Raw genomic sequence first — 208,777 nt, 5'->3', positions numbered from 1 at the left:
TTCCTTTGGATAGTTAGATGATTCACTTTCATCTTTGTCTGTCTGTGGGAAGCAACAACTTTCATTTTTTATTAGAAATGGAAAGTGAAGCTCAGTGCTCCCATACTGGTTATGCTGGTTCCTTGCCTTGCTAAGTAGGGGAAAACTGCCCAGTGGGTGGGTGGGGAACCACAAGTTTCAAGTTATAACCTGCACTAAAATAAAAGAGAAAAATTGTGTATCATCATTAAACTAGCAAGGAAAGAAACTGAGAAGAGATTACTTTAATGAGATCCTTAACATATGTAAGCCTCATTCAACCTTCTAGTAGCATGAGTTCCTACATATGAAGAAGAGCACATAAAAATTCAAATGGACAGGAAAAAATAAGTGGCAGTAAAGCAAAAGCATTATAAGAAACCAAGAAAGTACTAGAGTGGGAGGCAAGGCATGTAATTGTAAGAAGTGTACAAACCAGCAGAGATTAGCAAAAAGAGGCTAAATTTGAAAATGAACAGGATTTTGTAATAAATGTTGACTTTAGGAGAAATTATTTGTCATTCAAAGACGGCAGCAGATGATTAAAACTTTGAAAAGAAAGCAGGTGACCTAGGGTATTACATTGTGGTGGTGAGCAGAAGTTGCTAAAACAGACGCTCAAATCTTTAGGAAAACAGGCTCTGCAGCAAGAAATTGGAGATCAAGGGTAAGATTCTACGATGGGTCAGACATTTTCGTACACTTCCCCTTTCACTCTTCATGGCAAGAACATAAGTAGTGATCATTGATCAGTGATAAGTAGTGATCATTGTTAGTGTTAGATGGGCCAGGTACAGAAACCCGGGTACAGAAACTCACCAGGGCAGAAAGCCCCAGATGCCCAGCAAGGGGCAAAACTGGGAAAACAAAAACCCTGTCCCCAGGGTAACCTATCCTCCCCCAGCATATCGCTGGTCCTGCGTGTTAGACCCCCTGAGCGGTTCCTCCCTAAAGATAACATCTAGGCCTCAGTTGTATTTCAGCTCCAGGCCCAGAAAAGCAGCAAAACCAGACAAGCGGCACTGTGGCTTCCTCAGGACCAGCTGCACTGACTAACGACCGCCCTTCCCCGTGCCCCCCACCCACCCTGGCACCAACCAACCAGTGGAGACCAGGACCCTGAAAGAGCACCCCTGGAAAGCTGATGAATATTCTATTGAGACACCCCCCTGAGACCTCCCCTAAGATTCCCACCTGCAAGAGAGAGAGAAATACGCTCAGGACAAAGGACCCAGCAAGAGCTCCCCACTAGGGGAGCATGCCAGCAGCATCTCCTTCCCCTTCTTCCCTCCGAGGGGACCCCAGGAGACTTGCAACCAGGGGAGCAATGGGCAGCTCCTCCCGGGCTTACCCCTGAACCTCTCCAAGGCCCCTCCTCTCTCTGACTTCCCAGTGAGCCAGTGCAGCCCAGCCTGGGCTCCTGTTGCCTCTTCTATGCTCTTCCTTGTTTCCCTGTCCCAAGTATATTTTTGCTGCCATCATGGACCCAATACCCTTTGGCTCACTGCTGTGTAGCCCTTCCCTTTGGATCTCCCCACCCCCCATCCCCTTTCCTGAAATAAATTCAATTTTTCTTTATTCACCGTCTGAGATGGCTGTTTATCCTGCCCACGCCCCACCGACCCTAACCTTTCAGCTAGGACTCACAGGCAATCTAATTCTTAACCATAAGCTTCCCCGCCGCAGAAAAACAGACCAGGAAGACTTGTCAGGCAGGAAATGCCAGACACCAGGGATCAAACCATATAAGGAACGAAAACGGCCCAGAAGCACCCGATCGCACATTCGCAATCCTGTCGACCCAACCCCACGGCCCAAGCCCACCAACCAAGCCCCCAAAACCCACCGACCACAAAAGCTTCCCGCCAGGGGCTGCAGGTAAGGCCGAGACTCCAGCTCCTAGGGGTTGCCATCGTCCACCCAGGACCCTGTGGCTGAGTTCTCTGTAGCCCTTCCCTTTGCATATCCCCACCCCTATCCCCTTTTCTTTAAATAAATTCCATTTTTCTTTATTCACCATCTGAGATGGCTATCCAGCCTGCCCCAGCACCACCAACTTTAACCTTTCAACCGTTATTATAATCATTTTTACCCTGGAGAAAACGGAGGCTCAGGACACCGGCCTCTTTGCCTAACGTCACACAACTAGAAAGGATTCAAAGCTAAAATGAGATGTTTGTCAAATCTGTGTTAAAACAGAAACAAAACCAAAAACCTAGATCACATTGCTGCTCAAAAGAAACGAATTCAGCAGCTCAGCCGGAATGCAGCTGGAGGAATGCTGGGTCGGTCTGGCCTGAGGGACCACTTCTGCTGTTTGTGAAAACAACTCAGGGCTGGGGGTGAGAACCAGGCTGCAGGAGATGAGAGGCAGGGGAGCAGAGAAAACCTGAGGTGGTGGGTGCGGGCCATTTCCTTAAAAGTTTGAAAGCAAAAGAGCACAGTAAACGATCAATAACCCTTTAGTACTGAGTTTTCCCGATGCCTTTTTAAATATACCTAGAAAGGTCAGGTAATGGTCCCAACAAAGAAAGTGTTCATTCTCTAAAATGCTAGATTTAAAAGTTCTAATTTCTGAATTGTTTTTTAACTCACTCCCATATACTGGATAATTCTCAAGAGGTTTGTGTTTTTTTTTTAAATCAATGAACTGAAGCAGTGCTTAATTTCCCAGCAGATAGTCTACTGGGCTCTGTTGTCAGGGCCTCCTACTGTGCTTTCTTTAGCATCGTTCTATCAACAATGACAACAGACAAGAAACATCTTGATTCAAGAGCTAACGTATTTTTGAGAGAAGCTTTATATTTCCTATGATGTCTGATAACAGAAACAGATCGTATAGAAATACTTTAAAGTGAAGATAAAAAGGAAGGCATCGTTTAATTTGGTTTGAGGAGAAATTTTCCCTATTGATTTTGGGGGAGGGTTTCCCGCCGACATTCCCAGAGTCAACAGAATTGTCCCTAATTTGCTATTAGTACTGACTATGCAGCTGAAGCTGCTGCTAATGAATATTTTATGAAGCGGGAGGGGGACAGGTCTCAGCGTGGATGGCGGCCAAGCCTAACTCTCTCACCTCGCCGTCCTCGCTCAGCGCCACCTCCCCTTTTTCAGCTGCCTGAGGGCACCTCCGTCTGCACGTCCCATTCTTAACTTAAATGCAACAAGTACAAGCTCAAACTTAGAATCTCGGTCCTCCGTCCTTCCCGCTAACCGGCCCTTAGTTTTGCTACCAGGACCACTGATCTCGTTGCCCAGACTCAACCTTTCAACTGCGGTCACAGGAGCTACTGTTGCCCAGGGCTTCCTATCGGGCTCTGTACTGTTAAGAGCTTAGCGACCGGGTATTTTCACTTGCTTTTGGTAAGCAGAGGCTGTACCCCCACATGCCCTGGTTAGCCCCCCCTCTGAGTAAGTGTTATGTCTCCTGGGGCTGGGCCCCAACCATGGCTGCCCCCCATCCTCGGCCCGACTCCCAAACCCTGTGAGGTAGGTGCCAGCATCATCATTACTTTAAGACGGGGAAGCTGTGGCCAAGTGAGGTTGGTAATGTATTATATTTTTAATAATTTTTTTAAAAATTCTCATCCAAGGATATTTTTTTTCCATTGCTTTTTTAGAGTGGAAGGAGAGAGAGAGAGAGAAACATGGATGTGAGAGAGACACATCAACTGGTTGCCTCCCGCACACTCCCCGACCGGGGCCGGGATCAAGCCTGCAGCCCAGGCACATGCCCTGGGCCGGAATCGAACCTGAGACCCTTCAGTCCGAGGGCCGATGCCCTAACCACTGAGCCAAACCAGCCAGGGCTGGCAGTTTATTTAAGGTCACTTAACTAGTGACTGTGACAACAGGACTCAGACCTGAGACTGCAAACATCCAGAGCTCCAAACTTTCAAGTGCTGTCGTGTTCCCTTAGAGTCACCTGTGACTCGTCCTTCCCCTGTGCCTGGTCGTGAAGACTTTGCCCCTACAGTGTCCCTCCCGCACAACTGTCCTGTTTTCCATTTCCGCGTCCCCACTCAGTTCAGCCTCTCATGGCCCCTCACTTCTCCTCAGCGGTCTTTCCGCTCTCCACTGACAGGTTTATCTGAGGGAGTCACCTCATGTATATTATTAGCTGAGCGAAAGCCTTCGGTGCCTACCCGGGGTCTGCGTGTCATTTTCTAACCCAGGCATTCCGGTTACCATCCAAGGGCCCTTCCGCTCTTAGCTCTGAGCACTTGCCCTTGTGAACACCGTTTACACCCAGGGCTCTGACCTCCTCTGTCAGCTGAAAGTCTACTTATCACCTTCACGGCCTAGGTCGGTGCTACCTCCTTCAGGAATCCTTCTCTGATTCCCTTATTCAGATAAAGATACTCTGGGCTTTTCTTACAAAATCATATCCTAGCCCGCACTGGGTCGCTTGTGTGCTTATCGCCCCCGTAGGATCCTGGTAACTGTTACCAGCATCTTTGTGGTTGGGAGCCGGTTAGCGTGGAGCCATCCCCTCTTACTTGAAGCGTTCGCCCGCATTAAATTTTATTGTTAGGCGCTGCCAGGGTGTGTGGTCCATGTAGTCAAGATGTTTTCGATCTAGTAAGGGAAACGAAACTACTGTTCCAAACTTGGCTGGAGAACAACCAGGAGCTCGACTGTGAGAGCGATGAGAGACGGGAGGGAAGGAGGGAATGGGGAGGGTTCAGAGGAAGGGTGAGACCCGAGTGCAGCGCTGAGAAGTGAAGAAAGTAGCTGTAGGGGAAGGAAGGGCCTGGGCGCCGCAGGGCGGGGAACAAGCGTGGCCTTTAGGAACTCCCACTGAGAAGGAAAGCACCAGGGAAAGTCAGGATGTTTCAAATTAAACCATTCTTTCAAATTTACAGTATCATTTCTTTTTTCTTAATGTTTAATTTTTTAAATTAATATGTAATTGACATAATAGTGTGTAAGTTCAAGGTGTAGCACGTCGATTCAATACATTTATATAATATTATATACTGCCATGTGCTTACCACCATGGCTTAGCTGACACACCCATCCAAGGCCTTTTGGGACAACCAGCATTTTTCCAAGTTCGTCGCAACGAGTGGCTTTTCACTGTATATTCTTCTGCTAGATAGTTGCTAAAATTCATCATCGACTCTCTGGATTACATACAGTACATGGCCATAGACGGGCAGACTGCTTCCTCTTTGCTTTTTAACAGCCATCATGTTTTAAGGTTTGATTCCTAACACAGCTGGGACAGATGGTAAGACAATCTCATGGATAAGATGTTAGAACTAAAAAAAAGCCATTTTTACAATGGACTTTCCACATACTAAAGAATTTTCTTTATTCTTATTTAATCACACAAAATCGCTCTATGATTGTCCCTGCTGTCATCCCAAGAGAGGAGATGTTCACAAATGTGCAATGAAAATAGGAAGCTCATGAACTTACTGTATTTATGATTTAATCCAGATCCAAAACTGGCCTATGGAGATTGACAAATATTGGTTGTGATAAATTATTACACGGACATATTCCCACCAAGGCACTAACAGAAAAAAATAACAAACACCAACTAATTCATTTTGAAAAGCTACCTTAAAAGCCAGAGCAAGCAGAAGGAAAGAGATTTTAAAAGTATATGTGTTTTTACTACATGTCATTTGGGGGGAAAAATGAGACATCGATACATTTTAAAACTATAACCCACTGACTGTTTTCCCACTTCCTAAATTCTTTTTGGTATGAATTACACATCATTTTTTCCTTAGGACTACGGTGTTGCTAATTTTTTCCATATGTGTTGTCTTTGACCTCTAACAAATGTCCTCTAGGCAGTCCACTTACCATCCAAGAACAATGCCCCAGCATCATTTTACATGCACACAAAGGGCTGAAAGCTCCATAAAAATAAATGATCCATGAGTACAAGCTACATTAACCAGCAGAATAATAAACTATTTCAGCCCTGTAAATTTTAGTGCCATCCATTCAAAACCACACTGGATCACTTCAGCACTAAATTCATAGGAACAAAATAGTAAATACACATGTCTTATGTGTTAAGCTGCCAGCTATATATTTTGTGGGAAAGTTTGTTAGCCTCAGAAAATCTATTCAAAGGCACATTGGGCAGTGTCCACTTAAAAGCAGTGTCTCTTTCGAATCCATGATTTTATGTGTTACAAATACATTTACTCTTAGGCATCATGTATATTTAATATCACAACGATTACTTCGGTGCCCTAAAAAGGCTTTGTTCACTTTATAGTTTCCATTATTGAAGAGCCAACATTCAGTTCTCCCACAATTCTGTAAAGTGCAGGCAACCCGCAAGAGCTTCTAGTTTTAGCTAGCGGCCCCACGGGACCACGGTAATTGTTATGAAATCATTAATTCTACCTCAGCAGTTTCAACTGTCAGGTACATGTAACAGTAATTGCAGTTAATGAATGCTGCTCAATTTATTAAGTAGAAGATGAAAGCCAGTATTCTTTTATACGCAGCACTGAGGCATACTAAGGTCTATCAGTTGTGTATACCATGTTGAATATTCTACTGTCATTTATGGGCCAGGGTTTGTAGCCATATGTGTGTTTTTTTAAAAAAAACTTCTCTTCAATTAACAACAATGCAGAAAATTCTAACTCTTTAATTGAAGACTAATTAAAATAATTAGTACCCAAAGTAATATTTAATAAGAACCTATGTCTATGAAAAAAATCCAACAGGACCAAGACTTCGTTCCTTCTTAAGCTAAACAAGATTCTTTCCTGTGCCACCCTCCCTTCCCCCAACCTTTAAGAGTATAAAAAAAGTCCAAAATCTTCCAGTTGTTTGAAGTATTAATATTTTCTTCTCAAACTTTTAGTCAGTAAAATTTTTGTGTACTTAGGTACAGCCTATTTCTTGATTTAAAAAAAGTAATACTAGATTTCTTCTTTTCAGTCACTCAAAGTAAACGGCATAGACGTTTGCAAGAGCAAAGAGAGAAGAGTTTCTAAAAACATAAGATGCAAAGTTATCACTTTTAGGGTTCCAGAGGCATCTACTTCCAATAAGTATGCTCTGACCGTCCCGCTGTCCAATGTGAACAGTCACAATTAGCTTGTACCTCGGAATCGCCAAGGCCTTGACCTGGGCTTTAATAACCTAGAATTTAAAAGGAGAAAAAAAGGTTCTCATTTAGCAACATTGAATCTTAAGGGTATTAATCTTTTTCATAAATATAGTGGTTTTAAGAAAATAACATGATCCATTGTAGATACTTTCAGAAATTGTTATAAAGCCATAACTGAATTGCTTCAAGCACTGTCCTCATGAGAGTGGACATGTAGGGACAACGTGATAGCACCAGCAATAAATCTACATTTTCTAAGGCACATGAAAATACTGTAATGCTGACAATGGAATTTATTAATAGAGTTATTACATTCTTTTGAAAATCTATGTTAAGATGGCTTCCCTTCAGGGAGTGTTGGCATTAGAGTTACACCATCCTGTTCATGCCTAAGTAAGAAACCATAGGCCTGGAGTCTCCTGTGATATGACTAATCATAAATGCTCATTAAAGACTTTGTAACAAAACAGCAAACAGAGAACAGCTGGTGGAGTGCCAGCACTTTAGTTGATAAAAATAGAAATGAATGTATTTAAATGTATTTAAAGGCCACAATGTCTGTGTTTGATGGGCATCAAAGCTGCCTTGGGGAAGAGAAATGATCATTAAAATATTTTGTCTCTTACAATAATTTTTAAAAATAAATGGGGCCGTTTTATACATTTTTAAAACAAAATGCATGCAAATGATGCACATAATGATTGTTTTAGACAAAGGCTTTTACACACATAGAATATGACCTAGTAAATATTTTAATAAAATAAAATATAAATAAGCATTTTTACTGCTACTGCCCATTAATTGCTTTCTTCAAAAAGTAGGGGGTCATGCTTTCAGCAAATATTCTAGTTGTAGTTAACACTTTAGGCAAATCGCACATTACCTCAGAAATTGTCTTAGTCATCTGTCGACAGAGCTCCGGCTCATATCGTTCTTCTTGCAGATAGCCAGTTAACACATCTTTCAGAATGTGACTGACAGTGACCACAGGAAAGGGTGTGGTAGGACCTGAAAACACAGACAAAGTTTCTTTCTAGGCAGTCATTTTATTTATTTATTATTTTTATTATTTAAAAAAAGAATAGTTTAGTGACTTATTAGAGAGGAAAGGAGGAGAGAGAAACCTGGATGTGAGAGGGTAACATGTCAGGGCCTCCTGCACGCCCCCTACCGGCACCCAGCGGAAACCGGGGCACGTGCTCTGACCCGCATGGAACCCCAACCTCTCTGTGCTCGGGAGGGCGCCCAACCACTGAGCCACACCAGCCAGGGCTGAGAAGTCATTTTATATCAGACCGCGCACCTCAGAGGCTAATGAAGAGCACTGAACCATGAAGAGACGCTCAGTCTTCTGTGGGGCCCTCATTTAAGGAAAAATAGGTAGTCTTAGTTAGTTTCCCAGCCAGGTTCCCGGACAGAGGACAGGGCAATGGGCTCGCCCACTTAGCAGCTACCCAAAGAGTGTGCTCAGCCACGCAGGCCTGACACCAACAGGTACCCTCCCAGCTCCCACTCCCAGTGACTTCCCCCCAAGTCTCAGCACCTCTCCCCCCTCCGGTCTGCCAACCACACTGCAGCTGGCCGGTGGCGCTCAGTCCCAGGTCTTCCTGCAGCATTGCCCTTGGCGAGGGCTGAGCTTCGGCCCCCGTCCTCCCGAGACTCCCCTCCCAGCACCACAGCTCCTCGTGGCTGCTGCTGCGCCTCACGGGCTTCATTTTTTAAAGGGTGCTTTGGACATTCGCCCTTGCTCTGTTTTTTGTATGGAACACCCTTTCCCGTCTTGTTCATCTGAGAAATAGCCACTAACGTTTCAAGGCCAGCTCAAAGCCCTTTCCAGGTATCCTTCTTCCTCTCTTCAGATAGAAGCCACCCCGTCCTCTGTGCTCCCAGAGCACTGGGACCCCACCTCTGTCGCGGCTCCTCATCCACCTAAGGGCTGAGGCATGCCCGCCCTCTCCCCAGTGAAACGGTAAGGCAGGCCCGACCTTATCTTCTTCAGAGACTAACTCCATGCTAAAGGCACAAGAAGTGTTCGATGTGTGATTTCCAAAACAAGAGCAAAACAAACATGTATAGATAATAACCATGGTACAGATCATGGCTACTTTTATTGAGCATTTTCTACACGTCAGGCACTATGATAAGAGTTTCATATTTATTACCTTATATAATCGTCCAATAAATCTCTGGGGTAAATCTCACTGTTATCTCCATTTCACAGGTGGGAACACAGAGGTTTAAATGCATTGTGTAACTTGCCCAGAATCACACAGTGGCAGAGCTGGGGTGTACTCCCAGGTTTATCTGATTCAAGAGCTCATCTTCTTCACCACATTTAGTCCGTGTTCAAATAAGGAGCTTCAGATGGATCTTCTTTGTCCTGCATTCCAGGAATCTTACCTGTACCTCCTGGGAATATTAACTTCATCATATTTCTGTCACTGTACAACATGCACGGGTGTCCAGGGACTGGGGTGCAGGGGCTCAATCGTTATTTGCTGAATTGATATGGATAAAGGAATGAAATCGAGAATTATATGCAATTCTATTGGACTAGTCATCAGTATCTTTTAAGTGTTTATTTTTAATGACTGTATTGGTCGGGGTCTAAGGGAACACATGGCACAGTAGAGTTAAGACAATTCCAGAAGGATTTAAGAAAGAGACTCCTTCGAGAGGCCTGAGCGGGATGTAGGAAATCACAAAGGAAACTACGCCTGGGTTAGTGAAAGTGAGGGTGTTACCCTCTTCCTACCCCAGGCTTGCGGGGTCTGAGAAAGAGACTCTGACTAGATCCTGGAAGAAGCATGTGAAGCAGGCTCCCTTGAGAGCAGTTATGTCCTTCTGCTGGTGGATGCAAACAGCCTGAAGTGAACCCACAGGCAGGGTGCGGAAAGAACTCCAGCTCCCAGTCCTTTTACCCTGAGACTTCCTACTGAAGTTTCCCGATGGCTGAACCTAACAGAAGGTTACGGCCCATGCTTATAGATGAGTTAGGCCAGCCTCCTGAGGCTCAATAAACAGTATTTTTATTTTGGTGATTATATAGAAATTGTTCATTTAAATTTATATTAGTGTGGGGAATGAATCTGAACATGTAAAACAGAGACACTTGGTACACTGAATGTGATAATTAACCCCAATGCTTGGTCAGCAGGAATCTCTGTTCTGCAGGACAGAGGTGAGCAGTTATAAGCCTGTGAAAGCTTGGTCCCGATTACTCCTGCTCGTGGGGTCAGTGGCAGGGAAGCAGTCCCCGCAGGCAAGCTCCCCGTTACCGATAGGCCTCGGCGTCCCTTTCTGAGGATCTTTTAGATTTCTACTCAAATATTCTAGCGAAATGAAGCTAAATTTGTGGGTGATTTTCCCCTTTCTATTTAAGAACTTTTAAAATACTACCAGCTTGAAATGATGCTACCAGCTTGTACTAAATAAAATAGATTATGTCCTTTAGATCGATACCTCTCTCTTTTTCACTTCCTCCTACTGAGCACTCATATCACATATCCCCTACTTGACCTACATCACTCACATGACACTTAATTTAGTCATGTGTTACGGGGACCATATGCATGGTTACCTTCAGAAAGTGGTAAATTCCATCAGTGCAGGGGTTTGTCTGCCTACTACACCTCCCTGTCGTTTGGGAACAGCACCTTCCTTTCCAGGAACTGGTCCTCTGTCTACACTAACCACCTGGCCCTTTAGGATCTACCATCGCTTCCTTTGAGCTCAACTCCAGGTCATGGATGACTGGCCAGAGCTGGCACTTGTCCCAAGCCAGGCCAATTAGACTCCTTTCTTGGAATTTTTATTTCAAATTGAAATGGGGGGTGGGGGTCAGGCTCTTTCTGTGGCAAAGTTATGCCACGGGACCCTTCGGAACTGCTGGAGGCCATGCTTCTCACGGTGGGAGGGAGTCCCGGGCACAGTGAGAGGAGCTCACGCACAGTTCAGTGCTGGAAAGACAGAATCCTGGTGGCACTTGAGTCCCCGTTTCCAGTAGTTCCCGTTGGCCAGATGAACCAACATCTTTTCTGCACTTTGTTTAGTTGGTGTGTTTTTTTTAAATCTCATTAACCAGATTTTATTCTGCAAATATTTTTAAATATAGTAATGAACTTTTCTCACTTCGTTGTGACATTTCCCTATAGAGCCAGAACCATCCGTTGCCTTGCTCAGGCAGGGATGCAGACACCCAGAGAGGAAGAAATAGTCAGTGTTCAGCTCTTGGCTTCCCAGATATGCTCCCGACAGTCAACTGATGTGAACGCCAGAGCATTTTTTCTTTTTTCTTTGTGTTTTTTTTTGAGAGACATTTATGTTCTTCAGGAGGGGAACGCTTTTTTAGAAATCAAAAATCAAGGACCTGAAGTTCTGCTGGATAAAAAAGAAAGCAAAAAAGAAAAACTTGTCCATAAAAACAGATAAGAGAGACTAGATAAAAGTGTGGTTATTTAATATATCTGTGTCTCAGTGTCCCCAAGTTGAGATAAAAAGGATGACCGCATATTGTTTTTTGTTAGGATTAAATGAGTTGAACTATTTAAAGTGCTTCCAACAGTGTCTGCCACACACGCTCCTTAGATCACGTTGTTGTTGCTCTCCCGCTCCGAGGGGGAGATGGGCGCCCTGCGAGGGGGCGACAGGCGAGCAGGGAGGGAGCGAGGCCGCCACGGAGGGGCCAAGTCAGAGCTGAGAGACCCGCGGGCTCGGTCCAGGAAAGCAGCTGATGACAGGGCCTGCTCATCTCAGGGAAGCTGAGCTCAGATGATGTCTCTCTCTCTCTCTCCATCTTAAAATTCCACTCTCCATTATGTTGGTTCCATTCTCACGCCGGCGGTCTCAGGGGGGCCACCAAGGGCTCCAGCCTGACTGGGTGCTCACCGTCAGTGTCTTTAAAGAATCAAGTGCGTCTTCAATCACTGCTCCAAAAAAAGTCTGTGGAGAACTCATTCCATAATTAATAGGAAACTCTACCGGATCTCATAGAAGGCTTTTCTTCTCAGTGATCCAAGGTAAAGTCTTAGAGCCAGTCATTTTGAGAAGCAATAACACAATGAATGGAGAAGCAATTTAAACACATCACTTCATTTAATTCGCATTGTAGCCCTATAATGTGTGGACTGTTATCCCTGTTTACAGATGAGGAAGCTGAGATTCAAGGATTCTGAATTCCTTGCTCGAATATCATTTATTTAGGATTTGGCAAAATTAGTATTCGAATTCAGATACTTTGGATCCTATAGCCTCTATTTTTTTCTATATGCATGTTCAGTAATTAATTAATGAGCAAATGTAAAAAGTGTTTTATTACAAGAAATATACTTTCATTTTTTTCCATTCCCTTTTTTCCTTTCATTAATTTGCATTCATGTTTCAACTCATCCTTGGTAGCTGTAATCACTCAGATAAAGGGAGTACAAACATGCTCAACATTTAAGATATGTTTAGAGGATACAAATATTATTGGATAGAATGAAAAATTAAACACAGTGATGCTGGTGATTGATTCCCCCCACCCTACTATTCTGGTCAGTATTGCATTTTGTAGTTGTGAGAAGATCTTTACCAGAGACTCACAGAGCACCTTTCAGATGCAAAATAAACCCAGAAATAAGTAGAAGTAGAAATACATTTTTTATTTTAATAAGCTGACTAGTTGTATGTTTAAAAAATGGACTGTCAAGCATAAAAGACTTTAATTATAAAAGAATAATTCACATGACTTTTTGCAAGAAAATATGAAAAATACTATATATTATGTTTTATATATTATATATGTTATATGTTATATATTACACACACACACATACACACACACACACTATGGTATTTGGAAAATTACTTTTCTAACTTGGTTCAACATCCAGGATTTCTAAAACTGATAAAATGACTTAATTCATTTATTTGAATAAGTTATGCAAATAATATATCCTATGAAGAAGAAACACAGGGGCTTCATATTTCGACTCCTTTATCTTGCTGAAATCTGATTTGAACCCTTTCAGTATGCAGGGCCCAAGGTCATAGGCACAGAACGGCTCAGATCTTTTAGTTATAAGTGGGTGAAAACCTAGTCTAAAAGTACTTTGGGTTTAGGTGACATTTTTAGTTCTCTCTTGGTCTCAGCTTCATGTGAGGGCAAGATAGCCAAAGCTGCCTTAACCCCTGTATTCCTCCAGGTTTCAGGGCCTGATCTGCTTCTTCAACAGCTCAAACAACATTTTCTGCATTGAATATCAAGGCTTTGATTTGGTTTGACCAATCAAAGGGTTCTATGCCATCCCAGAACCAGTCACTGTTGCATCTCTGAGGCTAGTGTCAGCTTCAGCAGAATGTTATGGACCCAAAGTGGTAATGATGCCGTGCCCCCCTCCCCCCCCTAAAAAAAACTGGGTAAGGGTTACCAGAAGAAATATAAAAGTATATTGGATGGCAGGAATATTAGTTGCCTACCATAGCACTATGAAAATACCAGTAGACCGACTAATTATGGAGCCTGTAATCCATGAAGTCTTGGGGATTACTGTAGAAAACCGGCTACAAGGCCTAATGGGATGTGCTGATGGTCTATAATTTTCTTGAGGTTAATGCACAGATGGAACTGCTCCGGCCCGTAGGGTCTTCCTTTGGTCACTGGTAAGCCTCTGTGGAATTTCTATCTAGCAGTAATTATATATGGATTCAGATAATAGTGGGCAGACACGCATCGAGAGAAAACAAGCATGTCTAAGAGGAAACATGAATGGGAAAAGATATTCACTGTGGACTCCACTGGGAGTATAGGGGCAGGTGCAAAGATCTTTGTTTTCAAAGATCTAAAACCTCAGTGTGAGGGATAAACATCTCTGTCAACAGGGGACCAGAAAGCATTTGCCTTTGCCTTGAAGGCTTTTTCTCCACCTGTCAACAGCATGGGTTGGTTTTGTTGGACAGGACTTTAATGCATATCTTTTATTTCATATTTTATATACACACTTCAAGTGTATATAAAATAACTCCACAAGATAACCCCCCAAATACTCAGTGAATTTCTTAATTCAGTACACATAATATTCATCAGCACCACTCGGTGAATTGTTGGGTGTTTAGGAAACACAGATAAAGAAAAGTAGGCGATGGGAGTTGGTCCCAGTTTGCAGAGGAAGAAATTAAAGCAGCATCAGGTGTTGAGTGTCTAAAGATCCGCCCAGGTCCAGGATAGGGCCATGATGAGGAGGTATCCCCTGAGATTCTCCTTGAGAAAAGCTTGTCCCCATGTCTTGCCAAGGTCCCTCTGTCCAGCTATCTACCTGGAGCCATACTGCTCCCCAGGGAGACGCCTTGGCCCCCAGCACATGAAGAACCGCGGCCTTGGTACTGCAGAGCTGGAATCGTAGAGCTCTACTGCTAAGTAATGAAGTTTGGGGTGATCTCACACACACACACACACACACACACACACACACACAATAGAAAAGAAATTAAAGCAGCATCAAATCACTCGGTTAATGAAGATCTCTTATACTGTACTAGCATTGACAATAATGCCAAGTTATTAGATATTAGTTTAAGTAAATATCATTCACAAAATTAGAAGTTTAAAATAGAAGCGAGTGATAAAAGAACACACCCAGCTGATAGGAGTTTTCCATCCGAGCCTTGGGTTGGGAGGCAGCGCCAGGCCGGCTGCGTTCATCCACGTAGGCACAGTACTCACAAGCTGAAAGCAAGGGAGGAAACAAGCACCAGTAGTTATTGCAACAATAATAACAAAACACAAGGTTGCTTTCAGCAAAAATGTTACAAAGGTAAAATTTTCTCTAAAAAATTTCAAGCAAGTCCCATGTAAATATCCCGGTGGCATATTTAAAGTCCAAAACATTTGAGAGATGGGAACATTAGGGTGTAAGAAGTTACTTGGAGCAGATCTCAATATAGTGCCTGCAGCCCAGTGCGGTGCCTGGGGCACCTGATTATTAAGAAAGTTCACGGTTGGTCTGTCCGCGGGGCATCTCCGGCTCTCCTCAAAGCGGACAAAGCTCACAAAAGGGCCTGGGCAATGTATGAGAAAGCTTAAAACGTTGGGAAACAACTCTACGTATACATGGGGGGTTATAAAGGGTGCACTCTTAGTATATGCACCTCACAAGTCCCTTTAGTAGGAAAAAGAAAAATGGGAAACTCATCTACATGGTGAGAGAAACCACAATTCACCCGAACTATCGTAAATCAATAAGTGTCAATCACCCTTTTCAACGTTAAGAAAGGGGTTGGCTCGGTTACCGAGGCGATATAAGCTTATCCAGGTGCTGAACAGGAGGCCCAACCCAAGAGGAGCCCCCAGTGTCCCTCAGGCACTACTTAATTCAACTTAATTCAGAGGAAATCCAACTGTCACTAATGGCAGTCTCAGAATGCTCTACCCCCAATTCTCTCCACCTGTGAAAATGGAAGTTAAGCCAGGTGTCATTTCAAAGGAGATGACAAAAGTGTGTGTGTGTGTGTGTGTGTGTGTGTGTGTGTGTGTGTGTTTTCAGAGTGACCACTTTTATAAGCAGGCTATGTGTTTGCTTTAATTAAATGAAAAATAGATATTTGTCCTTAATCGTTGGGGATTTTTTTTCTTTCTTCCATGAGGAGTTTAAAATACTTAATTCTCAGCTGTGTGGCATTAGCGAGCTTCTTGCAAAGTGATATTTTAAGAAAGTCATGGCTAATCTATTTTTTTTAAAATCCTTTAATACAATACCATTTACACAATAAATGAAGGTTTACCCACCCAGCCCAGGAAGGCAATGCAAGACGTTATGGCTGCTTTTTCACGACGGATTTCTGGATTAGTGATTTAGGCTTTATTCTTGTAACACCTGCTGTCCTCAATTTTTTGCTGCCTTTTGAAGTAGCAACCAACCTGTTCAGCTCCATGGCTGCAGGTGTTGTGGGCAGTTCCAAAGAAGACAGCTCCTGCTTAGCGCTGCAGAAGCCCCTTGATTCTGAGATAAGCCAGCCTGTCCCCATGTTATGAAGGCGACATTTAACTCTGCAAAACATTTCCTGTGATGACCTTATCTTACCTTCACAATGGTCTTTTGAGTAAGTAAAAGAGTCACCATTCTACCCATTTCAGAGATACAGGGAACAATGAAAAAGGCTTACTTTCACACATATAGGACAGGCAGACTTATTTCAAACGTGCTATTCACCTCAGTGACAAAGTCTCACGTCTGATTGTATCTGACGGAATGAAAACAGGGGTAATGACTACCTGAGAAAGTTAACTACTGCAATTAAGATGTCACACGTAAGAAGGTATTAACAAAAACCCCATTTCTTTTCTACTGAATACCATACTAAAAACTCATAGAAAGAGAAGCAGAGTTGGTACAAAACCCAGATTTGCCAGAGTTAGAGTCTAAGGCAAGAAAGCAAACAAGGATTTTTACAAACAGTCCTCACTATTGTTTGCTATTGCCACGTTACTTAAAAATTGATATTTAGGGCAGTTTACAATATTTTCAGTATGAAACTGGTGCCATAGGGAAGCCCCAAAACCCCACTGGCTGAAGACTATGTGCAAATAGAAAGTTTCGCAGTGACTTTTTTTATTTACTGAAGATGATTTCATTCATTGTCTTTTTATTTCCATGGTAATCATGTGTATGGTCATTCTAAAAAGTTCAAAACACGTAGAAAAGTATAAAGAGCAAAGTAAAATTACACAAAAAAGTACTAACCCCAGTGGTTATCTAACCATTTTAACATTAAAAAAATCTTTTCAGACCTGATTTTACATACACGGTCACATTATAGATGCTGAGTTGTTTTTCCATTCAAATGTATTGTAAATAACTTTCTATGTAAATAAATAGTTATCTACATCAATATTTGAAATACCAAGAGAATATTTAATATATGAACATGCTACATTTTATGTAACTGTTTATTCTCCAGGACATTTAGGTTGTTTCCATTACTCCACTATCGTAACGGAGATTGTAGTGACCATCGTGGCAGGGACTGCTATTTGCTTTCCAATGTTGTTCTTTCTTTCTTCCTTGGTAACAGAGCCTTAAGTTTGTGGGAATGTTTCTCTCTAAATTAAAGACAAGTTCTTGGACTTCTTTGGTGCTATGGGGGCCTTGTGGCTTATAATGTAAGTAGAAGTTTGTGCCCTTCATGATGACTGGAATATGGATACGATGGGAAGAGCTCAGCAGCTATCCTGGGCCTTGAGACAATTTTATCGATTATGGACCAGAAAAATAGATGTCTAGGCCCCTGAACTGCTTCCCTCCATACTATTTATGTAAGAGAAAAATATATTTCTATTTTGTTTAAGCTACAGTTTTTGTGGTTTTTTAAAAAATATATTATTATAAAAAGCCGTAGCTATAACTGATTCAAATTCTGATACAGAGTTTGTTTCTTGGAAGTAGGATGCTGAAAGTAAAAGAAACAAAACTTGGAGTTAGTTTTGTGGAGGAGACAGGGCTTTGGGGTGTGATGTTTCAGACATTTTGCTGGAAACCTGGCATCGCTTATCGCACAGAAGGAAAATAGTTGGTTAGGCTACCAATTTCTGTGCCTTGGGTGGCCGACCCTGTATAATCCAAGACTACAACTTCATGAAAAATTATAGAAAAATTATTCTTTTTTAAAAACTCTGTTTATGGTAACTTTTGAAACTGAAACCTGATAGGTACACACTCGAAAAAGGTGGGTTGAAAAAAAGGAGAGAGAAGAGTAAAGAGAAGAATAAGGGGAACAGAAAAAACAGAAAAAGGAAGATATTTATTCCTTGAAAAAAGATAAAATATTAAAAATGCTTGAAATCTGGGCAATTGACATTAAACCAGGTTACGAACTCAGTGAATTTTTAGAAATAAAAGAGATCCTGCCTGGCTGCGCGTGGCTCAGCAGTTGAGCATCGACCTAGGATCCAGGAGATTGAGGTTTGATTCCCGGTCAGGGCACATGCCCGGGTTGCGGGCTCGATCCTCAGTCGGGGGCCTGCGGGAGGCAGCTGGTCAATGACTCTCTCATCATTGATGTTTCTATCTCTCTCTCTCCCTCTCCCTTCCTCTCTCTGAAATCAGTAAAGACATTTTTTTTTAAATGTTTAAAAAAATGTTAAAATAAATAAATAAAAGAGATCCTATATTTGAAAATTGGAAATTACCAATATTAATTCAGGATATTGACTTATAAAAACACATATTTTCTTTTTATTTATTTATTAATTTTTAGAAAGAGAAAAGAAAGATAGAGAAACATCAATTTTGTTGTTCCACTTATTTGCGCATTCATTAGCTGATTCTTGTATGAGCCCCAACTGGAGATTGAACCCCAAACCTTGGTGTATCCGGATGATGCTCTAATCAACTGAGCTACTTGGCCAGGAACATACATATTTTCTTTTGATAAACAGCTTTACTCAAGCCCTTGGTAATTTTCAAAGATTAAAAACATGAGATGCTTGAAGAGAAAGCTTAATTATCAGTTCTGCATACACAGCACAATAAATTTATTGAGTATATGTCACAACATTCCAAGTGGATGAATTTCAGCCGTCTATGAGCAGACTTTCCCTAGTGTATAATACTAACTCTTCAGAGTCATGATCTCATTGCAAAGGGAATGCTGCAGTTGATTTCATTTTTTAAATGTGAAAAATGATCTTGCTGTTTATGTGTTTATCATCAGCTTCTTGGCATTAATGGAGAAAGACATTTCAATTGGCAAAATATATATAAGAGATGTAAAGTTTTAGAAAGAAAGGTAGATTACTGGTAAGTCTCACGTAAACTGGTGAAAGCATAGCACAAATCAACTAACATTACTCTAGAAGAAGAGTAACAATTTGTAACCCAGTGCAAATTTCAGTTAATACTTAGAATCACATGTACAATTGATGAAGACAGACTTGAAAATTAATCTGGATGCAGAAATAAGCTGCATAAAATTGGTCCACAGTAGCAAAAGTAACCCTTCTATCTTGTACTTGATTGACTGGAAACGTCCCATGTTAACTAACCCAACAGCCAGTGTTCTAATTACACAAAAAAGGGACAAAAAATCAAATAGTTAGAGTTGTAATTAATTTAATCTTCTATGAAATTCAGGTTTCCTGAAAACATCTTACAAATTTGTTTGCTGAGCATTCCATGAATTACACAGAATAAAAGCAAGGCATGTCTTATTGTTTTGGCTGTTAGAGATAGAAACAATTATTTCGATTAAATCTCACTAGCCACAAATATCATGTAATTTTCACTGAGAATTCATTCCCAGATATTTTCACTACCATTATTACTTAAATATTTTGAAACTGCAGTAAGACATAATATTTGAATGTGCAGAAAGCCTTAGAGCCATTACTTTAGTAGATTAAGAAGATCAGAATATCATCTCTTCCGTTTGTTACCTTGAAATATCTGGAACTGCCATATTTTGAATGGTATTTAAGCAGGACTTTTTCCCTTAAATTTGTTATTAAAGTCATGTGCTGCCTCCTAGTGGGGAAATTTCAGAGCCCACAGAGAAAAAGAAGGCTCCCGGGTATAAATTTGTACTTTTTTCTCTTCATTCTTTCAACAAATATTCCCCGCCCAGAATGTGGCAGGCAAAGTGGGAAGTAACAGCAATACAAAGAAAAATTAGAACCCCCAATGCTTAAGAAATAAGATGTAGAAAACAAGATAAAATATGCATCCCAACGCACTTACTTGGGAACTTTCCTCCTCAAAGCTTCTATGGATAATTTTATGTATGTTATGTTTAAAAGGAAAAGCATAGTTACTCTTCCCCCATCAGTAGAGGGTATAAATTGCCTGGTAAGGTAATTTAGTTTTATGGCCATTTAATTTACAGCAAGTTTGCTGGATTTTTACGTAGTTTTAAGATATTTTATTTACATTGACCCCATCTTACTGGTATGAGAAAAGTTATAATGTAAACAAAAATCAAGATATTTTCAGAAACAAAAGAGGAGAGGAAAATGACATGATACATGTTCTTGTGAAATACATTTTTTAAGAGGAGAAATGATTCTCAAGGACAAAGAGTGAACCATGTGACCTGTGAAAGTCTAGCTCTGATGTGGATTGAAGATAACCTAGGAAAGGCAACTGACAAAATAGAACAATTTTAAGTATACAGATAGAAAACCAGAGCGTCTAAAGTCCACTGAACTAATGTTCACCCAAGAAGAGGTAAGGTTAAGGTCAAGGGCTGCTGATGAAACTTCTGTTGAAGCCCCTGAATGAATGCATAGTTTCAATGTTGCACAGCCCTTGGCAATCATCAGGGGGGTGAGGCTGAGAGTGTGGGTGCCGCAGTCCTACGGACAATCCTACGGAGATCATCAAGAAGTGTGATCTCTCTTTACAGATTTTCAACACAAATGAAAGTGTTTTTTAATTTTTAAAAAATAGATGCACAATGGAATGTTTCAACAAAGAGATAAAAGGATACCTTATTTTACAAATTTGAGTAAGCACTTTTCCATTTGCTGTAAATGCATCTTATGTCTACACGATAAAAGCCCTTAGTCACCCTAGAATTAACACACATATTAAACCCGTGAACCTAACCTGTTTGTGAGCAAAAGAACTTGCTTGTTCAGAAACTAGTATAATGCAATAATTATCCATTCAACTGTCAAAAAATAGTCACTGAGTCACTGCTACGTGACTGCACTATTCTGGGTCCTTGGGATACAACAGTGAAAATGACTAAGATCTCTGCCTTCATGGAACTTAGTGAGAAGAGACAGACAATAGACAATAAAATACTAAATGAGTAAATTATCTATTATGTTAGGAGGTGATAACTGCTACAAGGGAAAGGAGAGCTTAGTTAAGGGAGCTCGTCAGTGGATGGGGGGAGGGTGCTGTTTGTAATTTTAAACAGAATGGTCAAGATAGGCCTCAGTGAGCAAGGAATTGAAGGAGGTGAGGAAATGAGCCATGTGGAGGTCTGAGGGACGAGTGTGTCAGGGAGAGGGAAGGGCACACGCACAGGCTTTGAGACAGGAGGCTGCCTGGTGTCTTTGAAGAAATGCATAAAGACCAGAGTAGCTGGGGTGGAGGGAGCAAGCGGGAGGCTGCAAAAGATGAGGTTACCAAGGTGTCAGGTAGCCCGATCATGTGGCACTTTGTGGGCGTTTGTAGAACCTTGGCTTTTACTCTGATAAAGCAGGAGCCTGCAGAGAGTCTTGAGCAGAGAAATAGTAAGGTTCACTTTATATTTTACAACGATCACTTCAACTGTGGTGATGAGGATAGACTGTAGGTTGGCATGAATACAAACTAGGTGACCAGTTAGAAAGCTTTAACGTAATCCAGGTTAGGGAGGATAGCAACTGCTATGGACTAAATAGCACCTCCCCCAGATTCATATGCTGAGGCCTCAACCCCCCATGTATTGGAAACAGGGCCTTTAAATTTAAAGTGATTAAGGTTAAATGAGGTCGTAAGTGTGAAGCCCTGAGCAGGCAGGACTGGGTCCTCAGGAAAGAAGAGACGCCAGGGTTCTCTCTCGGCCACGTGAGGGCACCGTGAGAAGGCGGCCGTCTGCAAGCCACGGAGCAGGCCCTCACCCAAACCTGACCATGCTGGCACCCTGATTTCCGACTTCCAACCTCCAAAACTGTGAGAAAATAAATTCCTATGGTTTAAGCCACCCAACCTATGCAATTTTGTTATAGCAGCTCAAGCTGATAAATGCAGTGACCGAGACCGGGATGGCAGCAGGCGAGGGTAACGGTAAGAAGTTGGGTTCTGGATGTATTTTCAAAGTTGATCTGGTAGAATTTCCTGATAAATGGGAAGGAGGGTAGTTAGATGAAGAGTTAAGCTGTGAGAATGTTGAGACTGAGATGTCTACTAGGTACTGAAGTGACAGGTCACTAGGCAGTTAGATATATGAGCCTGGGCTGCAGATACACATCTGGGGACATAACACCATGTCTGGCACCAGACTGGAGGTGATTCCTGAGGGGATAAGAGGAGGACAAGGGGGGGAGGGGGGGGACAAGGGACGGCTCCCTAAGGCAATTCTCCATTAAGAAACTGGGGAGAGAAGGGTAGACCAGCCAAGAAGGCTGAGAAGGGGGAGCCAGTCAGGTAGAAGGAAAAGAGGAGAGTGTGCGTCCTGAAGCCAGGTGAAGAAAGTGTTTCCAGGAGAAAGGAGTGGCAAACAGTGCCAAATGTTGTTGAGAGGTCAAGCAGGGCCTGAGGACTGAACACTAATCAGCACTGTGAAAGTCACGATCTCGGCCAGAGCAATGTCATGAGTCCAGGGACAGTCTGTTTTGCTCACCACTGCATGTTCAGCATCTATCACAATGCCCAGACCCTAGGCAACAAAAATTTGTCCAGTGAATAAACAAAATGCGCTATTGTTATGATCATTTTATAGATAACCCAGTAAGACTTAAAAAATATTAAATGGTAGCTGGTGAAGCAGAATATCTGAGATTCAAACTCAGGCCTAGCTGGATTCCAAAGTTCTATGTAATCATAGCAGTTAATACTGTACTTGCTCTGTCCTTGGGCATGCCAAGAACCATCGCAGGCATTTCCACGTGTTATTTCAATAAATCCTCACCAGGTGGCATTTAGTTTACTTGAATAACAAGCTTCTCCAGAGTCGACCCTACAGTTAAGCACCTTTATATGCCTAACGTGGCACAATGAGTCACACAGAAGCTCAGTGAACCCTGAATAAATGAATAACTGCAAGAATACAGTGTGTTAGATGCTGCCAGTGGGTTCAAGGGCAGAGCTGTGGGATCCATGCTCAAAGTTCTCGTAACATGACATTGCCGTAATTTTGGTTTGTGGCAAAAGAGACTCTTTTGTCACCAACCTTAGGCCTCGCCTACTAGTTGAACTACTGGACTTGGAGATAATAAGCCTGGATATTATGTCATATGATCCTGGGAAAGTAACTTAACCTCGGGTTTCAATTTCCATTTTAAGAACATGAGAGCAGCACATCTGTTCAAATATTGTTCAAAGGCTGCCAAAGCCTGAGCTTCCAACACGAAAGATGTCATTGTAAATACCTGCTCTTACCCAAGGATGGGAAACAGAAGGTTCTGGTGAATGAACAGAAGAGTTTCGTTAATGCGAGTCACACATAAATGACCAGTTTCCAGAGGATGAGAATACTTGACTCTAAACAGAAGCCCATTTTGCCATTTCTCAATTCTGCAGTTTTGGAGGCTCAGCCTCTCTAAGCACCTGTTTCTTCATTCGTAAATTGGAGATGATATAGCATCTATCTTATAGAGCAGAGGTTGGCAAACTTCTCTGTAAAATTCCACACAGCAATTGTTTTTTGGCTTCGTGGGACCTATAGCTTCCATCGCAACTACTCAACTCCGTAGTTCTAGTGTAAAAGCAGCCAGAGGCAATACATATACGAAAAGGGATGGATATGTTCCAATAAACATTTACTTATGGATACTGAAATTTGAGTTTCTTATAATTTTTACATAACAAAAAAATATTACCTCCTTTTGATGTTTTTTTTCAACCATATAATAACCATACTTAGCTATGGCCATAACAAAAGCACATGGCAGGTTGAATTTGGCCCTTAGACCATAGTTTGCCACCCCCTGAAATAGAGCTTCTATGAGAATTAAGTGAGGTCATAGTGAGGGCTTAATAAATGTCAGCTATTATCGCCCTTATTACTATTAATTATTTAAGTGGAATACAAAGTATGATGTCAACCACGTAGGTATGTATAGAAAGAAATGTGATGTGTTAACAGTTATGATAGCGAGATAGTAAGATCCAGCTTAACATGTTTCTTTAAAAACAAACATAAAATTACATTAGAATGAAAACACAATTTAAATAAAAACAGCCAACCCTAATAACTGTTAACAATAATTATACTGACTATAAATTCTATCTTCCTTTCACAATTCAGAAGGCTCTTTGGATATCCATTATGCCCAGGGATCAGTGTTAAGCATTAGATGCTACTGTAGAAGACTGTAGGCATAAAAATCAAGATTATAGGATTAAATCTATGTTGATCTTATATCACACCTGAACCTTGTACTTGTCCATTTTCTCTCTTTTTAATTCCTAAAGGAAATGTTTCCTTTTCTCTTCATAAACATTATGAACCTGACTATTCAATAACTGAATTTAAGTTATTAGACATTCAGTTACTCTTTGATGCGCCCATAAAGTTCCTTCGGCCGGAATTCATGACTACTTAGAGAAGACATGCTCCCCCCTTTTCTTCAATGAATGAGCCATTCGGTCGTTAGCAATGTCTGACGTCATCATAACCTATGGAAGAAAACTTTTCCTAAAACAGCAGATGAAAGATCTGAAAACATTGTAGTATAACACAGAGATTCATTCTAAATAAAGTACATAGATGCTTTTACTACCATTTTTGCAGAGAAGTGGGGTTGCCTTAAGAGTGATTTTTAATGTATGCTGTTATTCTGGTCAGTACAACTGGAAATATAATAACCCTGATAGCCTTTTATTTATGCAATAGTATACTTACTTCACATAAGCAGATATTAAATTGCAGCAAATTGCTTAACTGCAGAAGAGGTTAAGGTTACTGAGAAAAGATAGCCACGTGTAGAAGAAAGATATTATCTCACACCAGAAAGCAGTACTTTTTATTTTCTTTTATTATTATTTTTAATCCTCACCTGAGGATATTTTTTCCACTGCTTTTCAGAGAGAGTGGAAGGGAGAGAGAGAGACACACATCGATTGGTTGCCTCCTGAACACACTCTGACCAGGGCTGGGGATCAAACCTGCAAACAAGGTACATGCCCTTGGCAGGAATTGAACCCGGGACCCTTCAGTCCACGGGCCAACGCTCTAACCACTGAGCCAAACTAGCTAGCACAGAAAGCAGTATTTTTTATTGCCTCCCCGTTTACTTTTTATTTATTTTTATTTTTTATCTTTATTGATTTCAGAGAGAGGAAAAGAGAGGGAGAGACAGGTAGAAACATCAATGATGAGAGAGTCATTGATCGAGCCCGCAACCCGGGCATGTGCCCTGACCGGGAATCAAACCCTGATCGCCTGGATCCCAGGTCGACGCTCAACCGCTGAGCCACGCCCGGCCGGGCTCCCCGTTTACTCTTGATGAAAGTTTGCTAATTAATATTTGTTGTTGCTGCTGTTACTTTAAAAATTAAAATTGTCTTCCCCAAAGGGCACTTTTTTCAAGCAACCATGATTTACTTTGTAAAGAGCAAACAGAACTTAACTTTTAACTCGGTAATTTATTGGAACACTTACCTCCTTCTCACAAATGCTTGTTTAAAGCTGGTGACAGGGCCCAGCAGGTGTGGCTCAGCAGTTGAGCATCTGCCTATGACCCAGGAGATCGAGGTTTGATTAGGAGGTGGCCTGTCAATGACTCTCACATCACTGATGTTTCTATCTCTCCCTCTTGCTTCCTCTCCCTGAAATCAATAAAATATATTAAAAGATAAGTAAATAAAAGCTGGTAGTAGGAACGGACCTCCCAGAACTTAGAGTCTGACTCTGCTGTCCTGTTGCCTACATACAAATTTAGCAATTCATTTAAATTATTTTATAATCTGTAAATCTGAGAGCCCCAGCAAGGAGACACTGTGCTAGACACTCAAGCAGAACTGAAACAGTTGCTGCCTTCAAGGAGCTGGCAGCTGAGGGCCGGGCGACAGGAACACACCCGAAACCCACTGTGACCACTGTCAGGGCAGAGACAAAGGGTACTGACGGGCACACAGCTATGGCCGAGGTGCCCTGTGCACTGGGAAGGGAGGCTGTGGTGCATGTGTGTGTGCCTGCGTGCCTGTGGTGAGTGGACACCTGAGTGTGGGCATCTTTGTGTGTGTGCCTGAGAGTGTTTTTCTCTCTGGGCATGTGTGTGAGTGCTCGCGTCCCCATGAGTGCGTGAGGCTGTGTGTCCCAGCGAGAGCGTGTCCGTGAGTGGAGGCGCGCGCCGTGCGTACCGGGTGCACCTCCGGGTGTGTATCGGTGTGAACGGGTGACTCCCTGCGGGTCCCCGAGCGCGTGCCTTTGTGTGAGCCTTGCGTATGATGCGTCTACGTCCTGCACGTATGTGGAGCTGTGTGAGCATGTGTGTGTGCCTGCATGTATGAGCATTAGCAGCTGTGGACGTGAGTGTGTGCGCGTGTGTGAATGTGTGAGCGTGTGTGTGCCCACGTGCCTGGGCGAGTGTCTCCGTGTGTGGACAGGGCACACTGAGACTGATTAATCGCGCCATTCAGGTTCCTACCCGAAGGGACGCAGACAGACCTCCGTCCGTCCGTCTGTCCCGCGCTCCCCGCGCTGCCCCCAGGCCCGCGCTGGAGCCTGCAGGCGCCCCCGGGTGGCCCCCCGCCCCAGGAGCCCGCGGGCCGGCAGCTCCGCCCGGGCGCCCCGCAAAGCGCAGGCGGGCGGGCAGGTGCGGGGCGACCAGAGGCCAGGGCCCGCCTCCAGCCCCGCATCTCACAGGTTGGGGGGGGGGGGCGAGCGGGGCGGCCGGGGCTCGCGGCCGCGCAGGCAGCCATTTCTCGGCCGGGGCCCCGCTCCTCAGTCCCCGCGGGGCTCGAACTGGCATCGCGCCCTCGTCTCCGTCGCACCCCGACGCTGCGAGAAGGTGAGGGGAAGGCGCGCCTACCAGCCGCAGGGCGCTCGGGGCTCCGCGCCCGCCGCCCGCCCCGGGGCCGCGAGCCCCTCCCCCCCGCCCCTCCCCCCCGCGCCCTCGCTCCCGGGGGCTCCGCGGCCCGTCTCCAAGGTGACACCCTCCAAACAGACGCCCCCCTCCCGGCTGTCGGGGACCCCACGGTCGCCGCGCGGAGGGGCCGCCGCGAGCTGGCGGGGCCTGGAGCGCGCGGTGTCCAGGGGCCACCCGGGGCGCGACATGCAGCCCGAAGAGCCCCGTGCAGTTCCTTTGCCCTCAGAGGTCAGGGCAGGAGCAGAAAATGCTGCGGTCTCCTAGGGTCGGGAATCCGAGGCCCAAGGGGAAAGGAAAGCAGCCCCCCCTCCCCCCGCCGCTCCCCACCCCCTTCCCGGGCGCAGCTGGCTGATAGTAGCGGCGCTTTATTGAGCACTTACATTTACGAGCAGCTTTAGCTTTATTTAGCCTTCCCAACAGCGCTGTCAAGCGGGCTGCTCTCCCTTCGCAGGCTTAGACACTTGGGGTTCCCGGGTGCTGAGCAGCGCGCCCAGGGCGGCCTGGGGCTCGCGGGCCCGCCCCCCCCGCGCTGCGCCGCCCAGCGCCCGACCGTGCGGGCAGCTCCCAGATGGAGCTGGCTGGGGCCTGAGGACCCGCCTGACACGAAACTGACCCTCCCTCCTGAAGAGCGATCCCCTTCCGAACGCGGCGCCCCTCCCCAGCCAAAGCAAACGGGACCGGACTCGCGGGCCCTCCGCAGGGCGCAGGCATTGGAGGTGCGAATGAAGCCGTCTTCCTGGCCGTGTCCCCGGGAGTGCTCAGCGCAGTTGGGATTGGCTGGCAATGGCCACACACTGAGAGCAGTGGGGCCCCGCGGTTGTGAGAGTGTCTGAGAAAGAACATTCGCGTTTTCTGGCCCCTTTCAGGCCTATTCACATAAAACCGGGAAAGGGCTATTGAATATCTACCATGCACTAGGTAAGAAGGGGTAGGGGACGGATAACGATTATCTCATCTGTTCAATGACCCTATGACAATGGGACATTAGTAACTATTCTTTTTTATAAATTTATTTTAGAGAGAGGAGGGGCAGTGGAGAGAGGAGAGAGAGAAACATCGATTTGTTGTTCCACTTATTTTTGCCTTCTTTGGTTGGTTGCTTCTTGTATGCGCCCTGACAGATGCCCAAACCCACTGGCATGTGGGCATGACACTCTAACCAGCTGGGCTCCCCGGGGCCTCCTTTTTATAGATAAGGAAATGAAGAATCACTGAGTAACATGCTCAAGTCCATCGTTACATTATAGAGCTGGGATTTGTCCCGCTCCAAAGCCCTCGCTCGGTGCCAGGCCTTTTTCTGACCTTGCCCACCCTAAACCTGCAATAAAGTTTTCTAGAAATGTGAGCAAAATTTTAAGAGGCTGGTAATAAAAGAGGTTCACAGCTGAATTTATTTTTATGTTTTTCATTTATTTTTCAGGGGAAAAAAAATCACATTTAAACAATCACTCAGATATTTCTTCTTGTTCACACGTATAATGAAACTCTGTTCTGAAACTGGGAACCCTAGTTGCAGTAATGTGCCGCGATAAATAACGGAATATTCAGGATTCTGTGAAGTGGGTGATTGGAAAAGTCATGAAAGAAAAAACTGTAAAAATCATTATTTACAAAAAAATGATACACCTTTCCTAACTTATAAGGCAAGTAACGTTAAAATGTTCTCATGATTATCTCCAATAAGTCAGTGCTGCACCTTCGCGTCACCACTGAGCAACAGAGCGCTTCGCGCGGCCTGAGACGGAGCAAGTCGCTGCTGCTTTGGCTGGTTTGGTCTCGAGCACAGAGCAGTTGAAGTTTTCATCACAGACAAAGGTAATGGCTACGAGAATCAAGTATTCTCTGCTGAATTGCACAGAAGGAAAAAGAGACAGGCGTCGACATTTCAGCTAAATTTTAAAAAGCATACTTGAGTATTTTAACCCACAATTCCTTTTATAAATACTTCATGCCCAAGGCATTTTGTGAAATTATATACCCTGTAACAAGGTCACAACTTCAGCTTATGTTTGCTTCAAAGATCATGGAGAACGCTAAATAAAGGCTACCGCCAACTCAAAGTATAGTATACACCTAATAGCATTTTCCTTAAGAAAGACAATTGACTGAATTGTATTACCTTTACAAACACGACATTTCTTTGAGATTTGTTTCCTAGTTTCTCTAATTGTTAAAAAAAAATCATGCCTTACGTTGGCACTGTGTAGGCATGAAAATTAAAATTCGATCATTTCATTCATACAGATCTTTCCCTATACAAAGTAAAGAATTTAAAAAGTTCTTTTTATATTGTAGCCCAATAATATTAAAATAGTTTAAAAAGCCAGCTCTAGGAATGATTGCTTGCCCTGTAGTGAAGACCTTGCTCATAGATATGATCCGTGTATCATCATACCAACACTTGGCTTTTTCAAGAAAAATTATTCAGCAGCGATATTCCTACTCCCTTAGAGTGAGAGAGAGCAGACAAGAGCCGATCCCTTTCATGTGTATCCATTTAATAAAGCAAAACTAAATACTGGTCTGCAAAAGCAACAGAGCTGTAAGAATTACTGTTTTAGCATCTCCTAGGAAAAGAAAACAATCTGGCTTCGGACTTTGGGACATTGATCCCAAATGAGTCATTTGGTGCATTATTTAAAATATTTTGAAGTAATGATGTATGAAAACACCAAACATTTGTTTTGCCAAAGGGGGGGGAAAAAGAAGAGATGAAAATGTTAATGAAATAATATACAACTGAACTGAGATGGAATTAACATTTGCATGATATACTCATTCAATGACATATTTTAAAAACATAAATAGCTTGTGATCTATCAGGCTGATTCACAAACTGAATGAATTAAAAATTGAACTATATTCAGAGAAATATAGTAATTCAGCTTTACTCTTTTTTGTCTAGGAACAGTTTACTCAGGAATTTTTTCAAAGGAACTTTGTTGTTTTGTGCAGAAACAATTGGTTTGGAAAACAAAGGAAAGCAAAAAAGAATCAGGAAATGCTCAACAGAGGGTAGAGTCCTGAAAAATCTATGCTAAATACTGCATTCCTCTTAGCTTTAACTAATACATCTTTCACATAATTTCTAACAAGATTGTATAAAAATGCTGTCAGGATTTATCTATCATGATTCAATTTCTTAAAGCTGTTTAATAAAATATTACCAAAAATTGCACACTACAAAGAATTTGGACCGTCTTCAACAGATGGCGGTCTGATGTGGTCATAGGTGCAGATCCTTCACTATAATGTACTAATGAAATTTAAATTCACTTGAAATGCCAGGAATTCCCCTTGAAGCTGAAACAAAAAACCAGAGCATATATTCATAGCATTGCTGGTTATATTACTTGCAGTTGTTGAAAAATATGTAAACTGGTGTTAAAAGAAAACTTTTCTAAATTTCTTCAAGGTATGTTTAGGAAAAAAAGTGTTTTCCTGATCCAATAACTTTCTTAAGCTTTGTTAAAACACTAACATTTATTATCAATGCCCAAGAAGTAGGGACTAAGGTATAGAAGCATTTATTCTTAGACCACAATGAACATTTGCCAGTAGAACTGAACATGAATTGGAAAATACTGGAATGTAGTAGAAGCATCCTTTACTTATTTTTTTTTTAGACATTAAGGAACACATAAAAATATATTTGCTTTTCACTGAAACATCTTTTCTTTTAAGGTTAAACAATGTATTTAGAACAGGCAATGTATTACCCTAAGGACAGAAAGAGGCAATCAGAAATACTATAAATCAAAGGAAAATAACCCTGGGAATTAAACCTAGAGAATAAATTATTATACCCATGGTGAATGTCAACCAGGAGATGCCTTTCTCTCATAGGAATACTCACTTAGGATATAAATCAGGTATTAAACATAAGGGACAGTCAAGAGGTCTGCCCATGGTCAATTCAAGAGATACTAAATTTTGACATTCCTTCAAGATATTTAGATTTCAATTAGACATTAAAAATGCAACTCTAGCCTACAGAAGACAGGCCATCAAAGCGATGACAAAAGAGAGAAGCTAGTGGGTTTTTCTTTTTAATGTTTGGAGAACTTAGTACTTTCTCATTTTTCCTCCATATATTTCATGCACCAAAAGTCATGTAATAGTAGCCATGTTTAATTCATGAGTGACTGGATGTCATTTAAATGTTATTTGCCAAATTGGAAAAAAAAAGGGAGCAGGAAAATACAATACAGCTTCAAGAGAGAAGTGCACACAGTAAAAGGGGGTGCGGTGGGTCATCAGAACAGTCTATTTAGTGTAATACAAATTGATTTGTTCATATCAACAGTTTAATTTGACTCATTTCAAGGAAATATGTTTACTTGTAATATTAACTTTTGAAGTAAAATCTAGAGATCATCCTCATTTTGATATAAAAAGTATGCTTCCATTTTTTAAAAACTGCTAATGAGAAAACCATGTTCAAAATGAGTACACTTGGACTGCATGGGATTTTGCTCACATGCATGATCTTTTGGGAAAAAGAAAGCTTAATAAAAAACAAACCCACAAACTCGTCTCCTCAGTAGATATCTGCACATTTTATGGTGTGATTCAACGTTCATTAATGGTCTATTTTGAAAAATTAAAAGGAAAAAATAGATTGGTGCAACTCTGTTGGAATGACACTAGTCTGTTTATAAAGAATCCAATCCAAAGGTCCACAAGACAAATGGGTCAACTTGCAGGTTAGATGCCTGAGTTTCCCTTGCAAGGAGGGAGGTGTTTATTAGATTTTATGTTTGGGATGAACCACAGCTTATAAACTCCCTACTGCTTCTTTTAATCTTTCAAGGCTTTGAGGGAAAGGACAGAAACATGAAGATGAGAGAACACATTTCAGGCCATTTTGAGACCGAGACAGCATAACAGGAGAGCTCTGAAGAAAAGATAGGGATTTTCTTAGGAAAATCATTGTTATCTTTCTCTTTTTTGAGATTAGAGGAGGTTAAATGGCTGAATGAAAAAATAAATTCACTAGAAAAAGGGTGTTCAACTTATAATGTAATGCTTAAAATCTGATTATGTCAGAACTCCAGAGGACCTGAGAGATCTACCAGGGCAGTGATTCTCAAATTTTAGATGCTTGTTATATATATTCCTAAACCCTACTTCTGGAGATTTGTTCATTCAATATAAATTTATTGATGCCTACTAACTTCTAGGCTCTGGGGATATAGTTGTGACTAACACAAAATCATTGCTCTTTTAAAATAAGTGATAATACAAGTGGTCCACACATCATACTTTGAGAAAATACTTTCCCCAACAGTTTTGCTACTAGAATTATACTGATTTTGATACTAATTTTTCATAGCACCTTTACCTTGGCATGCAAAGAATAAAATATGTATAGTAAAAATAAGAGTTTATATCCCAGAATGAATGAGCAAAAAAAGGCCAGGGGCTCCCTCTGCAGGCAAGATAACTGGGTTACTTCCAGTTGCTGTGTCTCTTTGGGCAAATTAACGAATCTGTCTAGGCCTCAATGTCAGCACTTGTAAAAACAGAAATTAAGAGAGTACCTATAGTTTTGGGGTTGACATAAGGGTTAATGAGCTAATATCTATAGTGACTGGTACATGGTGAGCGCTCAAGTAAATAGCAATTTTTACTGTATATCAGTTAACTGCTATGATTGTACAGTGTCCTTGTAACGTCCCCAAAGGTGGATTGGAGCCAAGTAGAATCATGGAGCTTCAGAGGTGGAAGGAACTTCGTCGGTCGTTGCAACAGTGCCCTGGGGTGGGGCACCCAGACTTACACTGCTGGAGGAACTCCTTCATTGTTTCCTCGTGCAACTCTAGCAGGAAAAAAGTGCTGCTGTTAAGAAAAGTTTGAACGCCACTGGCAATCCCAACCCGTAGTAAAGATGAGAAGCTGAGAGGGCAGTGATTTGTCTAAGGTCACAGAGCAGAAGTTAGTGTCAGTGCTAATGCAGTTACCAGGCACCTTTGAAAAGAAGAAATGAAAGTATATTTAATTATGGCCTCAAACGCTTTATAGATGGAGATGGAATAAAAATATATAAAACATTTGTAGTTTGACGTTCTGGGCTGTTCTCTATTCACTGGACACCACTGGATTGCGGACATGCTTCCATTACAGGGACAGATTCCCAGATACCAGGCAGTGAATTCTCACTTTGGCCGCAGGTGTAGAGAAGAGCTTTAAAAATCATCAAAAATTTAATTCTTAGGAATTCTAAATTCCAATTATGATAAAATTCAGACTAATTTGCAATAAGGATTTATTTTAAAAATACCATGAAAATATGAAATTTCTTTGAAAAGAAAAGCATGCTTTCCATTTGGCCACAGTGGAGGAGTAGCACTCATACTTTCCACCCTGTCAGAGCAGAGCTGCGGTAACCGTGACGCTCGGCACGCGGCGCTCTGGTTAACGGAGCCCTTTCTTCTTGTTTTAACCCACAGCGTTGGAAATCTTGATATGGACTAGCCCGTTTTGCTCTTTTAGGAACTGATAATGAACCTGACTTAATGTTTCTTTTATGACTGAGACTCCCGCATTGTCTAGGATCATTTTTTCTCAAATGAATTCTTACTGTACAATACGATGGGGCAGGTGCAACAGGAGATGAGAAACTACAGGAGTAAAAGTAAAACACCCAAGTCTCCCTGATAACAGTGGATTATTTGACCTATTTTTTGAAAGGAGAAGGGATATATTCTCTATTGAGATTCTGGTTATTGAAGGTATAGTAAATCTGAAATCACGGACTTTCATTCTGTTTCACAAAGACCAATTAGGGATCACAGGATATCATCATAGTTTCAAAATTTTAGTTCCTGGAAACATTTGAATAATGTTAGGGACTATAGTGATCTATGTTTTAAATTACATGTTTACAATATCAACAAAATTATTTTTTGACAAAAAGTCCATGTGTTTAATTACTAATTCACTCCAGAACTATATAAAATAAAATATAAAGAGCAAGACATGAGAACAGTAATATTTACACATTTTAATATGCTTTGCGTTAATTTTCAATAAGTTTTTTTCATGAACTGATTACTTAAAAACACAATTTTATATTCATATGCTGGATAATTCTCCATTTTCTGCCTACTTTCCATTGGTTTTAGTGTTTGAAATTTCCCCATATTTCATATGATTTAAAAGTTTGCATTTTCTATTTTGGTTTCAAAATCAAATAGAGTATCTTTACTTAAAATGAGTATATTAATTATTTGTTTAAAAAACTTCAACACAAGACTTGAGGAGCCAATTGAGAGTATTCTTCTAACATAAGACAGATCATTTTGAACATTCTCTGGGCAGCAAACACTGACTGAGAAGTACAAATACTAATTTAAAAAATTCCACTATAAACAACTGCCAGTCACATTCTCATTGTAAGAGTAAGATTCTAAAATTTAAAGGGGCTAAAGATTCATTGTCAAATATGAGTAAATGCAAAGTAAAATTTAACAACTAATTATAAATAGAACAACTTATAATTACAGTTATTTAACAATATAACCTAGATTACGAATTTGCTTATGTTTAAAATAAGTTCTATGACTTGAAGGAAGACTCATGTTTTCAGATCGGAACGGAGGAAGGTTTTACAGCTGGGATCCCCGAAGAAGTGCTTCTCTCTTCTGAATTCCCACATCGTGAGGCCAAATCGAGTAACTGACACTTGTATTGTACCTTGCAACAACAAAACCATAACACACTTTTGATAACTCTCTTTTGGATTCCCCCAGAATGGCAAAGATTTATTGTTTCATACAATGAATCTTATCTAAAAGGAATTTATTACCCAATTATGTGGACAGAATTTCATTTTATAAAGCTTGTGTTTCTCCTTCCCAAATATTATAAATGATTTTGATTAAACAACTTCTAGACTTAAACAGGGGACTAACATTGTTTTCTGAGATTTTTAGTCTCAACATTTTGATTCCTGTGGGTAAAGAGGAAGACATGTGGGATCGTACTCCATGCTCGGTGGCAGAAACCCTCTGTTCAAAGCAGTTGTGCAAAAGTTGTGAACCAGTTTGACTATGGAAAGTCTTGAAGTTTTAAAATCACAATTTTGGTTTCAGTCTGACCGGATTATTCAACATTCTCTACATGTGCTAAGCTGTAGAGAGGGGAAAGTAGTTAAGATGTCAACATCTTCTTTACTCTTGATTTATAATTTCATATACTTAAACTTTAAATATGAATTGCTTTCCCTTTTTACACAAGTTATAAAAATAAGAGGCCCTGTTTACACAGTGTGCATTTTTATGAAATTTGCAGTTTGAAAAAAAAGCTTTTTAAAAAGTGGTAATTAATGCTTTTCTCTGAATATGCTGTAACCTTAGAATTTTTTTCTGAAATAGTTTCTGAATTTAACCCACTAAACATTTGAAGATAGAATTTTTATTTAGCAGTAGCATAAAACATACTAAGGACTGAAGAAAAGAAAGTTTTTTTTCTGGTTCCACTTAATTTTCTTTGTATGTGGCACCCCCTTTGTGATAGCTATCAATATTATATTTAAACTTTATATATTGACAAAATTCAGTCTACCTCTGTAAGCACTGTGCCATTCAACAGTACTACTATTAAATTTACATACCACAGCTTAAATTACATCCATTTCAGGAATGGTAAAATGCTAAAACTCAAGTGTCTAACTGCCTTACTGGAATGAGTACAATTTACAAATACAATAATTACATTTTAAAACCATAACAATATTACACCTAGAAGTAAATACTGTAGGACTGGTCATCATGGTATCATGTGAGGGAAATCACTGCTGGAAAGTCACGGGCATTTCCAGCACATTTATCCCAAGTGCAGATTTTGATTTGTTTTCATCAAACCAAAATCGAAACCTGTTTCTCATACAACAGTTCTCCATTATATAAATCCTCCGAATTCTTGCATAAGATTTTATTAGTTATCGGCCAAGTATTTTCCTGCAAAACAAAATAACACATTGACAGGTTACCTACTATATAACATAATAATCAATAATGCGACTATTATATGGCTAACATTTCTACTCCTCTTGCCTTACCCCTAGGAGCCAAATACTGAATACTTGAGGGGTGGAATACTAATAACATAAGACACATCATATTTTTTACGTTTTCCATTTTGCAGACCAACTAGTTGTCTTTTCACATTTCCATATATAAACATTTTTGCAGAAGTTTGGGTTTTGCCTAGAATAGGTTGGGAGATTTGTTCCTGGATATGAGAATCCATCTTATTATAGGAAGAGTGGCCATATAATTACTTTCCAACCTGGGTCATTTCTGAGAGTGAAAGGAGTATAATTAGGAATTATATCAGTACAGCAGGCATAAAAACCAGGACCTATCCCAACAAATCACTGACAAGTATAATCACCTTGTACTGGGGAAATCCCCTGCCAACAGTGATCTTGTGTGCCCAAAACCTGTCTCACGGTCACACTGGCTCATGGGCAACAAGGTCCCATCTCTGAAATCTCAGCTAAGCCTGACAAGTCTAAGACCTAGAAGCCCTATTGGAGAAGAAAAGTTTTCAGTAAGAGATACATTCAAAAGCAGATAACATTTACCCGGCTTGTCAGTATAACAAAAGTAGGATTTACTTCATTAACCTCAGTGTACACATCTATATAACGGGAATGACTGCTCAGCCCCACATAAGAAAAAGAGCCAGAGCCGTGGTCAGTGGCCGGGGCTCTCCTAATTCCTAATTTCCGGTCCACTGTCCTAGTTTTTCTTTATTCAACAATTGGTTTGCTTTCTAATTGGGATGGGAAAGGGGCTGGGAGTGCAGAAGAGTAGAAAAAAGATGAAGAAATCACAACCTGTTCCTTTGTAAGAGAGAGTTGCGAAGGTGTTACTTTTACAAACGAAACTCCCAAGATACACACTTACCTGCAGCAAACCTTTTTTTGATGAGTGAAAACCGATAGCCTGCTCCAACAAGTTCAATGTCACAGCCAGAAAGGGTGCTTCCTTCGCTTGTAAACTGCACAACCAACGGGGAAGGTTTGCTCGGGCCTTCAGATAACTGAAATCTTGCCAATAAAGAACCCACACCTGTAAAGAGTATTATATATTACAAGATGATAGTCAACACAACATTCCGGATATAATTTTGGAAACTGTATACAAAATTAAGTATACAAAATCTAACTAATCAGAAAGCAGAATATGTTTCAATGACAAAATGGTGATGAGTAAGATGTATCACTAAATATTATGAGTGACTCTTTTTGCATGCAGATTCAAGTGTAGTGTCTATGGTGCTGCAAAATCTGGGGGCAGGCTACTTGGAAGGCAATGTATTCTCCAACCTATGATTGTTATCAGAGGAAAGTAAAACATATCCAAGCTCTCAGCGAGTGGGAGACCTGATACCGAGTGAAAACGTGCCTCATTAAAAGCTTTTCTTTGCTGAATGAGATCTGTTTGATGTGGGGTCTTGGGCAGAAAAGGGGAAGCAGAAGATTCATTGAAGAATTATTTGCTTTTATTGGTTGAAATATACCAAAACAAAGTGAAATATTTTGCTTGCTTTTAGTGCTAACGTGCATTTTGATTAATAGTTGCCTGATTGATACCTTCAAGTTACTTCAGCTTTAGATACTAAATAAAATAAGCCTGTAATCACATTACCTCCATTTTCTGACTTCTGAGAAATATCAGGAATTTTCCACAATATTCTTTGTTGTTCAGCATTCCTAAAAATAAAATAGGTAAAAGACTTTTACATATGCAATTTTTTTTTAATGGCTGCCCTATTTTTTCCAGATAGTGTTAATTTAAAAAAAAAAGGATTTTGAGAATTTCAGATACAATTTAAGTATTATCTATCCATCCATCCAGCCATCCATCCATGTCTAAATTCTCTCCTTTCCTGTTTCTTATTGTAACCAGCCACAACACTGTCAGATAAATATTTAGAGGACAATGAAGTTAAATTTTTTAAACACATCTACTGAAAAAATAGATAGGAAGGGTTAATCAGTTAGTTCAGTTCATTTAAATTGGAGCTGTCATATGGCTGACATTCACTTTATGTTCTATTTTTTGCTTTTGAAAATCTTATGGAAAACCTAGAGTATTTTTTCTAGGACAGCAAGTCCTTTTTAGCAGCTACTATTGGTACTCGGTGTCTGTCCAGAAGCTACAAAACGAAACCCTACGTTCCTCAGACCCCCCTGTAGTTAGGGCCCTACGTGCAGATTAGGCTTCACCAGTCACACGCACTGCTTGTGATGTGGAGAGGAGAAGGGAGAGGCCATTCTCCTGCTGCTTTCCTGGCTGTTTTCTGCTGCCAGCATCCTCACTAAGATGTGGGGATCCTCTACCACAGTGCTCCAGCCCACCCTCCAGTTCTGCGGGTGCCGAAAGGCAGGAAAGGCAGAGCCGGTAGTAGCTTTCTCATCCTTGAGTCAGAGTGACAGTGGGGGCTCTTGGATTCGGTGGCCCCCCTGGCAGCCTTCTAAGTTTCCTTGTTGCTATGGCAGAGGGTATGCAGCTCCTGGGAAGTATTCTGGGAAACATTCCTGGAGATCTAGCCTACAGCTTGTTTTTCTAGCACTTCAGCCATGTATGTGTGAGCATCTAAATCCCTGTGTTAAACCATTTTCTGCTTAAAATAGTTCCAGTGGTTTCTGTTTCCTTCCCAGAATCCTGACACACAGGCCGGCTGTGAGCTCCAGTGAGGAAGCACAAATGCTAAGAAGTCTGCGATCCCTCTGCCCAGAAGGAGCTCTTTGGGGAAGTGGAAGGGGGTTGGGGCTCCTTACCAGACTGCCGGGGGGAGCACGGCCTGGAGCTTGGTTACGCCTCCGTCTATGGGGACCAGGAACTGCACATTGTTGAGGGCCACAGCGGTTGTCATCGCGTCCGTATTGTATTTGTAATCTATGCGCAGGTCGGTGCTGGTGGGCTCACACCGCCAGTTCACTGCCAGGTTCAAAGGTGTGGACTGAATGCCCTGCGCGGACACCTTGCCGAAAAACAGGAAAGAGAATATTTAAGGCTTGGCCATTCATCTGAACCAGAAGCTAGGACTGTCTCTCATAGGAATGTTCTTAGATACCAAAACGTTATCACGTTGTTTGTGCTGTTCACAGACGAGCTCTCAGCAAAAATCACCATGAAGGGTGCCATGTGAGAGAGAAATTGTTACAGATGAAAACATAAAATCAATTACTAAAATCTCTATAGGACTTTAGAGTTTAGAATGTACTTTATGTCAGTTAAGGAGGTGGGAGCACACTGGTTAGGAGCCAAGGCCAAGGAGTTAGATAGTTCTGGTTGTCAGTTATAAGCTGACTGATCTTAGACCAGTTACAAAACCTCTCTGAGTCTCAGTTATTTCCTCATCTGCCAATGGGAATGATAATAATAATATTTACCCATAGAGTTGTTGGGCAGATTGAAGGAGATATTTATGTGAAACATTCAGAAAAGTGCCTGGCCCATAGTCAGTGACTAGTGTTTTATTTCATGTTACTTACTAATATTCTCATCATATTTACCCTTCACAACAAACCAGTGAGTTAAGACAAAGCAGGTTATTGTTACTCCTTTGGGATTTGTCAGATTAAGGACTTGAACCCAGGTCCTCTGACTGGAAGTGCAGCATTCAGCTGTCTACTGTCCATTCAAGTGAGAATCAACTGTGAGTTTGACCAAGGAAAAGCCAGGTTTGAAGAATCAACAAAAATTTATTTTATCTAAAGCCGATGACATCAACTTGGGTTTTAGGTCAAAAATGAACAAACTTCACAATGCTGTTATTCCTTGATTGTTCGCCGGCTGAACAGCTCTAGGAGATTCTCCTTTTCCAAGTACACCCCACTGCAGGGGCCCCTGCAGTTCTATCCATGGAGTATGAGCTTTGCTGACTTTGAAGAATATAAACAGCTCTCTATTGGCCTCACAATGTCTGCACATATGGACATCACAGCAAAGGGGCCTGAGGGCAGGCAGAGCTCCCAAGGCAGGAGTGGCTGCTGCAGAAACAGGCCCAGAAATGGGTTCTTTTATAAAATGACAGGCATGGCTTTTGAAGACAATTTTAGTTGGATGAACATTATGATGTTTTTTAAAACTTTAAACATTTTTAACAGTACAATCTTCTGCAAATGAACTTTTATTTAGAAATCTATTATTTAAAATAGATCATAAGCAGAACCGCTTCCTGCTGTTTCTGCCTCTATCCTCAGCAGGAGTTCGCAACTTGATAGCAGTGGCTCTACTCAGCGAGGTGCTTGTGGCTATGTGAGGGTGTGCTTTAGATTGTCCCTATTACTGGGGGATGCTACTGGTGACCAGAAACTAAACATGCTGCAATTTGAGGGCAATCCCACAAACAACGCTAGTTGTGCCTCCCACCTAGTTCCTTGCGTAGTTGAAAACAACACAACTCAACAAAAGATTCCTCAGCGCCCACTTTAACACTACAGGCCTGGGGCCACTTATATTTTCCAAAGTACTTTGAAATATATTAGCCTATTGGCTCCTCACAACAACCTATAAAATATCTAGGTGGGAATCATTATTACCTTTAAGTAGAGATGAGGAAACTGAGGTTCAGGGAGATGAACCCAAGTCAGCGGCCAGTAGGAAGCTGACTTAATTCCAGAACTCAGTCTCTTGCCGACACTAACATTTACACACCAAGCTCATATTGCAATAGGTGAATTCTGTCTATTTTCTAGGTTCATTTAATGACAAATATTGAGACTAAAAAATATCTCACGGGATTTAAAATTTAAAAAAATTTTAACCTGAATTGAAAATGCAGGTGCAGGATTTGTAATGAAAGTTCATGAAAGAAAACCACCACAGTTTTAGTCCTACCCCTTCGGGCCTAAGGACCATGCACATGCCCCGGAATTCAACTTCTTATTCAGGGAAAAATGACACTGGAGCTCCTTTTTCTTAACTGCTTTTCATTTCTCTCAGAAGCTTAAAGTAATCACTAAATGTGTATAAATGTTTTGGGGGAAAAAACCCAGTTAAAAAAATGCATTTTACATTATCTTTTAATTATAACAGTGATAAATTTCTGTCATATGTGTTTGTTTAGTAGTATTGATAATAAGCTTAGATAATCCTATTCTTACAGGAAAAACATCATATTCATTTGCATTTTTGTAAAATGTACCATCATAAAGATACTTCCCTTTCAATGGTTTCCTTACCATATAAACAAGTGTTTTTCAACCTGTAGGGTGTACTATAGTCACTTGGAGAACTTGTAATAAATACAGATATCTGGGTCATACCCTGAACCACTTAAGTCAAAATCTCTGGGTGGGAGTTTCAGGGCCCAGCAGATGTCCGTGTGTCTGTCTGTGTCTGTGTCTATATCTATATGTCTATTTCTGTATCTACCTATAAATAGATTTTAATATAGATATCTATCTATATCTATACATAATTAGCACAAATTTAGAACCAGCATTTATTTAGAAGTTCTCTGGTGATTATAAAGTCATGTTTAAGATGCACTGATGTCTATTAAAGTATAACTTAAAAATATATATTTTTTCCTCATCTTAAGAAAAATAATTTGAACATATTTAATCACAAAAATTACAATGCATTAAAAATAACCTAGGTGATCAAGTGGCTGGGAATCAACAGGATGCTGAGGCTTTACAGAATCCTGGTTTGAAAAAGGCCTATTTACTGTCAGTAATACTTTGGGAAAAGGCCTATTTACTGTCAGTAATACTTCCTGGCCACAGAAAGAAAGTTCTCTTAAACTATATCGTGTTGGGCCAACCAGTCTTTTAACATTAAATTATTTCTTACTGTAAGTTTCACTAGAATTTATTTCATAGGACTACCACATTAGAAAAACACCAGATTACTTACATTTAATAATTTAAAATAAGACGTCAAAATATAGTAATGTTTTTAACAAAATTACAATGAAAAGTTTATCAATATTTGTCATCTTAAACTGGTGTAATTTTCTGCAACTTCATTTTGTGGCATGTTTTTCTACTTTTTAAATAAAATATTTTACTTGTAAATTTAAACTAAGAATATATATGAATATTCTTGTCACTAAGCCTGCAAGTAGTCTTTTAACATTTCTATTTTTTATAAATTATAGCTTTTAAATAATATTAAAAGAATTGTTACTTTATTTACTTTTATTTAATGTTAGGTATGTAAGAATACACATTTGTAATGTGAAAGCGACACCCTGACCACATAGATAGGCTTACCTGATATTTAAGCATGTCCACATTATAATATGTAGCCTGGGGTTTTTGTTCAGATACTTTCTTTAGGTGAGTCATCAAATTTGGCATGTTTACCCAGAATTCCTTGGTATTGGCATCATTTTGGGTATTATCACTATTCAATTGGGAAGAAAAAAATCATTGAGTATCATCTTGTGACAAATATAAATGACACAAAAAAGAATCTTAGCAAATTGTTGTCTGATTTCTACATTCGTCTTTGACAATTTATAGAGAATTGCATTATTAACAGTAGTATGGTTTTGATTCAATTTCAGTTCTGAACGGTATTAAGTTAATAGATTAATACCCATAGGGAGGCATTATTGTATTGCTATAAATCTCAGTGAGTACCCAGTAGTATTAACCAATCATGATGATAATTGGTTGCTTTAAAGAATGAATTATTTATTAACCCAAACTTAATAGTGCTTTCTCACATCACCACAGTTTCCTCTGACTTAGTCAGTTAATGCAATCAGAGAGCTGAGTACATTGATTTTCTTTTGAATTGACTTGAACAGTAGTTTCTCAGAATTACTGAGTTCAATACTTGGCCAAATGTCTTTGTGTCCAACTGAGGAGAAAAGGGTAATACAAAAATTGCCACGCTACCTTTTTAGCATTCACAATTTTTCACTGAAGAGCACCTAAATCATAAAAAAGTCACTTCTTTTACAAGATGACCTTGGAATTTCAATGATAATTACCATGGTAGTTACAATGGACAGCACAGTCTTGATGAACTAAGGAGTTTTGCATTCTTATGAGAAGCATTAGCTTTGCTCAGAGGCCTGTCCATAGGTGATTCACCCAATGTATCTTGAAAATGCTCATCTCAATGACAAAATAAGGTCACATAAGAGTGTGAAAAGCATCTGCTCACTTCCCCAATAACGAGGAAACTGAGAATCCAAGTGATTCAATAACTGGACACACAGCTCAAGTTTAATGACATTTCACTTTCAGAATATCCTACATCATACAGTAACAGTAGCTATAATTTTTTGAGCACCTATTTATTATGTGCTAGGCTCTCTGATAGGTACCTTAGAAACATTTCATTAAAATCTACCTGCAAAGGAAAAATTATCTTCGTGTTTAAAGATGAGCAAATGTTATAAAAAGAGAAAATTAGAGGGTAAGAAGACAGAAGGGTAGTAGCGATAATGTGATAAAGGCAGGTAAAAAGTAAGTTGTTATAATTCAGCCTCCAGAAGTCTAACAAGTCAGAAGAGCTCGGTCAAAAAACATCAGGGCGTTAAAACTGCTACTGTTCTGTTGAGAGGGAGTAGTTGTAGGGTCCAAGTCTCAGCAGGACCCATGTGGTTCTGCTGGGCCCTGGACTAGCTTGTTGAGGACACAGCGTACAGAAATGAATGGAAAAGAATCCTGGCCCCGAGACTTTGCCTCTCATCAAGCTGAGCTAAAGATGCTGACATGGGCTGCCTACACTTTTATTATCAAAAAGCATCCAAGTTACCCAGAGCTGCCAGAGTTGTATCTACACAAGGAGGCAGGGGGTAAGAGTAATAGAGAGTCAGTGAGATTAAGTAAGTTGCTTAAGTTTGAACAGCTAATAGGCAACAGTCAGGATTCCAGCCCAGGCCAGCGTTACTATAGATCACACTCTCACACTAACCACAAGAGATTCGCAGTTCATCTACAGCAATGTCACTGAATTATGTTTCACAGAAAAGATTTCCATGCTCATGTGAAGAGCAACTCACAGTTCAAATATCATTTGATTTTAAAGATGCTAACACAACAATTTTTATTCCTTTTATTGGGTTCATTTTCCACCCCCTTTATCCATTGTCTATTGATGGAAGTAAAACAGACAATAAATAAATAGTCACTAATACAGATTTTATTACTCTAACAGCCACTATCTCTTCAGCCACTTGAGATAGTGGGCCATTCAAATAGAGATGTGCACGATACACAATCAACTACAAAAAACTTGGCGAGCTGGTACGTTCTGAGTTTGAATCTACACACATATCTGAGTAGCGGTAACTGCTCTACAGTGTTACTCCCTTGCTTAGGTTTTTCCCTCCCTCATCTAAGTGTGACGTGCTAAGCTATGCACATCTCTAAAAAAACTGTGCAAAATAATATTTACCAGCAGAGAAGTTGGGGATTTGGCAGGACGTGTTCTAACCTGCTGAAATTTATCACCCGAAAAGTTAGGGCAGCTGGCGATGGGTTGTTGGCAAAGTGTCTGGTGATGCCAGCAGGGAAGGACAACACCATTTCTCCAGTAATCTTCACGATGCATCTGGCATATCAAAACACACGAGAGGAAAGAGAGAGGAAGCCCAGGTCAGTATGCTGTGAATCAAAACAGCTGTAAAAAAAATCATATTTATGCAACAATATTACACAGAAGAGATGAAAAGTAAGCTCTTGCAATTCCACTCTCAACTATAAATAATTTCTAAGACTCAATGGTTTTTTTTTAACAGTTATCCAAAAATAATGGTTATTTTGTTGAATATCTTTTTAAACTGTAAGAAGAAAAGGGCAGCTTTTCTTTTTTGTTAGAGAAGTCTAGATGTTTCCTCCACAAATGTTCTGGTGGTTCTCTTTCTTTGATTTCTGAATATTTGGCAACATATTTGAAGATATTAAATTGCACAGTGTTATCACACATTCACTGGGACTTATTTTAATTCTCTGAGTGACATGATTGATGCCTTGAGCATTTTCTTTTATGTTCCCCTGAGGTAAACTTAAGCTTCCAACTTAACAAATCTGCATTTCATTAGCCTATTTGGTTGAAATTGTAACATCATTTTTTAACAGATAAGTTAACTCAATAGAATGATAATTTGGAAGAATAATTCTTTTTTTTAAAGGCCTTCATTGAGGTATAATTGACATATAATAAACGAGATATTTATAGTGTAAAATTCCAATTAAAAAAATAGGTCTTTATTGATTTCAGAGAGGAAGGGAGAGGGAGAGAGACAGAAACATTAATGAGAGTCATTGACTGGCTGCCACCTGCACGCCCCCTATTGGGCATTGAGCCCGCAATCCGGGCATGTGCCCTGACAGGGAATGGAACAGAGATCTCCTGGATCATAGGTTGATGCTCCACCACTGAGCCACACTGGTCAGGCAAAAATTTCAATTTTTGACATAGTATATACCTGTGAGACCCTCACACATTCAAGAGAGTGAACATACCCAGCATCCCTAAATATTTCATGAGTCTTTGTATCCCTCTTTCCTGCCCTCCATCCTTCCACTCCTCATCCTTAGGCAGTTGCTAATATGCTTTCCAACATTATACATTAGTTTACACTTTCTAGAATTTTATATAAACTGAATAAGAGAGTATGTGATTTTTTGGGGTCTGGCTTCTTTCATTCAGCATAATTATTTTGAGTGTCATTCATGTAGTGTGATCATCAGTAGTTCATGACTTTTTATTGCTGGGTAGCATATGGATATACCATGGGGTTAAAAAAAATCCGTTCACCTTTGGACAGCTGAATTCGTTCCAATTTTGGCCTATTACAAGTAAACCTGTGATGAATATGTGTGTACAAGTTGTTGTATGGACATCTGCTCTCATTTCTCTTGGATACATATACAAGGGTGGAATCAATGGATCACATGGCAGATGTATTTAACTTATTAAGAAACTGCCAAACTGTTTCTAAAGTAGAAAATACAGCTGTGTGTTAGTTTCAGTTCTTATACATGCTCACCAACACTTGCTAGGGTCTCTCTTTTTAATTTTTGCCATTCTAACAGGTAATCAGTGGTATCTCACTGTTTTAATTTTATTTCCCTAATGGCCAATGATCTTAAGCATCTTTTCATGTGCTTATTTGACATCAATTAACTACTTTGGTGAAATGCCTGCTCAAATTTTCTGCCAAGTTTTAAATTTGAGTTTTCTGTTCTTTTATTGAATTTTGAGAATTCATTATACATTATCGATACAAATCATTTGTCAGATATAAGCTTTGCAAAGATTTGTTTTTCCCAGTTTGTGGCTTTTTTTCTCTTAAGAGTACCTTTGAGGAGAAGTTTTAATTCACCAATTTATTTTTTTTGGGTTGTACCTAATCAATTTTTTCTTTTGGGGTCCTCTCTGTCAAATCCAAGGTCACAGAAAATTCACCTATATTTTCTTCTAGAAGATTGTTTTTATTTGTAGCTTTATGATCCTATTTTTCAGTCAATTTTTTGTAAAAAAAGTGTGAGGTATGGATCCAAGTTCTTTTTTTTTTTTTTTTTTTCCAGAGAGGAAGGGGGAGGGAGAGAGAAACATCAATGATGAGAGAGTCATTGATTGGCTGCTTCCTGCACACCCCCAACTGGGGATGGAGCCTGCAACCCAGGCATGTGCCCTGACCAGAATCGAACTGTGATCTCCTGGTTCAGGGGTCGATGCTCAACCACTGAGCCACGTGGCCAGTTGATCCAGGTTCATTTTTAGTGTGTGGATATGGACATCTAATTGTTCTAGCATCATCTGTTCAGAAAAGACAGTTCTTCACTGAATTTCTCGTTGGCAATTTTGTTGAATTTCAGTTGTCCATATGTGTGTGGACTTATTTCTGGATTCTCTATTCTGTTCCATTGATCTAGTTTATCTGTCTCTGCACTAATACTACACTGTCTTTATTACTGTGGCTTTATAGTAGAAGTCAAGTAGTGTTAGTCCACCAACTTTGTTCTTTTTCACGGTTGTTTTGGCTATTGTAGGTCCTTTGCATTTCCATGTGAAATTTAGAATTATTGTGTCAATTTCTACATAAAATCAATGTAGCTTCAATTCACCTTTTACTGCCTGCTCTGAGAAAATTAATAATGGGCCCTTCGTATACTTTTTCTCTAGCAACAGGAACCATCTAAGCTTTGTCATTAGAGGGCGCTGGAAAGACACTGCAGGAAGAGGGGGTTTCCTTCTGGGTTCCAGTATACAAGGCTTATCTAGTGCCAGGCTCCAGCAGTGCCTGTGGCACCCCCAATGCACGGGTATTACAGCGCATGTGGCTTTGCTAGTGCCCCGTAGCACAGTAGCTTCCCTAGCATCTGACTCCTGTAGCGCATGTAGCTGGGCTGCCCCAGTACCCAGATCCTGCAACGAAAGTGGGTTTTTCAGCTCCACGCTCCCGCCACTTATGCACCTTCTCCACGGCCAGCACCTGCAGTGCATGGTGCCAGCAGGACCTGCTGGCCACTGCTTCCTCGGGCATCCCCCTCAGTCAGTTCTGAGGTGCAGTGTGCCTCAGTGAGACACTTCCCCGTGCACAGTGGGAATCTGCTGGCTCTCCCTATGCGATGGCCTGGAAACGCTGAGAAGTAAGCTGGGGCAATCACCTCTTCAGGGTCACAGTCCTTTGCAAATCATGGCTTCATATACCGTGTGCTTTCCAAGTGTTTGGAAACTTGGAAACTTGGTGGAAGGGTAAATAAGTCCCTGTTACCCAACCTTGGCCAGATGCAGAAATCTCAAAAGGATTATTTTTCTCTGGGAAAGAGTCAATATTTAAAATGAGTGAACTTTTTTATCACTTCCCCATACATCTGGACAACTGACCCTTGTAGCAGTTCTACAATTTTAAGTTCAGGAGTGTACTTTCTAGGGAAATTGAGGTCAACAAATGAAAATATTGCTGCTATTTATTTATTTTTGGCCAGTTTTTCCTTACTTGGTAAGGATAGAATGAAACTTGTCCTATTACTTATCTGGGTGTTATGGGAAGTTTTTTCCACATTTTTATTCCAATGCATCATTGTTTGAGTTTGTATGTAGGTGTTTCCCATCCAGGAAAGATGAGGGCAATAAAAGACATGATCTGGACATTTACTTTCTTGAAATAATACATTTTTTCACTGTTGACAGAGTTGAGTTAGGATGTTCTGTTACTTGCAACCAAAACTAACTCAGAGGCAACTCAGAGATGTCTGGATAGTAAGATTTTAGATTACTGAACCTTTTGGTACATTTTTAATAAAGCAGTGAATTAATATTTCCTGATTAAATTTTCTCTTCCATTCTAGGTATGCCACTTGCTCATGTTAGCTGGACTTCACTTGGTTTTGGGACAAGGAATTAAGTAAGTAGTTGTACTTAGGGTTCCTTCCACTGAGCAAGACAGAGTTTGGAGAACACAGGGGACCAAGTCCCCAGGCTTACTTGCTTGGATCTGCTCCTTTGAAGTAGGCGTTGACTGTTTCTGTAAACGCTGCTGCAACAGGGAGGGTGTCCTGTGCCCCCATGGTTAGGGGGCTGGGTCCCCTGGAGGAACCTGCATAAAATGAAAAGCTTTCATTAATATGGGTGTAAAAGACATTTTAGCATATGTGGAACTATATTAAAGAATTAAAGAATGAAATCTACTGGAAAAAAAAGTAATGTGGTAAGAACCATAACTCTGTATGTTCAACATAGAGCTCAAGTATTTAAAAAGAAATATTTGGCTGGGTTACATACAAACACACTTGAAATTAATTCAGTTATGTATTTTACTACAGAAAAAAATCCAAGCAGAAGAATAAAGTCCTAGGGGTTTTCAATGTTTTGTATAAAGCACAAGGCAGTATTTGCATGACAGTTTGTACAGCAGGTCGTCGATAAAGAAAATTATTAGCTTCCTATTTGAGCACTCACCCTATATAACTGCATATAAAACTTTTGGCATTTCTTCATGTTAAAGAGACAAACAGCCATGGAGTACTATGTTACACTTTGTCTTTTCCTGAATTATTTCCATTTCGAAAATTCTGGATTATTTCCCAATTATCCTCAGATCAAGTAGGCTCAAGCTTACATGTCCAAAAAATGCACAACCAAAATGCACATCTTGACTGGGCACAAACACATGAATGCATCAATTCACACTATTAAAAGGAACAGCAGTGCTCATATTTATTGAACACCTGCTACATACCAGGCGCTGCACTGGAATACAAGAATATCATTCAATCCCACATCAGTTTATCCTCTGGGATAAGCATCATTATTCCTATTTTACAGAAAACTGAAGCTCAAAGAGGTAAGTGACTTGCCAAAGACAATAAAGTTAGCTAAGTGGTAAAACTAAAATTCAAACATAGATTTGCTACCCTATAAAGCTCATGTTTTTCTTATATCATAGTTTGTTAAAATGAAACATTTTCTTGTATGGTTTTGATATAACTTGAAGTTTTCAAAAAGAGCAAGGTTTGGGATTGTTAGCTTTGCTATTAATCTCTAGGCATGGTACTGAACAGTAAAGTTTTGGTAATTACAAAGTATTTGTAATTATGACCCACGCTACTGCTTCTGTTCCTATCAAACAAAACCATTTACTCCCCCCCCCAGACTATATGCCATGCTCTTTTCTTATATCTTCAGTAACTCAGTCACTTCTGTCCTATTCTCTGGTTATAAAAACTCTACCCTTTGTACCTCTCTCTCAATCAAGTTTTCCTTGATAACCCTAGTTCAAGCCAGTCTCTTCTTTCTCCACCTTCCCTTGGCTTTTAATCTCTAGTACACGGTAGCGGATCATAACACACACTTGCTTACTCTCTGTTACGTATCAGGTACTGTGATGCCAGGGATTCAAAGATAAATTAAAGATAAAAAATCCTTGTCCTCAAGGAGCTACAGTTCAGTAGGCTCCTACCATCAGCATTAACATCATCAACATGCACGGCGGCCAGCATTGCCTCCATCGCCATTACTTGCTGCGTGTTTCCTGTGTGTTTTACGTATATTCCCTACGTAAACATATGAAAACAGCATTATCTTCATTTTCTGGTTGACACAGCCAAGGCTCAGGGCTTGCACAGCCTGTCCAGTCTTGCACAGCTGGCACACAGAACATTTAAGACTGGTATTCAGATACGTGTGAGTTCAAAGTTTAGGTCCTGAGGGCTCTGTTATTTTGCCCCTCAGTAGGGAATTATGGCACCATTTGAGGGCAAGTAAACAATTAAAGTATCAACGGTGATTCTGAAGATGGAATATTCATGCCTAAGTCTGCCTGTAAGACTGTAAACATTTAGTAAGAAGAAACTATGACATTAGCTTTTCTTGTGACACCTCTGTATTCCATAAAAAGGAGCTAGAATTATATTGACATTTTATTAAATAAATTGTCCACCGTTGGATCTCAGAAAGGTCAAGTTTATGCACATCTATAAACAATGAAGGCACACTAACCAGGGGCCATTATTTTGTAATAGTGTTGCTCAGTTTTATTTGTTCACTCATTAGTTCAAATATTTATTGAATGAATACTAGGTTACTCTCCTGAAGTAGAATGGGTTCCCTAACTGTTGGTTAAAACTTGGCAAGGGGGCTGGATTCTCACCATTGTATCAGGATCACAGCCACCATATGGTTGAAACTTCGAGTTTTGTGAAGAGGCAGTTCTTCAATCAAATTATTAGAGCAATTTGATAAATGCTTTAAGAGTGGCATGAAGAGAGCTCTATGAAAGTACTTCATGCTTGGATAGGCCAGGGAAGGCTTCACTGAGGTGATAAGGTAGCTGAGGTTTGAGGGTGACCGGGATCTCAGGATGGGGAGGAAATGGTCCAGCATGTCCCATCTGTCCAGGTGGACCATGTGTTGGCTCAGTTCACGATATTTTGATAGACCATAGGAAGTGTGACATTATTATTTTTGTGTTTTTGTGTGTTTTTGTGCATGTGTATATATGAATGTGTTGGGTATTGAAGGCTGACACATCGAAGGAGATGAGGCTTGGGGGTTAGGAATTAGGTCATGAAGAGGTTTGTATATATCTAGGAAAATTTGTCTTTATTTTGTGACTTGTAGGCATTAAAATCACAGTTACTTTTTTGATAATCTAATACAAATCTATGGATGCTTTTCAGAGCAGAATGCACACACATACACACAGCATTTATATAAGCTGAAGCAACATTTATATAATCTGAAACAGAATTATAAATTCTTAAAGTCCTTGGGGGTCATGAAACTAAAGTTAAGAACACCCTCTACAGAAGATGGGAGGGCTTTGAAGTATTTAAAATAGGGCAGTTATAAGAGGGATTGAGTTTAAAACACTCTAGCTATAGTGTGGTGGATAATTTAGTGAGGGAGATATAATGTAGGTGAGGTGATCTTTTAGAAAGAAAATAATAAAAATTGGTGAGAAATGCCAATGTGAATAAAAAGAATGTCATGCATAATATTTTTCAGTTCTGCAAAGCATTCAATAGTCTTCCATTCTTGTGAATAAAATAGTGAAATTGGGTAGGTAATAGTTCTATCAAGTGACTTGAGAATTAGATGAATCACAATATCCAATGAGCATAAGTCAGTGGTTTTATGTCCATTGGGAGGGAAGTCTCTAGTGGACTATTTCAGAGATCTTAGTTTGGGCTCTTCAGTGCCTTGGGTAAAACTAAAAAATATGGTCAGAAATGGTATGGTACATTGCAGTGGCTGATAAGGCGGAATTTGGCATCAGACATACCTCGGATTGAGTCTTCTCTCTGACCCTTGTTATCTACACGATCTCTGGCAGGAATGATGCAATAATAACCACTTTGTAGGCCGACTGCTTTCCAGGACCCTGGAATTGCTATTTTGTCAGAACTCTACAACCTGATGGCAGCAGATTGTCCTTCTGGCCTACTACAAACATGCCATCAGATGTCTAACGTAATTTTGTTCCGACTCTATACTCCTAGAGCAGAGTAGGCAAGAGTGTGGGACCCACGGTCGGGCAGTCCTGTTTAGAATTTGCACCCCAATTCTGTTCTTACTGCTTACTAACTGGGTGGCGACGGGGCGAGGCTACTGAATGATGCGAAACCTCAGTTTTCATCTGTGAAGCAAGGGAGGCTTGAGACCTTGGTCCGGCCAGGGGAGCTGTTCCCGTGAGCAACACGGGCAGTCCCTGAACTGAGGCAGGAAAGGGGCAAACACAGTCAGGGGATATAGTCAGAGAAGCTAGGGTGAGCCTGGTTTAGGCTGCAAACCAAACAGGAACAAGGCCACAATATAATGGTAGGGGACAGTGACACGGGTCCATGAGCACCAAGAGAAAATCCGAGGAGCTTGCTTAAGGAATGGGGAGAATCAGAGGTTCCGAAACATTCAAGCACGGGGGGCAGGTGGAGTATGTTTTCCTGTGAGAAGTCTGATGTGTATTTTCAGAAAATTGGTTGCCACTTGAAGGCATAGCTTTGGAGTTGACAGCACTAGCATGCCATTAGCCTGTTAGAGTCGTTCTCAAGTGGGAGACGTGAAGACCTTTAAAAAAGAACACAGTATTCGCTGAAGAACCATAAATGTACAAAAAAGTATGAAAACAAGTTCATCCTCACTTGTAACCAAAGAAATGCAACAGGAACAGAGAATGTTTTCAAATTAGAAAATATCTGAAAAAAAAATACTTCATGCTTGTGAGAATATAATGAAATAGGCATTGTAATATAATGGTGGAAGTAAAATGGTATAATCTTTCTAGAAAACTGCTTGGCAATGTATAGGATGGACATTTAAAAGTTTCATAATTTTAGCCCATAATTCCAATTTTAAGAATCTATTCTAAGAAAATATCTTAAGGCCAAAGAATTATGTGATGTTCATTGCATGTGGGACAACTTGAAGCAATTTAAATGACTAACAACTGAAGTGAAATAAATCAGGATTTATGACAGAATGAAATGTGATGCAGATATTTAAAAGCCTTCAGTAATTAACAACGGAGCTAAAAACAATCACATATCACACTGTCCCTATTAGATTGGAAAAGGGGAAAAAAACTGACATAACTCGGTGTTGATAAGGGCATGAGAAAACTGTTATCATAATCCCGGTATGAACTTCGTAGAGGGACATTTGGTAATATGTAGTAATTTTTAAAATGTGCATTCTCTTTAATATAACAATTCCATTTTTAACAATTTACCTTTAGGACAAATTCAGAAACATACATAAGGATATAGGTTTAAGGCTGCTCACTGTACCATTGACATAAGAGCAAAAGAAAAAAAAATAAACACCTAAATATCCATTAAGATAGGTATATTCATATACTATAGAACCAATAACATTATAGAGATGGATATGTATATGTGCACATGTAAATATATACACACACTACATATAGTAAATTTAAATGGCTACTACTGACTGACAGTTACAGAGCAGATTATATATTCTAGTGGCATAAAATTGTACATAACCTATTTCCTTGATTATAAGAAGCATACTTCTGAAAACATTTGAACATTTCTGAAACTGAGATGCATCTTGTAATCAATGTCAAAAGAAAGTTGGCAGCTGCTAACAGAGCATGTTCCACTGTTGTCTCTGTTGTGCTTGTGGGACTGTAACCATGAGTAGAGTTATCAGTTCATCTCATGGTTTTCCTCAGTTGAGTTGAACTACTTAGAACTGATATCGTGTCATGAGATTGAATTTTAACTTACATTTGGACCCTTACTTCCCCGCAAAATGTTGTTTTTTTTTTAGGATTCCATCTGATGCAGTAATAAAGTGTTATTTATATACAAGTAAAGTTATTTGTACACAGAAGATAAACTGTCACATGCAACATCAGGCAGAAGAAACTGCCACAATCTTTGAAATCTAAACTACAGAACTTTGAAAGATGAGACAAGTAGGTTGTGACTGAATTATGCATTATAAAAGAATATTTAACTCAGGTGCTAAAACTGTATCTGTCAAAAGTTTGTAAGTGACTTTCAAGATTAAACTATCAACATCAAAGAATAAGGTCATGATTATGAACATGAGAAATAAAAAGTGTCAAGTCACTGACATTACACATAACTGCTGATGGCCACAAGTAATTTAGATGTATCTTTAATTCTGAATATAATACAGATTTAGACTCAATTTCTGATGGTTATACTGAAGATAGTGGTGTGCATTTTATCTGCTATTGTTGGTTAGAAAAAATGCTTTTCTACATTTAATAAAGTTTATTTTGTACCAGAAAAACTGTTATTAAATCAATGGAACATATTCTGATACATGACTTCTTGGATTCAAATAAATGCAGTGCTCTCTCTCTCGCTCTGTGTGTGTGTGTGTGTGTGTGTGTGTGTGTGGATATAGACAGAATTTTCTTCAAGATTTTCCACCAAACATTAAAAATGTTATCTCTACTAATCTCTCAACACTGTGCTTTCAGGGTTGTATTTTTTTTTAAGTTCTAGGATCTTTCTTCCCCTTCAGCTTTATTGAGGTATAACTGAGAAATAAAATTGTAAGATATATAAAGTGTGTATCATGATGATTTGATTTACATACACATTGTGAAAAGATTCCTCCCATTTAATTTATTAATATATCCATCACTTCACATATTTTTTTGCGTGAGAATATTTAAGTCCTGTTCTCTTAGCAAATTTTAATTGTACAATACAGTGTTGTCAACATGTTTTACATGAACTCCTCGGACCGCATTCGCCTTATTGAATGTCTACCCTTTTACCAACCTCTCCCTATTTCCCCACTCCCTCAGCCCCCGGCAGCCACTTTTCTATGATTTGTTTCTATGACTTTTTTTTTAGGTGATATCATGTAGCATCTGTCCCTGTCTGGCTAATTTCACTTAACATAATGCCCTCAAGATCCATCCATGTTACTGCAAATGGCAAGATTTCCTCCTTTCTGTGTTTATTCCTTTATCTATACTTTCCCATACTGTTTGCATTTTAAAAAGTAATGTGCTTAAGTCAATACCATAATTAGGATAAAACAAACTATGGGCTATTTTCAAATATGTCTTAATGGCATGGAGGATATTATCATATGTTCAAATAAAAGGATGTATAATCCTATGCTGCATGAAAACATAAACCACACACACATACAGAGTAACATACATATGAAAAAGCTCAGAAATGGAATACACCAAAATGACAGCAGTGGTTATTAACACTATGTATTTCATTTTCTTTAAATTTTCCTGTTTTTCTAAATTTTCTATAATGAGCATGCAGTATACTTGGATATTTTGACAAAAATATTAGAAATAGAAATTTCTTACTTTAAAAAAAAAAAAGATCTTTCTAGAGAGAGGGAGGGAGAGGGAGAGAGATAGAAACATTGATGAGAGAGAAACACTGATTGGCTGCCTCGAGCCTGCAACCCAGAATCAAACCAGCAACCTCTCAGTGCATGGGGTGATGCTCAATTTACTGAGCCACACCGGCCGGGCCTTATTTATCTCTTGAATGGTTCCTGTCCTTACAGCTAACAAATGAATGCTGGCAATTTTGAACACTTCTGAAACCTCAGCCCCCTAGGGGGCTGAGGTTTATGAATGGAGAGGCATGAAAATGTTGTCCGCAATAGTCTGCCTGAAAACTTGCTCTCTGAGCTGCAGTTTCATGGGGAATGAATGGGTTGTGAGCAGAGTCCAAAAAAGGCAAAAATCTAAGGCAAGGAGAATCAACATTAAATATTCACTCTTCCTCTTCCTGGACTCCCCCTCTCCAGTGATGACTGCAACTCATGTAAGTCACCAAAACATCCTTGAAAAAATGAACATCACCCTTGCTCCTTGCAACACTTCTCCAGAGTAACCCTTTGTTGGTTTTCAGAGGCATATTTCAAGCCTCTAACTCAGATCTTACAGTAATTACTCAGATCATGATATAATTACTCTGAATACAAAATCAAGAAACACTACTGTAAATAGCACCCCGTCTGTGGTCTGTGAAGGCATGCCAGCAGGAAATCAAGCCCCAAGGCCAGGTATACTCCTGTGCCGGTGACAGTGCAGCAGAGCCAGCAGGGCCAGCAGGGGAGGAAGGCGCAAACCTGTCTGCCCAAAGTCCGTGCTCTGCCAGAAATTGCTACCACATGCATGTTGCAAAACAGGCACAAAAGGATTAAAATTTTAAGGGCAATGACTTATTTTAATGCCTTATCTTAAATGCCATGTCTTGATGACTTCAAATCAATCTTTGAGATTTAATAAATGAAGTAATGAATATAAAATTCTTAGCATATATTAAGTACTCATTAATGATAATTATCATTTTAGGAAATGATTACATTTGTATAGTATTTTATAGTTTATAAAGGCCTTTCACAAGTAACTGACTAAAATCTCTTAGGGGTATATGTGGTATTGATTAAATAATTCATTCCATACAAATTGAAAGGGCTTAGAAATGGGAGATTCTCCTGTCTTGATATCACCTGTTTGAATCATTTCTTCATCTGTTATGTCAGTTCTCCTCTCTGAACAGGGTGTCAAGAGTCAAGAGGACAGTGGGACCAAGCAAAATAGAGACAGGCTCACAGAGAGCGGGCAGACAGCTGGAGTGGGGGTGGGGGTTGGGGAGGCGGAGGGATTGAGTAACAAAGAAAAAGAGAGAGAGAACTCATGGACATGACAACAGTGTGGTGATTGTGGGGGTGAAGGGGGGTGGGTGGAGGTGGAAGAGGGCATAGAGGGGATAAATGGTGATGGAAAAAATAAAATACGAAGAGTACAGTGGGGTGGGCAGCCTCAATCTGTGGACAGCTCTTCTTAGAAGACACATAATAAAAAGTTATTGGGTGACGAAGGCTGACAATCACACTAAGGTAAAGCAGTTCCCCCTGGTGACTCTTGGCTTCTCCATTCTTTTCTCAAGAAGTCTGAAATTACTTGTCAAATCTGCTGAAATGCCACGATTTACAAATCCCTTAATAAAGAGTTGGTAACATGTTCTTCCACATCTCCCATCAGCATTACCACAGCCCCCCGCCCCCAGGAGTGTATCACGTGGCAGATCATTAGCCTCAACAGTCAGCTTTAATGATGGGCTCTGGTGGAGGCAGGAGGGGCTGTACAACGGGGAGGAGGCCTCTGCTTCCAAGTCATTCCCCTGCACCGTAAGCAGCGAAGACAAGACTGCTTGGTGTCCCTGATGAAAAGCAGGGATGCCGCGTAACAGCTCACAGTAGATTAAGTTGCCAGATGTTTTATGTGGAAGAACACTAAAATGCTATAACCCAACCTTCTCCAAAGCAGACAAGACCTAAATAAAACACAGCCATGTTAAAAGGAAGGGATGTGTGAAGTTGGACAATACTGGTTCTAGCTGGTTGTTACTGAGCACTTTGCAGGCACTGACCTCAGTACTTAACTATTTAATCTTGACTGCAATCCTGTGAAATAGGTGCCACCACTATTCCAATTTCCAGAGAAGGAAATAGACTTAAATAACTTGAAGTCACACATTGTGCTGAAGCTGTAATTCAGATGCAGAAGACTAATTCCAGAGCGAATGTGAGTGTGAGTGCGCACACACACACTCCCCCGCATATATATATATTCTATATATTTTTCTCTATGTGTGTATATATATGTGTATATGCATGTGTGTACATACTGAGAATAAACTGATATAAATTAATTAGTGACTGTCTATTGCTAATATCTAGGATAATACCCAATATACCTTTAGGATAACATTTACACATTACATAAGTATTTATATTAGGACTCTAACATAGCAACATTTTAAATTTTTTCAAAGAAGACTCTGTATAGTTCTAAATGTCACTCATATTTCTTTCTTTGGAAGCTATCTCTAATTTTTAGGACAGGTTAGGTCTTCCTGCTGGGTGCTTCCAAAGCACCCTATTTTCTGAATTATAACATTCTCTACACATTACTGTAACTACTTATTTCATGTCTGGCTTCCATGCTCCATGAAGACAGGAACATATCTTTCTTGTTCACTAGTGTAACTCCAATATCTTTCATAGTCTCATGCACATAGTAGGCACTCATTGCTGATTAAATGAATACACATAATACTATCTGTCTTTATAGCAATAATATCAAGGTCTTATTCTACAAATTTGTAATTGTTTTTATCAGATATGTATCAATTGCAGAATTAGTAAAAAACCTTATTATTTTGTGAAAATTAATGGAAAATTAATTTAATGGAAATTAATGGAAAATTAGTGGAAACCTTATCATTATGCTGTGCAGCCATCACCATCAATTTTATACATATACATTATAAGCATATAAAGACAATCTTGACCCTGTCTAAAGAATACTATGAATGTGAAGCTACCATGAAGAGTGTTTCAAGTCAAATTCTATAATGTCATGATGGACAACTAATTCCTTCTTTTGAACATAACTTGTATCTCCAAAGTTCACTGCAAGTGTAGGTAGGTAACTTTAAAATTCTGCTCTACATGAAAAAAGAAAAATGAAGTATCCTATAAAAAACAATTTTCCTTCTATTCATAAGTAAATACAAAATTTACTACTCAATTACTTTTAAGATTTATACCAGTCATTACATTTTTATCTGATGTACACATCAATACAAAAATCCCTTCAGTCTCACCTTATGCTCAGTTTTGAGTGTTTACGTTTGTGTGACAGGGGAAGAAAAAGAAGAAAGAAAGAAAAGACTGCGCGACGGATGAGACGGACGCACACCTAAGAGGGGATGAAAGGCTCTGATGGGCAGCACTTAAGGGAAAAGGCAGGGCATCGTCCCACGTATACTTGTATTTGCAATGACAGCCACCTAGAAGCTGGTGTTTTTCTTCTACGCTTGATGTCTGCAGTTTTCCTGTCTGGTACTTAGGTTAAGAAGCCAGAGGCCATGGAACCAGATCTGCAGAAATGAAGAACTTTCCACGGAGAATGCTACAGGAGAAGTGATGGTCCCTGGGAGAGCTGGGATTGTTAAGTAAGCAGGTGGGAGACTGGCAGAGAGCCTGGGAATATAGCGAAGCGTGCTGCTGAGGAGGAGACGTTCCCGAAGGCACGCTGGGAGTCAGGGCAGCGACGCGGAGCACAGAGCAGCCTGGAGGTGAGTGTGCGAGAGGCTGTGTGCACAGAGCATAGAGGTGATATTCACACACAAGGACACTCAAGAATGCATGGTTACTGGGTTTGGGTTTTTTCATTACTAGCTACAAGATGATTTTGTAGTTAACTAAGCTAACCAAGGAGAAGGACAGCACTTTTCTGGAAACATCTTGATGTTACGATGCTCTTGGGAACTGTTCAAATATCTGACAGTTCCATTTTCTCCTTGTCATAGAAATATCTTTCCCTTCCTCTCATCTCAGAAGAACACTCGATAGCTGCAATAGCATATACCCTTAGATGAATGAATTAAAAAATGAATCAAAATTAAACTTACTACTTTTTGTAACCTTGACTGTTTTTATTAACCCAATTTACAAAGGTTAAGATTTCAGTGACATTGTTTATAAAAGTAAAACATTAAGAAAAGTATTGGAAATTTTGTGAGTTAGAACCGCTGTCTGACACTTTCCTATGTCTCTGGTTAAATTAACTTTGGAAGTGTGAAGCACCTCACGTTATCTCCAAAGAAACTCATAAGCCAACGTTTATTAGTTAGTTGGTCACTCAGTGGCTCAAACCCTTACTGAGTGACTACGATGCCTAAAGCAATGAATGAGACAGGGTAAGGTTTTGAGCACTATAAACACACTATTTAGATGCCAATAAATAATACTGTTAAAATAATTTAGAAAAAGTGATTTTTTGGCATGCGAATCTTTCTTCCCTTTCTATATTCCCTGAATAGAGAATTGAAGGTAATAAGAATTAATATTAATAATAACAAATGTGGGTAAAAGCAGTGCGCCTGGAAGAATATGCTAGAAGTGCTATTCAATAAAACATGTCGAATGATAGTTTTTTTTGGAGTCTAAAAATTTGAGTAGGGGTGCTAGTCTTAAGGCAATTTAACATGTCACCATTTCGATATCATTTTATCATCAAGGCAGAAAAATTTAAAAATCCTTTCAGGTTGAGCTAGCTAAAAAAGATCTGAGACTAATGTACATAAATGATGAAAACAAGCCTTCTCCATTCTTAAAACATACCTGTGCTTGCCCTGGCCGGTGTGGCTCAGCTGGTTAGAACATCCTGTACACTGAAAGGCCGCCGGTTTGATTTCCAGTCGGGGCACATACCCAGGCTGCGGGCTGGATCCCAGGTCAGGGTGTATACAGGAGGCAATAGATCCATGTTTCTCTCTTCTCTCCCTTCCTCTCTCCAAAATCAATAAAAACATATTCTTAGGTGAGGATTAAAACCAAACCATCCCTGTTCTTGCTCAGGTGGCAGGTGTCATCTTTAGTTTCTCCTAAGTCTTCCCCTGAAGTTGATTTTTTAATTTGTTTTTTAACCCTCACCGGAGAATAGTTTTTCCATTGCTTTTCAGAGATTGGAAAGAAGGGGGAGAGAGAGGGAAAAACATCGATATGAGAGAGGCACATCGATTGGTTGCCTCCCGCTTGCACCCTGACCAGGGCCGGGGGTTTAGCCTGCAACCCAGGTATGTGCCCTTCGCTGGAATCGAACTCAGGACCCTTCTGTCCACGGCCAACACTCTTATAAACTACTGAGCTAAACTGGCTAGGGCTTGAAGTTGATTTTAAAGTACTTTTATCTGCGTAAGCATTTCTTGATGAGATAAGAAGAGACACACATTCACGATATAGCTGCTCCTCTAATCCCTTGGGATGCTTTATTTGTATTTCCCAGACTTGAGCAAAGTCCAAGGTAATGACAACACAGTACTAGAGATTCCAAGTAATTTCTATTAAAACTTTCTTACATGACTTCTCTTGGCCCAAATTGAGTTGCTTAAGGAATTTGGATCTTGTAATTAGAATGACAATGTTACCAAATTTAGATGCTCAGAAATCCACTAACAAGTATTATATTTTCCTCAAAAAATAAAAGTGGTTCACATTATGTTACTCTATATATTTATTAATACTTATACTTGATTGATAATATATATTTTAACAACAAACTAACAACCAAAAATTGTCTTTAGATTGGTATCTTTAAGGACAGACTCTCTCTCTGTTTAAAGAAACCCCAACTAAAACACAAGCAAACGAGCCAATAGACGTTCTAAAGCCAAAGCAAATTGGAACAACAAAAAACCTGCCAAAGTGGTTTTTTTGAACCTCAGGCAATCATTTCGGATTGCTGGAAGGGTACTGCTTGATTTCCTGGTTAAAACAGGGTACACCACAGCTTCACATGCAGCCAGGCTGCTCCAGAGCAAGGGCCTTTCCATATGCAGGTATTTATGGTACCTCAGGATCACCAAACTATTCAACTGCAGCTTCTCTTTTTGAGATGTGCTGATCAGTAAAAAGACACCTGGGCACTTTTTAATTCCATCCAATTCAAAGAGAAGGTGTAGAAGGTCATAAGTTTGTAGACTATGCAGCTTGGTTATTATATTAATGACCTGAGATGATCAAGGCTTTTGATGTGATGTGGACTGCCTGTCCTCCTGTCCTCTACCTGACCCAGGACAAGAAATCAGGTATTTGGAAAGTTTTAAATCGGACCACATTTTCTCCTGCTATTCAAAGTACTCCAACCTAGGAACTTCCATCCCTAGGACCATCTTGCAAGGAAAATTCATTGATGAGAGAAAAAAGCCACACCGCATGAACTATTTAAGAATCCATCAGTCATTTCCATATTTAAAACTGCGTTAAAACATACACTCAAGTTAGGAAAGTTTTTTGTTGTCATGAAACACAAACACAAATTCAATATTTAGATTCAATTCTAAAGTAGAATATTTTTTGGCCAACTTTTGATCCCTGGATACATTCAGCTATTTAAAATGGTAGAAAATAGGGGATTAAGTAATAAATATTTATGTGTAAGATGACCCATTAATTAAGTTAAATTACTTCATTTTCCCGAGACCATTAGTTTAAATGAGTCATTTTATCAAATGCCTGGCCTGTTGAAATGATTTAGAATTTAAACATAAAACAGAAGAATGCTAATCCTTAATGCAGAACATAAATTATCCAATGCTGAGGTTAGCTATCTGACATTTTTATGTGCATTTTCCTTAATTTTCTAAAATGGCAAGTCCAGCGATCGTTGTCCATTTTACTACAGTGATTCCAGTTGTAATTTCAGGAGATGTGAACAGAACTTACTAATTACTCCCCCTTTTTCAAACTCTTCCTTATTTTTCTGATCTTCTATCCTTGTCATAAGGATATATACACATATTTACATCTGACAATAATGGAAATTATATCTGAAATATTAATTATCCAAAACAGAGTTAAATGCCAATTCCAACCAAAAAAATGTCCTTATATTTGTTGCAAAAGTGTTAGGAAGGAGCCCTGGTTGACAGAGTTAAGTTCCTTGGACAAAAAAGGTGTCTTGCTTTGTTTTTCAACTTCACACAGTTAAGTAACCAAGATTAACTGCAAATTAGCTTTAACGTTTTAATATAAAAATTGAAGGTCCCATACAAACGAAATTCGTGTAATATTTGTTTAGAATTTAATATTTTCTAAGTAGCCATAGCATTTTTCTTTCGAGGGGGAGGCCAGGTCTTTTGAAGAGATCTGGGATTTGGAAATGCGAATGGGGAAGGAGGGTGAGGGGAGAATACATCAGAGTCTGGTATGCTATGTACTACTTACCTTCAAAAGTCAAATAAAACTTTCCTCTGTCAAACCAAACGAGGGAAGGCTGTTCGTTCTCTGTATGGCCAGGAGTTGAAGCGGGATGGGAAAGGTTAGGAGGGAGAGAGAAGGACACAGAGTGAGTTACAGAGCAGCTCATTAACCTCCTGGGGGCACAGGCACCGCATGCCACTAGCGTGCAGGGAAAAGGGGAGGCTGGCAATCTTCGTTTTTGTTTGTTTGTTTGTTTTTAGTTCAGGAAACAGAAAGCAAAGCAAAGCTATGGAGGTCTAAAGGGATGGGCATGTGTGGTTGGTAGCTCGATACTCGGTGCTGGTGCGCATGGAGCAGAAGTCTTCCTGGCCATGCAGGGGCGTCAGCATATTTTAACTGCACTGGTTTGGGCAAACTGTCATTCAGCAATTGCTGTATCCATTTCATCTTCAATGTCATCCCCTTCTATGTTTTAAAAAAGATAAACTTGGAGTTATGGGTCAGATAAACTTAGCTTAGGTTTTAAATGACAACAGCATTGCATATCAATTTAATGTTCCCGGAAGATGTCATATATCTTCCATCCCCTTCCCTGGAATCACCTTAGGCATCCAGACACAAAACACCCTTTACCTATGTACCAAAGAGAAAACAAGATTACTAATGGTGCTCTATTATTTTTTTAAATTAAAAAGCAGTTCCTGGACATGTAATTCTGAGCAGTTAAATTATTCCTTCCTTTGTAAATTCACAAAGCAATAGCATCTCACCTTTTCAAACCTTTTTGCTGAGAAACTGTCATGCAACCTGCTGCTTTTTAATATGTTCACTTAAAAAAATTCAATGGCATGAGTTCTACAATGAACAGTAAACAGACAGGGTGCATCTGGAAGGCACTGGACACTCATGAGGTGAGTAGCATGTCCATGACATTTATAGCATTCAGATGGCATAATGGCTTGGATTTTTAATGTCTAGATATCTAGAGATCACTTGGCTAGCACCATACCTGCCGGGGTTTCACAGCGCCTTTCAAATGAGGGCAGTTTGTCATAAAAAACATCATCTTCTGACACTACGAACCAAAGAAATATAAAGGGATGGAAAACAAAAACACAAGTACAAATCCCAAATGAAATCAAGGTCACACTTTACTGACTGAAACACAGGAATGATTTTAATGGAAAAAGGAAAAAAAAAAACACCTTAGACACTGGGCTTATGACTAGGACACAAAAAAGCGATGTGCTTATTTCATGATGATGCTATGGGAAGAAATTATAATTTTAAAAATGCCAGGTTTTAGCATCTGAATTTGACTGAACTCAGCTCCATGGAAGAAATCATGGCTCATCTTTTCAGTGTGTTGTTAAAGGTACTATCATTAATAATTGACTTGTGCAAGTGTATTTCACTCAGACACAATTCTCAAATGGCCAGACATATGTCCATCAACGGAACCTTGTGACAGCTCAACAGAATCACCCAGCATGCACTTCCCCCAAGGGGAAAGAGGGAGCTTTTAACAAGACCATAAAAAAGCAACAGTATAAATCTGAGGTCCCTGAATGAATGAAGCATCCTATTTCAACTTCATCAATATCCAAATTCAATTTGCCTTGTATCTGCCTTCGGTAGTTATGGACTGTTCCTTTTGAACAGCATTACTGTAATTCCTTCTTTGACTATAGTGTCCAACTATGGCCAAATGTCTTTGTAAATTGGTCTAAACAGTTGCTCTGGACTCCAAGTGTTCCAGATCTTTGCCCATGGTTCCCCTTCTCACCAACTAACAAATGCAGGCAACTGGAATATTACTCTATCTGATAAAAAAAGGTACTCAATGCCATATCCTAAGGGTATTACTACAATTTCAATAGAAAAACTGAGTAAAATCTGTACAAAGACAGTAAGAGAGAATCCTTCCTACAATGTGGGGAATAACATAAGGAAATGAATGAGGGTAGTAAAACTACTCCATAAACAGTGTTTCTTAGAAAATATCCTACTAGCTTGCCTCCTAGACTTAGGGAGTAAGGTAGTTTTTAATATACGTGTGGCTTCCTTGGAGGCTAGGACAAGTTAATGTAAGATCTATAGGAGAGGAACAGGACAAATGGAGGCCACTCTACAGTCTCTAGAGAAAATAGGAACCAAAATAGTTACACTGGCAGTAACTGAATGTAACAGTGCCTTTTCATACCTACTAGGGGGAGATGATGGAGGATATTCCTTTCCTTTGAAGAACTAATGTCCTATTTACAATCTCGTTAAAATGAGGAGCCTTCAATACTGCCATTTGTTCTTTGAGCTGAAGTTACAAAAGAATAGTTCACAAGGGTTGATTAGCATGCTTATGATTTTTTTTTTTAATGGTGGTTGTGGACACTGAGGGCGTAGAAGAAAACATCCTAAATAAATCAGAGAACTTAAAAAAGGAGTCATTGGATAGCTCTGTGCTTGGTTTAAATAAGGGCAACGCTCAAATTAAATGCAGAAGAAAAAATTTCCTAGGGACTAACCATGGAGATAGCCTCAAACTGATCTAGGATGAGGAATCTAGTATTGGAGAAAAGCTTTTCCAAAAAATAGCAGAAGGAAAAAGAAAAAGACTAAAATTATATGTGGGAATTTTTAATTGGAATCAGGAAATCTACCTCCAAATGCCTGTTTTCTTTTTGTGCAGGATAACTGGCATTAATTCAGGTATTTTAAAAAGCAAGACTATCCAGTATAGAATTGGCTTCCAGCTTGGAGAGACAAAGGCTTGGAGGAAGTATTTTAAGTTTTAGATACTATAGTTAACATCTCAGTACTGCATACAAAAGACTTTTGCTCAAAGTTCTACACCAAAGGAAGCATCCAAGTCCACTGATGCTCCCTTGGTTGCCCAGAAATGATTACTTCTCAGTCATTACAGATTACTGCAATATTAAAGAGGCAAATGAAAATGCATCATTAACAGTGAAGAGATATAATTAACAGTAAATTTAACAACAAAGGAAAATTGGCTTTACTTTGGTCTTTTTGCATTTGGGTCCCAAATGAAGATTCTGCAAACATGCAAAAACACTATCACCCATAGAAATAAAAAATGGATATTTACAATTAGAGATAATTCCCTGTTTATTTCTAGCTCAAATATCTAAGAGTTTATTTTTTTTATAATGGAATAACTTTATATATTGTCTCTATTCCCATCATATTAACAGATTTCCCCCAAAATCACAGAGTGAAAGTCCTGTATAGGTTTTTCTGAGTACAATATGAGTTTATTGTATTTTCAGGTGTGGCATCAGATTTATTGCTTTATAATCACAGCTCTCATGGAAGATTTTATGCCCAATGTCTTACAGGGGCATATTTTTATATGAACTGTCATGCAGGGAGATTAAACTTGCTCTTAAAATTTTAGTCTTTAAATTACATTAAATGTTGCTTATTGGTTCTCACCTCATTTGTCCCAATTTTGGCTCAACTGTGATGGGAAATGTCAAAAAGTGTTGTGGTGGTGGGAGGGGAAAGCTGAGCCATCAACTTCAGGGAATTTGCTGCTGAAATTCTCTATCTCCCTGAGCCATTTGACTTCACTAAGTTGACATTCCAAGACAGTCAGGAATAGTCAGTTCTTTTGTACCAAACAGCCAAAGCACATCCTCTCCAAAAAAGAGGTAAATACCAAGATACAAGAAGCTGCTGGGTAGTCAGTCATTTGACAATGTGTTTACATCACCGAGAAGTGGCTGTCAGATGACCCACAGCAGCAGGAAATAAGGAACAGGAGAGTGAGGAATGCAGTGGGAAGATGAAAATGAAATTAAAAAAACACACAGATTAAATCAGAATGCTCCTCAGCAATGAAGCAATGTGACTATCCTCTCAGGTGGCTCTTTTATAAACCCCTCTGTGGTTCATCTTGTAAGAGTGTGTACTAGAAGTGTTCAGAATTAAAGTCACTGGCCAGGATTTGGGATTTTGGCAGCAGGGAGTATAAAAACACATCACAGAAAACACAGACATGGTTCAAATTCCCTGAGTGTGCAATTTTCTCTGAATCTCAATGAGTTGAAAGAACATGTTAGACGGTCGTCTGAGGTCACTTGAGGCTTGCTTTCTGAGTGACAGTTTATTCTCACTTTCCTCTTTGACCAACCAGAAAAGCCACATGAAGTGGGTAGGACAACTGATCTTGAGAAAAACAAGCAAAGGACAAAAAAACCAAAGCAGGAGTGGGGAAAATGGCCGTAACAATCAAGAGTACTAAAGAGAGTTCAAAAATCAGTTTGGGCTGTAAAAAAAAACACAAACAAAAAGCCAGAAAGAAATTAACTAATAGATATATAAAAATAGGAAGCCCCCAAATTGTCCCAATTAATGATGTGGATAAAGAATAGAGTTGGCCATATATATATACACACATATATACACATATAAATACATATACATACATATATATATTTATGACTGCATCATATGAAATTGGATAGCTGGCTATGTTTTCACCAAATTTGAAGGATTCTTTTGAGCTGCTCTAATTAATAATATAGAGCATGTGATATAGTTGAATTTCTCTTTGGGGCCCCTAAGAGGCACACCTTACTTAACTTATTCCACTGGAAAAATAGTGAGTTTTTTTCCAGAAGAGCTTCAGGCTTCGATCAAGCTACTACTCACATGGGCAATTCCGTAGCGTGTTCTTGGTAAGTAGCAGGAATTTGGTGTTTTTTTTTTAAGGAAATTACTTAGCTTTGGTTAATGATTCTCTCAAGCAATGCAGAATGGTCAGCTGGTTTATAATATGGGAGACTTGGAAGGGAGTTCTGACAAGAAAGGAAAACAATGGGGAAAAATGGAATGGAAAGCCCCAGATCAGAGACACCATGCAAACAGGAGAGGCAGCAGGAGCCTATGGAAGATGGGTGAAGATATATAGAGAGAGAGAACAGCCTTGGGGAAAGGCAAGACACTCCAGGCAAAAGGAGGCATTTAAACCTGGGAAAACCATCCAGCTGAGCAGCCATTCTCAACTCTTCACTTTCATCACACCATAAGGAAAGAGGCACTAAGGCATTTATTGCAAATGCCAGCAATGCTTATTTCTCAGGGAACACTGACCACATATCACTGTAAAGCACTAAAAAAACATGTCAAAAAGTTTGCTCAAGTCCTGCAACGCCAATGTGTATACCATCTGTCAACATAAGAACAACCAAAAGTGATGAAGAAATGAAAGCTTCAGGAAAATAAAAGCTCTAAATTTTGCGATTTCTGAGTTGGAATTTAAATAAACATTCTCCCTCAAAGGAGATGATTTTGATCATAAGAAGTAATATCTAAATTATAGGACCTTATTTGATTTCCTCCTAGCTTTTATGAATAGCTCTGTGTGGAACAGCATAAGAGAATTCCTGTAAAACACAGGTGTTAATGTTCTTCTACTTATTTGCCTAGTTAAAGCACTTGGCCTCCTTTGCTGAGAAGGTGCTTTTAAAAGAAGAGTCAGGTGATAGTAGCAAAACACACAGCAAAACAATTCTGATCAGAAATACAAGGCCTTGGGATTTTCAGGTCATAAATACAGCCAGTCAAAATCACAAACGGATGAAGAGAGAGGAGATAATTTTTACCAACTGTGGGAGTGGTGGCTGCACTCAAGGAATTGGTAGACGATATCGAAGAGGTGCTTTCAGCCCGGGCGAGGGGTGCTATTGGAGGAGGGCTGGAAGAATGTATGGGAGGGCTAAAAGGTCTGGGCTGCAGAGAGAAGAAAAGAGGTGGAGAGTTAGATACACAGGTCGTGGTACTTTTGTTCCATATTTCATGTCTCCCAGCCCTAGCTATAACAACTAAAGTTCTTAAAAGTACAGGTGACACCATTTTCACACTGAAATTATATCTACACAGGGGCTTGTAGATGGAGCTAGAGGAGCCATAAACTGCACCCAATAGGAATATGAGACTTAGAGAAGCTGAGATCTGTGATGCGGTCAGTAATGGATTTCAGGACTGTGAACTCACATGCTCTTAGGGACTAAGCAGGTAATAGAATCTGAGAGCTTAAACCCATTGAAAGACATTTAAATACAAAATACTGTAGTGTGCTAGCTAAACCAAATATTACGGATATCAGTTTGTGGCTCCTGCGCATAGATCCCGAAGGAATTTACATCTGCCAGAAGTCTCTTTATTGCTCACACAGAATGTTTTCCACCCCTTAGCCCAAAAACATGACGTAAAAAACTTCCAGAACAAACTCATTGGGCCACCACTCTCCTTTATATCTACACAGGGTGCCTACCACCAATAACTTCTCTATAGTCTGGGGATAGAAATCAGGACTTACCCTCTCTTGGAATCAAAGGAACACATCCCTTTCTAAAGGTTTAACACAATTGAGCATTACTGTCTTGATTTGCATCAAACCCACTGTAGCAGACCTGAGGGCCCCAGCATCCCTATTCCTACCATTTTAGACCCTGGCTTGAAAGATGGTAGAGAGTTGAGAAGGGTTGAAATGTACACCCCTACTGCATGCCACCTGTCAGGGCCATTTGTATAAGTGATCTAAGGCTTAGACCTGATGTGGAGGTGGCCTGTGTGAAGGTTTTTCACTTGTCATTCTCAGAGTTTCTGAGCAAGCCAGGGCAGAAGGGAACATACCACATCTCCGACTCCAGGTTTTCCTGGAGGCAGCTTTGGCCTAGATGGAGGCCGGGGAGGAGGTGGAGGTGGGGTGGTGCTGCTGCAGGGAACTAAGGGAGTGGCTGGCCGAGCAGGGGACGATGCACCTGAAAAACAAGCTGGTGTTAAAAACGTCTGGAAACACAGTTGGCCAAAGCGTTGTCAACACTTAATCTCTCCTTCCCCATTCCCACAGTGCAAAGCCAGTCCCAGACACCTTTTTCACTTCAGCCATTACTATATTCAACACTGTAGCACCTGGTATTTTTTTTTAATACAGAAAAAAAAATCACTCAGTTAACTGTGGTTGATGGTAGAAGCTGGAGCTCATTGCCTTCTGTTGTCATGTGACACCCAGTGAAAGGTAAATCCTTTTTGCTGTGACAGGAAAAATATTTTTAAGACTCTTTTGGCTGGGTGGAGGGTAGCTTTCATTTTGACCATATGTGCACCAAACTTATGCTAAATTCTTTTGATTTTTGCATATTCAAAATTTATTTATGTCCTAGATGGAAACGGAGGTTAGAAATTGAAGGAAGATGAATGATTTTTCCACATCATATACTTAAACATGTTTAAGACATTTGCCCTGTGTACTATGCTTCAAAATATGAGTGCTAATAAATACAAGCAACCACTTGATGGTAAGCAAAGGACAAAGTATAGGAAGGTAAATTATATGTTGCCTGAGTACTCTGTGTTTAGAATCTTAACAGAAAGACATTGAATTGAGAGGATTTTATGTTTTGAAGGAGGCTGCTTAGGAATCCGTTCCACATAGAGTTTGCCCACAATGATTTTTGTGTGTGTGTATGTGAAGATTTTTAAAAGAGCCTCTTGGATTTACTTTTCTGGTTGTCCATGACAAGCATGTGAAATACGGACGACACACAGAGGCCGGCATGCACACCAGTCAGCACCAGCAGGGTCTTAGACTCAGGGTTCTGCCTCTCATCACTCATGTGTCTGGGATACATGGGTAAACTGCTTGGCTAAAGTCCTTAAGAAAGTCAGATCAATATACCAAACGGTTCTTGTTCAGAAACATTTCAACTACTCCAGATTCGTTGTCACTTTGGTTAGAAAATCATTCCAAGAAAATTCTAGGAAATCCTGAGCCAGAAAAATACCTGCTCCCTCCTCCCTGCCTCCCCTCCAATATGCCACAAGACTGTGCTCCCTGAAGAATCCTAGCCCAGCATCTCCATCTCCAGACTGTCAGATTCTCAAAGAAGTTGAGCAACAAACTCATCATCTCAGCTTCTGCTCTCATCTTAGGAGAGTCCTTGGGCGTAGTTTGCTCCTCTTGTTTAAACCACCTGAAATCTTGAGCATGTTGTGTGTCTCTGTGCTCTTTATTGTAAGTGGAACTTCATTAGTGGGAAATCCTACTAATTATTATCTCCATCCCCAGCCCTACACCCACCTTCTCTCTACCATCACCACCTTTTTACCATATTCTTACTTTTTATTGGGCCAGAATCTATGCTAGCCATTACCTTATTTATCTTCACAGTAAGCTTAGAGGAAGGTATTGTCACTGTTTCAATGGAAAGTAAAGCTCAGAGATATTCAGTAACTTGCTAAAGGTCACACAGCTCAAATGATCTGTTTAACTCCAAAGCTCAAGCTCAAATGCAATGTCTTGTAGCCTTAGGTGGACTGTAGAGTTCAACATCTTGCATAAAGCCTGGTCCTATTTTTGCAGGGGCAGCTTGCACATAGTTCTCTAAATGGTTACATATTATGTGTGTTTTTTTGGTGACCAGGACATTACAAGCCCTAAAACAGTTCTGTCCAATGGAGCTTTCTACAGTGACAAAAATGTTCTAGAATGAGTGAATAGTCTTATTCTTTTTGATTAATCATCTCTTGAACAACAAAACAATTGGATATGTTTTGACAGGTCTCACTACAAAGTTATCTTTCAAGTTAACTGATTTACACCCAGGATGTTTCCAGAAAACAGAAGTGACAGCAGAGAGATGGGAGATAAACTTTTAGACAACAAAGTCTTTGTCAGGAACTTCCCTGGGGCTTTTTGGGGGTTCTATTTTGCTGGAAAACCATGCATAGGAATGGTTTGAAATGTTTATTCATGGTCTATTTCCAAGAAATAGTGTTCTGAATCAGTCTCAGGAAAGGTCAGCTGCTTATCCTTTCCTACATGTTCCAGAAGGGAAATTTTAAAGACTACTTTCAGTAATGCTTACGAAAGCAGTAAGGGATTAGCATCAAGGCAGTGTGGAATACTGACAAAACTGGATGAAAAAACAGACTATCTCAGTTCTGGCCCTGCCTGCCTCTTATCAACTAGGAGATCTTAACCTTTGTGAATCTCAGCTTCCTGTTTTAAAAAATGAGACATGTTTCTACCTTACAAGGTAGTTGTAACAATCAAAATGGAAATGCTGCCTGGCCAGTGTTGCTCAGTGGTTGAGCATCAATCCATAAACCAAGAGGTCCCCAGTTCAATTCCCAGTCATGGCACATGCCTGGGCTGTGGGCTGTGGGCTGTGTGGGGGTGTGTGTGTGCAGGAGGCCGTCAATTGATGTCTCTCTCATAGATGTCTCTCTCTATTCCTCTCCCCTCCTCTCTCTCTAAAATCAGTAAAACATAACAAAAGAAAAATGCTTATGAAAGTGTTTACTGAAGTATAAAATGCTATAAAAATGGAAGGCAATAGATTTTGATGATGATGGTAAAGATGTGTCTTTGGATAAAGACAGAACTAAAAGCAAAGAAAAAAGAGGCTAATTATGGACGCTTTATTTAATTCACTTTTTCCTTGCTGGATTGATTTAATTCATTTGTTATGCAGTTGGAAGATACTAAGGGAGTATTTAGGAATACAACCCTACTTGACAGAACCCTGAGGTTCAGCAGAGGATATTCAGGGACTGAGGGGGTATTTCACAAGTAAACTAGGGCTTCCCATACTTTTGTGAGATTACACAATTGTTTAGTATTATAAGAGTTAGAGGTTATTATTTATACATCTCTATCACTCTCTGATCTTTAATTATACTTTCATTTTCCCTTTAAGCAGTGTTTATTCCCAAGAACAATGCTGGAAAATAACTGGACAACATCTCCAGTTAAGGCTTAATTTTAAAAATCACAGGTACATTATCTGAGTTTTGTGAGTTCAAAAAAGTTGGCAACTATTGACATGTTCTCAACCCACTTGCTGCTCTCATCCATCCTAGTTTCTCTGGTGACCCACGAAAACAACAGAGCTATAGCTTCAACCTTTATATCTCTTTGTGTGTAGGTGGGTGGGTGGGTGAGGGTGGACAGTGGGGGCACCTGGGGAGAAGTGGTAAATAAAATCCAACAGACCTGGGGGCAGTTCCTAGCTCTGCTACTTAGTAGCTTTATGATTATGGCCAAGTTCAATCTTTGTGCTTGTTTCTTATCTGTAAAATGAGGCTAATACACCATAATGTTGTGAAATGAAATACATGCATTTCAAAATATGTAAGAAACCAAACAGCCTTTTCCTATTGTGTTTCTTAGAGCACAATTCCTCATTTATTTCAAGGAAGTATTAAATATGTGTGGGAATGGTTACATATTATGTGGTTTTTTTTGGTGACCAGAACATTACAAGCCCTAAAACAGTTCTGTCCAATGGAGCTTTCTGCAATGACAAAAATGTTCTAGAATGAGTGCTGTCCAATGAGATAGACACCAGCCACATGAGGCCATTAAGCACTTGAATTGTGCCTACTGCATCTAAGGAACTATGTTTAATTTTAATTAATTATAATTAAGATTAAAATACCCACACGTGGCTAGTGGCTTCCATATTGAACACCGCTACTCTAAAAAGACTTGTAGTTAGGAAATGTATTTGGTTAATTCAAACCCAGGTAACTGAAACTCATTTGCTTATGGATGTGTGGGAGTGTGTGTGTCTATGTATAGCATCTTTAATATTGCTTTAGTATTCCAAGTTGGAAAATGTTGCACAGAAGAACATTCTATCTTTATTAACACCTCTGTTTCCCTGGTCTCCACATCTGCTGCAGGCCAATGAGACTCTTTCTCCTCTCCACCCCACCTCCGGCACACAACTCACACAGACGAGATGGTCTTGACCAAGAATCAGAGTCTGCATTCCAGTAAAGCCATGTTCTGGCCAAACTAGGTATTTTTAACTCTTGCCTCAAGGAAATTAAACTTTATGAAGCAAATCTTTAACTTCCAACTGCTTTTCAACAGCAGACAGCTCTTGATTTACAAAGCTGTGAGAACTGCCTAAAATTAGTGGATGACAGTTACCTTGCTTTGAATGAAATTTTTAAAAGTGAGCATAATGGTATTCAACTAAACAGAGTTTGAGAAGTACAGGAAAAGTTAGTCTTCTCAGACTGTTATAAAGAGCAGGGAGTGAGAGCATCCATAATTTTTAAAATATGTGTCCATATCCTATTGTTGCAATCCTAAACTTACATTTCTGCCAGTCTGTGTATATTCCATCGATAAAACATTAAGTAGCAAATAAACTGGGACTTAAGTAAGGAGATAATGGTGCAAAGTTTCATTTATTCATGAGCTTCACTGGCCCAGTTCAATGTTCCCCTTAGAAATTCAATCCTTTAATCCCAGCAAAGTATAGTTTTTTTCCAGCTCAGTTACTAAGAATCAATAGTCTTTATTGGCAACATTTTAAAGTAATTTCAAATAAGGGTACAGAAGCTAAACATTAAAAAAAAAAAAAAAAAAAAAAAACTCCCAAAGGTTCCAGAAAGAAAGCCAAAGCTCCTCTCTCCACTCATATCAGTGGTCAATTCAATTAAACAAAAGTCTCCCAGAGCCTTGTGGAAGGTGACAGTGGAAACACAGATGAAAAACAAAGCAAATAAATAAAGAGATAAAGAGATAGATAAAATAATTCAAAACAAAACAAAACAACAAAAAAACAAAAACCAAAGCTTCCCTGTCATCCCCTCTCCCCACAAGAGCTTAGTGGCCTGTCACTGGAGAGAGGGCATTATTCCTTGAAAAGCCAGCTCAGAAGACTGAGAGCCTGGCCCAGGAAAGAGAGCCCCTTGGAAGACAACAGAAACACGCCCCTCTTTGACAACAGACAGCCAACTTCTTTGGGTTTGAGGTTTAAACTGAAGGCTTTACCTAGGGGCCCTTTATTGCCTTTACAGAGAAGTAAGAAGCTTATATCCCAGAAAAAGACCTAAAAAAGCAACAGAGGATGAAGGTGGGTGCTCTAACCTTCTAGAATTATAAAGAGGAGCACTGAGGGAGTGTGCTTTGAGAGAATATTGATGATCTTTTTGATGCTATATTGCAGCACAGGTGGGTGTCAGTTGTCATAAATAAGTCTGGGATATTTTGTAACTAAACCTTAGAAGAGTGCCTGTAGACAACTGTGTTACAAATACAGGTGCTGGGTTAGACAGACCTGAGTATGAATCCCTAAATCTATCACCTCTAACTGAGTAAACTTGGGCAAATTGCTGGATACCTCTGAGCCTCAGTTTTCCCATCAGTAAAATGGGGGAAATAAGATTATCTAGCACATGGGGTTGCTGTAAGGATAAAATAATATGCACTGAGCATGGTGCCAGGACGAGAAACTATAGCTGTTGCTATTATTGGCAAAATAAAGGCTCTCAAATGTCCTATGGTAAAAATAAAATAAAATAATAAAATAAAATAAATCTGCTGATTTTGTTTTGACATGTTTCTCAAACTTATTTGAGTATTGAACAGTTTTCATTTTTTAGGGGAAGGGGGCAGAGGGCACACTTACAGAGGAACTTGCACACACAGAGCAAGCCCTGAAAGATACTCCAATGAAAGAGGAGGCAATAAGGAGTATTAGAATAAAGACAAATGTCTTTCATTTCTAGTTCTTACTAGATCTAAATAACTTAAACTTGGTATCCTTTTTCAAGGCAAATGAAAAACAAATAGCACATGGCACCCCAGGAAGGTGCCTAAACCGAACCTACAGGCATGGGAGGGTCTTGCCAGACAAATGCGTGCACCAGTGGGATAAACAACATGGAAGATGTGTTAGAAAAATCGTGGTCATTCTTTGGTACGCATGACAGGTTTTCCCATCCTTTCATAATTACAGAAGGCAAAATGAAGCTTTGAATAAGAAAACCCCAAAACTCAGATTCAGTGTCAACATCTGCATATATCGTTCTAAAACATACAATTCTGATAGACTTTCCCCGTCACCTGTCACCACCCTTAGAGTTGACATGATAGGCTGACAAGCACATCAAAACGAAATCAGAGAATAATTTGTCTTTAGTGGCAGCTTGATTAGGTTGGGGATTTAGTGAGGTGTCTTCTTTTCGCTGTTCCCCAAAATCTCATTTTCTAACTTTTTTTTCTGAAATAAACTAGAAAGGTTAAGATGGTTCTCCCTTCATAAAAAAAAGGGGGAAAAAAAAAAAGGAAGGAAGGAAGAAATAAGAGAAAAAAATAGAAGAAAACCCCCACATTGACTTACAAAAACTAGGGCCCTTGGGAAAAGGAAATACAAACTTTCAGTTATAAGATAAAAAAGGTCTGAGTTATAAATGTATAACATGGTGACTATATTGTATAATTGAGAACACTGTATTGTATAGTTGAAATTTGCCAAGGGAGTAGAACTTAAATGTTCTCAATAAAAAAACAAAAACACATTAACATGTGAGGTGATGGATGTGTTAATTAGCTTGATGTGGGGAATCCTTTTACTATATATATCTATCTATATCCATATCCATATCCATATTTATATCTATATATCTCGAGTCATCACATTGTGTACTTTAAATAGCTTACGATTTTATTTGTCAATTATATCTCACTAAAGCTGAAAACAAAACAAACAAAACAAAATAAAAAACAAAAAACAAAAAAAACACCTAGGCCTTTGAGGAGATATCTGACAAGGAAATCAGACATTTAACATGAAACTTACTGGCTATGAAATCTGTCTTTCTAGAAGGCTCCTGAATTCCACACAATGATAGCAAAGCTTTATTTAAAAACATACACTTCCTAACTGCAGGGTGGGAGGCTGGGCACGCCTCAGGGCAGGGAGGAGAGGGCAGAACACATCCACAGACTTGCACTAGGACTGTGAGCATTTGATGGACTGACCAGGACATGCCACAGGGCCAAGGACACCCAAACCAAAGGAGGCATGACTGAAGCTCTAAACCAACTGCCAGGCAGGAGGAGGGTGTTGCTCATTCTGCAGCAGCCACGGCCATTCCCGGTCACACGAAGCACACGCAAACAGTAAGACGTACCACTGGTGGTCCCCGTACCACTGCCCGAGCCAGGTCCAGGGGATGAAACCACGGTTCTGTAGGTGGGTGGTGGTGGGGGAGGTGGAGTTGCTCTCTGTCCCAACCCAAAATCTTTAGGAGATGAGATTGTTTCTAAGTAATCATCTTTAATGTAGCTCTGCTCAGCGACTTTCTTCTGGACTTCTTCTAAATTGAGAGGCGAAGGTACATTTCGAGGAGGACCAGGGGGCCCTGGAGGGCCTGGGGGGCCTGGAGGGCTCAGGGGGCCCAGAACTGGGGAGTCATCTGGATTGTCTGCTGCAGCTGGTGGGGACACCACCTTTTCCCTTGGAGTCAACTCCGGAGTAACATGTTCTGGGGATGTATCAGAAAAATGGACCCACTTTTCTTCAGCATTAACAGCAACAGACTTGGGGGACAACACTGGGCCAAAAATGCTGTCCAAGTCATTGATCGATGGTAGTTTTTCAATTTTGATCTCTGTGGCTGACTGGTCAGTTCCTGTGGTTAAAGTAGTTAATTTTAAACTTTAATTGACTTTATTAATATTATTTGTATAGAGGATGGGGTGGGAGGGATGAGGCACAGCCTGGTAAATAGGCTGCCTTTTGAGGTACCTCACCAAGCATATTTCATGATGTAAAAATATTTTGATTGGAGCTGAAGGGGAGGGGAGAGCTCCCTGCCTCCAGAGTGTGAGCATCATCTTTTTGTGTGATTATTTACCCTTCTGCAGGGTGACCCCGTTAGCTACTTTTACCATCATCGAAAGTGCTGAGCATGCTGTGCTCTTTGGGCTGCTCACAAGGGTGCAGAGTATGATCATTCTGAGGGGGCAGTGCTAGGGTCACCGAGAAGCACGGGCTCGGGAACTGCAAATTCCAAAAGGGAGGCCCCTTGTGAAAATCTGGCCGACTGAAATACATATAATACAATAAAAGTAAAAAGATAGCTGAAAAATTACCTCATATTTGATTACCTACTCTAGCATATTAAATAAAAATGTTTGGTGAAAACTAATTATCTGTTAGTTTTAAAAAAATAGCACATCATAATTAACTGTATATCTTCTACCTTAAATATACCAGAAACACAGTATGATTATTTAAAGGGATATCCCCACATGTATATTTACATACACATATACAACCCACACACAACACACATAAAGATTATTGAGAAGATATTTACTACTTATTAGAAGTGTTACATACGTATATACCTGTTTAACAGGGAAGAAAATTATAAAAGCATTTCTATAAATTGTTTTGGTCAATTCTAATTGGTAAAATTGAAGCAAATGAGGCAAAAACTCTAATGAGGCAAAACTCTAATATATATCTATCTGAAGTCATGAGACAGAAAATTATGTTTTGATCCACATTAGCATCAGCTATTCTTTTTAATTCTTATCAATCATATGAGAAAAAAAATCAAAATTACCTTCTAGACCTTGGCAGGAAAGATTTGATAACAACTGCAGTGTGAGGAAGTATACTTTTTAAAAATTGAGGTTATTCAAATTAGAAATTGTTACCTAAATAATCGCAAGGCATGAGCAGAAGCATTTCACCTTTAAATAACACTGGCTACAAGAGCCAACTTAGTGTTCCATATTTCACATTTGAAAGGAGTTCACATTCAAGGTTCCAAGGCTACAGATAAATGGGGCAGCAGTTTGCATAGCCCACAATATTTATAATTTCATGGTAGATTTATTCATATGTAACATATTTATGAAGATAGAAGGGGCCAAAATGATTTGAACTTGCAAACACCTTTCCTGATGACACTCTGGATGACTCCCTGTTGGGTTTGAGTCAATATAAATTTCATAAATGACTATGTCTTGCATTCGCTCTTGTTGATAAATATCCCCCTCTGTAGCTATCAAACTCACCAGGCTGCATAAATAGCAGAGGAAGCATGAAGCTGCAATACAATTCCAAAGGTGATAAAGAACCACACTTTAAAGGCCCAGACACATAAAAGAACTATTACTGCTTTTGTCTTGCTACCCAATAAGACTAGGTGGATTATAAATTGTATGAATATGTAGTATTGATTTTAATAGAAGAACAAGTTGTGCCTTAGAAATTATCTGTCTAAAGGCATGCAGCAATTGCTTGCTGTGGTTCATCATCTTTGCACATCTTTTGGCCATAATAAGTACTTTTATGATTACTGAAAAAAAAATTCCCCACTGCCTGAGCTGCCCATCCTGGGAACTGTTTCATGTCTTTATAGACTAAACAGTTTTAATTCTGGTAAAAATTTTATCCATTCTTGGAAAATTACAAATTATTCTTGAGACTACAAATTTGCATATCATGAAAATGAGATCCAATGAAGTGACATGTCAATTAAGCAATGACTTTTGATAGAGATTTTTTTTCTTTTTACAAGTAAATGTGGCCCTCATTCAGCAATAATATACAGAAGAAAAATTAGCTGATAAAGTGAATCTTTTTGTGAAACTTGAGAGTGATTCTTTAAAATAAGTCTTCACGATAGGCTGTAATGGAAGTAAAACTAAATGCAAACATTTTCATGTTTAGTCTACAGCTCCCAACATATGGGTATGTTGAAGTCCGGGGATACTGTTCTGGTCGCCATGTCATCCTGGAAAAGAAGAAACTAAAGCTTACCTGGTCCCACTGTGAGGGGGGAGCCTGTTCGGGGTGGGGTGGTCGGTACATTTTTTGGAGGCAGTGGTGGAGGTGCTGCAAAGAGATGAGAAGCCAAGCATTATTGACTACTTTCTCCCCGAGATACACAATATTTTGTAGAGAAGCAGGATTTAAGCTTTCATTCACATTCCTGCTCTCGGAAATGGAACAGCCATTACTAGTCTAATTTTTTTTTTTAATTCAAAGCTGAGGGACTGATGCAGGACACATTCAGGTACTTCCACTTTATGAGAATGTCAGATAATAACCAATATAATATTATCATTTTATTCATTCATTACTTTATGACAAACCTCCTATGTCCTGTACTAGGAACTAGGTGCATAGGGTTGAATAAAAGGAGCTTCTGCCCTCAAGGAATTTATGACTGAATTATTAAGTATCATATTAACACACAGTTGCAATCCAGGTGTGATCAAGGAAATGAGAACAGCTTTGGTGGGGATTCAGGTGAGAGGTTTTGAACACAGTCAGGATATTATAGTCTAAATCACATGGCTTTATATGGATTGAATCTGGAAATATTTCTCTAAGTTATAGATCTTAAATTTTAGTATATTTTTGAAAGCCTGAAGTAAAATGATTTGAGTCAAGGAAAAATGAACACATTACCTTTGTAAAAATTACGGCTAAAAATAACCCCTGGAGAGAGAAAAGGTATTGTGTTATGGACCCAACCCTTCTGAACTGGACTTGTCATTCTGTGGGCAAAATCAGGAATTACTGCTTCAACAGTACATTTATTTTCCTTATTCTTTCTTTAAATGAATGTTTTCTTGTCACTGGCCATATCTGGTATATCCAAAGAGTTCATGCCACTGGGGTTCTAACCCTTTGAAAACACATCCTTGAAAGTTCAAGTTTAGAAAAGGTTGATTTTTTTTTCTGTTTATGAAGGAAATACCCTTGGAAAGACTGGATCACATGGCTTTATAGCAACATTTCCAACACATTGCTGCTTGGGCTATTGATTAGGAATCCCTTGGTTAATTCCTATGATTATTTTTAGGCACCAAAAAGCAGAGCCCTGGGGATGCTGAACTGGAAAAAGTATTAATTGGTCTCTATGTGAGCCTCACAGAGTAAAAATACCCTCTGCATTCCCCCTCCACCCCCAACACCTTTCTCTGAGATCCAATATTTCTCCCATGGGATTTTTAAGGAGTACTTTTCACACGCACATCTACTATGATAAGTCTACTAAAACGAGAACTCAATAAATCCATTAGACAGGTGGCTTGACCGAATGAGCAATCCATTCAGCCTGAATATCCCAACCCACTGAAGGTGAAGGGCTCTAAAGATCTTCAGGACCTCTTTCCCCAGTCACCTGGAGTGGGCGAGGGCATGCTGGAATAGCTGGGCTGACGGTCCTGCTTTGAGATAAATTTGCCTGAATCTCCTGTTTCAGCTTCTCTCTACCATATAGTATTGTTTCTCTTGCTCTCTAATTATTCTTTCCTTTTAGTGTGTCCTTTTGTCCTATGCAGCCTCAGTTTTCTGTGGGACTAAGAGAAACCAAACCTAACTTGTTGTTGTGTGATACCTCTGTTTTGTCTGATAGCCCATGCCTGGAGCACAGTAGGTTCTTTGGCTCACTTGCTTTTCACTCTTACATATACATAATGAATGACTGAATGAGTGGATGAATAAGTGAGCCTATGGCATATCAAAAGAGACTAGGATCCGAAGTTACTAGTTTTGCTTTATTTATGCTATTCCTGCCTTGACAACCTGCCCTTGGTCCCTTTAACTCTAAAGCCTCTTAGAATAACATCTTTTCTCAATATTACACAGTCCAAATGTTGCTTACGCAGACTTTCTAAGAGTTGCCTAATTTCACTATGCAGACAGACAGTAAAAAATGAGTCACTTATTTTTCCAGACAGAGCAGGCACATAACTTACTTCCAGTGGGAAAAGGCCTTGTTAACTTTGGCGACTCGATGCTTGGATTAACTGGTTGGCCTGAACCCCATATCTCAGGCTGATCTAAAAGAACTGGAAACATAAAAAAATTTTTCCAGGGTGAGTTTACAAAAAACATGCCCCTAGATTTTAGAACTTAACATTTCAATTTAAAGTTGAGCTTCACAAAACTACTCCCCTCCTGCCTCAGTACCAAGCAAATTAATTTAGGAATGTGCTGCTGCTCGTTCTTTTCAAGCAGAGAATGGAAATAGGAATAGGGGGTGTATGTTTGTATGTATATGGGAGGGTGAGTGTTTACATCCAGCTAAATAAAAACTGCATTTTCGTTCTGGTTGGTCACTCAAGGACATGCTGAATGTACTGGTTCAGTTTCTGGCACCCATTTGAAAATCCAGATATTAACCCCATGGAAATTTGCTTTAAGTTGGTTTATTCAAAGTTTGCTATGAATATGCTTCAAAAATTAAAATGCCTGGGTTTCATACAGTGGTTTGTATCTTTAAAGGGTCTTATAGGGTCTTTAAATAAACCTTTCACAGCATCACAGAGAGAAATTAAATTATCTAAAAATGTTTGGTGAATATCTTAAGAAAACCAAGAAAATAAACAAGTGCTTAGACATCGAAAGTAAATCAGGGCAATTAGGTATTGAGCCTAAGGACACTGAATCTAAGGCTTCTTTGTTTTGTCTCCTCCTTTTGATTTTTTTTATTGCTATGGTAACAATGTAAATAACTAGCTCTTCCCAGCACCTATCATGTGCCAGGACCTATATAAGTCCTAGCTGTAATTCATTATGCTGTAAAACACAAGCTGGGAAGTTAGTTGAATGCGGATTTGAATCCAGCCTCCACACTTATTGTAGACCCTGGGTAAGTCATTTAACCTCTGAGCTTCCTTTCCTTTAGCGTAGAGATCATAGAGCAATCTCACTTACTAAAAGGCTTAAAGGGGGATATAAATATAATGTATACAAAATGTACATAAATCACTTACCACAAGGCCCATAGCTACTGATATATATATTTAATTCTACCACCACCACCATGTGGTTGGTATTAGTACCATTTTCCGGAGAGGAAACCAAAGATTAGAGTGACTGAATAACCTGCCCAAGAGCACACGTGGTGAAAGTAGAGGAGTTAAGATCTGATCCCAGGCAGGCATACCTGACTCCAAAGTACATATTTTTTCTCCAGGTCTTTTAAACTAGTGATAGCAAAATCAATCAAAAGAAGCAAGAGCGTGTAGATATGACAGGTAAGTGTGAGTACTGGAAGAGCAAGTGTGCTTGGTGCAAATGTTGGAACTTTAAGGAACTTTAGGGGCTGAAACCACCTGAAGAGCAATCAAGCTGGGCTCACTGACAGGTCAGGGTGTATCTCCTCTCCACCAAAAACCTCCAAGATGGCCTTAGCTCCACTTTGTTTTAACATAAAGGTAAACATCCTTTAAGGATGTAAAGTAACATTTTCTTTTTAATGGATTCAGTGTTGAATGCCATATTCTTAAGAACTGTTTTCTATTTTGTATATCAGGTTTGCATACAGTTACAAAATTCCTTTAACAGGTCTACAAATCAAACCTCACCTTCAGTCATTACATGATTATGTCCTTAAGAATGACATGATCACAGGTAAGTTACTAAGTCAACTGATAACCTCGTGGCAGGACCGAAGTTGTAGGCACATCACTGAGGGAGAATTGAGGGGTGTTTCTTACACATTTTCTTAACTAAATCACTGGAAAATGTCCCGATGTGCCTGATTGCTAGTTGTCTTCCAGCATGTTCTCTCCACTTCTTCGTAGTTAAAGAGTTTCAGCTGGCCCTGTGGCACCAAATGATCTATGATGGGATCTGGTTGGAAGTGATGTGTGTCTCTTTCAGATTTTGCTCTTACGAGAACTGGCAGCAAGGTCCACTGGCCCTTCCCCACTCCCGCCCCCCTTTCTTCTACTGGGAGATGATAGGAGCTGGAGCAGCCCCCTTGGGCCCAGAGAAGAAGGCCACATGTTGAGAACAGCAGAGCCACCCTACACTCCTATGTTGTTTACTGTGAGACTGTTAACATGAAACAGAAATAAAATTCTATCTTGTTGAAGTCGCTGTACTGTGGCGCCCTTCTGTTACGATAGCATAGCCTACCCGTTATGCCTTCAAGTCCTGTTGTCCTTAACACTTAACTTTAATTCCCCTCACTCATGGATCCTAGAAAAATAACATTTTACTATATATGTACCATAGTGCTCTTAAATCAAATTATTTTTATAAGAGCATTTTGTATTACCAAACACAGCTGCTGGAGATCTGATGACACATTAAAAAATATGCTTCAAAAGCACATATAGTTACATTAGGTAAGTTAATGAAAAGAAAAAAAAAATCTATAGATATACACATTTTTCCTACCTTCTGTCCTTTGTTCATCAAAAGCTGATTCTAATGGTGGGCCAAAGAGGGGAGCTAGGGCCACAGTGTCATCTGGAGGTTTTTTGCTAAATCACGCACATTAAAGCAAAACAGAGAAAGGGAATATTAATGCTGAAAAACATATACAAGCTTTCATATATTTTCACAGTAAGGCAGATGTGTGTGTGTGCACTTGTGTCTGTATGTATGCATGTATGTAAGTTCCCTTAGGTCTAGAAAGTATATATAAGGATGTCAAATATATTATGGAAAAGAGAATTGGTAGGAGATGAGGTTCCTGGTTCTCAATGGGGGACCAAGGTTCCGTTTCAATAAGTTGAAGGAGAGAAACTCTTTCAAAGCATCAGGATTCTCCATACCTAGAAGAGATAACACTAGAGATAACAGTTTATTGTACAACACCTTACTCTCTCTTAAGATCTCCAGAACCACTGATATTTGTCTTAACCACATCTGTGTTGTAATTAATGGAGTTAATAATTAGTGAAAGTCAGGCATAGGGAGGCTAAGTGATAAGCCATCCAGGAAGTTTGTGTTTGAGTAAGAAACTGGGTCTACCAGCTTCTAACTGCACCCATCCTTCCCTCCTACCCTACAGACTTGTTATAACCTCCTAAAACCTTAATACAGCACATCTCAGAAAGAGAAAAAGAGTATTGGGAAATCAGGGAGAAAAGGAGGGTAATAAGTTCAACATTCAACCTTTCTCCCAATTATTATTTAAACTCATTATTAACAAAAGGTTGCATAATCTTCTCCAGATTAATCTTAATGAATTCTGTGTGTGTGGTGGGAGGTAAGAGGTGAAAGGGAGTAGGAAGGGGCTGGAGAAGGAGGGAAAATGAAAAAGATTCAGCTTTTAAAGAGGAGCCTATTTGGAAAACAACATCCATTTGTACAATACTTGCTTAATCCAATAAATACACAGTGTAAAATACAACGTTTTGCCCCAAACAAAAACAGAAGATCCCTTTGGTGTGTGGCAGGTGGAATGTATCAGGAAATATATCCAACTAAACAGGCTACTCTTCATAGGAAAATATAATCATATTTCAGCTTAGCATTCCAGACACCAAAGGAGCTCTTCACATAGACTTTCAACCCTCCTAATGGGGGGTTACACATTCTGATAGACAGTTACTGTAGACGACTACAGAGAACTTTCCTAAAGGTCTCCCTCGTGAGAAATGATAACGTATTTGAATCACACTGTGACCTTACACATATGGGCAGGTCCTTTTTGGAACAGGGGCTGAGAGTTTAGCCCAAATGAGATCAGCTAAGCTGTTAAGAGTGGTGATACCTTGTATAATAGTGCCTTTCACACGTACCTCATGAGTTCTGGAGTTGGTGTGGAACGCCTGGGTCTGGCCACTTCTTCACCTGATGCACAGGACAAAGGAACTTTTTAGGCATATTTTTCTTGCCATTCCTTACTTATCTGTCTTATGAGCTATGTTTGGAAACACTTAGAGATTTAAGTCCTATCAATACGAAACTCAACATGAAAGCTCTGCAAAACAAGCCCAGAAAACAAACCCTCTCCTCTGGCAATGCAACAGTCTTATAATAGGCATATGTAGTAGCATTTTCTCTGACATTTGTAAAACCTAATTAACCAAGGAATTACCATGATAAGCCATCAAACAGAAGATCTGTGTACTGCAGAGCTAGTGGAGTAGCACACCATTCTTCGAATGTCTGCTGCCTTGATTCGTTCCCAATTACCATAAGAGAACACTGAGCCAGGCCATATGTACATAGTACATGAATCCAGCATTCTCTGCCTGTTCTTTTCTTGAAATGCCAAGAAAATGTTATACCTTTAACCAGTAACCAGGAATTTAGTATTCCCTAGAATGTGCTGTAAACAGCAGAGAAAAAATCATGCCTTATGTATACTATAATCTATTCCATGTCACCTTGGCTGACTAAAATTTTTATATCAAATAACACAAGAATGGGTAAGTTACATCTATCTTCAGTTTCTTCTGCCCCCTTCCTCTCCCCACCCCCATCACCAAGCACACACTTGATGAATTTCATTTCTATAGTCAAATGATACAGTAAGAGTTGACAAATACAGGAAGCAAATAGCAAAGTTTTTCCAAAAAACATATTCATTTTCAGAATTTAAATATTAATCATTCAGAACCCACCAAGCCCCTTTTATCATTACAAGATTTCTTTGCTGTAAAAGATATGTGTAAGTCTTAAAAATCAAGCCCAAAAGTATATAAGTAAAATGTATATATGCTTCAAGATCCAAGGAACTTATTCCTTCTTTTAAATTGTATTCTATTTTTGGTAGCTAAGATATACTTACTGGATAAGTTCCTTTTAATTGCACCCTAGAATTAGAAATAGACACTATAAGGTTTAAGACCACATATATGTTATGTACAATATGTATACTTCTGTTATTGCAATTAAACTGAACTCAAAGAAATGCAGATGGGGAAAAAATGAAATTTTTCTCAGAATCACATTCAAATTGGAAATTGGAGACACACCCATATATATCAGTTTTTCATCTTACTTAGGATTACAGAAAGGGAGGGTAAATCATAAGTCTCCTGAACCAGAAAAATCCCTTACCTGGGTAGATTTGGTAAAGTAAAGATAGTCTATTAAAAAACAATCCTGAAGTCTAGCACACAAGAAAGTAAATCCAAGTTTAAATTACATTTGATGTTTGAAAATCATAGACTATATTAGGAGTACTGTCTGCTCTTAGCAGATGGGGTCCATAATTTAGTAGAAACAGTCATTAGTTAACTATTGCAATTTTTAATGATTTAAGTGGCAAATGTTATAGAGAAGGAAACCTTGGAAGCATTGCCACTGAATGGGCTGTTTTATGCAGGGAGCCAGGGGATTCTATCTTCCCTACCAGGTAGACCCACCCCAATTTCTTCCACTTGCCTGCTACCTGGCCCACCAATCTACCAAGGGAGCCATTCCTTTAGCTCAAGGCATTATGATACTAGTAGCATGCAAAAACGCCCAACAGTAATAATCTGAGAGGGCCATTTCTAGTTTTTATAAAGCCCTAGAAGAAACTTATTTTAATAACAGAAGGATTGACTAGATAAACAGATTTGATTCAAAACCACTGTGAAAGATTCTTAGCATGAGGTGCTTCCAGAAAAATAGATCACTGAAAGGGTGGTACTGTGGTTGGGGGGGCGTGGCAGCGCTGCCTTAGGAGACTGAGGAGGCAGACAGGCAGAGCTGCCACGGGAAAAGTGGGAGTGCAGGGAAGTATTCCAAAGGGTATGACCACGAATTTCGTGGGTGGGCAACAAGCATTTTTTTCTACTTTCCCATTTGGGTGAAGGCTCAGCCTAGTGGTCACATATTTCTTCTCTCAAATGATAATATCAACAACCTAGGACAAGGCATAGCACTATAAAAAGCTTCTTTTCCTCTTTTGTAAGGATTTTTTAGAATTTTTGGTTTCATTTTGAACTCATGATAGAAGAGCAGTTTCAGTCTGAACAGGATCCACTAGATGTTTCCTAGTGGGTGGCCCAATTTCTCAAACTAGTTTCTGTCTTGTTTTGCCTAATAATGCAATCAATCTGTGTGTGTGCCATATAGAGAATTACTGTTATTAGTAAAATCTTATAAAATAAGTATTTTACTTGTTTAAAATATTAATTTGTTTTAATAAATTAATATTTTAAATTATATATAATTATTTATTTTAATAAGTGAATATATTTCATTACATTAACATGTGTTTATTTAAATTTATAAATGAACATTTTAAATAAATGTGGTAATTTAAATCAGCTTCAGTCATTATAGGAGTTTGGATACAAGTTGGCTTTTGGAAAACAAGACTATACAGACAAAAATAACAAGAGAACAAAATTGTTTAAATGACGTTAAAATGTTTTTCTAGGTTATGGAGCCCTGGCTAGTCAGATTTTTATTAATAAGGTCTGAAGGAAGAGACCCAGAGGCTCTAATTTTTTTTAATTTTTATTTTTTAATATATCTTTATTGATTTCAGAGAGAGGAAAGGAGAGGGAGAGAGAGAGAGAGAAACATCAATGATGAGAGAGTCATTGATCAGCTGCCTCCCGCATGCCCCTGACTGGGGATCGAGCCCACAACTGGGGCATGTGCCCTGACCGGGAATAGAGTCTCGATCACCTGGATCCTAGGCTGACGCTGAACAGCTGAGCCACGCCCGGCTGGGAGGGGCTCTAATTTCAAGTAGTCAATTGTGAGATTGGCATTGAGGGAATAGGGCCCCTCTAGTATTGTGAGACCAGAAATCCAGGAATTAGGGGGCCCCAGAGGCTGTTTTGAAGACCTTCTGGTCTCTCTCTTACCCCTTTTATTAAAAATGTAATACTTATAAAACCAAGAAAGGTACAAAGCTTCTTTTATATTCACTGATTCCTGGTGTATCAATTCATTCAATAGATAGTTACTGCTGGGAGGCCCTAAATGAGAAGCCCTTGTAACATTTTTATTAAATACTCCTCGTGAATCAACAATTACCCATTAAGTGCCGGCAAGACATGGCAGAGATATGCAACGAAATTCATGTTTAGAAATTAGGAAGGATAAAACAAGATCAATTTAGAAAGGAACAGATATTTGAACAGCAAGTCAACAGCAACAGAAAAGAAAGCTCTCTTGTCAGCTAGATCCAGCATACAGACTTTAACGGCCTTGATGCTGCAGCGTGACAAATCCAGAGCAAGGTTACGGTGATGTCGACCACACAAACCACATTCAGAAAGAAAACCCATTGAATTAAAAAACCTTCTCCTCACCAAATGACCACATTTTCCTCTTTTCAATGACTGTCCTTATAGGTAGGTTGTGAATAAATGTCCTTCATTTTGAATTAGTTAATTCACTTTTTTCTTTTGAAAAAAGGAGTAACTTGCCATAATCTGAGATGCCGCCTGGGATCATCCACACCTGCAGGTATTGTTTTCTTTGATCCCCAGCCAAGTAGTTTAAACAGAGAACCACCAGTTTCTCAGCTGGAGCAGAGTATTTGCCTTAGATAGTAACTGATGAATTTAATTGGCACAGACGTAGGGATATTTCAGAGGGCATTGTTTTCAGTTCCATTTCCTTTCTCAAGGGACTGACCAGACAGATGGGGGTTATTTCAAACATAGCAAAGACCCTTCTTTTTGTTCCTTTGAATACATCACACTCTTCAACCTAAGGAAAATGACTGAGATTTTACTTTGAACAATGTAAACTAAACTGACTCGCCTTCAGTGATGACACAAAGAATTAGGTGACAGCCTAGGCATATCGATTTGAAAGCATGTCTCCTCCTGGAAGATGGCAACTGTGATTATGTGTCATGAACACTGACCAATGTAACTTATGGTCCAGGGACTTACCACAAATGCAGTGTTAAAAGCCACGTGGCTTAACAATTGTTTCCTTACTTTCCTTATAGTTTTCTTATTCTTTAATATCACTTTGCTATAGACTTCTGTGGTGCTTTCTGGCCAATCTCCAGACCCTCCATACACACACACACACACACGGGCACACACCCCACATTTTTGAAATTTAGCCCTAGGAATTGGGATACCTATGTATTAATTTAGTTTGTTGTGGAAAAGTGCTCTTATAATCCTAAAATAAGTTCCTGACACTTATAGGACCAGACACTTCCAACCAGTAAACTGAATTCATAGTCTCATTCATAATGGGCTATCATAAATTTGATGAGAAGCCAACCTGGCCACCTGGCCTTGGCGGCAATTTTCTCTATACATGTTTAAGGTAAAAATGTTGACAGTTCTTACCGGGCTGCGCCTCTGTGATCAGCAAAAAGGAAGAGAGAACAGACACCTAGTCAGAGAATGATGGGTCAGTCAACAGGCTTGGGTAACAGAAGGCTTCATCAACAGTTAACTAAACATGTACTCCAAGTAATCAGGCCAAAGGAAGACAGGCAGTCAAGGTATTTGTGCCTCATTTAAAACAGAAGGAAGTTTTAGAGAACTCTAAAGAGAATTTGTCCATTGTATAATATAGTTTGCTCATGGGGATGCACTAGTTTCAAGTTATGGGTACACAAGAACAAGGTAGAAACATACAAGAAATTTTGTTATCTTGGCATGAGGAGTTTTTCTCCAGATTATTTGGGGAGGAGGGCTTTAGAGAATAGGTAGTACAGGGAAAGCTGATTCCCCACACAACAGGGTGTTAGCAAACATCACAGATACGATGCATTTCTCACATAATTAGGGCCTAAATTGGAGCCTCCAAAAATCAGAGACCAGGATTAGAAAGACTTCTTCTTTGCCTGGCTCTTTTCTTTGGTGTTCTGTGGCACGTGTGCTGATGAGAACTTTATTTTGCAAGTAGTTGTTCTTGGCCTGGTGCTTTGGGCAGCCTCTACCAATGAGTAGGAATGTGATGGGGAAGATGAGGTGCCCCTGCCAAACACAGATGGGAAAATGAAAGTGTCTAGCACCAACAGAACACTGGTGGACCAGACAATGTCTGGAAAAACACAACAAATAGACATACTACTTGTCTCTTTCATTCCTCACACTTTAACTATGACTATGGTTATCAATTTACCTCAACAATCGCTGATAGCTCTCCTTTTTAAAAAATTTTCTGTAGTAACAAGAGTGACTATTATGTGAGTGAGGAAAGAGATAATGCTCAGAGTTGCACTTTCAGGATATGGGTCAACCCATGAATTTACCAGAGGCCACCTGGGATCCTGTATTGGCCAAATCTTCAAATCTGGTTCAGGAACATAAACATAAAAGTAACTAGAAGGTTGCTTAAATGAAGAGGATGGTTCTACTCTCCAGAACATATACAGGAAATGAAAACCTATAGTCTTTTATATGTGGGAGGCCTTCATGAATATCTAATCCAGCTGCCTTTATGATTAAAGGGGAAAGTGAGGCTGAGGCACAGCAAATGGATAGAATCAGAGACAGAATTTAGATCTATAAACTCCCATTATCATATTCTTTCTAGGACATGAAGTGTGACATTGTTGGAGGACTCCTAAAAAGCAAAGAGCTCTTGTGGCTAATGTCCCACTTCTCACATAAGTCTTGTAAGTAGCCAGGAGTTTAGATATATTTACTCTAGTCAATTTTACTTGTAAGAATTTAGACAAATTTTTTGCCTTACTTTCCAGTTACTGCTCCATATTGATTGCATCTCTCTTATAAATCTATCTATGTGCATGGATGCAATTTAAATAAAATCTGAAAAAAGGATACTTACGAATATGCATTTCTGGGCTTAAATTCTTTTACTAACTAATACATACTATATTTTGAGAGTTCCAATACTCTTTTATATACAGATTTAGGCTTTATAATTCTTTAATGACCAGACTAACAATCTCCTCAAAAGAAAGACATATGGAAATTTATGATTTCAGCTTCAATTCATAGCAAACAATTCATTCTTAAAAGCAAAGGGACGATTAAAATGACACAAGTTCCCCTAAGATAAAATTATGAGAAATAATGCAAAATAAAATACAGATTGTAGCCATCCAGAAGCAGAAACTTAAATTTAAGACATTTTATTAATATAAGATTATAGAAAACAACACTTTTCAAAATAATTTCAATAAATTAATTCACTCAAATTAAGTCATATTTTAATTTCCAGTGTTAAAAACCTAAATTTTAATCAATAGTTCCTGTATTTTTTCCTAGTAAAATACAACATCATAAGAGAGCATTTTGGAAACTATTTGCAAAATGCCTTTGTCAAGGAACAGCTGTTCAAATTCAAGTAGTCACGAGTTCATTAACCAGAATCCAGAAGACACTAGAAGCTGTGGAAAGGTCAGACCCAGAAAGCCTCAAGGTCCATAATTAAGAGCTATCTGAAATCTTCAAAAGAAAAAGAACTCCAAAAGTCAAATCAAAGGGCTTGATATATGTTAATTATCACCATTAAGGAGCATAAACTAGCTGTAGGCACTGCTGAATGAGAAGGACAGTAAAATCATTATCAGCCAAGAGGGGAGGGTCTTTGCCTGTTAAAAGTTTTATTTTACTGTTTCTTCTGTCATTTCCCATGACCTTTGAAGCCTTTAGCATTCTATCTTTGTTCTACTAATAGATTTGCTTCAAAGGTGGAAGGAAACTCACTCAGTATCTGGTCTTGATATGTTCTATAAGCTGAACACTCCTAAGTGTAGTGTTGAAAACTCAAATGTGTACAGGGCAAGGAGCTGGGGTGCTGCAAGGGCACGTGTATTTCACGAAGCTCTCGTGAACTGCCCACTACTCAGGTGCACTTGTGCCTGCCAGGCAAGAATGTGGGCCTTGTACTGCCAGATCTTGAGAGTTGAACGAAAATGCACAATCTATTTTTTTTTAAATTCAAATGTTCTAATTTTTAAATGCAGACTAAAATTGTTTTTAACTGCACAACCAAACAAAACACTTATCCAGTGCTCAGAAGCTGCAGGTGGCCAATTTGTCTCTGATTGCAGGCATTTGTGTCATATAAAATAAGCTCTCAGTAAATTTCATCTGCTGTTTTTATTAGTTCACCTGATTACTCAAACAGGGAATTTGCAATTGGTCTATTTGTTTTTCTGAACAAATTTCTTGCATTCCTATTTAAACATTAATTGTTCAATTCCTAGATTGCTCTTGATCTTCTAATAAATTTGGGAGGTTTTGAAAAGCATTTTATTTCTCCCTCTAATTTTGGTGTTTACTTCAGAGATAACTCTTTGTATTTTGAGTCTGCTTTCAAAGTGGGTGTATTAAGTTATGATTTGATCTTTAGAATAAAGATATTTGGTTGTATTTGTACATGTTATATTTGTAAAACATATATAATTTTCAATATGGCTCTGACTCCCTACAGAATATACTTGAGCCTATGTCCTTGCAGTTCGCATAGTGTCCTTACTCCACACCAGGTTTGTTTTGCTGTTTTTTTTCCACAAAAGAATATAAATTCTGTTAACTAGGGTGGCTTAGTGTTAGCCAATGCAGGTCAGTGTTTTAAGATACTTATTTTTAAAAAGTAACCAAATATAATCTGTATTGCTCATCAAAAGCACTAAATAAACTAGCCTCTGGTTTCAAAGCTTTATGACATTTATGACATCCTCACTTGCTAATAAATTCAGTGCCATGGGGAAACAGAAAAAAATGCATGAAAAGCTATTAAGCACCAAACAAATATTACTTTTATATAATCTAGTCAGAGCAAATTCAGTGATCCATGTTAGGAAATTTCCTAGAAAAGAATTGGTATATATGACTATTATGTTTAGTGCTTTAATCCTAGCCAATATTACAATTTGTTTTTAAATCTTTAGGGTGAAGACAAACTATCTGGCAAGCACCTATTTGCGACCCTCCCATTGTAGGTATTTGTCTATATTTAAATTTGTTTTTATTATATGTATTTAAATTATATCTATTACAAGTCAGATTACAATAAATACCAATCATGTCCAGTAGGACTTGGTTGTAATGATCTGAAACTCCATTTGGAAAGAGAAACAAAGAGATCACTAAAACAAGATATCACTTCAAGTTAGTCAGATTAAGCAATCAATGAGATGACATTTCTAAAGAAAAAACAAGGGAAGGGAGTGGGAGGAGGACTCATCCTTAAAGACTTACAGCTAAAAATGAAAAGGAGTACTTGTAGTTAAAATTGCTGTAAGGACAACAGGAGGAAAACCAATGAGAAACAGAATTTTAAAAGCACCACAGGTGAACTTTAGGCCATGCAGTCTTATCAATATTTGAAGTGGCCAAATTTGGATGATTCAGAGAAAGATTCAGGGTCAAGGAGAATAACTGAAATTGGCAAAACATAAAGAAAAGTTACTAAAGAGCACCAATAATATTGCATGCTACATATTTGACTCAGTTACTCAGGAGTGGGCTATTTAGTGTAGTAATAAGACTAATAACAAGTGTTTATTTTATTTTGGGCAACAAAAAGATATTGGGCCCATATTTGAATAAAGTAGTTCTGATCCTACTTTTTTGTTCCTCTGTGTCTTTTGTTCTTCCTCCCTCCTATCACATGGACTTACTACAAGTGGGTATCCTGTACGCGGTACAGAGAATGCCAGGTTTGGGTCAATGGGCAGGATGAGAGGTTATAGCAGTTGCTGTAGCATCTACCTAGGGGAGTTAAATAGACTCAACCAACCACTTCTGGTCCTTGTTAACATGGAAACACAATGTTTTTATATTTCCCACTGGCAAGGTCATCTGTGTCAGCCAACTATCAGCATCCTGGAAACATGTTCCAAATAAGCCAGGCAGCCAAGAAGAGAACATTGAATTTTTTTGTGTGCTGCCACTAAAATTCACCCACTGTTATTGAAAAGTAGCATGCACGAGGTGACTTACACTTTATAAAGATCCTCTTTTTTTGTCTGACTCCAGGAGGAGATATTTTTCTTTTTTCTTATGGGTTTATTTTTATATGTTTATTTTTCTACTGGGTAGCTTCTTCTGAAATGCCTAGTCATTTTTCTTTCTCTTTTTTTTACATTGTTAATTGAATTTATTGGGGTGGCACTGGTTAATAAAAACATACAGGTTTCAAGTGTACAAGTGTACAACTCTACAACACACCTGCATATTGAATAGGGTGCTCACCACCCAAAGTCAAGTCTGTTTCTGCCACCATTTATCCCTCCTTTGCTCTATTCCACCTTCCCCCACCCCCTTTCCCTCTGGCAATCATCATACAGAGATACTTTTCTGATTAACCAGAAAAAAAATAACTTCCCTTTTTTAGGTTTTCTAGGTCACCTTCACAAACATTCATTCAGGATGGATGCTATCAAGTTGTACATTTAAAAAAATTAACTTTAAAAAATATTGCCTAGCTCATGGTACATACATGTAGCTTGATTAATTCAAGTGGAAGCTGCAATAAATGAAACTCAATACCTAAAATATTTGGTCATATTGAGGCAGATGTGAATCTTTGCAACATTACTTTGTGGCCCTTTATAACTAGCTGGTAAAATCACTTAGCAACCAACTTCCTTTTTTCCCCATAGGACATAATTAGACCTTGTCCCGGTTCACAAAGATTCATTTTTAAAATTCAAAATCTTGTCTAATTGTTAAACACAGTCAATCATTAAATATGCAGATGGTGAAAATAAACAGAATAAAAAATATTTGGCCAAAATGTGGAAAGGAATTGTTATTTCTTACCGGACTTTTCCTCTAAGAGCGTAAGCATGGGAAGGAAAAAAAGAACATGAAAGAGGTGAAATGTATTTTCAAGAAGCAGCAGCTCAGGGCTCCGACCACCTTACTTAAAGCAGCTGTCCAAGGCACTGCTCTAGTAAATACTTCCTATGAGTGTCTGATAGTCATTCCCGGGCTGCTGGCCTAACGGCAGGGCAGCAGCAAGACCACCCCAAAATATGCCACTTTGGCATATTGATTATTTTGAGCTGTAGGCACTTGAGAACAACAAATGCAGGGAGAGGCTTTCTCTGAACTCCCTTAATCTGCCTAAAGATAAACCTTCCAAAAGAAACTCAACTGTCATTAATCTCCTCCTCCCAGGAGTTTCATCAACCAGGGAGCACTGCCTCACCACCAGAAAGGAGACCAGCAGCCAACACCACACCCAGACAAACTCTGTTACGAACCACCATACCTCCCATCTAGTCTTCTCAGGCTCCATTCACCTTTCCTAAAAATTATTTACTCCCCCTTAAGAGGGCTACATCCCCTCCCCTTTCCCTATAAAATGATATTTAATCCTGAATTCTACAGCCACCTCTTCGAACTACTCATTTTTCCCGGGTGTCTTTCACTCATACATGAAGTTTGCACATTAATAAATTTCTGTGTGGTTTTCTCCTCTTAATTTGTGTTTTTGTTAGAGGTCCAGCTGAAAACCTAAGACGGACAGAAGTCAAGTTTTGCCTCCCCTATACGTTCAAGCTATAGGGGGCATAGGTGTGGACTCCCTGAGGAAATCCTGAGCTCTCTTTTGAAAAGTTTACTTTTATCAAATAGATTTGTGCCTTGAAAATAGAAAAATATGCTTTGCAATACTAAAAGGAGTTGAAAAATGTCATTAATGCTTTATAGCCAGGCATGACCATGAAACCAAAGCACGCAATTTTCCAGAAATTCCAGTCTTGTCAGGGAACCCGGTACCTGTCATCTCACAAAGTGCCCTGGCTGCAACTATCAAACTAGTTCTTTCATTCCATCTTTCAGTTTCCTCCACTCCCTATGGACAACTGCAAGTTAGTTTCCTGGTGAGTGGTCTCTGGCTCCTTGGAATGCTCTTCCATTTCCTCATCAACTGTCTTAAGTGAGGCCTTCATTTCTTGAAGTACTCCATGAGCTTTCTATTTGTGCTTCCTAGCCTATGGTACCTATGCCCAGTTTCATTTTCTAAATCCATCCTTTTTGGAGGAGGGCAGGTGAGTGGAAGGGGAGAGAGTAACCAAAGAATTTATATGCATATATGCACAACCCAAGGACACGGACAATGGTGGGGAGAGGGACTGGGGAGGGGGATGGGACAGGGTAGAACGGGTCATTGGGGAGAAAAAGGGACATCCATAATATTTTAAACAAAAATAAAATTAAAAAAAAAAATCCATCCTTTTGCACTATCTTCAGAATTATTTCCAAAAATAGTGAAGTGAATATATTACTCCATTCTTCATAAACCTCCCTATTATTCAGAAAGTACAATGTAAGCTCCATTCTGTCATTTAATGCCTTCGTGATAGGCTCCAGTTTACTTTCATGCCCTCTTCTTCCACTGTTATCTGTACGAAGTCTACACTTAGCTGCACTCTCCTGAATCTTCTGAACGTGCCGTAGACTCACACTGCCCTGCCTCTGCTCTAGCTGCCTCTTCAGCCTTCCACGCCCTCCCTCAATTACAAGCTTACTCATTTTTCAAGGCCAGTAACACTTGTTCCCTGAGGCCTTTTCCACGCTTCCCAGTCAGAATAAACTGTTTCCATCTCTTATGTGATATCAGCACATCCCTTTTATGCAAAATAATAAGCCCACATTGAAGGCCTTTTTATTTGCTTGGCATTTAATTGCCTCAAGGAAAACAAAGGTATGTATACATTGTGAGTATATTTTTTGCAGTTCATATTTTGTTCTGTATTATTTAGGTATTTCCACTCAATTATTAGCTCACAGTAATGGTTATGAATGGACTCTCTCTAGCCCCAAGCATAGTACTAGACACACAATAGGCACTCAGAATATATTTATGAACTCCCTTTTTGGGGCCATTAAAAACTCTAAAATGCTCGAAGCACAGTGTCTTTTAAAATATAGAAAGGTGCATTGCTCTCTGAAATAAAGCTGGATTGTATGTGGACCAAGAGATGTGGCCCCAGTTGTAATGGTTCCTTCACCAACTCCCATAAATGTTTTACTTAGCTGCTACTAGCTGTTGATCTCTCTGCCCATTAGTGACCTCAGGTGTTAACATAGGTTACAAAGGCTCCAAGGAGGTGGCACAGCTTTGCATAAACATTAGTGTAGAACTATGTGATCAGATCTCCAGGGTGAAATTTCTTCCTATAGCAAAAGCTCATGCTTTAGAAGAACTGAGGGCCAAGATAAGGGCCACCTCTTTGGTGCTGCTTTCAGACCCAGATCCTCGGTAGGCAGCACAGAGAAATGAAAATTATTAAGATGCAGCTTCTCAATCTACAGACCAAAAAAATTTTTGGATTAAAATCAAATAGCTTCAAAGGGATTGTCATGGTCGAGGGAGGAGTTATTCAAATTAGCTTAACCCCTATTTCTTGAATGCCTTTGAACAAGTTACACTGTGCCTCAATTTCATACTTTGTAAAGCAGTGATGACTGCTACTTTGTTGAATTATGAGGATTAAAAGAGAGGGCGATATTGACAACTAACATTTATTGAGAACTTACTATTATTGTTTTACTTTATGTGGTTGGTGTCATTACTATCTCTAATTTACCCGTGAGGAAAAGGAGACTCAGATAGGTCCGTAGGTCACATGGTTACAAAGAAGTGGAGCTGGGACTCAATCCCAGGTTGTCTCACTCTGGAGAGCTAGTCAAGGGTGAGCTCATGGCACAGCTGAAGTTCCCGAAACAGATTAAACTCACTTTCAGGGCCTTATCAGCAATGGTATCTAGAAACAACAGAGCTAAAAACTCAGAGATCAGAGAGCTTGGAAAATAACCTTGAATCCTTCCAATGGAGAGAGTTAAATAAATCATGCCTGTCTATCATAGCAGGTCTCAAAGAATGAGCTTTTCAGAGTGACTTTTTGTTTCTAGGCATGCTTTCAGATCTTGGAATTAAACTGTGATTTTAAGGCACATTTCTCAGCCTTTTTCTACAATCAAATGCATTTTAATTAGAATCAGAGTAATAAGCATGAATACACAAATGATAATAGCACCTCTCTTTCCTCCCCACACCTTTCCATTCCAGGCTACATGATAATAAAACCATCTTTATTTAATATGTTGTTTTGCTTTAATTGTTAACAGCTACCAATACAAAAAGGCTATAGCCTCTTGGCTTAAGAGTTTCTTCAGAATGTTAAACAAACAAACAAGCAAACAAACAAACAAAAGACATGGCAAGATAATTCTCCATCTTAAAATGAGGTAATAGCATCAGAGTTGATTTTTAATTATGGAAAAGATAATAAGAGCACTGGAAAAAGATGTATACCCCCATGTGAACTAGTATTTAGAAACAGAGTAAGTGAATTTTTGTATTGGACAAACATATACCTAAAATATAACCAGTGAATCATCTCTAAGTGCAGGGATTTCTCTGTCCCATGGCCTGAGAAAATATAATTCTCTAATTTGCAAACCTTGTTGAAAGGCATCTCATCCTTATGATCAACAGCTTTCCGCGGAACACGTAGACCCTTGCTCTCTGCAGGTGGAGAGTCTATCTCTGGCTGCAATTACCCCAAATCCCTTTCTAATGCAAGTAGTCATTCACGTTAGGTCTTATTAAAGCCTACAATACTGTATGAAGGGTTAGAAATCAGCAACATTTAAAACTGCATTCTGTTTAAAACCCAGAGCCAAAGCTAACAGAGGTGAATGAAGGAAATACACACCAGAGTTTCAATGATCCTTACATTGAAGTTCTGTGTTCTAAATACATTCCTGCCTGTGAACAAGCAACTGAGTTGCCATGGGAATTTTTGACACACAGCTTTATAGAGTGGGATCAAGAAACCAAAAGCCAGGTTTAATCTATAAGCCTTTTAAGAGTCTAAAATTGTTTAGCCTTAATAATAGGATGGCTGTATTTTAAGTTTTTATATTTTAATTAATGAGATTTTATTATAAATATAACCACTTACCTGTTATTTATGACTAGTCATAACAAGGAGCAAAAGGATTATTTATTCATTTATTAAACCATTAACAGATAATTATTTACTGAGCACCTAATAAAGACCAGAAACTATTCTAGGCATATTATTGAACAAAACAATAGGAACAATAGACAAACAAGGGGAAGGAGACAGGTAATATAATAAATATGCAAAGTATTTAGTATTTGAGATAATGAATGCAATTTTTTAAAGAAGAGCAAGTAAAGAGGTTTGGGAATGCCAAGACAGAGAGTTTTGTGATTTTAAATAAGCTGGTCAGGGTAGGCCTCATTGAGAAAGGGACTTGAACGAACACCTTAAGTTGAGAGGGAAGCCACAATGCAACTACCTGGGGGAAGAGGGCACAGCCAGGGAGCCCTGGAGGAGTGGAATGGGAAGGAAGAGTGGCAGGTGTTAGTCTTGGGGTTAGGGGCATCCCCACTATGAATCTTGAAGGCCACTGTAAAGACTGTGGCTCCACTCTGTTCCAATGAAGCTCATGGCTGTTATTTATCAGGAGTTCTCAACTGTGGATGCTCAGTAACTGGTTGCTGAAAAGAGGCATAGATGAAACAAACAGTATCAGACAATGCCTGGATGTGACATATGCTGCCACTTGTCATGACTCTTTGGCAGTGTATTTTGATTCCCTATGTGCCATGTTAACAAATAAAATAAAGATGGGCTTCAAATAAGTTAGGAGGTAGAAAGGGGATTTTAATTTGGCAAAACAGAATGAGACCAGTCCATCTTGCCTTCCCTCTCTGTTGGCCACTTTAGGACAAAAGGCTCAGACTGGCGTGCTCGGCTCTGTACCACTGCTGTGCCGGTAGCTGATTCAAAACAGTAGTCTCTGAGATCCACGGGCAGTGACTGGCTGTCCTTTAGACAGATATGAGAGACAAAAGAAATATCACCTTCATTCTGTTTAAAAATAAAACTTCCCCCAGTTGCTGAGGAAACATTTTTCTGACATAATTAATGTGAGTGATTCATACTCTAAGACTTTTTTTCTAAAACAATTAAAAAGTAATTCATTGCTGCAGATAATTTTTGGCACTAAAAAAATTCTTCTTCAAAGGACAAAGGGATAGATATATTTTTTATACTGTTCTACTTATTTTTATACTATAATTCATATACTTATAGAAACTACTTAGTATAAAAATAAGTATAATAGTATAAGAAAGACAATGAAGTATTTACCCTTTACTTTCAGGGTCAAGTGACTGAAACTTGAGACTTTAGATGAAAAAACAGACATCTTACTGGGAAGAGAATTATGACAGAAAGCTAGCACCCACAGAAAAGAATACATTAATACACTTTTCAAAAAACCTGTAAACTGTAGGAGAAGAAACAGAGTTATTGTTCATATTCTTCATCACTCCAATAATGGAGAAAAACTTGATTGAATTAAATGATGCAAGGGATATAAGTTGCATTATGTGACAGCGAAACACCAAGTTCCATATAATTTCCCACAGTGAAGAGCATTCATTTATCCAACCAACAAGTATTTTCTAAGGACCTATTACACATCACTCAATGTAGGCTCTCGAGGAAAGGCCCCATTAAGGAAGGAGTAAGAACCTGTAACTTCTGGGTGAAGGAGTATCTGTCATAAACTCACATTTCCTGAATTGTTCACAAATTATGCCTCTGTTACAAACTTATTTTCCCAGTCGATTGCTTCTTTACAGAGCTTATTCTACCTGATTACGGCCATTAGCTAACAAAAATAGTTTTACATTCTAAACTCTGCACCAGTAGGACTAACAAAACCAAGGAGAACTTAAAGATATATTAAAAATAACTAGTCTTTTATATTGTAATTAGCACTGTAATTAAAAGCATATAATTCTTGAATTTGCTACATCTGGTTGAGGATAGCTTAACATTTTGTGTTTCAATATTGTGGGTACATTGTTTCATTCAAATAGATTTTAAGTTGGTAACAGAAATGGAGAGTTTACAGTTTCTCACCCTGGAAATCATGTTTCTGGAACCCCCAACAAGAGCAGGTTGCTTGAAACAGTAAAACATAATTAAAATATTTGGATTTATGCAAGGAAATTCTCTTACACCTCAAAAAGGGAAGCAAAATACCATGGACTTACAGAATACAACCAATATTAACTAGAGAAATAATGACAAAAGCAATTCAGACTGAATTCATATTCTGCCATTTTCAAGGAGTTCAAAACATACAACAGCTGAAGGATTTCTTCTTACCAGAGAAGGGTGGGCATGGAGGGTTTGGAAAAAAAGAAGAAAAAAAGGAAATGAAAGCAACAGAGAATTCCCAGAAAAAAAATAATTATTAAAGGAAAGACCAAACACATATCAGATATGAAACTAATTCTTCTGCAGACAGTCCATAACTTATTATAATGTAGGAAGGAGAACGTTGTATTTTGAAAAATTAGGTCCCATTCATTCCCCATCTATCTTTCTCTATAAGGCCTGGAAACAGAGATTACATCTCATGTGCCAACTCTGGGTGATTTTGGTCAGGCTGCCTGCAGCTCTGTCTAGACTAGAGGCTTCTTGGACTACATCTGGGATATGAGATGTAGTTGCAATGTCTGCTGAGGGTTTGGAGGGCAGAGTGGCAGCTTATACGCCCAACTCAAATTATGTTTGCCCTATGAAGCTCTCCTTGATGAGCAGAACCCAAGCTGAGCCTCTTCCTTCCAACCTTCTGCACGTCAGGCCTGGGCTGAGCACTTAGCATCAGAACACACACCATCTTTAGCCTCCCCGTGCACTGTACAGTGTTTCTACCAGGAGCAAATGCTAGTGTGTAGGAGGCTGCAGCTCTCCTCCCCCACTGATGACTTATTGTTTTCACTGAACTCAGTGGGGTGAAGAAAGGAAAGGGGGTGGTGTTACCAAGCAGCAGCAGATTCATGGATTTTACTCTCTGGCAGGCCAATTTGGGGGTGGCAGGGTGGGTGGGCCACCTGGAATAAGCAAAAAGCACCAGACTGTCTCTAGTTCAAAGCTGTCTCCTCCTCCCCCAATTTTTTATTAAATAACTCCGTTATGGATTGCAAATCTCTAGGAACAAGATTAAACTAACTGGTCTTTCCTCACTCCATATGAAATTCATTCCTTGTATCACTGAATTTTACAGGGGATGGGAGGAGGCACCAGCACACTTGCTAGGAGAGGTCGACACCTACTCACACCATTTCTATCAGCCCTCTTCTCCTTGACTTTGCACAAGACTTCCCTCACTATTTTTATCTTTCTGCCTCCCACAAGTCTCTTAAGGACAAGGAAAGCAGAGCTGAAAAGAGAAATGATACTTACAGGGCCTGAACGGGGCATTTTGTAACATTAGCTCATGTCACTTTTACAACAATCCTGAGAAGGTAGATGTTTTTGTTCCCACTTTACAGATTTAGGATCTAAGGCTCCACGTTAAGAAATCTTTCCATGGACACAGATAAGATACAGACTCAAAAGTCTGTGTTTTCTCTGTTTTAAAATGTGCTTCAAGGAAATGTTCTCTTCCTTGGTCCCCGTGCTGTATTCCCCACCTGCTCCTAAACCAGGCAGCTTCCCACAGAGCCTCTTAGGCTATAAAACACAGCAGAGTACTAAAGCTGAGAGGGATCTTAAAGATAACTGAATCACAGACCCTTACTTTGTAGATGAGAAAACACTGTGTTTTTAACTTGGCAGAAAGGAGGCTGCTGTTGTCCTCGCCCTTGAACCTTCAGCAGCCTCTTCGTCTTCCTGAGTTAGTTTCTTCTTAAAAAGCGGGGTGGTCATCATCTCTCTGCCTGCCTAATAGTGTGGCCGCTCATCCCATCTTTCTGATCATGATGGCATTTATAAAATGTAAGCCATTATTAAAATGAGTCATGGATATAAAAATTGCTTGCTGATTGATCAGGGGAATGGAAACATATGAGTCATGTAAAGATGAGGTGTTTGTTCCTTAACACTTAACGGTTCATGAAGTCTTATTATGAGAGAATTTTCATAAACTAGAGATCACATATGACAGAGTAGCAATGAAGCCTGAGTGACCAGTTAGCTCAGCCTTGCTGTCTTGTCACACAGAATGACACACGCAGTACCACAGAAAAAAAGTGTCTGTAGTTTGGGAAGAAAGCTCGGGAGGTGGGCTTCGGAGCTGGGATCATGGGCCCTTCAGGCACCACCCAAGTAACAATCTTCAAAGGGTTCTGAGTACTCAAATTATATGTAAAATGTTTCAGATGAGCTAATGAGCTTTTTATTTTTCCTCTGTAAAGAGAGCCAATAGCTTTTATCAAAAGTAGTGTGATACAGTGGTTAAGAGTTCTGATTTAGAAATTGGACGGAGTTTAAATCTCAGCAGTTTCACTTATTAGCTGTGACACCTTGGGCGAGCTAATTAGCCCTATGCCTTAATTTTCTCATCTGTAAAATGATAATAATAGTCCCTACCTCATAGGGTTGTGGTGAAAATAAATGAGTTAATATACGTGAAGCATCTGACATACAGTCAGCACACTAATTTTCACAGCTGCTATAACAAAGGACAACTTCTCAAGGTAAGTGAACAGTGATTCTTGGCTCACCAAAGAACAAAAGTAATTCAATCAGTGGCAGCACCTAAGAAAGGATATTGCACCAAGAATTAAGCCATAGCACTTTTCTTCTCGCTTCCACAAGAGCTATGGGAGTCACAGGCTTTAAGGTGCTTGGTGAGCAAAACACATGGCTAAAGATATGCCAGAGATAGGGCTCTCTGTGGGTTCTAGGAGAAATGGGCATGTCCCCATCAGACAGCCTGGAAGGGGTGAGGAAGCCAAGAGGCTCTGAAATGGAAGCCAGAGGCAAAGTTGACCACAGAAGATCAGATATTCAATCAGGAAACATCATTATATGTTGTTTTCTGATAAATTTTTAGGCAGTATTAGCAAGAAGGCTGGACAAAGTCTGTCCAGTTTCTGTTATTAGCTCTCAGTGTCTGCTACATTAAGGTTCTTACAAAATATTTGGTGAATTGATTTGAAGGAAAGGGGGTTGAGAAACAATGTCAATTCTCCAAGAAATAAGTTTAGTGAGTGGGATCCCATTGTGAATGTTAGCCTTCAATACAGTCTCCATATTTGTTCAGGGAATTTTGATGTTATTCAAAACAATTTATGAGTACTTCTGGCGTTACCTCCCAAACCAGTTCCTAGGCATTACAAAAAAAGTTCTTTTATTAATTTTCCCAGTTTCATGCTCAGGGTAATTACTGGTCTTGGGTCTAAATGACTTTTGGCTATTTGGTTTTCCTGATTTACCACTACTAATGATAGTCTTTCAAATATGCCCTTAGGCTTTGTAGATAATTCTAACAACAATAAAATAATCCCGGAATGTAGCATCTATTATGAGCATTTTATATATATGAACTCATTCAATCTTAACAGCCCTATGAAGCAGGTATGGCAATTATCTTCATTTATAGATGAAGAAACCAAGGCATAGGTTTTATAACTTGCCCAAGGCAACCCAGGGTACTCAGACCAAACATTATTTCTGTGTGTGTCTGTGAGGGTGTTTCCTGATGAAATTACCCTTTGAATTGGTACATACCCAATGTGGGTAAGCATTATCCAATCTAAAAAGGGCCTGAAGAGAACAAAAGGCAGAGAGAAAGGAGGAATTCGCCTCCTTTTTCTGTCTTACTGTTTGAGATGGGCCACTCATCTTCTGTCCCCAGGCTGGGATTTACACCACCAATCACCCCAGTTCTCAGGCTTCTGGACTCAGACTGAATCATACCACCAGCTTTCCTGGGTCTCTTGTTTGCAGACAGCAGACTGTGGGACTGCTCAGCCTCCATAATTGTGTGAGCCAATTTCTACAATAAATCTCTTGATATATGTACACATATATACATATATCCTGTTGGTTCTTTTTCTCTGAAAAACCTAACTAGTAATGAAGAAATGAACAATTTAAAAGCACCAATTATGCATCAAGCACTGTTACTAAGATCTTCTGACGCTCCGTTCATTCGGTCATTTATTGAGTAGCTATCTGAATGTCCAATGTGTGCCATGCACTGAGCTAAGCTAAGTGCAGGGACAAAAAAATCAAGTAAGATTTGACTCTGTCAGAGACCGAAAGTAATCTGCTCAAAAATTCCATAAGGATTGTTACTGTCCTCCCTTTCTGGAAGAGGAATATGAGGCTCAGAACAGTTATGGGGCTTATCTAAGGTTACACAGAGAGAACAGAGCAGACCTAGGCCTGGGACCCAGGCCTGTATGAGTCCATGTGTTATGCTCTTTCTTCACTATACAGCTGCTACTGACCCCAAATTCTAGAACAAATTATTTAATCAGGTGGCCACAAAGCACTTGGAAAAGGAGGTGGTAATTCTAGGTACCAGCGCAAAGAAATAGTCCTACTAAATGGCAGACCAAACCCACCACTGTCTCTCATGGGGCTTCTGGTCTGGCAAAGAAATTCCATGCATCTCAAATTCAGTTTTGTTCATCACCAGTCTGAACAAAATGGAAATATGTGGCCAGGATGAGGGACCAGTTGGGTGAATCATTGTATGGTGAATGAGGGAGGCTGAAGTCTGTTATCAATAGATGGGTACAAAACTAGATGGTAGTGACATGCCACAGTGCTCTGTCCTTGGCCTGGTCCCATCCATATATCTGTTCACTCACACACTCACTGACACATACACAAACATAATTGAATGGCGATGATATATAAAGGCTCTATGTCAGATACAGGGGGTTTGTGGGGGACACAAAAATGTGCCATGTAGATTTCTCTTCAGAAGGGCTTCTCATATCAGCTGTTGAGAGCACTACTGGATGACAGCCTTCAATTGCTCACACTTCAGGATCTGTCTCAGCTGCAGAGAGCCACTTGATCCAAGGTCACACCCTTTCTTTGCCTGCCCATATCAAAGTACTGATTGATGTAACAGTATGAAGGTTATCCATCTCAGCCAAACTCAGGTCTAACTCTGAAGGGTCACTCCAGCTCTGGAGCTCCCCGAGTGATCAACTCAGCTTAACTTCTCCCTCTGCCCACACTAGCCCATAGGTGTTGAAAACAAGGTCACTCCTTAACAAACATCCTGCACATTAAACTTAAACTTGGAGTTGGAATCAGTCTGCATGCTAAACCCACTGAGAAAATGAGGGGCTTTGTACTTTGTTCATCCTCTAAAGAATACAGCTACAACCAATGACAAAAGTTATACTGAGACAGCATTTGGGTTTAATAACTTTATTTCAATAGTGAAACGGCCTGCCTCAAAAAGCACTAAATTCTGTAAGATAGAGGGAAGGAGCACTATTACTCTTGGAAGGGTCTTTATCAACCAAAAATGTTGGTATTTTAATTAAATTTGTTTCTGTTCCTTTTTCTGTTGGCTAGCCTACAGTACAGCATCACTGGTATTTAGATATTAGTGATGAGAAACTTTTAAAAGAAAACTTACTAGATTCTGAGAATAATCTAAAGGTAAATGGGAAAATATTTCCATTTCCTCATGAATTTCAAAAGCAGTCTGAGATTATTTAAGACATAGTGGCAGAAACTGTCAATGTCTACACCAATCTCCAATATCTAAAAAACACATTTGTCCAGCATAACCCTGAATTTTAGCTTGTTACATATCTATCCAGCCAAAGACTACATTTCCCAGACTCCCTTTCAGCTAATGTGGCCATGTGACTAAAGTATTTCCAATGGGATCTGAGAGGTGGTAATGGGCACAACTTCTGGGTTAAACCTTTAAAGGAAACCAGTTGCCTTTTATTTTCTATTTCCTCCATCCCACGGCTGAAAAATGGAGGTAATTGATGGTGGTAAGGCAGCAGCACCCTAGAAAAGTGGAGCAATAATACAGAAAGTCCCTGGTTCTTGAATGATCCTTGGAGTAGGACTTCATTACCTATCTGGACTGTCTACCAACTTTGACTTTTATATGGGAGAAAAATAAACCACATATTTTGTTTAAGCCATTACCATTTTGGTCTCTATTAAAGCAGCTCTACCAATATTCTAACTTGTACAGATGCCAAATCAACAACTGAAACCTGGGTGATGCTTAGTCTTTGCCCTAGCAGCATGGTATCTTACCAGGAAACTACAACATGATAAGAATAGCAATTAATTTCCTTTACCTGTGAGTTTATCTTAAAATTCTTGAAAAGAAATAGAAATCAGAAATCCAGCATAACCCATGAATAGCTTACCATTAGGAATTTCCTCTATTTCTATTAGTGTAATGATTGATGCTTCTGTAGCACAAGAACCACAGACTAAATGAAATATTCTGCCATATTATTAACTGGTATAGGCTCTATTTCTCTTTTTATACCTGAATTTATAGCTATATAAATGTTCTGATTGTTTTAGTGGAAACATCTAATGTTGTATAAATTACTTGCCATTTTTATCACGGTACTAACTGAATTACAGAAGGTTACTGCTACCTATCTGATTTGGAGGTAATGTACTGGATATGTGAAATACAGGTACATGTGGACTTTCTAGATGGGAATAAGGATTCTAAAGCCAAGAACATGTATGTTTTCAGTTGCAATTTCCCTTTATACTTATGTATATGAAGAAACATGCTTATCTTTTCCTAAAGCAGCAATAACAGTGCACTCTCCTATACTAAATATAAAAAGGACAAATATTCTCAAATCACAGTAATGGCAGAGCCAGGCTCTCACATTAGAGGGAACAAGTGTGGGGGGGGGGGCGGTGCAGCGATGGTGGTGGTAGGGGGACCCGGGGGTCTTTTGGTTTGTGGTGTTGCTGGCAATCAGAAACAGCCTAACCCTGTGATTACTTTTTATGAGCATCTCCATTTTATTTTTACACTGCTTTCCCTAACATCTTTTTGTCAAAGTCTTAACCACATCATGCCGATATATCACCTTTAAAATAGGTGTTTGGAGAGCTCAGAGGAGGTAGCAACTCTTCTTGCTGAATCCTCAGCAGCATTTCTGCTAGGAGGAATATTTAGCAGATGCCTTGGGTATACATATTCTTTCTGATAAAAGGGCATTTTTTCTTTCTTAGATTCAACTAGCTTTCAGCAAATATCTACCACGTGTCTGGCTCTTCTAGTAAGTTTACTTTCATGTAAATGTGTTCATTTAATCCTGTGAACTTCCTTTTACACTTACCCCAGGAAGCTTCCAAATGCCTAGTAAGTTTATTATACTCCACAGAGAAGTGGATATAAACTGGTTTCAGGCACTTAAATAAAATTTTACAATAAAAAAAGATCCAGTAAGTGAGAAATGATTTGAAAGATGTCAACTGAAAAGTGAAAATGTGTGCATTTAAAATGCTCCCATTACTAAAAATCACTAGTATTACCGGCCAATATGTGAGTATTACAGACCAATATGTGAGTTTAAAATCTGTATCTTCCATACAGCAGGAAAAGAAAACTAATGTACTTCATGCCTCCCTTTTCTGGAAGACATCTTAAGTTAACAAGTGAGCATATGATTTAAAATGACCTGAAACATCATTTGCTGTGTTTGATTACTATTAGCAATCGTTTTTGCTGTCACTAACAGTAGTGATAAAGGCCATTATGAGCACTAAGCACTGACAAGGGTGTCATTAGAGACTTTATTCATCCCAGGCAGTCATCCATCAAAGGATAGATAATTACAACTCCTATAGAAAGGTTAGTTGAGATATTTCCAGAAGCTTCTCAAAAGTAGTTCAGCATTTATTAACTACTTCATTTTGGGGGAATGCTGTAGGGAGATCACATCTCTCTAAAGAAGATGCCAAGAACATATTAGCTGTTAGTTTGAGAGCTTTCAGCTGCTCTTCACAGCTATTTTTAGAAAACAATTGTAGCATTTATCAAACACCACAGAGAAAATACTGTGATTGTGGAACTTAGAATTCAACAACTAAAGAAATTTGATAGGAATTGGAGGAAGGAAGTATAAACTGTGGGGAAAAAATACCAATTTGAGTAATATAAATAAGGCATATCTGTATTTGAGGTGTCTAAAAGGTAAGGGTACTTAAGACAATTTGATAATAAAATATAATGATTATGAGTTCTAATATATGTTTAGATAATATTAGGTTAATATATTTTTTGAAGCATTACAATAAATTTTTTTATGAAAAGTTAATTTGCTTGGTTTTCTGTGTTATATCATAAAAATGGAAACTAAGACATGTTTTTAAAAATCATTATTAGTAAATATGTAAACTTTATATTGTTTTTAATTGCTTCAGAAGTAAGTCTGGATAATGTTATTATTTGTTTCTTCTTTTGAAAATGCTTGCAGGAAAGTAAGTAAAAAAAGAAAATGCAGTCCTATGCATTTTTACCATTTTGAAAAGCACAAGAAATGAGATATCAAATGAGTATAACTTTCTAAAGCTAGAATGATCTGTTTAAGGTTTATAGAGTTCATAAAATGGTGACCACATGCAGCCTTCAGTTTAAGGAGTTCCTGTTCTAAATGTATATGGGCAGAGCACAGCTCTCAGTCCAATCTCACCCAAGCTTGACATAAAAAAACCACTCACCACTGGTGACGGGGAAAGTGCAATGTTGCCTATTGACGCCTTCAGTTCATCTACAGTTGCAGCATTCTTAAGAATGTCTTTAGATTGCAATGGCTTAATCTTGATATTAAATTTCTTGTGCGATTCTTCTTCCTCTTCTGATTCACTTGAAGAATAAAAGTGCTTTCCTTTGGTAGGTAGAACACAGTTAAAGATACATAACTCTTTTTTCTACTGGGAGGCAATGATGTGTATAAGACAAGAGTGACTGCACATAGTGGGAGCAAACGTATTCTTAAGATGGCAGAAAATCAAAGCAAAACAAATAAATAAAAGAGTAAATCAGGAAAGGGCTAGAACTTACTCACCTTCCCTGGGCACATGATTAAGGATGGTGAATTTCAAGGAGCAATAGTTATAATGCCCTACATTTCTGCTGCATTTGGCCATTTGGTGTGTCACACTTAGTACACACATCGATGGACCCTCTATGGAGAGAGGAAAGTCATTCTAATGGACGGTTTGTGATGAGTTTTAAGTGCTTCAGAGTGTGACCTGTTCTGCCCAGAGGTGATTTGTGGGGAGAACACAAGTAACAGCTATGTGCCAGCCCTGATAAATGACACTGTCACATCAGGTTTTTGCAGACAACCCAGTATCTGCAATTTGCACAACTGTTTCTCGGCACATCTCTTCCCCTCTCCTGCTCTTCTATGAAAAGATCAAGGCAAATGCCTGCTCGTTAGTGATCAGGCTGTTCTCTGCACAGCTCATTTACCTCTAACATTATGGACAACAGGGCATGGGCAGCTTAGCTTATTTCAACACCTTTCTGAAACCCGAATTTATGATTCTGTTTCATGAGAAAGAATAAACATGAAAATAAAATAAAAAAAGAAAGGATATAGCCAGGTTCCTCAGGCCTGATGCTGTAGCCTTCTTCATCCAGCTCGGGTGAGTTCTATAAAATACAAGTGCACATAATCCAATTATTATCCTGCCAATCATCAAGGAATTACTCATTTTCCTTCTAGAGCATTCTACTTAAGGATATAAATATGTCTCTTATTTTGGAGATGAGGCTTTAACCTTTGGAAGCGAATGCTGAGCAGTACATGTGCAGATATTTACTCAAGGATACGTGAGGAGTTTTCCTAATGGGAAAACAAACTAAGAGTCAGCTGTCAATGAAAGGAAACATTCAGAGAGAATTTATCATGCATTTTCCATAAGCCAAGGCCTGTGCTAAGCATCATAAAAAGATATAAAATAAAAATTACTTCTTTGGAAAACTGAAATGTATTTGGTAGGTAAAAAACCAATCAAACAACAAAATACAAAACACAAGACATCAGTGACAGGAGTTGAAGAGGAAGTCAGTGAGGTTTGAAAGAACTGGGGATCTGCATTTGCCCCTTGGGATACAGGGAGAGGACAGAAGGGACTCTGTGGTGAGGAAGAGCTTGTATTGAGACCTCCCAGGCAGAAACAGACAATGTCATTCAGGTGATATGACTGGAAAGGAAGCTGTACAGTGAGAGGCAATGGGAAATAAGACTATGGTGGTCAACATGCTGGGGGAAGGGTTCCAACTTGATATAGCTACTGCAGCTTCCCAATTAGGGGAGAACATGCCAAAAGCAGCATCTTAAGGTGTTTAGGGGCACAGAAGAAAATGGAGAAAGGAAAACTAATTCAAAATACTTGCATTATGCCCATAAGTGTGCTCAGAATATGGACAAAGTTGGTGGTGGTGGGAAAGGGTGATTCAAGGACATTTGAAAGGACAAATTGTCAGTTCCTGTTAACAGATGTATCACAGGAGAAAAAGGAGAGGGAAGGTTCAGGAAAACGCCAAGATTTCTACCCTCTAATCCTGGGAGACTGCTGGTACTCCTGGCTGAACTAACTATAAGAGCAGACAACTAACATTTTTAGGAAAAAGACAGGAAAGAAAAAAGATAGTTTGCAATGATTAGAATTAGTTATCGTATTTTAAGTTTCTATTATATGGTAAGAACTGTGACCCACACTTTACTTCACTAAACCTTCATAACAATCATATGTGGAAAAATTTATTTTATTCACGAGGAAGGAAACTAAGAGAAATTAGATGCCATTCCTCAAGGAATCCACCCAGCAAATGGCAGAATCACTCCTTGTGCCCAGGTGTTTGAGACTATAGGTGATCCCTTAGAGGGGAAGGGGAAGTTGAATAGGCCTGGAAGTCAGAGGGAACAGAGCTGGAGAGAGAGATTTTGGAGTCACTGCAGCAGTGAAAGTACCATGACCATGGGGAGAGAAGGTCCAAATGCATGGAAAAGCCACCTTCTTGTTTATTGTTTCCCTCTGTTGTTTCTCAATAAACGGTTTATTTATTTGTTAGTACAAGTGTATTAAGGTCATTTCCCTGCTCAAAGCTTATCCCTGGCTTCTCACAGCACTCAGAAGGAAAGCCCAGTGCCTCCGTGTAGCCCCCAAGTCCCTGTGTGACCCGGCTCTGGATCTTCTCTCCCACCTCAGGTTTGAGATTTTCTTCCCTAATCCCCTTTAGCCACAAGGACTTCTTCTCACTGGTAACTTTGATTATTTGAATGCTGCAAGTTTTTTTTCCCATTTTGGGGTTCTCATAAATGCCATTCTCTCTGCCTGGAATTCTCTTCCCTCACGTGTGCAGCCAGTAAACCCCAACTTATACTTCAGGGTTTTCCTTACAGGTCATATCCTCCCTGAGGCTGTCCCTGCTCTTACCCGCTCCCTGCCCAAAGCAAGATGATATAACGTATTAAGAATAAAACCCTTCTTTATTACTTAGAGAAAGTTGTATCTAATGTACAATTATAACAGCAATTCCTATGTGGCCTTATTAGTTTTTAGGACTAAACACATTTGAGGAAAGTTATGCTTTAATTAAGCACTTACATGTTGAGCAGGGACAGCACTGGAGTTTAGGATTTGTGTGCTAGAAGTGGAGGTAGTAAGTAGTACTTGATGAGTAATTTGGTATTTTAATTATCATACTTGTTTACATAGAGTAGCACATTCATGCATATTTAAGAATCCTAGAAAATATAACAAGAGTCTTTCTAGGTAAAAATAATTAATTTTTAAAAATAACCCTTTCTTAATATCTTATAGCTTCCCTTATAACACTATTTATGAGCAAATAGTTTATTGAATCCTTGCAATGATGCTATCAAGTAGCTATTGACTTAGTTTTTGCTGGCCTGCAAATAACTATCCCAAAGCCACACACAGCTGACCTGTGGAGGCACTAGGTCTTGAACCCACATCTAACAGCCTATAGTGCTCTCCAACTCTGTACGATGTTAATTCGTGCTAGGTACTTCCTGATGACATGGCGTGTTTCATTTATTTCTATGTCTCTTTTAAATATAAGAATACTTCAAATCATTTTCAAATTTTGAAATACTTAATAAAGAAAAAGCCATCTTCTGATACTCACATATCTTTCCCAATCAATTTCTGCATAAAATCCATTTGGCGCCCCATTGCTTTTCTTCTGTAATAAATTTGAAAATAAATTTAGAATAGAAACATTTGAATGAAACAAACAAACAAAAAAGGAATAAAGAACATTTAACTCTTTATTTAGCAAGAGCTATCAAAATCCAGGACTGGAAAGACAAATTAGAGCAGCCTATTAAGCAGTCACATTGGTGTAACTGAATGGAAATTTGAGTTGCTGTGACACTGCCTAATACAGCTTACATACTTATTTCACAAAAGACTGTAGGATACCTAAGCATAGAATATTAACTACTAGCTGTTCAAATTTTATTCAATTACTAAAGAATTAAAAGTGCCTACATTATAATTAAATCCTCTATACCCTCAGGGGATAAAAATATATATATATTTAAATGGAAACATTTTGACTTCCATGTTGCTCTCATATATAATTAGTTCCAACATATCCAAAGAGTATTTATCTAAGTCATTAACTAATCTTTTAGCTTTTCTAATACTGACTCAATTTTTTTCTAACCAACCTCTTGATAGACTATAAAGGAAATCAGCTCCAAATTAGTTAATTCAGCTCCTAGGTATTAAAAATAGTGTCAATATTCTTAACAAGTGTTTTTTCTTAACAAATTATTAAAACAGAATCATAGCATTAATCATGGATTTCTGTCATCCATGTGTCCTAGGTCTCCATGAACACTCACCTTTGCAATATGAATGGATTATCTTAAAGTTCTATTTTGACCCCTAGAACAACCATGATATAGGGCCACAAGCACTTGAGCAATGATGTGGCCTCATCCAAAGAGAAATTACTAGGATTCTCTACTTTTTGTGAGCAAAGGACAAAAAACACAAATCAAGTTGGTAATGGAGGGTTCATTCAACAGCATTCCAGTATTTAGCACATAGAGCAATGGCATGTCACTGAGCACAAGCACACCTCAGACCAACACATATTAAATGGTGACACATGAGGCTTGAAGACAGGACATCTAATTTTGCAATCACAAATGAAGGTCACTTGAACCACAATGTGAACAGCTAACACTCAATTTGACAAACAGGCAGGAGAAGTAAGCTTTTCATGTTTGCATGTAGGACCACTAGAAAACCAAATTAGAAGTAATGCAGTAACCATCATCATTGATTAATACTTACTGAATGTTGCCTGGGCATTCTAATAAACAGCAATAGCTTAGTAAGGGTGAACAGTGCATAAGGAATAGATAATATGTTCAAGTGTTTTCTCTTCCTTATGTACTACCCCTGCACTAGAATTTACAAATGCAAGAACTCTGCCAATGTTTCCACAGACCAGAACCCAGGAAAATGGGCCCTATGCCCTTATTCTTTTTTCCTGCTCCTAAAATAGATTACAGACTCAGACTACATCATTTTAACTTGTCCACATAATCGTCTTCACTGAATTAGTGCTTCACTGATATTCTTTCTACTTTGAGCAAAGGTGGTTCTAAAAACCTGTCATGTTAACTCTTCACCTGTATAAGTGATAAAGCTATTGCCGAGGACATGATTCATTAAATAATGTGCCAGCTAATAATAAAAATCTCTCCTATAGGGAATGGACATGGTTCCTCTTTTGTTTTTGTCATGTTTGCTTTCTTTTTTAATGTCTTCTTTGCAAAATTTTCCAAATCCTTCTTAGAAAGCACATATAACAAATTTAATACAAAAGCTTAACATATAATAATGGGACTCAAATGAACTAAGTTGATCCCAAAGAACTAAACTCGTAAATTTTGTGATTAGTATAGTACTACCATTGATGGACCTTTCAGTTATTAAACAATTCTTCAACACAAAGGATTATTATCTAAAAAACAATGAGATTAGGTAAATTACTGAGTTCAAAATTTTCAGTTCTACAGTTTGCCTCTATGATAATTTCACCTCTATCACCAGTGCCCTTCAAAAGCATAGTTGATATGTTTAGATGAATAAATGTGTGTGTGTACAAGTGTGTATGTGTATTTTTTCCTAACACCATATATCCAACATTATGGATAAAAAGTTCCTGAATTTTCTAGATCTGGCTAAGTGAAAATTTCCCAGTTTCCATGGAAACCAATGGAAGCTTGAGGTAAATAGTAAGCAAAACCTATAAAAAATTTCTTTTAAAATAGGACCATTTTAAACACAAATACTACACAAACAACATATCATAACAATACATTCCTTTGGGCAGATATTCAACACACACACACACACACACACACACGGAGCTTTATTAGAGGAACTGGCAATTTGGCCTCATTCACGCTAGTGAATTCTTATAAATACATTTGGTTTCACAAGTGGAAATTATCAAGTTAAAGGCAGCCAGAGTCTGGCTAAAATTCTTTTGGTAAACCCCAAGAAACAAACAGTTCTCCTGGTTTAACCACTTAAGCAAGTGCAGCTCATCATGGTAATAGTGAAGGCAATGGCTCTATTGATTTTCAATTGGAAAACTTTAAAAAATCAAGGAAGAGATAAGTGAAGTGGGGACATATCATTTAAAAACTTGGCTTAATAGTACAAGTAATAATGCCTATGCACCAACATATAAGGAGCGATTTTTCCCTTGGAGTTGGAATGATATGTTATCTTACTTCTTCTTTTGTGTGTTTTCCAAAATTCTATACTTGCATAAGTAACTTTTGTTACTTCAGTATATGACAGTTATTTAAAGATAATTGAGGCTCACAGCAATGTTAATCTTGTTTTAAAAGGTATTTTACTTTGGTTAGGCTTATTATCTGTTCTCAGATAATATAATGGGCTAAATCAATAAATGTAGTAACAATAGTGTTTAATTATACATTCATCAAAGTTCTCAGTTTCCACTGAGAGTGCTCCTATTTTCTTAGGTCAGCTCATGGCCCCATAGTGATCCTTGGGTGAGAGTGTTAAAGACACAGGATGTACTGTCTAAATATTATCTTTTTGCCACTGAGGTAGACCTGACTTACTTTGCAAACAATACTATAGAATAGCACTGTCCATTAGAACTGCCTGTGAAGATGAAAATGTTCTCTAAGTGTGCTGTCCAATATGGTAGCCACTAGCCACAAGTGGCCATGGAATACGTGAAATGTGGCACTGTGACTGAGAAACTGAATTTTGAATAGCCACATGTGGCTACCGTATCGAACAATACTGCTATAGTTGTTGCATAGCCTGGGCTGAGATCAGCATCCCTGATTCAACATCCTTTGGTCAAGTACACTGTTCCCATAAGCCAAGGTCCTGCTAAATTCCTAATGATACTGAGATAATGCTCTTCCTAACAAATGATTACTCAACTGGTATGTCATGCTTATTTGAGAGCCAATGATTTCTTATAAACAGATTTTTTTAAAAATCTGAAGACCTTTCCTTTGTCTCAGATAAAGGAAACACACATGTTTTATGCCTGGTCACTCTTTAAGAAGTATATTCAGACATCAGTATACAGAGTCTACATGGTTGATTTAAAAATTGGCCCCACATATTCAAAAAATAATTTGGACATAACTAAAAAAGACTCTTTTTAAGTGGAGTAAAGAAATGCTACTCTTTTTTTCAAGTTTCAAATTGGGATTTTACTCACTGTTTCTACAACCCCTTGGAAATTTTAAACTATAATCTGTTTCCTTACCGACACTTTTTTTCCTCCATCACGCGCACACTCTGCTTTGTTATTGTAGGGTGGTTCATGTGGGCTGGGCTGCTGGAATTGATTGTTTTCATGTAGAAAAAGTTGTTAAAGGATCTGTTTGTTCTTCAAGACACATATAAAGAATCACATGGAGTCAGCAAACATACCATAGAAGAAACAGTTTCTAGGCCAAATTGTAGGGCCTACCAATCTTGGCAGGGTTCTTTAAGAAAGAGTGGACTTTGGGGCCCATAATGAGGCTCTATTCAGCAGGCCAGTGTAGCTAGGTCAGAAGGAGAGGAAAGGAGGAGGAAGGAGCATCCCAGGCACTAGGGACTGTGGGGATCTAGCACTCATTCAGCCAGCACTTCACTTACAGGTGAAGAACAGACACCAGGACATACTAAGGCTGAATAAAAATAGTGGCATTTCTAAACAAAGTATGAAAATCTAGCTCCACCATACTTTACCCTGGACCAAAGCCTTCCTGAGGGTCATTAATATACAGAGTACACACAGTTGACAGCTCCAAATCTGGGCCTTTCCTGCACACCTGCTCAAAATGAGCAGAGATGATGCCCCCAGGCTCTGTGTAGGTGTAAGTTAAAGTGTATCCTGCATGGTTAGAGTTTGTCTCTGAGTTAGAACACACTATAACACAGAGCTGCCTGACATTTCAGACACCATGACAGACAGTTCTGCAGGGGACAGATACATTCAGCTGCGTGGGAAGCAAGGCAAGCCCACCTTCCAACATGGAACCTGCCACGAAGCCTCTGTAGACTTAACCTCAAAAGCACTGTCACCAGAGATGGGCTTCATTGGATTTTGAGAAACTGAAGTAAGTTTAAGGATATTAAGCCTATTGTGTAGCCCTGTGTTGACAAAGTCATTTATAAGTATTAAGTGGGTGTACCGCCACCTATAGTTTGTAGAACTACATCAGTGAAACCATAAATTTCAACATCAGACATCCAAAAGACAATGATTTGGAAGCTAAATCAGCCATATAAAAGTGGACTGGGTCCACAGACACAAGGTCTTAAAGGAATCAATCTGAATTTGAGAGAAAATCAGGTTGAGGTCTGCAAGGACTGAATGAAAACAGAAACTTGGACCCCTGTGGCAATGGTATGATAGGGAGTTTTCAAATTTGGTGAGCACAGTTAGTGGAGGAAACTTGGGGAACATTTCCAAACAGTACAACTAGCATCTGGATAAAATAATTTACAATTACCTATGAAGCTGCACATTCTGTTTCAGAGAACATGCATTTATTTTGAATGTAGCCTTTTTTCAAATGGGTCTGCATTATTTCCTGAGAAATTGAAATTAAATAATTCCCCTTTCCTAATAATCATAATCAGGGGTGTTTATGGTATTTCCAATTAAGAAACAAAGAAGGCACAAGTACTAATAAGTAAGTTTATACAACTTGGAATGGTGGTGGTATAGAACTCGGAGAATTTCGGTTACAAGCCCCGAGCTAGAGTGAACACGTCCACAGTACCAAGGCTGAGATCATTGGTGCAGCATGTGCTCAGAGTTGCCCGCTCTATGTCAGCGCTGTCCCAGGCACCTGGGTGCATAGTCTACCAGAGATTTAAACTGGTGGTCCCTAGAAGAGCAGAGAACACTGAGGTAGCCACAGGGCCTCACAGACAATGAGTGGGTGGTTGGGAGGGGCTTTAGATAAAGAAAAAAGGACAAGACTGAGGGTGGCAGAAGGAAAGAAGCAAGAAATAGCAATTCAGCCTGGGAGCAGCAGGGAGAGAAAGCAGAGAACAGCTAACAGAGCCTTGCAGAGGTCAGAATGGAGAGACAAGAGAACCGAGGGAGAGGACCCAGACAGAAGCAAAGAGAATACACCGTAGCAGAGAGAGAGTACCTGAGACAGAGTTAACGAGAGGGCTCTGAGCCAGAAGCAAGAGGTGAGGAGAAGCTGAGTCTTCTGGGTCTTTTTTTTCCCCTGCTGAATAGAGCCTTGATTATAGTGTTACCCAATGTCTGGTAAATTTCAGTCTATTTTCTTAACATTTCATGGCAAGAACTACATGAATGCAAAAGGCACCCCAAAGCTAAGAACCTTGAATCAAGTGTGGGAGAAAAATTCCTGCTATAGCTGCAATTAACACCCCAATGTAGGTATAATATTATAAAGGGTGTTTTTTTGTTTTTAATTTTAACCACCAGGTTTATTTTAGTTCCCACTCCAGCCCAATGAGCCTAATGTAAGTCTGTTTTCTTTTTCTAGTAACAGCTGTTCTTTTGAACCTTCTGAATAGGCATCTGATTTAGATCTGGAGGAAGTCATTTTAGAAGTGGGTGTAGACTCCCATAAGCACAACTCAGATAAATCCAAGCCAAGGCACCACAGACTTCTTTAAAAATCAAGAAACCTGGCAACCAGCAAGGAGTCTGAGTTACTATTAAATCTAAACCCAGTGGACGCATTTTCCTCCTTCAGGCTGTAAATTCAGGCATAAGTGGTTTCAAGGCCATTCCCTACTTGTGAATTTAATATAGAAAACGTATCTGCAGCTCAACTACAAAAGAGGGAAAGTTTCTTTCAATTTTACTGGATTTCTGCTCCATTATGACTTTGTGGCCTCTGTTAGAGAAAAGCATTCTCACATAATGAGCTTTTATATCACTAAATTGGAAATGAAATAACAGTTGATGGTAGCAGCCTCTGTAAGAACTGTCTGGGCCACCATACTGATGACTAGTTTGCTTGCCTAATCTGTGGCAGGGTTTTAGGTGAATGCAATAAATAAGTTTAACTTGACCAAGACTGGCTGATGATGTCCCATGCAATTATTACAGAAAATTGTGAGAGGTCTGAAAAATCATTTAAGCTATTTTTTTCCCTACAGAAAAAAAAGAAATGGGGCTTAAAGAAATTTAAACATAGCATATATTGAAGTGCAAACCTTCTAAAAATGATCATTTAAATACTTACAATTCCATCTCTATCCGGTGAACCTCTGTAACAAAAAGAAATTTGTAGCTATTAGGAAAATAAATCATTCTTGCTACATAGACTAAAGCATAACAAGAAGAAACATTAGCCACCCTTCTTCCCCTCTCCTGCCTTCCCACCCCAGTAAACCTGTCTAATGCAAACTAAATCAAAACAAATTGGTCAGGTGGTATGTGAGTGTGGGGAGTATGTATGTATGTGTGTGTGTGTGGGAGGGAGGGAGATTCTCATTAGAACCTGAAGGCCAAAAGGCACAAGTTGCTGTAGCAGTTTTGGTCCCTTTTTAAGAGGAGAGCTCAATAAGGTCTGTCCTGGTCTAGATGGCTCCATTTAAAACTACCACAAGGAATGTAAACCAATTTGCGCTCTCTCTCATCTTCTCCCCTGTGAGTGGTCTTAAATTTCCCCCATAAGAAGGAACTACTATGGTATTGTTCAACTTACTTTGAAAATCTATATTTTCTTCTCACATTTCTCTATTTACTGCTTCTTTGATTATAGGGAAGCAGGAAAGGGAGGACAATGTTTCCTAAGGGCTCATTCTGATGATTACAGGGCAGTTTATCCATGGTGGCACTATGTATGCCATAGTGCTCAGGAGTAAGGGCTTTAGAATAGGATGAATATGTGTCCTTGCTCCACAACTTATTAGTTCTGTGACTCTGAACACATCACCTAAACTCTGTAAGCCAGTTTAAATAAAATAATGTATATAAAGAACTTGTATTAGTTCCTGATACACAGTAAGTATTCAAAAATGTTGGCTATCATTTTTTCTCTCTGACATGATGCCTCTTCACTAGAAACACAAAACTGTCCACTTCAGCCACATTCGACTTTGTAGCAATAGAGGAAGGGAGGTATTATTGTTATTTTGAAAACCTGAACTGAAGGAGCCAGAGGAAGGGAGAAGCAAGAGGGTAGTCATTGTATCTTCATAATGTCCTCTTTTAATTCACTCTGTAAGGAGTCAGAAAAAGTTATCCTATAAACACAGAGACCAAATTACGCTTAGATGGGGAACTGCATTATTTGGAAGGACACCTTAAGTACTTGAGGTGGACTGTGAAATCTTGAGGAGTTTGGTGTAGTTGGAACTGTTCTTTAGGAGGTGGGACCAGCCAATGAAATTACTTATTACTTCATAGGGTGGGGGCAGAGAGAGAAATGCAGAAATTAGTGGGACATCTCCTGGGCTCCAAGATGAGACTCCCCTTCCCCACCAACACCCTCTTCTAAATTAGCAGAATATGTTTACTTGGATTGCAAAACGCTTGATGGAGGTGCATCATTTTTCATGTTCTGTGTCCATGTGGATACAGGGGCTAGAAGCAGAGAGGACACTGATACTGAAAGACCATGGGAGTTCACAGAAATCTTAGGATCTTTGGACATTCCCTGGTTATGGGAATTAGTTAGTTTAAAGAAATTTCATCTAAAACAAAAGGATAGGAGAGTCTTAGCTGATAAAAGTTATAATTCATTGAATAAATAGTGAGAGCTTATAATGGGTCAGGTACTAGGCTAGGATCTGGGGATTAAAATAACGCAGACATGCTCATTATAGAGAAAATGAGACAGGCAAGTAAATCCAGTGAGTTATCATGGCCGCAATACACTCAGGTTCATAGGAAAGCACAGACGAAAGGTACCAACTCACACTCATCAAAAACATTTTTTTCAGAACTATATACTGCAAAACTTGAGCATTTCTTACTAGAACTTTAGCTTCTGCTAAAGGAATTGAGAAAGAGGTGATCGTATCAACTTTTGCATAGAATATATCCAAAGGCACTTGTGGGGAGGTCTTTGGGGGCGGCAAGTAATAGATGTAGAGAAGACAATCTCTGGAGATGTAGAGAAGACAACCTGGCTGTGGTGCTGCCCACTACTGGTCCAGCTACATGGGCATATCTATGGGGGATCATACATGAGAGGCCACTTGATCTCATGCATATTGAAGCTATAGGGGTAGCATTTCAAAAATTCTAATCAGAAAAAATGTAACTGTATATAGCAGCACTGGTATCTTCTTCTGATCCTTTGTGTTATCCACTGATGGAAATGGGGCTGGTGCTTCCTAGTGTGGTAGCAGTAAGCGTGGCAGTCAAGAACACTGGCTCTAGGGCCAGACCGCCTGGGCTCGATCAACCTAGATTTCCTAGCTGCATAATCTTGGGCAAGTCACTTCACTCCTTTGGGTCTTAGTTTCCTCATCTACCAGATGGCCGTGATAACAGCATACACATATACCCCATAGGAAATTAGAGGATCCAATGACTTAATATTAAGTGAAGAGCATGAAACAGTGCCTAGAATGTAGTAAATACTCATTAAATGTCATCTAGAATAAAACTGCTCTATAATATGACCTAGGATGGGGAGTAGAGAGATAGCAGCTTCAGACATTTGGGCATGTGTTCTCAATTCACTTCCTGACCCTTCTTACGAAATTTCATATTTTAGTTTTAAATGACTTCAAAAAATTTTAATACCAGACCCATTATATTTACTGACTTTTATTTTAAAACTAATCATCTACCATGAACCCTTTGCCTTGGTTTTAAAAAGTGCAGTTACCTTTTACAACTATTGCCTTTTCTCTGTTACCCTCCTATTGGCCTTGATTATAATTTTGCCCATCCATTCTTTTTCTTCTGGGTGATAAAAGCCCAGGCACTTGATTCTGGACTAGAATGCTAGTTTCAAGTCTTATTTTCTGGGTAGCCTTCAGCAAGTTACTTAATCCCTTTTGGCACTGAGTTCTCATCTCTTAAAACTGAGATATGACTTCTAACCTTATTGAATTACTGTGAGGATTAAAGGGGATATCAGTGCATACAATACACCCTGCACAGGGCCTGCCATTTAGCACAGGCTCTCTCCTTTCCTCTCTCACCAGGAACTGTAATGATGATTAAATCAGGGAGCTCTGGTCCTAACCCCACTCTGTATCTAAGAAGGTTCAATCAGCTGAAGTTGGGGCTGGCCATACACCAGCAGGTGGCTTTACAACCCCGAGGGAGTTGCAACAGCCCTGAAAACAGTTTGTTTGTGTCAACAAAGATTCAATGATAGCAGACCAACATAAGCATTACCTAAAGCTGAAGAGACAGCAAATCCCAAGAGCCTTTGGCCAGCGTTTTGCAAGAATGATATATGACCCAATTAGATATTAGGGGCTCACGAAAAGCAAAGGCTTGCTTATGCTAAACTGTCGGTGCTTGGACCATCACTGCCAGTGGAACCAATTTATGGCTAATTTGCTATCACATAAGTATTTTGGGGTGCTCCAATGATAAGAAGACATGCTTGGGATTCTACAAGCAAATGTCTCATCAAAGTACTTCAGAGAGATATTGGGCATCTACCAAAGCTGTGAGGAAAAATTCTTTAATTTCATACCTTTAGAAATGGATGAAAGAACAGTGCTTTGGCCACATGCAAATTAGCTCAGCCTGCTCTGGAGAGGTTGTTTGACCTCTTTTCCCTTTTTAATTTTCTTCATAAACCAGAGATAATGTGCAGTCAGTTACAGACACCATCTTCAAAGAAAAATAGATTTGGTTTCTGCTAATGATGTTTTCCAGGGATGTGTCTAATGATGTCCCACACAGCCCATGGCACATTGCAGGTGACAACAGATGTTGCTGACAGGTTGACTGGTACAGTATCTGGCTCTTTTGGGAAATTAGATTCCATCTCGTGTAAGGTGAGGCCAAGGAAAGGAAAGGTATATTCGCAGGGCTGTGGGAATGCTGGGAGTGCTGGAAGCAGAGCCCCATCGCCTGTCCTAGAGGTTGTTTAGAAAATAGCAATTTCTTAAGAGACAATAGTAATTATGTGGTCCTCAAAGAAAAAAATTCCTAATTAAATTGTTTAGAACAACTTACAAGACTAGAGTAAATGTAATTTCCATGAAATATTTACAGAAAGGAAAAGCACCATAAAATGTAAGAATAGGTAACTTAATATTTGATATCTAGATTAAAAAATAGCTTTTATTTCCATAGAATCCTTTATACTCTCTGGCTTAAAAACCTTCAAGGCTTCAAGGTTGCCCACTGCCTACAGAAGGAATCCAGACACCACAGCCTGGCACTTCCTATCTGGCCCTGATCTCCTTTCCAGACTTGCCTCCAACTATCACCTTTACCTGTAGCCGACAGGTAGGCCAACTGCCCTATTTATCTTGTCCCAAATGCCAGTTGACTTTTCCACCTCGTTGCTTTGGCTGTTGTTCCTTTTGCATGAAATGCCTGTTCTCATCTTGAAGGTCATACTCAGAGCTCCTCCCTCCTGAAGCTTTCAGTGATCATGTGTCCAAATATGAGCTTCCCCACTCTTAAATGCCCATGAGTTCCATTTTTAATTGCTCATAAGGAACTTACCTCATATTTATATTAGTAATAATCAGAGTAGTGGTTGCTGCCATTTACTGAGCATTTACTAAGTAGCATACTAGTCATTTCAAATGTTATCTCATTTTGTTATATGAAAGATACTTCAGTTTGTGTGGTATATATTTTATCCCATGAATTATAAAATCTTGGAGGACAATGGACAGCATTCTGTGATAAAATTTATGCATGATAAAACTATAAAGAAAGAAAACCTAAAGGTGATAAATAAATGTAACCTTATTTTCACCTGTGCCCAAACAACTATTGATTTTCCCATTTTCTAACTTTCTTTCATGGATTCTAGCCAAATGATGGGTTTCATGGGCTCATTATTCTGATATACAGCAGACCACACATGGGTCTTCAGTTTTACACGGCCACAATGCTGCAGGGGAGTAGTGGTGCTCTCCTCACACTGGTCTGGCTGGAATCCTGAGTTCCTGGCCATCTTACTTCCCATGCATAAGCTATCTGCCTGGCTCAAAGAGGCACCTGAGATTTTGTGTCTGAGGTAAATGCTCTAAAGGAGAATTTAAGATGGTCAAATAGATGGAATAAAGCTGTTACATCATTGGACATTTTCAAGATGGGTTTATCAGTGTCTGTCAGCAACTGATTACCTTGGGTGTGATCATTTAAACATGTAAAAGTATTCACAGGGTTGTTTCTGGCACTGGTTTCTTATTTGCAGCCAAATAGCCTATCATTCCTGTGAATTCTGCTGGTGGATTTACAGTTCTGCTTGTACAAAATCTTGGCATCTCAAGTAAAGCTTTGGAATGTTATCTAGACTAATTTCTGTTTCTGGCCAGGCCTAACCTACCTAAACAGGAGTTTGCTTCTTCATTTCATTACTCAGGGCGACCCTAGAGGTGGAAACAAATACTTTTAGTCCCCATAAAAGTAACAATAACACTTCCTGCCTTCCAGGACTTCTGGGAAGTGTGGTTATCAGGTTATAAAATAATAACACATGATGAAAAATTAAACATGTGATGGAAAGTCTTTATCTTTGTGGTGAATAGCTAGTTTACTCAGAAAGAGAATAGTACACAATATCCAAGAAAACTCTGTGTACTCTAAGTGACAATGACAGCAGCATCTCTTATGCAAATAGCTTCTGTGAGGAGGCACTTTTAAAGGACTTACGTAGAATCAGTGTCCTTTTCTTTCTTCCGTATTCCAAAGGCTTTCCTTGTACGTTTTTTCAATCCTGTGGGAAAACAACAGAGGGTCAAAGAAATCTATTTTCTATTTGTATGTTCCTGGCAACATTCACATGAACATATTTTAAGAGTTGCAAAACATCCCTTAAATTTGAATGTTCATAAAGCAAGGAAAGTTTTTTCAATTGGATTTAAGTGTATGCATGTGTATGTGTATATAATTCACTATTATATTTTTCAGCAGATGTCTATCAAAGATTTGGCACTGTAAGCTCTTAGCACCATAAGCAACATAAGAATGTAAAAGAATGGAAAGGAGGTCAGGGCACGGTATAGAGAAGACTGCAAGCTTTTCTTAGAATATTGTTATGCATCACCCAAATTGGCCCTGCCAAGAAACCACGTTACAGGTTTAGAAGAATAGCAATTTCCAGGTAAGATGTATTCTTGTGAACTGGATAATTCCAAGACACAGATTATGCAAAACACACCAAGAGAGCTACACTGACCTGACACATCTTTGTATCCCATATCCACATCTTCTCTTTTTCTATTTCCTCAATTCTGGGCTAGACTGGATTAGTATTAGCCATTCTTTGAATCTAACCCAACATCTGTAGTCCAGTATCTTTCTTCCTTTGTGGTCCTCAACTCTGGTTGAAATGCTTTTCCTATTCTGTTGATATTTAGAACTTTAATTCATCCTTTAAAGCCTCGCCAAATGTCACCTCCTCGGCGAGGATGTCTCAGTCCTAATGGTGTAAGATGACTATTCTGTGCTTCCCCCAGATGTTGCTCTTAGATGTACTGGAATATACCAAACTGTTCCACTTAATAGTTCCTGTGTCAGTTTCCCTGATAGGCTGTCAGCCTTTCTATGACAGAGGCCAAGGTTTCTATATTTGTATGTCCTTTACACCTAGCACAAATACCAGACAACATTTATTGATTTAAAATATCTGCCAGGAAGCATCATGCAGGCAGTGCTGGGGTAAGAAGGCTCTTTACTTCCATCCTGGATAAACAAGCCCAGTCTTGGTTTTTCCATTCTTACCTTGTCAGGGCTTTGTTCAAGATTCGCATTTCCTGCATGTTCCATAGTTACATCTGTGACTTGTGTTTCTTATGTTAGTATTACTCAAACATGCTAAATGCCTATATATTCAAACCCTTAAATTTTTTTCTGGTGGTTTGGAAAGTCTTCTTTGAAAAGTCACTGCCTTTCAGGATTTGCTTGGCACTACCAGGTGGAACAAAGGGAAAAACATTGACAGAATAAGTGATTTGATGACACCTTCTTCTAAAACATGTGAGTCAGCCCAAACTGCTCAGATTATCTGAGTCACTCAGTATTTTGTTTTTAGGGTACTATTCAAATATAATCTCCAAAATGCCCCTGGTTCAGTCTAACTTTGCACTTTCATAGTCATTTCATATAAAACGTTTAGGCCTTTAAAACATCAATGTTTTTTAAAACAAAACAAAATTCCCACATAAAGTATTCTTCGTTTTTCTCCACAGGAGGGGTTTATAGGTAAAGTTATCGACATTTAAAAAGCTACTCACCCACAGTATTTAGGAACACCTTCCCCCATTCATTTTTAACTTTGATTGTTAAAAACTTTCTTCCTTCTCACCTCTAATTGCCTATCTCCTTACAGGGACAAAATATCAGTTACAATCATCATTTCCTCCTTTAATTTTCCTTGGGTTTCTGAGTCTCTTAAATTGGCTTCTCCATGCTTCTAATCTAGCTTTGGGTTAACAATGAATGCTATATTGATTATAATACACACACACACACACACACACACACACACACACCAATCACTACTGGTTTTTATCGGATAAAACAAATGCTATTTTTATCATTTTATGTTTTCAAATCACTTTATTTTCTGTAACTTTATTGTGATTAAGAAATAGCATGCCCTACCAAGTAGATCAGAAAATACATGCAAATTCCAGTAATTCTTGTATTAAATTAGTAACAGAGCAGGCAATAGTAGTTTTCCATAGACTGTCCTGTTTTTTACCACCAGTTTGGACAATAGCCAATATGAACTAGGTCATGAACATCACGAACTGTCCATTTTCCAGTGAAAAGTACACTAGATCAGGATTTAGGAGACATAGAGTCCACTCCCAGGACCACTTCTATTTGTGTAGCTGAATACAAGTTACATTCTTTTTGGATGTTGATCTCTCTAATCTATACAAATCAGGCAATACTAATAAAGGATAAAAGAATTTGCACATGTTCACAGAATGCTATGCTAATCTGTAGCTTTAGTTTCATTGAAACTAAACATGAAAGTCATGTTTTCCATACATAGAATACAGCTATACATGGAATGTATATAGGAAAGCACCAAAGAAGTGACATTCCAGAAAATCAAAACAAATCCAATTGGTGAATAAAAAATAAATAAAAATCACTGAAAACTTCTTCCCTTTTACAAAGTGGAAAAGATTTGGGAAGTTTAGGAAAGTATGAGGAGAACTCTGAAAGACTAAAGCAAACAAAATTATAATATGTAAAAGTGATTCATATCTTAGCAGCTCTTTGAGAAGATGCAGGAAGAAACAATTATACCATCTGTGTTAAAAGTGAATGGGCCAGAGGGAAGGTGGAGGTGAGGGCTGGGTGGAGGTGGGCAAGGGGGGTGGTGGAAATGGGAACCTCTGTAACAGTGTAAATAATTAAGAAATAGTGAATGGAGAGGTGAGGGCTTGTGTTTTGAGAGTTTATTTTAAAAATTCAAAGAAATTCTTTGAAGAAAATGATGGTCAAAGACCTCACAGACAACAAGTTTTAGACACTGTATATGATCATTTGATAAGCTTAAAAAACACTATATCTAATTAGTCTTCATTTATGACTCCAGAACTCCTTGAAAAATTTAAAGTCATTTTCTACAGTGTAGTTTTTTCTGGGCTGGGTCATGATTTTTTGTCAACTATTCTTTACTAAAAGTGGGAGAGGAAAATAGTGTTTTTGAGAAATGAAGTGACTTTTCCCTTGCCAATATCAAAAGAAAGCATTCTAAAGGGAAAAAGTGTACTGTTTTGGTGATTGGGACTAGAAGGGTTCTCTCCCAAGCTGTGGAGCGGAGAACATCTTCCTGTGTGCATACAGAACTGCCTTCTTAGATAAGCCACACAGCAAGTCTGGCCTCTAGTTTCTCGCCACTTAATTTAGATTCTTTCAGTTTCCTTTGGTATTATGGGATAAGCTAGTCAAGTCTGGGAACAACAACAAAATTAAAAATGGACTGATTTTTAAGAGGGTAGGAAAGTTTATTTCAAAATAGGCAGTCCTGGATATGACATTGTAAGATGATGAGATAAAGCAACAAATGTAGCAACTGACAACTGCGATGTCACACACACACACACACACACTCACACACTACAAAGAAATATCATTGTTGCAATACTAGCTACCATTACTGAGGCTCTACTTATTGGTCAGGAATTGGTTGCTTTGTATATGTTGTCTCATTTAATTCTCTTACAAACCTTGTAGAAAAGTAGAAGGTGCTTTCATCTCAAGTGATGAGCTTAAGGTTTTGCCTAAGTTAGATTTTATTATCATTATCTCCAGGGAGGAAACTGGAGGTTCCTCTTCCACTACTGCTCCCCCATGGGGCATGAGGAGTAACTGGTGCTAGGTAGTTCACAAGGGTAGTAATTGGCAGGCACATTTCAAAGTCCCTCTGCCTGATTCCAGAGTCCATGCCCTTCATGTCTTTGGAATATCTTTTTGTTAGTCATCACAATTCATTTTGCCCTCTTATTAAAAACAAACAACACACACACACACACACACACACACACACACACACACACACACTTGGTGTTTGTTTTTAATTGAGAAGACACTTTTAGGAAAATTAGGCTGCAGATTTCTTAAAAACAAAGACTGTATTTTGCATATTTAAATTGTTTTATGCTGCCCAGCAAATATAAGGAGACCCAATAAATGTTTGCTAAAAGGATTATTTCTGTAATATATATAAATTTTCAGTTTGTGTCTTCATCAGCTTGGAAGGTTACTCAAAGGTGAATCACATGTAATGGAATTACTTATTTTCTGCAAGAACGCAGGCCAAACATTTAGTCTCAGTAATAAAAAACAGGCAAATTTAATTGTCCTGGGCATAATGAGCATACTGACAGCAACTCTAGAATAGTAATATCCATTCATTATGATGTTCAATGTATTTCTGTCAGGAAAGATCAAGATGCTTTGCCTATCGGCTCTTCCTCTAAGTTTTAAATACAGGTACTTTAATCCAATTCAGATTCTTTGTTATATAAGATCTTACAGACAGATTTAAGACCAGTTAAGATGGAGGCGAGTCCCTCCCATGATTTTTTAATGATATTTATGATTTCTAGTGCTTAGACTACTGCCTAAGGTATGGGAGATGCTTAATAAAGATAAGTACCGGGAAATAGGAAAAGCTGAGTTCAGTGTTTAGCTGTAGCTGGAACATGGCAGTCACTTAACGAATGTGTATTGGTTGCTCTACGTATTTGCAATTCTAACCAAAATAGTTTAAAACTGGTGGGTGTGTGTTCTTTGGTCTGAATGCTTTACCTTCACTTTTATGTGACTCAAAGGAAATAAAGGTGATCACTGTACTTAGCAAGAACAAAGCCTCTTTACAAGATGGTACCCCAACATTCTGTGCTAAGCCCATTGGGAGAAATGTGCATCTTAGTGATACTCCACTAGTACTAAATTGCACAAGGTTCTGATATGGATAACACTTTGAAGTTCACATCTGACATATGGGAGTCATGTCAGTGCACTAAAACAGAGATGGCTAGAAGGCAGTTATGACCTTTAAGGCCTAAAATAATAATGACTTTTTAAGAAAATAAATATTTAACCTTTTGGTGACATGGAAGAAACTATTAAAGAGAAGATGGCCATGAAACAGGTTTGCCACAAAAAGAACTTAGTGTTTGCTATGCCAGTGTTAATGTAACAAAGGAGCTGGATGGAATTAGGGAATTTTAATCAGGCAAAAAGCTCCTATTAAACTTTAAGTATAGTAGCAAGATCCATGGGAAGCATATGTAGTTGTAAGAAAGAAACAGCTTGAGCTCCGAAGGACAGGTTCAAATCTCGTCAGCACCTCCTGGGGCAAGTTACTTAACCTCTCCGTATCTCAGTTTTCTCAGCTATGTATCATAAAAGGTTTTGCAAAGTTTAAATCACACCTAAAATATATTATGCATCACTTTATACAGATTTCTTTTGCTTTTCTTGCAGTTTGATTTATAGAGCAACTAGAAATCAACTATTTTAACTAATTACATAAAAGCAACTCATCGCCTAGTATCAGCAGTTATAGCATCTCCATACTTCTATTCAATTAGAAATAAAAATACCACATCAAAATTAGAAAATAGTCACATTTTCAAAATCTCAAACTTTTCTTGATTACAGCTATAGCAGTAACAAAACCAAATTTGGTTTCAATAAATGTAATTTACTAACTTCTATCGTAAAAGATAAGTAGGGATTAAAAGACTCACAGTAAGAAATACAACTATCTCCTGTAGCAGAAAAAAATTACAAGTCTATTACAAACTTTAATCAGCTGATCTTCCCAGCCTGATGTGAAGGTAAACCAGTGCTACTTCTGTTTGGGTTAGTGGTATATAGAATTTGGAGCTTCCAGCTCCCATTCTGGTGGGAAGACACATCGCCTTGCTTGGAGAACACTTCAGACACTAGTGAAATTAATCTGATCTGTTCCATGAGAACGTTGTTCTGTAAAGTGGTTTCACTCCTATTCTTTCTCTCTCTGTCATTCTCTCCCCCCACACTGACTGATTCTCTTCTCACCTTCCACCTCCAGACCCTCCTCAGACTGTCAGTGACATGCAGACAGAACTAAAGTTAACGATCCTGCTCAGATGGTCGCTGGTTTCAGACATAAACAGAAATATTCAAATGAATCTTAATTCACCAAATCTCATTTTCAAAACATTCCATTTTCAAATAAATCTAAAAAAAAGCAAACTGGACTATAGCATAAGTGCTTTTCATATGCCCTTGCCTTTTTATATATCGTCCATAGAGAAAGGAGCAAGTCCTTTGGTAAAATTTCTAAATTGTCACTACATGTACCTTTAGTGCTGTCAGTTATATTCTTCAAAGGTGAATTAAATGAGAAAGCTGGAGCATGTCCAACATAGGATTGTTTGGGTTTAATTTTAACCTAACTACATGGAAGCAGAGAGGTGGACGGGGGAAAGGGGATTTGTATGGTGCTGCTGACCCAACACACCACAGGCTATTAGCTTTATTTAGTAAGAATCCATGAAATCTACTTCCAGTGGAAATGGTTAAAGTTAAAAATACATAGACATGGAGTTATTTTTAAAAAAATCAGTTATCAGATAAACATACACAAAAACAAGGTTTAAAAGGGAATACAGAATTTAGCTCTGGGTTTTTTTGAGAGGCCTTAAAGGTCTGTGGGCTGCATGTGGATTGATACTGTTTGCAAAATTTATAGTAATAATAATGGTCATCCATCTATCCTTCCATCTGTCTACCCACCTATTCACCCACCATCTATCCTTTGGCTATAAATTCCAATAAGTAACAAAGTTCATTGTCATGAAATTACTCTTGCTAGATAATACAAATCTATCAAGTTGCAATGAAAATCTGCTCTTCTTCAGTCTGCTCTCATTGGAGGTAGAAAATATCAAGTCAACCCTCATGGAAAGAGCCATTGGTAGGTTTGCAGATTTACCACAAACCAGATTTACCATAAGCCATCCCCTCAGGTATCTTCTTAGGCTAAATGGTCATATAATAATTTGACCATTTATTCCCTTTATTTATAGATCTTATATTTCAAACATTGTGTGTGTGTGTGTGTGTATGGGGGGAGAGAGAGAGAGAGAGAGGAAGAAACACAAACTACCCTGTAGTGCTCTACTATACCGAGTAGTTTTAGGTTTGAGTATGGTTTTGTTTCTACTTCTATGCTGAATATATCTCATGACTTTCTAAATGTCAGGAAAAGTGCCATGAACCCCTATTTGGCTAAATAGCATTACCTCAACAATCTGAATCACATTTCCAGCAACACTAATATCTTTTAAAGCTGAAATTTGGCTTAGCATTTTAATTAAATTTTCTAAGTACTCTACAAATACTTTTCAATTTATGAAACTGTAACCTGAAAGGGAGAATAAAAGTAAAAGGTGACTTTAATAATGATAAAAAAGAACAACACAGAAAAAGTCACTTGAAATGGGGTCTTAGATACACCAAAATCTAAATGCTGAGTGTGATCAAGCTAATTATGGGGCACTTTCCACAAATGTATTTTGTTCTTCCTGGAAGTCACATTTACAAGAAAAATTGGATGCTTAATTCAATAGTTTGCTAGCACCCTAGTCAGGCTGCCCCAGATATTTCCCCTCTGAAACTCTTCTGAAAACTGAGGTTAGCTCTAGCTCCTTTTTTGGAGCCACCTGAACACATATACACACCTTGTTCACCTGTCATTTGGTTTAAGGAGAGCCCCTCTCAGTGATTTCAACAGAATTCAGTCTGCTCTGACGTTACCAGAAGATAGGACTCCTTACTTTGTGTGACTTAGGACGTGGTCTACCATATTTCTCCAGTTTTATGTCACTATTACTCTTTAAACATTCTGCTTTGTAACACAACAAAAATTCTCCTCATTCCCTAAACAAGCATGCATGTTTGTCGTCTATGTATTAGTTTCCTGACAGAGCTTATCAAATTTTGCCTCATATTATAATTTTTATTTCTTGTTTCTTGTAGATTTTAAGCTGCTTGAGGACAGGACCAACTTATTCATCTTGTGCCCCATCGATGAATTGAATTCAGTGCCTTGCACACAGCAGACAGTCAGTTAACATTCACTGACTTGAGAAAAAGGTTCCAAGTCAAGCAAAGGTGCATGTGTCAAAAATGACCTTCTCCATCCTTGTTTGTATTAATGACCAAACCAGAAGCTTTCAAGTTAAGACTTGTTCCATCACTGAGAAAAGAACATCCATTAAATACTTGCTAATCTTCACTTCTATAAGAGCATGCATCATAAGTACATAGCAAAAGATAGCAAAGTAAATGAAGACGTAGAAGAAACAGTGAAAGAAAGTACCACATGTGCATCAACAGGAGTGTGCACAAGTAAGTTGTACTAACATTGCGTATGCAACACAGAAGAGATCTCAGACTCCCTCATTGCCTGCTCCCTCTTGTCTTAAAGACAGAGATAACAAACTTATTCATCTTTCCAGACCAGAAGGGCAGGAACCAATGAGAACAGGTCAAAGAGGGAAAGTTAAACATAGGTAGTAATTAAGCTGTCAGAGAGGAAATGAGACATCATACTCTACAGAAAATGGGGGCTTTTATCTTCCAGGGACCAGCACAATGCGTAACAACAGTGCCTGATAGCTTTATTGAATTACAGCATAGGGCATTAATCCGTTATCTAAACAATAATAGACACAAAAAACCCTTTCTAATTTGTTTTAAGTACTTACAAAAATGTTACTTTCACTATAAAAATGGGTTAAATTGTGTTTGATGTTCTTTGCTTAAGAACTATAAGAATATTGATATGTATATGTATTAATATGCATTCATATATAACTATAATAAACAAACATATATTGAAACCTCACTTTCTATATTTTTAAAGTCTAATATATATTACAGTTTATATATATTTATATTCAAAATTATAACTTTTTTTCTCAGAAAATTAAATTCTGTGGAATAAGACAAGCTAGACTTAAGCTAGCATCTATTCAATGCCTGCTATGGACTTTTCATGCATTATTTCATTGAGACTCACAGCAGCACACTGTAATGTGGGTATACTCATCTCCACTTTACAGATGAGGAAGGCCTCTCAGAGAAAGTCCATGATTTGCCAGCACAGAACAGACAGTGAGTGATGGGTCAGGAGTCATATTCGCATTTGTTGGAATCCAAGGCCTGTGCCCTTGACCTATATGTGCTGAGTGGTGCACTCAGCGCCCTGACAATGTACTTGCTGACTCCCTCACGAGGTCTCCAGTTGATTCTGCTCATGGTTCCCTGGTCTCCTTTCCCAGCACTTCTGGGAATATCTGCTCTATATGGCTACTCCATTATCTTGCTAGCATTATTATAGAAAAAAGATGTTTAAATTCAGGAAAATAAAAAGCAAAAGCAAGAACTAAATCAGGGATTGGTTTGTAGGAACGAAGTATTTTCTTTGCTACCAAGTCCTAACCTGTTGAGTATGTTTCACCTCTGAAGGAATTGAAGAGATTGATCAGGTATCTTTGTGACAGGGTGTCCCTTAGTAGAGGGGGTGCATCCCTCTAGGTCTTTCAGGGCTCCCCTATGATAGAACAGACTCAGCCACACAACCAGAAGGAAAGGGAAAAGACATCGTTTCTATCTCTGAATACCAGTTTTAATTTTAGCAATAGTGACAGTGTTCACCTTCTTTACTTCAAATACACTCAGCCATCAGTTGCCAGCAAAACCCACCCCATCACTACGGTGCACCCTGTACCACTCAGCTGTACCTAATGGGAGGCCTTGCTCGAAACAGTCAGCTTGCTGTTTCATATCTACTTAAGAGTACTCTTCAGTATTGATCAGGTTTTCTTTATAAGTAGTGCATATCAAGGATGCTAGGCTACCTAGCCACTGTAGTGTGATAAAACTTCAAGACTTAGTCCCTCATCCTAAAGGAACTTGTCATTTGAGATAACCAAACAGTACTTTATTTATGGAATATGAGAGAATGATGGGGAAAGTTCATTGTTAGAAGAGTATTATAAACTCAAACATATTTCATAAAATAAAAGACTGCTTGAATTCTGTTGAGAAATAAATGTAGTAAAAACCTCATTACAAGATAGTACAGTTCACAGAAACAATACATGGCTCCAATCCTGTTTTCATCAGGGCATGTGTTTTAGAATTCCAGGAAAAACATACTCACGAAAATGGTCTCTCTAGCTATAACAAATACGGTCTTTTACTATGTAGCAGTGCCTTTTCATTTTGGCCACCGGCTCCATTGAAAATCTAATAAAAGCTATGGATCCTCTCCCCATAAAATATTGACACTCACATATATCTACCAGCCCCTGTGCACTGTCTAAATGTATCACGGACCCCAAGTTAAGTCCCTTTCTCTGTACGAACTCAATTATTTTTTTTTGGCATTAATGTGTAACAATAGTGTATAATGATCTTGATAGAGGCAACCCACTCATGCCGGGCATTATGGTGAATGTTCACCAGAAATTAAATGAGTTCCTTAACACCTCAGAAGGAATCAGAGCTTGAGTCAAGCTTAGAATTCAGTGTCTGTCCCTGGACCCATGATGATGGATGCTCTAAATTACAGTCAATCAGCCAAGTCTTCTGCCATGTCCCGCTCATGGAACCTCCCTATTTTTCTTCTGGCTGGTCTAGTCATCCATCTGTTTCAATTACAAACAGCCAGTGTTGTGCTGGAACTGCAGCTTTTAAAACTGAGTAGAGGAGGAAAAAAAAACACCCTAGTTATTTCAGAAGCAGAAATAGAAAACTAAGGAGCTTGGTCACTAGCAATGATAATGCAAGACAAAATAACAGTAATTCCTATGTGCGCTAATCACAATGTTAGGCCCTCTCACATATTTCATCTCATTTAATCCATAAATCAATCCTGCTGGGTAGCTACCATACACCCACTTTTTACATTTAGGTAGCTAAAGGATCTAAGAGATTATATAACTCATATAAGACCCTATGGTTAATAAATTGCACTAATACTTAAATATATTTGTGTCTCACTCTAAGTCTAATATTTTCCTACTATATAATGCTTTTTAATATATTTAGTAAAAAACCTGAGATCTAACTCCATGCTTCCAGTATCTTGCAATTATCTATGTCTGAGAGACCTCAAAATTTCTCAGATACAAATAGGCATGGAGGAAAAATATGACCTACACCTCCTAGAATACTCAGGTGAATTCCAATACTAAGGTCACATGGTTTTGGCTGAGCTACAAAGCAACTGAAACCTTACCTGGAGGACTTGGCCTCCATCTGAGAGCATTCAGACTCAAACATTAGTCCCCCTTGTCCACAGGAAATAGGTTTCAAGACCCATCCCTACCTAGTGGATGCCTGAAACTGTGGAGAGTACTGAATCCTATATATGCTGTTTTTTCTTGTATATACATACCTATGATAACATTCAATTTATAAATTAGGCACTATAAGAGATTAACAACTATAATTAACAGTAAAAAGGAACAATTATAACAATATACTGTAGTAAAAGTTATGTGAATGTGGTCTCTCCCTCTCTCTCTCTGATAACTGATGTGATAACCCAGACGGCTACTAAGTGGCTAGTGGGTGGGTAGGGGCAGCATATACAGCGTCCACATGCTGGACAAAGCAAGCGAGGGAGCGGGACAGCGCGAGATTTCATCACTCTACTCAGAATGGTGCAAAATTTAAAACTTAGGTATTGTTTATTTCTGAAATTTTCCACTTAATCTTTTTGGACGACAGTTGACTGGGAGTAACTTGAAACCGTGGAAAGTGAAACTGAATACAAGGGGGGACTACTGCACTGCCTTTTCTCTCAAGACATGGTTAACTGAACCTCAGAGACAATCAGTGGTATTAGGCGGTAATGATGAAACTCCATATCCTCTTTCCATTCACTCTCAGACACAAATTAGCCTTCATCTGTATTTCTTTCTAGATAAAAGTAAAAGCCTTTATGAACTGTCATGGCAGGAATATCAGCTTGTTTGGGGGTATAAAGGGGTCATGAGTCATTGTTTTGTTACATTTGTTAAGAGCTCTGGGACACACCAGGTAACACAGTAGTTTTGTGACAATCTAGACTGAGTGCCTTTCCCCACATCCCATTAAAACATAGTCCCGTAGACTGACCATGGCACCAGTCTCCTTAAATTTCTAAAAGTATCTCCATAAAAAGTATCCAGGTTGAAAACAAGGCCACATTACAATTCTTTAGAGGTGTAACATCTCTTTAGCGTTCTTTGACAGCTTCCCATTTCTACATCTCCTTTCATTTCTCTACCTCTTAGGAAAGGTAACTAAAATGAAGTAAGCAGCCTGTATGGGGCCTGTGTGTCCAGGAAGCCCTGCCCATGGGGCTCCACCTGGGGAACCACTGCCAAAGAGCAATTGTGTAGTCAGATAAGAAAGCCTTTAGTGTCTACCTAGATGATGTCTTCCAAAGTCATGCTCAAAACTGACTCTGGTTTCTCCCTTGGTAACTGCCTCATGTAACCAACCTGAAAACTTCTGGCAAATGCTTACTGAGCACCTACTATACGTTGAACATTATTCTAGACATTGGACTACAGAGATAAATAAGGTAGAGCTCCTGCCTTTGAGGAGTACTGCTGAGTTGGAAAGACAGGTTTATAAAAGTAAATTTAAAATACAGCATGATATTTGTGTATATTTATGTGCAGTAGTTAGTCTGTGAGAAAAGAGAGGAAAGGCACCCACCCTAACCTGGGGGGGGAGGGAACTCAAGGAAAAGTCCCATCTGACATGCATAATATGAGTCATGCAATTATGAGTAAGAGTCTAGTGGGAACAGAAATGTGGGCTGAGCATTCTAGACAGAGAAACCCACACAAACATAGGCACAGAAGGGTGAAATAGACGACATGAACAACTAAAAGCAATTTGCTATTTGTTACTAAAACTAAGTAAGAAGACAGTGACAGGAGATGCGACTGAAAAGGTTGGCAAGGATCAGGTCATGGGGGGCCCTTTATGCCAGACCAAGTAACTAAAACTTCATTCCTTAGGCTATTAGGAAGAAAATGTAGGTTTTTAGCAAAGCATTTATATGCATTTTTAGATTTGTATGCAGCAGGGAAGATGGAGTGAGAAGCGAAGGCTAAGCAGGGAGACCCAGTTTAGAGACCATTGCAACAATCTTGTCTAGAGATATGATGGGGGCCTGAAACTGGGCAGTGTTATGGGAATGAAAACAAAAAGAGTGGATTAAGGAATTATTTAGGTGATAACAGGAAAAATTGAGTGACTGACTGGATGTTGGATTGAGAGGTGGGAAGAACCCAAGATGACTCATAGATAGAAATAAGAGGCTAAAGGTTGATGAGGGAAGACTCAAATGACTCAGATTATGCAACCAGTTAACCATGGCTGACTGAACTCGGTAATTCACACTTAGTTACACAGTAGTGATGACTTGTGAATTAGATATTCACCACAATCACACATTTTGATCCTCCGAGCTGCCCTTTGGTGGGAAAAGCATTGTTTTGTCACAGATGGGGAAATGGGCTCAGGGAAAATGAAATGGACTTGGTCAAGATCATACAACCAAGCAGTGGTAGAGCAGTCGCTGATTCAGGTTTAAGCCAGAAACAGAAAATTGTCTTTTTAAGTTGTACTGTGTAAAATTGTTCATATTTGACCATTTTGGCTATTCTGGTCATTTCTTTTGGTTCGACCTAACACTATGCTGCGTTCTTCAGTGGGTGAATTCCACTGTCTGAGGCCTCGGTGACAGAAATGGGGGCTTTTTCTTCATTTAGCATGGCAGAACCTTTCCGTTTCTAGATCCTAGCAGTTTTCCTGCACAGACTATTCTGCTATACTGACATGAAATTCAGAGCCCTGGGAATAAAGCCAAGGAGCAGGCGTTATAGTGCTAGTAACTTCTTTGATCTGCAGCGGCTTCTTTCCCAGCACTTGCCCATCTTTCACATCTCATCATATTTGGCTTACCTCGGAGATAGCTTTCCAGGGACAGATTCCAGCTATCTCACCAGGCTCTCATGAAGCCAGGTAAGGTATTACATGCAAAGAGGACATGCAGAGTGTTGGCCCACATGGCGCTGCGCTGCTACTCTCTTGCAGTCGTGCAATAAAGGGAGGGGGACATCCTTGGCTCCTTTCCGGTTCTCCTGCATTCGCCACAGCAGCACACTCCAGCACTCACCTGAGGCTGAAGCAGCTGCTGTCCACTGTGTCTAGCTGCAGAAAATTTAAAAAAATACTCCACAGCCACTTTTCTTATTAAGATATTGGGAGAGCTGGAAAGTAATTATTTAGATATAGGTGGATTGGAGATAATAATCTTGCTCTCTTTTTCTACTTCATTTTTCCTTCCTTTCTAGAGCCTACCTTAAAGATTTTGCCTAATAAGGTTTTCCTACCCTGAAAATTTATATTGAGTTTTTAATAAAAGGTCTCTCAGTATGTTTCACACCTCGAGGACAGTGTGGTTTGTGTGACTGCTGCTTCCTTTGCATGCACACCTGTACACTGAAAATGCTCTATCAGAAACCATACAAGTGAATATTCTAATTCCAGCCCTTTAGTTTCAGTTTTAAAAGTCTCTTTATTATGTCTTCAACCATTGCAAAAGAGTTAGTTGCTCATTTTAAAAATGGAAATTTAACTTTTGTGGGCCACCAAGCACAGTCTATGAATACACTCACTTAGAAATGGGATTTAATATATAAACCCTACATAGGTTGTGATTTTGCATATAAATCCTATTATATTCCTATATTAGTGAATAAAAATCTTTACTTGTAAAGCACCATGAAAAAACTTAAGATGTTTTCATAAATAGCCTGGAAAACCTTTAATACCTTCTCGAAGATTGAACACTCTATTCCCACCTCATTTTCCGAGACAAACCATTATCAAATAACATTAGCTTAACATCATGTATTTTAGGACTCATTCATTTAGGCTTCACCTACAATTGAATATAAGGTGAATTTTCTCATATCTTCCTTCTAACATACATTTGTGAAAGGGGAAAAGGCAAGTAACACACAAATGCAACTGTTTTCCACAGGAAATAACTGTAGCTCGTTATTTTATTTCAGAAAGGCCGGTTTTAATTGAGGGTGTAATTTTGTTCACACTTCTAAAAATTTATGTAAATTTTTTTAAGTTCTAGGAAATTTCTGGTGTTATCACAAGCAAAATATTCAAATGAATTACAAGAAAAGAACCTCTTTTTACATATTCATGCTACTTTCGGTTCTATACTTTGGCCATTTGGGTTTGTTAGTTGTGCTGAGTCTAAACATATGACTTTGCAGTTGACTGTGGAATTTCAAAATTCAGGAAAAACAATGCTAATTTACCTAGATTGACGGGAAAGACTGGAAGACCTTCATGCTGATGTGTTGCATCTGGAGGGCTTTGGCTGTTTTTACACTATTTCATTTCTTCTCCATAACAATCATGACAGGGAGGCAAACTGTATGACTATTCTCTGGAAGAAGAGCTGGGGTTCATAAAGCCCATGTCAGAGATTCCAGCCATGGTCACACACACAGGTCACACAGGGAATTTTTAAAATGTTTATATTCCCAGTCCTTGCTCCAGTGCTCAGAAGTCTAGGGTTGAGGCCAAGGAAATTATACATTAAAAAATTTCCCAGGTGATTCTGATGTAGCTAGTCCATAGCGCAGTATCTGGGAAGCTCAGGTCACATGAGCAAAATCTAAAAGCCCTAAAACCCTATGGCAAGTTTTCTTCTACGACCCCAGCTTTGAGCCCTTCAGGTCTATTTGGACTTTCACGTCCCTCTAGTAGAAGCTCCCTGAGGTCTGCGATGCTGTGATTCCAGTTTCTCCGGACCTCTGATTTTCAGTTCAATCAAGTCTCCTCTATGTTCACCTGACCCCAGGAGCTCCTTGGCCTGTTTGTAGAGGAATTACACAGACATGCTTGGAACATAGCATCCAGAAGGTGGCATTTACAGAGAAAGAGAATGTTTCTGCACTAATCAGAAACACTGTTTTATCAATCTGTTATTTCAAGGCTTTCTACATCAGTATGGATGTTGAACTAGATCAGTATTCTTCAAACTACAGGTACTCACTGATTAGTGGGTCAGGAAAACAGTTTACTGGGTTTTGACAAGCATTTAAAAAATGAAATAGAGTAGACAATACAGTGCCTCTCAAAGAGGAAGACTAGGTGTTTTGCTTTGTTTTTTCTTTGTAAAATACTTCAATTTTAATCTATGTATATACATACATGTATATGTCTGAGTCCAATGTAACATGCTTTATTAATGTGGGGGACAGGGTAAAAAATTATTTTGAAAACACTGTACTAGATCTTTTAGCTTCCTTCCAATTGTGGATTTTAGAATTCTATCTACACACAATCAAAAACAAAACAAAAAACAAAACCCTGACAAAAATAGTGAAAAGAGAAATCTGTGTGAGATTTGTTTAAAAAGTATAGAACTTGCTTTTAGCAGTATCTTTTTACTTCTTTTGAGCAGGACTAACATTTGTGCTCCTAAAGGCCAAGCACTCCCTTTGTGTTCATGCTGAGGAAACTCACTGGTAGAGAAAGGTTGGAACACTAAATCAGGTTGCCAATGGTAAGAATCTAAGTGAATAAGCTGTTATCATGCAAATAGTGTTTGCTACACACTGTCCCAGGAGGCTAGGTAGTGTTAGAGGAGCTGCAGAAAGTCATACCATCTAAACAATTCCTGCTAAAAAAAAACAAAACACCACCAAGGAAATGTCAGTGGTACTAACAATTCATATGATAGCTCAGTTCAGGAAGCATTTAGTGAGGACCAGGCCCTGCTGCCTGGGCTTGGGAAGGCAAAGAGAGAGCTACAAAGAGATCTTGACTCTTGTCACATTGTACTGTATTTAGAGGTACCCCTCCAGTATCCAGGTTTGCTAGGGTGATGGTGGTGGTAGTGGTAAGTTAGTAGAAGTTAGTGATGGGGAGAAGATCTGAGGAGGTGGCATACCAGGCACAGGAGACCAAATAAAGACAGACATGGAGGTAAGAAATGGCATGGTGTGTACAGGAGTCTAAAAGCAATTCAGAGCAACTGGAATATAAAGAAAACCAGAAAATAGGCTGAAAAAAGTGGTCAATGTCATGACAATTTTTATATCATCTGTTAAATAGTTTTGACTTTATCCTGGAGGCAATGAAAAGCGACGAAAGGGTTTTAAACAGGAATTGATATCATTAGATGTATTATTTGAGAGTAAACTTTGGTGACCATGTGGAGGAAAGATTTGATGGGGGGGGGGCGGAGGGAAGACTAAAGGCCTGAAGACCAAATGGAAGAGACTTTATAATTATCCAAGTAAGAGGATGCTGCCAATAACAGCTGGAGTGGAAATGAGGGGATAATATCAAAAAGGAAAATTACAAGCTAAAATTACCGTGACCCTATTGAAAGGAGGCAGAGGATAGACTTACAGATTTCTATTTTAAGCAAATATGATAAATAATGGTGCCATGTATTGTGCAGGTGAATAAGTAAGGAAACCAGGAGAATAAGTTTAAGGGGGAGTTGAACTGTTGACCTGTTAATTTTCAGATGCTAGAGGGATATGCATAAGGAAATATCCAGTTGGCATTTGGGTATATCATTCTGAAGCTCAGGGATAAGAGTGTCAGAATATAAGTAGTGCTTGGACCACCATGGTAGATGAGAGCAATCCTGAAACGAGTACCTGTTGATCTTTACAACAACCATATGAGATAGGCCATAGTGCCCTTATTTAAAATAAAAAATTCAAGGCCCAGAGAAGTTAAATAAGGTCCCATAGTAGCGGCAGAGGGGCTATAGGAAGTTGGAAGTCTGACTGCCAATCTTAAACTATGCTATGATGCCTCTTGAGAAGAAAGTCAGGGAAAGAGCTGAACCCTGGCGGATCTTGGTATCTGAAAGGTGGACATAGGAGGAAGAGCTTTTTGCTCTGTCACACTGAAAGACTGTTCATGTTTCTGAAGCCTCATAAAGGAGAATGCTGCAAAGAGAACGTTGCAAGTGTGGAGAGAGCTGCCTGAATTTCTTAATATAACATCTGAAATATGTTGTGTAGCAACTACTGTACCTTAGGCACTGTACTCTATACAAGATCAAATAACATCAGATAATCCTCACCATTATGAAATATTAGTTATTATTGGCCTTTTACAAAAAAGAAAATTGAAGCTTAGGGGAGTTACAAAGTCACTGGAAAAAAAAAAAAAAAGACAAGATAGATGGTGTTCTAGCTCAAGACTATGAGACTCTATGCGCCCATGCACTTTCCACTTTCCATACCTTGTGGCCTTCCAGGTGAGGCACTAGTGAAGGCACTAGATCCAGTCATGCAGAGAATGCTCACTGAGTCTAAACAAGACAAAGCCTTGAGCAAGTTCAAGTTGGTAAAGTTGGTCCATAAAGCTCTTTAAAAAATTACTTTTAATAATGTTTAAATACATCTCACAGACTTACTCTAAAATGCAATTTCCAATAAGGCCTGAGTATAAATCCAGCCCAGTTATTTGTGTCCTATCAGGGAAAGTGGTGTTCACAGTTATCCCCGAGGGGCAGCAAGACCCTGGAGTAAGTCTTCCTGTTCTGGGTTTCTTACCTATCCCAAGATATTCTCTACACTATTAGCAGAGTGGTTTATCCAAATCTGCAAATCTGATCATGTCATGCCCCTGACTAAAATCCATCAGTTCTTCTCATAAATACATACCCTTCCTTGCCTGGTATACAAGACCATTCATCATGACAATCTCATCTACTCATAGGCTTTATCTCCTGTTTCCCTCCCTGTACCACTCCACAGCCCAGGAATACTCAACTACTTGCATGCTCCCTAAATAACCCAACATTTCAGCCCTTGGCTTCTGAGTACACTCTTTTTTCTGCTTTGAATTCCCTTTCTCACCATGTTCACCCAGCAAAACTACTCGAGCTTCAGGATAAAACGTAATCGTGACCTCCTTTGTAAAAGCTGCATCATCTACATAGAACTGGTGAGTCTTTCAAACATCGGAACTTGTGAACGACTTATTATTATTATTGCCTTATTATTAATGCTCCTATTGCAACTACCTCATGAGTATAACTTTTCATTTTTATGACTTCCATTTATAGGAGAGGGCCTCTCTGCTTGCTCCTCCTTTGCATCTCGTTTCTGGCAGAATGACTGGTAAATAATATATATTTGATAAATATCTGAACAAATTATAGCTATTAAAATCAAAGAAAGATTAAATCTTTAAAACAAGTTTTGGTCTTGATGTGAGTCATAATCACACCGGTTTGTAATGCAACTTTTTAAAAAAATTAAATTTCTATATATTGAAAAGAATCCAAAGGCACAAAGACTGACTGTTAAGCATGCTGTTCATTAGACTGCATGTTAAATGCCACTGAACAAAGGCAAAGCAAAAGCTCACTGAAGCTCTGGGAAAGCTGTTTTAAATACCCATCACAATAGAGGCCAATGTGTCAAATCTTGTGAAGGTTCTATCAGTATTCACGGGACCTTGGATTTAAATATCGCCTGTCCCTCTGGGCTAAAAAGATGGTATCTGGGATGGCTCCTGTGAGGGCTGACAGGAAAAATCCAGACTCTCTTCAGTGTTAAATTGGAGCTCACCAGGTTGAAAACAAATCCCAAGTGTCCAATTCCCTGAAAGACAGGATCAGCCATTTAACTACAGGAAACCCGAGAAGAGGACAATGTCCTCTGAAAGACCTCAGGGTCTCCTTGGTTACAGAAGCCGAAAGTTGTTTTTATATTGCTTTAGTGTTTATTCAGATTGAACACAAATCCCCACACCATAATTTCTTGTACATTTTTCTCACATACTCAAAATCCAGAAGGGCAGCAATTAAATCAGGACAAATATTCTCGTAGTTAAATAAGATAGAGAGAATAGAAGACCACTTCTTTATATTATAAATTCAAACTTGGAAGGAAGAAGACAAATGAGGATTTGGAGAGAAAGCATGGCTTTGTAAAAGGCATCCTGGAGGGGAAGCAGGATGCCAGGATTTTGTTTCAGTTCTGCCTCTGATTTGCTATGAATTTTTAGGCAAGTCACTTAGCCCCTGCAGCCTCAGTCACTTACAGATTTTGACAAGTCACTAAAACTCTGTGAGTCTTTATTTCTTTGGGTATAAAATTAGGCTGAGCACACCTACTTTATGGAATTTCATGAGGAATAAATGAGATAACATGCGCTAAATATGTTCCCCAAAGCCCTAGGGCAGAGGTTTCCAGACCCATTTTTTGTCTAAGTAATCTTTACACAAAATAGAAATACCTAACAGTTTAATTTATTAAGTAGTCAGGTACAAATAGCTTGGGTATTCTTTTGTCCTTAACAACTTAGTAGTTATATGGGGGGGGGGGATACACATAAATTGAGGGGAAAAAAATTAACTATTTTATTGTATTTGTAAATAACCACAATTACTTACTAATGGGATGTGTGTGCTTGTTGGGCCCTGCACAGAACACTGCCTCCTTAATTTTCTGTCTCATAGATTTTCATGCTACACTTATTTTTCATCACAGTAACCATCCAGAACCCAGCTTTGCAAAGATATGAATCATCTGAAGGAATGTGGCATGGTCTAAGACTGAAAGTGTGAAGTAATTGAGCTTGTTTGGTGTCTGACAGACATTACTGCTTCCCTTGAAAATTTAAAGTATTCCATGGTAGCCAGCCATGGTACCCTGGTGTGCCTTGGCACACAGTTTGGGAACCATGGCCTTAGCACATAGTAGGCATTCAGGAGAGAGCTGAACTATTTGAATTATCTCTTTCAAGTAAATAATTCTATGATTTGTTAGTTTTTACTGCTTATACTAGTCTGGATAGAGTTCATGTAAAGAAAATAAATTTAAATCACCCATTTCCCTCTTTCTTCTAGATTAAAGGCACCATTATCATCAAAAGTCACTGGTGTCAGCATCTGTCTTTCAATAATCTTTGATACTGAAGGACGCCAGGATGGATTATTTCAAAAGGGGGCAAATATTTTAAAAAATATACACATGCCTAAGAGAACTTACTTTTCCCTCCAGTTGTGATGTGTTTCTGCTTGAACTATAAAGGAATTAAAATATGTTCACAATTTACCAGCTGCATCTGGCACTACTTTTTAAGGAAGGTTGTATTTAAATACAAAAATACTTAATATGGGGAATTTTTATTTATGAAAGATAAAAGCATTTCAGTAAGTATATGAATCACACTTACATGAGGTGAAGCTTGGGGAGGAAGTAAAATGGTAATGCATAAAATCCTTGTTATTTGCCATGAACAGGAGATAGAGGACCCTGGAAAATCAATCCTCTAGAAAGATAACTGGCACATAAATGCTGACTCTGGGGCTCCATCTTGTGTCAATGGCAACTTACTGTTAATGGCTATCTGAAGTATTATGTTAAGAAGGATTCTGAGGAAAATTTACGCTCTCTAAAAAATTAAGTGTGGTATTTGTTATAGACTCAGAAACAGAGACTAGCAGTACACATGCCACATGTTTGCCATATATATTAATATATTAATATACAGAACTCTAGAACACTCCCACTTTTAAGGGGAAGAACAGCCAAATCACATTTTGTTTACTCATTTTACTGTTTTATATTAGAAATTCATGCTGTTTCTATTTTTGGAAGCTGTTTTAGTGTCTAGAAACTCTGACCAGAATAAGAGGGGAGCATTTAAAATAAAAATTTTTTAAATTAAAAAAAGAGAAAATAAATAACTATAAATATAAAGCAACTCTCTCAAAATTTAAATAAAGTTCTTAGTCTAATAGAATGTTGGATTAACAGCTTTCTGCTATAGTATAGATGACTCAGGCCAGATGAAGGAGCAAATATATCTTTGGGAACAGTCCTCAAAGTAGAAATATTAGGAAATATTATGAACACAGCCAAGTTAGGTTTGAAAACAGCTGAGCATCATTCTCTCCTATGATTCTGAAGAAATAATTTCCTTATTTGATACTTAATTGCTATAAGATGCAACTGCAATCCTAAAATGCTCATTGAAATGCTTTTATAAAAATCTCTGGAGATAATTATAGATTCACAAGCCTTTGTAAGAAATAACAAAGAGAGACCCTGTGTAGCCTTCAATCAAGTTTCCTATTTCGACAGTAAATTTTGCATGAATGACTACAGTACAATATCACAACCAGGAAATTGGCATTAACAAAATCCACCCAACTATTCAGATTTCACCAGTTTTACATTCACTCATGTGTGCATGTTATATGTGTGTATTTGTTTTTTTAATACAGTTTTATAACATGTAGATTTTTGTGACTGTCACCACTGTCAAGCTATAGCACAGTTCTATTACAAGCATCCTGGCACTAACCCTTTAGTAGCTGCCCCTCCCTCCCTCCCTCCCTCCCTCCCTCCCTCCCTCCCTCCCTCCCTCCCTCCCTCCCTCTTTCTGGCCTCTGGTAACCACTAATCTCTTTTTCATCTCTATAATTTTGTCATTTCATAATTACAAATGGCTTTTTCAGCATAGCTTAATACCCAAGACCCATACAGTTTGTGTCTCAGTAGTCTGTTCTTTTTGTCACTGTGTAATATTCTAGAATATGGATTCCATAGAACAGTTAAACTATTTACCCTCATTGTAAATTTAATAAGGATGCTGGGAAAGCAGTGAATGGAAATGCCAAAAGTACAAACTCTTTTACATAAAAAACTAACACTGGAACTCAGAGGATTACCAATATAAATTTTATCTTTATCTTTACATATTTTGTGTGGTTGTGGAAGGTATTTGGGGAGGGAGGTATCCTAAGATCCCTTAGCATAGTGAAAATCTGATTAATGAAAGCAGCACACAGTGATGAGAAATAATGTGTTGAAAAATAAAAGCAGGGACTGCTGACTTCATTGTGGCCTATTTCCAGAATGGCAAATACATTTCACTTCCAGTAAAAATTATGAGCTATTATCGGTAGTGACTGGAGGTCAGTGATGAGAATTCACAGGGTGAGTCCAGGCTCAGCAGGAGCAGAACCTAGTTGGTGAAGATCCAAAATCTTGTTACCTCTATGTCAGCTGTTTGTCACCAGCGGTGTTAAAGCTAGAGAAGGCCCACATCACCTGAAAGGTCAATGACCAACACAAAGTATATATAAAAACGATGGTTAGGAAAACAAATCTGGTAAGGGTGGTGTCTCTAGCATTATTCAGGCAAGGAGCTCCCAGTAAGCAGGTGTTATTGGAAAATGTATCCTTATAGTGGGAAAAGACTGTTCAAGCCAGCAACAGCTTCATTACTAACTCCTAATTTCTTTTTATTTCAACTCTACACCCATCAATGAAATAGCTCATTTTGAGAGAGAAAGGCCAAAGGAGCTAAAAGTTTTTCCTTTACTTAATATTTGAGTGTTTAGTAAGTGATAAGCAGGGTGCAATGTATTTTATACACTGTATATTAACCTCATTAATTCTCACACAATCCTGGGAATTTTGGTCCTATTATTATTCCCATTTACAGATGAGGGCTGAGGTTTAGAGAAATTTGATAACCCACTCAAACTAGGGAAAAGAGGCCTTCGTGTCTGTCTCCACTGCCTTTCTTTCCCCAGACCGTTTTTGCCCTCATCACTGCAAGTTAATAAACCGGAATTATGTTTAATAGACAAACTCTCTGGTGAGTCTGGGCTGCATGATAGTTCCCACATTCCTGGAGTTTGCTTACCTCTGGGCACTGGCAAAATCAAAGTGCTTAGATCCCCAAGGTTAAGGACAAGATCTGGAAAGGGAGACTCAAGGGAGTTTTCTGAAGCCACTTAGGTTAGTCCTGAGTCAGCCTTCCTAAGCCACACCCTTCCTCATCACCCTAACAAACCATAACACAGATCTCAGTACAAATGACAGAATTCTGGGGAAAATAATGCTATAAGTATTTTTCTCACACCTACAGAAATTATGTTAATAATAACAGGTCTAAATGATTGGGACAAATTTCCCCATGAGACCTACAAGGAGGGAGAAATAAATAATTTTGAGGACTAAACAGTATTAGAAGTTTACTGGGTACCAACCTTTACATTTAAGAAAAAACAAAACAAAACAAGAAAGATTCTATTTTTTTTTTCTTTTACATTGTTTTTGCTCCCATTAGATTATCCCATAAATACTCTTTATTCTCACTTCTAGATGTGATATAGAAGTATTTTTAAATTTCTAAATTTATACTCACATTGCACTTTATAACTTTAAGTTATGAAGAAGAAAAACACTTTCTTGTTATTAGGCAACTATAAATAAGATTATTTTATTTTAGCTCTCATAATATTATTAAGAAACTTACAATGTTTATCAGAATATTTGTTCTATTCTTTAATTTAAAAATAGTATTAGATATTCTTTAAAATATCATGGCATCTCAACTTTATTTAGTAGAGGAAACCAAACCATATAAGAGATTTAAAAAAATATTTGGCAAGTAAGAAACAGAACTGGGTCTCAGCTGGGTCTGTTTTTGGCCTCAAGTGAAATTCATTTTGCCGATATTCCATTTTCCTGAACGACTAGAAGACAATCTTATATGAGAATCATGTGTTTAATCAGTCACACACAGTGGTAAGTGCTATAAGCCAAGAGACTAAATGAACGCATGTGAAAAGTGAACAAAATCATGGAGCAAGAGAACCTTTCATTCACTGCTGGTGGGAATGCAAAATGATACAGCTAATTTAGAAGCCAGTTTGACAATTTCTTACAAAACTAAACATACTTTTACCACACAGTCTAGCAACTGAGCTCCTGGTATTTACACAAAGGAATTAAAAACTTACGTCCACACAAAAACCTGTACATATTCATAACTGCCATGTCTTGGAAGTAACAAAGATGTCCTTCTCTAGGTGAATGGATAAATAAACTGTGGTACCTCCAGATAAAGAACTATTATTTAGTGCTAAAAAGATATGACCTATCAAGCTATGAAGACATGGAAAAAACTTAAATGCATCTTACTAAGTGAAAGAAGCCAATCTGAAAGGGCTACGTACTGTATGATGCCAAAAATATGACATACCAAAAAAAGGCAAAACTATGGAGACAGTGAGGTTAGTGATAGCCAGGATTAGGGGGTGTGGCAGATGAATAGGTACACACAGAGGATTTTTAGGGCAGTGAAACTACTCTGTATGATATTACAATAGTGGATACACGTCATTATACATATGTCAAAATCCATAGAATAAAAACAAAATCTATAGCATGCACAATAACAAGAATGAAACATAATGTGAACAACGGACTTTGGGTGATAATGTGCCAGTGTAGGTTCATTAACTATAACAAATGTACCAGTACGTTGGAGGGTGTTGGTAATGGGGAAGGCTATCCATGTGTGGGTGATGGGAGGATATGGAAATTGTGCTGTTCATTCAATTTTGCTATAAACCTAAAACTTCTTTAAAAAATAAAGTCTATTAAACAGAAAAACAAGTGAACAGAACTGGTAAAGGAAGGGACTTTTTCAAAATGGGGGTCCAGGAGAATCTGTCTATCATCCGGACATGGTCCTTCTCACAAGCTTGTGTTGGGCCTAAGAATCATATTCTTGGCCTAAATGAGGTACAATTATCTGAGAGAATTTTACTGTTTAACAATTGGCTCAAGATTCCTTGTAAAGAGGAATCTGGCATTGTTTGGAAAATGGTTGAATAAGATGTTTCAGGCCTTCGGTACCAAATCCAGAATGTGGAGAGAGGTTGCAGGATAGAGAGGTGTCAGAGATCTTTCTTCCCTCCCTGAAGTACTATAGTCAATGCTCAACTTTAGAGAAAAATCAATAAACACAGAAAATTTCAAGTTTACTGTGGGTGCATGATATTAAAATGTCTCCACTGTCTTAAAAATATTTAGCAAATCTGACATTGCTTACTAATGCAGAAGCATTGATGAGAGTGGATTTTTTGGTTGGAGCAATTTGAAAAGGAAGATGTGGGCCATTGACATCTGGGCTTCAGAAATAGAATGTATTCCTTAGTTTTTTTTTAAAAATCAGGTATACAGAACGCATTTAAAACCCGTAATTCAGATGAAAATTCTTTTCTAATGTGTCCTTCAGTTTTATGGAGAACTACTACAAATACAAGACTCTTAAACTAACAGATGCTGACAGAACCCAATTATACCTAGGACTACACAATGAAGTTAACATTTGTTTTTAATTTTCAGATTGTGATCACTGCATTTGTTTAGGGTACCAAAAATGGGAAATTTTTTTAAAGAATTACATTTCCCAAAACAAATATAAATTTTTTTTGGAAATTTGCCAAGTTTTCTTATCCTTATTCGACTGAATAACATCATTTTTATTTTTGTTTAGATATGGTGGTAGAGAAAATGCCAAAAATGTTTCTGTACCTAGGGTCTGTTGAGGTCTTAATCTATTTTCTGTCCCCAAGGAATTTAAAAACTCAATGGGGATGTAAACATACAAAGGGGGGGGGAGAGAATACACAGCATTCTTTCATGACATAGCAAAGTGTGTGCCTCTGTCTATAAACACAATAGAAATTTTATGAGATGTTGGATAATAGTTTTACGGAAGAGATGAGACTTAAGTGAGGCCAGAAAGACTGAGTAGGACCTTACATTCAGAAGATGTAGAATTTTTATATAGCCATGCAGTGTTTACATAGCCAGCCATTCCCATGACTTCTGAAGATGATTCCTTTAAAAAGTCTTTACTTATGGATAATGTTTTAGGAATGTGTTGTCAAACACCTTCACTTGCTGAGTCTTCAGGGCTTAAGGTCATTAGATATAAGGAAATGTATAGCATCAGGAAAGTGTTTTTCATGGGCATTTGGGTTTTCACCATAGGCGTCCTTTGGAAGCTGAATTGTGAGGAGGCATAAGGCCCCATCACAAGCTTAAGAGCTCCTGGGAAAGCCCATCTTCAGGGAATTCATGGCCTAGAAAGACCAACAGTTTGAATCTGCTTTAAAGACTTTTGACCTTCTAGTCCAGTGTTTGGGGAATATGTTTTGTTTTGCTTTAGGAAAAAAGAAAACTTAGGGTTAATGACAGAGAAAATTGTGCCCAAAAGATTTAAAAAAACAAAGTCTAAAATAGGCAGATCTTAGCCTCTTCAGCAAACATTAAATTAATGCATTCTATTTCCTTCCAGTCATGAGAAATCCCTGAACCCTTCCCTTCTCTTTACCCTCACTCTATAAAAACAAAAAACATTACCACATAGATATTAGGAATCTAAGTGAAGAAAATTAATGATGACATTTAGATGCTAAACAGAACATAAGACATGATTTCAAATGGACTAAAGTAGGCCTGTGTTTTATTGCTGGGGGAAAAAATTAAGAAGGTAAGGGTTCTGCTTCTATTTCTTGTCTCAGGCAGAAGAATATTTTTCTTATCACATTTCTACCAAATTTTACTCTTTTAAGTGCCAGAACCAAGGAGGCAGTATATTCTCCTTATTTAAAAAACCTAAAGGACATTTAATGATAGTGTTTTGGTTACTTCTACGAAAATGTTCAACTGAAAATCTATTCTGGCTGCAAAGCATAAAACAAATTAAATGTGGAATCAAAATGGAGGTAAGAATAAGGAATGAGAATGGGATATTGTGTAGGTTAACTGCACTGAGAGCTTTCTAAATCACAACCTAGAGTGAAACAGAAAATATAGGAAGATCAACGAGAAAGAAACCACTAATCTCTGCTGGGAAATAGGAGGCCTTAACCAATGATAAAACAAAATGCAGCTGAGACAATATAAGTGTTTCCTCTTTAGTTCACCTAATAAAAGGGTACTTGGGCTTAGAGAATTTTGCCAATATGTATTTAATCACAAACTGAGGAACTTAGATTTTTACTTATTAAAATACAAATTAGGATCATCAATTTCTGCAAAGGTGAGACCCAGCTTTTAAGTGGATAGTCAGTCCCAGTGGTTGCCATATTTTAGGGTACATAAGAACAAACTAAGGAACTCATTCAATGCAGTTATTGGGGCCTATTCCCCATGATTCATTAGAATGGGGTTAATATGAATTTGTAATGAGCACTTTAGGGGGTTCTAGTGCAAGTAGTTCATGGACCACAATTTAAGATATACTCTTAACTTTCCCATTACTTTCTGGAACTGATGGCTCATCTTGTACACAAATCCATCTTCAGGTTTTGTAAAAACCACTTAGACTTTTTTGGTACGCCAACAGAGCTAGGTATTTTATTTGAGAAACCATATATAATGTAGGGTATCATATATATTATAGGCATATCTATCTCACCTTCCCCAAATAACTTTTAGGCAGCATGTAAAAAGCCATGTGTAATTCAGATATTTATGAATTAATTGATGTCAAACACATTAGAGACTTGATGTATTAAAGAATTTAATAAATATGTATAAAGTTAGATCACTCCTTAATATATTTTATCATATATGTGAATTTAAGTTGGATTTGCTATAAAGTAACGTGTACCTATAGGTTAATAATCTTCTTCTAGCATAGTACAACTGGTTGTCATTCTGTTCAAATAAACAAAGACCTGAGGATTTAAGAATGAAATCTGGAGATTAACTTATTTTAACATAATCTTAGATTGCTCAAGGCAGATCATCTTTGTAGCTTACTTTATGCACCGATAACTCTATTTGCTTTCTATGTCTTTGGAAAGAGTTAAAGGCTCTTCCACTGACATAAAACTAGCAAAACTCTTTATAAAAATACGTTCAGTTTGTGAAGGATGTTTTCTCCTTTAATGAAAAACTTAGAGGTAAATGCCTTTCCCCAGATCTCCCCGAGAACAATCACTCTCCATTTATATCTGTAGGCCTAGGACTTGACCTGTTTGCATACAAAGTATTCCTGGAAGGAACGCTGAACAGTAGTCTTTCAGTCTTCACTTGCCAGTTCATCTGGCCACTTCCCCTGAGAAAAAATACCTCAGAGCAAAGCCATTCATTTTCAAAGTCAACATTACACAATAAGTAATGTTTTATATTATCTATCTCATTGCTATTCTAGTCTACTTATTCTCATTCAGAATTTATGAGCCCTCTTAAAATCAAGATGATCTTTTCCTAGATTTCTAGATAACCCACCACCTGTTACAGCAGCCCTGCCTGTATGGCAGTGTGGAAAGTGTTGAATGAACTTGGGAGTCATGGATTCCAATTCTGTAGTCACCACTAACCAGGCAGTCCCTTCTCCTTTCTGTGGGTGAGAGACTCAGAACCCATCATCTTCCTCTCTGAGCTATGGTTCAATGCTTATCCTTTTCTTTTTGTATAATTCTCCTGATGCCAAAGCAGTAGGTGATCTAGCATTGTTTTCTAGTAAGACACCAATTGGTGGGAATCCTGTAGCTCTTCAAGGTACATATTGGTCACCAGGTCCCGTGTCATCTGTGACAAAGACCGCACACACAGAATGAGAGGTTGAATCTTGTGAGTTCATGTGGACCCTCAGGTGGTGTGCGGGCAACTGATGCTCTATGAAGCAGATCAGGTCCCAATACAGAAGGATTAATCCAACTATAATCTACTTACTTGTCTCTAATTAATGTCCTGTGTCTTTATTTGCTGAAGTATAATTTGGTAAAAAATCTCTGGCCTTTTTTAATGATAAAGTGTTAACAATGTTAGGACCACACTTACATTTGATGCCATGTATTACTAAGACAAGTATTCTTCAATTTTCAGCAGGGAACACAAAATAAAACTCCACTAATTTAGAGTTTTCTAATGAAAATATGTATAATAACTTAGCTAGAGCTGAGCTGAGGATGTGCCAGGCAAAGCATTTTAAATGTAAGAGAATATATGGACCTTAAAAGATTTTTATTTTTAGAATAATTTTAGAATACTTTTTTATAGAATGGATGTTAAATCATAAATAGTTTATGATATAGTGGCTAAAATTAAGATTTTACTATTTATATGGCACTATTTTAACTGTTTTATGGCTATATGTCATTAAATCTTCCTATTAACATGATGAGGTAATATATTATCCCCATTTATATACAACGAGCAAAGATGGTAAAAACTTTTTCAAGGTCACACAGTGTCATTTGTATTGTAGATGCACCCACAACTCTCTCTACTTGCTGTTCTAGATATCTGCTTCACCATGAACAAATTCTTTAAATAAATTCCCAGTGAGTCAGTTTGCTGAGTAAAGGGCATGGACTATGCAGTTTTTGATTCTGGGCTCTGTCAGGACTTTGGGTTTCTAGGCAAGTCAGTTAATGTCTTGCTTCAATTCCCATTTAAAAACAAAAAGAATAAAAACAGCTGTTTTACCTATCTCATAGGAGGAATGGAGTACATGAGAGTACTTGATAAAATGCTTCAAAAATGGTAAAGCACTTTAAACATGTAAATAATATATATCATAATATAATTAAAGTTTGTGTGTTATTTCTTCTTACGTCTAATATTCCCGAGCAATTTATAAATTCCTAATGGGTAATATCCAATCATTTTACTTAGTGGTTTTCACATCAGTTGTTCATTAGCCCCATTTGATACACATTCCCAGCACGTGACCTATCCCAGTTATCTTGACTCAATCTCCAAGGACGGGCTCAGAAACAGGAGCTTCCATGTGACTTGGGAGGTCAGTCAGATTGGGGAACTATTATTACATGACATTGGACATCCTCCACCCCCAGTAATACCCAGTATCTGTACATAGCAGGGACTTATATTTGACAATGGAGAAAGATTAAAATATAAATGTATCTGCAAGAAGTACGGCCTTGAAAAAGTCACACTAATTTATAAATGACAATGTGATATTTTGGTTAGAATAGGTATTAACAGGGGAATGACTTCTAGAAACCAATCTTGAAGCTGAAATTGATCATCTGATCTTGAATCCTAACTTCATATAAGAAGTAAAAGTGCAGCCCTAGCCAATATGGCTCAGGGGTTAGAATGTTGGCCTCAGAACTGAAGGGTCTTGGGTTTGATTCCGGTTAAGGGCACTTACCTTGGTTGCAGCTCGATCCCCGGCCCTGGCTGGGGCATGTGCAGGAAGGAACCAATCAATTAGTCTCTGTCACATTGATGTTTCTATTTCTCTCTCTCCCTTCCACTCTCTCTGAAAAACAATGTGAAAAATATCCTCGGGTGAGGAGTTAAAAAAATTTTTTTAAAAAAGAAGTAAAAGTGAAAAGATGTAAAGAAAGAAAAAATTCAAAATCTAACCTAGGATTCTAGGATTGAGCCTGCTGCCACTGTGTCCTTCCTATTTCCTTTTCTCTTTTTATCTCTGGATATGCAACACACATACACACACATTACTGGATTAGTATCACTTTTCTATATTGCTAAATAAATTAGCTCATCAGATTCAAGTCATTAATCATTTGAGCACCTGGTATGTTCAAAGCCTCATTTTATGTGGAAAAACAAGTCCCTGGAATTTTGCTTAGAAGAGACAAATAAGATAAGTACACCTGTCACTATGATACAAATGAATGAAGGTAACACCCACGAGTTAAAAGAGCCCCCTGATCTCTCTTCTCTATGTATTTCACTTGTGACCAGTCTCCTATGTGGTCAAAATCAGAAGCCAGGAAGATAAAATTAATTAATTTAAAAATCATGGGTAAAGTGAAAAGAGGTTAGAGAATGGTTAGCACACCAAGATACAAATAGATTTAAAAGAAACTGTTCAGGGTCAGCCTATGAACAACAAACATTCATTCTTTAAGGGGTTCTTTTACATGAGGAGGCCCTGGAATACTACAGCAATCAATCAAGGGGACTTAATGATACAAGTCTTTGCTAAAGCAAATGCTATGAGCTGAAAGTGTAAGGCCGTCCAGAGAAAGAGCAGGAAAGGTCTTGGTGATATTTGCAGTGGGCTTTGAAGAATGGGAAAAACATTTAATAAGCAGAGATGGGAGGAGGGATGGGAGGAGTGGCAGCTTGAGCTTTTCTCCAGTGGGAGAAAACATATCCTGCTAGTCTACAGCAGTTCGGCAGTTATTTAAGACACTCGAGTGTGCCCCCAACCCACTGGAAGTGCCCTTCTCAAAAGATAAAATGGGGCTTTCTCAGTTCTGACTACTGCAGCTGCACGCCAAGCACCAGGCATGACCCTGCTGATGCTGCAGCTCCGCCTGGGGGGGGGATGGGGGGGCGGGGGGGGGGGGGACAAAGACAATCACTCTCCTTGTCTAGTTTGCAATCACGGAGGATAATTTCCAGACCCCAAACTTCAGATCCCAAACACATGGCTAATGAGAAGTTATCCTCTTTCAAGAAGAGTTTGGCATACGGCCACTACCCGTTCCTACCTACTCTGAGAAGAGACGAGGAGAAGAAGAAAAGAAACAAAGCCACAAACAGCTTCAGAAAACTTAAACAGATTAATTTTTAGAGCAAAAATAATAAAGATAGAAGGGGCTGGTACAGGAGATCTTGGAATATGTGTTAATGGTTGGTGTAGTAATAAAAATAGTTACCAGTTCCTTGCATGTTTACCATGAGCATTAGATTCACATCTCTTTAAATCCTTACCATGACCCTATACTCTTATCTCCATTTTATAGATGAGGACACTGAGGCTTTTGAGGATAAATAACCTACAAGATTTTAAGTGGCTGAGCCAGACTAAACCCAGGTTATGGACTCTAGAAGCCACATTCCTTACCCCATGTTATAATGGGATAAGCCACTCAGGTTCAGTGATGGGCCACTGCTACTTGGTTACATTTATTTGAGCTCAGGTAACAAAGACAAGCCTTCTCATTCTTCCTCATCTTCAGTGATTCATAACTGACACACTACATTTGCACCTCCTTTTCAATGCTAATGCTAATACAGTACTGTCTTCCCTGTTAACTTTAAAACAACATTTTTCTTTATGACTCCAGAAGGACCAATCCTATGTCCCATCTCCATGTTGTTATTGTCAATTCTCGTTTTTGACCTCTTGCTGCAATATGTAAACAAAAACTGGCCCACTTTGGATCTCTACACCTTCACTCCCAGCTCCAAAGCCCACATGTTCCTAGGAAGAAAAGTTCTGAACACTAAATAAGTTGCACATTGCTCCTGGTATAATAGTAAAATTGACACAGTCAGGGGAAGCCTGGGTCTGTTTGGAGCATGAGTGACTGATAACAAAGGCAAATTCTGTCTTTAGTTGTCTTTCTAAGACATCCAAGTGGTTTCTATGTAAGCTTTAAACACATAATACATATTTTTACTTTGAAGTTTGTCAGAACCTAACCATGGACAGAAAATTAACCCATTGTTAGGATTTTTACTACAAAGTGCATATGTACCAGGCATAAATAATTCAGTTTATACACTGTTAGAAATGAGGAGACATTAGAAATCAGATTGACCCACTATTTCATTTTCTACTGATGAAAACTGAGGCCCAAAGGGCTGGCATGACTTGCATGAGGACCCACAGTGAGCCACGTGCAGGAGGCCAACACACATGGGTTTGTTGGAATAGACATTTACTTCATTTGTGCTATGGAAAATTGGGTTCAATTTTGAGGCTTTTGATTGCTATTTTTAAGTGGCTCATTTCTAAAACAATAGCAAGCAAAGAATATTTGGGGGCGCGTCTGCAAGTACATGTAAGGCCAACTTGAAATCTAAGAATGAGAAAGTTGCCCAAATGAAATGGGTGTTTCAAATGTAGATTATGGACTTGAAGGGGTTCAGAACACACTGCCCTCAAACATGCTGCTTTGGCACATTGATTATTTTGAGCTGAAGGCACTTAAGAAACAACGCATGCAGAAAGAAGCCTCTGACCTCTCCCCTTCTACCCAAAAGTAGGTCATAAAATTTCCTATGAGAAAATTGCCTTCCCTGTGCCAGGAAGAGAAGAACATTCTTATCATCAGGGAATGGGAGTGGACACCAAAATGGACCTGTACAAACAAAGCTTCTAAAACAATAACCCTGATCTTCCACTTGTTTCTCCCATGTATTTTCTAGTCACTGTCCCACAGTTTACTGCCCCAAGCTGCTTTGTCTTGTGATATCCCCACAATTTATTATCCTTTGTGTAGAAAGGCACATAAGCTCCTGAGCCTGATGTCTTCTTTTGGCCTTCATTTTCCTTCTGAAGACTACTGTGTACACATAAAGATATTAAATAAATTCAGATGCTTTCCCCCTGTTTATCTGCCTAATGTCAGATTAATTTTTAGGCCACCCACAGAACCTAAGAGGGAAGAAGTAAGTTTTTCCTCCTCTACAGACTATAGTTAGGACCATGGGCTATTCTTCCATCACTAACATTCTTACAGGAAATTGATACACGACCCAGCTCTCCCACCCTCTTCATAATACTCCTTACATTCCTGGGAGGTCCTTCACTCTTACCCCCATCAACCATATACAGACAAGCCTTCTAAGCTGAAGGTCAAAATTAAACATCATGTGATCAGGACTAGGGAATGATGTACCTTCCAAGTGTTCTGTGAGTGGCAACTCTATCAACTTTTCCCTCAAAAGACATCTTCTTTAACTATGGCTTTCAAAACTCACATTATGACAAAGTATAAGGTTAAGTCTATTTTAGAATAAAAGAACTTTAAAAAATAATCAACTAGTACCATGGCTTCATGAAGGAAAATATTATTTTAATACCCTCCAAAATCAGAAGGACATAATCTCCAAATAAATTTCTTGAGCAAGGACAGTTGGCAACCTTAAATCAAACACACACACACACACACACACACACACACACACACACACACACTGCATTCTTTTTTTTTAATCCTCACCCAAGGATATTTTTTCCATTGCTTTTCAGAGAGAGTGGAAGAAGGGAGGGGGAGAGAGAGAGAGAAACATTGATGTGAGAGACAGACATGAACTGGTTGCTTCACGCATGTGCCCCCACTAGGGGCAGGGGCAACCCTGCAACCCAGGTACATGCCCTTGACTGGGAATCAAACCCACAACGCTTTGGTGCATGGGACGACTGACTAACCACTGAGCCACACCGGCCAGGCACACTACATTCTTAATTTTGATCACTTCACTATGGACTAGTAGCAGTCTAAAGACTAACATTTGAAAAACATAGCTGTAAGCAATGGAAGCCACTAAATGTTCTAAGAAAAGAAATAACAAGAATCGATTTGTTAAAAAAAGAGAAGTCTTATGAAAAAGACAATGGATTAAGGAGTGAAACAACAGGTTGATAACTTACTCCTGTGCTGCAGATAAAGCAAAACATATCCTCCTGCCCCTTAAAGGATTAAAAACAATCTCATCTTTCTCACTGATGCACACTATATGTGCCTAATTAGAAGCTGAGAATGGATATACTACAAAATTATATTAGGTGATAAGCAAAACATGACAAACAACTAGAGAAAGCACAGATAAGCTGAGGAGATGGGAGAAGGAAGAAAGGATGGAGAGGACTGGGAAGTGTGGGAACACTGCAACAGCGGATGGAGAGCCACTTGCAAAGCCAGCTCCCTTTTCTTCCTGGATACACAACTAAGTTACATTCCAGAGTCACTTGCAATTAGTTGTGCTATAGGACATAACAGAACTCAAGTAGAAGCAATAGTGGGTACTTCCAGCTGGGAGGGCAGGGAAACGGATGTGCCTCTTTCCACTCCCTTTCCTCATCTACCAGCTGAATGTAGAGGATTCTGAGGCTCTAGAGATGGGCAGGCATACAGGATGGAAAGTATGTGAATCTCTGGATGAATGCATGGGAGGCTCCCCACCTATCAGGAATACCTGTTATATGCAGGTGTCCTAAAAAAACATATGCACCCTTTAACAGCTGATGGCTCAATTTTGAAAATGAAATGTATTTTAATAAATACTGCCTTTATAATTATTCAAAGTTTATATATACATTTTTTGGGACATCCTATATATGAGAAAACAAATTTGCTAGTGTGAAGCCACTATAATGTTTGAGTTTGTTTGTTAGATCAGCCAGCATTACTCTAAAAATAATGTATCCAATTCTCATGCTTAAGTTTTAAAGAATAATAACAACTTTATTGAGATATACTTTATATAAGTTTAGAATTCAATGGTTTTTAGTATGTTCACAGAGTTGTGCTAACTCTAGAACATTTTAATCACTCCACAATGAAACACTATACCCATCAGAAGTCTCTCCTCACTTCCTTCCAACCCTTCCTTCTAGCCCTAGACAACCATTAATCTTTCTGTTTGTATAGATTTGCCTATTCTGGACATTTCCTATAAATGGAATATTACAATATATTGTCTTTTATGACTAGCTCCTTTTATTTAGCACAATGTTTTCAAAGTTCATCTATGTAGCATGAATCAGTATTTCATTTCCTTTTATTGCCAAATAATATTCCACTGTATAGACAGACCATATTGTACTTGAGCATTCATTAGTTGATGACTCATGACCAAGCTTTTATCTTTGCTGTAGGTTCTTTAAAATATCCTAGCACCATAGTGAAGAGGAGATTCATTTATCTAGATGACACACACATACATTCAAGGTCTTGTGGGTTAAAACCACCAAGATTTTACCAAAAAAACAGTTTATTTGACTTAAAATCATTCAAAACTCCTGTTAAAGTGATAACATACAAAGTCCCCAAGAGTGAAAAACAAACAAACAAACAAAACCAAGAGGAAAGCACGCAGTTTCATACCTTTTAATTAAAGAATTGTAAAGAAAAGATAATGCACTGCAGCCAGTCTGGCTGCAGCCTCCTTGAGGACGTACTTTGGAGAGGAACCCAAGGAAGTAAACCTACTATCAACACAAAGCAATTAAGTAGAAGTTAGGTATTGCTGTGTCAGGAGAAATAGTTCATTAAAGAATCAAGTCTCAGTGTTTTTCTAAAGGTAAATCCCAGCTAGTCTAAAAATCATTAAATCTTAATGACAGAGTCAATTTGTTGTTGGTGTTTACAAATGAAATATTAACATTTCTGTAGCCTGGATGTTTAGAATTGTGACTGTCTTTACATATTAGAGAAGTTAAATTTCTGAGAAGATTTACAAGGCAGGAAAAAACTGCTGGAAGACAGAAAAGTGCTGCTTTTGTATTCACTCTCTTTAGGTCATCAGGAGGACATTCACAAAGAAAGGACTGACTCTGCATGCATCGCATCATTTGGTAGACACTTATCAAGCACCCCTTGTTTCCCAGGCACTATGGTAGTGTCGGGAATATAGAGATATAGACACAGAATGTAGTAAGACCTATAAGAGAGTCATGGATAAAGGGGAAACTTGGAGAGAATGACTAATTCTTACTGAACTCCTTGTTTCAATGGAAAATATATTGTGTTGTGTCTTTAGGGATGAGTGCATTTGCTATGTGGGAAGGAGAGCAAGGAAATTTGGGGGTAGTAAGGATGGGAAGGATTTGGAGGCATGAAAGGGTATGGCAAGTTTAGGAAAAAGGGTTATGCAAGGCCAAATTATAGGGAATGCAGAAGTAGGCTGAACACTAGTTTGGGTTCAGTCTATAAAGGGACTTGTATGGTAACCTTATGAGTTTAGATTTTCCTCTTTAGCCAGCAGAGAATTAGCATTTTTTTTTAAAAGAAGCACATGGTTGGACTATTGTTAAAATTTTACTATGAAAACACACATACACAAAATAAAAATTACTATATACACATTGACCACTTAACAATTGTTAAGACTTTTCAACTTTTGCTTTATCTTATTTAAATAAAGGACTTTAAAGCAAATCTCTCACCTGAGTTCATTTCACCCCTACATCTCTACATATGGATATGTTCTTATCTAACCACAATCTATTCTCATATCTAACTGATTTAATTATATTGTATAACTTCATTTAACCACATCTTCCCATGCTTAAGTTCAAAAGAACAGAGAGAGTAATCACATCCCGGCAGCTCCCATATAATTCCCAGAATTCATTCTGATTCAATCAATTTAGATATTTCATCCACATTTGATCCAATCCCTGTAGAAATTTTATTTGTAATAAGCTTCATCAATTCATGTTCTGATTGGCCAGGTCTGTGCCACATGCTCTGTGCCATAGAGAGGAATGGCTAGTTCCCAAAAGACATTTTGGATAGTTACTAGAAAAAGAGTAAATGCTTTCTAACAGCAAAAACAAAACAAAAAACCCACCATTCTCTACCTTGTAATATGCTTCCATAGTTATCCTGTTGTCACTATCATCCTCACCGTCCAGATGAAAAACTGAAGCCCACTTTGAGTGGTGTGGTAGGAGTAAAACTCAGGTCTCCTCTCTCTTAGCTTAGAGACATTCTCCTATACTAGGACTGTGCAGCACACTAGGATAAATATTCATTACTCTGAAAATGAGTAACTCTTCCCCTAGAAAAAGTGTACTTCTCTTTTTAGATAAAAGATTTTGGAGGCAAAATATAGAAGTTCTCTTTTTCAAATTATCAGTTGTCATTACAAATGTCTCTGGAATCAAAATGATGAATGGAATATGAATCAGCTCCTAAGAAAGTTGATGGCCCTAAGGGACAATAAATGCTCATTATTCCCATTGATCTTAAAAAATTCCCATGATTCAAACAGCAAAGTAGCTGGCAGAGTGTGCTGAGGTGGGTTGCTTAGCATCAGAGAAACCACCCCAGTGCCCTTCTAAATAGTTTACATAGTTTCTGGTTTAAGTTCTAACATATTCTAGCTGAATGATTAATTTCCCCCAATAAAAGAAAGATATTAAAATGAATACACCTTTCAGTTAGTGTTATGACTGGTCCAGGTTGAACCTAGCTGAAGCCAAGATAACCTAAAATAATTTACCTGAAATAAAATTTGCTTTGAAATAAAAAGGGCTAATGGAAACGAGATCAATATTTAAAATCCAGACTAGATTATTCTATTTTAGTACTTCCCATTCTTTGCTTTGTCCTAGAAGTACAACATGGTAGAACTAGTAAGTTTTTCTAGATAAACTAAACTTTAAATTCTACCAGGACAAAGACCATTCCTATCGTGCTCATCACCTGACATCTACACAGACAACTAGCAGAGGGAAGATAAAGTGTGTTGAATAAATGAGTAAGTAAATGATTTAACTTCCAGCTTTTGGATTCCACTGTGACATACTTTGTTTTCTAGAATTCTAAGCCCAAATTTCAGAAAGTTCTTCCCATTATAATCCCCAATTTTAGAAATCTATCCCCTTCTTCAGAGCTATCTTGTATTTTCTGCCCATATCCCTTTCACTTAGAATTTATATACTGCCTCATATTCATGTATATGTATCTTACTGTCCTCAATTAAACTGTAAGAAGCCTAAGTTTATCCTTTTAATACTCCCTACAACCTAATATAGCCCTTAGGTATGAATTTCCACTTGTTTCTGATAACATGGCCAGTTTTAGGAAAGACATACTGAAGAGATATACAGTATGATATTTAAAACAAAAAAATAAATAAAAGCCAGGCCACAGAAAATAAGAGTCCATGTAAACAGAAAGAAGGGATAAATTCTTTCAGAGTTAATTAGATAATTATATTTGGGCAATAAATTGGTTCCAAGTTTTCTAGCACAAAAACAAAAAGGAAGACAGCCAAATTACATGTTGGAAGACTATGCATTGGCAGAAACATCGTTACCCCTGAAATTAAACCCAAGTGGAAGTTTACCAGGGGTCACTGTAGTAGAAAGCAAATGTGCACTGGAATTAGGTGATCCTGGTTTTACATCCCATTTTCTGCCTCCTTACTAATTGTATGACTTTGGGCTGGGCATTTAAACACTCCAGACCTCAGTGTCTTCATTTGGAAAATGAAGACTTTGATAATTATAAACCCCTCAAGATTATTGTAAGGAGTGTTATTATTAAGCTAGTTAAATCATCATCACCATCACCATCACATCGTCATCATTATCATCATCATCATATCAATAGTATTGCATGCTTACTATAACTGTGCTGAGGGCTCTATGTGTACTAGCTCACTTCCCTCTCATTCCCTCTTCAGAGGGAGGCAACTGAAGCAGTGGGATGAAGTAACTGACCTAAGGTTTCACAATTGGCCAACTGTGTGACTGTCAATGGGAACTGGGTCAAAATTAATTCCCACCCAACTGGGCGTGGCTCAGCGGTTGAGCGTCGACCTAGGATCCAGGCGATTGGGGTTCGATTCCCGGTCAGGGCACATGCCCGGGTTGCAGGCTGCAGCCGATCAATGACTCATCATTGGTGTTTCTAGCTCTCTCTCTCCCTCTCCTTTCCTCTCTCTGAAGTCAATAAAGATATGTTTAAAAAAAAAAAAAAATTAATTCCCTTTTCCTAGTGTGGCCTGGTGACTATCTCCTACCACTACACATTTACAAAAAGAATAGCTGGGGCAGCATGATTTCTTACATGTATCATTTCCTCAGGACTATGGGATATCCTTGGACCATATGTGGACCAATATAAGAGGAAATGGCAGATGACACAGAAATCTCAAGTCTCTCAAGAATAATACAAAATAGCCCAGCTGGAGTGGCTCAGTGGTTGAGCATCAACCTATGATCCAGGAGATCGAGGTTCAATTCCCAGTCAGGGCACATGTTTGAGTTTCTGGCTTGATCCCCAGCAGAGGGCCTGCAGGAGGCAGCCAACCAATGACTCTCTCATCAATGAGGTTTCTCTCTCTCTCTCCCTCTCCCTTCCTCTCTCTGAAATCAATAAAAATATATATGTTTTTAAAAAAAGAATTATAAAAAATATTTTCTGTGTATCTTCTTTGCATGTTTGTATCATTAGTTTAGATCAGTGAGGTCAAACCACAGCTTTCTTTGCCTCATCCCATCACTTTCTGCCTCCAAGGAGATCTTAGATCCAGGTGAGGCAGAAGTCAAAAGAGCATTTACTACTTAGTGAGCTACAGGAGAGTCAATGGACTAAGACTGAAGAGATGGCAGTTCAAGTTCAGACATGCCATTCCTTAGGTATAGGACCTTGGGAAGGTTACTCTAAAATGATTGTCACTATTGATAGACTGAATAAGCTGGGCAAGCTTAATAATTATTCGGTTGCTTCTTTAGGAAACTGTCTCAGAGACTGCTACTCCAGGGTAAGGAAGAGATTAAGATGTCCTCAACCTCTAGCTTAATCCTGGGTAGCTCTAGTTTTATTGATTTTATTTTTATTTACTGGGTGTTGACTTTGGTTTAAAAAAGGGCTTCTGACCCATTGAACTAGACTGATAACAGTACTAGTTTAATAATCTCTGAATGCATATCTATTCCTGGCTGTACTGACTGCCCCAGGTGGGATCTCTGTATTACAATTTGCCACTAGTAGTAGATGTAGGTTTACTAAGAGTTAAGGAAGAGACTTCCTTCTCTTTGCTAACTTCTGAAAAGAAGTAAAATATTTCAAATGACATTGTTTCTCTGAAACTAGCAAAGAGATGGTCAAAGAAAGACATTGGTTGCAACTGAGACCAGATAAACTGGGAAATTATTTATTGCTTCCAACAAATCTGAAAAAGAGAACCCTTTCACCCCTTTAGCACTGTAGGGAGGAAGTAAACAAAACATTCCATCTGATGTGATTCAGAATTTCCCAAATGCTAAGCCAATCAGCCCACTGAAGAGCTCTAAATCTTTCCCAAAGCATCCATAGGGCACAGAATCATCCCTTGTGAGAGAGGCAGGGGCAGAGAGGACTGCTGGCTGGGTTCACAGTCAGATCTGGTCAAGATCTTTCCTATGCCTCTCCTTGTTTGGAATTGGACAAGAAACTTTCTTCTCTGGTCTTGGTTTCCAAGTCTGTTAAAAGGAAGATTCTGGACTAGATATGTGTACCAAAGTCCCTCCTTGCTACAACATACTGTGTCCCTGCAAATAATCTAGGAGTTAGCCAAATGGATATCCCTAAATCCTCTGGCCTATGTTATACTTCCCAATATTTAAGTAGAAATGCCTCAAGCCCTACCCCTGTAGACCAGTGATTTTCGACCAGTGTGCTGCAGCACACCAGTGTGCTACAAGAATTTTTAAAACATAATACCTGACTATTCAGTCAGGGGCACTGACCTCTTTTCCCTTAGATTGTCAAATTAAAAAATTACAACAGACAACACAACAATAGCCGGCCCTCCTGAATGCCCTGTCTTGAACCATAAATATATAAGTCATATAACAGAGTTGCATCTTATTGGTCATGTCACATAATAAGGTTGAATCTGATTGGTTAATTCTTGGTACCAGAAATCTCATATACAAGTATAGGCACCTGAATTTTTTTTTTTTTTAAATATGTCTTTATTAATTTCAGAGGAAAGGAGAGGGAGAGAGAGAGAGAGAGAAACATCAATGATGAGAGAGTCATTGATCGGCTGCAGCCCGCAACCTGGGCATGTGCCCTGACTGGGAATCAAACCAGGATCGCCTGGATCCTAGGTCGATGCTCAACCACTGAGCCACGCCCAGCTGGACAGGCACCTGATTTTTTAAAAAGTCACTTTGGAGCAAAAAGGGTTGGTAATTACTACTACTACTACTATTACTATTATTATTTGTAAATTAATCAAAATTATACCTATTTCTTTGTCAGACCAGCCAAAAATACATTTTTTGGTATGCCGCAGAATATTAGTAATTAGTTTATGTGTGTCATGAGTTGAAAAAGATTGAAAATCACTGCTGTAGACTATGATACACCCACTGACCCTCCCCTCAGTGCCTCCGTTTACTGAGTGGGTTATATTCCTCTATATTCCTCTTAGGCATATTTTATTCACATGATCTATTTATACTGAATTCTTGAGATTGTATTTCTCCTTTCATAGCTGATTTTTATTTTTCTCTGTACTTTATGCTAATATTTATGCTTTCTTTTTTTCCAATTTCCCCTAAATATCACATATTAAAGAGTAGTGGATAATAAACATTAACAACAGCAGCAAATAGGGAATAACAAAGGAAGAGTTACATTATAGCAAAGCAGGATACTTAAGACAACTGTAAATATTTCTATTCTTAAAAATTGCAGGTCATTATTACCATAGAGGTCTGCCACATTTCTTTATTATCTCTAAGCCCTCAACTCTGCTATAGATCCTTGCTCACTCCCATCCTTTCCAAGTTCCCTCCCGGGCAATTCCTGGATATTTAAAACGTTTCCAACTTCATTTTATAGAGTAATTCACCTCTCTCTTCCCTTTCATCATGGTTTTCTTTTGCCATGCCCAGAGGCTCGTTCTCCATAGCTAAAAAGGCCAAAGTATTTTTTCTAACTGATTTCTCTGTTCTTTAGTTTCTTTGTCTGTAAAATGGGTATTTCTCTGGGTTATGCAAGGCATCAATGAGATGATGCCTGCTTTGTATCCCAAACAGTGCCTGCTACATAGTCACAGTAAGTGCTCATTTAGTGTTAGCTACTATTCACTATTGGTATTTGCAATACTAGATAATCTTTTAGGATTGTTTTGAGGGTTAGAGACAAACTGTGTAATACAGGACCTGCCCCATGGAAGGCATATAAACACATGCAAATGTGTTAATATTTACACAGGGTTTACTCAATGCCAAGTACTGTTCTCTTTATGCAAATGTAATATTCACAGCAACTGAGAGAAACAGGTGCTATTCTTATCCTCATTTGACAGATGAGGAAACCAAAGCAAAATGAGGTTAAGTAACTTGCCTAAGGTCACACAGCTAGTGACATAACTCAGACTTCAGAGTCTGTGAATTTACCCCACCAGATTGTTCTGCCTTTTAATTTTTTTAGTACCATTCATAAATAAATGAAGACAGAAGTTTCATTCAATCCATATTCTAGCTACAGGAATTCTTATCAAAGACAAATTCTCTTAACATACTTTTAAAAGTAGTTTTTGGCAGTTTACTAGGTCTTCCAGGAATGCTATCAAGAAGTCTGGTTTTTTTAAAAAATTGTTTATTGTAAAATTCATCTAGTGTCTAAACAGAACCATGCGCAAAATGCTAAATCATGAGATTTCAACAACTGGATCAAGAAAGTGTAGGATGTAAGAGTTCCCTCTATTTATGTAGATGTATTTGCTACGAGGATGACATTACTAATGGAACTCATACAATCGAGTAAAGTCAACAGCAAAATCAATCTGGTACTTATCTCATAGTCACACAATTACTCCTGTCCTGCACTGTAATTAAGCATCCATGATCAAGTGTCCAGGAAAAAGTTGCAGTTAAGGTTATTTTTATAAATCAAACCAAACATTTTAGAGGTCAACTTCAGGGATAATTAATACAGTAAAGAAAAAAAGATTTGGGCCTCCAGGCTCCCTGCTGCAGATCTGCGATGAGATGGTCTATTGCACTTCTTGAAATGAAAGCCTTTTGTTGGGGAGTGTGAGTGGACACTTGGTTGGTTGCCAAGCCAGTACCTATTCCTTCTCTCCCCTGACATAACACATTTCCTCTTTCCAACATAACCTGAACTTTTTTCAGATATACACTCCTCTACACATCCCTGTGTTTCAAGGAATTGTAACCCCTTCCTCCAGGTCTCCAGCAAGTGGATCCTGAGTATCCTGATTAAGCTAAGCCATCACAGTCATCTTGTTCCCCTGGCTAAATCTTTGAGTTAGAAATAGACTCCTGAACTGAAATGTGAGACGTTTGCTTGGGGCTTCTGGAAAATGTATTTGGATTCTAAAAAGAGACACCCCAGAGGCAGCTCCTTTCTGCCTCTGGACCCTGTTTTATTTGAAGGCAATGCCTGTAACACTCACAGCCATTTTGCAGTGCTGAGGATGACAGAACTGAAAGAAGCCTGGATCTTTGATGAAACTATGAAGTCATGTGTACTTCTGCGCCTAGAGCCTGGTTTTGGCATTCCCTGCTTTTCAATTGTGTAAGATAATAAATCTCATTGTTTAAGGCAGTTTGAGTCAGACTTTTCTCTTATTTGAAGCTCTAAGCATTCTAAGTCATAGCATGCATGCATGCACTTGTGCTGGCTTGTGCCAGTATGTATATTAGGAAGATAGGGTAAATCAGACCACTTTTAGGAAAAGAAGGTAGCTCTAACATAAGCCAGGATGAAACAGAAATTTTGGATCTCCCCAAACCTGAAGCATGGCAAATCTGTCAGTTTGCTACCTGAAGTATGGTACATGGACCAGCAGCTTATTAGAAATGCAGAAATCTTAAGCCACGCCTCTGACCTACTGCATCAGAACGTGTTTTAACAAAACTGGTAGGTGCTTCCTGTACACATTAAAGTCAGAGAAGCATTTAGCTATTACAGAATACTTGAGTCCTGGAAAAGAAGCAGAAGATAGGGGCCCAGCAACATGGTTTCCCAGAGATCTCTTGAGGAGCTTTTAAGGCTCAGCTTCTTTCTCCTTTCCCTTGTCTGCAGTTAGAGGAAAGGGTCTGGAAATTATTCATATGTGGTAGCACCTCCCTAGGTCCCTTACTCTAAAGATTCTGTTCACTGACACTTTAAAACCAAATTACAATGCCGGCATAGTAAGATTCTGGACTATTCCTCTGAAGCCCAGGTGACAAGGAATATAATGGCTGCTCTTATTAAACTAAGGGAACCACACATCACAAACCCAACCATTGCTTATGAATTCAACTTGGGGCAAGAAAAGCCAAATTGGAAGGACAGGCTAATCCACAGCTACCAGCCTAGCACACTGTATATATAGTAGGAGCTCAGGCAGGACCTGGTACATAATTTGTGGCGCTAGGTGCAAAACAAAAATGCAGAGCCCCTTGTTCAAAAATTATTAAGAATTTTAAGAAGGCAACAACAGAGCGATAAAACCAAACGCAAGGTTTTTCTAAGCCTTATGCAACCACACAGGTTGCACATCCATGACGCCAGCCCTGCTCTCAGGATAAAATGAGCAGGAAAGAAATGAATGAATTGTCCCTGCTTTCAGAAAACCTTCTGCAGTGAAGAGAAACTGTCATTGGAACAGGTCTATGATTGGTTCATGGTAAATGAGACTCTGTGATAAAACTGTTCATACTAAATATTATTTATTTCTTCATTCAAACTTATCACATGCAAGTAACATGGCTAGTTTCTCAGACACAAATAATAATAATAATAATAATACCATTCCCCCATCCTTATGGGGCTCACACTCCAGTGGGCAAACTAACATTAAAATAGGCCTATAATCTGAGACAGCAGATTATTACAATGGAAAAATCCAAAAAGTATTAAGAATTTGAAACTGAATTACAAATGCATAAAATCTAGGTGTCTTCTATAGATTAGCAAAGTTCCCTTCCTAAAAAAGGTATTTGTGTATGGGCAAACCTTTTAAAATTTATTTTTATTTTTTAAATTTATTTTTTATATAAGTGTAGTTGGTATACAGTCTTATATTGGTTATATTAGTTTCAGGTGTACAATATAAAGATTCAGCATTTTATACCTTACAATGTGATCATCCTGCTAATTCTAGTAATCATTTGTCACCATGTAAATCTATCACAATATTATTATTTTTATCACAATATTATTGACTATATTCCCCTTCCCTTTCTTCCCCATCTCCCCATACCCTCCTTCCTGGCAGTCATACGTTTGGTGTCTGTTTCCATAAGTCTGTTTTTATTTGTTTGCTTTGTTTTTACATGACACATATGGTATTTGTCTTTCTCTGCCTGACTTATTTCTCTTTACATAATACCCTCTATATCCATCCATGCTGTCCAAATGGCAAGATTCATTCTTTTTTTACTGCTGTGTTATATATCTATATAGCGATAGATACAGGTATAGATACAGATGATATAGATATAGAGATATGATCCTCTTTATCCACTCATCTATCAATGGACCCTAGGTTGCTCTCATATCTTGGCTGCAAAAAACATAGAAGTGCACGTATCTTTTAAAATTAGTGTTCTCATTTTCTTTGGATAAATACCCAGAAGTGGAATTGCTGTGTCATATGGTGCATGTATTTTTAGTTTCTTGAGGAATCTATACTGTTTTCCATAGGTGCTGCACCAGTCTGCAGTCCTGCCAACAGTGCACAATGGTTTCCTTTTCTCCGCATCCTTTTTAAATGAGGTCAAGAAGTAGGATATTCTAGGGTAACACAAGTGAGCTTCTGGTTGAGGGAGGAGGCACATCATTTTGCCTACACAGAAATGTTGTCTGGTATGTGCCTACCCATTTTCTCCTGCATGAAATCTGGCTGCTACTCCTCCTTTTCTTCATGACATCCTCCCAAACCATCTCTCCAATCCCATTGCCAGAGGTAGGCAGACCAAATGAAGCGACCCATTTTCCTGATGTGTTTGGATAATGCTTGGCAAGGGCTAGGAGACTCGAACTCGAACATGTGTAGGAGAGGGTGGAGAAATCTGCGCTTACTGTCAGGCTCAAATTAGAAAGAGAGAGAGAGAGGAAAAAAGATGCAGCTTATTTTAGACCTTCCAAAGCCCAGAAATAGTGAGCAGTTTTCACATTTCAAGCACCAAATCCAATTAACCTTTTGTGAGGAGTCTGATGCAGGCTGCGCTTGGGCAGCCGATTGATTAGCTACATTGTCGGTTAGTGTGGAGTGGGAAATTCACCAGTCTTGCGTCACAACCATTTATACAAAAATCTAAAGCTATTTCACTGAATCCTATGTGGACGTTACTCTGGGCAAAAATCCCTACATTATAACTACTACTCCAGAGAGTAACACAGCATGTTATGATGTGGTTGCTGGACACTCAACTAGATGTATTCTCTACTCGGCCCCACCTACACCCCTACATCCCTAAGTGGGCGATTCCTATCCACACCTCAGGAAACCTAGGAGTTACTCCTTGCGGTGAGTCTAAAAATGCATGCATTTATAAATCCTGGAAACCTGAATGTTAAACCTGTAAACTTGAAGATGCTATTGTAATTGCCCTAGGTCGAGCATGGACTCAGAAACCTAATTTAACCAAGCTGATGTTTGCGTAAACAACCGGCGTGCACGAGCAAAAACTAGGCTTTTCTGAGGAGAAACTTTTCAAGTAGAGCGAGCGAACGTTAAGCTTGAAACACCAAGAGGAAGACACTTTAAAACATCTTGCGCTACAGATCGTCTGAATCCATGACAGACGCACTCACCCTTTAAAAACCGCCGTCCGGGGAGAAGGCTGTGGGGCCGGAAACCGTGGGGCCGGAAATCGAAAAGCGAACTCCCCGTTCCCAGCATTCCTAGTGGGCGGTGCTTCCCTTTGACCCCTCGCGGACGTGCTACACATCCGGGCTTCTGTTACTAAGGAGGGGAAGATGGAGGCCGCGGCGGTGTTGGTCCCGGTGGAGTGGATAAAGAACTGGGAGAAATCAGGTAGAGGTGACTTTTTGGACTTATGTTGGCTTCTCAGTGAAAATAAAAACCTTGGCAGTTCGACTTACAGAGATTTCCAGCAAGCTCTCTATGAGTTATCGTACCATGTCATTAAAGGAAATCTGAAGCCCGAACTAGCTTCTAATGTTCTTAATGACATCAGTGAATTTCGTGAGGAAATGCCCTCCATTCTTGCTGATGTATTCTGCATGCTAGATATTGAGACAAACAGTTTAGAAGAAAAAAGCAAGAGAGACTGTTTTACGCAGTTGGTATTGGCGTGTTTGTATTTCGTTTCGGACACGATTCTAAAGGAACGCCTGGATCCAGAAACACTGGAATCATTAGGACTTATCAAACAATCACAGCAATTCAATCAAAGGTCAGTTAAAATCAAGACAAAACTCTTTTATAAGCAGCAAAAGTTCAATTTGTTAAGAGAAGAGAATGAAGGTTATGCCAAGCTGATTGCCGAATTGGGGCAAGATTTATCGGGAAATATTACTAGTGACTTAATCTTAGAAAATATCAAATCTTTAATAGGATGCTTTAATCTGGATCCCAATAGAGTTTTGGATGTCATTTTAGAAGTGTTTGAATGCAGACCAGAACATGATGACTTCTTTATATCTTTATTAGAATCCTACATGAGTATGTGTGAACCACAAACACTGTGCCATATTCTTGGGTTCAAATTCAAATTTTACCAGGAGCCAAATGGAGAGACTCCTTCATCTTTATACAGAGTTGCAGCCGTGCTTCTACAAGTTAATCTTATTGATTTAGATGATCTTTATGTACATCTCCTTCCAGCTGATAATTGCATTATGGATGAACATAAACGAGAAATGGTGGAAGCTAAGGAAATTGTTAGAAAACTTACGATGGTTGTATTGTCTTCTGAAAAAACTGATAAGCAAGAGAAAGAAAAGGAAAAAGAGGAGGAGAAGGTAGAAAAGCCACCTGACAACCAAAAACTTGGTTTGTTAGAAGCTTTATTAAAGATTGGTGATTGGCAGCATGCACAGAACATTATGGAACAGATGCCTCCATACTATGCTGCTTCACATAAGCTAATAGCTCTTGCTATTTGCAAGCTCATTCACATAACTATTGAGCCTCTCTACCGACGAGTTGGCGTTCCTAAAGGTGCTAAAGGCTCACCTGTTAATGCTCTGCAAAATAAGAGAGCACCAAAACAAGCAGAGAGCTTTGAGGATTTAAGGACAGATGTCTTCAATATGTTCTGTTACCTTGGTCCCCACCTTTCTCACGATCCCATTTTATTTGCAAAAGTGGTACGCATAGGCAAGTCATTTATGAAGGAGTTTCAGTCTGAGGGAAGCAAACAAGACGATAAAGAGAAAACGGAAGTTATCCTTGGCTGTTTGCTAAGCATTACTGACCAGGTACTACTTCCATCTCTTTCTTTGATGGACTGCAATGCTTGTATGTCTGAGGAACTATGGGGAATGTTTAAAACATTTCCATATCAGCATAGATATCGTCTGTATGGCCAGTGGAAGAATGCAACTTACAACAGTCACCCACTTTTAGTAAAAGTTAAAGCTCAAACAATAGACAAAGTTAAGTATATCATGAAGCGTCTAACCAAGGAAAATGTGAAGCCTTCTGGAAGGCAAATTGGTAAGTTGAGCCACAGCAATCCAACCATTTTGTTTGATTATATCTTGTCACAAATACAGAAGTATGATAACTTAATAACACCTGTAGTAGATTCACTGAAGTACCTCACTTCATTGAATTATGATATCTTGGCTTATTGTATCATTGAAGCATTAGCTAATCCAGAAAAGGAGAGAATGAAACATGATGATACAACCATTTCTGGCTGGCTTCAAAGTCTTGCTAGTTTCTGTGGTGCAGTTTTTCGTAAATATCCAATTGATCTTGCTGGTCTTCTTCAATATGTGGCTAATCAGCTAAAGGCAGGAAGAAGTTTTGACCTGCTAATATTGAAAGAAGTGGTACAAAAAATGGCAGGGATAGAAATTACAGAGGAAATGACAATGGAGCAGCTAGAGGCCATGACTGGTGGAGAACAACTAAAAGCTGAGGGTGGTTATTTTGGCCAGATCAGAAATACTAAAAAATCCTCCCAGAGATTAAAAGATGCACTATTGGACTATGATCTTGCTCTTCCCCTCTGTTTGATTATGGCTCAGCAGAGAAATGGAGTGATCTTTCAAGAAGGTGGAGAGAAACATTTGAAACTTGTGGGAAAGCTCTATGATCAGTGTCATGATACACTGGTACAGTTTGGTGGATTTTTAGCATCTAATCTAAGCACAGAAGATTATATAAAGCGAGTACCTTCCATTGATGTGCTCTGTAACGAATTTCATATACCCCATGATGCAGCATTTTTCCTGTCTAGGCCAATGTATGCACACCATATTTCATCCAAGTATGATGAACTTAAAAAATCAGACAAGGGAAGTAAACAGCAACATAAAGTTCACAAGTACATTACATCATGTGAAATGGTGATGGCCCCTGTCCATGAAGCAGTGGTCTCCCTACATGTTTCCAAAGTCTGGGAAGACATCAGCCCGCGATTCTATGCCACATTCTGGTCATTGACAATGTATGACCTTGCAGTTCCACACACCAGCTATGAACGGGAAGTCAGTAAACTTAAAGTCCAGATGAAAGCAATTGATGACAATCAAGAAATGCCTCCAAATAAAAAGAAAAAAGAGAAGGAACGCTGTACTGCCCTTCAGGACAAGCTTCTTGAAGAAGAAAAGAAACAGATGGAACATGTACAGCGGGTTCTACAGAGACTGAAACTGGAAAAGGACAACTGGCTTTTAGCAAAATCTACCAAAAATGAAACAATCACAAAATTTTTACAGCTGTGTATATTTCCTCGCTGTATTTTTTCAGCAATTGATGCTATTTACTGTGCTCGTTTTGTTGAATTGGTACATCAACAGAAAACTACCAATTTTTCCACACTTCTTTGCTATGATCGAGTTTTCTCTGACATAATTTTCACAGTTGCAAGCTGTACTGAAAATGAAGCCAGTCGATATGGGAGATTTCTTTGCTGCATGTTAGAGACTGTGACCAGGTGGCACAGTGATAGAGCCACATATGAAAAGGAATGTGGAAATTATCCAGGATTCCTTACTATATTACGGGCAACTGGATTTGATGGTGGAAATAAAGCTGATCAGCTAGACTATGAAAATTTTCGACATGTTGTACATAAATGGCATTACAAACTAACCAAAGCATCGGTACACTGCCTTGAAACAGGTGAATATATTCACATTAGGAATATCTTGATTGTGCTAACAAAAATACTTCCTTGGTACCCAAAAGTTTTGAATCTGGGTCAGGCTTTGGAAAGAAGAGTGCATAAAATCTGCCAAGAAGAAAAAGAGAAGAGGCCTGATCTATATGCATTAGCTATGGGCTACTCTGGGCAGTTGAAAAGTAGAAAGTCACACATGATACCTGAAAATGAGTTTCATCACAAAGATCCCACTCCGAGGAATGCAGTTGCCAATGTACAAAATGGGCCTGGTGGTGGGTCTTCTTCATCATCCATAGGAAGTGCATCTAAATCTCATGAAAACAGTGCTGAGGAGAATGATAAATCAAGGGAGAGATCTCAGTGTGGTGTAAAAACTGTTACTAAAGCTTCTAGTGCTACACTGAAAGGCAATTCAAGCAATGGAAATAGTGGCTCTAATAGCAAAACCATTAAAGAAAATGACAAAGAAAAAGGGAAAGAGAAAGAAAAAGAGAAAAGAGAAAAGACTCTGGCTACTACTCCAGAGGCCAGGGTACTTGGTAAAGATGGTAAAGAAAAACCAAAGGAAGAGCGGCCAAGTAAAGATGAAAAAGCAAGAGAGACAAAGGAAAGAACACCTAAGTCCAACAAAGAGAAAGAAAAATTCAAAAAGGAAGAAAAAGCCAAAGATGAGAAATTCAAGACCACTGTCCCCAATGCAGACTCAAAATCGACGCAAGAAAAGGAAATAGAGAAGGAGCTATTCAGAGAGAGAGATGTAGCAAAGGAAATAAAAGCAAAGGAAAATGTTAAAGGTGGAGAAAAAAGGCCAATTTCTGCGTCCTTGAAGCCACCTCTTCCCCGATCAGATACTACTGAGCCTGAAAAGGAACAAAAACGCCGTAAAATTGATGTCCACCCTTCTCCATCGCATTCCTCAACAGGAAAGGACAGTCTCACCGAACTCAAGGAGTCTTCAGCAAAGCTCTACCTTAATCATACTCCTTCACCAGTGACCAAGAGTAAGGAGAGAGAAGCGGACAAGAAAGATTTGGACAAATCAAGGGAAAGATCCAGAGAAAGAGAGAAAAAAGATGAAAAGGACAGGAAAGAGCGGAAAAGGCATCACTCAAACAATGACCGTGAGGTGCTACCGGACTTAACCAAGAGGCGAAAAGAGGAAAACGGAACAATGGTGGTTTCAAAACACAAAAGTGAAAGTCCATGTGATTCTCCTTATTCGAATGAGAAAGACAAGGAAAAAAATAAGTCAAAATCTTCAGGCAAAGAAAAAGGCAGTGATTCACTTAAATCTGAAAAGATGGATAAAATCTCCAGTGGCAAAAAGGGTATGTACAGACCCCTAAGCTGAAGGTCTCCCAGAGGGGATGCCAAAGCTCCATGTGTCACTCTCAGAATGGTATCTCCCATAATTAAGAGCTTCTGGTGCTGTCCATTTAAGGGGAATCTGCTTTAAGTCAGAAGATAAATACAAACCACCATTCCTCTTGACAAGACATTCCAAAGTCACTGATTTTCAGAACTTATTTTGACCTCCAGACAGTTCCTTACAGCAAGGTCCCTGTGTATACAATTTTTACTCAAGATTTGCCATCCAAAAGCAGCATCTAATGAAAATTTCACTAACTGTTTTAGTTCATCCTTCTCAGAAAGGAGAGGAAATCGCCTCCTGGAACCAGTTCCTTAATGATGTAAATAGACTGCATTTATGTGTGAACTCCTATAAGTTTGATATTATTGGGATGATTGGTTGTATTGCTTGAGAATTTTGGCTTGTTGTAAAATTTTTAATTTCAGTTGCTGGGAAAGATCATTTTTACATGTTGTAACAGCAATAGCAGTTTTATCCTTTCATATGCCCTTAAATATGTTACCAAATTTTCCCTTGCTTAGTAATTCTCCTGTTGTGACATCTTCATGATTGAGAATGTATTTCTTATTCTAGTTATGGCCATACTGATACCATGATACTCTTGATTAGAACATTGACGACTTTTGCCATTTAAAAAATTGAGGTAAAATTCATAGAACATAAAACTTGCCATTTTAAAATGTTTTAAAAGTATATTCAATATGTTGTATAGCCATCACCACTAATTCCAGAGCATTTCCATCACCCCAAAGAGTCCCCACACCTGTTAGCAATCACCCCAAATTCTTCCCTTTCCCCAGCCCCTGGAAACAATTAATGTACTTTCTATTTCTATAGATTTGTGTGTTTTGAACATTTTATAAACATAGAATCATGCAACATGTGACCTTTTGTGTCTGGCTTCTTTTACATAGCATTGTGTTTTCAAGGTTCATCCATGATATAGCATATACCAGAACTTCATTTCTTTTTATAACTGAATAATATTCCATTGCATAAATGTGTACCATTTTTTGTTTATCCATTCATCAATTATGGACAGGAACAATTTAAGTGTTAAAATTTTAAGTTCAACGTTAGTGTATCCACAATTATAATTATGATGATATCAAGATTATAATACATATGGTGTGAACAAAATGCTGTATAGAAATGATATGTAAATTATTTGTCAGCATTTCCTGCAAGTGTGATTATTTTCTAAGGCACTTCTAGCTCTGATTTTATGAAATATATGAATATTATTAGTATTTTCATCTATAAAGTTTAATGCATTAAGCATTATTTTTAAAATGAATGAGAAAAATGGTAGGCAGATAAATTATTCGCCACATGTTGTAATGATCATATTTTGAATTTCAGAATGCAGCATTTGAAAAAAGTCAATACATACAGGGAAGAAAATGAGTATAACTAAGTATATTTTCAATGCAATTTTTACAATTTAGCAGACATTGCATCTTAATATAAGTCACTATTAAAATCATGCCCTTGTGGAAAACAATAACACTTTCTGATCTGCACACTCATTTGAACAGGGTCGAGTTGGCAGCAGAAGTAGGGCATCTTGCACAAATCATCCTGACTGGTAGGGGAGGGGGAGTTCTGGAGCCTTGGTTTTAAAGGGTACCACTAACACATATCGAATGCCATGCTTTGCAAGGAAGCTGGGCACACAGTCTGCCTTCATCTCCATTGCAAGCTTGGAAGCAAGCCTGTCTATGCTTTTGTGAATCTGAACCTACATCAGGTTGAGCCAACTCAATCAATGGGGAAATACAAATGCCTACTTCATTTTTATTCAGCTGCTCAGAGGCTTGCAGTGCAGTTTCCTAGGACAGCATGCCAGAGAAGCTCCAGGAAGTAGAGCTTCCTTAAAGAAGGCACATGCTGCCATTAGCCATGTGGCATTTCAGAGGGCCAGAGAAGACCCTTCAAAGGAAAACAAAACAGCTCCAGCTAGGGCAAGGTTGTTATCATTTCACACCAAAACACAAGAGTACAGCTATTTTATAAACAGCTAGGAGAGCATTTTACTGAAGATTATAAATAAACAGCAGAATCTAAAGGGCTATCCATTTACTAATAAGAATATATTGTGCTCCACTGACTGTAGAGTCTGACTTAGGAGGTTGGGGTTTTTTTCATTCTTGGGGTTAGTCTGGTGATATAGTCAATACTTTCCTGGTTTGCAGTGGTGTGAGAGATAGCATTGTATAATGCTGATGACTGCACATTCCTCAGCCAGAATGTCTGGGTTTGAATCCTGGTTTAACCATGATATAACTTTCTTATCTTGGGCAAGTTACTTAACCTCTCTGAATCTTGGGTTTCACATCAGTAAAATGGGGATAATATAACAGCCATCTCACAATGCTGTTGTAATGGTTCAGTGAGTAAGTATTGATAGAGCATGTGGAACAGGGCCTAACACAGAAAGAACTTCCTCCTCCTCCAAGTCTGTAAGAGAAATGGCCAGGGCTTGGATTTGGTCAGTTTAAACCCTTCTTTGATTTCATCTAATTCTTCCTTAAGTGTATGAAAATAAAGCAACTCTCTGGCACCGTAAGGCCACAGAGCTGCTAAATTGGTGCCGCTGGGATTTAAAGAATTTTGATATGCATGTAGGATGAAAAGTAGTCAAGGATACCTTTGTGGGAGTCAGACATTAATTCAACAAATATTTACTAAGTGCTCATTATGTGCCTGGCGTTTTGCTCATGCTCAGCGTATTTGCTTCTTGATGAACAACAGGGACAGGGCTCCTTCTTTGTACATGGAATGGACCTTGAAGGACTTGGAAGAGTTCTATGAAGAGAGTTGCAAAAAACAGCCCTGGCAAAGGTTCAGAGATAAGATAAAGATGGTGGACAGAGGAGAACAGAGAGTTTATTTGGGGCATTTCTGCTTGTGGAAGCCTAAAGAACTTGATACCACAAGTGTTAGAGAAGAAATAATGGAGGCTTTGGACAAGAGCAAGGAGTGAGCAAATATATACATATATATTTTTTCCTGGAGGGAAATTGGGTGGATCCTGGGAGTATGGACAATTTGAAATTTATTTCAGGATTCCAGGATTGAAATGGGGTCCAGATTTACAGTGGTGGGTGAGAGAAAGAGGAAGAGAATACAGAGAGGTATTATGAAGAGAGAACTGATAGTACTTAGTGATTGAACCTACGAGATAAAAGAGAGGAATAAAAGATGATGTCATGTTCTCCTAACCAGTTAAAGCATTAATGTGTCTCAAGAAATAGAATCTGTGAGATTACTCAGTTTAAAGATAATCAACTTTATAGATTGATTTTATTGATAAATCGGGTCTTAACAAAACAGCACACTGAAAATTATTAGCAAAGCTGGAATGAAATTTCCAATCCGGTGTTTCTACTGCTACACCAAGGGAAATGTCATGGTAGCTCATAAAAAATACAGGCAGACTCAAATTTGAATTTTCTACACAAGCTATGGAACCTTGTTCTGTCTGAGCCTTGGAGCATGTACCTAATCTCATAAAACTATAAAGAACAAGACAAAAGATACTTAATTCCGTAGAGTTCAATGGTGGTTGGGTTTTCTCTCTTCTATAGTTGACTGCAACCTTGTTTAGACTCTCAGGAGCACCTTTTCTTCTGAAATTGTATAAAACTGTGGATCAAGGCAACACACATTCAGTAACTACTAGGAGAGAATTCTTGAAACTCTACTGGATTCCTAAGAGGATTTGTTTACTGGTAATGGAGCAAAGTGTGTTTGGTAGGTACAAGAACAGGATGAGAGCTATATAATGTGATTCAGAGACAACTGCAGCATAAACCAAGCAGCAGTGAGCAAATGAAGCCTGTCGTACACATTCAGATGGACACTCAGTGCTTCTAAACTCAGACGCTAACCCAGAGTGCCAGAATGTCAGGGCGACATCATCCTGCCGAACCCTATCATTTTACAGATGAGGGAACTGAGGCCAGAAGAGGGTGGTATAGGAAGGGGGTGTATGCCAAAGTGAAGGGAATAGGACCGTGATGTGGTTAAGAGCACAGATGGGAGATTCGGGTAGACCTTAGTCAAATCACTTAACTCTCTTGGCCTCACTGCTGATAACCTCATTTTTACAATAGAAAAAAAATAATACCATCTGTATGAGGAGGCTGTGAGCAGCAGATGAAATGCTTCATGAAAAATACTGCACACAGCCGGCTCTGAGGGTCATTTTGAATTCTTTATACTAACCCCTCCCCACTTGCACGCAAAATGATCATATATGCTCTGAAGCATGACTTTTGTGAGGCAAGTGCACTGAAAGCCATTGTCCCCTCAGCTTTCTGCCCAGTCCCCTAAGACCACAAGACCCAGGTTAACCATGACCCTAACGTGAAGCTATTGCCAACACCCCCCTGCATTATAAATATCGGTGGCAGGGATTTGGTGAGGGAATTGCAAGAGTTAAGAGAAAAACAAAACTTGGCTGATGTTTTGGTCTCTGAGGTCCCAGTGGCAGTCGGCCAACATGCTTTGTTGTGGCCAAGGGGAACTAAAGGAATGGCAAGCACCTTAAAGGGAGAGCTTGTTTTGTTTTCTTCCTGGGGGAAGGGTTTTCCATATAATGGTTGAAGTCATTTCTGTCAGCACCAAATGATGGGATTTCTGATATAAATTACCTGCCATAATGCAAATATAGAACAAAACTGATTAAGTGAGCAATTACTCTGTCCCAGGCACTAAGCTAAGCACTTTAGATGTGTTAGCTCATTTATTCCTCATAATAACCCTATGAGATAGGTATTAGTATAATAATATTGATTTTAAAGTTGAGAAATTTTAAAACAGAAAAGAGAGGCATACAGAGGAGAAGTGAATTACCTGAAATTGCACAGCTAGTAATCGAAGGAGCCAGGATTTGGCCCAAGTGGCCTAGCTCAAAAGGCTGCTTACTCATCTTAGCAATGCTGTTTTATAGCCAACTAAACCCGACTACACGAGGCGGACAGGAGGGCAGAGACCACAGAACAACAACATAGGAAGCGGCAGGACCATGCAAAACAGGCAGGGGAACGTGAGAAGAAAGGAGGGAAGGGAGAAGAGGGAGCAGTGTAACAGTGGGAGACAGTACACAGCGCAGAGGAGGGAGTAGAGGAACCACGCCAGCAGAGCCTGGAGATTGTGTTGCTAAATGAATCTGCCCAAGTCAGTAAAGACTTTAAAATGCACAGCTAGTAATACAAGCACAGTCAAGAGCTCAGCTGGGGTGATGAGAGGGGATAGAGGTCCCATATGAAATCTTTGACTGTTCTTAACAATGGACAAGAGCCTCACCATCCCAGCTCCCTCAGACAAGCCCAAGACGGTGGGTGGCAGTCCTTAAACACAGTGATTCAGAGATACAGATTAAGGGACTTAGTGGTTCCCTCTTGTTCTGCCACTTCCTAGCTGTTCATGAGACCTTGGGCCTTTTTTCTCATTTATCCAATGGAATTGAGAATAACCCCGTAGGGTTATGGTGAGATAAAGGTGATAGGCCAGTTATATAGACCTTCACTCAAAGTCTGGAACATGGGTAAAATATACATAATAGCAATAATGACAATAATCACTACCAACCTTGGGTGACTGGGACCCACCTTTCTATGAGTTAATTACATGTTCAGAGAACATACAGAGTCTTGGGCTTTTGCACACTTTGGGGGCATGTGCCTCACACACAGAGTTAATCTATACTGCTGTTTTTCCAGCTATGACTAAAGAACTTGTGATGAGAAAAAGAAATACAATGTGCAGGAAAAAGGCAATACCTAAGCGCTGTATTTGTATTTACTGCAGAGTAAATAGCATAAATGCTCTATGTCAGGTTTATAAATAATCTTGGAGAGGAGCTGCATATTTTTACACATTTCTAAAATACACATTTTATTATAGTTATTGAGGACTGAGCATCTGGTAAAAATACTAAATTAAAATCAGTGGTTAAGCCTTAACTATAATGAAGCTATTAATATGGAATTGGGAACTATAACCCTTGCCAAAGCAGAATAACTTCATTTCTCATATTAAACAAAAGTCAACTGATGATTGAATTGTCCCTGAAATGCTATAAAATAAAAGTTCTATTATACTTAAACTAGGAAATGTGTCCAATAGATTGTTGAGCAAACAGGGGAAATAGATTTCTCATTCTAGTATAGAAGACATTGTAAATTTCTCTGAAACATCCAAGGTAGTTTATTAGTTTGCTTTAACATACAGTGCCCACAGAGACCTCTAAAGTAAAATGTAAGAAATTGAAAACTAATCTAATTAAAAAAAATCAGAACAAAGACATTCTGGAGAATAGTTTTGTTACCTCTATAATCATCTACTCACTTTTTTATTAGACAGAAATTTTTATGTGAGGTATTATAGATGTTTCGTGATATTACAGGAACTGGACAGGAGTCTTCTCAAATCTAATTTTTATCTGGTGAGAAGAATTAGGTGAGTATATTATAATCATATTACTTATTATTAACTAATAAATGTGGTACAAATGATACCACTGTGTTTCCCCTTATGTGGGAATATATTAAATATAATTTCTTAAAGATAACAACTGACAGGCAATATTACTTCATGATTTACAACGTTAAGTTTAGGAGTCAGATCAGGTTCAAGACCTAAACATTTGGAGGAGTCATGAGCTCTCTGACCTCAATTTTCTCATCTCTATAAGGGGGTAATTATCATAATATCAACCTCATAGTCTTGTTGTGTAGGTTAAATGAGTTAAATGCTTATAGATAATTTAAGAATAGTTTCTGGCACAAAGCAGGGACTCAGGAAATGGTATCTATTTTTATGTTACTAAATCTAAACTCTACTTCAATATTTCCTCCTCTTGGTAGGGAGGGAGTGATGGTTATAGCTGTACCTACTTGTTAGAAGTTATGGAGCCTTTCAGGGATAATGTTATTCTTAGCCTTCCCTATTATGCACTATCTGGAGATCCAGGGCGGTTCTGGGCAGTTTTCTTTTAGTACGTTATAGGGCAGCTATATTTTAGTGAGGCTTAACTAGAGGATAGGAAGAAAAGGAAGAACTAAAGTCAGTTACGAGCAAGTCTAGTGGAAGAGATGACTCAGAGGTTCTGGCCATAAAGAGGTATTCCTTTCACCAATCAGCTGCACAGATAAAGGAAGGTACTGTACATGTACTTACAGTTTCATAATTTAAAAATTGTATTTCCACAGGCTTTGATATGGGGAAATGGAAAAGTCTGAGGGTTAGTTTTATGATCTAGGCTCAGGTCAGTAGTGAATAAGAAAAACTTTCTGGTGAACAATGGGAAGAATTAACCCTCAGGTTCATAACTCAGCCAGCACAGATGCTTAGAGTGCAGAGCAGGTGCAGCAAGCAGTAGGCTCTTCAGAAGGGCTTAAATAGAGAGGGGGGCACTTTTCTGTTCTTTCAGAAAATGTCCTAAAAGATTCCTCCTTCCCTCTGGAACAGCATAGCAACGAGGCAGTTGCCATGTTGAGATCTGGCTAACATTCATTTAGGAGATAGAGCAATACGATCAGAAGCCTTCTAAGGAATCTGCGAGAGTCCAGGCATGGATGGAACCCAAAATATGAGTGGCTAGCCCCAGAAACTGCTCAGGTACCAGGTCAGAAACTAGGTGAGCTGCCAGCAGCCAGGCAGCACAGATGCAGAGCAGCTCTAGGCAAATAACCAAGAGCACAGTCAGTAGACATTTGTGGAGCACCATGTGACATGTTCTGGAGAGCTCACTGAAGCGAGGATGTATACAGGCATGGGGTGTGTGTAATATTAACAACGACAACAGCAATCAAAATAACTATAGCAACGGCTATGATCAATTGAATACAAAGGTCACAGGAAATACGTTAAAAGCACTGTGACCTGTAACACTTGCAACAATTTTGACTCACCCTCTCCTATCAGGTTAGGTCCCATATTTTAAAAAGCTCTTTGAGAATCCCATTCAGTGCTTCCTTCACAGCATGTTGGTCACTTATAGTCATTTCATTATCCATATTAATTTACTGTAAGCTCCGCAAGGCCTGGGTTCATGATGTTTGCTCATCATATATATCTAGTGCTTAGTACAATGTTTGCAGCCTCAATAAATACTTGCTGACAATTTTGTGAATTTGTGATAGATTAAAATGCTAAGAACGAACAAACAAAAAAGCCTGAAGCTCAGGCCTGCCCAAAGGAACAGAGCCAGTAAGTTATAGGTATGATTTTAATCCAATTTGTTTTGACTTTCAAGCCTGTTCACGTACCTTCTGTATCAAAGCAGTAATTAGATAAGAAAACCAGAGTCTTTAGTATAAAGGAGGCTGGAACAGGAATAAGTCCCACCTCCAGGAAGCCTCATATATTTTCCTCTGGGTTACAAACACATTTTAGAGCACAGACACTTTCCGCACCTGCAGCGTAGCTAGAGTTGGAGGACTGCACAGGTAAATCTTGTTTAAGGAGACAGTAGGGATCTCTGTCAATGAACTCCAGAGAGGACACGAGGGTTTAATGGAAACATTTGGGGAGAAAAATGGAACATAGGGAGGTCAGACTGTCAACAGCAAGATCTCGTAAGTGTTTCTATCTTTCTGATCTGGACTAGAGAGAAAGAGCCTCAGTGATGAGAGCAAACCTAATAAACTGATTCAGTATCAAAATGACTATCAAAGAATTGAAGTGCTTCAAAGCCATTTAAAGACAAGTACATAAAAACACACACCACATAATATACTTGGATCTCTAACATTTTCATTTTTTTTCACCTGTCAGCATGCCTCAGAAGAAATGTAATACCAAAACCATTTGGGTTAGAAAAAGAGTTTATTCAATAGCTGAGTTAAACCTTTACTTTGAGCCCTCAGACCTCAGCAGTGATGGTGCCGAGTAGTTTTGGGAAGGACACCACAACCCTTTCCACCCTCTCTTCTCTCAAAAAAAACCCAACAACAACAAAAAACAACAAAAACCCAGAATATAGCTACTCAACTATATCTACTCAAGTCCATGTCCATCCCACATCCAAAGTAATTGTCTGAAGAGGCAAATGGAAGCATGACCTTCTCCTTAAACCCATCCAGTGGCCCTCCGTTGCCTTGGGGTATATTCCAGACTCGTCTCCATGTCGCACAAAGCCCTGCCTGGCCTGACTCTAGCCTTCCTTCTCTCTGTCTCCTTTCCCCTCTTTCACTGATCTGTAGCCACACTGGTTTCCTTTTGTTCCTTGAGTTCACCAAGTTCCAAACCCTTTGCCTCTGAATCTTTCACTCCTGAAATAGGCTGTTCCCAGATCTTTACATGTCACAGTGTGAAGAAGTATCAACTTAAATGACTTCCCTGACGATCCAAGTTGTTTTGACTTTCGCCACCACTCCCCATTCTCTTTCACGTGATTTTATTTTGTTTTCGTTTTTTCATTGATTTCACCACCATCTGAAAGGATCTGGTTTGTTAGTTTTGTCTCCTCTTAACAGAATGCAAGCTCCATGACAGCAAGGGCTGCATGTGTTTTGCAAACTTGTATCACATATCTAGAGCCAGAGGCTAGCTCATCGCATTCCACTGCCACTAAAAACTTCCTGTCTCCAAATTGATCAAGAGAGCAACAAACTCTGTTCTTGAGTGTGCCAACTTGAAACACATTGCCACAAAGATAGAAGATAGAAAAAAATCAAGGGAAGAAATTCAGATTAAATAATTTGATCTGGCAATTTGAGTGAATTAGAGTTTGATGAAATTATATAAAGAACTATACAGTATGTATAATTAGGCCAAGATAGATTTCAGTTGAACACACTTTAAAATGTATTTTAAATTGTCCCACTACATATTTATTATTGAAACAATATTGTTACTCAGTTTAACAAAATTATATGTTCCCCATCCAAGTAAATAATTCAGCAAATTAAGAAAAGTGTTTCTCTCTTTGTACCTGAAAATGAAGAAAAACAGTTGTATGTATGAAAGGTAGCTGACTAGTTTTGAGATTCTGTGCTCTAGTACTAGGGTGTCAGGATGTATTTCCACTACAGTTAGCCCCTCTCCCCAATGCCAACTTGAAATGCATTGCCACAAAGATAGGTTAAAAAAAATCTAGTTAGCAAACTAGTTAGCAACTACAAAATTATCTAACCTAACCCTTTACTTGAAAACAGTTGCCAAGATACTAAATATAATAATGGCCCTAATATTACATATTTATATAAAGATTCATAACTTGCAAAATACTTTCTCATATATTTTGTGCTTTGATATTTACAACCAAGTGAGAAAAGCAGAAAAGCTCATGTGATTTACCGCTCTACACATGGGAAAATAAAAAGATCGTGACTTGCTCGAGATACACAGCCAGGACCTTCAAAGAGGTCAGAAAAAACCCCAATCAATTCCTGCCCTAGCCGGTTTGACTCAGTGGTTAGAGCACTGGACAGCGAACTGAAGGGTCCCGGGTTCGATTCCAGCCCAGGGCATGTACTTCGGTTGCAGGTTGAATCCCCAGCTCTGGCGGAGGCACGTGTGGGAGGCAACCAATCCATCTCTCTCTCTCCCCCCCTTCCACTTTCTCTGAAAAGCAATGGAAAAAATATCCTCGGGTGAGCATAAAAAAAAAGAAAAAAATCAATTCCTACTCACCTGGCAAATTCTTGTCCTTATTATCATAGCTAATAAAGAATGGTGCCAGGAGATGTTAGAATATTTTGAGTTGAAATCAATTTCTCTTTCTACTACTTTGCAAATAGCCTGCCCAAAGTCACTCAGCTGGCTGGGACCGTGCCAGGACTAGAACCCAATACAGAACTTTCACCACCTCATCAAGCTGTCTTATTACACGAGAATTTCTATCATACCGTGTGGCTCATTAATATGAGCCATTCTAGCTCAGTATAAAAATCAGTCTCCAGTGAGCAGTCTAAATGTCTAACAGGGGAATAGTAAAATAAATTATTATGGAATGAAATATTATGCAACCAGCAAAAATAATGCTTTTGGAGACTGTTTCACGACAATGATAATGATAGCTAACATTTCTTGATTGAGCATTTACTCTGCACCAAATATTGCTCTTTATGTATATTGTATGTTATATGTTACATATATAGTATATATTATAATAAAATAGTAACTATGTATAATATATTAAACTCATTTAATACTTATAATAATTTCAGGTAGAGATTATCTCATGCAGAAGAAGAAACTGAGCCACAGAGAGGTTAAAGAACTTGCCTAAATTCACACATTTGGCAAGGACAGAGAGATGAGGATTTCAATTCAGGAAGTTTGTCTCCTGATCCCAAGCTTTTAACAAATGTACATGCTACCTAGGATAACGATTACAATCTAATATAAAGTGAAAAAGTCATGTGTTTCTGTCTATACACACACACATATATATACATGCATAGATATCATGTGATGATAAAATGAGGTTCTTTGACACAAATATATATTTTGACCATAAAGCTTTTAAGAGCTAGTGTTCATGAGTGCTTACATAAAATTCCAGGTTAGTGCTAAGTGCATCCATACATCATCTTATTTCATTTCCCCACAATCTTATGTGGTAGGTGTTATTTCACCCACTTTACTGATGATATTGCTCAGCCTTCACGGGCTTCATATCATCTATCCCCAAAGCCCATGATCTACACTCAACACATTCTAGCAGTGGTTAATTATTTCATAATAATGAGATTATTGGTGATTTCAACTTCTTCTTTGTATCTTCCTATTTTCCACATGTTGTACAATGAAATCTAGTTTCTCTTTAAATGAGAGGCAAACAATTAAAGGAGTCAGGCAGAATGTGTGTGATAGTGGATTAACTGCATTCACCTGGAACAAGAGTATGGCTGTCAGCCAGAGCGATCCCACACAACAGATGGGTACCTTGGGGAAAGCACAATTCTGGGTACTACCTGGTATCCAGGAACTATGCTAGAGCCTTTGATGTACCCAGCAGAGTAACACTTAATAAGCTTTACCATGGATCAAATACTCTTCTAAATGTTTTGCATATATTAACTCATTTAATTCTCATGATAGCCATATGCTTGGTGGCTTGACTATCCCCCCAAAGGTCTATGATCCCTCAACAGAGTTTATTTAATCACTGGCTATTTATTGAGCACTTACACAAGCCACACATTGAGAATACAAAAACCAGTAAGACATGGTCTCTACTCTGGCAGAGTCCTTGGTCCTTGGGGGAGGAATGAACAAAGTAGGTATAAGAACAGAAAATAGCTATGATCTATTGAGAGCTTAACACTTTGCCTCAAGACTATAGCATCAACCCATACTTAAGTGGGCTGCCAGCCTGCCAGCCTGCTCTATGGATTTTGGACTTGCCATGCCAGTCCCCACAATCAAGTCTTCTCTCTCTCTTTCTCTATCTCTCTATCTCTCTATCTCTATCTCTATCTCTATCTCTATCTCTCTCTATCTCTCAGTTCTGTATCTCTCTAGAACTCTGAGTGCTACAAGTGCACTTTCTGATTAATCCTTCCAACCTTACATGATTACCCATGAAAAAGAGACTTATTACCACTCCCATTTTCAAGAGGAGGAAAGGTTCACTAGCTTTCCAAGGTCACAGAGATGGGGTTTAACCTAGGTCAGTCTGACTCCAAAGCCAGTGCTCTTAAACCTTCCGCTTCATGCCCTTTGAAGGGTGAGAATCGAGAGCTAAATGAGCACCAGGCTGACAAACCTGGGGGATGTGGGAAGGCTTTGTTGAAGAGGAACACTTTTGTTTGACCTTGAATGATAGAACAGACTGTTACCATACAGAGAAGGGCATGAATAGCATATGCAAGGGAAGGAGAAGGGCAAGGAGCTCACGTCTGGCTTGTGCATGAAAGTGTTGCACAGCACATTGAGGCATTCAGACTTCATCTTAGGATGGGGAGCAGTCGAAGGCAGACGACGCAAGTGATCTCTCTGATGGCCGTGAGGAGGATGGGCTGGAAGGTGGACGCAGAGACGTCTGCCCAGGTATGGTAGCAGGGGATGGAAGGCAGAGAACAGAGTCAAGAAGACCCACTGATGTGAGGCAGGAAGGAATGAGGAATCACAAATGAATCCAAACACTAACTCTGGCTTGGCTACCTGGTAGACACAGTTCTTTGAATTGGGGGCACAAGGAGGCTAAGAGATACTTGATGGTTAAAGGCAGTAGCTCAAAAGTAGGGTCCTCCTACCTGCAACAGGGCTTACAGATAATCTTCCATTGTTACCACAACCAGTACTGTGAGCAATTTTTCACAGGTCACTTTTCAGTGATTCATTCAGGGCATCTGTAAAGGCCGGATGCACAGCTAGACCAGCTATATTCCAGTTTTATTCACTGTGTTTCAAATTTAGGAAACTGCCTGCGGTAGAAAAAGCAAACTGGCAGAAGTAGCCTGGAATGTGAAATTGAGACAGATGCTGATGCCAGAGAGAAAGACAGCTGTGATTGATTAGTGATGCCTGCCAAGGTCCAGAAAGGGGCAGCACAGTGCCTGGGTGCTACAGAACAGACAATGATAGAGTACCCTAGTAATTAACAGTAGGGTAAAAAGAAGAGAGACATCTGTAAGGCCTATCTGCAGCAATAGTGTACTTGAAAAGCAAAATAGCAAGCAATAATTTCTAGCCACTGAATGCTAAGAAGTCCACATGCAGCAACCAAGCTGAGAGAGCCATCTGAGCAAATAACTGGCATTTGCGCTACACTTTTGCAGATGCTTCAATACTTATTATCTCATCTGATCGGAGGCAGCATCATTCTAACCTTACAAATAGGGAAGCTGAGGTCAAAGCAGTTCTGGAATTCACTCAAGGTCACAGAGCTAAAGGGTACAGCCCCTTTAGGTCCTGGTCCTTCCCTCCGCACGGCACTGACTCACTGACAGCAGACCCTTGGGCCATGGAAGCACAGGAGAGAGCTATAAATGGCCACATTGTATGTGTACTCAGGAGAGGAACGACCCCAGGGACACATTCATTTGTGCATCTTTGGGCAGTCACCCAGCCAGCCTCAGCACCTTTGAACGTGAAAGACACCACAGATTCCAAGTCTTTTGTCTATTCACATTTTTTGAATCACTACTAAAATAAACTTGACTTGTTCTCTTACAGAGAGAACAAAAATCCTTGGGTAAGTTATTTCATTTGGCTTTGGTGTCCTCAACTGCAAAACGAGGTTGGACTAGATTGGTTAATCTCCAGTGGTAGCCCACACCTTCATGTTTTCATGATAACAGCCAAAGCTTTCACGGATGTGAGTGAACACCTAGCTGTCCTTCTCGGGGAGAAAGGGCTTTTGTTCATAGTGGGAGCCAGGCTTTTGATGAAACACTTTGTAGAATGTAAGCTGGGAAAGTTTAGAGTGCACTGGCCTAGTGATATCACATGTCCCTTCTCATCACAAGATTCTCGGAAACCGGGGATTGCCACTGGAAGCAGCCCACTGGAATAAAACACTTCTGCGTTAGATGGCCCTCTTCAGGCTGATGGCTGGTTTGAAGGATCAGGGCCTGATAATAAAATTAACCTGTTCCGAAGAAGGCTTTTGAAATGCCATGTCAATTTAGATGATCTGCTGTTTGCTGTCATCCAGAAACACAGGCCAATGTGAAGAGGACTTTCTAGTTACAACGTTATGCAAACAAAGAACACCTGACTAAGAGTGAAGTTTGGCTAAACATGCTGCTCCTGCCACTTGGTAAGGTGGTCACCTTGAATGAGTCACTTAATACCATTAGGCCTGGTGCCTCCTATTTGAAATAAGGTCAGTAATACCTATTCTTTCTGCCAAAGAGATGACGTGAGAATAAAATATGTACAAGAGTATGTGATAACATAAGACTAGACTCAAAGTTTCTGAGGATGGAGAACACAGCTTACCCTCTTTTTTGTTGCTGATACATCCACAGTGCCTAAAACCACACCTGAGACTAAGGGGAAAGCTCCAGATGTACCTGTTGAATGAATGAAGCATTTTGGAAAATCTGAAGTGTGTGCAATGCCACACAATATTTTCCATATTATACTGTTTGTTAAAGATATGCAACATGAGTCACTCTGCATGGCCTTTTAAAAAATTCTAAAATACCAGTCCTGATGCATAATAGAAGTTGATATGAATCAGAAATAAAAATAAAGGTCTTTGGTATGTAGTCAAAATATTTGTGAGTTGATGTGTAATTCTGATTCTGAAGTCATCCTTATCATGGGGCTATATCTCTTGTGTGAAAATGCTCAAGCCTAGAGTTGTAGCTGAACTCTCAGCTCTGACTTTGGGCTTGGAACCAGAAGCTCAGGCAGGAGCATGATATTAATTCATTTACTAAGATATGTGGGAAGGACGAGCCCAAGAGGCACCATCACAAGACAGAACCAGTATCAGAATGCCAGGTTTCTGAATGCCCACCTGTTTCTTCACACATGGGTAACATAGGCGCATGCTGACTGACTTCTGCAAAGGAAACTGGCTTTCCTTCCCCTGAAAGGGACTCACAGGTGTCTATTTGAATATTACCTCTCTTATTCCTCGAACATTCCCCTGTCCCTTGCTCCAGATGCACTGACCTCCTTGCTGTTCTGCCCACATCCTGAGTCTTTGCACTTGCTCTTTTCCCCGCCTCTTCAGACTCTTTCTCCAAATAATCACATGGCTCTTCACTCCCTCTCCTCTCGCAAGTCTTTGCAGTGAGGTCTTACATCACCACCCTATTTACAACTGCATTCCCATTTACTCTACTCCTTCCACTTGGTTCTTCTCCAAAGTCCTTACCCCCATATAATGTACTCTGCATTTTACTTTATTTTATCATCTCTCTCCTGCACCAAACAAGAAGCTCCATATAGGCAGGGATTATTATCTGTTTTGCTCATTAATGAACCTCTAACACCTAGAACTGTGCCTAACACCTAGTAAGCATTCAGTATATGATTTCTGATGAAAACATAAACAGTTATGTGCTAGCAGCTATAGAGGAGCGTTGCATAAATGTGCTTTTGTCTCCCAATACAGCAAAGATGCAAAACTAACTTGTGGCATCCATGCAAAAGACCAGTTGAGAAAGATTACACTAATAGTAGGCAGGCGGTAATACATTTGAATTATTTTTGTGTCAAGGACAAGTTATTTTGTGGTGGGAGGAAGAGACGTTGATCATTCATATTCAAACCTTGGAGGGAGTAGATATGAAGAACCCAAAGTACTCAGCAAGTACCAAAGACTCTCAGGGCTGGGAGTTTTAGAGGTATGGCAGATCAATTTTCTCATTTTATTTGCAAGGAAACAGAACCCCAGGAAGGTAAAGTAACCTTCTCAAGGCATATAGCCAAGAAGTCACATCACTTAGACTCAAACCTAAGACTGACTTCTGGATCCATGCTCTTCCTACCAAAAAAATCCTAACTGTACAAATTCAGCAAACATATTGGGTTTCTTAACAAATTATCTGATCAGGAATAACTTGTCTAAACAATCTCATATACCACCACATTGCCACTGTATGCACAAATACATCACACAAGATTTATACTCATTTATTTATTTAAAAATATTTTACAAAATTCAAATTTTCTGTCTCTACAAGCCACCATTTTCAGATTTGGTCATAAATCAGAAAAAAATAAAAGAGATCCTAAGAAAGGAAAGGTGGGAAGGAAGAATGAGAAAAGTGGAGAAAGGCAAGGCAGAAATACAAGGAAAGCAGAAGAGAGAAAGAAAAAAAGGTACAGGATATTGACAAGGCCATCTCTGGAATTTCTGGAAATTTCTTTGAAGAGCTGTACTATATCCTGTCCCTTTCCGTTATGAAATCATTTCTTGGAGCTAATCACCAAAATAAATCAAGCTCAAGTACATATTTTCAAGTGGACTCTTTTCTTTTGCTTCTCAAAATGTATTTATTATATATATGTCTCTCACAATTCAGTGCTCCATAATACATTATCTTTTCCTAATTATTTCAGGTTTATAGTTCTTGTTTCTCCAGTGGAAATATAAATATGAACATTTATTTTTTATATCCACCATAATGCCCAACATAATACCTTACAATATATAGTTTGAAGTCATCCAAGTCATTAATATCTGGTTTTATCCACTTATTCAATAAATAAACATGCTAAGTGTCCACTGTGTGTGGAGAGCTAAGGCTACAGGGGTGACTATGATAGACCAGATTCCTGCCCTCACGGAGCTTCCCTCTGAGGAAGAGATTCAGCCCGCACACCATTAAATAACCATGAATCATAAGTTCATCTCTGAGGAGAGAGAGGGGGCTAAAATGGACTCAGTGGCCCAGGATGTGTGTTTGGGAGTCTGTGATGACAAGAATGATAGAGAAGGCCTCCTGAGGAGGTGGCAGTTTTGCTGGAACCGCAAGAGAATCAGTTACTCCACGAGTTGCCAAAAGTGTAAAGTGTGTTCTAGACAGAGGAAAAGCCCCGAGGCAGGAAGGTATTTTTTCTAAACCCTCCGAGACAGGTAGCAAGGCTGTCAGTGTAAGTGAGGCATTAAATAAGCTTGAAGAGGCACAGAGGGCCGGAATATGCAAGCTCTTTTATGCTATGGATTTTAAGAGAAATGAGAAGATATAGAAGTTTTTTACACAAGGAAGTGACATGATATATGGTATTTAAACCAGAGATAACAAAATATCTTTGTAACATTCTATAGATGCAGTTAAATGGCATACCTTTCCCAGGATGGAGACTCCCGCTCTCAAGTCTAAACCTCCTTCCCCACTAGCTATGCAATGGTAAGCAAGTGATCCTGCACTCACAGGAATCCTTGGTGCTCAGCATATAAAACAGCCCCAATGCCTCCGCCCCACAGCCCACTTTCTCCTCAAGGGGTTCCTGCCGTTGCCACCCTCCCCAGTTCCCTTCTACCTATGACCTCTTCCTCAGTCAGTTAATTTGTCCACAGGGGCGTTTTCAGATCTGAACCCAAATATAATGCTTTCACCTGTCTTCACCCTTACAATTCCTTTATAGTCATCTCAGTAAATTCTCTTTACCTTTCTTAATTCCACTTGTGAGTTTACATAATGAAAATAATCACAATTTAACAGCAGTAGACATGATAAAATTGAATTGAGAAAATATAAACCACAAGTATGGTAGTAAAATGGAACATAATTGAAAAATCAGTGTCATGAGTCTCTAGAACTCCTGAAAACATACCTAAAAATCCCCTTCAAATTTTCTCCCCATCTCCTCAGAGTCCTCTAATTAAATCTTCTTTCCCTCAAATAGTAACATTCAAAATTGAAAACATATTTAATGCGATTGTGCTCTTCTGGCTAATTACTATAGTAACCGTACTGTTCTTTACCCATTTTATAGCAAACACTAGATATTGAGTTTAATAGTCTTCAAAAGACAAGTGTGAGAATCTAACCATCATTTATATCATTATTCCTATGGGAAAACTTGTTTCAAGAGAGCAATTCACAAACTTTCAGGAACATAAAAACTGTGAGTTGCTGACTTCCTGCAACTTGTTTATTTAAAATGTGGATAGTGTATGTGCCAAGTTCAACAGAAAGAATTTTCCAGAATCTTCTAGAATGGTTTATCTAAGTTAATTTTTTAAAGGACTGCATGTTCTTTTTAGAGATTTAGAGTTGACCCCTGAAATTGGATGGAAACATACATATAAGTAGGCTCTTTCTGGCATAGAGCCTTGAAGAAGGAGAGAAATTACATAATTAATAGAACATATATTAGAATCTCGTATGCATGCTTAAGATCTTCCAAAATAACTTCACTATTTCTAGGAAGGGAATCAGTAGGAAAGTTAGAAGCATTTCTTTTAAAACTTCTTAGCTAACTAGAACATGAACAGTTCCAGCTTCAAAATGCTTTGTTCCTTTTTGATCACATCAAAAAATTTTCCAAATAAATAAAACTCCATTTCTAGACAGGGAAAAAAAAAAGCCTTTACTGTCATACGGTTTATTGCAACAACAGAAGGTCAGTCAATCTAGAATTATTCAAAATTTTCTAAATAATGATTTTAGAGATAAAAGGCCTTAACAAGGAATTAAAAATCATGACTATGTGAGTACTCATATTTAAGAGAGAGAGACAGTGTATGCCACCACAGAAATAAGTCTTAGTTTTCAATTAGGTTAACATGACCACCTGATGCAAAGTAAAAAAAAAAAAAAGGTTCCTATTTAAAATGTTATATTGGATCCAAAATATGAGCACTGTTGTTTAATGAACTTGGGTTCAAATTCCATTCCACCATATTTCTGCCTCGATGTATTACTATTTTTATTTTTGCAATTTAGAAAAAGTACTGCAAAAGTACTATATACAGAATACACTTAGTTGCAGGTTATTGTGAATAGTAAATATAACAAAACTTATTACATCACCCTGTACATTATAATGAAACCAAGTAAAGCCTTAACACATGCTTGTTAATTAAAAAATATGTTATATAAGATGAAATCATTGCCACCAAAAATCCTACCTTTCCAGTATAACACCTAAGAGCCTGAATATGGAACTCAGAACACAAGCACTTTCAGTGCCATTCTGCACAGACGAGGCAAAACTTCCCAGACTACTTTATGAATACACAGATGTCCTAAGAAATCCTAACTTAGTTTTTGCACTTACCTTGGAAGAGGTAGCTAAAATGCCATTCTCAAATTTTAATAATAATACATGAAATACAACAGAATCCTCGAACAGCTTCCCTAATCGCATAGACTGTTGTACACTTAAGACAACACACACACCATTTAGCAAACAATTCCCTTTGCTCGTCCTTTCCCTTCACATTCATACTACATAAGTTTCCAGACCACGTGGCATTCTTTAGGAAAGACACAACTCAATACCAACCATTGCTAAAAATCAATGAATGCAGGAATCAGCAAATCAAGTCCCTTAAACAATACTTTTTAATAAAAGCATTTGGAGCCACAAACTACTGGTAACCGGCTTGAGGTCCCTGCAGAATTATATTACTGCCTTGTATGATATTAGAATCACTGGGGAGGTAGTAATATTTTTCATCTATGACAAGATCGAATGAATGGAACCTATATCATGTCCCATCAAAACAAGGACACAAAACTACACTATGAGCCATTCAGGTGAATATTTGTTTACACTTGTTTTACACGAAGTAAAGAAGTAGCTTTGAAAAGTTGCCATGACCATGCTTTTCCTGAGAAGACTCACTTTTCTGAATATAGAAATATATGCACACACAAATGCAAACAGAGGTTCTCCTTTTCTAGAACAGTGTTTATGTGTGGATGACTGCATGTGTGTGTGTGAGAGAGAGACAGAGACACAGAGAGACAAAGAGAGGCAGGTGCTAGTTGAGAAAAGACATCATTTTAACTACCTAGATATTTGGTGACATTCTCAGAGCCCACTAGGAATGAGGTAAGAGGAAATCATAACTGTTATCCCATACCTTCAGAGTAAGAGCAATTCAGAAGTGAAATTCTGGGATGCAATATCAGAAACATGTATGTATATACTGCCCAAAAGACTGGCGACTAAGTTGGAAGGTCATTGATAGGCAAATTGATTTCTAGTTAAGGTCCCCACCTGCCTTTCTAAGATCACTGAACCATTAGGATGGTAAGTCTTGGAAAGCATTTAAGTAGGAACTATGTGTAGGTAAAAACAAATTATTAGTTTTATTTAAATTTTAAGTCAATGGTAACACCTGTCCAATTTCTTTTGCAACAATCTGACAGAAGGTAACAGTATCCACGGTGTCACCCATAAGTCATAACAGTGCTAAGACAACGTCCTTCATTAGATAAATCTGGCAAACCCAGAGCAATAGTGTTGATTCAGCTCCAACATAAGTCTTTGTTACAGTTCTCATTTCAGTTTAGGCAGCTCAAATAAGCTTATTACAGGGCTTTGAACTGACATTCTGGGATGGCACAACAGACAATTTTACCAGGAGAATCATTAATGAGCATTAATAAATGTTACTTCCTTCAAAGAAGACACTTTAACTCCATAGTCTGCCAGACCAGAAGTAAAATGAAAGATGTTCCACTCCCCTGTGTAAGATTAAATTGAATCAGAATTTTGAAGAAATTCTACATAAAATTCAGCTAAGGAAATACAGTACCCCCACAGACAAGATTTCTTTTTTCTGAAAGGGTAATCTACATGAGCTTTTAATTGAAAAGTACACCAGTAACACTCTTTCTGTTTGTCTTGCCTTGTTATTCAAAGATTAAATCCAGTTTTAATTAATGAAAATGATTTAATCTTAGAGCGTTCGTAATCTCAGTTTATTTAGGCCTATATTTAAAGAATTGCTTGAGAGCCCTTTGCAAACAAGACCAGGCTCCATATCAAAATGATACCCAATCTCTTTTTTAAGGCTACATTCTAAAATCTGTGGGCCATGACTATAAAATTCTTCACTCACCCAGATCACATTAACGATGTTTGACATGACGGTAGATAGAGCAAAGGACTTATTTTCTGCCAAATATGTACAGACTACACTGCTGTTGTTTTGAAACCCTCCTCTTATTCCATTTTGGTAAATTTCCAAGGAATGTTTAAAATCTGTAGGACAGACCTTAGTTTAAGAGGTGGCCTCTCTGCCATTTTCATGGCTGATTTGAGACCCATTATGCACTGGATTCTGCATTGTGAAATCCAGGCTAGGGACAAATTTCTGCCTGTCATCTTAGGAAAGGCCAGGAGTTTTGCACCATCCTGTAGTGTGAAAACAGAAAATCAAAACCAGGGTTAGGCTAGACTGTTTCTTTTTTAATCAGCTTGCTGCTTTTTCTAGGCAGTCTCGGCTGTCACTATCTTAGGATTGAAAGGGTAATTTAGTGGAATAAAATATAGTTTGAACAACATCTCCCTAGGAAGAGTTCCTCCTTACACTTAATATTGAATGAAAAAGGTAATCAGTAAGCAATCATTTGATGCTTGGCTAAGCAACACTGCATGGGGAACACATTTAGGAAGCAAAAATTAAAAAAACAACAACAGAAAACAACCCGATAATACCCCGAATCAGGAGCCAAGGGGCCTGGATATTTTCCTTACATTGCTCATTCTTTGCAATAACGTCCCCACAAAACTATACCTTATGGCACAAATTTGCTGCATCTGTCATCCCGACAGTCAAATGTAAATTGCAAAGATAAACATATCTTACAAGAATTACAAATTTAAAAGCCAGTTCAGTAAAAATTACAGCATGGATAACTCTGTCAATGACCTCTCCTGTCTAATGTCAATTTCAGGAAACAAGTTTCCATTGTAAATGTTTAATCAGTGTAGTCCCAGGAATCCAGAGCAGACAACCTTATCTTCTCTCCCAACTTATTTGCTCTGCAAGCGCTTTAGTAGCTCTATCTCAGCTCCTGCAAGCACTTTAGGTTTTTTTCTCTTTTAAAAGAGCTGGGAGCTCAGTAGGTTCTGAGCTAAACAGAAACCCTGTGGTTTGATTCCATGAGTCTGAGCCCTGGTCCACTGCAAGCAAACTGCAGCACTTCTGCTTGCAAATCCCAGCACCCAGGTTCTAGACCAGCCACAAACACAAGCTGCACACAATTCTTCAACGCTGTCCTGCCCAACACCTTGCCTGAAGCCTGTCAACCACGGCAGAAAGCATCCTACCTTCCATCATGGTGGCAGAATTGCATTCCTTAATTTCCAAGGAGTCTGAAAAAACACAGGAGGATACGATTCCAGGTCCCAGCTAAATCCTCCCAACACTGCTGCAGCTGCTTCCTGGAGATCTGCTCTATCCGTTGCTGCTGAAGCCAAAGAAGACAAGTATTAACCCCAAAGACAGGCCATGGATGCAGCTGGTGCTGCTTCACCTACGGGCTCCCAGGAAGATGCTGCGAGAGAAAGGGAGCGAGCAGCCAGCCGGCGAGCTGCGCCGCCCGCGCGCCCGGCCAATCCCTTCAGCGCTGGCCCGCGTCACATGGTAGCCGGCCCGCATCTCCTGACACAATACCCCGGGAGAGCGCCCCGAACCTATTTCCCGGCCGCGTTCTCGCCTCCACCCCCAGCCCCGCCGCCCGGCGCGCGGCGCGCAGCCCCTTCCCCACCTGGTGACGCACTTCCCCCGCCCCTCCTCCGCGCCTCGCGAAACCGACTGCAGCGGCCGGGTACCCGCGGTTAGGATCAGGCGCTGCCACCTTAGCGCAGGACGCGGCGTGAAAGGAGCACCTAAGCGGCTCGCTGCGGAGGGGATTTTAAAAAACAACAACAAAAACAAGAACTTAACGCCGCGCAGCCTGAAGTCTTAGCCGCACACTTCCCAGCTCCTATTCCCCGGCTCCTTCTGCCCTAAAGGAATGTCAGTGTCTGTGGCCTCCGCACACATCTGTGAAACCCCCGCCTCTCTCATTCAAGGGAGAAAAATCAATCGGCTGACGTCATAAACAATTATCCCCCAAAAGATGATGCAGAAGAAATTGCACCCCAGCTGCCTTCAAGAGAGCCAGGGAGTTAACCAAGCGCGGCGTGCCAAGGGCTGGGAACTGTCATTAAAACAAAGAGACAAAAGAACCCACCCGAGGGGGGCTCTGGCATCAAACTGGCAATGCCCGAGATCATTTCTGGGGCGGGAGGCGGGACGCAGGGCAGCGGGCGGGGAGGGGAGGCCTCCGCCCGACGGAAGACGGCTGCGCTCGCCGCCGCTCAGCGCCGCGACCCGGGCGCGCGGCCGGCCGCCGCCTGGACCCCGCGGGCGCCGCTCGGCTCCGCGCCCGCGCGCCCCCGCCTGGCTGCCCGCGGTGCGGAGTGCGGCGGCCACCCGCAGTCCTTGTAGGAAAGCAACTTTCTTCCCAACGACGCGTCTTCCCGCCGCTGCCCCGGCGGCCGTGAGCGCCCTCGAGCCCATGCGCTGACCCCGGTGGAAATCCGGAGGGAGGCACCTGGGCTGGGCTCTGGCTGGCGGGGGGTGAACCCCGGTTTCTCAGCCTCCAGGGATGGGATCTGGAGCCGCGCTGCTGCCGAAGCGGGGAGGGTTATGACGCCTGGTCTGCTTGGGTTGATAACCTGCCACCTGACTGGTCCCCTGTGACCCCGGGCGCCTTTCAGAGGGCGCCAGGCCCCTGGGTGCCTAGATCTCTGTGCCCTTCCAGCAGGGCCTGGCCGCTAAGGAAGAAGAGGGCAGGTGGCCTATGGGACGAAAAGGGAGGGAGATGGAAAGGAAGGGGAAAGCCTTTTTAAAGCCCTAGGGGACAGCAACAGAAGGGCATTTCTCCCTCCACAATCTAGCAACATGACTAGGAGAAAAGCCATTACATCACAGGGCCACTCAGAGCACCAAAGGAAATAACCTTAAGAAGTAAGATGCATTGCATGATCATCACTGAGCCTCTAATTCGATTAATCAGTTATGTTGTAAATATACCTATGAACTTTCAATATTGCTCAGCCCTTGACATAGTTCAGTTCTTTCCACCAGAGCAACTATGAGGTGGCTAGATGTACGAAAGGAAATATAGCGAAAGAAGCTGACTTAAGTAGCATATTAACAGTTAAAAAACAAAAACCCAGTTCCTAAGCAACTTAGAAGTTTTAAACAGCTCATTGTTCCCTCTAAGTACACATATAGCAACGGCCTCTAAATATTAAAATGAAATTCTCCAGGGAGACAGAAATACTTGTGACTTTTTTCCTTATAGCTATGAGGCAGGTGAATTTTAAAAGAGGAAAAAAACTTCAGAGTAAAACCTGTCTAAGTACAACTTACACTGCCCTGAAAACAGCAAGGGTGTTATTGCAGAGAGAGAGAGAGAGAGAGAGAGAAAGAGAGAGAGAGGGAGAGAGAGAGAGACTAGTGTGTGTGTGTATGTGTGTGTGTGTGTGTGTGTGTGTGTGTATTTAGCCAAAAATTTTGTACTGGTTAAGAACACGGACAGATAATGGTGCCAAACAGACTGGGATCAAGTTCTGTCTCTGCCACTTAATGAACTACAGGACTCTGTACTAGTTATGTAACTCTCTGTGCCTCACAGTTTCCTTATCCGGGAAAAGAAGATAATACTACTTCATGGGGCTATAAATAGTATTAATGACAAACCTATATTAATGGCTTACTATGCATTGTGCATAGTAACCTTGCCAGTAAATTACTTAGCATTGTGTCTGGAGCATAATAAACCCTCCATATTAGCTTTGTAATATTAGTATTATTACCACCAAAGGGCTGCCAGAGGCATCAAAGAAGTTTGCAGCCAAGTGAGAGTTATATAACATGCACAGAGAACAACTTAGTGAAAGACCAGGTGCCGTATCCAGAGATGTAACCTGTTGGAGAGTCCTGAGACGCTGGAAGTAGAAGAATGATGAGAACCAAATGAGATGCGTTAGGAAAGTTTCTTCTACGAAGATGAAATTTTAGAGTCCAAAGAAAATTGGAATGGGTCTGGAGTGGCTGTTCTAAATAAGATTGGGGGTTCTAAATAAGAAAAATGGCTTATATAAAATCTGGAAGTAAGTGCAAGCACTGAGATGCGGGGATGGGGCATTGTTAGAGATGTGAGGGGTGAGATAGTCAGAGAAACCCTGGCTGCCTGCCTTCCCTCACCCCATGAAACTTTTTACAGTGTTTTAGAGCAAGCCTTTCAGATAGATTTAATAGGGCATGCATCAGTTTTGTTTTAGACTTGCAGCAAGGCAACTAGCTAGACACAGAGAGTTCAAAGATTCTTTTGATCTGTGGGTGTTTATAAGAAAAACAAAAGTGTCTAGATATGATTGTCAGAGACGGACCAAGAAACGGATGTGCAGTTAAAGGTGGTAAGGCTAGTCCCAAGATTGGTTAAATTTGGAATAACTTTATTGAGACGACGCTATCACCAAGTGTAAGAATACCTGATGAACAAAGTTCTGCTTCAAATAAAACATTGCTTCCGGTTTGTTATTAGAAAAGATTAAATATCCTACTTTTGTCTTCTCACAGGTTTGTTTGTTTTTTAATTGATTTTAGAGAGAGGAAGGGAGACAGAGAGAAACATCAATGTGAGAGAGAAACATTGATTGGTTGCTTTCTGATATGACTTAACCTGGGATTGAATCCAAAACCTGGATATGTGCCCTGACCAGGAATTAAACCCACCACCCTTTGGTGTATGGGACAATGCTCCAACCAACTGAGCCATACGAACCAGGGCCTTTTCATAGGTTTTGGGGGGGGGGGGGGGAAAGAAAAAAAAAAAAGCTTAGTTCAAGAACAAAGACAGTACTTTTAGATTGTGATCTAAATTTCATCACTTCCCAATATAGTTTTTGCTTACCAACAAGTGCAAAGGAGAATTCATAGCTGCTAAAATAATGGAATATTTTTTTAAAGATCTATTTATTCTCATTTAATATTTATTTTATTTTATTTTTTATTAAAGAATTTTTTTTCAATTATAGTTTACATTCAGTATTATTTTGTATTAGCTTCAGGTGTACAATGTAGTGGTTAGACAATCATACACATTACAAAGCATTCTGCCTGATATTTCCAGTACCCAACTGGCACCATATATAGTTATTACAATATTATTGACTATATTTCCTATGCTAATTAATGGAATTAATGGAATATTTTTTGCAAGTCAAACAGAAGTCAAAGGATTTGTGGAAAATATTGGGCAAATTATTAACTTGCACCAAAGTTACAAACCTTCTAGGAGTTAGTCCATATGACTGTGTGCCTAGATCGCACCAGTGCTCATTCAGTACCTGCAACTAGTTCAAGACAAAAATCTTAATTACTAAACTCACTAGACATTTAAAATTGTTTCTGAAATAAAATTTTTACAGTGGTGCTGCCCTGTTACACATGGTTTTTGGAATCAAATACTATTATATTCTAACTAGAATAGTTGAATTTATTCCTCAATTTTAACGTTTGAGGGAGAAATCAGTTCATGTTTCAGAAAGGGAAAGAAAATAATGAGAACTGAATCACAAAGGACGGAGGAAAGAAATTAACATAGAGGGAAAGTTTAATAATGTATCCAATATCTCTCTTGCTATTCCGTTGAGGAAATTTAAATGAATGTAGAAGGGAAAATATTGTTCAGTCTCCCTAAAAATTAACAAAGGATCCCACATGAAGAGTTAGGTTTCCATGGGATGAAATAGGTGAAAGAGCAATATACATATAAGCCCATACTCACTATACTCTCAGTTAAAATGAAGAACTACAACTGAAACTGACGTGGGCAAAAAGGGGATTTATTTGGGTAGCTTGCAGAATTATATATGAAGAACTGCACAGCTAAGGGAAAGCAAGAAACAGGAGGTGCTCCATAAAACGTGAATACCAGAACCAAGTACTCAGGACTCTGTTTTTTCTAGCATGTCAGCTTCTTTCCTCTTACTAATTTTTCTCCATGTGATCAGGGAGCTGAACATTTAAATCCTTTAAGCTTACATCTCCACAGCTGGCCTATCCAAGATCTACTTCACAAATATTCTTGGGATGGGCTCTGATTGACCTGGCTTGGACCATTGTTCACCCTTTGGGCTAATCAATGGAGCCAGGTTTGATGAGGTCTCCTGATGGACTAATTTAAACCAAAACTCATTGAACTTAGTCACATGACCACTATCGTGGCTAAACACGGGGAGGAAGACAGGCAAGTTTCTATGACAAACAACCGTTAAGAATACAAACGCCCAGATATGATTGGAGGGGTAGAAAAGACTGTCAAAGGGAGAAAAGGAGCTATTACCAGAATAAGTGTGGGGATAGAAACTATGAAGCAAAAACTGTTCACCACATCAACATTACTCGGTGCATCTAAGATATAACTTACATAAGGTTCATGATCACAGAGGGACTCAGAAGGCCACACTGATCCCATCAGCATACTTGAGAGGTTATTCATATATTTTCACTCACTCCATCCAGAGAGAAACCTGTGGACCCTGTAGTCATCCTCCTCACTGTGGAGAGAGGGGAGGAAGGGGGAAAGCAGACCCTGCTGGCTGGTCCACTTACACCAAGAACAAGGCATGCCCTCCTATGCTTGCCACCCATTGGTCCATCCCTACCCGGAGAGCCATGTATCCAAACCTACACAGTGTGCAAGGAACTTATATCAGCCGGGAAGTACTGCTTAATCTAGACCTACATTGACAGATAAGCAATAAAGGCTGCATATATGAGAAGAATCAGCAGTTTCAAAAGAGAAGTAAACAATTACAGCTCACTGAAGCAGAGGAAACATCCCCATTGAAAGCAGAGGAAATGTAGAAAGTTGGAGAGTCATTTTTTAAAAAAATCTATTTTTTTACTTTTGGTATAATTCAGGGATACAGCAGCAATAAATAAGAGCAGACTGCTCTGATAAAAGAGCATACTGAGAGCCAGAAAGAGTGCATGGAAGTAGTGAAGCCATTCTTATTAAAATTTTTAAATGTTGTAGCTGTGATCAAGGATATAATGGATATTGCTGAGAGGGAACATTGATAGGCCCAGTGGCAATGTGCTTGAAGCATAGACCCGCAACAACAATAACTGACTCAAATACAATGGAATTCTTTTCTCTTTGAGGAATCAGTTTACTCTGATGCAATTTTAACAGTTCAAGAAACTAGAGAAAGAGTAAAAGTTCTAAAGTTCACTTTATAAGTTACCAAACCTGACAAAAAATAGAAAAAAGAAACTATAGCTCAATCCCATTTATGAATATTGATGCAAAATTTTAAATAAAATAAGTGCAAACAGAATCCAGCTTTTCAAAAGCATTATATATCATAATAAATTAGACTTTATTTTAAGAGTAAGAAAAAAATAGTTTAACATTAAGAAATCTATAAATATAATTCACAATATTATATTGTGAATATAATATTGTGCTGAAAAGATTCTGATAAATTTCAACTTATTCATTAAATAAATAAAACTCATTAACAAAGAAAGACATAAAAAACTTACTTAAGATGATAAAATATACAAACTTCTTTTATAAATCTGCCATCTTGTTAAATGGAGACACACTGAAAAAAGTCATTAAAATCAGGAATATGTCTTAAGTGTCCTTTGAAATGCATCTAGTCGAAATTGAGATGTGATGTAAATTTAAGATGCACACCGGATTTCGAAGAGAGCACAAAACAGAGAGACTCTAAAATATCTCATTAATATTCTTTACAACAATTACATGTTGAAATTTATTTTTATATATTTGGTTATATAAATGTGTGTACTTGAAAATTTTCAGTCACACATGTGGTTCACATTTGCGGCTCACACTGTATTTCCATTGGATAGCACTGCTCTGCATCCTGACAGAAAGCCAACTCAACAAACATTGTGGGCAAGAGGGATGGATTAAATTTAAGGGGTTATGTACTAATGGGTATCTTCACCACACTCAAGTTCATTCATTTTTTTTTTTTTTAATCCAACAAAGATATGTTAAAAATTATCTATACCCAGGCATTGTGTCAGGTTTTGGGACACAGATAAAAAAGGCATAAACCTTTCAAGATGCTTATTCTACAGAGGAGGAGGCGGATGAGCAAACCAAGAATTACAATACAGATTTCTAAGTATTCGGAGCTAAGACAGCAGAAAGGAGGGACACCGAGGGTCAAGGGGAGGCAAAGAAGGCTTCCCAGAAGAGCTATTGCCTGAGCTGCTCTTTCAAAAGCAAGTAAGATACTGCAGACTTATCCTCATTCAGACCTACCCCACCTCCACCTCTCCTCTACTTCAGTTTCTCCTCTCATAGCTCTTAAGCATTCTGTCTGGATCTCCTACTCAATAGTGGACAAAAATGAGTATTGTCAAACTTTAGCATCAACTTGCCCAACTCAGCTTTGGTTTTCCTTTAATTATTTCCTTTATTTCCTCTTTCCTCTGTGTCTACTCTACTGGAGACCTTCTCCCTCTGCCAAGCCCTAGCCTTCTTCCCCAACTCACTAGGTGAAGAGTAGGGGTTGACATTTTCTTATTTCTCCATTTCAGCTTCTGTGTCACTCATTTGGACCATTGCCAAAAATGCCTTCTAGGATTCATCCTGCCTGCCTTGCCACATTTTGGCAGTTTTTCTTTATAGCAGCCCCAGACTAACTCTAGGTCAAACTTTCCTCTATGACTTCAGCAAGGGTATCATAGTCCTCTTTATCTTACCACTTGTTCCCACTCTTCATGAATTCAGCACTCCTTCCTCAGCTCAAAGTGCTTACTTCAAGGTTCCCTACTTTCTCAGTTCCAATTACCTTACTTTCTGTTGTGTTTTAGTCACTAAAAATATAGCCACATTTGGGATCTCATTTTTGTTTGTCTTCAGTATTTCACAGTTTATATTTCCCTAATCCCTAAACTATTTATCCATCTTTTCCCACCCTCCACATACCATATATACATGTACCTTAACATTTCCTGAAAGCCTGTGTGCAGGAAAGAATGACACTGCTGTGGAGAGCAAGGGAGAGAGAGCCAGCACGACTGGCTTGTGAGCCCTTTCCCCCCTCCTCTTGCTTCTGACTTTCCCATGGTTACAGGAACCAATAATTTCCCAATTTTGCTCAAGGTTGCCTGTCACTTGCAAAAGGGTGATTCAGCTCACCCCATGAAGTGCTGAAAGTAAAAAAATCAGTAAAATTAAGACCTGTTAGCACATTCAAGAAGTAAATGAAATGTTGGAACCAGGAGACAAAACCAAGAAGTTCCAAGTCTGACAGTATCCAAAGCAGGTTAGATAAAGAAAAAATAACAAATGGGACTACATCAAATTAAAAAGGTTTTACATAGCAAAGGAAACCATCAACAAAATGAAAA

The 208,777-nt window shown here is 39.1% G+C and overlaps 2 protein-coding genes and 1 pseudogene across 2 annotated transcripts; 1 reads left to right on the top strand and 2 right to left on the bottom strand.

The window, feature by feature from the left end:
• Positions 1-6,874: 6,874 nt before the first annotated feature.
• DYNLT5 (dynein light chain Tctex-type family member 5) lies at positions 6,875-24,541 on the bottom strand. The gene is given in 5 exon segments (XM_087820009.1): positions 6,875-7,143; positions 7,995-8,119; positions 14,727-14,808; positions 24,282-24,356; positions 24,358-24,541. Coding segments are annotated over 5 exon segments (540 nt in total). The 5' UTR covers positions 24,412-24,541; the 3' UTR covers positions 6,875-6,939.
• A 9,278-nt stretch (positions 24,542-33,819) lies between these two features.
• On the bottom strand, positions 33,820-200,853 carry SGIP1 (SH3GL interacting endocytic adaptor 1). The gene is made up of 25 exons (XM_087820501.1): positions 200,644-200,853; positions 125,127-125,190; positions 119,554-119,578; positions 118,480-118,563; positions 116,592-116,663; positions 112,929-112,985; positions 110,369-110,423; positions 109,484-109,659; positions 85,877-85,901; positions 84,882-84,933; positions 83,530-83,615; positions 81,096-81,188; positions 79,147-79,221; positions 76,499-76,999; positions 69,194-69,321; positions 68,161-68,287; positions 63,543-63,608; positions 62,558-62,617; positions 48,257-48,368; positions 44,216-44,371; positions 42,073-42,205; positions 38,626-38,828; positions 37,490-37,554; positions 36,746-36,910; positions 33,820-35,791 (listed from the first exon to the last, which is right to left on the bottom strand). The coding sequence occupies exons 1-25, from the start codon at positions 200,651-200,653 to the stop codon at positions 35,769-35,771; spliced, it is 2,613 nt and encodes an 870-aa protein (XP_087676627.1). The 5' UTR covers positions 200,654-200,853; the 3' UTR covers positions 33,820-35,768.
• LOC107533513 (THO complex subunit 2 pseudogene) lies at positions 173,233-177,960 on the top strand (annotated as a pseudogene).
• Positions 200,854-208,777: the final 7,924 nt, after the last annotated feature.

Source organism: Miniopterus natalensis, chromosome 9 (genome assembly GCF_054644295.1).
Source record: "Miniopterus natalensis isolate mMinNat1 chromosome 9, mMinNat1.hap1, whole genome shotgun sequence".
NCBI classification, from domain to species: domain Eukaryota; kingdom Metazoa; phylum Chordata; class Mammalia; order Chiroptera; family Miniopteridae; genus Miniopterus; species Miniopterus natalensis.
This window is presented reverse-complemented; position numbering and strand designations above follow the sequence as displayed.

What these genes read in the sequence shown, in the direction of transcription:
- SGIP1 (XM_087820501.1), bottom strand. An exon ending in CAGGCCTGAGGAACCTGGCT is followed by an intron (nt 109,660 to 110,368) that starts ATATCCTTTCTT and finishes ACTGTGTTCTAC; the next exon opens with CTACCAAAGGAAAGCACTTT. An exon ending in AAGGCCTTTTCCCACTGGAA is followed by an intron (nt 79,222 to 81,095) that starts GTAAGTTATGTG and finishes ATCTCTTTGCAG; the next exon opens with CACCTCCACCACTGCCTCCA.